This window comes from Phaenicophaeus curvirostris, chromosome 4 (assembly GCF_032191515.1).
Source record: "Phaenicophaeus curvirostris isolate KB17595 chromosome 4, BPBGC_Pcur_1.0, whole genome shotgun sequence".
Taxonomy (NCBI): domain Eukaryota; kingdom Metazoa; phylum Chordata; class Aves; order Cuculiformes; family Cuculidae; genus Phaenicophaeus; species Phaenicophaeus curvirostris.
The window spans coordinates 37,440,991-37,729,348 of record NC_091395.1 but is presented as its reverse complement, the minus strand read 5'-3'; the positions used below and the strand labels follow the sequence as shown (position 1 = coordinate 37,729,348).

Sequence of the window (288,358 nt, the reverse complement as noted above, 5' to 3'; positions counted from 1 at the left end):
AACATCCTTCCCGTATATTCCCATCAGAATACTTTAGACATTGCAGATGTTCCCTTTTCATTTCCTCTTTTTTTTTTTTCTGATTAGCAAAAGCCTGTGTAATAGCTCAGTAATGTTTCTGGGACACAAATAAGTTCTGCTGCATGTATATTCCAGGTCCATCTCTTTCTCAGGCTTTGCTGTGGGTTTCTGGATTTACCTCAGGCATAGATAAGCCCATGATAATATTTGATTTAACACACACTGTACTGTACTTTGCTTTTTCATATTTTTAGTGGGATCCCTCATTGGGATCCCATTATGGCCAGTACAAAAATATGAATGTTTAGTAAGTTGTGTAATATACTGAGATGCTTGTTCTTCTACTGGTTTTGGTGCTGGTTTTTTTTTTTTTTTTTTATAAATAAACTTACTATTTATTTATTTTGCATACAATTTAAATAAAATGTAAGGGACTACTGCTGTCCTGAGCTCCCAACAGAAGTTCAAATGAATCATTTTATAGTGTTGCTGTGATCAAGAATCAAGCAAGGAAATCACTGTGGTGCAGCTTTTGAATTATAAGCTGAAAATTTAATGTAACAATTATACTATGTTGAATTTTTAATATAAGTTTTGCATCTTTCTCTATTGTGTAATTGGGTTGAAATGCTCCTTAGTTAGTGAAATTCTCATTTTGTTTTTTAGTCAATGTAGGATTAGTGGGACACTCCAGATGGTCTTCTTCAGTATTTATGGTGTTTAGGTATGGTGAGCTGTTGTAACCCAAGGCAACAACCCGTAATACCACATGTCCCTCAAGAATCCACCCTGTAAAATATCTTTGTACATCCCATATAGCTGCTGAACTTTATTTCTCAGGTCTTCATTTTCTGTCTCCCAATTACTGCTTCTAGTATTTCTCCCACTAGAGCAATCTCTCTCACTGTTTATTATTTCCATCCTGTTCACCAATCTGCTTTTTTTTTTTTTAGCTAGCTATTCCTTCCTCCCACCTCACTCCTGTATACAACATGCGTGGAGGGAACAGGAGCTTACACATTGGCTTGCAGAGAATTAGTTTGGTATTACTATTTCTTTATACTTATGCTTTGTCCCTGTCCTAAGATCAATTAAATATGTATTTTCTCAACAGAGTATCTGACTGTAAGCACATTCAAATTATAAGAATGTTTAACTGCATTTCAATACCTAATTGTGGTCATGTATTTATCCTAACTGTACCTCTTCTTTCTTGTCTTCTAATGTGATGAAAGCTCCTGTACTAAGCCTCCTTCCTTAGCCTCTTTTCTAGTGAGGATCTGCCTTTGAAGTTAAGGTCAGCAGTAGAGCTATCCTTGAACACAGCCCTTGGTTACAAACCAGGATGGGTTTGCAATGTAGTGCAGTATTGCTAGCCTCAGGGTTTTCTTTTAAAGTGAAACAGAAAGCAAAAGTGAAAACTGAATTAAGTCATTAATTTATGGAAAATGCCTTCCCTAGCCAGGTAATATGGTCTTAGATAAAAGTCAGCTAAGAATTTTCCATTAAATCCTTTCAGTGTTTTCAGTTGCTGAGGGGGTCGCAGAATAAATTCTTCCATTCCCAATGCCACACATACTGTGGAGCATCTTGCATTTGAGACATTTTATTGTATCATATTTTAAAAAATATTTATTTTTAAAACCTATTAAATATGTATTAGGAATATCTGTAGTTTAACCACAGCTAGTTAGAAAAAGTATTTTAACATCTGTTGTTTCATTTATGTTTTGATTTGACGCTTTGACACAAAGATGCTTGTCCTTTTGATTTCTGAGTGAGATTCTTTTGAGATGTAAGTTTAACAGCCTTGGGTGAAAGATGTCTTCACACCTGCATATATAGCAAGAGATTAATTTCATGCATATAACTTTCTTAACACAAGTGAGGAATGGTGTTCACTTAAGTGTAGAAAAACAAGGTAACCTGTGCAGTCCTATTGCTTCACTCTATAATTCTGGGGCTACTGTCTTATGTAATCAGTATATTATATATCAAATTATTTCCATGCTTTATAATTTACTGTACAGTTCTAGGTATTGGAAAAAAGTAGTAGCCATTCTGTATGTTTTCTTTTAACATATAAAGAATCTATACTGATTGAGGAGCAAAAGGTCAGTGTAATTAGTTTAGCCCCAAGAGATTACTCTTCCATGCTAGTAATTTTTGGTTTTTACTAGAAAATTCTGCAGAATGGCTTGCTTAAGCAAGAGGAAAGTAAATAAAAATTAAAATTTGGAATTATAGAATCATTAGGTTGGAAAAAACCATTGAGATCATTACTCCAACCATACCTGTCTGCTACTAAATCACATCCTTGAGCAATTTGTTTCACTGAAAAACTGATTTGATTCCAGAATGACTGACTTACTGAAACAAAAAATGAGAACTCGCACATCTCCCTCTTTGATCAGATTCCCCAACGTAAATCAAAATTAAAAAGGATCTAATCACTATTGATGACTGAAATGATAAAATAACTGTTTCACAGCAGAGTGTCAGTTCAGTCTCTGTGGCAGTTACACAGTCACAGCCCATTACTTCTTTGCAATTTCCAGCCTAAATTTTGTTGCTGTTTGCAGTTTGTTATGCAAAATATAACAAATCCAATGTGAACTCTTTCTTTGACTTATTTTAAGTTAGGCGTCTAGTTAGACTGTGGTCATGTTTACAGTAGCATGTTTATTTTCTGTTTAGCTTGGATTTACACTGACTCATCAAGTCTTTGAGTTGATTGCTGATGTGGTTCCCTTCCTCCAAGTTCAAAGCTAAAAGATTTTTTTTTTTGTTTAAATATAGGATTCTGTTTCTATAAAAGGAAGCTTGTTGTGCAAATAACTCCCACTGCAGATCTTTTGCATCTTGTAAGTTAAATGTTCAGACTGCAGGGCTTTGTTATCTGACTTTCTGATTTCCAGAGTAAAACTGGTTTAGCCATGGAGTTAAGAGCGAATATAGACCAATTTAGTAAAAAAATGTCTTTAGTGCATAGGCTGATCTGCAAAGGTTTCAAGTTTAGAAGACACAGCATATGACTGATATTCCCAGCGAGAAGCAACATGGCTACTACCTCCAAAAAAAGAAAAATAAAGAAAATATTATTAATAACTTTCACCTTCACGTTTCCAGTAATTTGACCTGCATATTTTGGAGAAAATCCTGCAACCATTTGTTGAGCAATTATTTCTCCAATCCTTTGCTTTTGCTCTGATGTCTCGGCTTACTCAGGGAGCCTGCCTTGTGAATGAGCTCGTTAAGAGCTATGGTATCTGGACATAAGACTGTTGCTAAATGTGCCTGAGGATACCATGCATGCAGTGAAGAAGTATGGGGATCTTTTGAAACCATTTCCAGTTGTTTTTTTTTTTAAAAAAAAAAAAACCCACGACTTGCTGAGTTGACAGTAATGGTTATATTCTCAAAGTGAACCAAGCATTCAAGTTTTTATTAAAACTCACTTTTAGAATCTCAAATCTACATGCCCTAAGCATTTGAGGGGAAAGAAACAGAACAAAACAAAAGAAAAGCCTGAACATTCACCACCTCTAAAATTCACAAAGAAAACAAATATATCTCTCTTTCTTCAGTATACAAGTATGTGATTTTCTTTCTTCAGTATACAGTTTCTTTAATATCTTGGTATATTTAATACACTGATTCTTTTTAAAAAAAAGAAATTATTAAAAAATGCATCATGTCCATGTGTATGCTGAATTCCTTCTCTCAACCCAATCCCCCCAGCAAAGGTTGTCTTTATGCTGCACATAAAGCTCAGATTGCCTTTTCCTGCATAGGTGCCTTCAGCATGGTTGTTAATCCTTTCAGTGGAAGGAAATAAAAATGCAGAGATAAAGGATTAGAAATGGTAAACATAAAAATATTAAATGTTAATAAAATTGCGCTGTAGTTTGTATGAATTAGGTGAAAGGAACATTTCTTTTTCCCCCTTTTCTTTCTTTCCACCCCCCACTGCCAAGCTGCTGCATTTTTGTGACTTTCAGGAGCTGAAATGTCTTTAGGATTATGGAAAGTTTTAGAACCACAGCAGATAATTTGAGTATTTGCAAAAGTCCAGGCAATTAAACTGTCCTCCTTCCTATCTGATGGAGGAAGAGTGGTGAGTACTTAAAACATATTTCTCACTGTATTTCACTACTCTTTGGGCATCTTTCACAGATTCATTGCAATAATTGTTAAGAAAGAGGCAGTTGCTGTAGCAGCCAACTGCTGTTGAGGAATGAAACATTTGGGGAGGATGAAATAGTGGAGGGGACCTGGAAAGGGAGCTTATGTTTAGGAAGAAGCTTCTGGTAGGTGTTAAGGCAGTGATACTCAAACTTGAAGAGAAAATGTGGTTAAGTTTGCAGTGGAGAATTAAAGTAGGAAGGGTAAAGGTTGGGAGAAATTTGAGAAGGGAATAACAGAGATAGTAGGTTTGGGGGTAGAAAAGACAGTAGCTGAAGCTCTCAAAAGAAGAATGAGCAGCTTTTCAAGTTAGGAGGAGAAATTGGAAACTTAAACCAACAACAAACTGAAGATTAGTGGCAGGCACCTTAAGCACAGTAATGATAAGATTGTGAGGGAGATAGGCAGTACCTTGTACTCCTTCACATGCTGAGCTCTTCTGGCAAAATTGCCTTGGTCGTTTGTGAAACACAGTATAGCACAACACTGAAGGGTTGGGGAGGTGTCTGCTTATGTTGCCCTGATCCACTAAAAGCACAGTCACAAGTTTAGCTGATAACTCTTCCTGTGAAAGACAAGACTGTAAGCAGCAGACAAGATCAGGGGGAAGCCAGAGTGGCAAAGCCCCCATGTAGCAGCCTGCAGAGCTGCCTACCTCAAGCAGACACCTCTTAACAGCAATCTTGTTCGCACTTCACCTGGTTTCTGACACTGCTAAAGGCTGTACCCTACTGAACTTGAAAGGTGCAAAGCAGAAAGATATGGAAAATCTCCACTCCAGAGTGCTGAGACAGCATTTACAGGAAGTGGTTAAAGGCAGCACAAGGTCTGGTGATTAAAAATCTAGCTGCAGCCTCATGTCTTTGATCTTACTATGGTGCTTGTCCCATCGATCATTCCAATTTATTGCCCTATCTATGCACATTTGCTCTCTGTGAAGCTATTTACACAATCCATCCTCATTAGATTATCAGATGATTTACTCCCTGTCTACACGAACCCAATCCACATGGTTGATTCCATTGATATGCAAGTGGGTTTTGTACAGTTTAGTTGATGCTGAAGTAAATAGCACTGCTGTAAGCTTGCAGGTTTATAATGTGTGTGTGGGTGTGCGTGTGTTGTTTTAAGGGGTTGGCAAAATATCAGTTACACTGATGTTGATCACTGCACAGAACAAATCCTCAGAACAGAAAGGTATTTATATGAGAAACAGGTCAAGCAGTAGAATAAAACTTACCCTGAGCAGATCTTCCTCTGTGGTTTAATAACTCCTAAAAACTGAATCTTGCAATAAAAAGACCCCCACAAACAACAAAAAACCGGAAGCTGAGAAAGGTGATGTGGCTTCTTTTCTCCCAGCATACTAGCCTATAAATGAGGGGGAATCCCTAAAACATCATCTTTAACTGTAAAAGATTTAATTGGATAAAATATCAGAATAAAAACGTGTTTCTCAATCTCTGTGCCTGTAAAGTAACTTGAATGCTACCCAAGATACTTTTAAATTTCTTAAGAGCTTAAACTGCTCTTTAATTTTAAGTATATTGATTACTGAAAAGGTTTGGGTGCTTAACAGAGGGCTGAAAAGAAGAATTGCTAATAGAAGTTAAGATAAGGAAATAAAACAAACATGAAATACACATCTAGCCACATCAGGATATTTGTAGTGAATGCTGTACTGATTTGAATGATAGGGAAGAAATAGAGACTCTGGAAGTGGTCATGGGGGTGAGTGCAAAAGTGTGAATATCCCTTTTGTGTCTCCAGTCTGCTTGTGCTGCTGAGGATAAAATTATCTTTTCTGTGTTTGAGGGTGGTGCTTCAGTACTTCAATGTCTGCCTGGTGGAAACCGGGAAGAATCTATGTACCTGGTTTTCTCTCTGTGTAGATTTTGCTGCTTAAACTCTTAGCTGATTCAAGTGCTTCAGAACTACTTTGCTTAACTTAGTCTTGAGTCTGATCTTCAGAAGAAGGAAAAATGATGATAAGATGACGTTTATCAGCTGATTAACAATGAATTATGGTATAGTGGAGGCAACAAGACTGCCATGTGATTTCTATCAAGCATCAGTTCAGGTTACTTTACCAGAACAGCGATTTGATGCTGATGGATTAAGCTGTTTGATTTTGTACTTGAGAATTAGCGATAAAAAGAAAAAAAAAATCAGCTTCAGTGTTGCTATTATGAAATATTTGATGTCATTGCCTCTCTTAGGCAATGTCCTAACTTAGGTAGTGAGTGAGCACTGTGTGTTTAGCTAGATTTTGAATGGATATTCAATAATTCATTCTGTTTAGTACTATAGCTGGTCAGGGTTTATTTTTTCAAAGAAAAGTGTTGGGGGGAATACTACATCTTATAAACTACCAGAAGTAGAAACTTGGATTTCACAGAACAGTCTCCAGTAGGGGAAGATAAATTTTCTGATAATGGCAGTATACTTTTGTTTGTATAGACTGCAAATGCAAAGAACACTTTAGAGTAAATATTGAGCCGTACAATGCATCTCTTGTGATATACATTAATTTGAATCCTGAATGATGTACCACTCTAATAAAGTCAAAGTCAGAAGGATATGAATAAAGGATGTCTTTCACCTGCTGCTTAGCCTGTCATGCATTTTGGAGGTGAAATAGTGGATTACATTTACACAACTAATGAAAGATGTTAACAAATGAGAGGATATGCAAAAGCGGCAGAGCAGTAGGTCTTGCTTCAGTTCTGTTCTCCAAGTTCCCATCTTTCTGGGAGCAACTATTCCCGAAGTGTTGTATTCTTTCCCCCTCTCCTACGTCCCCCCCCCCCCCCCCTTCATCTGTATTTGAGACTGTTGACCTGAGTGATCATTTCCAAATGATCGTCTTGGCTTTTGCTCTACTTAGTCCCTATTAATCTAAAGCTGAACCTCTATGCTTTTCTAAGGTAGTTTCACTTTTTTTGCTTGTCTCAATAGGTGTTTTTAGAAGACATGTCTTTAATTAAACTTAGGAGCACTTAAAAATTCCCTTGGGATTTTTAGTTTAGCACAAGAAATGAAGAACAACTAAAGTTTAAATACTGAAATATCTTGGCAGAAAAAAATATATTCATTACATTTGCTAGGAAGGAGGAAACTGGAAGTCCACAAACTGAACAATGCAAAGATTTAACATTGGTATAGAACAATTTAGAAATATATGTATAAGGTGGTGATTTTTCCAAGTGAGACTGAAAGTAAAATTATATCAGATCAAGATGCATGAAAAGATACTGTGTATCATTTTGGAATTGTGTTCTGTGAGGTACTGACATTATTTTGGCAGTACAAAAAGTAGCACCTTTCTGAGTGAGATCACACTCTCCTACTAATTCCAGCCGCAGAACTACAGCAATATAAATGGTGAAGAAAGATGAATATGATGGATTGGATAGTGTATGGATTAATAAGTGTCAGAGCAGAGGAAAATATGTGCAATGAAGAGAAATGGGGAATGGGAAGAGAAGGAAAACGGGTGTTGTGGGTTACTGGAAGGTTTATGGAAATTGACACAGAGCATGATCCCATGTTCAGTGAAGCTGATGGCAAAGCTCCCATTAACTTTAATCATACATAATGTGGACATTTCCCAGGGTATCCAGAAGAAAGAAAGATTTCAGGGTAGAAAAATTATCAGGAAAAGATGGAAACTTCGAGAACAACAACAGTGAAAAATACAAGATTGTCAGAAGCCAGCCAACAGAATATGGTGTTTTATCAGTAGTAATCTTATTCTGTCTTATTGACAAAGTGAATACAACGCAAACAAAGGTAGAATCGGTTTTAAGAATCCTATTCTGTCATCTGCATCTACCTAAGTACATTTCCAAATTTCAGCTCCTGTAAGCTAACGTGACTCAGAGCAGTATGTCTATTCTTCATTGATTGACTGTGATGGTCCAGAAAGACTCTATATTGTTCTGTGTAGATGCTTCTAGCAGAGATGAACCCTGAGATGGTATTTACTTACTCATTCTTAAGGAAGAAAACCTTGTCAGGCAGATGTACGCTCTTAATTTTGTGTGTTCAGCTTGTTTGTGTGCCCTTGAATTTTGTCACTTCTCTTCCCTATCAAACTGGTCTTTTAAAGGCGACTGAAGGACATCTGGACAGGACTGGTGGGGCTCACTGCAAGAAATCTGTTTCGAATACTACTTCAGGAGAATAATGACTTCAGTTTTTCTGCTGAAACCAGAGTTCTCTTGGTCTGTCCAAAGCCACCTTTAACTGTTTGGTGTACTGTGTATTGGTGAATGTGCCTTCAAGATATTTTTAGCCACTGAGCTGTCTCAGAGTACTCGAAAGTTATAGACTATTAATAATCTATACACATTTTATGCAACAGGGAGCAAATCTCAAAAAATGGATTAATACACAATCGACCTCGTCTGTACTTAAACTATCACTCAATTGTTTTCAGTAGAAAGATTTGAATCACACAAAAAGGTGGAAATGAAAAGTATTCTGATTAGGGGGTTATGAAACAAGATGTGTGATGGTATCTTGAGATCTAGCACTTCTTAAAGGAAAACTTTACGAATAGTGGAGAAAGTGGTATTGTCTCTAATGTTATTACTTATGTGTTATAGCCACTTTCAGTGACATATATCCTTTTCTTTATTAGATTGTATGACTGTGGAAGCAGTGATCTATGACCAGAAAATGCTTCAGACTAGTGTACTGCTAAAATTCAATTGCTATTAGTCACGGCACTATGAAATGTTTATAATTATTTTTGAGAAGTACTTGGGAATAGGACATAAGAATTTTTTACTGGCTGGATTTTTAATTCTGAGTGCCAGTTTCCAGAGTTATTTTCATGGACTGTACCTAATAGTTTGGACCTAGGCTAAGGGCCTTATAACAGAAATAATCTGTGCCATGGTACTTTTTTGTTCAGTATCTGTTACAGGATGAACTTGGTGCATGCAACTCTACAACTGGGGAGAATTCAGGACTGCTACCGAATGAATTGTAGAGAGGGACTATATTTTGTGAAAGGAACCAAATATTAAATATAGATTTTACAGGCTGTTTTCTTAGAGGGAGATCATGGTATTCAGGTAACTTAAGAGTAATTAAAAAAACTGAGAGAGGCATTGCAGATATAAGGCTGAATGTGGAGCTTACAGAAGCTGTGTTTGCTAAGGAGATGAAGAGCCCTGAGAGTAGGAGGTAGCCAAGCACAGCACTGAGTTTGTAAGAAAATGAGCAGTGGACCAGAGTAATGCTTTCCAGGATAAGTCTGTTAACCCAGACAATTATTTTTTATGCTAACCAAAAAACTTATTTGCTGTTTACTTGTCCTGTTCCTTTCTCCAAATTTTTCTTTATTCACAGCTAAACATGAACTACACAGGCCCATAATTTAGGTAGATACATCCATACTTAAATCTTCTTAAATATTACTTTTGTCTGTTATATTTGTTAAGCCCTTGGCCTCGTTAATGCTAACAGAGGCTTCAGCTAGCAGAGTGCATGCCAGTACTGACAAAACACTGTTCATGACCTTTACTGGGATTTGAACGAGCCTTAAATCACAGATCATCAAAGGCACATATGTATTTTCAATATCTGGGATTGTGTGTCTGGATGTTTGATTACAATGTCAACTGTCCCCAGCATATTCTATGGTCTAGTACTGGAAAGCTTAGCATAATGAATAAGATAGTTGCAAAATTCTGCAATCAAATATGGATTAAAGGGTAATTCCATATTTCATTATGACTGTCTTAAATTTAATTCCGTAAGGCTGAATAACTTACTTTGTGGAAGTTTCTGTGATGAAATACCAATAATGTGCAACATCCAGAACAGGTATTTGAATATAGGCTTTAATTTAGTGATAGGAGAAGTCTCTTAATTGTAGCAGAGCAGTAAGTTTCATGTGAGTTTAAGTGACACTTCTTATATGTATAAAGAATTCCATTGCTTTCTGAATAACTTCTTGACAAAACTGACAAGAAACCTACGGAAAGTTTGCCTTATTTGAAACTTATTTGACACTTGGACATAGGTGTCTCCATGTATGTAACAGAAGTAGTTTTCTCTCTCTGTAGTAAATAAAAATGTTAAACACTGGCAAGATACTCATTTAAACAGACTCCATTAAGGTGCTTCTGACACTGTGTGTAAATGACGTGGGGCTATGCGCTATCTTCCCCCATTCAGGAACACATTTGAAAATGTGCTGATGACAGGTGTAACAGGCCACTACTTAAAAAGTGCTGCTCAAACACTTTATGTTGTCTCTACTTCTCCATTTCGAATTAAATGCTCTGTTTCTCCTCTGCCTGCCTCAGACCTTATTTCGCTGATCATAGTTGAAAACCAGAGTCCAATAACCTAAAATGACATTAAAGGGCAATACCTGTTGCTCTGAAGTGTCAGTAATTGTCCCTTGTATTCAGGATTTATGGCAAGGCATATTTGCTTATCAACATTGATTTCAAGGGACCATTTAAATCTTCAGGATAAATGTAACCCAGAAACATTTTGTTTTATGTTACCTTTAGTGCCTCTTGCTAGCTGAGCAATCCCATCCTGCTGTGAGGATAAGCATGTTGCATTTGCATTCAGTACAGTATTTAAAGATATTACATATAGATCTTTATTGAAATAAGTATTCATAAAAAAGTGTTAAAAATGAGTCCCCGTGTGTTATTCTTATGCTCACCTCAGAGCTATTTTTCTTCTGCTGCCCAATTCATTACTAGCAAATTATAGGCTTACAAACATGCCTCTTTTTAGAATTATGATTCCTAAAGTCTCTAGATTTATAAGCTATTATTCTAGGAGAAGCCAGTATTGCTGAAAATGCCAGCTTCAAGAGAGTGAAATACTGAAGTCACACAAAAAGGAGAAGGGAGGAAATATTATTGTTCTAATCTCAGTATTAAGCAGATAAAGAACCAATCCACTGAAACTGAATGACTTGCCCTAATGTCATCCAATTTTTTTGTAGTAAAACCACTGAAATAGTTTTGCTTTCCCTAGTGCTTAACTCCACCCTTCCTTCACAATATCCTTTATTTTGAAACAACCCTTTAAATCGTGTTCATATCAAGTGAGAGAAAAAGAAATTTTTGCATCTTTGCACAGGCATATTTTTAATTTGGAAAGAATGACCAAAGTGTCTAGCAGTGTAAAACCAGCAGCAATAAATAATTTATTGATGTGTTTCTTGTCACCAGGGTCTCTTGATACATAGATTTTAAATCGTTTCTTTCTTTCATTCTTTCTCTTTGTCTCTTTCTCTCTTTCTTTCTCTCTTCTTTTAGCTACATGTAGAATGATATCTATATGTCAAAATGTTCAATCTGCTTGCTCATTATTAGCAAGAAAAACCAATTTTGAACCTTCTTCTGGCACATCTCCATCCCTAAATCTGCTGCATGTAGCTGCTCTAATGTTTCCTTTTTTCTCTGGAGTAGGCACAATCATTCTTTGTCCTCTACAGAGCAGATCAGCACACAGGGAAATCTCATCTCAGCCCCAGTACAACCTGACTCCTGTGGCGCCTCAGTACTGAATTCTGGCCATCTGTGTCTTACTGCTTCAGCAAGTTTCCTTAGTATTGTGATCAAGCATTTTCTGCACGCAGTCTTTGCGCTTGGAAATGAGCAATGTTGTGCTAATTTAACTCTAGTGCATCAGCTAGACTGTGTAAATTTGTAGGGACATGTTATTTGGATCAGAATATATATTTCCTTTACATTAAATATGCATCTCCCCCCTTGCTCTAATAGTCTTCCAATCACTTTTTATTCAGGTATGTGTCCTATTGCAGACTACTAGTTACTTTACTCAGAAAAGAAACTCTGTCTTCTTCAGGAATATATTGTATCTTTAGTATTGAAAATTAATTGTCAGAGCCTTTCTATTGTAAGGCATGGTACAAAGACACTTATGCAAGAGGAAGGGTTCACAAAACAGTTTAATTTTTGGTGTTCTTCAGCTTGAATAGCTGTTACCTGCTGGATATTACATACATTATGTCCAGTGGTGTGAGAATATAAATGTGCTTTCGAAGAAGATACTCAAGCTTCTTTTACAGTGACTTTTCTGTTGTCATTCTGCAAAGATCTGTTATTTGTCTCATTAGAGATCTTTAAAAAACCCACAAAAGCAATTGATACAAAACAAAATAAAAACCAAGAACACATTTTCTGTCAAAAAATGAAAAGCAAGATTAATAGTGAAGTAACAACCGGATGTCTTGGTTAATGATGAGATACCTATTTCAGTAGCTATTCTTCACAGCAAGCAGATGGTTCCTGCCACAAAAGACCTAAGCATCTAAATACACAATGAAAAAATGAGCAGAAATGATAGTAAGGAAATGCAAAGAAACTACTCAAGAGGCACTGAGTGCACAACTTAGGTAGCTGGTATGCACAAACAATTGCTTGCCTTGATTACCCCTTCAGCTGTAGTGGGGAAAGATGAAAGTGGACAGTTCAGTAAAGCAAACTGACAGCTTCTGTATAGACCAAAGCATAACCTATCTCAGCTTGACAGTGCAGCCGAGAGCAGAAGGCTTTTGGACACAGACCTTCTACATTTCCAATGCTGCAGGGTCCTGGAAACTACTGTAAGTGCAAAATACTTCCTGCTTCTGGAAAGCCAGTGGTCTGTCTTCTCTATCTTAAACAGTATCTTTTTCTCTGTTTATTGAATTTGATTTCAACAAAGGGGCCTTAACTATTCCTACCTCAACCTGCTATTTAATCTGACAAAGATTGTCCCTGTTTTAAAAGAACAGTCTCAGATGAGTGGAAGGATTACTCCTGTTCCCACCAGGTGTTGGAGGAGGATGTTCACTGATGGATCTCTAACACTTGTTTAGAAAGTCGTAACCTGAGTAATTTGTGAATCTCCCAGGACATGAATTGAATCTCATTCTTCTTGATTATATGTCATGTCATATGAATTTGTGTAATTTTTTTTTCCTCTGAGGATGAATGTAAGTGTCAGAACTAAATTGGGCATAATGGGTGCTCTACAGCAGCTGAAAGTCCTTGGGTGAAGGACTCCAACTGCTGGCTTGTGCTGTGGTCTGGCACCTGTGAGACAAGTGCTGTGAGAGCCTTGGATAATGAGAGAGGTTGACGGATGTAGGATAGTTTGAGAAAGATTTTCTGAACAGCGCAGCAATTCTGAAAGTACACAAATGCATTTTAAATATTTAGCTCAGGTTGCCAGGTTTATTATTCTCTTGGATTATTGCAGATGGCAAATTCTTTTTAATCTTTCTTTTAATGTTCTGTACCTTTGTTTATAAATTCTTAACTTTAGGAACATCTGCATTTTGTTTCCCCAAATATTATTAAAGTTCTGTCACATGCATCAGATTAGCTTTCAGAATATCATTATGTGCAGCAGTGCCAACAGATTAAAGAGATGATTTTGAATTACCCGTACATTTACTTCTTAGTTTTATGCCAGTCTCTAAGCCGGCTGAGCGGATCTGTTTTGCAGCATAGCTGTTTTATGCAATATGCAGATGATTAAGATGTAGAATTAACTATGATCTCTACAGTAGTTCTGCAAATTATTTTGCTCTATTTGCCTGCTCCTCACAGCAGTTTTTCTATAGTTTAACAGAAACTTCCACTCCTAGCTTCTCCAAACCTCAGCTATGAAACCTCTTTTAATCTACAAAGAAACTTGACATTCTTTTATAGTGACGGAGGTGGCTGTGCAAACATCACAGCTTAGTGTGGAGTGATCAGAGAAAATAAAGAACATAACAGCTGCTAGGTAAAAGAAGAGCTTTTTACAGCTATCCTTTAACTGCCACCAGCAGTGGTGTTTGCCAGCTATCCTCTGCACAGGGCTGCAGTGAATTTATAAACTTGGCTTTTGATGCCAGAGCAACCTGGTTTTTCTGTGGTAACCATGAATGTAACATCTCTTTTAAGTGACAACCTGAAACAATAATAGCGTTTAGGGGAACAATGGCCTGTTAAGAGCAAGTGGTGCTGGAACATTGGAGCATTGGCTGTCCTTGACTTTCTGACAGCCTGGGAGTCAGTGAGGAAGTGCAGATGGAGCCAGTCTGCACAAGCCTCTTCACACTCACTTTTTTTTTTTCCCAAATAGCAGGAAAATATTGAACAGTGCCAAAGTCTGAATGAGTCACTTCACGTACAATAGGAAAAACCATAGAGTACTGAAGACCACCTTAGACGTGCGTTCAAAAGAAAAATGTGTATACATAACTTGCATGTATCGCTGATGTTCTTCCTTTAAATCCCCACTATGAATTTTCCAGGAAAGCATGTGGCAAAAAACATAGAGGAAGTTCTCTAGTTTATATTCTGTATTGGTAGAAGAAAATGTTAGAAAAATGTTTAAAAAAAAAGTGCATATCTCAGAAAAGTTGATTTAGATCTCTTATCGATCTCTTATGTAAATTAGTGGCAAACCTCCAAGTTGCTTCAGAGAGGGAAGGATTCAGCACAGAGAAAATAGACTATGATTTTTGTTTAGGTGTTGTGTCCCATTCTGTTCCCCCACACTACTTAAATGACTGAAAATATAAGCCACATTTAATGCAACTGGTTTTTACAGGTAATATGGAAAGCATGCAATGGTGCTGCAACTAAGTATTTCTGCTTTGATGATACCAGAAGCTACAATAACCCCCAAAAGAAAAGTATAACTACCATGAAGAATAGGTTTCAGCCACTGGAAGTACATGAGAAAGCTCATATCCTTAATTATAGGAAAAGTTTGGAAGAAAGAACGGCTATGACAGAACTGCGTGAAAAGCAAATAAGAAAACTGAGGTTAGGGCCAAAGACCTGGAGACCAGATTTCATAGGGCCAATAAATCCTTTTGCATCAAATAAGATGTGTTGGTTGATTTCAGTGGTTTTGAATCAGGGCTTTTAGCTGGATTGAAATTATTATGCCAGAACATATGTAGCAGCAAAGGCCTAAAACTAGATTTTTAGTGTGTGTGAGGAAGTCACAGTGGAATCAACAAATTAGGAGATGGTTGTATTTATTCTGCACATTGAATCATATTGTATATTTTGGTCTCCAGACTGTTTTATTACATCTTTGTACTCCCTCAGCATTGACTGAAAATATATTCATGGTTCATAACAGTTGGGCAAAAGTTGAATTCCATCTGTTTCTTCCATAATAAGTAACTGGAATGAAGGTCTTAACAGAGAACTCCCCCTTGCTAAACACCACACCAATGCTATTTGTGGTTTTATGTCTGAAACTCTTGCTTAATGTATTTGTACAAAGAAAAGCTGCTTTCCTATGCAGAAGTCCATATGATCAGACAGTAGTGACAGATGATCATACAATCTGGTAAAAAAACTCCTAGTCACTTCTGATGTGTAACAGCTCATGTATTTTTGACTGGTACATCAAGATAATTTTAGCAGGATTAGAATTATCTATGGAAAAGTGAATGATGTGAAACCCAGGTTTCTCTAACAATCCCTTTAATGATGAAAATCCAACCAGAAATATGTGTAGGTTTATTAAAATGTAATGTAAACAAATGTAAATGTAAACAAAATTCTTTTGTTAGTCTTTAAAGTTTTTCTATCCAAATTAAAAAAAAAAAAATGTTGCTTACTGCTGATCTGAAAGCCAGGTAAAAATCAGGTTTCTTCTGCAAGGACATAAATGCATTTGGATTTTGAAACCTATCTGTCATTAGAAAGGCAATCTAGTAAAATAGTCAGTTATATTATTTGAGTGTAGATAGAAGTGTAATACAGAAAAAAATTAATCCAGGGAAAATGTAGTTATAAGTGTTGAATATCTGCTGTTCCAGTGACCCTTAGGGACTACTAGGAAGTAGATATGGGGAGTATCAGAGCAAGGACAAAGGAAATTGGTAGTGAATATTACGTTAAATTTGTTTTGTATGTCTTATATATCTGAGGAGAATGTGAGTTGAATCCTAAATGTTATTGCATTTCAGTCACCTCACCTCAGCTTACTCTCTTAAGTTACGAAATTTACTCCCTAGAGTTATGGAGAAATTGGCACAAATTCACTAGTAGTTTATTCTGAGTGATATTAGAAATGGATAAACAGTCTATAGTTATCTGAAAGTAAGCACTGGCAGCCCCCTTTGCCACAGAACCCAGCAGTGCAGTTCTTATATTCTGGTCGTTCCCTAATCATTGCCAGAGATACATTGCTATCTCTAGAGCAAATATTAACTCTGCTGCTAGATGAGATGTTTGTCATTACAACAGATAAAACAGAAATTTGAGTTGAATGTAGTTTTTCCTCACTAAAGGAACTAAAAGGTGGAGTCCAAGAACACAATATGGTGTTTTATTCTTTTCCTGAAGAAAATAATGGATTGGAAACTATCATGTATTAATCATTTTCATTATATTTCCTTTTTTATTTTCCTCTTACATGTCCCTTCTGTCTAGTTTATGACTTCACATACAATTATAAGCTAAAGGTGCAGGTCACTGTGTTCAAAATGTTACACCCGTTTCTGGCAACATCCTCAGAAACAGTCTGGAGCATATGCTTCCTGTATCGTCCCCCTCTCTTAGGAAGAAAGGCTGTTATTGCTGATAACAAATCAGCTCCTCTGTGATTCATGGGAATAAAGAGCCAATACAATCTTAAGCGTTTCTGCCTCACCCACAGTCTTACCGCTTGATACTGCGTCCTTACTCAGGACTTCCTAGAATGATGTAGTCATCACCTCCTGATGCTCTTTGGCACGAGTGAAGTCTATAATGCCCTTGGGTAAAATGACTTTACTTTTTGGAACAGAATTATTTTCTACGTCAGTAGTTTTCACTGATTCCATGGAAACTACTTTCAGGATCTCATCTATTTTCTACTTGAATTTAGGGTGATTTGATTTTCAGCATTGGAATTATTTTTCCAATCAAATATTAGTTCTCAGTGAGAGTGTATTTAAAAAAAAATTATTAATTGAGCTCCTAATTGTCAGAGACATGGTAAAAAATAGACTATTTTCAAGAGCTAGCTCCTCTGCCACAGCTGCTCCTCAGATAAAATGCTCTGGAGATCAAAAATAGTGAAGGAAACTGCTGTATTAAAATAATTTGAAGCTCATGGAACATGACAGGCTCATTGGCTGAACTAGTAAATGTTTCTTCAGAGAGAATTCATCCTTGTCGGTTCTGCGGGGTGTTTTCTGCATCCTTCACAGCAGGAACAGGGTATCAGAATGAGGACTTCTTTTGGGTTTTTTTTTTTCAGTAGGGTCTCACAGATTCAGGGGAACTCTTTAAAGTTGCCTTTCTTACAGCTATAACTTTAAGATTCAAAGCAAATCACATTTTAGCATAAAACATATTGCAGGCCTGTTTTTCACCTAGAAAGCAGTATTGTTTAAACTTCCACTTCCTCATGCAAAAAACCAAGAAAGACAAAAAACCCAACCAACTTTGAGTCTGGTTTGAAAAGGTATGAAAGAGAACCCCCCCCAACAAACTAACAAGTATAGCATCAGATAATTATTTTAATACTGCACTTGGAAGCATCCTATGAACTCCTTCCCCTCTAGATTCAACATAAATATCCAATCTGAGAACATACAGTATCATTAATTGTTATGTTCAAATAGAACTTGTATAATGCCTTTCTATTTCTCAGTTCATTTAGCAGAAGGATCAGCCTTACCTTCTGAAATATATCCAAGGATAACGTCATAGCATTTTGCCACAATGCTTTCAATTTACAGCATAATAAATGAATGAATAAATAAATGCATTTTAATGCAAAGCAGGCTGAAAAACATAACTTCAGTGAAGATAGTCTAAGATGTCTGTGTCTAACTGCGCTGTAACTGCTTATTGCCCACATCATTTCCTGTGTTTTGGTAATCGATTTGTCTGGGTCCTTCTTCCACTCTCACAAGCCTGTCTGTGTAGTTGTCTGCCTACAATAGATTTGTTAATAGATGTCTTATAAATTCCAACAGAAAATGGTGGAATCTGAAATTACGTAGCTTTTACACCAGAAATGTTAGGTTGTCAGTAAATATGTAGTTCCTGAGAGACAAAGTCACTGCTCTTTGCTTTAGACTTCTGTTTCCATATCTTTTGGACTTGATTTCATTTAAAAATGTCAGCTTCATTTGGAATGTGAAACAAACAAAAACCAAAACTACCCAGGAACTTCAATAGTGGAGACGAGAGAGTTTTTAATAATTACAGATTTTTTACTCTCCTATGGATAGAAGCATTTGCCCATATAAAATGAAAACTGGCAAATTATCAGCCCTACTTATGTTCAATTTATCACATTGTTAGTGTTATACTGTTTAACTAATAGAACTCACTGAGTTCAAGGGCACAATAAACTCAGCACATCTAGGAATGACTTTCTGAGTAGTATATACTAACATCAGGGTTATTTTCTACTTTTCTCTGATAATGCTCCTACTTGCTTCATTATTTTTAGACAGTTGTCTGTTGATAAAAAGCTCAGTAAGGATGACCTTTGAAGAAACCAGGATGATGCTTTTCACCTCACATAACAGAATTTCTCTTCCCCACTCAACCACACCTCAAGGCAGGCACTGCTGCTCCTTGATATTCAAGGGTGCTTCTTCACAAATAGAAGTCACTATCTGACTTGCTACTATCATTTTCAGTTTCCTAGGGATTATAGGAACCCACATATGTTTGTGTGGTAAGTTTATCTGTTTTCTGCTTTATCCCATGGATTTTTGCTTCTTTCACCAAAAGGATTGTCAAGAATTGGAAGAGGCTGCCCAGGGAAGTGGTTGAGTCATCGTCCATAGAGGTATTTAAATGATGTGTGGATGTGGTGCTGAGGGACAGGAGTTAGTGGTGAACTTGGGCAGTGTTAGGTTTATCGTTGGACTTCATGATCTTAAACGGCTTTTCCAACCTAAACGGTTCTAGGATTCTATGATTCTTTTCTGACAGGAAAGTTGATTTTCACACTCCTGTGCTTCTAAGGCAGGGAATAATAAAGCCTGGAACTCCTTCCCTCCACTGGGTTTAAAAGTAAGCAGCAAACTTTCTGCAGTGCATTAGCAAGTCAATTTATTTATTTATTAACATCCATTTAAATATCTGCTCTTTTTACCTCCAGTGGGAGGGATTTGAAGCCCTAGCTCAGCAGTTATTTCCAGTGGAGCAACGCAACTTTTTCTTCCCACTGTATGGAGAGGAAGAAGAGGAGGTTAGGCTAAGCATAAGGAAGAATTTCTTCACTATGAGAGTGGTGAGGCACTGGAACAGGTTGCCCAGGGAAGCTGTGGCTGCCTCATCACTGGAGTTGCTCAAGACCAGGTTGGATGGGGTCTTGGACAGCCTGGTCTGGTGGGATGTATCCCTGCCCATGGCAAGGGGGTGGAACTAGATGATTTTAAGGTTCCTTCCAGCCCAAACTATTCTAAATTCTATGAATTTAGATGTCTGGTTGTTGAGATGAGTTCCTTGTTCCCCTGACTCTTAGATCAGCAAGCTGAAGTGGACGGGAAAGTGTGAGGCATTGGTAAAGAGACAGTTTAAGTCATGGTGGGAGGAATTTGATGTGCTGCTGCTGAGATGAAATAGGCTCTGTGGAGCAACGTTGCAGCTTCAGAGTAGCTTAGGAGGATGGATAGGAGGTTTACTTGGCACTTAGCACTGAATCTGATCCTGGAAGGATCTAATTTTGAAAGTTTGACCAAGCTTTCCACAGGATTCCTGAGCATTCAGTGCCTCAAAGTATCAGGGTCAGAAATAGGAAGAAAAGGAAAACAATTGCTCAAGATGATTGCCAAATCTCTGCATTTGTACAAATTTGGCACTTTGGCATACCATGTCCTTCCAACAATTTGATAAGCTAAACATTCATTACAATGTTTTCTAATCTAAATGTGATGATTAATTGTTTGGTTTTTTGTTTGTTTAAATGGGATAGAAATTAAATTGTTAAAAGCTTGATGGAAGTAGAGAAATATTTCCCTGCTTATCTCCCTTGGGAAAGTGACCCGTCAATTTTTAGCCCTTATAAAAGGGGACAGAACACAATTCCCAAGGACTTGACTTGGACAGCAGATTGTGGAAGTGTCTCATCCTGCTTAATGCAGTTCAGATGCAGGAGGCTACACATACTCCAAATGATGGTTAGCGTCTAGTAATTTTCCATAACTAGAATAATTAGGTCATTTTTAATGCTATACACTGTCTGCAGTGAAATAATTCCTGTGAAAGGACCGACGCAGATTGTATATCACAGTGTATGTGTGCAGGAGAAATCAGTTTCTATCTTCCTCTTTTGACTTTCCTCCTCTGGAACTAAATTTTCAGACACACTCAAGTTTACACTGACCCTTAAAAATCAAGCAGTTTTGTTTAAAGGATCATAGAAAAGTAATTTGTTTTCATCCAACTCTGACACAGACTGTGTGGTTAATAAGCTCTGAGAAACTCTTGTGTGAGAAATTCCAGTAAAAGGATCAGTAATTATAGGCTGTGTATCCTGTTAGTTAAGTTGGAGTACAGGAGCAAAGTTTCATCAAAAGTTTGTAGCACAGAAATGATTTGTCTCCCATAGGCACCCAACTGAATGCTTAAGAGAATATGAGATTGGAGAATTAGAGTAGAGAGTATATCTGGCAGCCCTCAAGCGTTTGTTTGCCTCAGTATACTTCCTACACTCAATCACTGTGGTTTTTATTACCTTAAATTAATTGTGAAATATTGCCATTGTGGAGTTTTAAGATTTGTTCACAATGTTTCCAATACGGTTTTAAAGGAGATTTCAAATGATTTGAATGCAATTTCATCTCCATCTCAACTAGATCTAATTGTGTCTCTATGTTATTTTTTTTGTTTGGATCAAACATATCCTTTCAAAGTGAATCTTCTTCTGATCCTCGTCTTTCGCTGTGTTTTGGTTTGTATTCAGAGAATGTGAGTTAGACTGCATTGCTTACTCAGTCTAAGCAACACAAGTCCCATATAGTACATATAGCTCTTCTGTGCTACTTGTCAATGTGTAGATATCCCGTAAGTACACTGAGTCACATGTTTGCCTAACTGAGCATGTACCCTGTAGCAGTTTTCTATTTTCCATAATAACTTGGGGTTTAGTCTGGCAGGCTGGTGAACATCTCCTGATACACTTAAAGCATATTCCTTTTTGCAAGTGCAGAACAAAGAGGCATCAAACTTTGAGCAAGCCAGTACTGTGCAGCACAATATGCTCTTCCCAAACCGCACTGGCACTCTGTGCTCAAGTGGCATGGCAACTGCTGCTATGGAAACTGCTTCTGTGATGACCAGTGCCATAAATCCTGCATTTTATTAGCAAGCTATCACACTTTCAGATCATGCACTTGTCTTAGTAAGAAGATGCAGGAAAGTCACTAATTCAACTTCTATTAGTAAATGTGACTGGTTCTTTTCCAGAGTGTATGTTAAAATAATTCCACTATTTCTTTCTTAGCTTATCTCCATTATGGTCAGTTTTGTAAGTAGTTTCCCAAGTACTAAGCATGTTAAGGTCTACCTGGAAAGTTTCTGGTGGCAGCCTTGAAGATTTCAGCCCCCCTCCCCTTGAGTCCTCAGTATTGAGTCTGAACAGTGAAGCTGGTACAAATGGAAAACAGAGGAGGGGAGATGTGTATGTGTAAGAACGTGGAAAATGAGCATTACCAAAGTCTCCTGCACAATACCAAGTGGGGGAGCTTGGCAGTAATTAGCAGCCATCCCATTTCATGGAACTGAGGACTGAAAGTTTCCTTTTAATATTTTCTCCTCTGTGACACTCTTATTTGTATGGCCTTGAAGTATCTTGGGAAAATCCTGTGTACAGGAGCAGGAGAACTGACTGAGTGACCAGTCATTTCACTGATTTACTGTGTGACCTTGTATTGTTTTACTTCTGTGTGATATTATTCTTCCAACTCCAAATTTTGTTTAAAAATAATGTACTCATAAAGGTTTTCTGAAGTGTGATTAACATTTCCAAAGGATTTCGTTTGCCACAAAAAAAGCAATATAATGGCATAATGACACTAATTACTTTGCTTTATATTTTTATTATTTGTCTGCAAATAGCCTTTTGGCTCAGGCAAAAGATGTGCTGGAAACAAAAATTCAGTGTCAGCAATTTCTTATTCTCCCTGCTGCCTTATTTAATTCTTTCTTGAAAAATCTCACTTGTGTTCTTAATTTTATTGGATGCTTGCTGGTCTGTTTTCTCATCACAGCAGATAAATTGTGTTCTGCAGATAATAACATTTGTTAATGGCAGGAATGGAATAGTGTTTTATCAAATTGGCAGACGTGATCTAGGAGAACTTCAGTTTGTTGTCACAATCTCTGTTTTTCAACTATTGTTTTCTGCTTCTTTAACTGGGTTTTAAAGAACTCTCTTTCCACGTAATTTGCATTCTATTATTTTATTTATCAGAATAAGTAAAATTAACATAAAAAGAATCTATTCTGCTTAGGCTGTTTTATCAAGGAGTGAGGATGGCATAGTGCCACACTCAGAGAGGTTGCTCTATCCCATTGTCACTGAGATACAGAGGCACTCTGCAAAAGTCACTGCGCTGCATGATCTTCAAAATACAAACAATGTCATTAAAGATCTGGCAAGTACAGTGATTGGGGGACTGTACAAAATGCTGTTTCAGGAGTACTGGAAATTTCCACAAAACACCAGGAGATGTGAAAAAAAAAATGCCTGAAAAACATTGCAGATTGTAAGCTAAATGTTTTAGTAATGATTTGTGGATATATATATATATTACTGAAATTGGAGGGAAGCATACTACAGAAAAAGTATAAGATGGTGCTGCCTGGAATTTATAAAAGAATCAAGGTTTTCTGTGCATAACTATTTATACATGAAAATGTCAACTTTCTATTGCACATTGTGTGTTAAGTGTAAATTGGACATCCTCCTTCACTCCAGATAAAAATTCCCAATATTTTGAATATGGGAAAGTGAAAAAAATATTAAGAAAAAAATACAGGGTTTGATTCTCCAGTAGAAAAGGGCTTCTAAACCTATACTACTCCTTTGTTTAATAAGAAGCTAAGCAGAATATTTCTGTCATTTCTGATGATGTAAGGGATTCAGAAGCAGTGTGTGTCCAAGAAACATACAGAAGAGTGACCTTGGTATTCTTGAATCTTTTTCTTTCTTTTTCTTCTCCATTTTGGTGATGCAGTGCTGATTTAAGGGATTAGACTTATTGTGATGCTAATAGAAATAATATACTAGCCAAAGCTGCGAAACAAATATTAAGTACTTTGAATTTTTCAAATGATTTTAAATAAATTTTTGAACATTAGTTTTAGTAGTTTTACCCTAAAGAATAAATCTTGATTATGGGTGCATTTAAAAAACCAATTTTAATCCAGATTCGGTAATACTTAGGTTGTTACTCTCATTTCCCTTCTTCCTTTCTTTTCCCTCCCCTTCTTCCTTTCTTTTCCCTTCCCTTCTTCCTTTCTTTTCACATCTTTGTTTTGTGGGTGGTTTTTTTCTGCTATAATGATGTGACTGAGGCTATTTCTGTTATCTCTTGCCTAAATGTTTTTTTTATAGAATTTACGATTTGGTCATGCATTCTGTTTTCTTTCTGATTCTTTCTCCTGACAGTTTTAGTTCTTTTTCCCCCCTATTCTTCTTTTTCTTCTTCCATCTTACATATTTGTCCCTCTCTTCCAATACTCATTTTTTGCCCTCTTACCTTGGAACTCCTAAAATATGGCTAGTATTGTTTTACCTTTTAACTTCTATTTTAAAATAATTTATTAATCTTAAGTGTAGTTACATAGAACATACAGAATTATTCCCATATATCTAGTTCTGATTCAAGTAAAAAATTAAATAATTTCTTTTTTTGACATGGTCTAACAAGATCTAGTAGGGAGTTTGTTAGTATCTACAGTTTGCCTAGCAGAAAAACTGAATAGATTTTTTTGACAGGAGGGACATTGGATATAACTCCAGAAGGGCACAAAATAATAAAGTTAGTGTCTATCTTAAAAGGGACTGAAAAGGAATTATTGTTGATGAGTCAGCTTTGAATTGGTGCGTGGAAAAATACTGGAACTAATAAGCAAGCCAAGTATTTGTAAGTACATTGGAAAAGGGTAGTTACAAAAAGGAATAAATTGTAGTCAATACAGGCTTGTCAAAAAGTTCTTAAATCTATTTAACATCCACTCAGGAGTGGATATTCCACCCTCTTGTGAATAAAGTTACTAAATATTGTTACATTACTAGAGCTGTGGATATTTTCATAAGCAAAGGAAATACAGTCTAGTTACAAGATGGATTATTATAAGATTAATTCAGCTTCAAATACTGTATTTTCTGTGGTCTACTCTTAATTAGCTAGCTGGATAGTAGCTTAGACAGCGTTCTTCTTAACTTGGTATATTGCATCATCAGTGAGTACTTTCAAGCAGGTGATGGACTTAGAGATAAGCATTAATGTTGGTGGCATTGTGATATTGTGTCTCTCTCACAGGGCACAGGACAAGACCACCATCTTTCATAAGTCTGGCTGATACTGATCACAAATAAACCTGGTTTACAGCTCATGTCACACTGAAATCTGTCAGTGGCAAGTGCTGTAAGTGTGACAGGGTGTGCAATAACTTTTGCTCAGAGATATGAGGGCCCTGGAGCTGGTTTGTGCTGCCAGCTTTGGGGCACCACTGTTTCAGGAGGGATAGGCTCTTGGAGATGATCACAGCATGAACAATCAAAATGATCTGAACCTATGAAAGGACGGGGTTGTCTAAGCCTTTGTTGAATCTAGAGGAGACAAGAAGGAAGTATGTTAAGTCTTCAGTTACGTAAAATATTTGTCCTAAGGCTGTCTACTATGGATAAAGCAAGAAGCAATGAATTGACTGCTGCATGAAAGGTTTCTGCTAGATTTTAGGAAAATGTGTTAGCTAATCGTGAGGTTGAATGACTATTGGGATAAACTCTTGCAAAAGGGTTAATTACTGAGTGATTTAACAGGGAGGTTAGAGAAATATCTGTCAGGAATGGCTGACCTGCAGTATGATCCTGCTTGGTAGAGGGAGAGACCCTAATAAATGATCTTTTTATTTCCCTTCCAGCTTTATGTTTTAAGGTGTTATGATTAGAAGAAAAAGTTAGCTTTATATTTCAGTCCTGCTGCTCACTGAGGTTTTGGACACAGTAAGTGTTCTGAAGAACTGAAAATCACATTTTGAAAATAGGCACATGGGAAGTTTGTCTCACAAGATCCTAGAAAATTTAAAGATGGGCCCATGCAACCTTTAGAGGACCTCCATTTCCTTTTCTGTAATATGACAGCAATTAGTGTGACTCTTTCTCTCTGTAATACCACAATCTAATTTGATTTATGAACTGGCTGATTTTTTTTCTCTTTCAAATACCTTCTTTCTTCTCCCCTTCATCTATAAAAATGGCTCTTTTGGAGGCTTTTGATTAATATGGAACAAAGAAACATGATTTCAATTGTGAGAGTATTTTTGTGGTGCTAGAAATAGTCTCAAGAGTGTGAACTTCATGGGAAATGTTTAGCAGCACAGATTCCACCTACTTTCCACTTTGTAATTTGAAGTCTGAGTTTGAAATTCAAGCATTATCAATCAAAGTTTTCCCTAGTAAAACCCTATTAACACCATAATTCTGGAACAGAAATTGCACTATGACTATGCAGTTGGAATGTTTTCAATAAGGCATATATGCAGTACTTGATAGTTATTGACATTCAGCATCTCACTGCTATAGCTATGTATATACATATAGCTATATAACTATAGATGAGAGACATCCACAAACCAGAACTTTTCATTTATCGTTAATAACAACTGAAAGCAGGCACTTGAAAACAAATTGCATAATGTGATAAGCTAATGAAATTAATATTTCTACTGCAGTGATTTTCTTGTGAAAATGTTATTGTACGTTTGCATAATGAATTAATCTGTTCATAAGTGCTCAGAAAAACAACCCTAAAAGTACCAAATTATTTTTTTGTTTTGATTTGATTTTTTTAAAAGTTTGCAAGATAAATAAACATGATGAGCATATACCAGGAATTAGTTTAGTTCATTGCCAATAATCTACCGTCAGGAAGCTGTCAAATACCCATGTCATCTTCAACTATAAAAAATAGATTTTTTTTTTTTTTTTCAGATATATGTATCCAATTTTTGTTCAATTGTTTACAAAAATATGGATAACTATTGCAATTCATTGAGTTGTTCAAGATCGCTTGTCAGCTTGTGCACAGATACTGATGTCAATCCAGTTTGCCATGCGTAGCAAGTTTCCTTTCTATTTCTCATTGATGCTTAGTTCTGCGAAATACCTACCTGACTGCTTATCAGCATATATCTAAAAATTTAGAAATACTATTGTACTAACTAATTGTTTCACTTTTCTTTTTAATATTGCTTTGGCTAGGATGAAAATTTGGAGCACTTTATTACATACTTGAAATAGCCTATTTGTGTGCATGAGAATACATTATTGGCAGTGTGATGAAGCAAATAGTTCATTATTATATGTAAGTCCACTTGCTTTAGGGAAGAACTATTTGGAAGACCAAAGTAGTTGCAAGCTTCTGGTTTTTGCAGTGCCACTGGCTGGTGTTGACCTAGCTTCTATAATCAGATTTATCTAAGTGTTCTTTTTTACTGAGGGAGACAATATATCTGATCCAGTGCAATTTTGACAAAGTATTAGGGGTCTAATTTGCACTATTTTCTGCAGCAAGTTTTATTTGTTGTCTTCCTGGCAAATTTTCCACCCTTCATCCCAAAGCATATTCCTTCTGTTTCTTTACCACTTGTGTCTGATGGCATATTCTCTCATTCTTTTGTTATGTTTCTGGTCTATCTTTAGATTAAATGTAGGAATGATGGTGAAATTGTTTACCTAAATGACACAGCTCCCTTTGTTGTCAATTAATCCATACTCCATTATCCTTATATTTGTGTTTCAGGTCCCGTGTGCAAGTATGACTTAATATATGTAGTAATCTCACATAGAACTGTGCTTGATAGCTATGGAAATGGGAGCTTAGAATGTAAAATAAATGCTTAACAAATACATGTTTGAAAAAAAAAAATCATTACTATAATCCTTCAGGACTCTCCTTTCAAAGTTGGCTATCTAATTTGGTTTTCGAGGTTTACATCTGCAAGATCAGTAAAAGAGTAAGTGCCCAGGCTGAGTCTTGTCCAAAACCGTTTCAGTGAATGAAATGCACCTATTGAGATCAGTAAGAACAATCATAAATATCTAGTTTTAATTAGCTTTCCAATCTGATATCCCTGGTATTTGGGAAAAATGTTTCAGAAATATTTTTGTGAAATTCATGTTTCTATTTCAGGCTTAATTTTTAGTGGTTTTTGGTTTGGATGCTAGGTCTTTTATGTCAACTGCTGAGCATGCTGTCTTTCATTTACCAAAACTCAGAACTTTGTGTTTAACTTTAAAGAAAAACAAATAAAGTTGTGATTTATGATAGGGCTGAGAATTTCCTGACAGCTCATCTTCCTAACGTGGGCCAGATTCTGCACTGATGATCAAATAAATGCCTGTGATGACTCCGGTATCGGTTTTCAAAGATAAAATTGTGATAGAACTACTGATGAATTTTTATCATAATAATTTGTCTTTCCTAACACAGTATCAATAGCCACATGAATCAGAGTTATTCCTCTAGATTAGAATCTAGCCTACTGCAAACTCCCTTGAGATTTTAGGAAATTAAGCATGTCCTTCTCCTGTTACATTTCTCTATTTTCTGTCTTCAGAAAACCTGGTCTTGAACACATCTCTACTGCTTCTGTCCTAGCAGAAAAGAGTATTCTGGGGAGCAGGGAACAGGTATTTGAAAAACTGTCTTTGTAAACTCAATCCATCTTGATGTTAACTACTTCCTGGGAAATAACTGTAATACACTACAAGATAAAATACAGATAAATATCCATTAGCACTTCATACATACTAAGCAATATTGTTTACACATTTTATTCAGATGGGTAACAAAATGAAAGGAACCCCCTCCATTCTAATCTACTTAGTGACTGGTCAAAACAAAATGATGTCTCAGGTGGTCTAGCTCTCTGCTAGATGTTTTTGTGGCTGTTTTGGGCTTACTTTGTGACCGACTTCCAACAGAAGCACCTTACTCCCTGTGAAATGCACTTGTTCCTATAGCCAGATTCTTTCTTGGAGCCCTCCAGGGATTCCATTCAGATTCAGATGTCCCTTCCTATTTATCTCTAAATTTTTGGTGGAAAAATTTGATATACCTCCCGTTAAATTAAAAACAACCATAACTTCCTTGGATATAAAAATCATGTCTGCAGTCCAGCCTTCATTCTATGTATTCATCTAACTTGTTGATGGCTCCAAGACTGGAAGAAAGTCCTCATCTTCCTGTCAGTGGCTGAGGGTATCTTTTTTTTCAAGGAAAAACTGATATGAGAGGCTTTGGTTGTTTACCAGAACCGTACAGAAACTTCTCTGTCATTTCAACTATGGTTACAGCTGTTGGTGTGGATGTGTTATAAAACCGATCCACAAAATAATTCAGTTTAAGAGCAGACTCCTCAAAGTATTATTATTCAACAGTATTATTTCTTTAAAAACTATGTATGTTTCAGTGCAAGGGGTCTTCATACTCTTAGACTTGTAATCAGTCACCTATAGACTGTTCAAAATACTTAATATATACATCTAGACGAGATTAATGAATGAGCACCATAACAGCCTGTTGTTGACTGAGTCTAGTCATATTAGTAATTCAACACTTCAGACTAATAATGTGTGACAGCTAAAACCTATATCAGAGAGAGCTTTCAAGAATATTTTTTGCAAGTAAATTGTGAGACTGTTTACCTCTGTGATATAAACCTAAGACCTCTAAATATACAAAAGACCATGTGTTAAATAAATATGAATGAAATATAAATTATACTAGGTTCTCATTCATTTGGCTTTTTCTTTTTTGAGCATCAAGAGGCTTTTCACCCACATATATAAGTAATACAAAGAATGATCTGATATGATATCTCAGCTCAAATTGCTTTCAGAGCCTGGATAAGTGTTTTGGGTTTGTATTTTTTTTCTTGTACACCCACATATCTAATTATCTCCAGCTTCTATATCTTGTACAGTCTCAGAATAACATCTAATCAATGCACATCCAACACTCTTGCTTGTCCCTCAACAGAAAAGATCTAATGGTGCTGACAGTCTTTGAAAAGCTTTCCAGTTGGCCCAATATGGAATAAATAATCCTGAAAAAGAAGTAACTCTTTTCCAGCTGTGCTATTACTGCAGTACCGTCCATCAGCAATACCTCTAAGTGTTTAATAATACATTAGAGCACAGAGAAAAGGCTAATGGGGGGAATCTACCTTTATTACAGAAAAACTGTGCCTGCTTTTTCTAAGAAAGTACTCCTCAAAACAAGAACTGTGATTTTTATATTGTAGTTTCAGGTGTTGATTCTTTAAGAAGTAAATACATTTAATGCAAAATGCCTGTGTAATTTACTTAGGAAGTAATTTATGAAGAAAAGGGAATGTAGCATTATGTTGTGTTTTCTAAACATAAGTGCTATGACTTAATTTGAAGAGGGTTCTTAAGCATGTGCCTCCCTTTCTGTAAATCTGTTGATGCTATTACGACTTCTTACATATCAGAATGACACACACATATACTAAGGGATGCTCTCTTGCCACAAAACAACAATGGATTTAATCTTGTGTCTTTCATTTCTTTCTCCCATTCTCTTCTGTCTTTTCTTTGTGAATGCCTTTATATCCTCCTCCTCACAAATTTGACTTCATCTTCTCCTCTGTCAGTACTTATCTATCCATTCACTTTTCCAGAGAGGCCGTCATACACATTTTTGTTGATCAGAAGTACTAGATGCAATACTAGCTTGGGCAATACTTGTTACCTCATCGCTATTCCCAGCCCTTGCTGTATTTCTACCTCTTCAGCAGTGTCAACGCAATTGTTTGTAGAGTTGTGCAATGAAGCACCTCAGGGTGAAAAAATGTAAAGGGGATTTAATAAGTATTATTTAATGGATTCAGTGTTCAGGTTACTCCTCTGATTCATAGTCCAGACCCCAACCTGGATCATTGGCATAACTGAGTTGCAGTCAAGCACTGTACGGCAGTGGAAATAAGTAGGCGGTCACGTAAGGGGCCAGGACTGCCATGGAGTAGTGTTTAAGATGGTATTTCTGACAGTAAGCTATACCTCAGAATAAAGCCTGAGAGTAACACTGCTTTAAGGTCTCTCAGTAATGAAGGCAGCCTGATTTCCAGATGAGAAACTGAGAACCCTGTGAGGTAACTGTAGCCATTGTAGCTGAAGAGAAGCTGACCTCTCCCACTTAAGAGGCAACTACCTGTACAGCAGTCAAAAAGCAAGAGTTTGTATCTATTGATGTTCATAAATTATTTAAAAAAATTATTATATGCATAAGACAGCAGAGTATTAAGAATTGGAGTTTGCTTGTTTATAACATCTTTAAACTTTTGCCTTTAAAAAGTTGAGATATGTCATGTAATTGGAAAACACTTTTTGAGACTCCATATGAAGTTAAGCCTTGATATTGAGACCACAGGTTACAGAATTGCATTGAAAAGTCTGGTGGGCTGGCAGAGGTACTACAAATCTCATAAGAAGGTGACACTATCATCCTATTCCCAAAATGAATATTTCCCCCAAACTCAGCATCTTGAAGTTAGTAAATAGCTGAAAGACAACAGTATCAATGGATTTTGTGTGCATATGTGGATCTTCAATCACATAGGGTTTTCTCCTACTTTTTTTGTATTTTTTCTGATTGTATAGTGAGTCCATCTGAACGTGCATGGTGATATTCACTTGCAACTTTTGCTAATAATACTGTCTGCATCAGAGGTTTCTGGAAATTCCTTAAATCTAACTTTTCAGAGCATATTTGGGGTTGAAACTCACCAGATAGTTACATAAAAATATAAAAATTATTTGTTCCTTGTTAAAAACCAGAAACTTTCCCCACTAAAATGTATGGCATTTTATTAATAGGAACCAAGTTGTATTATTTGTAAGTTATCAACCAAAGGATTATTTTCAACTTCTATTTAGTTTGAATGTTATGAATAGAAAACACGAACAGTTATAGGATCAAGTTCTTATTCTGGACAATTTTCAGCTAACATCATTCTATATTTTTTTAAATAAGAAAAAGGTTTTTGTAGATTTTCTGATATCTGTTTTTAAATGCTCTTCATAGGGAGGATGGGCATAGTAAAGACATTCTACAAGAAGCTCTTTGCTTTCATATATTACCATTTGTTCTTAAGAGCTAAGTATGCGGATTGGAAGAGCAAAAGAATAGCAGGAATAAAAAAGAACCCAATCAACACCCCCCAAAAGGTTGTTAATGGAGATTGTAAATCAGATGATTGACTAGTACCAGCAAAGAGCTATTGTTCTTCATCAGTCAGTGGGTGGCAAAAGTTTAATTTCCACTTATCTAGCATTGCTTTTTGCAAGCAGACCGTGGCTATGTTTTACAAGACTGGAATTCACCAGGGTAATTCCACCCTATTAGCAAGGTTAAAAGGGCACTGAGAAAGACATAGAATGGGAGAAATAAAAAGCATTGGTAGTAGTCTAGTATGAAGAACGATGGGAAACTGCATGAACTTTAGAGGGAGATGAAGACATTGTTCCTTTCCTTTTCCCTTGTTTGGTATGAATATCTTTTTTTTTTTTTTAATTCTGTAAAAGAAGTCTTAACTGTAATGGCAAATTCATCCACTTCACCTTGTTGGCATGCTATTGGTGGCTGCGATATGACATATTTCCTAATGTACTGATGGTGATGTTCTCCACCAATTCTTGGATTTATTGCCACATTAAAGAAATTTCTCATATATTCATAACAAAAGAAGCCCCATTAGGTTATCCAGCTGTAGCAAATCCCACATGCATTTGTCTTAATTTTAGGAAATTCCAATTTGTTGCACAAATCTCCTCAGAAATGCTGAAAGTCTTATATAAGATGATTTTATTTCAAAGATATCACCCTATATGATATTATACACTGCTATATGCCATCCTACTCTACTGCAAGTAACTGGAACACTTAACACCTCAGATGAAGAGAAAGTTTGATAACTTTCCTAATGTCAAATATGAAAACCTGGATTCTGGTATTTTGGTAAAAGGATCTCTCTACAGTCTTGAGAGTTTTTGATTGATTTGGCACGTATCTAGCTAAAATGAAAAAAAAAGCCCCTTTTGCATATAAAACCCAGATCTGGAAGTAATATTGAATGAGGAACGAATGACTGGGCTGGCTGATATTGAGGGTAGAAGAAAGCGAGACACATGGAAAATGGAGAGGTATTTTTCTATGATTCCTGTTGTTAGGGTTATATATTATTATCACAAAACCAGAATCAACACATTGGTCTAGAGCTCTGGTTCTTGTGTTGCAGTTGGAATTTATTGTTTGTATAGCGGTGACCCTAAAACCTGTAAATACAGAGCAAATTTCCCAAGGTGCCTGGCCCACATGTAGAAGAGTGGGTCCCCTAATGAGCAAGCTGTAATTATCCAGGTGTTAGCAGCAGAAGGTTGCTACCTGAAATGCATAGAGGTACAAAGAACAGAAGATTCTAACTCTGTAATTAATCAAGTTCAAAATAATCATATTTGATATTTTCCAGTCTTTGGATTCATGAAGAATTCTGTTTCCATCAAGTGTATCTGCATACTTTCTCCTTAAGCATACAAATTTACTTCAGTAAGCTAGCTGCTTCTCAGTAATAAAATGCGTATTTCCTACCATACTTTTCATTCCTTCCATATTTTTAAGTTTCCAAATCTTAGCACCTTATTATACATGATAAAGTTAAGGACACAAAATATTTACATAATGTTTTACTTATCCATTCTGCAGTTTCTATAGCTCAAGATAATTCAATTTATTCTTCCTAATGGCAAGTGCATTCATTTATTACTCACTTGGATTGGTATTTTATTAGCAAGGATGCACTTAAACGAAAGAATGGACACCTGAGGGAAGATGTAGCTATATGTGCTTGACCAACAACCTGTAAATGACTAAAGATATGTGTAATTTATTCAAATACCTTTGAAAATTTCTGCTCAACCTTTTTTTCATTATTTTGTTAAAAAAGAGACTACTTTTGACTAGCAACCTAAAAAACTGGCAGTGAATGAAAAGTAAGGAAAAGGAAATATAACTAGAAAGCTGGCAGAGAAGAGGTGAAAAACCTGGAACAGAAGCAGAGTGAATTTTCTGACTCGTGAAATTCTCTCAGTTTCAGCTCTCCATGCAGATACTTTGTAGGACTGTGATATTATTACATTTACTAGGACATTGTCTTGCCATTTTTTCTCCTTTTCTTCTGCTTAACTGTTGATAGGAAGTACAACCCATCTCCTTAGTACTTGGTGCTAAAGTGAAGCTACAAATCTAGCTGATAGTTTATTGCTTAGCTTAGTGCTGATGGCTACCTTCCATTTCATCCAAGGGGAGTTCTTCTCACTGTTTTGATTGATTATATTTCTTGCCAATGGACCCTTTCCTTCCCTTTCTTCAGTGTTGAAATCCAGCTATCTATTCAGTACAGGGAAAGTAGCTGACTACTCAGGGTTAAAGCAAGAAGGACAGTTTGCTCCTCCTGGAAATCTATCAGTGAGCAGAATAACTCTGCCTGAAGAAAGAACTTCTCCAGAATACTCTTAAAAGAGTTTCCATTCCATTTGACTTCCATGCTTCTACTGGTGGTAGTTACGTTGTTAGTGTATGACTAAATCTAAGGCAACTATGATAGCAATTTTTTAAAAAAGCAAATTAACTCAAGTGGAAAATCAAAGATTTCCTGACATTTTAGACAGTGCTTTAAAGTATGTGCTTGCCTTCAACAGTAAATATTAGACATCATTTTGTTTCAGGAAAGAGATTTTTTTTTTAAGATGGGTATGATCAAGTCTGTTCTCTGCAACAAACTAGTTTGTCACCTTATGACGAAAGACAAATCTGAGAGTAAAGCTCTTGAAATAAATCTGAAGTTTGATTCTTATCTATACTGTACTTAACTTCATGATCTTGTTATTAGAGCTCAGACTTTGATAAACCACAACTTCAGCTTAAGCACTTTATAGCAATACTGTTAGTTACAGAACTCTCATTCAGACTCAGTACCTCAAGATATTAATATGTGTGTTATGAGTTGTAAGAAAGTCTGTAGAAATAATTATTTACATAGGAAAGAAAATTAAAGGGTCAGCAAATACTTGCTTGATATTATTTCAGGTGGTGAATTTCTTGATGCTAACCACTTGCCAAAGGTTTAATGTATAGTTAGTCTTGAAGAGTTTAGTAAAGAAAGTGATAACTTGTCTTTAACTGCCAGAGCAATCAAGAGTCAAAGGAAAGATTCCAGTTGACTTCTTATAGAACTGCAAATAAGGGTAGTCTCTATTTATGCCACTAGTTCAATACCTTGTTATTGATCAGCTTAATGTAAATTTGATCTACGTTGACCTGTAGTCAGAACTTTCTGCTGAAAATGAAGAGAGCTGAGAAAGGTTAACTTTCTAACATTGTCATAAAGTTTTCCTATATCAAACCTATGGAAGCACATTGCTTTAAAGTTGTTAGTTCCTTTAATAACCTTGCTACAAGTTCTTTGGTCTAAGATCTTAAAACATCTACCAGAACCTAACCACAAATGTTCACAATACTATACGGTATCTTTTCCATTCTCCTAATAAAAACACTAACATGAAAAATAATTTTGCTTAACTCTACTAGTGTCACATACAGAAAGCAGGTGAAAAATTAATGCAGAAAAGGAAAAGCATAAAGGTAAAGAAAAGCTTTTTAGAGCACACCAGTGAGTGAAATAAGACCAGAATAATACTGATTTCTTGCAGTGAACTAATAAACCTTTTCCTGTTCTCCCAGTGGCTTTTCATGAGGTTGATTGATAAAGATTAGCATCCACATCAAACTGAAATTTTACCCTAAACTTACGCTTGAACTGACGCCCGCGGTATTTCCCTGCTAGTGCTACACCCGAATAGTTGTAAAGCCACTCCTGAAATAGTCTTTGGAATATAATTCACAACTTCAGGAAGTAAATCACAACGCAGGCCAGTATAATTTTCTGTGTGGTTGTGTCTTTCTCAGAATACGCTTTACTGAAAGGACGTTGTAGAGAGGAGGGTGCTGGCCTCTTCTCCCAAGTGACAGGGGACAGGACAAGAGGGAATGGCCTCAAGCTCCGCCAGGGGAGGTTTAGGCTAGACGTTAGGAAAAAATTCTTTACAGAAAGGGTCATTGGGCACTGGAACAGGCTGCCCAGGGAGGTGGTTGAGTCACCTTCCCTGGAGGTGTTTAAGGCACGGGTGGATGAGGTGCTGAGGGATATGGTTTAGTGTTTGATGGGAACGGTTGGACTCGATGATCCGGTGGGTCTCTTCCAACCTGGTTATTCTGTGATTCTGTAAAGTTGAAGGATGACAAAGGTGATGATGGAAGACTGGCTGTTAGCTTTACACATAACTACAGATATTCCTCTAGATATTTAATTCTTTAGATATTCAATTCCTTATAGATATTCAATTTCCTACTGAATTCTAGTCTTTCAAGAATTTAAATTCTTGCCAGAGGGTAAACACTTACCTGTGTCTCTCACACATCATTGACATTTAGGCATGTGTTTTAAATCAAAGCCAATTGTTCAAAAATCTCTTTTTTCATATGCTCTTGATATTATTTAGGACTAATGCTGCTTGGGGATATGTTTCCCTGAATTTCAGCTCAGTTTTCATTAAGAATTAAACAAATTACTAAGTGTCTTTTTCCTCCAATTTCAGTGAACAATAGGCTAAACACCAAAATCATGACTCTTGCCTCAATATTGTTGGATCATACTCAGGTTTCCTTCTTATTTTGAATAGTAAACAAACATAAAAAAGGAAGGCTGTACAACTCTTACAATTTAAAAGGGGTTCCTCTGTGTCTCATTATCATATTTCTTGTCTGAGTTTTTTAAAAATAAGCCAGATTTAGCAAGAGAAGATTAAAGGCTGAACTCTTATGCCAGAAGGGCTGCTTGCAACAATTTGCAGTAGGATGCTCCGCTTTGCCCCATAGTTATCTGTCTTCACTTAAATTATCTACCAGCGAATACATTCAATTCTCATTTGTTACTATGAAAATGTGAATAATTCTTAGGCATTGCTTCATTTCCATCACTTGCTTGAAGCTCACCTAGTATATCACATTGCCACATGCTGTTCTTCCTGATCCTGTATCCTGGAGAACTTTGAAAAATCTTAATGTTTAAGCAGGAATGGTGCACAGTGAGAACAACTTGGTCAATCAAGAATCAAACACTTCTGAAATAAAACTCTTGTGGGCAGTGAATCATCTTAATTTAGTGGTGTTGGTATTGACTTTCTGTAAAACACCTTTTGCCAGTTTTACATGATCAAAGATTTTTGAGCAATGAGCATGCTAATGTAGCTAGGTATATGTATTTTAGAAACACAGCCTTCTTAAAACTTTAAGAGCTTAATATGAAATATTATTCCTCTAAACAGGATTAATTATTGGTGGAAAGTGTGAAACTTTTACATAAAAATCTTGAGGCTAGTAACAATAATCCTATTAGGTATATGTAGTTACAGAATTTCACTACAGAAACAGCAAGTATACTTGTACGTTCATGAAACATTTTTTTTCTTTGTGCGCTGACTGCAAATTTATACACACCAAAATGTTACTCTAAGCCAGCTTGGTATGCTTTTCCAATTAAATTTAGTATCTTATTAGAAAATGGTACTTTTGGTACCTCTACATATCTTTGTATTTTCATGTGAATTTAAAAATAGTTCCTTAAGCAATTTCTGTTCACAGAAGTCATACATACTGACTTCATGCTTCTGCTTCAAATACCTCTTCATAAAGCATTTTGTGGAGTTCATGCAGCTTTACTCTGGATGTTAAGACTGCTGCTCATGCCTTAGCTTTATTTAGCTTCTTGAAAAGAGGTAGGGGAGAAAGACCAGAATTTTCCTGCTGAGTGTATAGGCTCAATTCACCTCTTTTCATCCTGCTAGCTTTTGTAGAACAGGCAGAAAGAATCCAAGCTAGTTAGGGAAAACAGGTTTTGTTGTTCTTTCATTGGAAACAGTTTTCTTTTCAAATTAAATAACTACAAATAATCTTCATGTGTTTCAGAGACCGTTATTTGGTCCTCAATGATCTTGATTCAAATATCAAAAACTTTTCACAGAGACGGGAAAGCCTTTTCATTCCCAAACCATGGAAGCAATTTTGGTGGTATAGCAATCAAGCCAGCTTGGCTTACAGAAAGGAATGCAGTTCTCCAGTCACTACGATGGCAAAAAATTATGAGTAATTTCTGCTGCCGTTTTTGAGGCTGTGGTTTCTGTTTCAATCTGTATGACCTTGCAGCTGCTACAGTCATGTTGCTTGATCTCAGAAATGTAGTTTTAGTATTTCTTTCCTTTTTTTTCCTGTGCTGCAAAGACCGTGACTCATTGGCTTGTTATGATTTTTAAAAAGCTGTCTACGGAATTTAATCCAGTTGTTCATGTCTGAAAAGTAGAAACACAGTCTGAGTTTTGTTGTTTTTTTTCTTTTGGTTTTTTTTTTTGGTCTTTTTTTTTTTTTTTTGCAGTGGGGAAAATGAGAAGGAGAAGAGGTAAAGAAAAAGATCAAGATTTGGATTTTACTTACTTCTACTGCTTGCTGATTTAGTATTAGTGGTTTGTAGAAATGTAACCTACACAGAAAGAGAAGCCCTGTTATATTCTTCAGGCAATCAAAGTGTAACCCTGGGAAAATAGTTTTAAGATCATTTTACCTGCTCAGATATGGAAGCATCAATGCAGAAAACAGAATAGAGCAGAAGATTTAGGGGCCAGACGGACTTTTTATGAACAATTATCTTTTCATGACCCTAGACCACAGGGCTGTACAGCAGTGTCCCCTCAGTGGAGAATATCCCTGTCGCTGAAAGATGGGTCACAGCCTTTCCAAGCCACTTCTCTGCCAGGCTCGTTACTGTTACCTGAGGAGGTAAGGTAATAGTTGCTATAATGTTTATCTCATTTGGCTTAGTGCAGCACTTAATCAGTGTGCCTCAGTACAGAAGCGCTGCTGCTGAAGCAGGAGAAGATGCCCTGGTATCAGTACCTGCCATCTAATCCAGAAGGCAAGCTGCATTTCAATCAAAAAATATGACAGGGAAGTTGACAACTAATTATCCTACTGAAGCAACTTCATCACAGTTTAGCCAGCCCCCCCTCACCCCCAGCTAAATTTCACCAGCTAAAACTGTGCAGTTAAGCCTCCAAAATCTCTTCTCCCACTGCCACTAAGGTGAAAAGAGGAAAAAGACTTGTGTGTTGGAAACTAAAAGTACAGCTTTAATGAAATGATGATGATAGTAAAAATAATTAGGAAGTAATAAAATATATACAAATATATGAGATCATGCCCCCATTCCTCGATGACCATCCATCACCGTGATACTATAGAGCAGATGAGAGGCAATGGGTTCACAGATAGAAGGGAGCTGAACTCAGGAACTCGATTCATGAAATCTGGGATCAGGAGCAACTAGACAGATGAGGTCCTCACTGGACATTAGCCATCACAGAAAAGAGAGAGAGAGAGACCCTTGTGATCTCTTAATTTTATACCGAATATGATGTGTATGGGATGGAATGCTCCGTTGGTCAGTTTAGGGTCACCTGCTCTATTCACCCCTCCTTGCAGGTGCAGCCCCTCCCGCCAGCTTGAGAATGGCCTTAGTTAAATATGTGTTGGCTTTTTTGCATATCAATGCCCTGTGTTATAGCTTTCAGATAAAAACATTGTCTCAAAACCATGCAGTTATCTTTCAGAAAAATGAAGTTACTTAAGCAACTGAGTCAGTCACAAAACTGACTCTACCTTAACTCAAACAACAACAAACTTGAAATTCAATGAAGATGAAAGATAGATGCCATTTAATAAATAAACCATGAGAATTCTTAAGTGATTGAGATAAGTTCTCCGTACAAAAATTCCCATAGCAAGACAAAATTATGTGGCTGCTAGCTAAGAAGAAAATACCCTCAGATTAAAACATGCTTTCATCCAGATTAAATACAACTTCTTGAGGTCACTAGGGGTTTCAGCTGAAATAAAACAACTCTGTCAAGAAGTGGAACAAACACCTCTTCAGATATCTTTATTGATTGGAATAGGCTTTACAGGGGCTCGGGCCCTCAGTAGCTGCGTTCCAGACAGTTAGCTCTTTCCAGTTTACTCAAAATGGATTCAGATGGGTAGTAGAAAAAAAGCTTTGTTTTTTTTTTTTGTGTTGTTACTTTTATTTTTTTTTTTAAATTATTATTATTATTTAAAGTGATTTGTTCATTTAGCACTGACTTTTCCAACCTCTTCTCCCAGCCTCACAGACTTCCCCCCTTTTCTGGGAAGGAAAATTAGTTGCAGTGGGAGCCAGTGAGCTAGACAGGAAGACCATGTATTTTACAATCTAGATGTTTTCATTTTGCTAATTTGCCTATAAGTCTTGTAATTGCACTGCTGATTGTCAGCTAACAGTACAGGACACCATCACATACATATTGGAGTATAAAAAAAGGAGGAATGAGAGATAGAAACAACCTTTCAAACTAGAAATCTCATGTGACTGATGTTTATTGGCTTTATCTATAAGCTGACACAACCTATAAATCTACAATGTTGATGAAAGTTTATTTATTGCTGTGCAGTCAGTGAAATTAGTAACATTCTAGCCAGTAGTTTTCTTATTGTAGCAGTAAGAAATTTAGAAGCTTTTATTGGCAAACAACCTGGAGCACAGGGGACTTACACAATGAGATCTAGGAAATTTAACGATGTATTGTTGTATACAAGTGATGGAAGTGATCTAGGAAAATGCAAGTGAACAAAAATGTTTCTAAGTGAAAGAAAAGTTTATGATACAACATAGGCCTTAAAGTCCGTATAAGACTTGACCTTTGACTATAGTAAGAAAAGACAGTATTTATTTGACTTCAGCAATGAGCTGATATCAATTCCTGTATAATCAGACGTAGTAATATCCATGTGAATACATTTGGTTCTGCACACCAGAAAAGCAGAATACTCAAGAAATACCTTAAGTAGTAAAGAAAATGGTCAAACATAAGGGTATTTCTAGGTATGACTAGGTGACAGATCAGGAAAAATTGGTACAACTGCATAAAGAATGACACCACAGAAGAGATAATATGTTTTATAATAGTATTGAACTGTTAGTTATCAAGTTGTCCTAATCCTCTGAAAATGAGTGAATTGTGTAAGATTGCTCAACATGTTTTCCACTTGATAATCTATATAACAAGGTCTGCCTCAAAAATCTTCTACCAAATTTGTGTTGTAGGTATACTAAAGTGAGGCATTATGAAATGTAATAGTTAGAAGTTGTCAGATGTGTCATAATGGCTGTTTCTAACCCTTACTATGAAACTAGCTTTGCATGTATTTGATTAATTCCTAATATTTTATTATCTCTCTCTTTCCAAGACTTCTCTCATGTTCATTTATTCATTCTGAAGATAAGAAAACTTACGAATAACTTGGATTTATTCTTATTAAAAAAATGTTTAGAAACAATTTTACAGGGCTAGACACCTGGGTCATATGCTGATTGTGCATGAGTTATAAATAAGGAATACTGCAGGTTCACTGTTAATTCCAGAACAGTAAATAGGAGATCCAAATCTTATTGTTATAAAGGATGAATAGAAGTAACTTTAGAAAGAAGAAGTTAAAGTAAATAGAAGGAAATTGAAACCCAAAGATATAAATATTTTTTTCTACTAATGTATTTTTTTCCTCTGCACGGTGAAAAAACTGTCCCTAAATTTCACATCAAACAGTGTATTCTACAGATTAATGGTTTTAGATATTAATCATCAATGTGTTTCGACAAGAAAACTCAGAAGTGGTATTTTTACCCTGGCATTTCAGAATCATATGATGTTTTTGTTGATATTTGTTTCTGGCATTGTTGACTTTTTCCAGTAAGATAGACATCAAAACTACTGAAGCTGCATAAAAATGAGACGTATAAAGAAAATTTTCTTTTACTTTAAAGTGTATCAATAAAAAGTGGATTAAAGGATATGTTTGAATATGTCTTAGTGGGTATTACTGAGAGTATGGATTAATTTGAAAGCACAAAAGTTCTCAAGTGTACCATCTGTTATTTTTAGATTGTACCTTTATTAACAAGAAATTTATTGAATGAAAATTTTGAACAGAGCTCTTATATCACAGTCACATGGGACCCCTGCTCATTTACTAGTTTGTGGGTTTCCGAGTTTGTCTTTGTCTTTGTCTTCACTGACTGGATCAGCTCTTGTTTGAATTGTGCACAGTAAATCTGTAAAAATACAGGTGTTCTCAGAGGTGTCTCTGCCACAACAGATGATCCTCTTATTCAGATATGAATAAATTTCTAACAGCGTAGGTGGAAATATTTCCTCTGAAGCCAACTTTGGGAATGGCCATTGTATCCTTAGAGGTCTGAATATTTTAAACTTTGAAGGAAATTAAAAATGTTATCAGAATTTGAAGTTTTGGTTTATCACTACTTCTTCAGAACATCAAATTCAGATTTAGTAAAATCACTGAGCTTAATAATAGCATGGAAAATGTAGTTGTCACTTCTAAGACAGTAGGATAGGAGTGACCTGGACATTTACTTAGTGTACATTTGCAACAGAAACAACAGAACATTAACGTTGTGTCCATGATGTGATAAGAATAATAAGCAATTCACCTTATTTCAGGTGATTCTAGATTGTTACTAGCTACCAAATAGAAAAGATCATTGTAATTTCGTTGGTATGGAGCCAGTCAGTGTAATTCAGTTGTTTGGGAAAGCATTTTGCTCTACATTTGGTTTTGCTCAAAAATAATTGGGAAATGCCATTTCTAAAGGGAGAAGGCCTGTGTTCTTTTATCCAGGGTTCTCAATATTTTTATTGTAGTAAAGGAATAAGTTAATGAGTATTTTTATGCAATCCACAGGTGTGAGGTTAAAAATGAAATTCCAAAATCTATAAAAGCACACACACCCTAGAGATTTGGTACCTCAGATGAAAAACCGTTATCACTGAAATGAACAAAGCTATTATTTTTAGCTAGTGTTATGACAGCGTTTTTAACTTTGAAAGATTTCTAAAATACTACAGTAAAACAAAGATGTGTACAACATGTTTTGTTTAAAGTCTAACAAATTCTTTAAAACATTCATGTCTCACACTGACCTTTTTTTCATCTCACACACACATTATAACGAGGACTTAGGTGAACAAACGCAGACACAGAGACATGTTTTGAGAATAGAGGTGGAAGTGGCCAGAAAGACAAGGTTTTGAACCTTTTGTCTTTCTTGTCACTTTACAAAGAAGATGGATTTTGATTTTGCCGATTTTCCTGCAGAAGGGTTGGTGACAGTGTTCTGCTTAACACTGAAGAAGACTGCATTGTTAACACAAGCAGGTAAACTCAGTGTTTCCCAGACCTTCTAGAATAATCTGACTTGCTTAAAAAATTGGAGCAGTTTAGTTACAGAAACATCACAGTCCCTTTATTTTCTCCTGCTTTTTTTTTTTTATTAGGTTTCATGGCTTCTAGATTTATCAATTTAACTGTGAAGTCTAGGATTGGCAAGAGTTTTGCATATGGTTGGTTTTGCTTTGTTTTGATTCAAATAAAATCTCAGATTCTGCCATGATTACACCCTTCCTGAAGCTGTCTGCTTTCAAAATACTAATCGGTATTGTGACATGGCAACTCTGGCAGAAGGAGGAAATCCTCCACTATGAGGACCCTGTTGCCCGAGGAGGTGCTGAGCACTACCTAGAGTAGTAGTTTTGAGCATTACCATCTCTAGGTGAGAATGAAAGGGCTTCTCGAGCACAGAAACAGGGGGGTTATTCCTCCTAATATACAGAAGGATTTGCAGGAAACAAAATGGATTCTGGATCTTTTCAGTAGCACTATTGCACACAAAACAGCTGACAGACCTCCAAAAAGTGAAGCAAATATGTCAGAAGTCTCACTATATGTGTTATCTGCTCCTGTATGGATGGAAGATGCATCAACTGAAATTAACTCTTCTCTGCAATTCTCCCAGAACAAGATAAATGACAATAATAAAATTAAAAGCAGTGCAGCCCTGGGGACAGTAAGTCTCTGTATTTTGTATTTTTACTGCGTCAGCAAGGATGTAGATTTGTAAATATCCCAGACTACCCAGAAGGGCAATAAGTTATTCATCTTTTGTTGTTTTCTTACGTAATATACTTCCTTATTTTCAGTAGAGAAGGAAATATAATGCTGAGAACCAGCGCTAGAAGTTGCCTGCTCGGAGTCTTTCTCATAAATATGAGTGAGTCATAAGTTGCCAATTTGTTCAGGAAAAGCTATGTAATACCACCACACAGAGATGAAAGAAATGTATTTTCTTAAGGACATCTTGTACTACCAGAGTTTTAATTATTAATTATAAGGGTCAGAAGTTAATGTTTGTTTTCTGGATAAAAGCTCATCTTTGGGAAAAACTTGAGTAATTTACTGTAGGTAGTAGAAGGCTTGGATTAAGTTAATTTATAGCTTGTATTCGGCCATACATTGTTGTGAAAAATGCCTCTGAAGTGCTATTGTATTGAAATGATAGTGTCATAAAAAAGTATGTGTAATTAAGTCTGTGCTAAAGAATGTAGGCATCGTTCTGGCCTCATTAATGTCAAAGGAGTTTTAGTATTGACCTCAATAAAGTCATGATTTCCACCCGCACCATCTCTACTAGACAGCTGCAAGTATTAAAATGACAGATTGGGCTAGGGCTCCAGTAAAATCTTTCTCAATTTCTAGGTAAATTTCTCCTTCATGTGTCTTATTTCTACCATTGCGTTAGCTGTAGTATCCAGGAAGCTTTTGAGCTGACTGGCTGCTGAAATGCTTATTTTGTGCCTTCAGGATTCTGTGGGCTCGGTTTAGGTGCCTGAACTTCCCTGGTTAGTGTCATTTGGACTGCTCTGATGTATCTAAAGTACTTGTACTGAAGAAAAAAGATGAAAGAAGAGGCAAGAAGATATGTGATCCCAGTTCAGTGAACCCTCAGTTAAAGAGCATGGCTGATGTATAAGGATATTTAAACACTATCCTGCAAAAAAAATGCAATTTCAGTAAAGCCTTTGTGTTTTATTCTGCCTTTTTCTGGTTTAAAATCTTTGAAGTATTTGTTTTGAAAGTTCAGTTTTCTTTTAAAATAAACACAAACTATAGCAAATAAAAATGAGATTTAAATCCTGTATATAATATTGAATTCATGGAAGGCAAATTCTGGTTTTCAGCTTTTTAAAAATGAACTTAAAAAACATTGACTTGATTTCAGCCTAACCAAATTTCCTACACTGTATTCTTTAGCTCAGGGTCTGAATTAATCCACCATTTACTCAGCCCTTGACTCATGGCAATTACTAGTTTCACACACAAATACTATAACAAAAAGATTTCTTTTATAGTAATTTTCTTCCACCTTCTTCCAATCTGAAGGAGTGATGGCATTTAAAACAGTCTGTTTTCCTTTGTGTCTTGTCAAGTTTGAAGAAAGTAGTTTGAGCCAGAGCATTGCCCTGTGGCACTGCAAGACCAATGACTGTTCCCCAACGTTGCTTTAGTAACCTGGGCTGCTGGCAAAGAGTTGTGGATTTCAGGGACTGCTGGATAGCTGAAAATTAAAAACAGATCCTCAAGTGATATTGAAGCTCTTATCTCCACTATCTTTAGCTCCGACTCAGCTCTGTGCACTTGGGCTTTAACTAGGTGGAATAAGTCCTGTTGTCAGATTTTGAATGGCATGCCAGAATAGGTCTGCTCTGGATAATGACATTCCGCCTCATTTTATGGCCTTGGTGTGAAGTTCTGATGCTATTTAGTAATATTTTTGCCTTCAACTGAATGGATTCAAGATTTGCTCTCTTTTTTTCTCTTAAAACTGGAGCTATGTTGGCTTATCTACCCTGCTGTTATAGAAACTTTTGTCATCCTTTTGCCAAAATAAATAATTCTCTTAGTAACATAAATTGAAAAGATTTCATCTCATTCTGAGTCTGAATGATCTACTGATCTGTTTATCTAATCACCCCACTTTATTTCTAATCTGTTACAGTGACATTCAAATTTGAGTTATATGTTAGATTAGATTAGAGTTATATGATTAAACATAAACAAACTGTCCTCTTAACACTTTGGTATTCTTCTCAAATTTCCCTCTCTGTTTCTTACCTACAGAAGTGGTTTCTACAGCACAGTTTTAACTGATCCCAGACTGGCTTATTTTATTTTTTGATTCAAGCTACAGGTTTTCAAGCTGTGGCCCATCTTAAGCAAATTATCTCGCTAGTAAATATCTCTGAAAATTCAAGATACATTTTGATCAGTGCTTTCAAATAGTGATGTTATTTTGTAGAAGTTCGAGCATTATTAATATTAGACCCAGATGTCTGCGTTTAAAATCATGCTTATCTCACTGATTTTATTTGCAATAACTGGAAATATAGCACTGAATTAAACCTTTCAGGGAGAGGCAAAGTTATAAAAGCATAAAACCCCTGAAAGTAACAGCTTATGGTAAAATGTTAATGTATTCACACAGTATTCACATTTTCTCAAACTTTTAGCTAACGTATGCTAACTGAAGTGACCTAGAGTTATTGTGCAATAGATACAATCATTCTTATTTTCTTTTTCTAATTGTGTGGGTGGTTTTTACTTGCTAGTTCAGAAATGTCAAGTTGATCGTTTATACGTACTCTGCTGTTAACCATGTTAGAGAGATTGTCCCCCTACAAGTTACTCACATAAGTAATCGCAGTTATTCCATCTAAACTGCTAGAATCCCATTATACTCAAAAGTTTTCTGAGTCTATGAGTTTTATTACGCTTTCATTTTTCCAAGGAAGTAAAATATCTTAATGAAGAAAGGATAGTTCTCTGATTAAGTTATGGTGCAAATATCACTGTAATTCATCTAGCCTCTGTAATACACTTTTGTATCACCCTCATCAAAATATGGGAGGGGGGAGATTTTGGAAAACCTAGAAGATCTTTTTTCTGCTTTTCAAGATCTTTTTTTTTCAAGTAAAGATAAGGGATTTACCTCTCTTTTTCCGAGTTTTCTGTAACACCTCTATAGGAATCCATATATCCTGACATCTAATCCCTCAGAAAATGAGAAAATGATCCACGGAGGTAGTGGTAATAGCTTCAAAGAATGAGTCCCAAGCACATTTTAACTGAGAGAAAATTACTTTCTCTATTCCTTCTTGAAAGAGTTCAATTACAGCCTAGATACTTGTGGCTGTATTTACTGTTCTTGTGCACCTTTATTTATTTTTTTCCATATAAAATGGAATGGTAATAGTCACATGTAGGATTAATGTTAGTAAGAAGTTATGACATGGACTATAACATGTAGCTGGAAAATGTTCTGAGTATATTTCCAAAGTCCTGATTTTTGTGTTTTTCCCCTTGGATAGGAGTGAATTTCTCAACTAGATTGTAACTGGGTTAATGAATAGATGATTATTCACATGGCTACAACTATTTTTTAGAGTTGTTGGTTTCACTGCTTTTGTTCTTGTTTATCATTATATATGTTTATACATATTCTGATGTGTTTAGCTAATTTCGTACTAGATATGGTACAGTTAACTACCATCTGTGTAGAAAACAGGGAGCAGGTCTCGCAAGGTGTATGGTATAAATTTTCCTTGACACTATTGAAGTTCAGCATTTTCATTTCCTCACAGGACCGTAATGAACAATATGAAAGTATTTTATTGCTACATTTTAATATTTATAATTTTTTGTTTCATGCAATGGGATTTGAATCCATACTAAGTGACAATGAAATGTAAAGCTTCCAAGAGTTTGATTTTCATATTGAAAGCATCATAGCGTTCTTGTTGAGAAAAGCAGTAATGTGCTGCAATTAGTATCTTGGCTGCAGAGAAGCAGCAGAATTATTCTTCTGAATACTGAATGTTCATAAAAATATACAGACCAAGGAGTTTTTATTGGTTGGCAGCCACAGAACTTTGTTTTGCCTGGATTGGAACTATGTGTCTGTTATTTTTCTTAATACTCTTTAACAGTTCAGTTTAATCGAATTTTGATGTTTAACATTCCTTTGCTTAAATAGTATCTAGTTTTAAGAAAAATATTTTAAGGGGTATAATTGCACCCACAGGTTTACATTAACGTCTTGTGAAATAAGATACATGTTAATTTAGTACTGATCAGTAATTAACTACTACTATGAGGCCCTTGTGTTTCATCTTGCATAGTTAACCTGCAAAAAAGGGTGAAACTTGGGAAAATAATTTCCACTTCTTACCAACCTGGAATTTGTAATAGTTGCAGCAAATCTGATGCCATATCAATGCAAAAATTGAAAAAGAATATTATATTTACTGTGCTTAATAGCACAGTGAAATAATCTCCTGTGGAAAAGCCATATGTGAAAGCAAAATGCCTGCAAGTTCAAAAGCTCTGAATCTAATACCCTTCTGTCCACCTTGTAGGACTCCTTACTGTAGTCTCACTGCCCTCTATGATAAGAATCTGAAGTCTGAGGATCATATGAGGAATCAGACTCTTTTTTTTTTGCCTGATCACTGTATTCTAAGGCCATATAAGTTGTCAATTAGCATATTTGTTGCTGGCTATGTATTTATATTCGCAGCATATATCTTATGCAGCAAATGACCAATCGTCACTTGCCAAACCTTATCACCTTCCCCCTTTCTCGATCCTTTAAAATAAATGATACTCTTCCAAGATATTAGGAAATATTTTTTAGCTTTTGCAGGAGAATTTTGGAGTGCAATCAAAGCCAAATAGAAAATATTGGAATACTTTGGTTTTGTCAAACATATGTTTCATTATTTTACCTGAAATCAGAAAGGAACTTAGGTGCCATTCAAAAGGTAAGACATAAGATATGTTCATCTCCAGTAACTTGTTAGGCAGTATATAGGCCAGAATAGATCTGTGAATACAAGTGTGCGAGGAAGGTTCTCCAATGTCCAGATTTTACACTAATACAACACTGTTGTTTCTTCTCTTAGTGTTCCTCCACTATTCAGTAATTTAGAATTCAATTTTTATTTTCTAATAATGTATCTTACCTTTCAAATTTCTATTCTAACTGTTTTAAATCAAACTTGAATTAATGATGAACACTCTACCCTTTCCATAGGTAATGTTTCTAGATATAGAAGTTTTATCCTGCCCTTCATGCTCTGCCAAAAATTTCTGGACGGTGAATAATGGTTACATGTTTTCCTGTATTTTCATAAGAAAACAGAAAGATTATCATTCAAGCCTGGATCTGTTTAGTAAATACATTCAGTATATTCTTTTCTGTGCCCTCAAAAATGAACTCTATACATATATAAAAAAAGGCTGAAAAGCTGATTTTACATTCTTAGAAGTGTTCAATTTCAATTGGAATCCATAATAATTTTTCATGTAATGGAGTTTAAGAACAAAATTAAAACCATTCAAAAGTATTTTCTCTATAGCAAGCTGTAAGTCCTCTACTTTTCCCACAATGTATAAGAAAAATCCTTGTAGTTTTGCATGAAATAAGTACTTTCAAACAAGTCTGTATTCTTTTTGATCTCATGTAAAGTACATTGTAATATGTTTTTAATTGGAGAAAGGAAGGTAATGGCAGACTTATTGCATTATGCAAACCAGACTTTTTAAACATGCAGAATAATTTATAGTAACTTGAACTTTTAAAACTGTAAAAGGATCCTTTGCCTTTTATTTGAGCTTATTGAAGAGGGTAATATTTGTAAAGCCTATTGTAGTGGACTGAATGCTCCTCTGGAAAGAAAAACTTTTTTCCCTTCTTTTTTACCTCTCTTGTTTGATTAGCTGGCCTCAGTCCATGAAGCTGCATCTTTAACTCAGAATAACACTTCTACATAGAAACTCAATACACTTTACAAAGTATGGTTGATTTAGCCCTGCAACGTTTCAATGAGGAATGCAATTGATGGGTGGGAATTTTGTTCAAGGATATCCAGCATAATCACTGAAGAACTCTGTGTGATCCTCTGGCATATGATGTAGGACTCCCAGCCCCCAGCCCTGCTCTTTAGCCACAGATAAGGAGATAGTAGGTATTACAACATATTAATAATGTCTGAATCCAGTAGGATGTAGAAGGCTGTTAAAGTAGTGTAATTTCCATAATTTTTTAGGGATGTCTTCAGCCCTTTGGACTTCTGACACTATTGTAATAGAAACATTCAATGTGGCTAATATTTGTATTTTGTTCTGTGTTCTAATTTTCAACTTCATATCTCTCCCTTGACAAAGGCACGTTTCTGCTTGATTTCTTCCTCTGAGAAACACAAGCAGGCACTTAATTCTTGTACTGATACGTATGGAAGGATATTAATATTCAACATGAGAAGACAAAAATCATTGCAAGTGCATTGTTCTATCCCTACCTGATTTGCTCAATGGAATATTCCACAGAGACTAAAATACTAATTTTCTACCTTACATTTATAAAGTAATTTCTAGCTGGTTTAAAATAACACTGCTCTTGGTTTAAGTATTAATGACTCAAATAAACTGATGAAAATGGATTTGTCGTGGGTACTCTGTTGCTAAACAGGCTAAGCTCTTTGTGAGTTCAAAGGCTAAACTATTGCCAGAATGAAATTTAAACTTGTCTCTGCTAAACATCTGTGCTCTCAGAATTACAAGTGATGTGTCCCTTTGACCTGTTTTATTTTAACTTTACTGGAAGTGAATTTTCAAACTATTAAATCTAACTTCAGGGTGTGAATCACTGCTGTGTGATGATAGGTAATTGGATGGTGAAATCACAAGGGGCATGAGAGTGCTGGAGCTTGTATGTTCTCAAAGGAAAGAAATAAAAATATTGTAAATGCATGCTGGGCATGAGTGAGGGTGGAGTTTCTCTGTTATAAAGAAAGCAGATTTTGCAGTGTGTTTGTTTTATGGCCATTAGTTTTTATATCAAAAGATCAAGCACTTCAGATATCATGTAGTAATATAAGTGTCGATAACACAGAAACATACTGGGGTGAAGTAAACATTTTTGTAGCATGGAAATAAACCTATTTGAGCAGAAATTTAAAGCAGAATTTTAAGCAATAACTTGTTCTGCTGTTGCAGGACTTGTAACATTCAATAAGCGTTAGGACTTCTGGATCCCTAGATCTGGGATGGGGCAATCCTCGCCCACAGGCTATTTGGCAGCTCATCGGTTTTTGTGTATCCAGTGGCTAAAATAGATCCTTGTCTTGACTAATTGAGCATGAGACAGATGATATAATACACACAGCCTCATCTTGCAAAGATGGGCTCTACTAGGTGAAAAATGCAGAATTTTCACTGTGTACTTATGAAATCTACTTGTAAAATCATTCTGTCCAGCTCTACTAATGAAATGGATTTCACGTATGTTTTCTGAAACTTGGGAAACAACAACAGCCTTGGGTTTCCTATCATGGTTTCAAAATCTCCTCTTGGAAACAGTCCTACTAACCCAGTGATGCTTTGAAATGTATACGCTATCTGCTATGCATGTTTGAATTTTGTTTCCATCTGAAATGTCTTATGTTAATTATTTCATCTTTGATATAACACAACACCCTTCTGCTGGGAATGTATTGTCAGTGTGTTTCTGTGTAGATGTAAGTTCTTAAGTAAAGTCTGTATTGTTCCACGGGGAGAAAGATGGGTGAGAAGCCGGTGAAGTTTATTGTTACAGTGAACTATACTAATGGGGATTTAAAACATAGCGGAAAAGGACACTTTGGGATTCATTCAACAACATTCATAACCTTGGCACTGATCCCGGTGTATCGGTGTTGAAATGAAGGAAACAAATATTGGATTGCTGAACAGAGCTTTCTGAAGTGTCTTGCATGTGTTTCTGCTTTACATGGTAAATATTTGTGGATCTGTTTTTAGTTAATATTATTGACACAGATTAGGTGAGGAAAAGAGACTCAAACTCTAAAAACATTCAGAAGCTTGCTTTAACAATTAGTTTATCCCTTCTAATGCCCTGTGGTACTACTTCAGTATATATTTATTTCTGTAGAAATACAGTGTCTAATGTGTGTTGCCTAACCCTAGAACATTTAATAGCACTTCTGAGAGAAAAGCTTACTGTATGATTGATATATTTTGATGAAGACACAATGAAAAACAAAAGGAACAGAAAGTAATAAAATCCTTAGTGCATCTTTGAATCTTATTTCTTTAATAATACATTGCATGATTAGAATAATAGGTGGAAGTGCAACTATTTCTGTCTACTCTTAAAAAAAATCTAAATAACGTTGCATTGAACTGCCTTTTAGATTTCCCCCTCCCCCTGAAGGAGTCCATTGTGCTCCGGTCTCCGAATATGATGTCGGTGCAGGTTTTCCCATTATGGAAGTCCATCTGTACAGCTTTTCAGCCAGTAACTATGTGTTCTTTTCTAACTGAAACAAAATGGCTTCAGCAGTGCCTTACTTTGTTACCTTCACCCACACACAAGCATGCTGTGCTGTCATAGCATTTGGCAGTTTTTTTCAGATGTTTCTCCATAATTACTTGTGCCTGTTTTCTTTTCCATGTTTGCCTCTATGAGACTGACTTATAACTATGTTTACAGAAAAAGAAAGAAAAAGACCTCAAAATAATGTAAATGTAATGTTACTAATTTATTAGCTGCTATTGTGAATCTGGAGAGTTTTATTAGGAGCGCTTGTGCAAATAGTCATGGTTCATACAATGAAGCCTGAAACATGGTGTCTTTAAAGTTCCTAAACATAAGCAGCACTGGTGAGCCTGTCACTGCAGACTATCCTTGGTAGGTTTGACTGTAAGTGGCTTTTAAAATTTTCTTACCATAGACAATACGTAGGTTAATAAAAACATTCACCTCAGCCCATGCTGAAGTTGTACACTACGTTAGCAGTACAGAAAAGCAAAGGCAGCAAAAACTTACCTCAAACACTAAGCATACACCAACATTTAGTGTGTCCTGCCCTACTTTTCTCAGCAGTCTCTGTGCAGCTGTGAAATCACCACTGTTGGAGTGGTTGTCCCACCTGAACACCAGTGCTGGTAAGCAGTTCACAGGGCAATTTGGAAAAAGTAGAAGTAGACATTCCTTCTCTGTCTTTGCGCTTCCTCTGCAGCAGCTGTTGTTGATAAGACCCCGCTGCGTTCATGGAGTCTGAGCAAGCACTACAGGTGATGTCTGGACATCTCTCTGGAGGGATGTATAGAAGAGTGGTGTTGAAATATGACCCCTCAATTACTACGTCTTTTCTGAGAATCAAAAAAATAATCCCTTTTCAGTCTTCTGTGTTGTGAAACTTATAGTCATTACATGAGCTGGTCAGTGAGATGCCAGCCTATGTTTCACTTCAATTGTTTCCTTGTATCTAAAAAAAGAAAATAACAAACCATCTAATTTTATGTTTTAAGTGGAAAGTTTTGTTTTGTATTGCTTTCTCAGTTGAAAGTACACAGCAAAATGTGTAATAATACATAGAAATCAAACCAACTTAAATGCATTTCTTTCTTCACCAAGAAGGTCAGGGTAAATATTTGGTAGAGGGAAATCATATCAGAAAGTGCTCATATAAGAATAAATGTTGAATAAACCATATTTTCCTTCCCACCTTGCTAAAACTGCCAATAGGAAATGCCTGGTAAGCTTCTATGTTGTTACATTCAGAATTCTTTGCTTTGTATCTATATATGATAAAATATGATATTCCAAGGTTTACAAGCTAGAAACCAAGTGTCCTGGGAGACACACATTTTTCTGGAACAGAACTCAAGCAATATATCACAGGAAATGATCTTGCTGAGGTAGAAAAAGATAAAGCTCAAGAGGAGAAACAATCAAATGTTATAGGCATATGTGGCTGTCTATAAACATTCACAAAACTTAACCTCATCAAACTCTGGTCTCCTTACTTGAAAACTTCCTGAAATGAAAACTAAATTTGAGTTCAGTTGGATTTATGTGATATTGCACCTCTAAAAGACGAATATTTACTGTTTCCAAAGTTGATTAATTTTTTAATGGCATTTGTGCATTATATATTGACAGGGCATACTAATGGTTTCTAGACTTACTCAAGCAGTTACTATTGGCGTATTCTTCCACTACTGCATAATCCTTTTGGCAATTAGAATGTGGCCAGTAGCAAATCTGGCCAATGGGTGTAGCTGCAAGAGGATGTAGAAAAAAATCATCAGCTAGCTAAAGTCCTGTCAGAATTTCCATTACACATTATTTTGCTGGTAGGGTTTTAAATATTGGGCTTTAGAATCCCTTTTAGGCTGAAACCTGTAATGAATCAGTCTTGTGTTGTTTGCAATTGAAACCTAGTGTTTTGGGATCTTAAATACTGTATTGCATGATTCAAACTGGTTTTGTGCCTTCACAGTCCGAATTCTGTTTTTGTAGATGCAGGTTTTGATTTGAAATTTTATTGTCTAAAACCCTCTCCAGGTGGCAAAGGGAGTAATAATGATTTTCCTATTCTGTTTTTTAACGTCTTCATTAAAGCCCACTCCAAAACATGCTAAGTAATTGCAAGATCAAATTTGAAACCTCAGTAAATACAGTGATTAGTGTGTGTGAAGGCCATTCATAGAAAGATATTAGTCAAATGGAAGAATTATGTGAGGAACAGTGTTCTTGTTCAAGTATCTTGCCTGAAAAGAGACAACAGTAATCTGTGAAAATTAGAGTACTTTTGTATGCCAAGCAAGGAATGTATCCTTTCCTTCCCTTCATCCTACAGCCCCACAGGACAGTGGAGAAACTTGTGTGCACCTCAGCTGGACCCGAACTGAGCAGTGCTTGCCTTTGGTAGGCCGACCAGAACAGAAGAGCTCAGAGATGTGTTTGGGGTGCATACCTCTAGGGCCTGCTGAGCTCTGCAGAGATTGGCAAAGCAGTGGAAGAGCCTAAGGAGCTCCTGAAAGCCCCATGCTAGAAGCACTGGATCCAAACTCATGAGCTGTGGTGCTTTTGCCCATCAACGCTCTTGTGACTCATCTCTGAAGAGAGGGGTGGCAGGAAGGTTACCTTCTACCCAAGGGAAAATGTATCTTCTGGTTCACTGGTGAAATACACAGAGAGCTTTCAGGGCAAGTGAACCTTTAGCCCCAACACAAAGGCTCATGAGTGATGAGAAGTTGCATCTCTACTGCAGGACTTCTTGGAAATTTTGGGCTCTATCCCACTGCTGGCTTATATCCCTTGTTCAAGTAGCTTGCATGTGCCAGCTCTGGTGGTGTCTCCTCATTTTGCCTCTTGGAAATTCTTATAGAAGGAAGCCTAGAGATGCAGGTGTGACTCTAGCACTAACAGCCTGTTGGAGAGAGTTCTTGTCTCTGCCAGTCATGGCATCATGCAGAGGGAGGGAGCCTGATAGACGTGTATTATGGTTGCGTGCTTCTGCATGGGGACATCAAGTCAGGTCATGAAAGGACATAGCACGTTATGACACACTGGCATATTGAGTTTGAGCAGGCTGGAAAAAAAGAAATTGCAGAAGGTTGTGTTGACAGTTTCTGGATATTTAGGATACCAGCACACATTGTCTTCTGATTAGTATCTTCATTTCCTTAACATGATACCTCTGTATTTCCCCCTCAGGGTGGAGTTCAGGTGAAAAGTAATAGGTATTGAGTGAAGGAAGGGCAAGTGATCCTTCAGTGTGGCAGCATAAATGCAGCTCAAAGCTACTACAGCATTTCATTAACTGCAGGGACAGGTGGCAGCTGAACAGTGGTTTCCAGGTCAGCAGCTGCAGGATCCTGACTGGTTCTTTTTTTGCATCAGATGCTTAGGAAAATTTGATAGTTATTAAATTAATGAACTTAATTTCACCAACCTTTTGGTCTTAAATTGGAACAAGTACTACAGCAGTCAGTTTGACAGTAAACATTTGGCCCCAGCGTAACACAACAATCTAGCCATGTCAGTGGGGCAGTCAGCCAGAAGTAACTAGCTTGCATGAAAAACATATGTGCCAGGCAGGAACATCAAGTTACGCTTCTGGAAGCAAAATGGCTCAGACAGTCTCCCATAATAGTGTATTGTGAAGTGTAGATGATATACTCAAAATATCTAGGTCAGGGCAGGCATTCTCACTCCCAGAGTTTAGTATATCAGTCCCTCTATGTTTTTACTAAGTGCAGGAGTGCTTGAAATGCTTTTAAAGTGGTTTTTTTTGGGGGGTGGGGGGGTTATTGAAATAGTTAATCTTCTAAAGTGTGCTCATTGAAGGCAGGTATTGTGGTCATCACTTCAGATGCAGTTCTCATCACTACATCACTGAACGTTTTTCTCAGGACTAGTATCTGATTACTTTGTCTACACAGAGAGGCAATGGGATTCATTCTCGTCTTGATCTTTGGACTCTGTGCTACCACATCATATGTAAAATGAATAGTCTTTCTGGCAATTTTCTACATTTGCATATTCCCAAGCTTAGATTACACTTGGAGCTAACCCTGTACTTCAGCATGCATTCCATTTTAAATGTATTTCACAGTCTTACTTTTCTTGATCAGAAGCACCTAGGTGCTGCTCGAGGCATTTATACATTATTCATAAAAACACATACAAAAATTATATTGGATCAATATTCACAAACCAGCAAGGTTTCAAATAACATGTAGGCATTTATCTCTAAGCTATTACAGCCTGTTCCAGTTTTGAAAGAACTATTACTTTTAAATCCTCATAAATCTGTGGGAAATGATAATATTGATCCTTTTATTTCTGTCTTACTGCACATTCAATTTGTATCCCACAGAGTGCACTATGTAACTTTTCCTAAAGCAAAAGGGACAGCATCATCTATACAGAAAACAGCCATGATATAAAATATATGTAATCTCCATCATGCATATAAAAATAACTTTACAGTTGGACAGTGATTAAAAATAAAATGTGCATTAAATTAATCTCATAGTTCTGTGTTCCTACACATTGTCAACAATCCCTGAGTAATGTGCTTATCAAGAATTGACAGACTATTATGCAAACGCTGTCTTTTTATTGTAGCTTTAATATGGATTTATGCCAAAATCCCTCTGTTATATTGTTATTTTGAGTAATGAGAGGCATTTATAACACACTGAAGCATGAACAAATTTTGGAGACAACTTTTATATCTCTCTGAGGTCTTTAGTATGCTGAGACCCTGCAGCTGAAATTTTGCAGGCCCAATGATTTCCACTGATTTTTTAATTTATAAATTAGAGATTTTTTCACTGCATGGAGATATATTTTAGGCACTCCCAGTCATTTTGAGAATTGTCTAGGACTCTGTTGGTTCAAAACCAGAATCCTAGTTATGTACACACATGCACATAAGACCCTTCTAAACAAGAAATGTAGAACAAAGTGGAGTAAAAGATCTAAAATTTTCTTTTGAAGACATCATAGCATTTTCTCAGCTCTTTCACAAGCTCCCCACAATGTTGGGAAAACAGCAGCAACATAGGAGTGGTTTAAACACTGGTCGTTCTGAGCATCAAGTCCAGAGAAGAGTGACAAAGCTGGTGAAGGGGCTGGAGAACAGGCCTTATGAGGAACAGCTGAGAGAGATGGGGTTGTTTAGTCTGGAGAAGAGGAGGCTGAGGGGAGACCTTATTGCTCTCTACAACTACCTGAAAGGAGGTTGTAGAGAGGAGGGAGATGGCCTCTTCTCCCAAGTGGCAGGGGACAGGACAAGAGGCAATGGCCTCAAGCTCTGCCAGGGGAGATTTAGGCTGGACATTAGGAAAAAGTTTTTTCACAGAAAGGGGGTCATTGGGCACTGGAACAGGCTGCCCAGGGAGGTGATCGAGTCACCTTCCCTGGAGGTGTTTAAGGGATGGGTGGATGAGGTGCTGAGGGGCATGGTTTAGTGTTTGATAGGAATGGTTGGACTGGATGATCCAGTGGGTGTCTTCCAACCTGGTGATTCTATGATTCTATATGATTCTATGATTCTGTTAGGAAGTCTATTTGTTGAGCATTTCTGGAGGCCCAAAGCTGGGGGCTGGTTTTCAGGTATTTGAGTCTCAGCAATTTGACAGAGGAATTCACCTGGCAAGCTAGAAAAAAACAGGTACATTTATGATCAAATCTGTCTGGTTTTCATAGGAATATTTTGGGATTGCCATATGCCTGGGAAGCAGTTAATTTTCAAGGCACTGGCATTCTTGTTTAGAAAAACATTCTGTAAGAAAATATAGAGCTATCCTTACCACTGGATTTGCCTGCCATCCTTAAAGATGGTCAGGGAAGATTTCAACATTTCTGTGTAGAGAACATTATTGTTTTCTTTTGTAGAGTTAAGCACTGCTGCAGACAAGAGCTCCAGTCTCCTCTACGGCTGTTTGGCTGTTTGGACAGCCAGGTCTCCTCTATAGTTCACAGTCACGTATTGGGAAAATACAATTTTCTCCATATCTGTTATAGGAAAGATATGGATTTTGTTGGGCATTTATCTCATCATTTCAAGCAACAGCAGCAGCGGGGGGTGTTTTTTGAAGTGAAGAGGTAGATAACAGCTTAATATTCCTCCCTCCATTGGTATAAATAAAATGAGGGCAAGTGCTATCCTCTTTTAAAACAGTTCTCATTCTTAACAACAGAATTCTGAACAGAAAGAAAATGAGTTTAGTATTGCTTCAATATGGACCTCGGCTGCAAAGATAGGATGGCCTCTTTCTTTTCTTGGTAATTCTTTTAGCAGCTCATTTGATGACTTCCAAACATTTTTTTTCCCCCTCAACACAGCTTTAACAATATCTCCACAAATTTTAAATTGTTCACACAAAAAATTATCTAACTTACAAGGTTTTTACAGTAGGACTGGTATAAATTTTGTTGCAGTGTACATGCTTGGTGTACTTGTGATGTTCAAACTGAAAATAATGCATCCATAATGGTTTGTAAGCGATACATGTCTATGCAGAGTCACAGCATTAAGAGTCAAAATTCTGCACTCTATGTTCTGAATAAAACCCAGCAAAAATACTTAATTGCAGAACGGTCTGGTCACAAACTGAAGTTCTATACTGAATTCCTGTTAAAAAGGCACCATATTTTTTGGCATTGGAAAATCAAATGCCTAGCAGATGGATTGTGTTCAGTTTACAAGCAAAAGATGAGTATTTTCTTAATTGCCAGTAGTGAAACTGAAAACGGTGTCTGAAATTCAGGAAGTGTATATTTGGTCACATACCCACAGTCATAAAGATGCTGATGTTGGAATTAAAATTGGGAATATTTTATATACAACTAGATGTACAGATAAAGGAAATCCATGCTTTCTGTTGCAATTTAAAGAATCATTAATTGGTTTTATTTGGGTTTACCATTGGTTTAAGTAACCAAGATCTGAAATTCAAATGGCGAGATCAGCCACTCAGTTTGATCAACTATGTGACTGACTAGCACCTTCTTCACATAGTCTTTTTTTTTTTTTTTGATATTAACACATTTTGACACTGACATAGTCATTTCCAGTTCTGCTGATGGATGAAGTTGGTTTTCACAGAATCTCAGGAGTATTTTCCTGATAGAAATACATAAGGCACACTTCATACTAAATCTGATCTAGTTAAACAAGTAATCATGTTTTTCTCTTGGAAAAGTACAAGCTTTATTTAGAAATATCTTGTCACTTGATAAATAATGCTTTCAATTCTTGGCTTTAGTGGGAAACTACACTGAAATGCGCAGAACGAGGTTTGGGGTTTTTTGTATTTGTTTATTTTTCTAAAGCCCTATGTCTCCAGTTTTGAATTTTGTTTTCCCTTTTCTCATTCATTTGGCTATGGAATAAAAAAAAAATTGTGTCATCTGGAAATTTTGTGTATATATTGCCTTTACTTTAACTTTTCAAGACTTTGTCAAGCTTAAAAAAATTTTAAAAAAGGCTTCTGAAACTCTGCCATTATGTACTAAAAGAATGCAGACATTTTGAAAAGACAAAGGGAAGAAGGGAAATATGAACATTATATTATCATAGAATCATAGAATAACCAGGTTGGAAGAGACCCACCGGATCATCGAGTCCAACCGTTCCTATCAAACACTAAACCATGCCCCTTAGCACCTCGTCCACCTGTGCCTTAAACACCTCCAGGGAAGGTGACTCAACCACCTCCCTGGGCAGCCTGTTCCAGTCCCCAGTGACCCTTTCTGTGAAAAATTTTTTCCTGATATCCAGTCTGAACCTCCGTTGGCGGAGCTTGAAGCCATTTCCTCTTGCCCTGTCCCCTGTCACTTGGAAGAAGAGGCCATCATCCTCCTCTCCACAGCCTCCTTTCAGGCAGGTATAGAGAGCAATGAGGTCTCCCCTCAGACTCCTCTTCTCCAGGCTAAACAACCCCAGCTCCCTCACCTGCTCCTCATAAGGCCTGTTCTCCAGCCCCCTCACCAGCTTTGTTGCTCTTCTCTGGACTCGCTCCAGAGCCTCAACATCCTTCTTGTGGTGAGGGGCCCAGAACTGAACACAGTACTCGAGGAGCGGTCTCACCAGTGCCGAGTACAGAGGGAGAATCACCTCCCTGGACCTGCTGGTCACGCCGTTTCTGATACAAGCCAAGATGCCATTGGCCTTCTTGGCCACCTGGGCACACTGCTGGCTCATGTTCAGTTGCTGTCAACCAACACCCACAGGTCCCTCTCCTCCAGGCAGCTTTCTAGACAGACTTCTCCTAGTCTGTAGCACTGCATAGGGTTGTTGTGTCCCAAGTGCAGGACCCGGCATTTGGCCTTGTTAAACCTCATGCCATTGGACTCAGCCCAGTGGTCCAGCCTGTTCAGATCCCTTTGCAGAGCCTCCCTACCCTCCAGCAGATCAACACTTCCACCCAGCTTAGTGTCGTCCGCAAACTTGCTAAGGGTGCACTCGATGCCTTCATCCAGGTCATTGATAAAGACATTGAACAGGGCTGGACCCAGCACTGAGCCCTGGGGAACCCCACTTGTCACTGGCCTCCAGCTGGATTTCACACCATTTACCACCACCCTCTGGGCCCGGCCATCCAACCAGTTTTCCACCCAGGAGAGTGTGCGCCTGTCCAGGCCAGAGGCTGACAGTTTCTCAAGCAGAATGCTGTGAGAAACTGTGTCAAAGGCTTTACTGAAGTCCCGGAAGACCACATCCACGGCCTTTCCCTCATCCAGCAGCCGAGTCACTTTGTCATAGAAGGTGATCAAGTTAGTTTGGCAAGACCTGCCTTTTGTGAACCTGTGTTGACTGGGCCTGATCACCCGGTTCTCTTGCATGTGCTTCATGATAGCACTCAAGATCACCTGCACCATGACTTTCCCTGGCACTGAGGTCAGACTGACAGGCCTGTAGTTCCCTGCATCCTCCCTGCGACCCTTCTTGTAGATGGGCACAACATCAGCCAGCCTCCAGTCCAGTGGGACTTCCCCAGTCTTCCAGGACTGTTGGAAGATGATGGAAAGGGGTTTGGCCAGCACATCCGCCAGCTCCTTCAATTCCCTTGGATGAATCCCATCCGGCCCCATAGACTTGTAGGTGTCTAGTCGGGCTAGCAAGGCTCTGACCACCTCCTCTTGGATCATGGGAGCCTCATTTTGCTCCTCTAGCTCCTGGGTTTGTACACAGACGGAACGACCCTCCTTACAACTAAAGACTGAGGCAAAGAAGGCATTAAGTACCTCAGCCTTTTCCTCATCCCCTGTCACTGTTGTTCCTTCTGCGTCCAATAGGGACTGAATGGTCTCCCTAGTCCTCCTTTTATTATTTATATATTTATAGAAAGTTTTTTTGTTATCTTTCACAGACTTGGCCAATCTGATTTCTAGTTGAGCCTTAGCCCTTCTGATATTTTCTCTACACAATCTCACTTCCCTCCTGTAGTCCACCCAAGGAGCCTGTCCCCTCTTCCAGAGCCCATAAACATTTCTCTTCTTCTTGATATCACTCAAGATCTCTCTATTCAACCAAGCTGGCTTTCTCCCCTGCCGGCTTATTTTCCGGAACACAGGGATGGCTTTCTCCTGAGCTGCTATATTATTATATTATTATTAATATATTATTATATTATATGAATTAATATATTATTATATTATTATATATTGTAGCTTGTATCAAAGCAAAGGGGGGAACAACACAAGTTCAAAGGTTTGATATTTAATTATTTGTGTTTTCAGTGTTTTGTAAGGTTTTTCAAATGCTCGTTTGAAAAACAATGCATAGTTTTAAAATTTGCAAGTATTAACTAGATGATTTTGCAACAACTTAATAATTTGTACTAGAACACGAATAATTTTGAGATCGTTAGGTATGAGCTCAACTTGGTCACCTTCTCAGTGCTGTCAAGTCCAATTCTTCAAGGACCAGAAAGTACTCAGCAGTAACCTCTCAGTAACGTAGCTCCATTTATATCAATTAAGCTATAGGAATCCACCCCAGCTGCTGGTCTGACCTACATTTAGTGTCTGTCACTAACTACTATGCACAGGTTTTAATCTTGTTGTCACTGAATAGCCTCACAGTTAAATTAAATTAGTTATTACGTAGAACACTCAAGAAATAAAATGATTTCCATGATTGAAAACTTAGAAAGCTAATGGCCTATAAGCCATGAGGACAGAACAAAGAGATAAATAATTCAGATACGTTTCTGCCAGACAGTCTCAACAATTTTGAAGACATATTTTCTTTTTATTTTTTTACAAGAGAAGACCACAAGGAACAGTGTAACTTGCCCATGTCTCTTTTTAATCAGCCTAGTAATGTGTTGTACTGGTACTTGATATACCTTTTCAAGTGGTTTTAGCTGCATACTTGGGAGGAAAAAAAAGTTTTTCAGTATCTTCTTCTGCTTTACAAAATGTAATTATTTTCACTGAGGTGTCAGGGACTTTTGGTTTTCACAGAAATATGTTTTCTCATTTAGCCTGACAATAATTTATCAGTAATTTTCTTAGGTTCAGTTTCTAAAGTTACCTCATAACTAGTCTTAAAAAAATTCTACCCACAGATAGGTACTGCAATGTAGAGAACTAGATTTGTGGCACATTATTATGAACTTAAACAGAAAATTAATGTGTAGTGGTCAATTTTGACCAGTTATGTAGTGCTTAGTTTTGAATATAAATGGTTTCCCTTAAGATACTCAGAAATGAAAATGTTACTGAAATTGCTGGCATATTTCCATTGTATTTTTGAGAAATACAGATCAAAAGGTGAAAGCAGTCATAAAACCTATGCAAAATGGTAACACCTTTCACAGAATTTCAATACCAGTAAACCTTATCTCTTCCTGCAGAATCCACTGGGGCCATCTTCCCATGCAGAGGCAGCTCCTCTACAGCACAAAATCAGTATTCTGTGTGTTTTAACTCCAACCCATGCTGAAGTCCCTTACTACAGTATTCGTTGGCTATCATTCATGAACCAGAAGCCAAGTCATCTGTGTTTGTGTAACTTGGTAAAAGCGAACTATGAAGTTTAAAGGAACTTCTGCTTCTAGGTCAGACAGACAATAATTCTTCTTTTTATTATAAAGCCTCACATGCTAGATCAGTAATTTGAGGCCATCTGAACAATAATATCTGAACATTATGGTATCATTTATGTCTTCCAAAGGAACTAAAATGATTGCCTAAAGTATGTTTTTCAATCAGTCTTCAGTGAGGTCAGGCTTTTTTTCCCTGAATAATTCTCCCTTGAAAATTTGAGGCAACACAAATGAATTGCATATGTAAAGACTTGGAATCACATGTCAGCTTATCTCAGCAAGCACTTAAATCTCTGTTCACTATCCAAATACGGATATACAAATGTAAGAATTCATTTGTCAATATAGATGACTCTGGAAAAATGTGCCTATACCATCTCGAGATTATAGATAACTATGTTATGTGAACTTTCTGTAAGAAATAGGGATGTATATGATTCTTTCAGCAATCACTTGCTAGTATTTCTTCATTAAATTAACGTTTAATACAACTCAGATGTTATTTACATCTTGCATTAAATAGATGGTCATCTTTCCCAATCAGAAATGTCTAGTTTATACCTACTCTATACAGGAATGGAGCTTTAAACTCCTAAAGAATTCTATTCTTTTTATCACTAATGCCAGTGAAGTAAGTCTGGTATGTGATCAGGTTATGAAGCAGAAAACTGAGACCCAGAAGGTGATTACAAGGTATCTATCCATGTTGTCAAAAGAAATCTTCCATGGATTGCATTCTACCTAGACTTAAAATCTGCCTCTGACAGAAAAACAAATAGCACAGCTTCTATACTTTGAGGCTGCAAAGACTGAGATTCATTAGCCATTGGGGTTTAAAGCACACGTCCCAGGTTTTGCTACTTAAGAACAGACACTTCTAATGTGTCATTAGAAAACAGAAATGAAACGATTCTGAAATATCTGCCATCAATGCCTAGGGGATAAAACCCCAACAAACAAGCACCTCAGCTCTTGCAGTCATGTCTAGAGATGTAAAGCAGGTTTTCTAGTCCTTAAAATTTTGCTCAGATGTTTTTAGTCTGGACTGGGTGGATGCCAGAAATTTTCTGATTTCTGGTAGAAATAAGGCAGAAGTTCCAAGAAAACTTCATTTTGGAAATATCAGAGCATGCATGGTTGTCCGTAAAGAAAAGTTGTTACACACACTGGCTCTCCAGCTAGGTGCTGCAATTGCTCTATTTAACTGTCAGGCTTCTCTGGTTTATCTCTGTGAATGTAATTTTCAATGAATTGTTGTAGTAGGTCCTAAAATCCTCAAGTCTTGAGTGACTTAATCAAGGAGAATTTGTAGGACATCCTCTGAAACAAGAATTCTCACTCACCAGAGCTACAAAGCTTCAAGCTGCAGATTTTGCAGACCCCAAATTTTATCTTTGCAACAGTTAGCCGCAAGTGTAATAACCTGCAAAAAATAAAAGGACAGTAGTAAAGAAGGAGTGGGCTGCTCAAGAGCCAAAGCCCAGGAGCAGGCTGAGCAAAGTTTTACTTGAGCCCTGTCCTGAATCCCTTAAGTCTTCAGAGTAAAACACTTTAGTCCTTCAGTCCGAAGTCTTTTATTTTCCTCTTGCAAAATTTCCCGCTGGCCCTTCTGTGGTGCAAATTAAATTTAGGTCATGCATGCTGGTCCTGTTATTATATAGAAGACATTTTTCCTTAGATGTTCTGTTAATGTTTCAAAATAATTTCTCTGAACAGAAAGTTTACGTCCACCAGCACTTTACCAGATGCTTGACCTCACTCAGGGAGATGGAGGACACTTACTTGCTGACTTAAAGGTAGCGATTTACCAGGTACTAGTCACTGCACTTCATAAAAATCAGTCTATATTTGGAACTTTAAAAGTACCAGGTTCTCAAAATTTAATGCCTTGCTGCTGTAAGGGACAGGGACCATAAATTCAAAACAGAATATGATCATGGAAACTGGCAAATGATTAGACAACCTCCTGGATGCTCATAAAGACACAATTTCATAGACATAAAGAAGTTATGCTGGGCAGAAAATAGCCTGGTTTTCAGAAAGTGTGAGAAGAGTGCTGCAAAACAGAATATAAAATAAAACAAGTTTTCTGATTATTTTTTTCTATTTAATAGCAATGAATATAACTTAAACATTTAAAAATGTGTCTGGCAAACAAGAAACTTAAAGGCGGATTAATACCAAGACAATTGCAAGATGTTTAAAACACAGGAACTCTGTTTCTAGACACAGATGGTAAAGTCAAGGAGCACCAATGTGAAACAGCTAGAAATAGTCAATAGACATCTCTATTCTGTATTTGAAACCAAGCTGCAACCATCAAAAACTTACAGAATGGAATTACATTATAAAATAATTAGAAAATTTGCCTCATGCAGTATAGCGGGGAATGAAACATCATCTGTTTCCGCCACTGCCTTCCAGATCAATAGACTAGATGACTAACTCTCAAAATCATTAAGAGAACTAACAGAGTCATATGAGAAGTCAGTAGCGTTTGTTTTTTTACAAAACTTATAAGTAATTATACTATACGGTTTATCTTTTATTCTAGAGCCTGATTCTAGGTACTTATTCCTTTTTTTAGGAGAAGTTACTCTAAACAAATTTTATTGAAGGCTATAAATTGTACTTATTTTATGGACATACATATCCCACCCTTTGAAGGATATTGCTCCACAAGTTGATGGGCTGATGGATTGGGTAGGTCAGTTTCATGAGCTTTTCTTTACTTGATTATCTTTCATTAATTTTCATATTAAGTTATTATTCTGTTCTAGGAGGGGGTTTTTTTTGGGTGGTGGTGTATGAGTTTATATTAATTTTTTTTTTTTAAACTGGAGCATTTCCTGCATAATTTCAGAGCTGAGACATTGAGTTCCATTGGCCAATTTAACTACTTAGCAGATGCCAAATAACAACTCTCTCTTATAAAAGTTGTCAAAGTACTAAATTGGTAGAGACTGAGATGAAGTCACTGCATTTAATTGATGTTTTATCATAACATCCTTAAAGTCCATGATCAAACGTGTCCCAATGCATTATACAGCTGCTCAGATATATCACTGTTTAGACAGCAGTATCTTTTTATTGGATTCAGCCCATGCAAATACCCTTCCTAGGGGTAACATTTTATACAAACTATATTAATTTCTTCCATGAGTTTTTAGGCTGGAAGTGAAGCATCCTTTAGGAGAAATAAACATGATCTAAGATGACAGTTTTTATCTATTAAATTTCAATCATGAAAAGAATTTAAAATACGTTTATTTCATTACTGAATAAAATAAACAACTCTAGGAATACTAGTGACTCATTTTTAAGCCATTTTAACTTGAACTATCCCTGCTATGTTGTGCTTAGGTCCTGACCTACTTATATTTTATAATAAAAAGATATCTTTGCCATTGAACTCTCTATTCAGCATGAAGAACTACTGTTAAACCTTATTTCCACTGTGAAAGGTTTTTCATTCCTGCCTGCCTGCCATGTCCTTTTGAGCCACTGTGATATACTCTAGCTTCTTGTGACTCACGCTTCATCACCAGAAATAAAACTGAAATAGCTCTTCACCTAATTTTGTCTTATGAATTTGACTATATTTCTCTGAGTTTAAGAGATGGCAAGTTTTAGGTGAAGACTCTATAAGGAGAAACCTAAGCTGGTAAAGCTATTTATGTGCAGTTATTAAAAGGTTATGAGGAGTTCTTTTCATGATGAATAATAAAAATGAGATTGGATGGTGGCCATGTCATGAGCTGGTAGGTAGGAGAACTCAAAATGACAGGGATGGAAAAGAAGAAACATAAGAGAATATACTTCTTCCGTTGTAAATGCTCACCAGGAATAGTAACCTAGTGCAAGCTGCTGCACACCATCTGTATCTTTGGCCATTCCTGTGCAGACCATGAGTGTGATGCATGGTCATGAACTTTCTGTGCATAGTTGTAATTTGTGGACATCTCAAAAACTGTTCCTTGCCTAAAGAGGATTTGCGATAGGTTAAGATTTCTGAAGACTGTCAAGGCATCTTGCAGCTGCACTCTCACATAGTTGTCATTTTTGCATCATTTCAGTCATATCTTTTACAGTATGGAGTTATGTAACATTGTTTTGTTACAGATGAGGAGCAGAAAGTTGTAGGGCAGAATAAGGAAATGAGCATATGTAGATGGATAATTAATGGGTGTAACTTGGCAGTTGTTTATAGGAACCCTGTTGCTGGAGAAGTCACATTGTAGAATTATACTCTGAACATAGAATTAAACGTAGCTTTAGGAGACTTCCCTGAACACTGCCAAACCCTTGTGACAGGAATTCACCCATAACCAGAAGCACTACCAGCACAGATGTAATTATGATCTGCATGTAGGGTTGGGCTATGGGAAAACTGAAGTCAAAAATGACTTTTCCAATTGTAGAATATATGTGCTCTTATGAAAAAGCTACTGTAGAGAGCCATTTTGCCTCAAATAAAAATCTTATCAAATGCTTAGATGTGATATAACATATAATTTGCTTCCATAAAAGTAAATTGTGCTCAAACAAGCAAACCGAATTTTATTAAAAAAAACCCCAACCAAACAGAAAACCTAAAAGGACATCAGCACAAGAATTTTGTATGATTATTTAAAAAAGCAGTTATCATTAACTTATCTACCATTGGAGAATGAGGTGAGCATTATGATTTATCTGGTTTAATGTTTCACTTCAAGAACTTCTCAACACAGTTTCTTCCTGCCCAACACATTCATCTGAGGCTCCCCTTGGTTTTTTGATTCATAGGTACAACTGCTTCTCTGATGTGCATAATGTCCCTGGCCATAGGGGGTTTTGGCATTAGCAGGTATAGTTCTCTCTGAAGGCCATGAGATATCCACTGAAGCTGAGAGCTGGGGTTTGCTCCTGAACTATAATTGGACCAAAAAAATCCTCATATGGTGCAGCTGAGAACACATTGTATCCTGAGTCTTTGTTTGCCTTAAAACTAGAAATCATAGTTGCAGCTTACTGTGAATATTGTAGCATGGTACAGTGATATAATTGCAAAGGAAAACATGATGTATGACCTCTTCACTACTATTAAGCTTTGATGGTTTTACATGTGCTATTACTTTCTCCCTGACAATTTAATCTTGTATATTCAACCTTGAATTTCATACTAATGTATGAAACATTTGTTGGGGCTTTTTTTTCCCAGATGGGGAAACTTTGTTACAGAGCACCAAGAAAAAAATTAATTTCTTAAAAAAATATAACTTGGCTTTGATCCAGATGAAAAAAAAGAAAGAAAAAGAAAGCGCTGCTGTCATTATTAGCAAACCCAAGGGGACCATAAAATTTTCACTGGTGCCCAGATGAAAATGTTTGCTTTCTGCTCAAGTTGGTATTTTAAATCTGTCTAAAATTTAAATTTAAATAAGATGTGTCTGAAAAAACTTGTTGAACTGATGTTTTATTTAGATATTCTTTATCTCCTACTGAATAGAGATTCTTCCTATGAATTATACTTATGGGAAACAGTTTGCTTTTGTCTCCAAGCTCTTTTGTATTTAGGACATAGAATAACTAACTTTGGCTTGAATATTCTCCATATTACTTGCCTTTTACCTTTTATTGTTCTTTTCTCCCTTCACTCTCTACAGAATCTCAGTTTTTACCTCTATGTCCAGAAATTTCTCAAGCTGCTGCTTTCAGAAATGTGTTTTTAGAGCATCTTTTCTTCCCTGGGCAGTGTCTCGCAATTGTGCTCTCCTGCCATTCTTCTGCTAATCTCGAAGACTCAGCACACACATACGCATGCAGTTAAATTTTTTCGCTCAGTCTTGAAAAATTCCTTCAGGCTGTTAGCATGCTAAACTTCACTAGAAGGACAGACAGATAAGGTGAGGTATTATTTTGTTGCTAGGAAAACATCAATCAAATGTCCAGTCTAGACCATGGAAGATGGTACTATTTTTGTTCTTTATTTTTCTGTTACAATTTGCAAGGCTCTGCAGTAGAATTCCTTGTTGAATAAATGTGTTCAATGGGTGCCATGGTAAGGCTGGTGAGTTATGTTTGATTAGATGCCTGTTGTGAAACTATGAGTAGGGAATTTAGCTTTTTGATGTTTCAGCACAGAAATTGAGTTTACCTGCTGTGACCACAGAGCAGCTAGATAGAAGAAAGAAAGATTTTAATACTGGCTGCAGAAAGATTGTATTGATAGGGCCTGGAAATTTTAGATGTTTAGCTCTTTTTTAATCATATATACTAGCAATTCCTGTAAGAGGCAACGGGTTTTAATTAAGTTAGAGCATACTGCTATGTTCCCTCCTATCAACAGCCTCTCTAGGGCACCAAGGAAACTCATCTTCTTCCTATGCTCTAATGACTATTTTTCATAACGTTTTAAAAACAGTCCCTCCTAAGACCCTTTAATCACAAGTGAAAAGATTCAGTGGACAATTTACAGGTAAAGTAAATCCATGTTATTAAGTGATTGTCCACGTAAAAATGTTTCCATGAATAAGGGCCTTAGAATGAAAGTCAGTAAATACCATGTGTTTCCCTGCTGATGCCTCACTGTGAAAGGATTACTGAAAACAGAGGAGTCTTTTTCCAGCCTCAGGAAGCACTCAGTTATTCTTGCTTCCTTGGAGATGGATGTAGTTGGGAATCACAGTGATGTCCTACTTTAAGAGCTGGGACCTTCTCCTGGTTTCAAGAGACAGTTTATTATTATGAAAACCGATAAATAAAGCACGTTATTTTTCAACATGCTTAGTACTTGGAAAGAATGTGGATCATACAGCTCCTCTGGAAAATAGTTCAGTCATTATAGATGATTATTTTAGGTGATGACACATTGCCAGGATGCATGGATATTTTCCATAGGCCACCTTTGTTGGTGCTTGGTGTATTAACTGGTGAAGGTATTTTACAGACTATACATTGCATATGATGTCTATAGGGTAGAGAAATTAAGCCTTTCTTGTTTTTGTTGAATTGCCTGTTACTTACTATGTTTTAATAGAAGTTTGTAAGGAAAAGTCTTGTTTGAAATTATCACTTAATTAATTAATGAGGCATGAGTCAACATAACTAAATTCTGCCTTTTATTTAAAAACTTTTATATCTCATGTGATTTTCCAGAGGAAACTGAATACAGATATACAACATCCATGTTGCACTTAATATTTTTCATTATGGTCTTTGATAACTATTAGGGTTTTCTTTTGGTGATTACTAAAGCCAAAAACTTTAAATGAACAAGTATCTATTGTTACGTTCAAGTGCCTGTGTAGTCAAACCCTTCTCCTGAATAAACTTTACTTCATTCTCTGTCACTTATTTATGTGGAATTTTATTCTGCTTGAATATTTGAATCTGTTTTTTCCTTCTGCTCTGTCAAGTTTCAACAAGTACAAAAATTAATAGTACCAAGCACTTATAATTGCAACTTATAAATCAGCCTGATGTGTGCAAAGACCAGATAAATCAGGTTTTGTATCAGCATTTCTGATTCCAGACACTAAGGCAGAACAACAAAACTATCACTGTCTCTCAGCAAGGGTAGCTGTAAAGAAAAACTACAGACAACTCTTGGTCTTACTTTTCAACACGGGACCTCTTCATATGTAAGATACATCCCTTTTTCCAAATATTTACTAAGAATACATGTTACAACAGTACCTCTTGTGAATATAAATGCATTTTGAGAAGTTAAGCTTTGGTAGAATTAAACCACATTCTGTAGGTGAAACTTCCCGGTGAATTTAGTCAGCATAAATGAACCTGAATAAAAGTTTTTAAAAGGCACCTGCTAAATTAAGACCCAGTGTTTCCCCATTCCTGAGCAACCCAGGTTTGCTGGCAAAAATTGGTAGCATAAACATTACCTAATATTAGTTCACACTGCATCTTTTTGCTTTTGTCAGAAGTTACGTGTTTTGCAATATCTAACATTTGCTTCAGCTATTTTGACCATTTTTACTAGCCAGGAGACAGAGATCCAGCAGTTTTCCAGGTATATGTATTATTTTCCTTATAGCAACACTGATGATGAGCACTAAGCTTAGCAAACTCTCTGTGTAAGAAATTGCTTTAATTTTCTGTTCTAAAGTTATCCAATTATTTGGTTAAAACGTAAAGAGATAGCTAATATTTTTCTAAGTATTTCTAGTATTTCTTACACTTCTGTAATTTTTAGGTTTTTATAGTTATTTTAAAAGCCTATGGGTATAAATTAATATTGATATGACAATTAGTATGTTCAAGCAAAGTTGCTAATACTGTGAATTTTTTCAGAAATTATCCAACTTACAAGTAAAGGTTTACAGGGCAGTTAGCAGGGTTGTTTGGTGTTGTGTCACAGTATCTGGGTTTAGTACCAACATATCACTGTCATATGGAAATAGAAGCTTTCCTTAAACCGGCATTTCACAGAATCACAGAATCACAGAATCACAGAATCACAGAATCACAGAATCACAGAATCACAGAATAACCAGGTTGGTAGAGACCCACCGGATCATCGAGTCCAACCGTTCCCATCAAACACTAAACCATGTCCCTCAGCACCTCATCCACCCGTGCTTTAAACACCTCCAGGGAAGGTGACTCAACCACCTCCCTGGGCAGCCTGTTCCAGTGCCCAATGAACCTTTCTGTAAAGAATTTTTTCCTAACGTCTAGCCTAAACCTCCCCTGGCGGAGCTTGAGGCCATTGCCTCTTGTCCTGTCCCCTGTCACTTGGAAGAAGAGGCCAGCACCCTCCTCTCTACAACCTCCTTTCAGGTAGTTGTTTGGCTTTGTTTTACAGAATTCTTATTATAGGATGTATAGAAGATATTAAACATATAATGTCTTTACAGCTTAGTATAAAAACTTCTGTATGGTTTATTTTATTTTCTTGCTTGTCCTCAAGTGCTTTTCAAAAATAAATATATGAACCTTGGTATTCAAACATTAATCAGATTTTTTAAAAAAAAATATTGACTTGTCTATCAAACCTGCACGTTGCCCACTGAATTCTTTCACTTGTGATTAAAGGGTCTTGGGAGTGACTGTTTACAGGAGTTATGTGAAATAGTCATCAGAGCATAGGCAGTAGATGAGTTTCCTCAGTGCCCTAGAGATGCAGTTGGTAGGAGGGCACAAATACTGCAACCTAAGGCGCATTGCCTGGATTCAAACCTAAAGCCAGATTACAAAGGACAAGTGAACAAAGAAAAAGTACTTTACTGATTTTTTCTAAATGAACAAGTCCTAATACAAGTTTGCTGGCAGATTTGTTTTTCTGAGTTGGAAGAACTGAACAGCACTTTTTACCTTTCTCTCTGTGTAGCCTCTCTCTGCTGTCCAACTACATACAGTGTAATAGTACACAGAGTGTACATACAAAAAAAGGTGTATTAGTGAAGATCCGTTACCCCTTAGACAGTATCACGGTGGTTAGGGCAGTCTCTGGAGGTAGGAAAGGTTTCTCAAACACTCTTGAAGTTTCTCTAGCTCAGAGAAAGGAATGAATTAAGAATTTTTGCTGTTCTCAGTGAGCAACATAGTATTTGGACAACCCATATTTCAGAGGCAATGTGTAGGAGGCCTGCAGTATTGCCTGTGGACACAGGAAATTGGACACTTAAAAGCTATCTGAAGCTGAAAATGAGAACAGAGTGTAACTGATCAGTGAATGTGGCAAAACTTGACTTTCATTTACAGTAGGAAAAGGTGGGCCACCGTCTTGATTTGGTTTATGGGCATCTGGTTTTCATCTCCAGATTTCTTTTCTTTTATTTTTAAAAATGAGTTTTAAATGCCTCCTTTGGTATGTGTAGGGGGAAGGTTATGGATAGCTTTAGGCTCTTGCATCACTATTTTTCTTGTCTGGGAAGGAAAAAAAGGGTGTACTTGTTTATTTGTTTGTTTCTGGCTGACTTAGAATGTTTTCAGCTTGCAGTCCAAACACTGGAACAAAAATCCTCTCCAAACCTGTGCCACGCCCCCAGCCCTCTTTGTGTAACTTTACACCAGAACAGAACTGTGAGCTAATTTGTCTGGGCCATACTTCCAAGGACAGTCTAATATTTTTTTAGTGTCTCCACATCAAACAAAACCAGTAACAAAAGAAAGGCAAATTTCCATTTTAATTCCAAATAAAGATGAAGAAAAGAAAATGAAACCTGTGCGTGCCGAAGAGCAGAAAATGACAGCTGTAAATGATCTTCAAAGTTTGCACAGAATAGAAAAAAAGGCATTAAATAAAATGATGTATTAAAAAATACAGTTCCTTTAATCTTCTTGCAGACTTAAATTTCTGCTTCAGTGAGGCTCAGGATCTTGCTAAAGAAATTTCTTGTTTGTGACAGAAGAAAACAGCACTATTAATGACAAAAAAATATTAGGGTTATATCTTGGCATTTTTGATGTAAGAAAGGAAGCAAATCATGGTTACATGTATCTTTTGTCTGGCTCAGAATTATCACTATCATGTTGGAAGTTTTTATTCGGAAGTCTGTGTTGACGCTTATGATTAGGGCCAGAAATCCTACAGCTGACAGGAAAGTGACCTATAAACAATGATCTGTGATGGACTTGTCATATAGTCACTAAATGAAATATTCTAGTACCTGTTTCCTTTGTCATGTTTCTAAGTTTCCGTCTTCTTTATGGTTATTGCTTCTGGCATATCCTACTGACTGTCTGGTAAGAGTGGGCTTTCTTTGTCTTGTATATGCATTCCACTTTTCATCAGTACTACTGAACATATTATTGAAATTACTTTGGGGAACAAAAACTCCATTTGGGTATGATTGGATGCAGACAGTATTTGATTTCCAAGTGAAAGTTAATTACTTTTCTAAAAGACTGACAAATACATGTATGCAGATATGGTAAAAATCAGATATAAAAGGAGTTGCTTACAATGCAGTAAGAATTCCAGAGTTTTGAGCAAATAAAGTAAGAATTTAGTAAGAACATAAATTTACAACATATCAAATACATTATGGTAATTACCTGCATGAATTCACTAACTACCACTTTGTATAAAAAAATTTGGCCTTCTCATGGTAACAGCCCATCTTCACTTTCTTAGCCAAAACCAAAACACTTTTCTGGCAAGGAGTATTTTGCCACTAAACCATGTCCCTGAGCACCTCATCTACCTGTATTTTAAATACCTCCCAGAATGGTCACTCAACCACCTCCCTGGGCAGCCTGTTCCAGTGCCTGATGACCCTTTCTGTGAAAAATTTTTTCCTGATATCCAGTCTGAACCTCCGTTGGCAGAGCTTGAGGCCACTGCCCCTTGTCCTGTCCCCTGTCACTTGGGAGAAGAGGCCAGCTCCCTCCTTTCTACAACCTCCTTTCAGGTAGTTGTAGAGAGCAATGAGGTCTCCCCTCAGCCTCCTCTTCTCCAGGCTAAACAACCCCAGCTCCCTCACCTGCTCCTCATAAGGCCTGTTCTCCAGCCCTTTCACCAGCTTCATTGCTCTTCTCTGGACACGCTCCAGAGCCTCAACATCATTCTTGTGGTGAGGGGCCCAGAACTGAACACAGGATTCAAGGAGCGGTCTCACCAGTGCCGGGTACAGAGGGAGAATCACCTCCCTGGACCTGCTGGTCACGCCATTTCTGATACAAGCCAAGATGCCATTGGCCTTCTTGGCCACCTGGGCACACTGCTGGCTCATGTTCAGCCGGCTGTCAACCAACACCCCCAGGTCCCTCTCCTCCAGGCAGCTTTCTAGACAGACTTCTCCTAGTCTGTAGCACTGCATAGGGTTGTTGTGCCCCAAGTGCAGGACCTGGCATTTGGCCTTGTTAAACCTCATGCCATTGGTCTCAGCCCAGTGGTCCAGCCTGCTCAGATCCCTTTGCAGAGCCTCCCTACCCTCCAGCAGATCAACACTTCCTCCTAGCTTAGTGTCATCTGCGAACTTGCTAAGGGTGCGCTCAATGCTTTCAACCAGGTCATTGATAAAGACATTGAACAGGGCTGGACCCAGCACTGAGCCCTGGGGAACCCCACTTGTCACTGGCCTCCAGCTGGATTTCACACCATTTACCACCACTCTCTGGGCCCGGCCATCCAACCAGTTTTCCACCCAGGAGAGTGTGCGCCTGTCCAGCCCAGAGGCTGACAGTTTCTCAAGCCGAATGCTGTGAGAAACTGTGTCAAAGGCTTTACTGAAGTCCCGGAAGACCACATCCACAGCCTTTCCCTCATCCAGTAGGTGGGTCACTTTGTCATAGGAGGGGATCAGGTTAGTTTGGCAAGACCTGCCTTTCATGAACCCATGTTGACTGGGCCTGATCATCCAGTTGTTTTGCATGTGCTGTATGGTAGCACTCAAGATCACCTGCTCCATGACTTTCCCTGGCACTGAGATCAGACTGACAGGTCTGTAGTTTCCTGGATTCTCCCTCCAACCCTTCTTGTAGATGGGCACAACATCAGCCAGCCTCCAGTCCAGTGGAATTCCCCCAGTCTTCCAGGACTGTTGGAAGAAGGTGATGGAAAAGGGTTTGGCAAGCATGCCAGCCAGCTCCCTCAATACCCTCAGGTGGATCCCATGCAAACCCGTAGACTTGTGTGTCTGTTACAAGAGAGAAAAAACTAGCACCACTATAGTCAAAGTGAATTTAACTGTTGAATTCACTGAATTCAGGATTTCATCCCAAACTTGCAGTTCATGTCTCCCTTGCAAACAGAAGCACCCATGCCAAATGTGCTTGGTTAACATGCTTTCAGCAAGCCTGCCAAAAAAGTGAACTCTTGCTACACAGTTCAGTAAGTATTATACATGTAGCATTAGCAGCTAATGCTGCTTAAAAGGCTGTAATAGAAAATGTGAAAGAAGATCTATAAAACCTGGGGTTTGGGACATCTATGTTTCTGTAAAAGTTGCAGAAAATTTACATTGGCAAATAAATTAGGGTAGGCTTAATGACAAGTAATAACAGTTATTTTGAGCTTTGTTTTGAGTTATAGGCTTATATCATCTAGAAGAAAAGATATCATGACTGCAAGACCCCCATTGTTGTATTTGCCTATCTCACTTTCCCTCCTTTTGAAGCAAAGGTGATTTACTACAGGAAAAGGAATTATATATTTGTCTATGAGGCTTAGTAGACCAGATACTTCCTCTTGAGATTATGCTTGGTTGATGGAATAAATCACAATATTTTTTGTTTCTAGTTGAATCTCAGGGATCGCTTACATGTAATGTATAATTCAACCCACTGTGTTTCAATAACTCAATACATATACTGTTCACTCATCACTTGAATACAGTTTTTTTAGCCTGTACCATTTTCTGGTTTGATCTACAGCAGGAAATATACTGTGATCTGTGCCACGGTCGTTACTTGTAATGTCTATAAAACAACTGGAGTGACTAACACAGGACTTTGAAGACAAGTCACATGTGAAAACTATGCTTATGATTTCATTTGCTTTAGCAAATTTGCATATCTGCTTAGAAAAATGTCACTTCTTGGCCAAGCTGGAAATGACATTTCTCAACTGCAGTACTGCATTTCTTCTGCTTATATGGCTGGTCATACAGAAGCCACCAAAAAGAGGAATCATAGTTCATAACTGGAGATGGAGCTATTTGACACTTTCCCTTTTGTTTAGCCAGGTTCAACGAATAAGGAGATATAGCAATAGACTATGAAAGACACACTTCTAACAGTGTTGATATTAAAAGCCCTACAAATACTAATGGTGAATCAACTTTCTGTTTCTTTACTAATCTAATCAGCCGCACAAAATGGTCCTGGAGAGCTATAGTACAGCAGCAGAAAAAAAGGAGACAGAAACACAAAATAGCTGACATAAATAGAACAGCCATAAATGTGTACAATGAGGGTACCAGTGGTTTCGTACTTGTACTACAAGCACTTGCTTTAAAGGCAACAACTGTGTCAGCTACATTTCAGTCAAACTATTCATATGGCCTTTGTCTCTTATTTATGTATTTATTCTCGTTAGAAAGTGTGTAGATTCCACACTATTACCTTGATAGTCTGAATGGCATGTATAGTATTTAAAATAATAATGTTATTAAAATAAGCTATGATTGCTCTGTGAGGGCAGAAGAATGAAAGTACATGAGCATTCCCAATACACTAAAAGTGTTTCTTCGGACTCTTAAGGTATCACCTAGACAATTAAAGGAGTCCATTGCATTCAGTATCTAATAAATTAATTTTAATTTTAGGATACTTAGATAATCACAGGACCCAAAATTTATAGGCATGCTTGGTATATTATCCATCTGGCAGTAAACAACATATTATCTTTTCTTTTTCCAAGTGATGCCTGGCCATTTCCTCAGTTGCACATCTGCTTTTGGAACCTTTTATAAAAGGATTGGAAAAAATTCCTGTTTTGTGTGCTTAGCTAAGAATTTTGAGATTCTGAACCATTTCTCAGTTTCCTTTTGATGCATCATTTAAAACCACATCTAGTAGGCTGTTGGTGGCTAGTAGCACACCAGAAATACATAGATCTTCAGTGATGCAGGAAATAGTGTTTGAATTCAATTCAGAGATTGTTACTCAGCAGAAAATATTTGTTTGCAAAACTGTTTTCTTCCCCAGCTGTGAGTTTCAAAGCAGCAGCAGTATAAAAGATTTGAAATGCTTTGCCTTTTTAGCAAAACAATTTTAATGGATGATTTTCTGATTACCTTACAGCACTTGCCCAAAGCTTTTGCATAAGTCTTCAACTCTAATATATTTTACTGAATAGTAGTCTGCGAGGTAATGTCAAATAAATGCATATTTCAAACAAGAGCAGGGGGAAACACAATTTTCCATCCACTAATAAGCTGACTGCATATTCAGAAGTGGTATTTGGCAGGAGTTTGACTCAATAAGTTATGAATAACTGCTGCCCACTGTTTTACTACATTCCCTATACAAGGCTGCAGCAAGGACCTGCAAAGTCTACAATTGCAAAGGGGACACAAATTCCAGGACTGTAGGAGTCCAATATTTGAGACCAGCAGGAGAACTACAAAGTTGGCAATAAGCAAAGAAGAAGAAGAACTCTAATTAGGAGTGGATTAATGCTGATGTGTTGATTTGAAATCCAACTTTGAAAATAAAACAATAACAGATCTGTTTCTACCCAGTCTGATATTGCCACCTGGCCTGACTTACTATTGACAGCCCATAACTTTATTGCACCAGCACATCTGATTGCTGTTATTGTACCACAGATTTGAGACTTCTGAAATTCAAACTGGGAAGGAGAGTAGATCATATTGGAAATAAACAATTAAACGAAAATTTCCATGGTAAAGGCATGCTTACTACATCTTCAGATGGGCAGCTGAGAGAGCCTGGAGGTTGTTGAGTATGAATTCCATAAGAAAAGAATTATATGGGGCTATTCATACTTAGCAATTTCCGTCTGTAAATCTCTATGATGAGGCTGAATATTTTCCTGTACCTTATGGGTTTAGAAACTAACATGTACAGCATTTCACTAAAGGGCATGAAAAAGGAGTTTGAATCCCAGTTCCTTACTGTGGCAGAAGCCCAAGCCCACACAGGACTTGATTTAGGAAAAAAAACCTTAACCACTGGAAAGTCTTCCACTGATTCCAATTAGATTTGAAACAGATCTACAACAAGTGAGCTACAGATCTCAGAGACAGTGAGGCATAGCAGTTCCCTTCCTCCATCCTCTACCTAATGGCCAAAGTAAATTAGTGCAACAGTCACTGCTTCAGACAGGTGTAACTTAAATCAAAGGAGTAATCTTCCATGTTTTCTGCCTTGAGACACTACAAATTGTTCTGTAATGCAGTAAGAAATATGAGTTGATTTTATGATATTAAAAAAGTGCTTATATACATACATGACCTTCTAAACTTAATTGAAGTGGACACACTCTGGATGCTGCTGGAGAGAGGCACCTGCGACAGATATGAGCACCATGACTGTGGGTTCCTCTCTGTGATGGGGAATTGCAGCCCCTTCATAACTTTGCTCAGTTGTGTTTGAAATGGCTTAATCTCGAGAACTGTTGGTCCATTTGCGCAGCATCTGTCATGGTGTTGATCTGGTATGTTCTAATGTAATTTCCTTTTAATGTTTTATGCTCTTTGTGGTGTTTCAGTATTTCTCTTCTGAAGGTACTGAGGGGACAATACTTATGGGTTTGGTGAAGGACCCTAAACTGCGCTCCTTTGTTTAGCAACACTTCATGAGTAAGGATGAGATGTTACTTCCTCTATTCCATTCTAATGCTTAGTATTACACAGCAGATTCACACTCAGGCCACCAAAATCCACTGGAGGAGTATTTTTCCTCTCTACTTCATGCAGAACTGGAAAACTATCTACTAGAAAGTGTATTAATGCTTTCTGGACAGGACTTCTGAGTGCAAAGTGCAGTCCAAGAGACACTAGGAGAAAAGAGATATAAAGAGCATTGTAGAGAATAAGGTAAAGTATGAAAGCATGCATCTATAGCATGATTATATTGAAAAAAACACCTCATGAAAATGAGACAGATTTGTATAACCCATTATATTCCTTGTAGGTCTCAGTTTTAATAGCTTAGCCAATGAAACTGTCATTTTGTCTGTCTAGACTAGCACAAGCCCATCACCAATCCTCAGGCACTGTCAGAAATACTTCCCTTTAAAACAAACTTCCATGAAATTACTTCTGTGTCTACAGGTTTAGGAACATCAGCACTGCACTGCTGATCTTCTGGACTTTGGCAATACAATCAAACAGTAAAAGATTAGGTGGAGTTTCCCTTTTGCTTTAGAGATCTTGAGCACACCTACTTCCATCCTGATAGCAGCTACTTAACATTCAAACCACATTAAGGGCAGATAATGTCATAAGAACAACAGCAAATCCACCCTCAAAATATTTTGGAAAAGCAACGGACAGCCTCTAACCATTTCAGTTGTCAAATACACCCCCAAAATCTACAAAATCTAGATTTAATCATGGCTTGGCCAGTTGTTTCAAGGTGCTAGGGCTCAGCGCATTGGTATTGGATAATTATTCGTATTTCTATGGTAGTACGTGATTCAACTCACATGCTTGTGTCTTTGTGGTGGAAATACGTAATAGAATTCCAACTCATATGTCATACAGTCGCTTTAAAATTGAGTAAGCTGCATTGAAATCAGGGAGACATTTGTGGTAAAGCATGCTATTAAAGTAGGATAAGAGAGAAAACCCAAATGGAAATTGCAAAAAATACTTTAAAATATAGTTTTCTTTCATTTATCTTCAAATTCTTCATACTGATTTGATTTACTTTATCTTCTTCCATGCCTCATAAGAATGACATCTGCTTTTACCAATAGCTGCAAACTGCACATCCGCTATCAGAATTTCATATTGGGTATCTTCTGTCTTCATCCTGACTTGCTTGTTTTTATGCTTAAAGTGTTATATTTGGTTTTTTTAATATATAAGCTTTTTGAAGCAGAAGTTTGTATAAAATCACACAGTTTTCAGGCCCTTCTACAGTTTCTCTCTGTTGTTATAGCTATATTTGCGCTAGTGTGTGTTTTCATATATATGTGTGTGTGTGTGTGTGTGTGTGGTAAGTTTATGAGCAACTTACAGAAATGGAGTTGTAAGGAAATATAAGTGAAATGAACTGAAGTTCAGTTTGAGTACTTAAAGGGGCCTACATGGAGATTAAAGCCAGTCCCATTCAAATCTGACTGTTCATCTACAGCAAGTGGTTCAAAGAGAAATGCTTCTCTAGTACATTTTAGCTTTGGGCTGTCTATTTCCAGAGAGATCATAAACGTTGTAAAACAGATGGCTACACTGACAGCTTGCCAGAAAACTAGGGACCACGCGTAGTCTACATAGTAACAAAATCACTGTTTAGTTCTACTCTCAACACTTCTAATAACTGAATAGAACTGAATTGCTGCTATTTAAACTCAACAGTGATGAGTTTTGTTGTAAAAAACTGTGGTGGTAGTGATGATGCCAGTCCTAGTTCAAGATCTTTCCAGGTAGCACCTTAGATAACCCTTTCTTTGTTTAAAAAAAATGAAGACCCTTAGTAGAAACCATTTAATCGAGTATGCTGGCAATCTGCGCTTCATCCTCTGAAGTAAGGAAACAGGATTTCCTGACATGGTGTGCAAAATGCATTATGTGCTACTAAGGGAGGCCATGGCCCACCTAGTGCTAGGGGGCTCATTTAACACTTTTGCTAACATGGTTTTCAGAGCAAGATACACCGCTTCTCTATCTCCTTAACCTCTTCTGTGTTCCGAATATACTAGATACAATGGAAAAATATGCATAGGCACTGGTGCATATACCAAGTATGACTAAACTCAATAGTTTTCACTTTAGTCTGTGTGGTTCAAGCAAAAAGTAGAAGATATAACAACCTTTGCTTACTATAGCTTTCTGCCGACATTCAAATGTAGAAAAGTTTTTTATTTTGTCTTCAGTCTTTGAACTGTTCATCTAACCTTGATTATTATCCAAAAGAAATGCCTCCTAAATCTCATAGGCATACACATCAGAACACAGAATATTGTAGCTGCTATTCTTAACAGGTTTTTGAGCAGCTGATGAAACTGAAGGAATGATATATCCATTAGACAAATACAGAAATATGAACCAAAAATTTTTGTGCTAGCGGGAGTTTGGGTACACTTTGTATCATACAGTGTTTCCTTCTTTGCCTTTCTCTTCATGTTCAAAGAGCAGGACTTCAAGGCAGACAGCCAAGATGGATTCAGCCCTTCACTGAGGCTGATTCTACAAGCCTGCCATCCTTTCATGGGCACTTGGCTATACATTTGCAGGAAGGCTTTATTGACACTTCAGTGTGATGAAGCATAAACTCAATATTTGGATGCTACGTTTTCTGGTAGCATGAAAAGAGGAAAATTCCTTACTAGTGCCTTCCAAGCTGCATGAAGCCTCATACGCAGCCTGACCTACAGCTGACCTTGTACAGGTACAGTAGATGTTTCTTGTTAAGCAGTGAAGCTTGGGTCTCCATTGAAAAGCATTGTCAGAGGAGGGGCTTTATTGAGCTCTTCCTTTAACTTTGAAATCCATTTGTGAGTGCTGTCTTTTAATGACTGATGGGATTTGCAAGCAATCCCATTGCTACCATTCTGGACATGTATGCAGTCCTGGCCTGCTAACGTACTCTTGGCTGCAAGGATGAAATGGATAATAATCGGCTGTTTTTGCAGTGTACCACACAGCTTAGTGCTTTTTTCCCTCAGTCTTAACATTGTGATCAGTACTCTACAAGTCCAGGTGAAATATCTCTAGGCAGTCTTCATAGGTGTCTGAGCCTGCACCAGAGAAACACTGTTACTGTGCTGAGGAGAACTAATTGGGCTAGGAATTACCTACAAGATATTACAGTAACTTCAGCTCAGTGCTGTGACCCTTCAGCTCCCCTTGCCCTTTAAGCTCTGTAAACTTTATTGTTAAGGGATTTCCAGCCCATCTCTATTCATTAACTTGGAAACATAAACAGAAGCATTACTGAAATGTCTAATAATGAATTTAGCCTAAGCACCCTACTGGGAGGTAAAGGAGCATTATTATCCCCAATTTACAGTTGAAGAATAAGTTCCAGAGTTCAAGGCTGTCCACCAGATCTCCTTCTGCCAAGTCTATCCTACCTATACAACTAGGCTATTAACTTGACTTCCTCTGCTGACCACTAATGGAACAGAATCAACTGTCAAGATAGGTGGTATCGCATGTTTTGAACTTCTGAGGCTCACTATTAAAAACAACGGTTTAAGTCCTGCCAATAAACATGCCAACAGTTGCTACAGCATTCTGCAGTGACAGTTTAACTGTCTTTCTGTGTGATACACCACTTAATTAGGATGCAGAATGCAGCTGCTGGACCTGGAGCTTCTGTATCATGTCTACTTGCAGCCCCTTTGCAAACCCAAAAGCAATAGTTTATCTGGACTGTGACAACTGTGCTGAGAGCTGTGTCCTTCTCATTCCTTCATAGGAGAGATGAAAAAAAGTCATGGATATCTAGGTTTTCCATGTATCTGTGGATAGGTGGACAGCCAATGATATGCAGCTTTGTCTAAGCACTGAGTGACCAAGACACTGGTTAAAAAAAAAAAAGATATTTTGAACAGATACTACAGTTTCAGTTCTCTGAATCTGTCTTCATGTCTTGTGTGAAGAAGGTTCATGTTTTTAATTATTTCTTCAAAAATGAAAGAACTAAAGGTTTCTTCAACAATGAGAAAGTATTTTTATAGTCTCTTGAATCCTACTGCATACTTAAAAAAAAAAAATCACAATTCTGGTCAAGTTGCAAAGTATGGAAGAACCTCTCTTGCAAGCACCTTAAGCTCTGAGGAGGTGGTCACAGAAAACCAGATATTGCCAACAGTGCATAAATTAAGAAAATGTAGAACAGGGAAATAAGAAGTCTCATTGTAGCTGAAACTCTTTGGCAAAGTATAACATAAGTGATATGAGTTCAAAAAATGTTTGAGTTCGTATGCTTAAGCAAGGAGTGCTAGGGAGAAGGAGGATATTTAGCATAAAGCTATTTTTTACAGTTTTAGTCTAGTTAATGCTTTTCTGTTAACTCGGGCAGATGAAATGAATTGTGAAGATACAGTACTCCGAATAAGGAAGCAAGGTGTAATGTGATGAGTAACAGCAGGCAAAGGGATTCACAATGTAAAGCTGAACTAAGCTTCCTCTGACAATAAAAGATCAGACTGTGTTCAGTATGGCAACCAACATAAGTTATGCAAGTCAGACATCTGGAAAAAGAAATGCATTTTGTAAACTGAATAATATTCCTCACAAACAAGAAGGAAAATAGTACTACTAACTTAGATGAACACTTTGTAGCTGCAAGTGGGTGCGGTTTCAGGGAAAGATGAGTTGTCTACCAACCAAAAGAATGTAAGATAGCCTCTGCTTTGAAACAGAGCTTTCAACATGACAGCAAAATGCTGGGAAAACCTCAAAAAGACACATGTAAATAAAAATTCAGGACACAAGGAGGAAAACTCCCACTAGATGAGTATGTGAAGCACTTAGGTATTATCTCTAAGTATTAGCAACTAAGTATTAGCTCAGAAGACACATGTAAAGCTACCAAGGAAAAGAGCAGCCATGGTTGGGTTAGAAGTCCATAAAACCTTTCATCTCACAGAAAGAATATATGAATTACAGCAGCAGACAAATTCAGTGTGTGAAAGCCTTTGATAGTGTCTTCTTGGGAAGAGAGTATTAAGAACAGAAGAGAAGAGTTCAAGCTTCCCACACATTAAATTACTGGGGGAAAAATTAATTACAAAAACATTAATAAAAGAAGAAACACTTATGTGAAAAAAAGAATCATGTATGTATAAGAGAAGGGAGAGAATTCAGAATAAGGCAGATGCCACATATTTCTATACACTTGGTAAATAGTTTCTCAACCTATCACTTAAGCAAAAACATATTTCAAAGGATTTCACGGGAAAAATAATTCAAAGCACCTGGAAACCAGTTTCTCAGAGACAAGGAGGACCAAATAAAGTGACATAAAAAGGGCTACTTTGAAAAGGGGTTGAGCTGCCATATAAACAGTAACAAATCCAGGGTGCACTTACAAGAAAAATTAAAACTGAAATTTATACAGGTAAAGCTGGCAACAGAGATGGATTCTGTGGCTGAAAGTGGTAAATTATGTAAAAAATCCCCCTAAACCAGCACTTACTATACTTGCTCAAAAGAGTAACCTGAGTGCACTATTTGGAATAGATATCCAGAGTACAGGAGAAACAATTCTTAATGAAGAGTTTGAGAAATGAGAGTTAATTAAGCTGAAGCCAGGAAGGATATGAAATATGGCATAATTAACCTTACTCTATCACTCTTGTGCTGGCAGCTAGGTCAGGAAGAAGGCTTAAAATGAGAGGCACTGGACAGCTTTAGGAAACAAAAAGCTTGTCTCAAACTACTGCTTGCCTGAATCGACAGGTCTGGGAGTTTGTATACAAGTGTCAGGGTAGTCTGTTTTGGCTATGGGCTTGCCTGTGAAGAAAACCATTTGTTAGGCCAAATATTTATTTCAACCGTGCTCTTCTCAAACTGTATCTTGAAGGCCTGTCTTGGGGTCCTTGAACTGCTTTTTAGGAGACAGAGAATAGCTGGAGTGGATGGGGGGGTGAAGATCAAAACTTTGGAATAGTGATACGACTATTTTGCTTTTCTATACAGTATTTAACCAAGTTCCTATGCGCTACAACAGGGGCGTATTTTTTCTCCGGTTTTCTGATTATGTAGCAAACATGCAGAATTCTCTTGCATGGGTCTAGAAGCAGCAGGGCCAGATTAGTATTCCTGATCCATGCACAAACTGCCCTCTGGGGAAAAGGGCTCCTGCTAGAAAGGCACATCCTACCTGAAGGTAGTATCTGTTTCTGCTATTTCAGCATTTTGGGGGGCATAGTTGTTCCTTGTGTTCCAGTCCTAAGAGAAACCCAATAGAAATAAAATGCTGAGGTAGAGATGGGTTGCTAGTTAGAAAAGTCAAGGAACTGTTGGCATTTTCTATGTTTACAGAGCCATATACCTTATACATGAATACTACTTTAATAGTGTGAAATGTAAGATGACGAAGCTGATAGCACTGACTGGGAGGCAAAGTGCTGTTCTTACTCCTCCATGGTGCCATTTACACCAGTTCAGTGAATAAATGTTTGTTAAAATATCACTAACACTCCTGACAACTCAGCACCTTCGTGACTTTATGCTGAGTTCAGGGTAGTAGTTTGTATTGTTACTTTCACCTAACTGCCATGCTGCCAGGGACTCTGATGTGAGCATTTCTCAGTCCTTCCTACATAAAATTTTGAAATCTGCTTTAAACCTATAAATATTTGGATATAAATGTGTCCATGGTGGCTGGGGCACCTGTTTAAGTGCTTCACTAGATGGCTAGATATTGGACAAATGAGAGTGATATTTTCTGTAGAAACTGAGAACACCTGTAAACACTGCAGCCAATAGCAAAGGTCAAAGAAACATTCTCCCCTGCTCCAGAGGTGAACACTGAATCCTGATATTCACCTGCATTCAGAGCATTTACTTTAGGTTCTCTTGCCCAGTAGTTTGAGGGTTGGCCTCTCTTTTCTTTTTTTCCCCCAGAAATCTTGTATGTATAAAAAAAAAGCTTTTCTAGATGAAAATTTTCAGTAGATTAAATTCAAACTGATTAGCTATTTGGGATGAACAAAACTACATATTCTTGGTAAATGAATGATTTATCAAAGTTACCTGCCCAGATCTATGTGTGAACATCTTACTCATGTTTTCATCCACAAAGGCAACAATCAAAACCTCCACAATAACTCTGCTCATAAGCAGAACGATTACTCATGTTGGGTGATAATCAAAACATGGCTTTCAAAGCTCTGTTTCCTTGAGAGTTGAGTTTAGCAAATAAGAAGTTCCTTCAAGCATTTGCAATCTAAAAGGACAAACAAAAAACAAAAGCTAAGAATGCCAGTCTTTACTCCATTTGAACTTCACTGTTTTGTAGAAGTGTTCCACTGTAAGTCCTCTGATAACAGGGAGCTTGGTGAACTGTAAAAGTTGTACTAGGAGAAGTGACAATGCATACTAGCAGATGATATGAAGTGAAAGGAATAATGGAAAGTTCATGGGAGGAAATGATGACAGATGGATTCAAGAGCAGAGCTGAGAATTTGGCACTTGAGGCGAAGTCTAAATGAATTGTGAAAGTTTCCTACAGTAAAGGACGCAGCTGTCTCATCTTATCCACCTAATCTTCCATCTCCAGGAGCAAAAGATCTTTAATGAATGTTGCCAAACTTGTTCTCCTTGTCCTGCATGTGTTAAACAGTGCTCATAATATGGAATCTGTCCAGTATTTCTTGATCTAAATATCATAGGTCAGTCTTCCTCAGGCTTCCTGCGGTATTCCTCTAGTGGGAAGCTGTACATTCACCAACCTTATCTTCACTGAGGAAGCTACACACAGGTTAGGCTCACCAGCATCCCTTACTGTTCTTACACTCTAATTAAAAAAAACCAAACCACTGATAATTCATAGTCTGCTCTTCCTAGTTGCTTCAAGATCTTATTTTTCTATAATATATGCATCAGCTAGAGTTGAACTTCGGATAAATCACTAACAGAACAACAGTTGAGACATGTAAAAGGTTCACCTCTATTTTTTTATAGGGTGATTAAGGGGATATAATTCAAGATAAGGGTCTTCATGGATCTGAAGTTTCTCTTCATGATATTGGACCAACTATCTCATATGCTGGTGGCTCTGGGTATTCCTACTGTTGTCAAGACAGAATATTTGCATTAATACATATTATATTCTGATAACTATTATCTTATTAATCAGAGATAAAGGAATGTCTTAATCCATACAAGAGAAATACACCATGTGTTTTCTTGTTCTCGTTAGCAACTACCAGTCTGGATTCTGCCTAAACTCTTGGTCAGTGCTCGGCTCAATGCTTGGCTCAAAATAGAGGGAGGATGATGTCAAATGCAAATACACCTGCCTGCAGCAAGTGCTTCTTCACGAGCTTTGAAAACTTATCCCCTTCTTTTTAAAAAATTTAAATACAATAGAAAAAAGGCTCTTGACTGGGTTTGGGTTTATAATTTTTTTTAATTCAGTGATAACATAGCATATATTATTAATATAGCTTTTAATTTTATGCATCAAATTTATTGGTGACCAGTTTCCTCTCTCTTGACCATGCACACACACAGTCTAGATATATTGAGGGGACAAAAATAAAAAAGTCTTATATCAAAGATGGTAATCTCTGTCTAGCTGTCATATTAAAGCCTCTTGCCTGGATAGGTAGGTAGCAAATTTGTGTTAAGTATATGGCACATTTATTTATCATCTTTGGTACCTAGAAAAGTCTGCATAACACATATACCTTTAGTATAACTTTTAATGAAGGCCCCAAGGTGAGGAAAGCTTATGGCAACACTGAACACTCATGACAGAACCTTTAAATGACTAGCAGAAAGTAAAACTCAATGTGCTTTCTATTCTTTTTACAAGTCTGTTTGTTTTAAGAGAAGAGTTGGCCAGAAAACAAGAATTCTATTTGCAAAACTATTTGAGGTTTAAAGTATACAACGATTTTGAAATGGAACATTCACATGACCTTTTAGAATTTCTTATAAGTATTGATTAATTCTGGCACGTCTAACTATTTGTTGGTTAGAAGACTTTTCTTGGAGTATGAGGCATTCCATTCTCAAAGTCTCTTTCCTCTGGTATATAATGATTTTCTGTTCTATCTTTCTTAATATTGTTTTAATATATGTTTTATATTTGTATAAAATGGCACACCTCTTACAAAATAGAAAAAATCAAGCCAGGTGGTAGATGGAATATGAAGCCTGAGTCACCCACAACCCCTTCAAGCAGTCAGGCTATTCAACTATTTTGGACACAGCTCTCTGACTTGGACTAGCAAGTCCATTCTGGACTGAAAAAATCTAGCCAATAGATAGTGTTGACACTGAAATTTGCATGTTGATTTGATAAACTGTCAAAACCTACAGAATTTTTAAAGCTCTTGATCAATATGGCAATGATTGCCTTCTGAAATCATATTTAAGCTAGATTTTAGAAATTGTTAGGTTTTTGAGGTTTTTTTTTTAAAGTTAGTTTGTTTTCTTTCCAGTTTAACATGCATTGAAAGAATTGGGGATATATTTCTTGTCCAAGAAGACTTATAATTACCTCAATTCAAGCCAATAAATTGATTAAACAATACTTATAAAATCAGTATGAAAGTACATGACCCAATACATATCTTTTCCTTCCTTGCTACCCTGAAGAAAGATTTCTTTCTGATTGTTCACTGGTATAAGTTTATTGCTGAGAGCATGAGGAAAGAAAATACTTAGAAATTATAAACTGCATTAGCTTTATCTGTTAGTTTACAAATTCTTTTCAACACAGTGTAAGTGTTTAGTATCCAAAGTGCTGATGTCTTCTGAAAAATTGTCTCCTAAAAAAAATAAAAATTTGTCCTTAACTGTGTGTGTGGAATACTTTGCAGTTTTGGCTCTGACCTGACCTCCATTTATACCTAGTGATATTCAAGTACTGACACATGAATACACCCTCACATCAGAATCCCATTTTCTATTTGGCCCAGTTAACTCTAAAAAACCCCACTATTTCTAAACCAGCATGATTTTCCTTGATTCTGGCATGAAATAACTGAGCCACAGCACCTGATGGTGTGAAAGCACTCTGCTTTCCCTGCTTTGCTCATGTCAAGTGTCAGTCTTCCACGTGTTTTCGTGACACAGTCTTGTAGGAGTCAGCAGAGTGCTATATAGACTTTGGCCCAAACAGCTGGATGACTGACTGAATCTGCTCACTGACTTCAAATCACATGTTATCAGTGAAACCTTTGCTGCTGTGTTTCCTTTCATTGTGTCCTTAAGCTGACCATTTCCTGCTCATGTCCTTTAAGCCGAGAACATACAGAAGATCAGGGTCAGCCCCAATGCTGCAAATGCTTCACTTATGGTTTGGGAAGATAAAGGTGTTGTTTTAATAAAGTGTGAATAAACATAGAAGTTGCCTACAAGTCTTTTTTTCTAATACCGTCATAAAGAACAGATCCTAAAAATGTCCTTCATCATCACTTTTTAGCTAATATTGAACTGACTTTTTAAAATGTGGTGTGTGGTTCCAGCTGTGATAAATGCAAGCTATTGCAATCTGGTGGAGGAACCAGAATGTTTTTTAATGACCCTACACTGTAATCTAAGCCAAGCAAATATAATGATTCACCCAGGGAAGATAAATTATTGCCTGGAAAAATGCCAAAGTGATTTAATTTGTAACTTGAACATGTCTCTCTTGGAACCAATGTAAAGTGTCTGGAATATGAAGTATTTTCTGAATTGTTATATAACTTCATAATTCACAGTGGGATTTTTTCCCTTCCTCATACAGCACACATACATATGCTTAATTTAGACAAAAAAAAATTGCTTTAAATAGCCACTTGAAAAGCCCTTTGCTATCGCCCTATGTGAAAAACAAAAACCATCCTTAGTTGTGATTGTCAATAACATTCAAGATTTGAAGTTGGAGCTGCAGCAGGTGTCAGGGGGGCACTTGTCACCACAGCTTGGAAATGTGACAAATTGTCAGAACTGGTTGGGTGTCCTAGGCTGTTATTAGCCATCTGTTCACAGCTCTGGGTGGGTCAGCTGCCTGGACTTGACCAGAGCCACCCCTTAATTAGAGAATTTACAATTCCAGCCAATTTAGAGCTGATTTTGTTTATTGTTTATAAAAGGAAGATGCGTCACACAGCACGGGACAGACTTGTTTCTGGGATTTTACAGAAATTGTGGTAAACAGGTTAGGATTTGACTGCCGGAGTCACCCCTAGGCACCAAATAGGCATGAGTCTGTGCACTGCTCCTACTACCTTCACTTTCTGTACCTCCTTTACTGATAGGTCAGGACTTTCAGCTGTCTAGGGGAAGATCCTGTTTGCCTGTTTGTTTCATGTATGTTGTTCTTACTGTAGCCAGACACAGGATTACTCTTGCAAAGCTCTTCCTCAGCTCCCTGTGCTTTCAAGTGCTCACCTTAGTTACTTTTAAGACTTCCCAGAGAAGTCACCCAGTCCTAAGAAATTTGCAAGGTCAGTAACTAAGAAAGAATAGCATACTGCTGCGTCCCATTCCTCTAGGAGAAAAGTAAAGCTTCATCATGTTCCTAAAATTTCCAAGGCCAAACAAATACTTTAAAATAGGACAGAAAGAACTGTATTTTGATACCCTATCAGCCCTTACCTTTTAATTCTGAAGCACACTTGAAAACTCTCTCTGGCTTATTGGAGCTATTCTGCGTGCTGAAGAAGGTTGTAATGAAATGAGGATAAGGTTGTACAAAAACAGATTATTTGATCATATTGTAAAACTATTTTCAGATATTCATTACTATAGATGAATATTATTAATTTACTTATATTTTTCAAAATTTCTTAGTGTACCAATATGTCTTTTAGAAAAATTAACAGCACACTTGAAAATCCTAAACAATCATGTAAATAATATTTTATTGTACTAGAATAGAACAAAGAAAAAAATCAGTCCATTCAAGTCTCACGTTTTGTGTTATCGATTTTCTTCTTGGGAAGAAGTGTAGGCAATGAAGGTAATCTAACAAATTTTACGTTCTTCTATTGCTTATAATATAGTTTCCATATTAAATAATAAAAAGGGCAGGAACATACACTGCACCTTGGAATGTGATTCAAGTGCACTATCTCACCTCTTTCCCATAACCAGCCAGCACTACAGTTGAAATGAGCTATGGTGAACTGAAATTACTCTCCTATCACCTCCTCCTTCTGTGATTATAGTCTTCAGAGCTCTGTCATGGTACACTAATGCAGTATCATAGAATCATAGAAACGTTTGGCTGGAAAAGACCTTTGAGATCATCGAATCAAATTGTACCTGTCCACTAGTAAACCATATCCCTGAGCACTTAGTCTACCAATCTTACAAATACCTCCAGGGCTGGTGACTCAACCACCTGTCTGGGCAGCCTGTTCCAGTGCCTGATAACCCTTTCAGGGAAGAAATTTTTCCTGATATCTAATCTGAACAACTTGAGGCCATTCCCTCTCATCCTTTCGTTTGTTACTTGGGAGAAGAGACCAATACCCTTCTTGCGACAAGCTCCTTTTGGGTAGTTTTAAACAATGATAAGGTCTGCCCTCAGCCTCCTTTTCTCTAGGCTAAACAGCCCCAGTTCCCTCAGCTGCCTGTCACAAGGCTTGCTCCAGCCCCTTCATCAGCTTCATTGCCCTTCTCTGGACACGCTCCAGCACCTCTATATCCTTCTTGTAGTGAGGGGCCCAAAACTGAACACAATATTTGAGATGTAGCCTCACCAATGTTGAGTACAGGGGAAGTATGACTTCCCTGGTCCTGCTGGCCACACTGTTTCTGATACAGACCAGGATGCCATTAACCTTCTTGGCCACCTAGGCACACTGCTGGCTCATATTCAGCTGGGTCATATTCAACATCCTTAGGTCCTTCTCTGCCAGGGAGCTTTCCAGTCAATATTCCCCAAGCCTGTAGCACTGCATGGGGTAGTCACATCCCAAATGCAGGACCTAGCACTTGGGCTTGCTGAATCTCATACTGTTGGTATGAGATCTAGGCCCATGGATCTAGCCTGTCCAGATCCTTCTGTAGGGTCTCCCCACCTTCAAGTAGGTTGACACTTCTACCCTGCTTAGGGTCATGCATAAACTTACTGAGGGTAAACTAAATACATTCATCTAGATCATTGATAAAGACATTAAGCAGAACTGGACCCAATATTGAGCTCTGTGGAACACCCCTTGTGACTGGCCTCCAACTAATTTAACTCCATTTACCACCCCTCTCTGAGCCCGTCCATCCAGCCATTTGTTTACCCAGCAGAGAATATGCCTGTCCAAACCATTGGCAGACAGTTTCTCTAGCAGAATACTGTAAGAAATGGTGTCAAAGGCTTTAGTGAAGTCCAGGTACACTACATCTAGAGCCTTTCTGTTGTCCACTAAGTAAGTAACCTTGTCAAAGAAGGAGATCAGCTTAGTTTGGCAGGACCTGACTTTAATAAACCCATGCTGACTAGGCCTGATCACCTGGTTATCCTGCGTGCACTGTGTGATAACAGCTAAAATGACCTGCTCCATGACCTTCCCTGTCACTGAGGCTAGGCTGACAGGCCTGTAGTTCCCTGGATCCTCCCTCAGGCCCTTCTTGTAAAAGAGTGTAACATTATCCAACCTTCAGTCCAATGGAAATTCTAAAGTCAGCCAGGACCGCTGGTAGACTATGGAAAGAGGTTTGGTGAGCATCTCCACCAGCATCCTCACTACCCATGGGTGGATCCCATCTGGCCCCATTGACTTATGAATGTCTAATTGGCCAAGTAGGTCTCTAACCAGTTCCTCTTGGATCATGGGAGCTTTGTTGTGCTCCTGTCCTTTTCTTCTGGCTCAGGGGGGCTGGGTACCTGGATAACATCTGACCTTCCTATTAATGACTGAGGCAAAGGAGACATTAAGTACTTCAGCCTTATCCTCATCCTTTGTCACTACTCTTCCACCTACATATAGTAAAGGATGGTGAATTGACATGAATTGATACGAATTGACATGTTCACTATAATTTTGATTGAGAGATCAAGCAAGAGAAAACTTGCATATTTAGGAATGTCATATAGGACATGTTTCTAGGATGAGCCTTGGATCACTCATTCTACTTCTGCTTGCACTATAATGCACCTGTGGAGATCAATGTCATAAGAGTTTCAAAAGTAAATAAAATAACAGTTTATACAGTTTATATATTTTATATAAGGTGTGTATCAAAATAAAACACAGGCAATTCTGACTTCAGAGAGTGTAGTTCGACTCAAAGTTCCTGCTAAGATCACAATACAAATCTTGAGTGGTCTGCATGGTTTAAAGCATGTTTAGCTAGAATTCCAGATCCTTAGCTACAGGTACACAGGTTTCACTTTTACAGTGAATAGAATAGACCTACATTCAGTATATGTCTATTGCCCTGAACACATCCTATCTACCTCTCAGTGCAGTTCTTGGTTTTTTGAAACTACGTGACAGTTTAGGTGATCTTTTCTTTAAGGGCTAAAATACACAGATTTCTTTGAAGTGTCATTTCTTTCCTCACTGAAGTTACTTGTTTCCCACATCTTGTTGTGCAACTCATTTTCAGCTTCTTTAGCATTCACAGAAATAGCTGTTGGGAAATTTCCATTTGCTTGCACTATTAATGCTGTGGTAGCAGAATGTGACCCTTATGCTATCACATATCAAGTCAGTCAGGGTTTCTGTGGGAGGTAAGGCAAATGATGATTTCAGGAACAAATGCTGCCCCAAAAGCTTACTGCCTAATCTCAGCCCATCACTCAAAACCTCTTGCTTTCCTCTAGAATGGAGAGCAGAGACAGAAGCTGTTGCACAGAGGGAGGAGAGATGGGTCTGCACTGTGGTCAGTGGTGGGTGAGGGTAAATTTTGCAGCCAGTGGAAGAAGAAAGGAAAGGGCTAAGGTGGGCTGCCCTTGTTACTGCACCGTGTTGTATACATACCATGTAGGTCTGAGCTAAGCTGTCTGCTATATAGCAGTGGCTGTTGTGATGGTAGTTCCCATTACAATGATAGTATCATACTGAACTGTGTGCAATGGAGAATGAATGACATGTTAAGGTGGTGTCCTGAAATACAGGTGTAACGACGACACCTTCACCTATGGGTTGAGTGTGTAGGTGTTTTTAATTTATACTTTCACTGTGGCTTTTCCTGTATTCCATTCCTATAAGGAAATTCATTTCAGAAAACTTTATGTTAACATTAGTAAATCCTTTTTCACGGAAAAGGAAAAGATGAAAGGTAGTTTAAAAAAATGCAGATTGAACTATATTTTGCTACTTTCACTACTGAAGTTTTTCATTATTTTAATATTTATCCTTTGTGTTCTATTGCTTATATTTATTGAGGGTTGCACCACATGGTAGTAGAAAAGTGTACGTTCAATGAAATCTTCTTTAGGAAAAGATATAAGTAAAAATTTAGTGATAGAATGAGGGATAATGGTTTTAAACCAAAAGAGGGTAGATTTAGATTAGATATTAGGAAGAAATTCTTTACTGTGAGAGTGGTGAGACACTGAAACAGGTTGCTCAGAGAATTTGTGGATGACTTCTCCCTGGAAGTGTTTAACGTCAGGTTGCATGGGGCTTTGAGCAACCTACTCTAGTGGAAGGGGTCCCTGCCCATTGCAGGAGGGCCGTAAGAAGACGATTTTTAAGCTCCCTTTCAACCCAACCCATTCTGTTATTCTATGATTCTGTGATGCTATGATTCTATGATAAGTTTCTCAACAAAATCTATAGTCTTCTACTAAAATATTCTACAACTTTTTACTAACATATGAGGTGAATTACAGTTTCCAACTCTGATCTTTTGTTCTGTCTAGATACTCTCTAAATAGTAATGGAGAAAATTTTAGACATATATAAAGCACATATTCAGATGCCTATGCAACAATATTTTAATATCTTGGATCTTCCTGGAGGAAGGAGGGAAGAAATTTATACTAAGTATGTGTCAGATAGCAATTGAATTCTCACTTGTATGACACTTGCTGAGAAATTTTCGAAAGCTTATTTCAATGGAAACCAGGCAAAAAGGAGTAGGTCACATAAAACCAGTAAACATCTGTGAGTATATAGGTACATGTATGTGTTAATTCACACAAATCCATGGAAGTGCACTACCTAAAATCAGTATGACTGATCAGAACTCTAACTGGATGGGGTTTGTTCTTCATTTCTAAATTGATAATATAAAATATTTTTTTCTGCTCTTCTACTAGTGCCATTTACATACTATACTGTGAAGTATTCCAAGGGTTGGAAAACATCCCACAGGAAAGAGAAAATACATATGTGTATTTATGTATGATAAACTCAATATTTTTTATTTAAAATGAAAAGTAAAATAATCTCTCTTGTTACTTAGTAAATAGAAGTTTATCTGATTTTAAAATTCTATTTAGTAAAAGATTTTGACTTAACTGGTGCAAGGAGTGTCTCAAGTCTTCTTTTGTCTGTTGAAGGATAACTAATTTGTAATACGCTTTTCCCTCAAAGGGAGGAGATTTGTATTTCCTTGTAATAAAGGAATGTCTGAACCACAGAATGAGTCTTATAAGCCCTGTTTTGAAGAAACTTCTGCCAGTACTGGATTGTTACAGTACTGTTTCCTTTTTTTTTGGTTTTTCGTGCGTGAGTTGGAAGGGAGGATCACACAGCATAGGGAACAGTGGTGTACCATAACCTCCAGTAAAATAACTACAGTCTTAGAAACTGTGAGCACAAGGAAACGGAAGGTATTCAGGCTAGAATTACTGAGGATTTACCCTCTGAAGACCCCATAAATGTTCACGCTGGTTTTCATTTTAGTCACAGTAGGTTTCCAGTTTCTGTTGTGATCCACTATCGTAATTAGATAGATAATCATTGGGTGCTACTGGTCACTGATTATGCTTGGATATTATCCAAACATAGCCGATTAAGTACCTGTTACTACTTGGGTTTTTTATGTTCCAAAACCATAGCTTGATCCACTAGGAGTCCATAAGCATAAATATCAAATTTTAAGGCTTTTGCTCTGAAGTTCAGAGATTTTAGAGAGTTAAACAAATTTTTGAATCTTGATCATTCTGTTTCAAATCAAAGTGTGAGGCACTTTCTGGGGAAAAGCTACATTTCATTATAAAAAGCAATAAAGAATTCCTCTGTCAATCAAATTCAGTGTGTTAGAAATCAATGAAAGCAAAAATAAATAAATAAATAGCAGTGTCAAACTATGTCATCAGTGGCCTAATGCCTAAGTTTTATTGTAACTTCACTATGTCTGTCAGGTTGGGCTGAATGAATACTAAGCATGGCATGAATAGGAAATCTCTGCTGGGAATTTATTTGGGCTTTTATTATTTTTAACTGTTACATTTACAGCAGCAAAGAAGTGAAAAGTAGAAGTTCACATTTTATAATTGTGTAGTGTCTTTCAAATAAGATCCATATTGCAAGTTTCAAAGTTTATTAACATCTGCAAATAATTTGGACTCTAAATGCGAGTTGACTATAGCATAATAAAATAAACCAATGAACAAAGAAAGTAAAGTATTATAAAAGTCTCCATGTGGTGACTAGGCTTAGAAGTGTATTTACATACAAACAGGTCTATCTGTATGCAAAAACATACCTTGATCTGCACAAGTAATTTACAACTGTATTTTATTAATTGAACCTTATTTTATTGAATTTTATTAATTGAGCCCAAATGATACTGATCTGAAAGCATCATATACTGTATTTGCTCTTACATCCTTGTACTTCAAATTCTTATATTTAACCACCATTGCATACGGCAATTAAGTGTATAAGCTTTGGTAGCGCCTCAGATTGGTGTACGTATTTTTCAGAGCTATGTGTGTTGTGCTACTCTTACATGATGGGGAAGGAGTTTCAGTCTTGGATGTCTTTCTTTTCATGAATTTGAGTTGGAGCATTCTCCATATTCAAACATGGGGTCTTTTATTCTCCTTTTTGTAGTTTAATTACATGCTTCAGTCTTCTCCCTAAATATCTAATTTCACTGAAATTGTTAGTAATTCTATCTTGACATATGCAGATATACTGAAAACGCACTGAATATCTAGACTTATTAGTGAATTAGAAAACTGATGTCAGATTTATCTTTTGAAAAGTGTGAATTGTGAGTTTAAAGTGTAAAAATGATGATTTAAATTGTCTGGCTAATTCAAGTCCCTTGAACCAGTTCCAGTCATCTTGTAATTTTAAAAATTTTTGCTAAGATTAAAAGGTTTTCATTAAGAAATGCACTGGGTAAATTTTGTTCAAACTATCAATAATGGCAGCTGCTTTTCCTTTATGCGTTAGGTATGAAGTAGAACATATTTGGGAGCTTTCAACAGAGAAGAAAACATATTACTTGATATAGTGGCAAGTTTTGCATTTTAGTGTGTAGCACCACTTAAGGGTCATCCTGTTCCCTCCCAGAAACACATATGCACAACAGTTGTTTCAATGCAATAGGACAGGGACTTCTGTATTTCTACTTTGTCTGAGTGCAAAGAAGCAGATGAAATAAAAGTGTACTGGGTGACTAGTTAACCCTCTGTGGAGAGAGAAATTACTCTCTGGACCAGTTATGGATTATAGGCTGTGACCCACTGAACAAAGGATATGTTTGAGCTCTTTAAAATTTCTATCAAACTGTTTTAGCTAACTGTTTGCTGCCTAATATTTGTGGTCGGTGACCAGATGATTGAAGAAGGGAAATCAGAGGTCTGAGAAAGCCCTAATGAATACTCCTAGGCGTAAGCCTTTTTACAAATACTCACGAGATTTCTTGTTTTCCACAAGCATTTTGGCTAAAAAAAATACTCACATGTTTTCTGAAAAGAAATACAAAAGGTCATAAATACCACTGAGGTGAATTCATGTTTTTTAGTGTAATACATATCTCTGAGTACTTACTTTGCAGTATTCACCCATGTCTGAAGAGTAACAAGGGAGCTCTTGGAATGCAAATGTTCTTTACTAGCAGGAAAACTAGCTGTTTGTAGAAGGGTTCATGCCTCTAGATCTGATTCAGCTAGGTATGCAAAACCACAGAAAATAGCAAAACTGCTAAAGTAAAACTTCACCATGTCTGGGAAAGGCTGAAGCAGAACAACATTAAAAGTAAATCATATTAAAACTGTGCAAAATCACCATATAAACTGCTAAAACCTACTGAGGGACTGGATGTGTTACAGCTGCAGCTCTTGATTTTTGATACCAGGCCATGCAAGTGTCTTTCTAGGGATAAATATGCTACAGAACTAAAACATAACTAAATCTTAAAAAGTATGATATGGCACAGATATCATTTGTATAAGGTAGAAGCCTTGATCCTGCAAGAAAAATCATTAGACGGGGAATCTTCACCTAACATTGCTGACAGATGCAATTTCAGAGCATTAACTTCAGAAATGTTAATTTTAATCGAAGAGTTGCTGTTGACAAGTTCCTAAATATATTTTAAATGATTCATCACAGTACTACAAGCAGAGCAGGCAAATAGGAGCTCTGGGGACTTGCTGAATCTCATTGACGGAACACTGAACACCCGGTTTTTCTTCAGTGTGCCAGATGCTTTGTACTGACTATTGAGCTGCTTCTAGAACTTAAATTAAAATTAAATGGGAATTAAAGAAACCCTTTAGATTTCATAATCAACTTACATTTCATAAGAGGCTGTTAATAGATTTATTATCATCATTTAAACAGTTCTGTATATAAATAACAAAATGAAAATGTAGCCGTTATTCAAAAGAATGGGCCTGGTTTAGAGAGGTGCAGAATTCCTGAGCTCTTCTATCCCTAATACATGAGAAATGCGTAAGATTCTTTATAAATCCTTTTTATGAGAGCAGAACAAATAAAAATTTGTAGAAAATCTTTAACATGATGTACAAATATGAGAATTCTATAGCATTATGGGAGACCAAGGATGTTATACACAGAAATTATTCTTAGAAAAAGTTGGTTGTATTTTTCAGAAGCTGACATAAAATAGCATTTTATAGTATGTGACTACAGTCACATACTGACCATGAATGAATTTTCAGAACCTCTCTTTAAAATTTACATTAAATTGGAAAAAGTGAAAACTAAAAGCATCAGGGTGATACGAAGAAAATTATTTACATCTTGCATTCAGAAAAGAGCAAAATAACCATTACCTTTTGATATTCTTACCATTTTTTATTAATGTCCTTCAGCCAGGGACTTTTGAGCACTCTTTTAACACTACTAAAAATGTTTTTCAACATATGTACTATTGATATCAAAAGTATTGTTTTAGAAACATTTTACTAAGATTCATAGCCTTTGAACTTTGTATTGTTATCTCCCTAAACAAAATGACAATCAAATAATTCTTGTCCCCCCCTTTTTTTTCTGTCCTTCTACTTTTTTTCAACTTCCTTGATTGTTCCTTCCTCATTGTTACTGTTATTCTGAAATTACTGTAACACAGTGGAACATAAACAAGAGATTAGGTATCTCAACTGGATTAGCTTCACAGCTTCTCTCCTTTTCGCCCCCAAAAGCTCAATGACCTGCTAAAACACCGTATCAACTGAGTTTTCTTTGGCCAGCATGGTTCACTTGACTTGACACTAGTAATATCAAACTGTCAGCATAAGGGATATCCTTTGAAAAACAGAAGTTTTTCTTCTTTAGAGTCAGACTTTTCCTAACTCTTTTCTCCTTTGTGTTTTGGATTCCCCTTCCCATCTTCACAGAGGGAAAATAAAGCCTTTGTATATCTACAGTTACCCTCACAGTCTTGCTCTATGCAGCAATTATATATTGAATACTTCAGCAGAAACTACATATTTATTTCAAAGATAAAAAGCAAGTCGCTGTTTTTTTCTATATTTTAAAATTCTGCCCTAAAAATTGAGAAAATCAAGTTTTTCGGATTGCAGCATGTTTAAGTAACTGAAAGATAACTACAGAATATTATACTAGTTTCAGATTCTGGTATCAACATCACCTTTTTCTTATCTTCATTATAGAAACAGATTAATTATTTTTGAAATATTACCTTGCTAATAAAATTGAATTAAAACTGTGTGCCTGGAAAAGCTTCTCTCAGTGGAAGACAAGGCTCCTATTTATGAGGAGAAAGCCTATAGTTACACAGCATGTCTGTCTTTACATGTACATTCAGACAAAGATATACACGTTGTCAACGATTACATTTACTGTGATAATGACTAGCGTACGAAGTTCTGTCCCTCCATCAAGGATACTATCTTTCCCCCTTATAAATATGTGTCTAAATATTCTGTTTGGTCCTGAGGGCATCATGAATTCTGAACAGGCTATGGCTTTTCAGTTGATTTATTAGTTCTGCTGGTGCAACTGCACTGATATCAGGATTTTCGGGAAGAGCATAGCTTATGGAAGCTGACTGTGATGAGGTTTTGCAAACCTGCTACACAGCTTGAGAGTAATTCTATTATGATCTAATAATTATTATTTTTTTTAATTAATCTGGAAATGGAACTGCATTGTTACAGGTCACACACCTTGGGACTGTGTGGTGGTAAGGTAGGAGATTTGTTGAAATGTAGACAATGCTACAGTTTAGAAATTCAGTGTTAGAAGAATCAAAATTAGAAATGGAAGTTGAATGACTATTGCTGTTTTAGGCAACTCGCACAGATTTCATGTATCTGCATGGACTCAGTGGAAATCCAATGGAATTAGTACAAATAGAATATTTTGATTTGAGGTTTCCTGGATGAACACAGAAACCCATTTCTATTTAGTGCTATTTTCATTGTTGTTCTGCAAAATATAGTAGCTTTTTCTGTGTGCTTCGCAACTCTACAGGAGAATGAGTTGCATACAAAAGGAAGACCTATAAATAAACATGTAGCCTGACAAGCTCAGCAGGGTGTCAAAGAATATGTTGACCCACTAATAAGTGAGGGGTATGAATTTTATAGCTGTGATGTCTATGAAATCTCTTCAGTGAACCGTGTATGACACTATCATGTAATGGTTATAAAATATTCAAGTTGTAGCCTTCAGAAATATTATAGTTTAGTGAAAATTAGCTTAAAAATAGTTATTTTAGAAAGCAAGATAGGTGGAAACAATATTGCTATAAAAGAAATTTAAATCATAGAAACATAATACAAAGAGCTGTAATACATAAATATAGGAAAATGTGTCTAGACTAGCTGAATTTACATGTCATCTGTCTATGCCTTTCCAAAGGCAATGTTATATGATCCCAGTTTTTTCATATAGGAGACTCTTTTTGTTTATAATGACATTTCCAGCAGATATTATCAGCCCCTAAGTATGAGGTCTGTTGATTATGGGTATAAACATATATTATGGCATATAAAATTTCAGTGAGTTGCAATCAGTGAACAAGTTTCAGACTGATTTCTGCGACATTGTTGTAAGTGTCACTTTGTGACAAGTCTATATGCAGGTGAGGAAGAAAAAAACCTGGACAAAAGCTAATAGTCTGCCAACATACAAAACAACTAAGGCTCCTTCCTCAAGCCACAGCATCAAAAGACAAGCATCAGTGGTTGTCTTGCAGTTGCCTCAGGCTCAGCCCTTTGTTCTAACTCCTGATCCTTCATTCATAGCCCCACTCTTACGGAGCATTATTTCTGTCCAGCTCCTGCTGTGGATCACCTTGGTCAACTTTGCTTTAGGCCGGAGTACACTTTCTTAGCCACTCCCAGGGCTGTGCCTATTTTCCCCCTTGCCTGCCTTGGCATTGATCTTGACTTGCTCTCCGGGGGTACATGGAATTCCTCCTTTAAACTTTGACAGTGCCTTTGTTTTGCCCTCTCACTGCAGTTTTTCACCTTAGTTTTCTTTGAATGTGGTACCTAACTCTTGAATTATCAGTCCATGCTTAGCCACTAGGTTTACCTGCCTATGTGCTGCTGTAAAAAGCCCTGTCCTCTCAGTAAATGTCAAAACCAGTCTTGAACTCATTCCTCAGTGGCTCACTCTCACAATAGAAAAATCAGGAAATTAATGCATGGTGGGAGCTACACAGTCCAACTTAGCATTTATTTTTCTTAAACAAAACAAAACAAAACAAATTACTTTTTTTTTAATATCGGAGTTGGTGCACAGCCTGACCACAGAAAGGAGCTGGAACCAGACATTCCACTTTACTCAGCATAAAGTGTCCAAACGTTGCCCAGGCAAATGGAATATGTGCTTCTCTGCACAATATGTGTCTTTGTCAGCAGGAATTTCAATCATTTTAAAAGCAATTTAAAATGCATTTTCATATTAAATTCATTGCCAAAACTTGTATTAAGACATGTTTGTTCTCCTTCATACAGAATTCAGACACATCTTTCTCTTTTTGAGGTAACTAATATTTAGTTTGAACTGCTAATGTATAAAATTGCATTTTGTTAGTTGTGTCATAGACAATCCGATAAACACTGAAGTGGCTTGATTTGATAACAGTATGCTGCATACGCAGAAAACAACACTTTAAGAGAATAATATATTTCGAAAGGATTCTGTTTATTCAGTGTATCCTCTGAAGAGGCAGCTTACTGACTCAATGGCTATTACCATAACATACCTCTCAGTTTTAATTTTTTTTGTTTAAAAAATTGTTTTTAACCTCTGTAAACTTACTGCAAAGTGCAGAGAGGCACACTTACCTGCATACAACTTCCATAGGTTTGCAGAATTTGTGACCGGAAATAGGGATAGAAAATCTCCTTCTCATAGGCTACTGATTCTTAATCTTAAAGCTATTGCTTTAATGCTGTTAAACTACCTTTCTTCAAGAAGTGAGGAAAAGCCCTACTATGAGTCATCAGCTATGGTGTGATAGTCACATACACCTTTCAGCTGTACAAGAGCTGAAGAGGATAATACATTAATATTTTTACTTGTTCAGCTTGGAATCTTCATAACAAGTCAAAGACAGTCACACATTCATTCCTGTTGCCTATATTACAGAATGAAGCCCTGGCATAGGATGGACAGCAGTGGCATCATAGACCAACCCAATTAAAGTAATATTCTGGAGTCATTAGGAAAAGAAATATAGAGAAGCTCATGTCTGGAGAGATTTTTTTCATAAATCTGTCTTGGCTAAAAAAATAAAGCTTATATTACATCATAGATAATCACAAAAATATCTGTAAACTTCAGTTTTTTATAAACTCTTGGATTTGGGCTAAGATCTGAGTATTTTGAGAAATTTTTGATTATAGATAATACAGACAGATACTCAACATGTTTTCCAAAGTGACAATGCAGACCATAAGCTGCATATGTTTTGCAATGGCAGCATCTACAGAAGAGCAATCCTCTTTCACAGAAATAGAAAGAATAAAATCTTCAGTTCTGGGGAGAAATGTGAAGAGTGAGAAAAATTGTCAGAGGTACACATTTGGTTAGGAGAGTTGATCCCTAATACCTGGCACTACTCATAAGAACAACTTCGTAACATAAGATTTTTGTTGTGATATTCTGTTCTCTATTAAAACTTGAATGCAGGTGATATTTTCCCCTCACTTGACAGGAAAAGATATTAAGGTAAGAAGAAAAAATACTACACCTTAAATCCCCCTTACATTCTCAGATAATCAGGGAATAAACACAGTGTTACACATGTAAAAAAAATATGGCAGAGAAAGGGAATCAAGTATTTGCTTTGTGTTTGGTTTCTGTGGAACTGAGTCTTAAAAAGATCTTCCTCACTGTCATTCTTAGAAGGTAGGGGGGAGGAGGAGGAAAGGCAGACCATAGAATCATAGAATCACCATGTTGGAAAAGACCTCTTGGATCATCGAGTTCAACCATTCCTATCAAACACTAAACCATGCCCCTGAGCACCTCATCTACCTATATTTTAAATACCTCCAGGAATGGTGACTCAATCACCTCCCTGGCTAGCCTGTTCTAGTGCCCAATGACCCTTTCCGTGCAAAATATTTCTCATATCTAGTCTGAACCTCCCCTAGCACAGCTTGAGGCCATTCCCTCTTGTCCTGTCCCCTGTCGCTTGGGAGAAGAGGCCAGCACCCTCCTCTCTACAACCTCCTTTCAGGTAGTTGTAGAGAGCAATAAGGTCTCCCCTCAGCCTCCTCTTCTCCAAGCTAAACAATCCCAGGTCCCTCAGCCATTCCTCATAAGATTTGTTCTCCAGTCCTTTCACCAGCTTTGTTGCTCTTTGGGCATTCTCCAGAGCCTCAACATCCTTCTTGTGGTGAGGGGCCCAGGACTGAACACAGTATTCGGGGAGCGGTCTCACCAGCGCCAAGTACAGGGGGAGAATAACCTCCCTGGACCTGCTGGTCATGCCATTTCTGATACAAGCCAGGACGCCATGGACCTTCTTGGCCACCTGGGCACACTGCTGGCTCATGTTCAGTCACTGTCAACCAACATCCCCAGGTCCTTCTCCTCTGGGCAGCTTTTTAGCCACTCTTCCCTGTAGGATTGTTGTGCCCCAAGTGCAGGACCCGGCATTTGGCCTTGTTAAATCTCATAGAATCATAGAATCACCAGGTTGGAAAAGACCCATCGGATCATAGAGTCCTATAGAACACTAAACCATGCCCCTCAGTGCCTCGTCCACTCGTCCCTTAAACACCTCCAGGAAAGGTGACTCAACCACCTCCCTGGGGAGCCTGTGTCAGTGCCCAATGACCCTTTCTGTGAATTTTTTTCCCTAAAGTTCAGCCTAAACCTCCCCTGGTGGAACTTGAAGCCATTCCCTCTTGTCCTGTCATGCCACTGGTCTCAGAACATGTCTCAGATCATGTCACATAGTTACTAATGACCTTTACTTAAAAAATGCAGCCCGAGTCCTGCATGGTTTGTTGGCACCAGGCTATCTACTAGTCGTCCCTACAGGTGATCAGTTTATATCCTCCTCCTTTTTTCAGCCAAGTCTGTTATGGTTACAGAAAACAATGCTGAAGACACAATTTCTAAAAATATAATTTGATTACAAAGGCAGATGGTTTCATTTGTACCATTCAGCCACTGCTATCTTGGTACATTTTTATTTATTCCCTATTAAATGAACGGAACTAAACAAGACAGAAAGAAGTAGCAGCTTCCTGGGTGACAGTTATCCCATGATCTGATGAGGCTTCTTATTTTCCAAAAATACCTCACACATCAGCAGATTCTGCAGCTATTAGATTAATAGCACATACTTTATAAAGTCTGATTTTATTGAATTCAGGACACTTTGGTAGTATAAGTTAATAAAGGGAAGGAACAGAATCCTATTTCAAGCAAAATTACTTTTAATAAACACTGGAAAGTCTGGATATATTGCATTTACTGAACTTGAAACAGTCAAAATGACATAGGGTGTTTTATATGTTGTTGATTTAATGCAATTTTCTCTTATTTTCAAGTTCTTAAATTGAATATGCAAATGGTGATATACCTGGAAAATGTGTGGGCAAGACAAGGGAATGTTTCTGATACAGAGTGCCTTTTAAAGTGACCATAAGCCTTTTGCTCTTACAGTCATAAGGATGGGATCACAATTTGTACAGAAATTTAACACTAGTTTTAATTCTAGACACATTTGCACACAGGAGATGAGTATGTCCAAGTTCTGTGTACTTGTACAGTGAATTTTAAGACTATAAAATAAAAATAAGCCTTATTTTCATTTGTTGCTGTTCTCTACTATACACTTATATAAAAGCGAAGATGTATTCCTTGTTACAGTATTTAGCTGAATGCACTTCCTTTTGCTTCCTCATAATTCTTCAACATGTTCCTGAGAGAAACTCTTCAGTTACCAGTGAAATAATTTTGCATACACAATACTACCAGATCTAATCCTGAAGTACTTCATTTGCTTGTTCTGCCTTTAAGAAGCCGGTGGGGACAACAATGGGTTGTGAAAGGCCAATTTCCTGCCCATGGTGCAGTCTACTGTCTGCCCCTGGTCTCTAATGTTTGGCTGCACCATCACAGGACCCAATGCACCAACCCCTCAGCAATGCAGTGAAAATCTTTATGTCACAGAGCTGTAAGAATGTCTATAGTTGTATTTACTGAACAGGTTTTCTGGTAAAATCTTTGCTGCGTTTAGAAAATAAGGAAGGCGTAGGCAAGTTTCATTTATAAGCCCACATTACCCATGCATGTCTTCCTGTGCTGGAAACATTTCTGATCATAAGGAAAAAGCCAATGAGGATCGATACTGTAGTGAGAAAGCTGAAGAGTCATTCTTGCCTTCAGTTCTGCACCACATTCTAATGTGACCTTTTCCTCTTTATTATGTAATCTTTATAATTAGAGACAATTTCTTAATGTTTAAGACAAGTGGGAAAATAATATTCAGAGGAAGAAGCAAGTATGTCTTAAGGCTCTTCTCTGCAGGAAATAGAAAAGACAGAATTGGGATTTGGAAATGTCAAACAAGATCTGTGCTTACAGGGCTAAAAAAGAAGAAATATTATAAAATATTGGTTTAGGATTTTAAAGAGCTGCCTGCCTGTTCTCAGACTGAATATACCCTTTGAAAGTAGGCATTTGTTACTCATGAAATATTTTCTTTTATGCTCAATATCACTCCATCTAACAGGTCTACAAATCATACCTCTGAGCACTGACATTTTGAAATTACATAAACGGAAATAATCTTGCCAATATGTTTTTAATCCCTAAGGTTCACAGGCTGTCTGAAAGCATGGGCAGTCTCATTGTGGTCAGCCTTGTGGTCAGCCTTCTTTCTCTTTCTTCCCCTATTTCCTTTCTATTGTGGAAGAACACAATAGAATCTTCACAAAGAGGAAAATACTTGTAGTATTCAGGGTGGACTAAACACTAATTCAACACCAAAGAGAGCATTCATACAAATAGCAAGATATAAAAAATATACTCTTAACTAAAAATATCTTTGCTTGCCCTAAATGTATCATGTAGCAACAGTCTATGCAAATTCTTTTTCCCAAGTTAAATTATTCATTATAAATGATCACATATATTCTAAAATATATTTGAGAAAGTAATGATGTGGCAGGCTGCTGTTTATACCATCTCACCTTCTACCTTTCTCTCCCTTTTTTTTCACCTAATCACAGGTTGCAACTTGGCACCAAACAGTGGAAAGTATTTGCCCAGAACCAACAATGGAAGACATAGGCTGAAAGCCTCCTTTTCTCAGTAGCTTTGCTATCTTTCAAATGCTCATTCTAATCATGGTGTTTATGTTTTGTGGAAACACTACAGTTGTATAGAGGCAGATGATTGCAACAGCTGACTAAGATATTTTGCTAAACTAATCACTATTTTCAAGGTATTTAATTTACAAATATGCGGGGCATCTCTTTGCTGCACTGCAGAAAACATCAGGGACAAAACCGTATTAATCAACTCTAGAATTATTTTGCTGATTCCAAGGCATGCATAAGCATTGAACACTTTTATAAAGGAGTCCTCCACAAACCTCTTCTGATACAGGCTTTGGATTTTGGTGCCAATATGACTTGCTCAGAGTTTTTTTCCTTATGTAAGTGTGTGTGCTAGCCTCTAACGAAGTGTGAAATCTCACTGACTAAACAAGGAAGTCATGAGGAATCCATCATATTTAATAAAGATAGGGCTCTTATCTGCAAGAATATGTCAGTACAACAGCAATGTAAGATGAAGACACAGATGTGATTTGGTGTGAAGTCAGGGTAGCTGCAGGGGACTCTGAAGATATTTAGGTCATGAGAATAACAAGAATTTTGCTGTAGGTAAAAAGGACCTTAAACTCTTCACATCTAACGACAGACATACTTCGATGCACAGGCAATGCTTGTATGGGGAAATTATACATTACAGCCTTCTTACCTACTTGGGTACATTCTATAAATTTTGTTCGTTCATTTGTAAACAGCTGAATGGTCCCATTGTAGTTGCCACTATAGGAAAGAACATGTGTGCGTTAATTAGAACAAGCTTTACAAGCCTCAGCTCCTATTGCTGTTCCTGCTGTGATCCAAACAGCAAAAATGCTGGTTTTAGAAGTATTAGTGAGTCAATCCTCTCTTTTTTTTTCCTTTTTTTTCTTTTTTTTTAAAATTATTTATTCCGTCTTTCTTTTTCCTGTGAAGAAAGTATATGTCCTTGTGGTTCCCTGGGAGTTCTAATAAGGATCGTAGGATAAACTAAGATTGGATTTAATGAGTATCAGTTTAGAAGAAGTCATAAGAAGCCCAGCGACACACGTCATTCAGCACCCCAACAGCCAGCAAATCACTGCTACCATCAATGACTCTTACTCCCTAGTACTTCAAAACATTTTCATCAGTTTTTTCCTGTTTGATATTAAAAATCACCCTAAACTTTTTTTTTTGCCTTTAGAAAATTTAAAAATTAAGACGTGACTTTGATAGGATCCTGAAATGCACAATATTTTCTGAAACAATGTTAATTTTTAGACTGTTCCATTCAAATAAAAGCTAAAATAGTCAGGAACTGAAATTATTAACGAGTTGAGATCACTTAGTTGAAATGGAAAAGGACTCTATTTCAGCGTACTAACTACTCTTGGTCTAATAACTACATATTTTTCGTAGTTTGAAGGAAAGATTTTATTGCTTTTTTTCTGTAAGAATTTTGTAGGTAAGCAGCTGACAATTTAATACAGTAAAAGGAGCTGTTGCACTAGTGCAATGTCAGAACTGAGTTGTACTTGTCTGCTAACCCAGTATGAACTCATTTTATAGCATGAACCAAAGCAATGCCAAAGCTATGGAGTAATTGAAGAACAATTATGGAAAGAAAATGTGAAATAGATAAAAAATGAACACTGAAATAATATAAAATAAGTACTGGACATAAACTGTTTCTTAATTATAAGAATTAATTTAAGAATAAAATATGCCTGAGATTTACAAAACGTACCTCTGGAAGAGCAGTAAAATGAAAACAGTTTCTTTAGCATCTGAGGTTTAATATACAACATAGGTTACTCTGTAAATTAATTTGTAAAAGTCCAAGTTAAACTTGTAAATTAAACTTAAAAAGCATTTGGTTGATCTATATATATTGCAAAGGGTCAAGAAACCTTTTTCTCAGTGTAAGTGCATTATTAGACAAACCTATATTGCCTCATGCTGTGATAGGAAAGCAGATAAGGTCTTTGCCATCTGTTCTGAAGGTCCCGTGTTTAATTCTCCATAGGAGTTAGTACATGGTGGTGGTAGGAGGGAAGGAATTCATTTGGGAAACTGTTTACCTTTTCTTAGGAGAAAAAGCATTTTTTACATAATAGTTTAGTCAGAAGAGATTTCATCTCATTTCTCTGCTTTCCTGAGGTTTCCCAGTGAATTGTAAACTGATGGTTCTTGTAGGAAATAAATGACTATAGGATACTATGATATTTATTGAAAGTACTTTTTTTTTTTTTTGCGTAAGAGTAATGTATAAGTATATCATTTATGTTATATTCACGTTCATGAATTTTACATATGTACTACTTGTCCTGGTGATTAAATTCCATTCAGATAATAATAATAATATACTGATATCTGAAAGAGAAAGAGCAAATAGATGATTGACTGCAACTGGATATTATTTAAATGGTTTTTTTTTCTTGTTTTACTTTTTCCCCCAAGTAGCAAAAAAAATTTCAGCCTGTTGGTCAGAAGAGCTCTTTATTACAAGCCCTCTTCTTACAAAATACACATGTAGGACACTGTATTCATCAAGACTTTTCTTTCTTATATTTCCCTACCAAAAATATTTTAAACAGATGATCATTGATGTCAGCCATTTAGGGCTACCGCCTGCTGAGTTCTTCAAGTGAGTCATGTGAGGGTTCAGTTAAAGCTCTGCAAAAGCCCCTTCTTCCTTTATCATTGTCTGCATAGAGATATCTTTATGAAATGCATGTTTATGACAAAGGTTTTACATACAGGTACAAGGGCTTGGCCCTAGCTGGATGTTTAGAGGCTTTTTTATAACTATATTTTTCTTTTTCAGCCAAAGTTAACATAAACAGAATGCCTCATTATGTAAAGTGAAGCTGAATTTGTAACAACTGGTTTTCCCTAATCTTCTGTCTCAGTTTCATAACTTTTGCCCATGGAACTGATTTTGCGAGGACGTGGTGATGGTACACAGGGTACTAAGTTATGCTACTGTATCTTGCCCGTTGACAAGACACCTTCAGAAGAAAGCCAGGAAAGCAAGGGGGATGAGCTCTTGGCAGAACAGGAGATGGAGCTACGAAGTCCTCCAAGTCCAGAGTTACATGGCTGTTTCATTCAAGCTGGGAATACGGAGATCAAAAGAGCTCTGCAACGATAAATGGGATCTCTGAAGAAAGGGAAGGAAACGTTGAAAATAGAGGGATGCAAATACAAATTATGAGTCTGCTGTTCTTGTTGACATGGACAGATGTGGCACAGATCCCAGGGGGTGCTATATGAAGCAACATGAGGGTCTCCCCAGATTCCAGGGAGCGTTGAGCTGGTTTTAAATTCTGTTTTCTTGTAAACAACAACTAATTGGTCAATGCTGTGATCCAAGGAGGCTGCTAGATGTCAGTGGCATAGCTCCTACAAGGACCAGGAGCTAATCTTTAGCTGGGATAGTCATCACTGGTGCCAGTGGTCTACAGCTATATCTTCACTTTCAGGTGGACTGTAATTGCACCCCAAGACAAATGACAGCTTCAGTTAAGAGGTAGGTTATAAAAAAGGAAAAAATCTAATGACATAAATTAGATTGCCAAGCACCTCTACTTAAGTTGTTTTAACCTGTACAGCTAAGGAAAGCAAAGGATAACGTAGCAGAAGGAAGCTCTGATGGTGTGGGTAGCATACCTGCATGTACAACGTGTTTGCAGTCACATTTGCAGATGGATTTATTTATACTTTCTTTCATGGCTGACAAGTGTAGAACCAGGATGTGCTGTAACTAAATAATATTAGAGGTACCTGAAGATGAGATGAGCAGACTGACTGTTCGGATGTGGAAGGACTTGAAAATTTTCATACTAAAATTTTCTCATAAATGACTTTAAATAAGAAAGCAGGTAGCAATGGCAAGAATCTTTGGTGATCAGACAACTACTATCCATAAATCCAAACAAACTCATAAATTGGATTCAATATGGCAATTTTTTCGGTTATACTGAACATTTCTGAAATATCCAAATTGTTTTGTCTGCACACATAAGCAAGCTACCTGGAGATCCTCAAGAGAGAGGTGCTCTTCCAGTAAATCAGAGTACTAGCATGCTTAACTGGGGTGTGTGAAGAGCGTCCACGTCATCCCCTCAGCCTGGTAAGAAGGAAGTTTTCCAATCTTTCATGTCAATGCTTTAAGCCTGGGGCTATCAGACATTTAGTAAGAGAGATCTCTTGAGAAGATGCTCATCAGGCCAAAGGAAGGATTGATTCTAGGTCTACTTTACAATGCGAATAACAACTTATAAAAATAAAACATCTTATCTATTTCAGTACTGTGTCTCTGGACTGATGTCAGACAATTTCTCCTGTTCCCCAACTCATCTTACATGACCTTTTAAATAACAGCAAAAGAATATTGGTATTGCTCCAGTTTTCTGACATTGACTCAACTTATTAAAAATTCTCAGTCAGAAAATAAAAACAATCAGTTGAAATCCTCTCAGAAACTCTTCTGGGAGTTCTATGTGAAATTTAAAAATATTTAACTGTAATTAGCATATGTTTTTTTATATACTCTGGTAGTTACTGGTGTACTCTGAAGAAGTTCATTCTCCCTATAAGATATAGAGTCCTTCTTCCCAGACAGAAAACAGCAGTGCACTGAATAAGCCTTTTCATCCATCTGTACTAGTAAACATTTTGGTTTTGCTTTAGACACTGCCAAATACACATACTTTCTTGATCTACTCAGTTTTTTTTATCAGTTTTGCCTAGGTTATTAATTTTAATTTATACAGACCTTTTTTTCTCTCATTTTCCTATTGTAAACGTACTACTTTTCAGAATCACAGTGGAGCAGCTTTGTGCAGAGGTATGTGAACTGTGTGATAACATGATGGTTGCAATATCCCCCTGGGAGAGTGACATCCTTTTCCAAATCAGACTAACTGAGCACGTGAGCCACAGTGACATGTGGCTATAAGATATAGCCACAACACTAAGAGAATGCAGTGGCTAGTTGTCTCCCTCTGCCCAGGTCCCAGCATGTACAGCAGAAGGCCAAACAGAAGGGCTTTGGCTGGTAAATCACTGTGATATTTGGACTGGAAATGTACCTAGAAGTTGAACCTTTCTTCCTGCTGATAGTCACTAGCAAGATGTTGCCTAAAACCCACACTCACCCATTTAGCCCTGTTCAATGTCTTTATCAATGACCTGGATGAAGGCATTGAGTGCACCCTTAGCAAATTTGCAGATGACACTAAGCTGGGTGGAAGTGTCGGTCTGCTGGAGGGTAGGGAGGCTCTGCAAAGGGATCTGAACAGGCTGGACCGCTGGGCTGAGACCAATGGCATGAGGTTTAACAAGGCCAAATGCCAGGTCCTGCACTTGGGGCACAACAACCCTGTGCAGTGCTACAGACTAGGAGAAGCCTGGCTGGAAAGCTGCCTGGAGGAGAGGGACCTGGGGATGTTGGTTGACGGTCAACTGAACATGAGCCAGCAGTGTGCCCAGGTGGCCAAGAAGGCCAATGGCATCTTGGCTTGTATCAGAAACGGCGTGACCAGCAGGTCCAGGGAGGTTATTCTCCCTCTGGACTCAGCACTGGTGAGACCACTCCTTGGATACTGTGTTCAGTTCTGGGCCCCTCGCCACAAGAAGGATGTTGAGGCTCTGGAGCGAGTCCAGAGAAGTGTAATGAAGCTGGTGAAGGGGCTGGAGAACAGGCCTTATGAGGAGCGGCAGAGGGAGCTGGGGTTGTTTAGCCTGGAGAAGAGGAGGCTGAGGGGAGACCTCATTGCTCTCTACAACTACCAGAAAGGAGGTTGTAGAGAGGAGGGTCCTGGCCTCTTCTCCCAAGTGACAGGGGACAGGACAAGAGGGAATGGCCTCAAGCTCCACCAGGGGAGGTTCTGGCTGGACATTAGGAAAAAAATTCCACAGAAAGCGTCATTGGGCACTGGAACAGGCTGCCCAGGGAGGTGGTTGAGTCACCATCCCTGGAGATGTTTAAAGGATGGGTGGACGAGGTGCTGAGGGGCGTGGTTTAGTGTTTGATAGGAATGGTTGGACTTGATGATCCAATGGGTCTTTTCCAACCTTGTGATTCTATGATTACATTTTGCAGAATTGGGCTATTGCTTTCCCAAATTCTCTCCCTCAGCCTGCTCTCCCCCTCAGTCTGTTTGCCCTTTCATGCAGCAGTACCAATATATTTATAGTTAACTTCCTTTGTGCTATCTGTTTTATCCAATGGGTCAATAAGGAGTTTTGAATTTACTGGAAACAGTGCACACATTTCAGCATGTTGTTTGCAGGAAAGAATGGTCAGCACATTTAGGTCTTCACCCATGTTCAAACCAAAGAGAGGAAACTCTCTGTGATCCACACTTTACTTGTGAGCTCTGACTACTATTGATTACTGTGCAGATGAAATATGTCCTGATGTCAGCTGCTTTATCCAAATCACTGTATTGTTCTCTGCTTTATGGCAATAAAATAAAAACAAGGCAGGAAGTACCCAAAATAATAGTGGTATGAGTGCATATCATGCTAGACTTTAAAAAATGCCCTTGTTGCACATGCAGAACTAACAGTAATTTTGATGGTTTTCTAGAAACAGATATTGATTGTATATGATAAAGCTAGAGATAGTGTTTCACGTGGTGGGATCAGGAAGTGCTTTGAAAGTGGAAATATTTACCATGGAAGAGATGAGACAATAAATTAATGTATTTTTATTGAGCAGCTGGCTTTATAAAATGGCTTTGTACTTTACTAGTTTGTGCCATGTGGTCCATTTCTGGCACTTTCTTTCCAGGGAGCTGTGTTCTCAAGTATCTTCACATATTAATGACAGTTTGTTTTGTTTTGTTTTAGGGGGGAGCAGATTGAGGAGAGGACCACAACGAGGGTTTGTGACAGCCTGCATTATATAGAAGGAAAGAATCCAGAAAAAGATATTTGTTGGATATGAAATAAAAGCCATCAGAAGAAATCTGATACATTAAGGTTTTACATATTCACAGTTAGAGAGCTAAATGGACAAGGGTATAAAACACACCACCTTGCTCCTTCAATCACAGAGCTGTATTATGGCAGTTGTCTGAAGATATACTTTTGCCAGGAAAAAAAATAGCTCAAATCTGCTATGTATTGTTGAGCTGTTGTATTTTCAGGTTTTATGCTAGGATTTGTTTGCAAATTAGCAATATTATTATTCTGTTTTTATTATTTGAGACAGTGAAGGGGGTGAGGTGTTTGCACTGAAAACTTCTGAAGTCTAGTTGCTAGGATACTGCTTTTTTCTCTCAAGTCTTTTATCAAGGAAAATAGAATATAATACTGTTTATTTTTCATTCTATCATGGATTTTGCATCAAAACACAGTCATGAAAACTTATGGAGACTTCTTTAAATCCTGGTTTTTTATTGACTTGTTGAAGCTCTATAAGCACTTCAAACTCAGTACCTGAACATAAAACGATGGCTGTGTCTTAGCCAAAAGTTAATTGTCTGTTGCTATTTAGTTTTGGCAGACTACATTTTGTTATATGAAAGATAACTTGATCTCTTCTGTCTGTACATTCTAGGACCCTCTATAACTCAAATGTGCACTATATAAATCCCAGACATGTATTTCAAAATTTGTACAACTGTTTTCTAAGTATTAGATGACTTCAGGCGGGAGGAGAGGAGCTTACAATTTGAGTACATTTAAAAGATATTTATAATACAAAAATAATCACATTTTAAGGAAAATTGCTTCATGAATTTGTTGCCCAAGAAGGCTAAGAGCATCCTGGGTTGTATCAAAAATGGTGTGGCCAGCAGGAGTAGGTAAGTAATTGTCCCTCTGTAGTCAGCACGGGTGAAGCCTAAAATATCGTGTTCAGTTTTGGGCCCCTCAGTATAAGAAGGACATTGAGTTGCTGGAGTGTGTCCAGAGTAGAGCAATGAAGCTGGTGAAATGCCTGGGGAACAAGTCTTATGAGGAGCAGCTGAGGGAACTGGAATGGTCTATCCTGGAGAAGAGGAGGCTGAGGGGAGACCTTACCATTCTCTACAGCTACTTGAAAGGAGGTTGTAGTGTGGTCACTACTGGTGTCTTCTCTCAGGAAACAAGCAATAAGATGAGATGGAATGGACTCAAGTTGCACCAGAGGACGTTTAGATTGGATATTAGAAAAAAATTATTTACCATAAGAGTGGTAAAGCATTGGAACAAGCTTCCTAGGGAAGTGGTGGAATCTCCGTTCCTGGAGGCATTGATAAAGCATGTAGATGCGGCATTTTGGGACATGGTTTAATGGGCATAGTGGTGTTGGGCTGATGAGCGGACTCAATGACCTTAGAGGTCTTTTCCAACCTTAATGGTTCTATGATTCTGTGAATTTAAATGCATAAGTGACTATCCACATCTGACTGTACACACCTAGGAGAGTACAGCAAGTACCACTGGAGGTACAGCCAGCAGAATATTCCAATGTTGTACTACCATTATTCCAAGATGATGTGTATCAACTGTGTTGCTGGATGCAATTTCTTGTTATAACAGGGAAATATAGAAGATTTTTTGGCGTAACTGTATTTGTTTGACCCACACAATATCTGTACTGCTCTGAATGCTCAGTGCATCTAAGTCTAGTGTCTCATGACATCCATAAGCCCAGTGCTGGGTCCAGCCCTGTTCAATGTCTTTATCAATGACCTGGATGAAGGCATTGAGTGCACCCTTAGCAAGTTTGCAGACGACACTAAGCTGGGTGGAAGTGTTGATCTGCTGGAGGGTAGGGAGGCTCTGCAAAGGGATCTGAACAGGCTGGACCGCTGGGCTGAGTCAAATGGCATGAGGTTTAACAAGGCCAAATGCCAGGTCCTGCACTTGGGGCACAACAACCCTGTGCAGTGCTACAGACTAGGAGAAGTCTGTCTAGAAAGCTGCCTGGAGGAGAGGGACCTGGGGGTGTTGGTTGACAGTGACTGAACATGAGCCAGCAGTGTGCCCAGGTGGCCAAGAAGGCCAATGGCATCTTGGCTTGTATCAGAAGCGGCGTGACCAGCAGGTCCAGGGAGGTTATTCTCCCTCTGTACTCGGCACTGGTGAGACCGCTCCTCAAATCCTGTGTTCAGTTCTGGGCCCCTCACCACAAGAAGGATGTTGAGGCTCTGGAACGAGTCCAGAGAAGAGCAACAAAGCTGGTGAGGGGGCTGGAGAGCAGGTCTTATGAGGAGCAGCTGAGAGAGCTGGGGTTGTTTAGCCTGGAGAAGAGGAGGCTGAGGGGAGACCTCATTGCTCTCTGCAACTACCAGAAAGGAGGTTGTAGAGAGGAGGGAGCTGGCCTCTTCTCCCAAGTGACAGGGGACAGGACAAGAGGGAATGGCCTCAAGCTCTGCCAGGGGAGATTTAGGCTGGACACTAGGAAAAAATTCTTCACAGAAAGGGTCATTGGGCACTGGAACAGGCTGCCCAGGGAGGTGGTTGAGTCACCTTCCCTGGAGGTGTTTAAGGCACGGGTGGACGAGGTGCTGAGGGGCATGGTTTAGTGTTTGATAGGAATGGTTGGACTCGATGATCTGGTGGGTCTCTTCCAACCTGGTTATTCTATGATTCTTTCATGCTGAGAATTTTCTGTCTGCTTTACAGTAATTTTAAGTTATTAAGCAGGGAAAGGGAAGCAAAACACAATCGAGAATATGATCTGCTACCTTTTATATCAGACGTGATATAAGACATGATTGCGCTTTCTGATGTGAAAGCTTGTATGGCACTCTCTAAGAAAAGGTGTCCTGGCAAAACTCATGAAACAGCACCCTAGTATGCCCCAAGGTTCAACTGATTATAGTACCTTCCTTCATCACCTGTGCCACACTGCTTTGTTGTGTTGCTGTGCTAGTCACAGCCTGTGCTTCACCCTAGATACAATGGTGCAGAAGCCAGTGAAAGCCTTCCTACTTTGCTTCACAAGAACGTGATAAAATTTAAATAGATAAGGTATTCTGTGGCTCTGGAAAAAAAGATCCATTAGAAACTCAAAACAGTAATATGTATTTCTTCATTGAAACCCTTGGTTGCTAGTGCTTTCAGTTACAGTAGCTGCTTACATTTATATGATTTATACGTGGATATTTAAACAAGGCGTTATTTTCAATATTGCTGGACATTGTTCTTAATTTAATAAAACACCACACCTGCACATGTTCTTCACACTGACAGGCTCAGAGACAGTCAAAGAAAGACTAACCGTTGAACCCCTGTAATGTGTCTGCAAGATGCAATGCAGAGCTCATGGACTAAGGAGGAGAGAGGTCTTGAGTTCTCTCTGGGTCCTCCCAGTTCAGAGGCTCTCAAGGGACTAAAGGATATGACTTAGAAATAGTTCTTGGAAGCTGGCTTCCAAGTACATATGATGGAAAAATCTCCAGGAGTGAGGAACAAAAGGTTTTACATCCTTTATGCTCTGTTGACTCTTGTTCCAACATTAATGAGTTCAACTAGAGTTGAGGAACTTGTTCGATATTGCAGCCCCCAGAAGTTTACATTTCAACAAACATAAAATATGAACAAAGGAGAAAGGAACAAAAAGAACAGAGAAAGGAAGGATATGGCTTCAAACAAATGAAGCCAATATAAGTCAAAATAGAGCTAAAGAAAGAGAGGAAGAGTAAATCCTTTAAATAAGCAATATTAGCCACAAAGACCCAAATGAATATGGGGGGGAGGGGGGAGAAAGAACAAATGGGAATTATTCATAGAAGCTTGCACCCTCCTCTGGAGATTGCAGACTGCGGAATGTGCTGAGGTTCTGCAACGCCTGCTTTTCCTAACTGTAATTCCAACACTAACCGCACTCCTTGCAATGCACTGAGTGCACTAATAGGCATTAACAGCTTTCAGTAGCTTCACCTGGGACCCTTGCCCACACACCCTCTGCCCACGGGTCCTGAGCTTCTATTTAAGCTCAGATATGCAGTCTGAATGATTAACTTTCAGTCCTTTCCTGTGCTATGTTGGTTCTGCCTCCCTTTCTTCTTTGCTGAGTCTTGGGCTTGTATTGCGGGTAGTCTGTTGTTAGCCCTGTCTCTTGAGTGGACCCTTCTGATTCATGCTGTATAGTCTTGACTCTGGCTTCTCTCTACTTGAGTGCTAGGGTGGACTCTGTTTCCAGCACTTTGTGGCATTCGTGCACTGTGGGTTTGTACCTCTGCCTGTGCTGCTCTCTGACAGTACTAAGGATAAGAGACCTGGTATGCAGAGACAGAAGATATCAGGTATGATGGTCCCAAATCTGTTTGGATCTTAAAAAAAAAAAAAAAAAAGTTCTTCCAGGGCATAGAATTTCAAGAAGGAGGAGTGTTTTTTCAAAATGGTCTCTCTTGCTGTGGGATGGCTGTCAGGACTTGCAGAACATCTAACCCTAGGGGAGAGTAGAATAATGAACATCCATTGTGTGCTTCAGGCTTTCAGTTTGAAAACAAGTTATATGTGTACCAGAGACTTGTGCTGCGGGAGGTGGAATGGCATCCATTTTATGAGATATTTACAAGCTTAAGGCATTTAAACTAGAACTCTTACAAAAACTTAGATTTCCTTCAGAATGAAATTGCCTGTGTCTGCCTTGATAGAGATCTCATCAGAGAACTGGTAAGGCTGGGAGCTGGGTCTGTAAGATTTTGTGTTTGTCAGGTGGGTTGTTGGCCTGGGGAATATGGGTAGACTTACCAGCATCTTTCTGGAGTGAGTACACATGTGAGCGGGTGGGAATCAGAAGGCAGGATTTAAAAACAGTTTAATCTGGCAGAGTTTCATTAAAATTGAAACATCTCTTGGAGACATTTAAACATTAATGGATAGGCAATTTGAGAATAGAAAAATGTTCAATAAAAATAGCAGTGTTGTTGTTTTCCCCTTCACTTAGCTCTACTGGTAACTATCCTTGCATACTATATAGTAGTAGTTGCTATGTTTCCATGTGGCTGTTTTTCTGGCTTGGGGTTTTTGTTATTTTTAAATGTTTTCATTCAGAACTGTTGATGATTATATTCAGAAAACAACATTAAAATGACTTGCAGTCTTAATCACTCAAGAGTTAAGAGACAAAATTAAGAGTAGCGAGGCCATTATAGTTCAATCCCGGTGTGCATTATGAGATAGTCTTTAATTACATGATCTCATTCTTTGTTTTCCCACAGGACCTTCCCTCGTTCAGTGTGCAGGATGAACAGTGCCTGGAATGAATCAGCACAAAACGGTGAAAGAGTCTCTTGTTTGCAAGACTCATCTCTGTTGTTGAGGAAGTTAGAATATGTGTTTTGAATGAGTTGGGGAGTCAAGAAAAGAAAAGATGGCTTGTAGCTGAGGAAACTGTATGCTGTCCTAGAGAATGAGTTCCTGTCACTGTCTTTGCCAATAAGATCCTGTGAGGTACTGTTTGGGGAAAGAAATAAAACCGAACTTTTCTCATGTATCCACTAACGCTGAACACCTAATCTTCCTGGAAACCTGAGGGCACAAGTCCACGTACTGTACTACCAGTATGAAACAAAATCTTGAATTAAGTGAGCACTGTTCATTCTCATACTTTGGGGGAAATGTAGTGTGCAATCACAATTAAGAGCTGTTTTGCAAGGGATTTGTTTAGATATGTCTTGTGTTTTAAAGACTTCATATTCTGCATTCTTATTATAGCTATTCAATGTATTAATAACAAAGCTACCTGTATACATGTAATTAATAATCAGCTAAATCTTAAAAAGAAACTAGGAAAAGTGTCTAAGAGTAGGTTAGTCTTTAGTATATACAAGTATGAAATACTACTATAAACTACTTAGCACTTTAATTACAGGTTTCCTAATCTAGCTTTTTTAACTATCTTTGACACTCGTCTATCTATTCTACTACAGTAACTGCAAGCTGTCTGCAAAGGACCTGTTTCTTTTGCAATCTTTTGAAATAATCTAGCTCATTTTCAGTTTTAAGGGATTTATTTTTAAATCAAGGCCCAAATGAAATGGGTGTATTGGCTTTCGTATATTCAACTTGCATTTAGTCTGTTAGTCTGTTCTCCATGTAACTCACTGTGGTTGTCCTTTCCATTACTATTTTAACACCTATATTTAGGTGTTGCTTTGGCCAATGCCGCAATGATGTGGCAAGATCTTGTTTTTCTGTATTCTAGAACAAAGTAGAAGTAATCCAGCTGGCCACTGTTCCTGAGTAACTAGGCCTTACATTATAAGGGCTTAATCAATGAAGAGTAAGGTCTACACCATACTTGGAAGATGGACTGCAAGTGCCAGTATGCTCAGATGAATTATTCCTAAAATGTGAACCTTTTTTTTCTCTAAATCATAGTATCAAAAGACAAAAAAAAATATTCTTTTTCTTATCTCTGACATCTTCAAATTCTATTACCCACAGTAATAAAAACAGGGCCTTCCAGGGGATTCTCAGCTTTCCAAGGTATTACTGGTTTCTAGTCCTCATGCTTTGAAGTAGCTGATCTTAAAATCACTGTGCTGTTTTGCCTCTACCCATTACATGGCAAAATATAGTGGCAAGATACCAATAGTCTAAAACTATTTCTTTGATTGTGAGTACCTATCTAATCTGCTGCTATTCTGCATTTTAACAATTTTTGTTTCCTGATTCAAGCATTAAAATCTTTTTTTCCATTGAGTTTGGATTTGGTGTTTCTTACAGCAAACAGTAAAAGCAGAGGTAACAAAAAGGAGATCACTCAGTTCTGCTGGATTCTAATATATTTTTTTAGAGTCACAAAAAATTATCCTGCTTTTTAAGTAGCTATTCATAATAGAAGCTAAGTAAAATGGTAAACTCCTATCAGATGTTTTTACTTGAGTTTTTATTCACAGCAATCAACCCCAGTCCAGGATAATAAAAAATGGGCTTTATGAGAATATTACAGGGTGGATGAGAGTCCGGATGTGGCTGTGATTGTGAGCATGGAAGTCTGTGTACTCAGCACAGATGGGAAGAGGAATATCACTGCCACTGCAGCACAAGTACCCTGAACCACAGAGGAGCAAATCCAGCTGAGTAAGTGAGGCTTCTAGCCAGGGGTGCTCTCACGCAGCTGTACTGTGTTCCATATTGAAAGATGTAGTTTAACTTCTCCAAAGCAAGGATATTTGGTCTAGAAAGCAGAGATTTTGAGAAGGCCAGTTAAGACATGGATCTTATTCTGTTGGGCTTATGCGTTATAGTACAAGCAACTTCTAACCTTCCAATAATCTACTGAATCTTATGTCGGAATCAAATTAGTCAGGGAAAAAAAGTACAATTTAGGAATTGTCTACTTCATCTCCAGCTTCACTTTAGTAAAAATCATTACTATAGGTCATTCCAAATGGTCAGAGAAGTCTGTTTCTTTATATCTTTCTTTGTATAGATTGAGAAGTGCTACTTAGATTTTTTTTTTCTTCCTATTTCCTATATCATCAATAGCAATCTGATATAAGTCAGGTAGAGGACAGTATTTCTAAATCTGTCATGACAAAAAAAACTGCATTCAAATAAATGAATGCAAAAATAATACTTAATCTTTTTTTTGCATAGTGTTACCCAGAGATGTACAAAAGCAGAGACTGACAGACAGGTGACATCAGCTTTTCCTTAACACTAATATTAGTAGCAAGCCTGGGGATACAGAAAGGACTGTGGAATTCATTGTCTTCTTTTTGAATGATCAAATCTTTGTATGAGAAGGGCTATAAATACTATCTTTGTTTATTCTGCAGCACAAGGACAAATCTATGATAGAGACAAGATTCTGCGGCAGAGTTAGGGAGAACTCTGTGTTCTACTGCGCCATTAATAGGAGCCTCTAAGTACTTTTGATATAATCTAAATATAAATCAGTGCAGCTCTTCTGTTTTATGGACAAATTTATTAGAGACATGGTGGGAGGGGGTGAGAGAAAAGAAAAATGTATATGTAAACAAGTCTTCAGAAACAACATTTTCTGAAGAATGTTATGCAAATACACAAGAAATGCTCTATGTGAAATCCACCTCTAAATTAAAATGAAATAACATTAGAATGTTGGTTGTGAGCCAGCCAACACTGAGAATTCTCTATGGTAGAGATGCTTGTCATGTGTAGTGAAGAAGGATAGCTCCAGTCTAAACATTAACTTGATGAAAAAATAGTCATTTTTAACCATGAACTTTTAATATTTTTTATTCTAAATGGAGACATACTGCTTTTATCAAAATAAGAACCATTAGAATCTGGGCATTTTTACCAACAAGCAGCAACCCTATTTATTCCAGTAGCCTAGAATTCTGGAACTGATAAATTCCTCAAAGGTGATTTTTTTTGCTGCTAGCAAGTGGTGGAAAGGAAGGAAGTTGTCAATGTGCTTGAAAACACTAATTACTGGAAGAGAGGTGTGGTAAGCAAGCTGTGTGAGGTGGTTTCATAGCCTGGTTAGTGCAGCTTCTGCAGAAGAAAAAGACATGGTAGGATTTTGTCACGGAGAAGAACTGGTCTTTTCTAATTGACCAATGTGGGATCTAAATGTTTCAGCTCCTGGTACATATTGTCAATTTCCTGGCAATACTTCTCTGCTGTGATGGTTTTGCCAGGATTCAGGAAGTTGTAGTGGATGATTCCACTTACCAGCCACCAAAGAGTGACCATAACCTTCTTTCTGATGCAACTTTGGTTTAGGGAAGTGTTTTGATGCTTCATCCTGGTCCAGCCACTGCACAGAAGGCTATGATCAAGAAATGGATCATTTTTCTTGTACAGAAGAATTGCAGAGCAGACTTTGTAATGGTGCAAATGTTGAACAACTGTTGAATGGACAATATTTAATTCTTTTGCAACCTCTCATGTTGTTTTGCATATTTTCACTTTGGTTCCCTATTGCAGATGGACACCTGAGACTCTCCCCACCTTCAGGGCTCTTGTTTTAGTTATGAAATTTTTTTAACCAATAGAGAGCTGTACATTCCTTGATGGTCCCCAGGCTGAATGCTTGGCTGACGTGGCTGGCAATTTCTGCTACTTTATGTCCCCTTTTGAACCTATGCGACAAAATTGCTTCAATATGCTTTTCCCTCTATCTTTATAATTTTGATAGAAAAATATTAAAAAAACCACAAACAGTGAAAACAAAACCATTAGCATAAATAAGCAGAACAACTTTTGTGCTTTAAAACAGTATGCTGCATGAACAGAGTTAAATAAAAGTTTAATCCAAAATAAGCCTCATGGTTTACAGTGTCAAAGCCAGCAATTATTTTTATGCCAACCTAATAGATTCTGAGGCTACTACTGCAAAAAACACACAGCCACAAACCATCATCTGTTCCATTTTACTTACAAATAGACCAAGTAAAACTGCCCACAAGCAATAGGTGTAAGTAGAACTGGACTTTATCAATAAGTAATCGTATAGCATCAATGACAAACCTTGGTTCAAACCTGTAATGCAAATGAAGGATTGAGCTATTGGGACCTTTCTGAGAAATGGACTCCATCATGCTCGTAGACCAAGAAAACTGGTCATATATTCTCCTTTTAACTCCCTCTGAAAACTAGATGAGTTTTCTTCCTTCTTCGTTCCTCCTGTGTGACTGTGTCAGAAACTCTCTCCCAATTTTAATGTCATTCTTCAAGTTTGTGGGCACTTTTTCCTTGTGCTGATGGTATTTCTGTTAATTAGCTAATTTATTTCACGCAGCTCTTATAGGAAGCTAACATGTCCCTTAAGAGAGCACTTAAAAAGCATGTTAGACTCCTGAAAGAGCAGCTCTCCATTCTTTTGGTTAGAAGAATTGCCAGGATTATATGCCCCATTTCAAATAACATTCATATGTACCTTAGCTTGTAATAATGTCATCAGTATTGTTCGTGGTTTGTTTGTTTGTGGGTTTTTTGGTTTGGGTTTGGATTTGTTTTTTTTTTTACTGGAAATATCTTGCCTTATAGATACTTGGATTGCATTACTCTTTCATGGCCATAAGAGGTTGGTTATCACTTGGTTTGACTATTTAATCCATATCTCTCTTCCATTACTCTTTAAGAATGAGATACCAGAAAGAATTCTTGTTGTTAGCCTATATTTACGACCTTCACTGTGTACAATCGATTTTCATCCAATTACTATTACTTTGGCTCCCAAGGTCATCCACTTCCAGTATGATAGTACAGTTCCATTCTGCATGGCTAATTCATCTCAGTAACATATTTTTAACAAATCTCAGTAGCATAATTTTCTTCTGTAAGTTAGGTTTATGAGCTTGAGTATTAAATAATATTTGCCCTAAGGTGGCTCTTGGAGGACTCCACCTAGAAACTTTTAAGACCTTTTTCTGGTGCAGTCCTCCTCCACTGTCTGTGTAAAGAACATAGATTTGCAGTTTACTGAGCATCACTGAATTTTTGCTTCTTGCAACCTTTAAGAGATACTTGCAAATGTTACATGAACCTTGTTTGCATCCATATGGATGATATTTATGCAGAAAATAACTGGAATGGAATAAAAAGGTTTTAAAACTGAAACCAGGTGCATAGGAAAACAATGTAGGTTTTTCTGTAAAATTAATTTAGTTGCAGCTACTCAGTATAGTATTAAATCTTTTAGTGTGAAATGGGTAGTAAAAAAATGACAGCAGAAAAAAAAAATCTTTCATTTGAAAATGACAAGTGTGTTTCTTTGAGAAGAAAAAAATACTGTTTGCTAGGTCACTATAAAGCAATGCTGACACCTACAGAGAATGTATGTAAATATCAACTTAGAATTTGCATTTTCTGTGAGAATTTCTAGAATTATTTGATAAAGGAACAAATGATTCAAAACCAGCTCCTATAACTATCAAGAAACAAAAAGATTTATCTTCAGCTTAGGTCAATTCTCGGTAAATCAGATAAAACTTTGAACATAAACCATATGCTTTAAAAAAAGTATACAACTTCCCTTCAGCAATGTACGCTTATAATTGCAGAAAATTATTCTTTTACATATTGATTCATACAGCTATGGAGGATTCAAAAGCCATGAACCAAGCAATCGACATGATGTACATTGCTGCACAGAAGCAAATTTACTGTCTCTGATGGGCTGTTTCTTTTTCTCTCCCTCACTGTCATGTAGCAAGATTATATTAGTATTACCGTGCTCAGCCAAACAGGCCTATAAACTTGTATGTAATAGATCGCTCATTTGTAGAGCAAAGTGAAAGAAAATTTAGCCTAATCTATTGAGGAGACATTACACAGAAGAAACTTAGCTTTTCTTTTGAGCATTTGTTCACCAATGAACTATTATGGGTTGTGCAAGCTGTGCTATTCACCACATTGGTGCGGAAAGGTGGGTTCTTTCCTTCAAAGCATATGATAGGTGTTTTTCTATGTAGTTAAAAGTATAAATAGCAATGAATTCTCTGCGTGAGTGATTTTCTTAGAGGAAAGTTATAAGCTTGACAGTTCTTGAGCTTGAAATGGTGATTTAGCAGATTGTCCAAGAGATAGGAGGCACTAAGCCATTTTAAAGAAGCTTTGGAAAAATGGCAGGTGGCAATTTATGGGCTTGTCCAACATTCAGGTTATTCATGCTCCCATTATGCAAACATTTGGGAGAATTTAAATTCACAAACAAAATTATTAGAGGAAGTTCACAGTAGATTTCCAGATCTAAACTGCTGAAGATCTTTGAATTTTTCAGTTTTGGTTCTCATTTTGGTTCTTGGTATCACTTTGACCCAATTCAACTTGTCAGCAAATAGAAACTAGGAAGACTGAATGACTAGAAATCTTGCCTTTGAGTGTAGGGATGTTTTTAGCCATGGAGAGGTACAAATGAGAAGGCAATGCTATTCATTAAAGGCAAGTCATGATTATTTTGATGTAACAGGCTGAATAAAAAGACCTTGTTCTAGGCCCCTACTGCTTCTTTGGAAATGAATATATCACAAGATATGAATAATTGTCTTTCAAAACTAGGTATGTTTCATATCCTGGAATTTTTTCATCTGTTAGAGAATAGTACTTTACCAGTCAGATTGTAAAGACATTTCCATTGAAAAAAAAGTGAGCTATTTGGACTAGATAATGCATGTTTTCATTTCTCTTGAACAATCACAATATTAAAGGTCTGGCATGAATAATATTCATGTTTATTAATAAACTATAGGAATGAAACCAGCAGACCCTTTCATACTGTAACTGTGACCCTAGAGGTTTGTGTATATCGTGTTGAAACTAATAAACGAGTTTGATATAGAATCCGCATATATACATACAGAGATTCTGATGCATCTGTATGAATACCAACTTGATCTTAGTTGAGGGAATGGAACAGAGTGAAGAAATACCTTTTGTCTTCAATAACTACATGTTTACATTTTCAGCTTTTAATCCATGTATGTCTTTAGAACAGGACCATTGTTTTAACTCCATTGTTCTGGTGGATCTGAGCATGACAAACAGCAAAAAGCTTAGGTTGCAGGTTTGAATGCTGTGAGATACACTTCTCGACAGTGTTTTCCTAAACAAATATTTTCCCCGTACCGATCCTGGTCATTTGCAGAGGCTTAGCCCTACATTTACATAGCGAAGTAAAAAAGCTCACTGAAGTGTAGCCAGCAATTTTATTTCTTTCTTCTTGGTAGCATGTAGAAGATGGATGTTGTCCCTCACCTCTCCCTCCCTTGCTGTGAGAGTTTACACAAACAACGTGCTTTTTGTGAAGCCGCAATACAATCGGTGCATTGTTTCGAAGCAACCAAAGGCGAGGCAATTATTATGTTTTTATTAGCCGCGTTTCAGTCAGTTAATGGGGGAAATGGAAATCCCTAGAGGTGTGTTTCGCCCGTGACCTGGAAACAGTCGGTGCCTTGGAGCCTGCGGGCGCTGGTGGCCCTGGGGCGGCTCTCACTAGGGGTCGCAGGATGCTGAAGTATCGCCACCTGCAGCGGCACCGCCAGGGCAGGGATGCCGGAGCTTCTCTGCGAGTGGTACCTGCAACCCCATCGCCTGCAGGCGGAGGGTGAGACCCGGGAGAACCACAGGGGGAGGCTGCGTGCTGCCTCTTCTCCTGGTGGCTCTGAATGCTTGTTAAAAATGGGGTTTGTTCAGGACAGGTGGCTTAACTCAGGGAAGATCATCATATCTCATTGTTATTAAATACACGTGTCAGGTAATCCATAAGAAAGGCCTAATGCTGGTATAGGTGAGATTATTTTTGTTGCAGAGCTTAATCTGGTTATTAACTGGAGACTTGGCCAGGCAGCGTTTTCTACATTATGCTCATTAAATGCTCACTGTTGAGAATGAATAATGAACATTATTTGTAAGCACCAGTCTCTTCTTCCACAGTGAAGTCCTTGAGCTACTACTGGTGTTTTAGCACTTCTCTAGCAACTTAACTGATTAACTTAATTACGTCCACGCTATCTGATGTACTACATAAAAGATGTAGTCTACACTAACAATATTCTTGGTGGAAGTTGTGATACTAAAACATGATTGCAGGTTGAGCTTTGGAAGAGAGCTTTCTTATCTAGTTTGCCATTGCTTTTTAAACTAAACCATGGCAGGCATATTCCTTTGTCTTTATTTTCCAAACAAATATTCTGTTACCGTGGTGGCAGTGAGGATGGAAGTTAGAGAAAGAGATGTTACAAGAAATAATAGAAGATCCAAATTTACTGAGGGAGGCAATTGACACACTTGTCTGTTCATTGAAGTAAATGGAATTTGAACAGAAGTAAGGAACTCATTACAAATATATCAAGCAGTCTTATTCTAAGATAATTGAAACATACAAATATAAAAATATTTATTCAAGAAATAGTTTGACATTTGACACCAATTGAAATTATTTCTTATAAAACTAAAAACAAACAGACAGTATTGATTTCTAAAGAATTGAGTGGAAAGATAACAGCTTCAGTATATTTACGTACACAAACAGAAGAAAATGGGCTTAGGAGGGAGAAGTAGTAGTAGAAGAGCTTTTTCACAAACTGAAGACTATTTGAATAATTTGGAAGTCATAAGCTATCACTTCAGTGCAGTTAACTTTTAAAGTAGGAAGATTTCTGACTGATTTCACTATTAGCATTATGTGCAAAATTTGAGGGTAAATGTTATAGATTTTTGTTAGTAGAAGGATTTTGATAATATGAATTGTTGCATTTATCTGCAATACTAGTCTTGCAAACTGCTACTAGTGATTCGTGCCGCTTGCCGAAAAAGAGGATCCATGCAGATACAAGTTAGTTTATGGTAAGCTAAGCTAGGATTTTTTTAATTGTTGGGAATTAAGTGCAGTTTTTATATGTTAAGTACAATTGTTTAACAAATAAAATACATGTGCACGCACATACTTAAAAGACCTCTTAGCTGTCCTGATCTTTTCTACGCAATAATGAGGTGTATGTTTGCACTTGTATTTAACTTTTATGCACCATACTCGGAGATTCGGAGTTGTTAATATGTGCAATGTTTTAAGCATGTACCCATAAAGTAGAGGCTTCAGTGCCTAATTTTGAGAGGGCGCTCCTTCCAGCATATGGGAAACCCAAACCCAGATGCCTAGAGCGTATTTAGTAAATCTGCCTCTTCAGATCTGCAGCACATGTAGAAAGCAAATTTATACCGCTTTAGCAGTGAGATTGGACTCTGTATTAAATACAACACAGAACTGTGCATATATAAGTGATGCCTGGGACCTCTTTCATGCTCTTCTTGGAAGGGTGAAAATTTTATTTAAAAAGTGATTTTGTGTTCTGGTTTAATTTTGGAAGTCTTTTGATCTTGTGCTTAGTTTGGGTCCTTTATATTGTGGGAGTGTGTGTGTACACATATATGTGCAGACAATTGCTGATAACTATCTCTAGTCAGTCACCCGTGACATCTCTAGTAATGCAAATTGTATAGCTTTGAGATGATGGGGCAAAAAATGAATTGCAAGGGCTTAGTGCTCTAACTGTGCCGAAGGAAAATGGTTGAAATGGCTGTAACTAGAGCTCAGATTTTAATGTGTATGTGTATTCTGTATATATGTGTAATTACTTTAAAATATGTATAATTTACAGAAAATACTTATTGGTGTTTGCATAAAACTATCACCTTCAAACAGAGATTATTAATTATTGCTGCACGATGCATCAGTGTCTTCTTTTAAAAAGAAGTTTATGCTGGGAAAACGTTCTGTTATAGAAAAGAATAATTGATAATAAGCACAGTACAAAAAATTTTGGAGAACTGGATAGTGTGCATGCAATTCAATTAGATTTGCCATAGACATTCATAATCTTATGCCACTGAAGATTAGAAAAAGGTACTAGCTAAGATACCTTCGGTATGCGAAGGTTTTTTGGATAGCTGCACTGTAAAATTCAGTGGGTATCATGATACCTGTATTAATGAAGTACAGACCAGGCAGTGATGAAAAGGGTAAAATTTCTGTGCTGTGTAAAGAATTTAGGCAAACATTAGAGCAAATAAAACAAGGCTAATAACTACAGGACAACATTGCTGTCATCGATAGTGCTTGTACTGTAGTTTCTGGCTGCATTCTGTAAAACAATTGCTGTTCTTCCTCTTGGGAGTTGGTGATAGGGCCTTATCTATTTTCAGTGATCCAGGACTGGAAGAATACTTTGTGTCTATGTAGAAAGCCCAACTAAGGCAAGGTTCCTCCAGGCCCAGTGTTACATATTTTCTGTGGTAAGTCCCAGAGAGGTTATCACAAGTGACAATTACAATGGAAATTAAAAAGGGGTTTTCATCTGAGCAGTATATGGCTTGAAATAGCACATCCTGTTCTGCAAGGTGTTGAGCTGCTTCATCTTCTAGGAGTGAATGGAAGATCAAAACACTCAGCCGTCACTCAAGATCAGGCTCATTAGAGGCTTTCTTCTGTCAAAAATCAGCTGCTGACTCCCAGCTATGTGACAGTATGCTGAATACTGGAGGGTAAGATTAACCCTGTACACCTACGGTCTAATAACAAATGTCACTTCTCAGTCTAACACCAACATTTGTTCATAGGTGAAGGGTGAACAGGTCTAGTAGTAGTATCAGAGTTATAATGTATTATACTCTACATTATCGTATAATTCCCAAAGAAACTATGTTTACTAGCTACCAACGTCTAAAACGATGACTGATAAGTGATCCTGTTCAGCTCCTATGCAAGTCAAACACAAGTTCGCTGTTGACTTTAACAAGGAACAGCCTCTTGCAAAGTTGAGAATTGAATTCTGAATGCTTTACCGACTTGTAAAAGTAAACTGCAAACTTCAAAACAAACAGCTTTTAGCTGGTTTTTTGCATACTAGACAATAAAGTAAACCAAATAAAAATCAAGTCGGCAAACGCTTAGATGTCAGTTTTTCATCTGGCTGTCTCTGTCTTCTGAAGAACTGCAAGCTAAGCTCTGCTAAGCTCAGAGCTTGTAGACTTTGTTTTTTAATTAAGTGGAGGGCAGGATACTTGGAATGCAGCTGGTTTCAGACAAGTGAATATTTAATATGACCTCCTATACTAACCTCCTATACCTTCTAGCTTTGAACGTTGCTTTAAAAATTAAGCTTTTCTGGCCCTGTGTTTGTATAGCTGTCCACGGCTGCTGCAAATTGATTTATTGCTTGATGAGGATCAAGGATGCTGAGCAAACACAGAACAGTTTCTAATTTAAGTAGCGCACTGTTGTTTTTGTTGTTGCTTGATTACTTGTTTTAACATCAGGATGTGTTCTCAAGGTAGTTTTATGCTTTTCTGCACTTTTCAGAGCATTAAAAATGGAGACAGTGTAACACATGTTATAAACAGACTGTGGTTGAGTGTCTAATACTAAAATACTGATGTTAGATACTAAGTTACTTATATGCCTTTGCTTAATTGTAAGGATTTGGTATAACATTTTCCATGCTAGGTATCTGCTGCAAGCTGATTTTTAGTTTTAATTTATTGGTTTTAACCATTCATTTAGAATATTAGGTTAAATTATCCAGATATTTGAAAATAAAACTGGCAAATGTACTGGTTTGCTCCTAATTAAAAATCATAGCAGTATTTTTGGAAGGGCTTCAGTATGCTCAGCCCATGGGAAATAAACTTAAATCTTGAGCAGAACAGAAGGGAAGAGAGTGTCAGCCCTTATGTCAAGGGATGTATCCTTTTTTTCCACTTTAATGCTACTATGGATTTAAACATCACCACAGTCAGCCTTGATTACACGCAGTTTTAGCAGCAGTCTTACTGGAGTGTCTCACCTGCCCTGACATTTTACATTTTATCTGTGCCTTGCTTATATCTGGAACTTAATTGAGATGAAGTGATTGTTTCACATGCTTGTGAACTGCAGTCGTACCTACAGGATGAGGAAGGTAAGGCCATCTGACTTGAATAGATGGAAAAAAAGAACTGATTTGCAGCACGGTAAAGCTAGTAGAAAGCTCCTGAGAAGACTTGTGTATGGGATGTTATTAGGAGAAATCAGCAGTGACATTGGTGGATGTATTTTGGGACAATGAAATCGTTTGCATAAGGAAACTGGGCCTGAGAAGTAACAGTGAAAGAAAAGACATAAATAGAGGGTTGCGAACAAACAAAAACTGTCTGAAGGTAAGGGCTGGAGCTAGGATAACTCTGTAACTGGGAAATAAGGTCAAGGAGCAAGCACAGGAGTGTGGTGCATAGCTGGAGTAGAGAACAGACAAGAAAGGTGAATGTGGAAGTTTAATAGGGTGAGAAGGCATAAGAAAATTAGCCACATAATGGAAGTAAAACCTAAACAACAGCAAAACCCCCTGCACAGCTGAAGGTGAATCCGAGAGTGAGGATTATCTACTCGTGCTAACAGGTACTGTGTGGGGCAACAGAATATTCAAAGCAGTGGATTAATTATGTGGATGTCATTAATAATGGGGCTGTAGCTGGCATGAACCTGGTCATGTTTATTCTAGAAACTGAAGGAAGTATTGAAGAGAAGGAATTATGGGAAGAAAAATGTTCTCTAATGTCTTCAGAGAGCTGAACGGCTTGAAATTTGAGTCTTAACCCTTGCCTCTGCCACAGAGCTTGTTGATAAAGCTGGTTCAAGGCTCTTAAATTACATTTCATGCTAATTATTTCATTTCAGATGCATCAAAACTCCAAGGTTTGAGTATAAGTAGTTCTGGCTACCTGGTGAGTAAAATCACTGCAACCGAAAACAGTGGGAACCAGGCCTTGAAGAAGTAAGGTTTTCTATAGTGCCAAGTCCTGACAGGTCTGCAAGATATCAAACCAGGCAATCTATAACAGTTTCCCATGTGTAATCTTTATATCCCATCACACTTTCCCCTCATCTGAGGGATGTATTATGAAACTAGACTAATTAAGATTTTTGAAGCATATGAATACTGTAGCAAAAAACTCCATAAAAAACCCATGAGGAAATTAATAAAGCTGTATGCAGAGTAGGATCTGAGTATGTAATGAATAAATCATGGGGCATGCTTTCAAAAATATATAAAAACCCCAACATAATATCGAAGGACTTCTTGTTAATTAAAGCCAGAGATATGTAGGAAAAAAACTGGTATGCATACATGGCAATGAACAACTTTCATAATACATAAGTAAATGCAGAGGAGAATGGAGAAACGGTTTCACAGGTGAGCTCGCTACTGCTAAGATCAAGAGTACTTGATTTTTAACTTCAAAAGTTTAATTTTAGTTTATATATTTTACTTGTATAGTTATGATTTTGTATATGACTGTCTGTTATTGTAGACAGTCTGTCTGTTTGCCACAATGCACTTTCAGCTTTCATATTTCCCCACAGAATTAACAATTTGGGGGATCAGGAACTATTTAAACATAGTTTCAGAAGTGCACTAGGTACCTCAGAGACAAGGAATGGTGTTATCAGGAGATAAATTCTGGAAGGTAACCAGCCTCTGCTGAACTTCACTCTGCCTCCTGAAAAATTCCATGAGCCCTGTCCCAAGGAGCTGACCAGCCATGATCATCAGCCTTCAAAGCCTTAGGCATGTGCTGAGCTTGATGTTTGTGAATAAGCCCATTGTGTCCACCCACCTAAAACTCCACATGAGATGGAGGCCTAAGAAGGAGACAGATAGCCAAAGAATGAGGAGGAGGTGTGAGCAAAGATGTTTCAGATGTGTTTTTTTAGTTCTGTGATTGTGTCTTTCTTTTTTACATACTTCATTTTTTTTAAAGTTCTTTTTTTTTAGTGTGAGGAGAGCAGAAAAGCCTCCAGCTTCCTGGATTAAAAAAAAAAAAAAGATACCACCACTTTTAATGTAACTGTATTTACCATTATCTGTGTCCCTGTAATATACCTCCAAATGAGGTAACTTAAAGGAAAAATTGAAAATGCTTGGAGTTTTTGTTGTTGCTGTTGTTGTGTTCTTTTAGTTGGTTTCCTTCCAGCTGAAGCATTCTGTCATCCTGGCTATGCATTCGTTTCTTTGGAAACGGCTGTAGGATGGATTTTTGATTGACTGTGTTGTCAGATGGATTATCAGAGTTGTGAGTTTTTTGGAATGGTAGACATGAATGTGTGATAACAAAAATTATTTTGTACTTAAAATGTTTCAAAATTTTGCATCATGAAAGAAACTAGATTGAATATTTAACAGGTTTCTTAGGGAAAAAAGTTTATTTAAAAAAAAAAAAGTCAGCTGGTTTGGTTACTAGCAAAAAAAATTCTCTTAATATGAGGAAACGTTTTAACTAATGTGACTGTTGGGAATACTAGTACCTAAGCAATGTAGAATAGTTTCTGCAGATCTGCAATGCTTACTTTAAACAGTAATTCTAATATGTAGCTGCTCTGGGTTACAAGCAGAAAAGAGTTTTTACCCTGACCTGTACACACATTTATTTGTTGCAGCACTTACGCACACAGATTTCTGCATGATCCCCATCTAAAATTTCTGAGTTTGTTTCCTGTCTTAGTCAGGGCTCCGCATGCAAGGCCAGCTGTCCTCAAGGCTGTGACTGGTTGGAGCTCCTCTGCTAGTGCCGGTGATGCTGAGGTCAGGGGCAGATTGCTGGCTGGAGGCTGAGGGTGACGTCAGTGTCTACCTTGCTGGGAGAGCTAATCTACAGGAGGAGAGACTCTAATAATCTCCTCAACGAGTAGACTGGCGTGTTAAGGATTGCACGTTGTTCATTCCTTTTTCTGAGGCTGCAAAGCAATCAGCAAAGTCAGTGTTTCTAAAGCTTTATTGACAAACTTGTGCAAGGTTGTTTCTTTTTCGGGTTGAGGTGCACAGGTGCAAGAAAAAAATAACTCTTTAAACATGTGCACTTATGAAACAAGACCAACCAGAATAATAAAACCAGGTTAGGGGATTGCAATATGTGAAACAAGCATGTAATTAATGACACTGTAAGATAAAGTATCTCATTTGTGGACATATATAACAAACTAGATTTCTGATTGGACCAAATTTTGCTTCTTTAGCAAAATACAGCCCACCCCACCAAACCACGACACTGTGCAAGTGAAGGTGGCCAGCCCCAACAGCGCTCTGATGGGTTGACAGGAAAGTGTCTCTGGTAACTTTGTTGAAGTCAGTTCCAAATGTCTGGGGTGCTCGGTCACAGAAATTACCTTGAAGGAGGGGAAAGCTGAGATCTGGTGTGTGGTGCTTTCTGCAGGCCTTGGTGACACTGCAAACTGAGACGCTGGGACGGAGAACTGTTATTTCTTACTGAAGGCTGCAACCTTTCAGTGGCAGCTACTCATTCCTTGCCTTTCAGCTTTGGAGCAACTAGACTGAGTTGGGAATAATGTGGACATACCCTGGATGCCAAAAACCCCAGAAAGTAAGGAAGCACAACACACGGATGCTTCAAAAGCATTGCAGTTTCTCGACGCTAGACTCTTTAATATGCTGCTATTAAGGTGTTACTAGTCCTGTCTTAACTGACCTTTCCAGTTTTAATGGCACGTACTGCTGAGAGTACCCACCTAGAGCAACACTGACCCTTCATTTGCAGGAGGGCACGGGCAGACGGAGCCACCTCGGGCAGGCAGCACAGTTGTCTCGCTTTTCCTCCCCGTTTTGGGGAGCGGCTGAGCATAACTCTCTCCGGGCAGGGGCGGGAGGGAGGTGCGGGGCCGGGGGCGAGCGGGAGGCGCCGCGCCCCGAGGCAGCGGTGAGGGGCGCGCTGCGCGCCGGCCCTGCCCGCGCTCCTGGCACGGCCAGAGGAAGGGACTATCTCCGGATTTCCACCCCTGCGACAGGGGCAAGGCGACCGGGAAGTCGACTGGGATGTGAGAAAAAGATGCAGCCGCTTCTTCGTGGCAGCCCTTTCAAAAGCCCTTGTTAAATGTAACACCCCGGCGAAACGGGAGCGGGAGAAAACCCCTCGTGCCCCCCCCTCCCCATCCGCTTTTCCATGGAAACTCGTAAAAAGAGGAGGAGTAGAGTTTGCTACGGAAAAGTCTCACCTTGATCTGAAACAGTTTCAAGCGCTCCTGCAGGATCGGAGCTTCCCTGCTCGGGGGAGGGGAGGGGAGGGGAGGCAGGCAGAGAGATCTTTAGCTACAGTTATTTATTTATTTATTCATTTATTTATTTCCGCTTGATCTTATTTTATTCCAGCAGCGACGTATCTCCACCCCTCCTCCTCCTCCTCCCCCCCGCCCCCCCAGGTTGATCGGCTGAGATGAGGCTTTGCGCGCTGATCCCCTCTCGGGCTGTAACGCGGCGCCGGGCCCCGCGGCGGCTCGGGGCTGCTCGGCGCTGAAGCGGAGCGGGACACGGCGGAGCGGGGCGGCGGCTCCCGCGGAAACGGCACTTGGAAAATAAACCTCCACCGCTTTCCTGGAGATCCACGTGAGAACAGGAAAGCCCGACTGCGAGATCTCAGCGCTCCTGCTGCAATTTTACTTTTTGTTTGCCTTGATTTTTTTTTTTTTTCACCCCCGTCCTGTTTGTTTATTTGTTCTTACTTTCATTTTGGAACCGGTTCCCAGCTGCTTGGCTGAACTTCTGGAGACCAATGGACCTTTTATATTGCCTTCCTCTGTTTTAAACAAACTATGGACGCTTAAACTTTTCCCTTTCCCCCTCCCCCTCGCTCCTTAACCCCCACCCGTCAGCTCATGGGGCTAACGCTGCAAAGCAGCCGCGGCAGAGGGAGAAATACACAGCCCCTGATTCCTGATTTATTTTCCCATCTCTTAAATTGCAGTTAATTCTTCTCGTCGTCGTCCTTCTCCTCATCACCTATTCTTTCGAGCTTTTTTTTTTTTTTTTTTTGCTGCCGGGTGTCGATCTGTGCGTTGTTTTATCTGATCTCTGTTGTTGTTGTTGTTTAAATGCCATGCAGTGCTTATCTAGAGAGAAAACTATATGGAGATAGAGGCACATAGCGAATTGGCGTGTGTTTCCATCAGACTATCAAGGGAGCAGATCAGAAGCAGCCCGGATCCTGACCCTGACTGTATGAATAAGTAAGCAGGATGCTGACGACCGTGTTAGTTGCTTGTAAGGTTTTCGTAGGTTGAAGGGGGACGGAGGAGCCGGGGGGCCAGACTAAAGACAGAGCTTGGAGTAAGTGTTTATGCAGAGGCGGGGAGGGGGGGAAGCTCTGACACTTTTCGCTGCTCCCTCCAGCATAGCTGCTGCCTCCCATCACTAGGGCTCCGCGGTTCACTCTAGCGCACCCCACCCCCTTTTCTTTCCTCCCTTCTTTCTTTCTTTCTCTTTCCCCCTCTCCCCGTGGCGGTTCGCTGATGTGCAGCCCGGATCCACCTTCTGGCAGCAGCAGCAGCGGGACCGGGCGCCGCGGGCGCGGAGCGGAGCGCGGGCAGCGGCCGCCGCCGCCTCCTTCCCCGCGGGAAGTTTGTCTGGGGTTTGACAGAGGCGAGGGGACGCCCTGACAGGCAGGAGCCGGTGGCCCGAGTCCTCCCCCTGCGCCCACCTACACACCCCCGGAGACTTCTCCCCGGCGGGCTGGGGGCAGGAGGGGCAGCGGCGCTCATGCTCCTGACTCCGCGTCGCACCCGTCGGACTGGGGCTACCTAGGGAGCTCCGTCTCCCGGAGAAGCCTCCGGGTGGAAGAAGGAGAAAGAATCCCCGGCCCTCCCCCCACACCTGTGGTTCCTCCATCCCTCGCCCTCCTTTCCCAAGCCGGCGTGGACAGCTGGAACCGGCCGCCTAATCCATCCGCACCCTGCCCACCGCCTCCGTGCCCCGGGGAGGATGAAAATGCTGTGCTGGAGGATGGCACTGTGGCTGGCCGGGTGGACGGTCTGCGGGCAGCCTTCCTCCTGCTCCGGCCTCGATTATGACTACACTTACGATTTCACCGAAGAGGATAAAGCCGAGGCGATAGATTATAAGGATCCTTGCAAAGCCGGTAAGTGACTTCCACGTCCGGTACGGCTCCCCGCCCCCTCCCCAGATGGTGACTTTGTCTCGGGTTTATTTGCTGCACCGCGCGTGACGGGGCAGTCCCGGGCTCCCCCGCTCCCTCCCTGGGCGGCAGCGACGAGCGGAGCCGGAGCCCCGCGCCCCGCTCCCTCACCTGGGGAAGGTACTGGGGACCCGCTTTAGCCTCCGGCCGGGCTGGGAGAGGGGGCGCGGCCGCCGGGGACGCGGAGCTTGCGGAGGGCGCTTCGGCGGGGGCTGGAGGCTGCGGGGTCCCGCCTGGAAGCACGAGCGGGGAACGCGGAGCGGCCGGGCCGGGAGCCGCGGGCGGCGCCGGGAGGTGGTGGCTCCTCCCGGGCCGCGCCCGCCCCGCGGAACGAGCCGGTGCCGCCTCCCGGCAGCTCCCCCCTCGCCTTCCCCCGGCGCAACCTGTCGCTCCCGGCCGGGCGGGAGCGGGACTCGCTCCCTGCTGGCTCCCAGCCCCGCGGCTCCACGTGGGCGGCTCGTCGCCCCGAGCGGCGCGGTTCGCGCTTTCGCTGCGTGTTCTGCTCGCTCGGAGCCACCCCCCCCCGCCGCGGTGGGGGTAGCCACTTCGCAGCTCGCAGGGCGAATGAGTGCTTTCCGAGAACGTTTATCTTAACTTGTTTAGAATCATAGAATCACCAGATTGGAAGAGACCCACCGGATCATCGAGTCCAACCATTCCTATCAAACACTAAACCATGCCCCTCAGCACCTTGTCCACCCGTGCCTTAAACACCTCCAGGGAAGGTGACTTAACCACCTCCCTGGGCAGCCTCTGCCAGTGCCCAATGACCCTTTCCGTGAAATTTTTTTTTCCTAATGTTCAGCCTGAACCTCCCCTGGCGGAGCTTGAGGCCGTTCCCTCTTGTCCTGTCCCCTGTCACTTGGGAGAAGAGGCCAGCACCCTCCTCTCCACAACCTCCTTTCAGGTAGTTGTAGAGAGCAGTGAAGTCTCCCTTCAGCCTCCTCTTCTCCAGGCTGAACAACCTTCAGCCTCCTGAATACCAGGTACAGCTCTTCATCCATTAGAGTCACTAGGAACCTTCTCGCTGACCTCAGGAGCCGGGTTCACTAGTATTTCAGTAGATAAGTATACCTGGATGATGCTTTTTTTTCTCCATCATTGTGGACAACAGTGCTGGTCCGTTCCCAACAGCTCTATTGTTAAATAAGTACTCAATTTTTCCTAGCTGCCTCCTTTGCATTAATTAGTTGTATTCTGAAAACTAGTTCAGCCAAAGGTTGTGTTCGCCATGTCTGTGTGGTTTTGTTTAATTTATTGAGGAGAATGTGGTGAATATATATGCCAAATATGCAGGCACTGTGTTTTTCTAATCTCAAAAATATTTTGTTCCTAAGTGTGAATTGTTAGGTCTTACTTGCTTACAACTGAGGAATGCTCAAGTTCCAAAAAAAACCCCAAAAAACAAAAAGGCAGAATCAACTGCAAACAAAATGTTTTTTAATATCTTTTTTCCACAAATAAATACATGTAATTGAGTGGTCATAGTTAACTTGAGCTCTTATCTTCTGTTTAGGATGACTCATATGTATAATTTCATGTAAGAAATACATGTATTTACTCTGTTTTACCGTGGATTTTTTTTACTACTAATTGTTTCATAGTGGAAGTAATTAAAAATTATAGTTCATGACGAAGTATTTTTAAGTTATGCATGAGAGACAGCAGGACGAGACTGTGCGATGTCATCAGTGTTGACAATTCTCTGCCATAATTTTGTTTTGTTTTGTTTGGAGAAAGAAACATTTGCTTGAAAAGTTTGGCCCATTTAAATATTTTGTGGAAACTCCTGCTGTTGCAAGGTGCTTAGATGCTACTGTGAGGAGGGAGAAAGAGGTAGATGCACAAAGAATTAGTTGTAAGTAGCTCCTGTTAATCTTAAAAGCAAATATTTTGAGGTTTTCTGTTTAGTAAATAAATAGCCCAGTCTTTTTAACCAGAAACGAAAGGAGGTGTGTCACTGCTACATGCTGAGTTTGAATTGTACCAGCAGTTTTTAACAAAAATTTAAAAGATCTGTATGTATCAATGAAGCAGATTCTGCCAAGTACTTTTCCTGCTAAACCTTCCTTAAAGGCTACATTATTCTTAGCCTGTGAAGTAGTGGTATCTGATCAAAGGTGATGGGGATAGTGGATGCTCAGCCTCTTTTAGAAGCGCAACCAGACTCTGTGTTCTTGCTAGGTCAGTCTCACTGTCTCAGGTGGGTTTTGGACTCCCATGAGTAATGTTACTGCTATCTGCCATTATGATGGCTCTTCCCACAGTGAGTGCCTAAAGGACAAAGCCAGCCAGCCTTCACACTCAGGGGTGTGAGTTGTTCACACTTGGATTTGTGTAGTCGCTCTGTGCAAGATAACAGGATAAAGTAAAATAATCTTTGCCAAGATTGTGTTCGGTGTATGCAAACTTTATATCCGCGATATAATTAGCACCTTCATCACAAAGGCCTACAACTGAGACTGTAAAATTGCTTTTTTTAACTGTTCAGGCTGGTAATAGTTAGGTCCCAGATATAATGAATTTCTGCAACTTGACCAAATAGGGGAATACCTAAAATCAGTGTAGGGTTTTACCTAATAACATAACTCAAAAACTCCAGCGAGTTCCATAGAGGTTTTGCAGACCTGCTGGAATGATCTGACCTACTATAATTTCTGAGCAAATAAAATGCTAGCAACAGTGAAGATCCCCCAAAGATGCTGATGCAGGACAGCTTCACCTGTATTTTAAGTTATTTGCATTCTGCTTTTCTCCAGTGACTAGTGCATGCTGCTTAGTTTTGTTTCTGTAGACCATGTGAGAAAACATTTGTGATCATGGGACAGAAAGCACAGCACGCAAGGCTTCAAGTCTGTACACAGAGATATAATTCTATATAGATAAGTCTTCATAGATATGGTCCTAATTCTGTTGAATCAGTCTTCTTTTGGTAGGTCCCTTTTTTCCTTATTTTTCCCTTTTGTGGGAAAACTGGAGAAATTTACCAGAAACAGAACAAAATAGCCTCTAGAGACATTATTTATAGGTATTCTATGGGATTATTTATGGGTATTCTGTGTGTATTTTAACATTTTCGTAAGGAAGGGATTGTTTTAGTAAGTATGCTTAGAATCACACTGTTCCTTGAACTTAAAATTCCCAGAAGTATTGTGGTGCAGGATGCTATAGAGACTGAAAAGTACAATTTTTTAACAAAGTTTCCAGGCTTAGGAAAAATCTGCGGATAACAGAAGTATGACAGATGCACAGTAGGGTTAGGAGTTGTTTCTGGAACTGATGTTTTCAATTGCACTGAAATCAGCAGCTGTTATGTGCAGCAAGCCCAAAGTTCATTTTCTACAGTGAAGCCAGCACCTTGGGAGTCTGGGAGCAAGGGCTCCAGGGAAGAGAAGAGCATGGGGAAATGGAATGGTGTTGAGAGGAGTGGTGATAAGGAAGCTGTTGACCTTGCACAGATGAACTTGGTGAGCTGTGTGGTTTCCTGTGTGTTTGTCTGCAGACCTCTAACCTGTGTATGAATTTTGGGTCATGCCACTTCTCCTTAGAACAAGTATCCTGTCATGCTGTAGCAGCGGGATGTGATGTAACACGGTTTCTGTACTTCTTATGTCTCAGATATTTCCTTGTGTCTCTCTGCAGGATGTTGCTCTCAGTGCTTACCATTGTGAAGTTCAAGTGTATAGCATTTTTAGTTCATCTTCGTGATCTAATTTGCCAGAGATGCGAAACTGGGAATACCATATGCATCACCATGTCAGGCTTTAAAGAACCTAAAAACATAGATCAGAGTTTCTATAAATCAGGAATTATTTATAAACAAAACAACAACAAAAAAACCCTGGCTAGATTTAAACAGACCCTGTCAAACTTTTCAGATTGTAGCATACATCTACATTTATCTGTGGAATCCTGAAGATTTTTCTTACCCCAGCTTATAATTTATTAAGGATATCTGAGAAACATACAGATGGGTAGGAGAAGAACTTCCTATTCTGTAATGCTTGTTCACAGCCTGCATTTAGTTGATACTAAAGGTTTTTTGAAGGCTTTTGTTTCATTTTCTTAAAACAGAGAGACAGAGAGAGATACTCTGGTGTGATCTCCCAATTCAGATACTGTAAACTATGGAAGATTAGGCAACAAGTCCCAGTTTTGTTGCATATTAACATCACTGAAGACTGTTCCAGCTTCTGGACAGCTGGCTACCTCAGATAAATCTCTTCTAGCATTTGTTCTGTGAAGTATTTCTCTTTCTAAAAAAAAAAAAATGTTAAAGGTTTGGGGAAACATTTGAAGTTGAATTGCTTGATCTGTTATTGTTCTCTGTTGTGGGCCTTGTTCTTCTTTGCATCAGAAATTGTCTTGTACTGGGGAAAATTTTCCCAAGGAAAACTTCCCTAACAGAAAACTTCATTGAAACTTTTACATTCTCACAGTAGTTAGTTTGGATGATTTTTTTTTTTTTAAGACAACACACTTAATTGGGATTTTCTTTCTTTCAAATTATGCATGAGTAACTTGGCTTGGAGCAGAAGCTTTTAATTTTTTTTTCCCCAGTAAAGCTAGATACAGAAGTCAAAACAATATTAATAAAAAAGACGAACAATTAGATTTACAGCTTCATGACTTGGAAGCTGGTTAGCTTGCTGTTGTTTGACTAAGAACAAATTCTGTATGTATGTGCGCATGCTTGCGAGTAAGAGAGAAGTAAGAAAGACTCTCTTCGTGTCTGTTTCTCACTCCTGCAGGTCTAAGGAACTAATCTGATTTCTTTGTACCTTTATAAATAATAATTCCATAAAGTTTGGGTTGTCCATAACAGGGTTATTAGTATTTCTCACCTCACTGAAGTGTGACACCTAGTTATGTATTTTATTTGTAAAGTATCAGGAGATGAAAAGTTGGTGGCAAATGTTAAGTATAATTGTTTCATAGTGTCATCTGTTATTGATGTTGTAGAAGCAGCCTTCCATACTACTAGGCTGGTCTATTTTTTTAGTTTGTCCTGTATACCAGCACATGTATTTTCAGCTGTAAGCCTGTTAATTGTGCAGTCTGATAACATGAAAATTCTTAAAACCTCTGATTATGCACTTTGAATCTGTTGCATGATTTAAATAATTGAAGTATTTCATTTTTACATATCAGTCATGCAGTAAATTTTGGAAGGCATTTTGCAGTTTGTACTAATATAGAGGTTGCACTGCTTGTATCACTTGCCAGATTGACAGAACTGTGACTACTCCTGTAGTAAACGTGTAGTGTAGGCAGCTGAAACAGAAACAAGCTTTTCTGAATAGCTGGTCCTAAAGGCCTCCATCCTACTGTGGATAAACTTACAGGGTAAACCAGACTACTGAATAATTTCGTTTTTAAGTGATACATCTTTTTCAGAACTCTCCGCCATTACTTTGTCTGTGATGCCCTTTAGTGTGGTATCTCAACAACTTTGAATGAGATTTGTGTGAAAATAAAATTATTTTTCTCCTTGACTTCTTTGACAAGATTAATTCAATAATTAAACTCTTGGAAAACTATATTAAATGAATATGTGACATTCTAACTGTGTGATTATCCTTCCACACCAAAGACTTAGTTTCATGTTCAGACCACCTTCCATAGGGATCCAGTAGGGATCTGTTTCTGAATATATTTCCGGTGTGTCGAATGAATGACCTGCAAGGAGCAGCATTATATCACTGCAAAACAAGCCTAACTGGCAAATCTAATTGCACTTGGAATTGGGTCCCTCAGGCAAGCTCAGAAACATTCACCACACCTGGATATCTGCCTTATGTCATTCTTATTGCCCCTCTGGAAAACACGGTTAATAGGCTTATAACATAATTCCATTCACTTCTTTTTTTTGGAAAGGAACAACAGTCACGTCAGTGGTGCATGGTATTGACAGGGCTGTAAAATGGAAGAGCCAACTTCAGGTTTTCACAGGAGCAGGGGACCTTCTGGAGGAAAACAGATTTTTTTTTTTTTTTTTTCTTCCTGGATACATTACAGTACTCTAAATTTTATAACAGTGAGTAAACTAAACATGGGGAGAAGTCTCTAGTCTTTGTTTAGACAATGTGTGTTTATCCTTAAACTGAAATAGGTTTTTATGGTCCCGCTTTAAAACTCATGAAAAATGTTATAGTTATGCAACGTTCTATTATTTTAGGAAAGGAGAGATAACTTTTAAGAGTACTCTAGAGCAAAACTAAGCTTTGAAAGCTTTTCAAAGCTTTCAGTAGGATGGACAGTGTTTCAAAGTGTTTTTCAGACTTTTCTCAGCCTCTTTAGGGTCTATCTAATCTACATTTTTGCAGTCGTTCTCAAGTGCAGTCTATTCCTCCCATTCTTGACAACAGACAACATCTGTCCATCTCCCTGCTACATCCCTTTAGAGCTATAGGAACTGAAAGTGGGACTAGAGAAGTCTTCTCTCTTCTTAGGATATTTTTCTTGGTGAAGAAAGAGATAATAGCTAATCTGTTAGTGTGTGTTAATGCATATTCATTCTTTGTGTCTGCTGCTCATCCTCTAATTCTTTCCATGTCACCTCTCACTGTTCCTATGACAAGTTTCCTTGTGCCTGGATTCCCCTTCCCCATTGAATGTGTTTTCTGCTCACTTTTTGGCTTTCCCTGTGCTGCCTGGCTGGTCATATAGTCCTCTCCTCTCTGTTTTGTCTTGTGATATAGTCTCTTGCTCACAATTAGCTGTTTTTCCTTTCAAATTTAACTTCTAGGTTGTCGTAAGGCTTTTTGTGAGATTAGCCTCTACTGCTTTACTTCTGTGGCAAAGAAATTTGGCACCTATGTCCACAGCTGCAAATGAGGAGGAGGAGAAGGACGAGTGGGCTGTGCATGACTAGCATGTTCTTGGAGGCCTTGCGCTGGAGTGCTTAGTGGTCTGCCAGTGATCTGTTAAACACTGCATGTCAAACCCTGAAATATCCAGGTATAAATATTTGTACAGTACAGATACGTGAACCTTCTGCCTTTGTTGGACTTGCTTACCTAAATATCACGATCTGATGTGAAGGCTGTCCTTGCTGAACAATAGAAATAAGGGTGCTAGAAGTACTTGAAGTGTAAAAATTGAATAAATAGAAATGCACTGGAACAGGTTGAGCTGGGGAGTCTGAAGGTGGAGGCTGTGCCATGGACATAAGTGGAGTGTCGCTGTGCAATCCCATGTGAGTAGTTACACTTGCAGGCTGCTTCAGAGGCAGTTCCTACTCATATGGATACTCTCAGATGACTTTTATTGGTAGTTTTGATTAATGGCTTGCAAGAACAAATTTTGAGTGACTATAAATATGTGAGCATCAAGAGTTTGAGAATATTTGAGCATCATCAGATAGCTCTTACAAAGCAATAATGCTCCAAAATGTAGATTTGTGGGTTTTCCCTTCAGTATTTAAACCCAGAGATTGTCAAGACCAAAATGCCAAAAAAATCAATTTTGTTCCAAAATAACTACTACTTTTTTTTTTGGATGTATGAAACATAATGCCTAATAGGATATGCAGTGTGTATTTAACCAGCTTCTTTGCTATATATACTTTATTGAGGTAAAGTCTATTAATAATTTACTAGGAATTGATTTTGAATTTTTTTATTTATTTGATGGCTGTAACTCATGTTGCAGAACAATATGCCTGATCTGAGGTCCTCTTAGCAACAGTTTCTGTCACATGAAACACTTAACATTTTAATTTTGCTAAAATGATGTGGGAGTTTTTAATTCTAAAATATCCGTAAATCATTACTAAAGTCAGCACTATTTAGCAAAGTATGTTCAGCAGTGCCAGGATGGTCACTGTCAGTATAATGGCGCATCTTTTCAGAATTTAAACTTTCCAAGGTTTCAAAGTTGGTATTCTAATATGTCATTGACAAAATACCAGATTTTTAATATTAGACTACGGATAGTAAGCATTGGAACACTCATATGATCAGGGAATAGACAACAAAATCAGGACAAAAAAATCAAAAGGGAAGGTATTTATTTTAAAACTCTTTTCAAGTGCACTTGAATTTGAATTTAGAAATTATCTATCTTGCTGTCCTGATGAATTTTCACCCTTTTTCCTACAAAAATTGAATGATAGAGATACAGTGCTGGATTTGAAAAGCGCCAGTACCTTACCAGCCACATTGTGCTCTTTGGTTATTGTGAACTGTATAGTGGAGTTTAAATATTGTATCTTGGAAGAAGAGAGGGAGTATTGACATCAGCTGTAAGGGATGAATCTAAGGAGCTGAGCAGATGGATTGCATTATTCTCATGCCAGTAGCAGCATTTAACATATTCCTAGTAATAATCCTAACTGTTACTAAACAAAAATGAATACATTTTCTTGGTGTCTGACACTTCGATAGGTACATTCTTGCTGTCCTGGGTGTTGTAACATTAATGACATTTTTCCACTTCCCCAATAAAGTAAAAAGAATTTTGAATAGACCACAGTGATTCTAGAAAGAGTGGTCAAGAGGCAGAGCTTCTGTATGTTTCCAGATGATGTACTCGGATAAGTAAAGAAAATTATTTCAGATGGTTCTTACATAATATGAAGATTTATTTGAACAGTGTATTTGCACAGCCAGTTATATTTGCTTTTATGAAGAGTAGTTTTAGAACAACTCTGCGGGTGTGAGAACATGATGATGAACTGCCCAATTTCTCCATCTGCTAAAATATCCTTATATTTATAACAAATTTGCATACGTCTTCATTTTTATTTGAACTTGCCTGTTCCCCCTTATTCAACACTACTCTTACACTTACAACTGTGGTTTTATGTCAGTTTTATTTGCAGGTGGGTTAAGCTCCACTACTTTAAAGCTGTTTCCATACTTGTGTCTATTTCCTCCTTGTAAAGGGGGGTGTGTGTGTGTGTATATATATATACATACATACATATATATATAGGCAAACTGATAAATTAGGTATTTGATGTTCAGGCAAACTGCTTAACCCTTTTCTAAGAACAGCATGTCTCCATGCAAAACTGTCATTGTCATGTTGAAGGCATGTTACCCAATTTTTTGTGATCTTCTTCATTTTAGTACCAGGGTCTTTGATCTCTCCATCAGCCCATCCTTTTATCATCACATAAACTGCTTGGTATTTCTGTAGTTATGCAGCTATTCAAGACGATTGATTCAGGACTAAATTCTAGAATCCTTATTCTGTTGTTACTGATGTTCTGTAATGGCATTATGTTCTTAAAACTAATATAGATTAATCCTTCATGCCTGGAAAAGAAGTTATTACCCTTCACTCCCCACCCCCACAAACTGACAACAACCCTTGACACAAAAAAATAAAAATCAAGTCTATAAAGAGCTAAGGAACCAGATTTCTGCAGCTAAACATTTTATTCCACAAAGGTTAGATTATTGGAAAAAATGCTTAATGAAAACAGAGTAAAAAGATGTTCAAGTTAATAAACAGAAGAAGAAAGAGAAGGGATGTGATAAACTTGTACAATTTAACAAGTTATATGAGAACATAAAAAGAGAAGATTTTTTGTTACTACTTCTATTAGTCTTTTAAATTCTGAAGTTGCAAATTCAGCACTGAGACAAGTGGGGTTTTTCATGCAACTTTTTTTAGATTGAGGTCTGCTAAAGGATTCCATTGAGACAGTAATTGGATGTACAATATGACATTTACATAGACAGGAGTATCTGGCGCTTTGAAAGTTAATAATGATAACATTTTCAAGTGGACTCAGATTTCGGAGTTTAAGCCAGTCTTTAGGATCTGGAAACCAGGACAAACCCTGACATGTGGCAAGATTATCTTCATCTTCCTACTGCAGATTCTTGTTTCTTTCTGTGAAGCAGCTGGTAGTGACTGCTGTTAGAGACAGGACCTTGGATATGATCCAGTGTTGCAGTTCCTTTGTTCCTCAGCCCTCCCTAAATGCTATTTCAAAAACTTGTGACTTATAATATGCCTGAAAGATAACTACAATTTGGCTGTTTTGGGAAGTGAATGAATTTCAAAGCTCAGTATGACTGTAAATGTATTGACCAACTGTATTTGATGAAAATGAATGAATGCAAGCACACAAGAAAACCACATCTACCTAATGGGTAGAGATTCTCATTATGAGTCCACTGGAGCAGTTGTAGATGTGCTTATCTCTAAACACATGTATGCACATGTCACCTGGTTACATAAGGAATTACCATTGAAGCATAAATACCTGTAGAAGTGTATTTATATGAGATTTTTAAAGTTGCATATACAGGTGTCTTTTCTCTTTTTTGTTCTCCTATGCTGGGAAATGCCACATTAACCTGTGTGTTAAATCTGTTAGCAAGGCTACTGAACTTGGTGGGAATGATTCCATTTACTTTAGAAATAATATTTACAGGTGAATAAGTTATAAATTTCAGAGCTGACTAACTTACTCCTGTGTATTTGGGCTATGGCTTGCTTGTACTCATGTGCTCACATGCTTTGCAGGCATGTTAATGAAGGCAGTTGGATTTTTGCCCCAGTTTCTGTAGTTGTCATCACTAACGCAAGACTATCATGAAATCTTATATTCAGTGACATTGTGATTGCACGTTCTTTGTTGCTGGACTAAGTTGTGAAAAAAATCCAGCAGCTTGCAAGAGCATCTGATATGTATTTTTTTTTTTTTCCCTCATAAGAAGCCTCAGGACAAGACTGGATTTTGATTACAGCAATAATTTCTCAGCCTTTAGAGATAGGTTTCTTCTTGTCGCAGATGAATACTTCTATTATTTGTTCAAACTGATGAATAACTAAAGAACATGATGGTTGCCATTGTGTATAGTTACTTATCTGTAATTTCAAGAAATGTAAAATCAAAAATAATAAGCCGTTTGTTACAAAATACAGCAGATGTGAAACTGGTGTCAATGTAGCTTGTAATAAAGTCAGCAAAATTGTGTACCTTTAGTTGAAGTTTGATAAGCATTGAATGTCTCTTCAGTAATTTAAAATGTCCCAATACTAAAGTGTTTCCTCTCCCAGAGGCCACTGGAAGCTAAGATGATCTTGGAAAACTAGGAGGAACAGGTGTCCTATCCCCATTTATTTAATAAGTTAAATGTAACTTATTTATTTAATCAGTTAAATGGTAAAATTGAAGGAGTGGTGGAGGGTAGAGGATATAGGAGAGGTGTTTTGGTTTTTAGGGGTTTTTTTTTTTTCAGTCCTTTATCTACATTCTTGAGGATGAAACCCGCTCAAGTTTTTTGGATGTTTTCATTCATAATACCTTTACATTGGAAGAAGCTGTATTTAGTATGAATTGTAGCACTGGTGGATCACAGTTTGTATATCTACAGAAGTGAAATTTGGGTAAAGAGAATTTATAACATAGGCTTACTTTTGCTTTATGGAAGAGGGCCAGATGCAGAGATGCCTCCAAGATCAGTAACTGTGTTTATGGAAATATGCATATCTTGAGGGGGCTAAAACTAAAATGTTGGAGAGAAATGCAAACTACTCTATTTTTTTTTTTTTAAGTCAACAATGTGTAAAAGCAGCTGAAGTCATTACATTTTTTTCAACTTGAACAAAATTAATTTTTCTTGACTACTTCTGAGACTTTTTGAAAAGTGTCTGTTAGATTTATTTGGAGTATGGTATAGCATTACATCACGTATAATGTATTTTTGCTGATTCATTGATTCAGTCATTCTGGGACCAGGTTTTATAGGAGTCATAGAATCCCTAAGTTGGAAAAGACCTTTGAGATCATCAAGTCCAACCATACCATCAAAGGTTTCCTGAATTATTTGGAAAGACTTGATTATAAATGTAAACTTTTTGTTTGCCTTTCCTAATTAGGAACAAGTTCAGACCAGAGAGCAGCACTAAGGAAAAAAAAAATCAGTAAAAAATAACCTAAATAGTAATACTCGGCTCTAACTACATAATTTTAGGGAAGAAAAATTATTTGACCCCTAGTTTCTGCTCACAAACTCTAACTTGCTTCATGACCTAAAATGTCCTAGGTCTTATCAGTGGAGAAATTCTCCTTTCCTTCCAACAAGCTCATGATGGATGTATCAAGGAGATCAGCAAAGGTCTTGATAAGACTTTGAATTCAATTGCACATGCTAGCAAAATGAGTTAACATCTCTATTCTTATGTGCTAATCAATTCTGATACCTTTTAGTTCTTTATGGCTGTTCTGGTGTCAAGATAAATCCTTTCTACAGCTGCCTGTCCACTGGGAAAATAGCACTCATACAAGACTTGCTCCTGCCCTGATGGAGCTGCAAGGACTCTTTGCCTCCCAGGGCGCTAACACATGCTGCATCTTTCCTTTATGCCCTCGTCATAATCAGTTTTGGATTTGGTTTTCCTTCCTGTTGGTTGTATGAAGAGTCACAGGTATCTGTCACAGGTCAGATAGGTGCTTCGCTATGCTAGAAGTCATAGGAAATAAACTGACATCACAAAGGGCTGCATAGGTTATCTGCTGGGTGAAGCAAGGTAACCAGGTAAAAAGTAAATGCAAATGAGAGGTGAATTACCCTGTGCTGAGCCCTGTGCAGCTGTAGATAGGCAATTTCCAGCAGAAACTTCTGCGTTTTGACTGAGATGAATTAGTCCTCTGTACTTACCTGCTGCTAGGGTAGTAATTTTTAATTAAAACAATGATAAACATATCAAAATTTCCAGTGGTATTTTGTTCCAGCATATCATTTGGTTAAAGAGGGATGAATTTTCTTGCACAGATCTGTTGGTATTGCTTTTGCATGTTGCTTTGAATTGTTAGTGGCTCTTCCTCCTGGTAAAATGCCATGGTTTATGAAGATTGCTTGAAAGTTCTTAGACCACCCTTACAGAAAGAAGCGTATCAAAAAGATAGTTACTTTCCATGCAGACTTTGAGTTTTTCAGCTCTTTGGATGGACTATTGTAGCTACAGTAGCACTGCCTTGTATCCTGCATTGGGATACAGCGGATCCGACAGTTGGGATGTGGAAGAGCCTGCGTTAATGATGTAGGGGCCCTGGATTGTGTTAGGTGGACCATAATGTGGAATGTACAATAGGGAACTATGTGCAGCAAACACAACAGCACATGAAGGTTCTTTTGGGTTTATTTTGGTTTTTTTTTTTTCTTTATCATGAACTAGTGTGGTTTTTTTATCTGATTGGTGTTTCCTGGTACATTTATGCAGGAATACTTAATGCATTGTGTTTGTGTTGCAGCTTATAAGGCTTAATTATTCACCCAGACTGTGGTCCCTTTAAGGATCTTTTGTTACTTCTAATGAGATCAATGTCATGGTGGCATCCACCTTAATGAGGCCAGAATTTGAACTTGATGAAAAGTTATATTTAGGGCTCTAAATATATATATATATTATATTTAGTCTACTGAGACTACTGAAGGTATCACTTTTTCAACAGTCCATTACAGTGGAGGCAAGAGGTAACCATGGTTAATAGGGTGTAATAAGCTTTTTGGTGTTTTTTTAAGTTTTAAAAAATACATATAGAGAAACATTGCAATGGAGGATGAGGATTCTTTCTGAAGAAAGCATTATTTCCAAGTGTAAATAGCCGTTTTTAAGAAACGATTAGTTTTGTTCATGCACCATACAGAAACATGTATTCCATACAGTTTAACTGAATTGGATGCAAAGGAAAACTCATATGAGTTGTTTCCCTTCCACAGCGGGAAGTTATATAGAGAGAAGATGTTGTAGCAAGGGGGAGCATAGAGGAACTATTCTGCACTGCGAGCCAAAGGACATCATTAGGAGCACTCCTATTATCTGGAAGCTTGACTTCCTGTCTTAGTTTCCTCATGGGTGTCGATGAATGGGAGAAGAAATGGAACACTTTCCTGCTTGGCCAAAACCTCCACTAAATGACTCCTTTGGCTGCATGCCATGCTGTGCTTGGGAATAAATACTGCAGCTCCCCACTGAGTCTGGAGGGTACTTGCTGCAGTTCCTAGGGGCCAGCAGAGAGAAGTTTAGAAAGCCTGCAGTAGGAAGGCAGGCCAAACCTTTCTGTCAATGCTGCAATGCTTTAGATGTCCTTTTGAACATTTTGAGATATTTTTTGTGTAATAGAGAGTGGTAGACATGTTGACATTTATTAATAAGAACTTCCATATTAAAGAACTGAAGTACGTTAGGGTTTTCATATTGGCTAAATGATTCTACTACGATGAATATAGTGTAGCGTTCTATGCAAAAAGTAACAAAGACACAAAAATCATTATGCATTCAGTTCAATAACCAATTTTCTGTTTATTTTTTCCCAAAAGTTTTACCACATGAATTAGTATTCATACTGAAATTCTTAATATAATTTTATTGTGAAATATAAAAGATAGTGTAATAAAACTTATTGTATGACTCTTAAGAAAGAATGAAATGTAAGTTGCAGACATCTTTTAAGTATTGTTTCCATGCATGATGCATCTGTTGTCTTCTATGCACAAAAGAGAACTTTTAACTAATGTTTGCTTCTTTTTTAGTTTATTGTCTTTGGTATGTTTTCTCTAACATACATATTAAACATCAAAACATTCAAAATCCTAGCTTAGCTCTGATTTAAATTAAAGCTGCAGCACCCTACTTTTTGATTCAGTTGTTGCTGTGAAGTTTTTATACTTTTTGTTTTAACTACATTTGGCATGTAAGAAAGTCACAGCTGACTCAGGAAACTTGGCGAAATGTGCACCATTTCCCAACAGCCTTTCTCTATAATAGAAAAGATACCGGGATAGCATTTAGTTACTTGTGGCTTGTTTTCCCATATGCATCCAGGAGGAAAAAAGTTCTTGATTCACTGGAGGTGGGAAACACTCACCACAGTTAGCACCCTGTATGTGTCATCTTTCAAAGGACTCATTCTCAAGCAGCTGTCCAGCTGCAAATTTTGGGGATACATGGAAAAGAGTACAAAAAATACTTAATAGCTTGTGGTTTTTTTGTCTTGTTCTGCCCCCTCCCCTCCCTCTGCTAGTTTCTTGCATAGTTTTTACTGTGTATCCTTGTTCAGACTTTCTGGAATTTTAATGTAAATTTAATTGGTGCGACTTTCATGGAGTACCATCAGAAAAGATAATGTGAAACAGCATTTATCCCGTTGAAATAGCTGTCCTATTTTTAGCTTGTGTATGTGCAATTGTGCTGTGTAGGCCTGATGTCGGGGTCACTGTTGCTTTCAGGGAAGGAGGACTTCTAGGTTACGCCAATCTTGGCAGCTGGCCCTTTGGTCTGTCTTCAGTCTTGTTGTAAAGTCAACTAAGCACCTTCCGATAGGAGCTCCACTTGGGTGATGAGCACAGCTCCCTGTGTGATACTTGTGTATTCTGAGACTTGGCACCAGGGGAGGCAGAGTGGATGGCATTTTCTGGGAGTTGGCTGCAGGAAGAATGTGGATACTGTAATTTTTATGATAGTTTTTTTGAGATTAAGGTCCTGATGTGCTGAAAGCTGAAAGTTGGGAGATCTTTAGTCCCACTGCTTTCTGTTCCTGGCAATGCCACTTTGCCCTTTCTGTTGCCCCTAAGGGTTGGTTCTCTCCCAGCCATCCTTTTCGTATTTCCTTCTCATTCAGAGGAAGGAGATGTCTGTGCCTACCTACTGTTCACAGGGGACACTTGTGAGATGCCAATGACTGCTTCTCATCTTTTGTGCAGATGATATCAAATGTAAGATTTCTGACTAACATACTGGACAAATGTTGATGTGCTATGTTGAGGTTTAAGCTAAATTAGAGTCAGTTTAGAGTCAGTTTTGTGACTCTAAATCAGTTGCTCTAAGTAACTTCATTTTCTGAAAGCTAACTGCATGTTTTTGAGACAGTGTTCTGACCTAGAAGTGGTAACGCAGGGCATTGGTATGTAAAAGGGCCAATGCTTATACAATGCCTGTAGTGTAACCAAGGCCATCCTTGAGCTGGTGGAGAAAGGCTGCACCTGCAAGGAGGGGCAGACAGGACAGGTGACACTAAACTGACCAACAGTGTGTTCCATACTATATCATAGAGTGGCTTGGGTTGGAGTGGCTTAGTTCCAACCCCCGTGCCATGGGCAGGGACACCTCCCACTAGACCAGGCTGCTCAAGGCCCCATCCCACTTGGCTTTGAATGTTTCCAGGGAGAGGGCATCCACAAATTCCTTGGGCAACCTGTTCCAGTGTCTCACCACCCTCATCATGAAAATTTTTTCTAAATCTTCTCCCTTCCAATTTAAAGCTATTCCCCCTCTTCCTAGCACTAAAAAGTCCCTGCCCAGCTTTCTTGTAGGCCTCCTTCAGGTTCTGGAAGGCCACGTTAAAGCCAGGCTAAACCAAACTCAACTCTCTCAGCCTGTCCTCATAGCCAAGCTACTCCAGCCCTTTGATCCCCTTTGTGGCCTTCCTCTGGACTTCCAACAGTTCCATATCCTTCCTTCCTTCCTTCCTTCAGTTCCTTCCTTCCAACAGTTCCATATCCTTCTTATGTTGGGGATTCCAGAACTGGACACAGAATTCCAAGTGGGGTGTCACGAGAGTGGAGTAGAGGGGGAGAATCACCTCCCTAGACCTGCTAGCCATGCTTCTTTTGATGCAGCCCAGGATACAGTTGGCCTTCTGAGCTGTGAGCGCACATTGCCAGCTCATGTTGATCTTGTTATCCATCAGTGCCCCCAGGTCCTTCTCTGCAGGGCTGCTCTCAATCATGTAATTCCCCAGGCAATACTGAAACTGTGGCTTGCCCCAGCCCAGGTGTAGGACCTTGTACTTGGCCTTGTTGAACTTCATGAGGTTCACACAGGCCCACTTCTCCAGCTTGTCCAGGCCCTTCTGGATGATATCCTGTCCTTATGATGTGGCAACTGCACCACTCAGCTTGGTATCATCTGCAGACTTGCTGAGGGTGCATTCAATCTCGTTGTCTATATCATTGATGAAAATATTAAACATCACTGATCCCAAGCCACCTGTCACAGATCTCCATCTGGACATCGAGCTGTTGACCAGTACTCTCTGAATACGACCAATTCCTTGTCCAATGAACAGTCCACCCATCAAATCCATATCTCTCCAATTTAGAAAGAAGAATGTTGTGGGGGACTGTATCAAAGGCTTTACAGAAGTCCAGATAGATTACATCCATTGCTATTCCTGTGACCACTGATGTCATAGAAAGCTACTAGGCTTATTAGGCAGGACTTGCCCTTGGTGAAGCCATACTGCCTGCCTTGAATCACCTCTCTGTCCTCTATGTGCTTTAGCATAGCTTCTAGGAGGTTCTGTTCCACGATCCTCCCAGGCTCAGAGGTGAGGCTTATAGATCAGTGGTTCCCAGGGTCATCTTTTCTACCTTTTTTAAAGATGGGCACAATATTGCCCTTCTTCCGGTCACCAGGGCCTTCTCCTGACTTCCATGACTTTTTAGATATCGGGGAGAGTGGCTTGGTGACCACATCAGCCAATTCCCTCAGAACTCTGGGATGCATCTCATCAGGTCCCATAGACTTACGTATATTCAGGTTCCTCAGGTGGTCATGAACCTGATCTTCCCCTAGATTGGAAGGGGCTTTAGCCCCTGGTCCCCATCTTGTCCATTGACCTAGGAGAGGTGAGGAGAACGGTTGCCAGTGAAGACTGAGGCAAAAGAGTTGATTAGTACCTCAGCTTTTTCCTCATCTGTTGATATGAGCTCACCATTTTTGTTCATCCATTAGGGTACATCATATATCATATAAAATTGAGAGACCATCAGGGTCTACTCTCTTCTGTGATGGCTGACGTCCAGTGAGGACTTTATCTGTCTGATTGCTTCTTGTCCTGGATCTGTGCATTCCTGAGTCCAGTTCCTGAGTTCAGCGCCCTCCAAGCTGTGGACCCAATCCCCTGTGTCTGCCCTACAGTATTTGTGGTGATGTATGGTCATCGAGGGGTGGGGGCATGGTATATTTGTGTATATTTTATTTCCTTCTAATTATTTTCATTATTATTATTATAATAATCGTAATTTTGTTAAAGCTTTAGTTTTATTTTCCAATCTGCAAGTCTTTTTTTCCTCTCATTTTCCCTTCCTTGGAGGGTGGGGGAGAAAGTTATTGATAGCCCAGCTGCATAGATTTTAGCTACCGAAATTAGGCAGCTTAGGGCTAAACTGTGGCACTGCCTGCTGTATTGTCAGTGTTCCACAGTTAAGAATTTCTGTTTATTTAAAAAATATGTCATATTGATCCACACAGAATCATAGAATGGTTTGGGTTGGAAGGGACCTTAAAGATCATGTAATTCCAAATCCCCTGCCATGGGCAATCACACCTTCCAATAGATTAGGATGCTTATATCCTCAGCCAACCTGGCCTTGAACATCTCCAGGGATGGGGCATCTATGATTTCTCTGGGCAACCTGTTCCAGGGCCTCACCACCCTCACAGTAAAAAATTTATTCCTAATATCTATTCTAAATCTATTCTCTTTCAGCTTAAAAGCTCATCCTATCAGTACATAATAAATGAAAAAAAGATGCACTTTCTTTCTAAGAATTTTTTTTGGAGCTCCAAGGAGAGAGAACACTAAATGGTGCAAAGGGCAGTGTGAATATATAAGTTTGCATATATCACAACTGTATGTATATGATTTTAAGTGTGTGTGGGCAAATGAGGTATGTGTTAACTGAATTTTAAGGATACTTGTATCATTGTGCAGTAAATTTGATCAGTAATTAAACCAGTTCAGTTTCCATATATATTATAGTCAATCACAACAAAATAATATTAAAAGCTAGTGTATTATTTAGTTAAAACTGCTCCTCAGCCGAATAATGAAATTATGCTTTTGCTAATCGGCATGGAAAAATATTTAGACCTTATCTAAAACAACTGACTGGATAGCAAACAAAATGCTGCCTGAAAGTATATACAATACAAGTATACAAAGTCTATATACTTTATATACAAGTATATAGACTTTATATACTTTATATACAAGTATATAAAGTACCTGTTATTCACGCTTTACTTCTTGTAGAAGCAAAGCAAGCCATTACAGGAATAGTCAAAATCAGCTTCATTTTAAGGCCAAGCAACTGCTGTTGTCTTCAGCTGAAATCTGCCCCTGGTTTTACTGAAGGGCTCTTTTGTCAGTGGTTCTAATAATATATTGTGTAGTCAATTTTTCTCTTTAGTGGTAACTGATAGAGAATTCCAAGTGTGATAATGTTTTCTTGTATCAAAGACTGTTTTGCTCCTGTGTTGTAGGGTTCCCTGCCCCCCCTGTATTTTTATTTTTATGTAAGAGAGGCTATTCTCATCATTTGTGATCTGAATGAATTCCTGCAGTTAAATATATCTGGGTTTTTTGGGAGAAAAATACAAGCTAATAAATTCTGCTGTTGCATGAACAAGGAGGGCAAAATTATCTCAACTATTTACGTATTTTCATCCTGGCTTTTGAAACAAGGATTTGAGTCCATTATTGGATGTTTAGCTTTCAGCAGGGTAAGCAATCTCTGGCCTATTATATTTTATCGATATAGCACATCATCATATTATTTAGCTATTTAAAAATCTGTATTTGTTGTGTCGTATTCATCTTGCAATATTATCACGTCTGCAGTTTACCTTAGAGTATTTTACTTTCCTGAGTTTGTGGATTTTTTTCAGAGAAGCTGTTAATTCTCTGTGAGATTAAGCCTGCACAATGTGTCTTCACAACATTTTTATTCGTGTAGGAGGAAGTAGGTCTTCAGTAGACACAGACATACTGCTAGATTATGAGACAGAGTAGTACATCTCTACGTAGACTGCCCTATGGATTGATTTGTTTTGATTTTTTTTGGAATATAGCTAGTAATAAAATGTGATATTTGTTGATGCACCTAGAGAAATGTCTGTTAGGAAAGCTTGTCAGTGCATCACAGGCTGGCAGAAGTGTAACTGAAATAAAACTATTCCTAAGGATGACTGTGTGAGGTGGGGGGATTATTGAAGTTTGCCTGACTGGAGCTGTCAAGTTTCTGTTCAACAGCAAAGTTAACAGAGTAGTAAGAAATTGGGTAATCCTAAAATTATTATTCCATTTGTTGGTAATATAAATGACAATGCATTTTAGTTTGTATATATATGGGTAGCTGTGGCAGTGTGATTTTTTTATTTCACTAAAACGTTTGCAAGTTTTGGTTGTAAAGCGTCTGCTTCGTTTATGCTATTGAAATGAGCGTATGTGGCTACAAAGCAAGACTTCACTCTCTTTCAGTGAGTTCTGTAAGGTCACTTAAAACTGAGGGCACTGGGATGTATTGCTGTAGTATATGTTGAGACAGAAACAGTTTGATAGATAAACTGTTAACCTGAGGAAGTGCATGAACTTGACTTCTAATTGGGAAGATTTTATGGAATTTGGCAATGTAAATGAAAAATGGGAAATTGCTGTCATTATTTGGTCTAGATAAAATCTTGCAGAAACCTGTGCCAGCTGCTTTGGTTTATAGAACAGGCTAATATTAAAATAAGAGTAGTAAAATCTGCCTGGGGGACACTTCTGTGTTTGAGGATGACTTGCTTTAAAAGCTTAGAGTTCTATACAGTATGCATATTTTTCCTGAAAACAAAATAGGTCTTGATTTTGATCCAGTTACTGTACTTGCAGAAAGTACACTATAGGAATGGTATAGGAGATCATTTTATAACAAAACAAGCAATACTGAAGTGAACTGGAAATAGATAGTGAAAATCTTTATAAAGGTCAAATGGAAATTACATGAATTGTTTGGTCTACTGAATATATTGCTTCATGCCTATTTCTCATAGAGAGAAAATAAACTCTCTGTACTCAGAAGCCATACCAGTTAACATTTCCTCTGTTGCTTAAGGGCTGAATTTTGTCCTCAGTTAAATCAGCGGGAATTGACTTTGCATCTATGGCAAATCTGTCTTGGAACTCTGTTACATTAATAGTTTGGATGCGATCAAATTGACTGCAAGGGAAAAATGAGCTGTCAGCCATATCTCATCCAAATGTAAAACATTTTCATCTAGTAATAAAAAAAAAATGGTTAATATTCACCTAATGCATTGATAGACTATTTTGTGGGAGAATGAAAGCAAACTGTCCCTTCAAGTGCAATATGCAGCTGCCTTCAAAACCACAGTTTTTCAGGTACATGGTGTATATTAATTTTTATATTGATTTTTCCAAAGCACACTACTTACATTATGCACATATAGTAAAGAAGAGCCTTTTAAAATATATATGCAATATTGCTGTCACCATATAAATTTTCTTTTGCTTCTGATTTAAAGTGGGAGACAACCACCTTATCGAGGTCACTTTCATCAAACCCTTGTGTGTATTCAAAATATTGAATATTCACTTTGAGCTGCCCTAAAATCCTCCTCACCAGCTGGGCCTTCTGTTTCTGGCAAAACCAGATTTCCAGTTGCTTTATGTGCAATGTAAAGCAGTGAAACAGCTGGATGTTTCTGTATCATATCTGTCATTTAGGGTCGGTCTTACTCTGATCTGGCTGCACGGTTCTTAGCTTTCAGCAACAGCAAGCAAAATTCCTGCACTGCCTGTTGCAAGTGCCCAGTTTAGATACTCTCTGGGGACTCTGATTCCCTGATAAACGGTCGTTAAGATGGAAGCACTGTAAAGCTGGGGCTTGTGGGGGATTCTGAACATTTGGCACTGTGGGAAGACAATTCCTCTTGTTCAGGCTGTCAATGCTGGGGTGCAGGAAGAGTGGTGAGGACTGAGCAACATGTTTGGACCAGCTTAACAGGACAAGTAGCTGGATGGAAGGGGACTAAAAAGAAGTGATGCTTTTGCTGTGTGGTTGTTGGGTAATTTCTAGAGAATGTAAAATTCATTATCGCTCAATTAAATGGTCCCACACACAGCTGGCCATTGTTTTTGCATTTCAGGGGCAGGTTTTGGTACAAATGCTATATTCTAAATCCTGCACATCCTTCTTGATGGTTTGATTGCTTTTCCAGATAATTTTAGCTTCAAAAGGGAGTGTTATGCTTCCTTACTTTCAATGATGCATATCTCGTCTTTGACTTTGGTCTTCCTTGTTCCCACTCAGGACAATATGTAGGTTCGTTGGGGTTTTTTTGGTTTTTTTTTTTTTTCCCCAGTTAAATTAGCACCCCTCTTCCTTACCTCCCTTTTGTCTGTGTACAGACCCTTTTTAAATGTGCCTGTTAAAATACTCAGCAGAGGTCTTTAATGAATCCCAGGATTTCTGTCCCCGCCTCTCTCAGGGGGAGAACTCAGTCCTTTATTTTTGCATTTGGTGAATGGAATTTTGGAGAGATCAGTTGTTTTGATCATGCATGCTCATTCCTGAACAGTCCCTGAAAGCTTTATTGCCTTTTCGGCCCATCGCAGGCACCTTTCCCAGGAGTGCACCTTACAGAGCCAGACTGTTGTGCCCCAGTAGTCTGGAACAGGACATCACCTTTCAGTTCACCTAAGATGCAGGCTTGTTAATAGAAACCCCAGCAATAAAAACTTGAACCCTGACTTCTGAATAATCAGCTGAAGTTGCCTTATTGTAGGTCTGACCTTTGCCTTCCATCAGCATGACAAACACTCCATAAAACAATAACAGATAAGTACCTTTCATCTTACAAGCCAACTTATCTCTGTGAAAAAAAATTGCTGTGTAGCATCTGCCTTTATATCCAGTATTTTTTTTTTCAAATAGACTTCCTTTCCAGAGCTTGTAAGTTATAAGGTTGTCTCTGGTTTTGTTGGCTATATTTATAAAGTTCCTATTATGTTTTTCTTTTATTTTCTTGTTTATACTGGATGGAAGAACAAAATTAAAATTTTCATCTCAGGTTGAAGCATAATTTTCTGTGATTGCTCAGCTTCTGATCTCACTACCAAGAATGTCTTGTTTTAGGAGTTGATAAAAATATTTGGCTCTGTTTCACCTCAGTCACTTTTGGCAGTTCTTCATCTGCTCTTCTGGGGTTTCCATCTGCTCTTTTATTTTGCAGTTTCTTCTTAAGGCCCCAATTCATCACCAACAACTGCAAGTGAGTGAAAAACTCACTGATTTTCTGAGGGTACAGGGTTGGATGCAAATGGTATTCTGCATCTCAGTCACAATCTTCCAGTAGTTTATCTCACTCTTGAAATGGAGTATGTGGCAATTTTCTGTGGCCTTGAGTGTTCCTTTGTTCTTCATCCCTTGCAAGTGCCCAATGATTTAACATAGAACTGTATACATTACTTAAAAAAAAAAAAAAACCAAACCAACAGAACTATAAAATTAAATGTCACAAGGGCTGAGGAAAATTTTTTTTATCTGATGAATTTTTCAAATTGAAGTCCTTTTAGTCGCAGAACAAACCTTATGAAGCATTCATGAACACATGTGATATTATATCTATTAAAAAACTAAGTTATAAAAAAAATTCTTCAGTAATTTCATACTTGTCTTGTTTTTTAAGCACTTAACAAAAAAAATCACAAGTTATAATAGAGGTTATTGATGCTGAATAATCATTTGGTCTCAGCTGATTAAGCTGCTAACGAGCATGCTGCATGATACAGAGGAAAAATCACACATATACATAACTATCTGCTTACTTATGTGCTTTCAAATGTGCTTTACATTTCATATGATTTTCTTCTTACCCTTTATCCATGGATTTTTTGTAGAAAGCACAATCAAAGTTTCCCTTATTGTCTAGCTAGTGAAAAGATAATTGTTGTGTAGTGCTTGTGTACTGAAATGAAAAATGAAACCCACGCATTTGTTACTGGTACAAGGCAACTTGTCTGGCTAAATATAAAGTTTAACTGCAAGATTTAGAAGGGAAAGTAACAGAAGGAAGAACTTGGTAGTGAATAGCTGCATAATGAGTCCATTGATGTGCTGGTTTTCTCATGGTTTTCTTCACCTGCTCTTGTAATGTACATTTTGACATACTGAGAATTTACTTACTTGTAACAACAACAAAGTCCAGTGTCTGCTGAGCACTGACATTTATGACAACCTCCTATTGAGTTAGTGGGGCTTTTTTTGCCATATAGAATACTGACAACTTATTATGTAAAAGCTTTTTAATAACTTTAGCAGTGAAAAAGATGGTTGAACAAAGAAAGTGATTTAGTATGCTGAAGAATAAAAATCTTTAGGTTGTCTGCTTAATGAAGCATGCCATCTGCAGAAGCTCTGTTTGAAAGGAAAATAACCATTTCTTGTGTTCTGCTAGTACTTTTTGCTGCCTTCTATATATTGTGTAAACTGGAGAGACTTACAACAGCATCATATGTGGAAGACTTGAGTTTTAAGTGTACTTCCTTTTTATTTACAAAAATATCTGTGAACATGTAAGCATTTTCCTTTGATCACTGAAATCATTAGAATGCAATATCTCACTACCTCTACAGGAGATAAAGTCTAGGGAACCTAGAAAGAACCCTTTTTTTTTAAAAAAAACCAACTTACTGACATGTATTAGGAAATCAGCTATTTGGGGTGTTTCCAGGTGTAGTGGTGTGATCACACCAGACACAATCCAGTGTTGCACTTACTCATCTTTCATTTACCCCTCAAATCTGCCTAAGTCAGCCATTAATGTTTCCCACTGACTCCGAGTGGAAGGCAGCTGGTTATTGCTCTAACAGGTAACTGTGCCCAGTGTGCCTGAGGCAGTTCCTGAAAGAAAATTCCCATCCTGTAACTCCTGGCAGACTGAGCAGGAGTGCAGGTGGAGGCACTGCATCAGCATCCAACAGAGTTTGCAGACCTGCTGACTACTGCTGTGAGCCTCTTAGCCAGTGCAGTCTCTTTTTTCTTCTCTCTCTCTTTGCCTTGCTGCCTTTATATACCTTCTTCCTTCTATCCGTTTTGGAGCATAAGAAGGAACCTGGTATATGGAAGCTGTCTGGGATGCTGCCTTCATCATATTTGCCAAAAGCTGAAGGGGAAAATTGATTCTTCCTTTATCTGAGAGGAAACTTGTTCGCATATTCAAGCCCTAAGGGTCTGAAATAAAACTGGCAACACTTGATTAAATCTTTGTCACGAGAATCAACCGCATACCCATAGTGTGTCATCTGCTGTATTCAGGAGTGACCCAGTTTCCACTCAGTTGGTCATGCCATAAACAGAATACTGCAGAGAGTTGCTTATCATTGTTGCAACCAGTAAGGGCTGAAGGACCACTGCCTGCCAACGTCACAATCAATAAAGGTTGGTGGATGATCTGTTGCCTTCGTTGCCGTGAAGAATTACTAGCAGGTAGGGAAGCCAACGGGATGTGAGCTGTCCCACGCTGCTGATAGGGAAGAATAAGTGAAACGAAAATATGTATTTCCTCTCTTGTTTTTGGAGGGTGTGTAGAGATGACTGTTTTGAGTAAGAAAGATGATTTGGAGGAAGGCACTCATGTTAAAACAGGCTGGATTGTGTTACAGTTTAACATGGTAAAACTATCCAAATAGCCTGGTGAAGCAGAAGCACTGAGCAGAGGTCCATTTATTATTTCATTCTTACTCTTTGTTTAAACACTTAGAGAAATTTTGCTATTGGCTTCTGTACAGCCAGAATTTGTCCTTTGACTCTTCTGTTAAAACTAATAAATTGTTGTACTAAATACTTTCGTTCTGACTCTCTATTTATGATGGTCAGCATCAATGTTTGTGATATACTGGCTGTCACTGGATTGCAGTGTGTATCATCATAGACGTACAAATTTAATACTGCCTAAAAGAAATCATTAGGTAGGTGGCAAAGTGTATCAGTGGAGTTGGGTTTTTTTGTGACTTTTAACTAACTTCGTGATTATGTCTGCTTTGAGTCCAATAAATTCAGTACAGTGTGTAGAAGAATAATATTGAGAAGAAGGTGCTTGCTTGGATAAAATTTGAAGGCTCAAAGGGAGAAAACCAGCCTTCCCATGGTCGTTTTTGCTGTGAAGTACTTTGTGTATAATCTTATCCTAGTTATGTATTCTACATTAATGATTTATTCTACATCTGCATTCATGTAGACAAAGTACTCAGGGATATGGTTTAGTAGTGGACAGGTACAGTTGGACTCGATGATCTCAAAGGTCTTTTCCAACCAAATGATTCTATGATTCCATGATTATTCATGCTGATAAAGGCACAAAAATAGTATCTTTAAGACGCTTTTTTCCTAAAGTACCTGAGGGCTTTAAATGAAATGTATCTTGCATTCCACTAGGAAAAAAAAAAATGTCTTGCACATTTTTCCTAGGCAAATTCTGTACTTTTATGGATGGCTGCCTGGCCTGGAAGATCATTTGTGGTGACTCAGTAAATATTCCGATATATTGCTACTGACAAAAATGGAAATTCTGGTGCACACGAAATGTTTCTTTCAAGGGCTTTGTTAGGAGCTGCTTTGTGAGATCTGGCCCTGCAAGCACAAGGGATTTTTACAGTACTCATGGCAGTATTCCAGCACTGGTTCTAGGTGGGAAACCAAGCTTCTATGAAAGATGGCACTGTTGCTGTATACTTTATTCAAAAAATCTTCACTTCCGCTGCTGTCTGAAAATACAGCATATACCCAGATGCCCATTCAGATATTCAGGTCTCTGATACAGAGCAGAGTAATGCTGTAAGTTATGTTTATATTATGGGCAGGTGTATTTGCTGAAAAAAATAAAGGAAAACACCAACAAATTTTTCAGTAAAAGGATTAAATATTTCTGTAAAATTGATATAAATAATAGCTTTTCAGTTGGTTTCATGGACTTAAAAGAGCTTCCATACAAATGGTATTGTTTTCTGGTTTTATATGTTTATCTCTTTAGAAAGATGTGTTATGCAAGTTACAAACCAGGATTTGGATTTCTTTTTTTATTTTTTTTCTCCTCCTTTTAGCCCTTCCATAAGTGCGATTTATCCAATATTTTTGAAATTACTTCCTAAGCTGCTCAAAGCTCCCTTGTTCTCCTCCTAGTTTCTGAGAATCCCCTCCTCCCTGTCTTCCTCAGCTCTGAACTCTGCTTGAGAACAAGCTTTATGCAGCAAAAAACCCTTGTAACTACACACAGACACAAAATATTGTCAGAAAAAAACCCAACGTACCACATGTGTGAAATGAAGTGTGAATGCAAGAAAATCTGTTACTGCCTAGCCCCTTGGCCTGGTTGGGGAACGATGTGCTTATCTGTAGAGTGCCTTGCCTATGTATGGCAAGAGATCAGGTCAGATAAATAATAGTCCAAACTCTTGAGTTCTTTATTTTGGCAGTAAATTAAAGTAAATCAGAGTTTGCTTACGTAAAAAGTTAAATGAGTATGTCAGAGCAATAATAAGATGATGGAAAATACTTCATCCAAATACACTAGTATTGAAAAGCTGTAGAAGGTTAATGCCAAACCCTAGATCAAACTGAATGCCCATGACCATGGCTGACACCAGAAGTGGGTGTAGAGTTCAGAGAGAGACAAAAGTGAACTGGGATTCTTTCCTCTAGCAAAGGGACTTTTGTTTTCTGTATATGCTTTATAAATTAAGTCATATGGGAGGCAATAAAACTTGTACTAGCTTTTCTTTTTGCAGAAGTTTGTTGACTATCTTAGCTGTAAAGAACAATCTGCACATAGTGAGGAGAAGATTTCTCAGTGACAGCAGGAAGGTATTGGTAGGAGGAGAGGGGAAACCACAGCTGCATGCCCTCTGCACAAGGATTGTCAAGCACCTGTCAATGAAGGGAGTGAGGTGGGCCCCAGCCTCACTGAATTACGATTTTCTCCCAAGGCATTATAACAGAGCATGTGCAGTGTCATCAACATAGGCTTTTATTACTGGAAAATGGCGAGTGCTACTGGAGAAAATGTTGTTATGCAGATGGATTGTACATGAAATTTGCTTTCACAAAGATATTATTTTGTTTGTTTTGTTTAGGCATAGACTGTGGCAAATGAAATCTCTTTTGCTAAGTGTACATTTTTGGCTGAGTAATGCCTTTATTTTTTTTCAATGTCTGTGTGTGTTTATGTGATGCACGCATAGATTTTGGAAAAAGTATTAGTCTATCCAGCCATGGTTTGGCAAAGTTAAAATATTTTAGTTAAACATGGTGGCAAACTGGGTACCCGATTCTTTGCATCCTACACACGTCATGGTTGTGATGTGTGTTAGTGGGGGTGTGCGTGATCAAACAAAGCCTTGTGTAGCTAAACTGCAGTTCATTTGGATGCGTGGTCCGTGAAACATTCTTCTCTCAGTATCATGGAAGCCTACACCTTTTCAAGAGGCTGCAGTAACAATACAAAGGCCTTGTGTACACAAGATAAGTGTAGTGGTTAAATTAAGTAGGTTTAGAGATAAGTTTAATTCAACAAGGCATCATGTTGGGTAGACATTCTTGCTTCAGTTTAAGAGCACTTTGTGCTAATGTTTTGAAGTTAAATCAACACAAACCATTCTTAAAGCAAAAATACTCAGCAAACTTCGTGTGTAAACACTGTTAATTAGTCAAATTAGTTGCTAAAACAACCCTCTCAGATACAGTTGAAGGTTCTTCTATGAAGTTTCTTCTCCTTAATGGTTTATTGTAGACACAGTAGAAATTTGTAGATTAAGATAGGGTGATTAGTTTTACCTTGATAGTACAACTAAGAATAGATTTGGCTTGAGCAAAAAGGTTGTTAACCCATTTCCCCCTCACCTGTCAGTGGTGCCAAATGCTGAATCTGTATTTGTGCATTTATGCTCTGAGGGGCAATATGTAGGATGATAGGAAAGCCAAACATCTTAAAAGTTATTAGGAATGTTTCTAGTAAACTGGTTACCTCTTAATAGCTTCAGCTGAGAAATAAATAAGTAATCAACTTTTATTTTATCCTATCTGGTTTGAAAATTTATTACTTTGCACTCATATGAAACACTAAGTCAATGCAGTGAATCACAGTGACATCGTGTATAGAATATTTTTCTGATAGGGAGTGTATTGTGGAAGTAGTATTTATGGAGGAATACCCTCATTTTTGCACAGCTGAATTAAAAAGTAGCTCTTACCAAGTATATGTAGATGCATTTATATTTAATTTACTACAAGCATTTACTTTTATGATTTTTTTCAATTTTGGAACAATCAAATGTATATTGTACATCTATTAGTATGATTTATGAGATACAGTTCTTGGGTGTGCTTAAAAATAATTGAGAGTATACCTACCTATCATTTAGCACAAATAGAGTTTTTTTGAGGATAAGCCAAGAGAAAGACTACTGAATACTACCATTGATGTGACCTGATTTGGCAGAGTAGGGAACAGGCTAACACAGATAGTAGTTCTACTGAAATTTAAATTAGTTTGGTTTTAGATGGAATTAAACTCTGCTTTATAAAGAGAGCTTCTCAAGATGGGTATATTTTGAAAGAATGCTTACTAAACAGTGATCTGAGCTTCTGTGTAGGTGTCTGATTTCTATCCGTGCTGTTTCCTTATCTGGAATAAAAGGAAACTTGAATAAGGTAGAGTTGCGAAATGTTAATGAAGCAGAATTGTTTATACAAATTCAGAGAAAGATTGCAAAAAGCAGCTGAAGTATTTTTTTTTTATTATGAAAGTAACTCACATTATAAAAACTGTAAGCATGTGCTTTCAATTAAATCTGTTATTCTGTAGGTACTAGAAACAAGCCTAACTCTTTAAATTACATGGGTGCTCTCACTAAGCCACTTAATTTTTACAATGAAGACTCTTGTTTGTTAAACATTATTTGGTTCAGTTTAGCTGACAATACAGAAGTCTTTTTGCTGTGAATAACTACCTGGTAAGATAAGATGTTTCAAAAATCCCTGTTGCTAACCACCTTAAATGAAGTTAATTTTTGAATGTTTGTTAAAATGGGAAGACAATTGCTTGCACTTGTGACTTGAGCTATTCTCTCTCCTTTTGCTCTACGGCTGTAGTCGAATCATCTGGGTAGCTAAGGTGGGTCTGGCGAGTGCTGTTGAATAGATGTGACATGGTCCAGTTCCTTTGACTTTCTAAGCACGTTATCGAAAAAGATAAACAGATTTTTTTTCTCGTGGGCACTTAGCATAAGTCAATAAATAGGGCTTCTGTTGACATCCTTGGCCAGATCCATTAGACATTCTTGTAACTAAATATTTGCAGGATCATAATTTATCTCAGTACATTAGTTAGATGTGCAGTGTTTAGTTCAAATAGATATTATGTGCCCCTCCAAATTATGCTTCTGAAATCAGGCTTGAAGTTATCTTTGTTTCAGAACCTCTGATTAACAGCTTGTGGAACAAACTTCTGTGGTTAGTGGAAGCATAAAATAAATACTTATGTGACCAGATTAAAATTTGCACTTTGTAGGTGTATAGTTTGTGCTTTGTAGTTGTATATAGAGCTCCATCTTTCTGCTTATTCAGAGGGCAAGAACACAGAGGAATTTGCCACTTTGTGTCTCTTCCTGTATGCTACAGTGATCAGGTATTCACTGAGGGATAAACTTGAAAGGATTACTGGTGAAAAGGCTAGTGGATGAATTTTCTCTCTTGGATCCACATGATGGATTTTGGTACTGATAATCTGCATACTTGGTTTCTAAAAATATTTTTTAGATTTAGAAATTGCGATTGCCTGTGATACTGGTGCCTTTGCATGTTTAAGCAGAGAAATTGTGAATAATTTACAGTCAAGAAAATAAATGTGTTTTACCTTTTGGTGATTTTGGGTGAATGTATTCTGTAAATTATGTTTTGTTTTTCTTCACGTAAAATAGTCTCTTAAATACCAGCTGGCAGAGAAGTTGCCAGTTGCCTTTTGCAGAACAGATGATTTTTCACAGCAGTTACTTAATTCATTCCATAGCTGTCATTTTTCAAGGAACAGATTACAGCAAATGTTCCAAAAACCAAGGATTTGCCTCTTCACCCTTATCAACACTGAGTCTGAAATGATGGAAACCCGAGGAGCTTGTTGCCCGCTATGGAAGAGTTTCTGATTTCCACTCACTTTTTTATCGCTCATGATACTGTTTGGGTTATAGCCCATCTTTTCCCCTTTACTCCTTTCTGTCCCTTTCTAAAACGCATGATTAAATCCCAAAGACATGGTGAGCTTTCATTGTGGTTGAAAAACTGCCATTTCTCTCTGGTGTATGTATTATTTTTTTCCCTTAGCCCTTTCCTCTCCCGCAGCTGCTGCCTTCAGCACCGCATTATGCATTAAATTGCCGGGCAGCACCAGTGCCACTGGGGGTTGCAGTTTGGGAGTGCTGCTGCCTCTCACCATGCCTTCCTCCCAGTGACGCTAATGGGGCTTAAACACTGCTAGCAGGGTAAACCAAGGAGATTCTGGGCCATTACTTCGCTAGTGTAACTGATGGGCATGGGATTTTGTAGCTTGCCCCTCAGTGCCTGCCTTTCTGTGCAGAACTTGGTATCAGTGTTAATGGTGCAGGGGGAGTTTGATCCTTTTTGTGATGAGCTTCGTGATCATGTCTTGTGCTTTCTCAATTTCAACTAGCTATAATCTAGATGCATCTCATTTTGTAAATTCCTTGGGGTGCTGGTTTCCTGGTTTGTTTACTTTTGTTTGCTTTTGTTGTTTGTTTTTTTTTTTTGTTTGGTTGCTTTTTCTTGTGTTTTTTTTTCCCCCCAGATTTTTTTTTCTGTTGCTTTTTTATTTATTTTAATTCTCTCATTGGTGGAGCAGTAAGGATACTTTGTTGCTTTAAGGTGCTAGGGATGATACCTAGCTTTCCTGATTTTGGAATTACCGGTTCTTCAAACGTTAGCCTTTTTGTCAATTATGCATTAGTTTATTTGCCTTTCATCTTGAGTGTTTCTTTTCAGGGACTTAGAATATTGTTGAGTTAAGGATTCTCAAAGTAGATGGTAATGGAGAAATACTGTTAAGTAAGTTTGTTTAAGAGTGTTGATTAAGTAAATGTTTCTAAGTCTATTGCCTTAAGGCAATGCTTAAAGGGGCTTTATTTTCCTTCTTGTAGTAGAAAATGTAGTTTTAAAGAACTTGGTTTTTTATTTGTCAAGCACTAGGCTTTTCCTGCTCAATATGGCTAGGAAAAAAATGTGGTGTAACCCTCATTGTTCTTAATAAAATGGATTATTAAACTGTCAGAGGATTAAGCATTTTAGCTTCTGGCCTTTACACTTAATTTCAGAATACTCTTCTGAGCCAAAAAACCTGATATGCCAGTGTTTCAAGCTCTGCTTTGAAGTACTGCAATTTTTGAGATAATTTCCAAGTAAACTAAATGGTTCTCACTTACAAGAGTGTGTCATTTGAAAAATCTGTCTTTCATTAATGGGAGAGTGAATGGTTCTTCCTTGTATTTAGGCAAATCACTAATCTAGTGGGTAGGTCAAGTTATTCTCTAAATTGAAGTAACTGAAGCTTTGCCCATCAAGACTTTGTGTGATATCATGATATACATGCGATCTTGCTTTTCATCCAAGGGCCTTGAAATATTTTCTAAATATTAGTTAGACTGTGCAGTGTTCCTCTGAAAGGTATAGCCCATTTTCAGAAATATCAACTAGTACTTAGATGTCAAATGATGCTTTCAAGACTAATAAGAAATACTCTTGAATTATAAGACCTGCTTAAACTTTGAGATAATGCTGCTGTCCAGCCTCCTTTTCATAAACTTTAGCAACTGAAGAATATGTAATTTTTGTCATCTTCCTGCTTCATAGCGAGTCCTGGCATTGTGTTTTTAGTACAAATTGATGATTGTGTTTGTGCATGTTCTTGTTGGTTCAGAGTATCTAAATAGTGCAAGGTCTGTGCTGTGGCTCACTGGATTTGTAGCATGAGATGAAGGGTATGAGTATACGTTCCCTGCCCTGTGGCGTGTCAGGGGAGCACAGCCCAGCCTCTCGGGAGCTGAGCTGGTGGCATCTGAACACTTGCACTTTTGTTGGGAAATGGTCCCTAGAATGAACTGCATTTCAAGACTCTGCTTAAATTCTGTCTTTGAAACTGCAGGCTGGAGCAGTTCAAAAGAGAGTGAGGGAATGAACTAACAGCAAGGGAGTACAGATGATTACATGCTCCATGCTCAAACTTGTTTGCTCTGGTCCTCTTTGTATTTAGCAGTATAAGACCAGAAGTCTGTAAGAGAACTATTTTTTAGGTATCTCTGAATCTGCTAGGGTGACTGGTAAAACTTTGGATGACAGAGCATTAGGACAGGCTTGTGTCATGTACAGAGCTTTAGGTATGGTTTAATTAATTCAATGACTTTTATTCTGCTTTCTGTAATTGCTTTTAAACAAAGTTCAGTATAGTTTTTTATTTTAAGCCCATATCTTGATTCCAAACTTGAGTTAATTCTGAAATTAACTGTGCTTTTTTAGATCAACTTTTTTTTTCAAGTTTGTAATTGTTTCATCTTTTACTCTGTAGGTAATTAGTCTTAAGAATCTACAGGGAAGATTCTGTCTCATGTCCAATGTAGAACTTTGTTGCCAAAATTACTAATTGCCTACAATAATTATTTCAGAGGATTGTAATTTTTTACGCAGATTAAGACATAATTTTGGCAAGTACCTTTACATATTCAGGTTGCTGAGTAGTAACAGTAATTATTAAAGCACATACTTATTTTGCTAAAAAAAAAAAGAAAAAAGAAAGAAGCATGTGAAGCTATTGATTTGTCTCAATCTGAGTTCACTGTTATGTTAGCATGTCAAATCTTAGAAGTATTGTTTAAACAGAAGAAATGGAGGTAATAGCTCTATCTTAAAATTTGCTGAATTCTTTAGTAGAATCAGTGCTGTTTTTTATCTCACATATTTTTGATATATTTACTTTTTAAAAATCACCTGCTTATGTATGTATAATCTTGTATTTTCTGAATTGCACACACTTCACCTGGCCCTACTGGTGCATGCAAGGTCAGTTATATGGCCACTACCTCTTGTGCCTTCACTGAAGAATGCAATTATGCTGAAATAAATAAGGCACAAAGTTGTATGTCCATTTTCTCTATTGCATCTGAAAAATACTGGGAAGGAAACCTGCTGAAGCGTTAGAAACCCTTAAGATAGTTTTAATCTCACTTAGCCTTCTAAAAGACAGGTGTTCAGTTTGAGCTGTGTGTTGAAAGAGACAGGTGTCATTATCAATCACTAGATTTGCCTATTTTAGATGCCAATATTAGACAAGGGTGCATAGCCTTGGCCTAAGATTCCTGTTTTTTCGGTAATTCTTGAAGGTCTAGGATCAAATGAGATGCACTTTGGATACCATTGAGTTCACAGGAAATACCTGGATTTCTCAAATAAGCAACTAGGTATTCTGTTTCATGAAAACTGCAAATGCCTATCTGTTGATTAATTCACCATTTAGTTGGAAAACAATAATCACTTTGGGCAAAAAAGATAAATCTGTAACCTCTGTGTGAATTTACACTCTGTAGATCACCAACTGTACTTTATAGTTAGCCTTAAGAAGAAAGCAAGCCAAGGACAGGAATGATGTTTATACTGTGATTTGTAGTTTTAGTAAATGGCAAATATTTGTGAGTTGGTATACAAAGTTCTTCCTACTATCAAGTATATACAATCAAATAGGTATGAATCAACTCACCTAATTTCTTCAAAATTTTTGTAAAAATTTCTCATTGATCAAATATAAACTACACTATTTTTCCAGCCTGCGTACACAAAGTATACGGACACACAAAAAAAATCTGACTATGCTTTTGCTATTCTTTTATTTATTTATTTATTTTAATTTTTTTTATTATATTTGTCAGGAAGTGATAAACAGCATGAAGTATCTTATGTGGTGATCTGAGGCTGTTGCAGTAATTTTGTCATAAAAGCTCCAATGAACTTGCTAGTAAACCTGCCATTTATTTATACTGTTTGCACATTTGCTAGATAGTGGACTGAGCTTCACAAATACACTTTGCATAGGCTTCATCACAGTTAAATAGCAATGTTTGTTGATCATGACAGGTTCTAGACTGTGTTTCAGCTGCTGATTTCAGAACAAAATTGGGTTTTGCTGCTGAAGAAGTGTCCCATGTACTATCTATTGTCCTGCTCTTCGTTATGGAATTCGTCCATTTTGCCCTCCGTGCTTTATTGTAGAGTTAAAGAATGAAGATCACAGTCCTGAGATGCAAATTCATGCAAATACATTGTCTATAATTTTATAATTGAGGTGGATTACTAAAACTGTATGTAGACTGTCTATTGTGTTGGGTATTTCAAAGTTCTTTTGACTTTCAGAGGAGGGTGGGATAGAGAAAAGCTAATACATTGCATTTCTCTGAAATTTGAAAGAGAAAAGGCTCTAGAGCTAGAAAAACGCCTTTTCTTAATCCCATTCAATTTTATTCAAATTTAGTTGAGTGAAAACAGGACACAACATTTTGCTGCACTTGCTTATTTTTCTCAGGAAAATGGTGTTAACCAGCCAAATTATTGCCTGAATGTGGCTGTTCCAGGGAGGAGGTTCCAAGCTGCCACTGGAGCATTAGATCACATTGTGCTGGGAGCTGACAGAGCAGATTGAGTAACGTGTGTTGGAGGGAAGCAAGTTAGTAAAGTTCTACACTCTGTCCTTAACTACATCCCCACAGCCTCTCAGAATACCTCTTGGGAGAAAAAGTTCTCACAATTCCTGGGAAACTTGGAGAGGCAGACAGCCTGGCCAAGCTTACTCCATAAAACCATAGTCTCAGCAACCCTTCTCCCTCCTTTGGGGGCACAAATATGTGGCATGGATCCCACCTCCAGGGTGGGAGAAGAGAGAGGCATAAATTGGGTCAGGGCTTCCCTGGCTGCTGCTGGCGTTTTCACTTAGCTCCAGAGGCTATTTCTCTCTCTGGGATAAAGACTTTCCTCTATTGCCAGTTAATGTCCTGTATCTCATCTGAAAGAAGACTGTGGCATGACTTCAGGCTCCAAACTCTGATGATGGATGCATGGTCCTGCATGATGGATGCATGGAACATTGCTTGTTCCATGTTAGAAAATGACTTTTCAAGCAAAAGCTACAAAATTACTTTAAAATAGCTTTTAAATGTTTTGTAACACAAAGTAGTGGAAGCATGTTATGTACCACAATGCTCAAGGTAGCAAATTATTTTGTCTTTAAAAACAGTCCTATAGCAGACAAGACTTGAAGTGGCTGTATATCTTATTTCTCTTATTTAGATTCTTTTTATGCTTGTTCATGTGTAATTAGTGTAGATATTTTTTTGTAATCGTAGCACACCGTAATAGAAGGCCCCAACTAAGAAGTACAGTGCAGTATTTTATTTTGTGGGAAAACTTACTTTTATTTTGAGTTATCAACTTAAATGAAATATCATGGGAGAAACTCAAGAGGGGAGCCTTCACCAGTGTGCAGGCTTCAGCTCCTCCATAGGGTTTGTTTCAAATGTCCACTGCAGAATTAAAACATGGTTTATGTAAAAAGTAAAAGGAAAACTAAACATTATCATGAACATTGCTGTATTTGTTAAACAACCTGTTACTGTTATATCTGTTTCTTGAATTCATTAGTTAAGATCTGTTGGCAGACCTTATTCAGAAAATCATGAGTCTTACTTTTTAAAGTAATGAAACATTTAACAATGGCTAGATACTTATCACTTCACAGGAAATTTTATCTATGAATTTTTCTTTTTTTCATAAGAAGTAGATTTTAAATTCAATTTTATCTAAATTTAAGTTCATCTCTATGTTAACGTACAGTTCAGATTAATTTTTCTTCCAAACAAAATACCATTAGATTTTAGTACTGACAGGTATTCCTGTCCATGTTATTGTGAGGAAAGATGTAATGGGACTATTTGGCTCTTAGATTATCTGATATAATCTTTTCTATTAAAGAGCAGAATGCACATTGCCAACCTTTTGTTATCTAGTTTCCCGACTGCAGTACAGTATCAGGTTCTGCCAACTGGCTTAGGTTTTGCAGGCACTCACCACTGACTTTAGTTATCTTTTCCTGGTAGTCTGCATCCTGCTACTTTGCTGTAAATGTCATGCACTCTTCTTCATTCATACTTATTAGAAGTTATTTTTATTGACATTGTATACAGAAATATGCAAATGTACAGGGGAAAAAGAATTAGATTTCTTCTGGATGCAGCTACTGTTGAAGACTTTCACAGGGAAAACAAAAAATACAATTTTTGATGCTTGTCTGGTGAGTGGAAAAATGGGAAAAAAGATGCATAATAAATGTCAGGATATAGAAGATTTAAAAAATTATTCTGATACCTAAAATATGTTTCAGTGTGGGCTAGTTTGTTTGCAGTTGTGTTTGTGTAACATGTACATAAATTCAGCTTTCCTATTTTTACCTGCAGGCATTGATTTTTCAAATGTAATTTACTACTTTCTGCTTTAATTAAATGAGAAGATAGAAATAATAGAAATGGAACAGAAGTCAGTATATGAAAAGCCAAAAACTCTTAACATTTAACTGGGTGCAGTATATGTTTCTTTGAAGTATCTGATAGGGTGATCTACTGACAGATTAAAACTATATAGTAGTGTGAAACGCACCATGAAACAATCTCCCTGCTGTTTCTGAATAAAATTTTACTATACATCTCCAATGAAGTTTTGCCTTTTATGACATTTCACTGCAAGTAAAATCTTGTTATATATCCTTATAGAATATATTGTGTAGATTAGAAAAAACATGTTATTTTTTCCAAAACTAACTAAAAGACAGTTTTTAAACTGCTTGTGAAGCAGGGAAGAAATTCTATGTGCTCAGAAGAAAAAAAAAATTTTTCTCAGGAAAGCAGACTGCCTTTACATCTTTCTAAAGAATGTCAATGCCATAATATCCAATGGCATATTGTGCATTCATTCAATAACAGTGTACTGTTGACTGTTATAGAAACAAGCAGTGTTAGATGCAAGCGTTGGAAAAGATACATATATACATTGTACGTGTACACTAGCATTCTCTAATACTTAGTGACAGGACAGTAATAATTTATCTTGGGTAGCTACTAACCACTAGATATTTGTTCTGTTTTTAAACTTGGTCGACATTTTCTCTTGTGTCTCTTATAGTGACACATTTTCTCTGAAGGGTTTTGTTTTCTTTAATTTTCCTTTTTTTTCCTCCTCCCAAACCCAAGCTACCTTGTCTTCCAAACAAATCAGACAGAAGACCCGGTCATGTGCTTTCTCTTCTTTCTGCTGTGTGCTGACATGGATTTTTGCTCTGTTGTAGTATTTCTCTGCTGAAGATGTTTCTGGGGGTTGCATTTTTAGTAAATAACTTCTCCAGTGGTGCGTTATTAATACCATTTGTACAGTGCTCCATATTGAATTTCACTTCATTGATAATCATAATAAAGAATTACTTCAGAAGTTTAGTTCTGCCCCAGTGGAAAATACCAAACATGCCATTCCTGAAAGCTGCTTTTGCTTCACTGACAGATGACTTTGCCAGATCAAATAGGTTGACAGGAAAAACACAAGTGAGCAGATCAAAACTTTTAATTTATCTGTCCATCATGTATATCCAAGAGATTTTTGCTTTTCAGATAATTTTACCACAAGTCAAATCTTGTTATGTGTGTCTTTTTTGTGATTATCCTAAACTCAAGGGTCATGAGATTACTGTGAATCTTTACTGTCATTTCCTGTGTCATTCAGTAAAGTAACGCATATTTCTGTCAAGGCATCTCAACCAACTTGAAACCAGATGCTAAGAATTTGCCCTGTCTTTTCAATTCAGGATCTATACAGTTTTTTTGGGGCTACTTTGAAGGCCCAGAGTAGAAGGCTGTGGGAATCGTGTTGATCTTAACATGCAAAAGTTATTCCAGGTGGTACCAAACCTGGTCAGAAGTGGAATAGCCATATCTTGTGACAGCAGCTTTTGCTGTCAGCTGTAGCTTGTTCCCTGACTAGCTAATTACCACAAATACCTTAGCAAGTTTTTGGGTGCAGCTACATTCTTCTGCAAAGTGTCAGACATCGAGAACAGCCAACAGAAGCCAGATCCCTGAAACATAGGCTGTCCCCTTGATGTATTTATCCTGACCTCTCACTAAGTGGTGAGAATGAAAATGTTCTGTCAGTGTGAGTGTGCCAGTTAAATCATCTTTGAAACTGTCCTATATGACAGCTTAGATTTATTGTCTATGTTTGTTAAACATCATAGCATGTTTACAACAAGAGTTTTGCTATGGACAGTAAAGAACAGATTTTCTGAAAGCACTGGAATGTGTGTATTTGAGCTTAACATTGAAAAAAATCTCTTTATTTGTTCAGATTTATCATCTGAAAGACATGAGAGAGGTTCCACGTTGTCTTCAGAGATGGAGAAGATTAGAGCATTCTGTCATTCTAATTGCCTATGCTAGGTACATGTTTTATCTCCAGCTTTCTTGAAATTGAGATGATTTGCTCTTCCAGAACATAATAATGTTACTATCTTTGATCAAGAAACCACTTAACTTTTACTGGCTTCTACTTCTGATAAACTCATAAAAGTAATTTTCTTCTCTAATGTTCTCTTTTCCAGATACTGACCTCTTTGTACTGGCTCCAAGGAGAGGCTTTCCTCTTCTGTGGGGTCTGTAGAGCAGTGACAGTTGTTTCTCTTCCTTTCATATCTAGGGACTGGCATTTTTTCAAACACACTGTTTTGAACTGCAGTTAAGTAGGCCATAAAGGAAGTATTTTCATTTGGCAGTTCTCAGTTGTGATCATCACATCGAGCACTTACCTTTCCTTTTCATTGCCCACTTCTGTTCATTTCCTTATTTTCTGTTGTCTCAAGATGGCATGGGGTCCACTTATAACTTTTTTCCAGAGTGCAGAATACATTCTGTTTCTTCGTGAATGTTAACTTCGGTGAATATGTAAATTAATTAAACCAGGAATAATCCAGGATAGCTCAGTAGCTATATTTTTTTTTAATTGAAAATAGATAGTGGCTTGGCAGACAGCTTCCTTTCAAAAAAGATTTTAAAGACAAAAGGTACTAAGTATTTAACTTATTATCAATGGCCTTTTGTAAGTGTCTTCCTAGCTCTGTTATGCATTATTTCATAAAGGTGTGTTTTGTCCAGTTTGAATTTTCCTGTCATCAATTTCTTTCTGTTTGCCTGGTCTTTTGTCAGCTGGACTAAGGAGTGCCACACAGTGAATAATCTTTTTCTTCTGACAATGTTTTATTGATGATCAAATCAAAACATTGTTTCTGTTAAGTTATATATCCAGAGTTCCTCAGGTCTCTTATTGTACTCATGAAAAATTATTTGCATGAATCCTTTACTGTTCCAGACTGTCAACATTCTGTTGAGAGAGTATTATGTCAGTGTTCTGCTAATGGCCTGTTAAGTTTGTTTACGTGGTAAAGTAATTACTGCTCTTACTTATGCACTATCCCTCTGTTAAAATATCTTACACCTTTTGGGCTGTAATATTGCACTGAAAATCATGTTTACCTAGTTATTTACTATCCTGCTAATACCGTGTCTGTAAGTGGGTCATTATTAGTTTCTATTGTTTCTATTCACCTGCATCCCAGGGTACACTGGGCTATTCCCCAGTTTACCATGGCTTGCCAGCATTACAAGAAACCAAGCAGGCTCTGTTTGATCCATATGCCTAATGCTTCTCTGATGAGTTGGCTAGAGGTTCGCACAATCAGACAAGGTGGCCAAGAACTGCCTCTCAGTTGTCAGTCAAGTCAAAAGTCGTGCACTGCTCAATATGCAACCTCAAAACTGATAGCTTGGTCCAACAGCAGCCAAGATGCAGTGCATGACTATATGTTATTCTAGTTAAAAGATAAATAGATAAGACATAATTCTTGCAAGAAAAAAGATGCAGTTGGATGATAATTCTTTGTACTTAACTATGCCTTCTTTTGTCAAAAAGCCATTTAAAGTAAATTAATTTCACTTATTTTGTCTAAAGCTAGTAATATGGAGATAATTGCTGTGTGGAAGAAAGATTTAGTTTCTGACATGAAAGTGTGACAAACTACTAAATTAAAGACAAAGTCAGTTAATCGATCTTATATTAACCTAGACATTTAGAAGTCTTAAAGTAATCATTTTTATTGCTGAGTGTAAAGTTTGTCTGATAAGGTAATTCCTGCTGTTATTATTCCTTGCTTTAAGAATCCACTTATCTTCATTACTTTGCTAGTAATTTTAAGCTATAGCTATCTGTATCTTGCTGTGCAGTAGGACTTCAATTATTTTGATTTAACATTATTGTTACTTGGTAACTTGAAGTATGTTATCAGTTAAATATTCTTACAGAATTTTATTGCATGGTAGGCATTCCAGAAATACTGTCAGAAAATTGTACTCACTGACTTGATATATTTTAAGCTCATATAGTAGGAATGGCCTCTACATTTTTATTTGTGGTATAGATTTATGAAAACATAGTGTTAATTGTGTTTTCAAAAAATAGAAGTCTAAAGCCAAGTAAGTAAGGTCAGCTTCAAATTGGAAGCATTACAGAAAAAGTTTTCAGTAGGAATAGTGGAGGGAATGCCCAGTTTTAGAAAAGGTTCTTGGTAAATTGCAGGAAGTTGTATATGATAAATTTGATGGTACCAACAAGGTTCTGAATTCAGTAACTTGTCTAGTTATATTTTTTCATGTTAATAAACCTACGGAGCAAGACCTTTTTATTGTATTACCGAGTGCTCTGTTGTTAAAACAACAAGCTTGTGGGCATTCCATGAAAATTTTGGTTGAATATATGATTGGACTTTTAATTTGGATACCATTGGACAGACAAACCAGAAACTAACATGGAAAAATAACAGATATATCTGTTTATAAGTTATGTTATCACATTTTATAATTCCTGCTTTCACCCACTCAGTATTTATGTTTTGGGAGTTAAATGAAAGGTAAACCCAATAAGATGAATTAACTAAAACCAGTGACTAATTTTAGTTCTATTTTTGAAACATGGGAAACTGTATAATCATTAGGAAGAATGGTTATTTTCATACCCCCATGCTGGAACTAATAATGTTTGATTCTACGCTTGAAGAAAGCATATTTGCCAATCTAGCAACAGTAGGCTAGCATGTTAGTATTTTTGTGTTTTGTGGCAAAGGCACCTGAGAAATCCCGCAGGGTAGCTCTCTGACAGGTGGTGTGTGAGGTGCTGTTCAGCAGAGTGTAGCTGAGACAGAGTATAGGCTGGTTATCACCAGTAGTTAACCAATAGTTAGCACTACTCTTTGTTCAGTACAGCCCGTGGAATGAGAGCAGTGGCACCTGCATTTGCTTTTCAGGATTTTTGTTAGTAGCGGAAGTATTCCTGTAGTACCTTATTTCCCTGAGCTGTTTGTCTCATGTTTACCAAGATAATTTGTTTTGGTGCAAATCCAATAAATAACCTTCAGGGCATCACAAATTGCCACAAATTGATTGGATCAGTCCAGTCTCTCCGGCATAGGACTTGGAATAGAAGTATTGGTTTTAGTGACTTGGAAGCTTTTTGGTGTTTTTTTTTTTTTTTGAATGGATAGAGTTGTTGCAGGTAGTATAATACTGCTGCTGCTTGGTTTGCAGGTTTTTGTTTTAGTCGCTTAGAATCCACACTCCACAGGTCTTTAATCTACTATACTTTATCAAGGTCTGTAGAATCTTGCAGTCCCTTCCATCCAGTGCTGGGCCTATGGTTTTAGTGTATTTTCTCTTAAGTCCAGAAATGTGATGTACCTCTTTACCAAAGCCAAAAAAGCAATAAAAAAACCCTCACTCTCCAAATCTCTCCTGCTAAGTTCAGTTCTGATGCCTTAAAAAGCTTCAGCATCCTTTCCTGTTCTGCCAGATGTTCCTCCCATGCTCTGTGAAAACAACTGAAGTCATTTTAGCACATGAAGATGTATTCTGTTCTTAAACTTTGGGTTAGGTCACTTACTGCTCTCTGAAGAGTTCCCTTGTGCATTCATGAATTTCTAAGACGTTCATCAAAACTAAAAAAGTTGTTAGGATGCCACAAAAACAACTTTCTGGTATATTCACGATCTAGAGCTAGCTTTCTTCCTTTCGTCTGCCATGAAAAAAAAAATCCTAAGTCCTATAATACAAGATTTTCCTTTTGTTTTTCTTTCACACTATATTTTCTAGATTAGATGAGAGTTTTCTATCTCTGTTCTACCTTCTACCTCTTTAGATCTTTGTTAGTTCTAAGATTAATATGTCAATTATGCAGTTGAAAATAAGTATGTAATTTTTAAAACATTCTCCTGATCTGTTTCTACTGAATATCTTAAAAATATTGGGCTTTTCCCCTCTTTATAGATAACAGAAATAGGATAGAAATATACCTTCAGAACTAGACAAGTGCAAGATTAATTTATAAAGCATAAATGTTAGTGACTTTCACATCCGTGAAGGTCTTTCTAACTGACGCTTTTACAAATTAGTTTTTATGTAGCATTTGAATGAATTCTATACTCAAATAATACCGGTAATGGTAATGTTATGATACTTTTTTTTTCTTTTTGGGAGTTGTCTTCTTGCAGAATAGTTTATAACTTAAGGGCACTCACTTTCATGACAGGACTGTAGTATTACAGCTCTCTGATACCTGATGTGGTATTGATGCTACCAAAATACAATCTGAAATAGTGTTTTATAATCCTTCCCAGAAGAGATTCAAGCAGATACATTTTATAAAATGACAGTCTGTGGATACTTTAGTTTTCAGCAGAAAATTTAAAGTTTAGGAGACTGATATTCCTTTCCATATGGATGTTTAAGATTTACAGATTAGTACTACAGACAGGAGAGGGTGGGTAGAAGGAAGTATATGATTTGTGTTTGGTATTTTTTTTCCTCCTGCAGGTAGGGCAGAAATCTCTCGAATATTTACAGGAGTATGCCTTTTGATAATGTAGGATTTTTCATTTAATGTTTGGATATCATGCTGGAGACAATGTTTTATAAACCCAGTAATAATACATGTGATCTACTCAAGGGGTAAGTGATACAGCAACATGTTTTCTCAGCGCTCAAGTTTTACTTGGTCAAGTGCTTTTCCTGTGGTTTTCTACATATTCATTCCTACTTATGAACAGTTTGCTTTGAAAGCATTGAGGAATAAAGCAAGAATAAAGATAATCTAGGATATAAGTAGCCTATTAAAATTTTCTGTTTCCTAAAGTCTTAATAGTTCAAGGAATTTTGAAATCTTAAACCCTAAATGCCGTAGGTTAAATAGCAATCCTCTGAATAGTGTGATATTTAATTTGGCATATTTGTTCTGAATGTTAGATGTATTAAATATTTGTATTTCCTCTGAGCTTGAAGGAAGCTTAGTCTTTGCAGTATCTTGTGTAATTCCTATTTCCAAAGCTATATTAAGGGGTTATTTGAGGCCACCACTGTGTTGCTGTCAAAAGACACACCCCTAATGGCCAGCAGACCATGCTAGCCGAGGGTGAGTTGGCTAGAAACAGTATGCTTGGCTCACGTCCTTTGTTCCAGCTGCTGAATTGTATTAAAAGACATCTAAAAATACTCTGAGACTAATTTAGGCAGTAATGTCTTTATTAATAAAAAATCAAAACATTAGAAACCATTAACTCGTTAGTATATATCTTCTCGGTATTGTGCAAAAAAACAGCTGTAATTAAAACTGTTGCAATTGCAATGGGAGAAGTGGTGTTGGTGAGTTGGATAGCAAATAGAACATGGTATGCTGTTCCTGCTAACATATGTGCCAGTATTATAAAGCAGTACTTAAGGAACTGTGAAGTAGCTTAATGAAGGCAGGAAAGGAAGAATAATATAGGTGGAGAAGAAGTCAGGATCTGTTATTTGGATTGGTCCTTTAGTGTTTCTATTTGACGGAGAAACTAAAATGCCTTATGAAATGAGCATCAGAATGAGACTGACTTTCTGGAAACCAAGGTGTAACTATTTGCTTTCTTTTAAAATTTGTGAAATTCTTGAACTTCTACATAGCTACTATTTTATACCACAAGATTTTCTGTAATAAAATCCATGAGGCTCTTGGATGGTTTCTGTTATTGGATTGCTTTTTTCTGAATTTGCTTTTGTTACATTATAATCTGTTGGTACATGGTAATAATTTGTGAACAAGTAACAAACTCTAAGTCCTTATGTTAAACACCACTGTAAGCACAATTTAACCTAATCAGTTTTGTGGCAGCTTGGGTGGGCTGGCAATAGTGGTTACAGCCTCACAAGCCTAGGGATAAAAAACAGTCTTGCAAAAAAACAATCTTGCAAAGAAACAGTGAGAACAGGAGAATGTTGAAGCCATGTATTTTTTTTTATTGTTCTTTCCCCTACCTCCCCTGCTTAAATTCCATTGATGATACTTGAATTACCAACAGCGCCAAAATCTAGGAAGGGAGTAAGCTTGGACTGTGTGCAACACGTATAATTCTTTTCAGAATCGGACTGAGATTCCGCTGGTTTGCAGCAGAGTATGTTTATTTTCTTTACTGATTAAAAACAAGGAGTTCCAAAAGCTTTCAGCACCTACACAGCACAGGTTCTCTATAGCAGAAGAGTGTTTTTAAGTAGTGAACAAATGCAAAACTGGGATGAGGATTCATTGCATCTGTCAAGTATCAAAATATTAGAAAAATTGTATACATTCTGTCTCAAGTGCTATCATGGCTAAAATTGCTGAAAATATTAAACTATGTAATATTTAGATGTATGGAGCATAAAATTCTAAATAATAACTCAGCATTAGGCATTAGAGAGGCTTCACTGAGGATTTTTTTTCAGTTTCTGTTTAACTTGCTGTGTCCAGAAAATAATCAGCAATGATGCAAGCAAAATAGTTTGCTGAATGGGACTCTATTCTATTTTAAACCATGACACAAATTGGATTATACAGAGTAAAATGATCATACTTCAACTTTTTAGTTGTAGGGATTAGAACTCTAGTAATAAAAAAAGTGTGGTAGAAGGCATCTGTTGAATACATGGACAGAAATATAGAATTACATTGGTCCAACACCTAGAACTTGCTGTGTTAAGCACAGGATCACTGTCAAAAAAAGCAGCATTAAGAGCTATTTAGGCCCTTTTCTTGTCTCTTCTGCAGGGCTGGGTCACAGAGTGATGTGATAAAAACTGAGGTGGAGTGACTTAAATGAGGTTCATAACAAAAATGACTGAAACTGGAAGCTGGAATTGATAATGGAAATCACTTCTGAAGTCTAAATAAGGATTTATTTATGTACAATTTCATAATTCTACATGTTTAAAGTTAAGACAGTGGAAATGGAGAAACATTTATTTCATGCAGTATGATGAGAAACTTGATGCTGAAGTGCCAGATAATCCCTCAGATATGCACTTTCCTTTCTGTGCTATTTGATTTTCTGCATAAATCTTTGGTTGCATTTAATTATTATTCAGGGATTTTCTGTTTTAGAGTTACTATTTTAGCCTACTTGGGATTTTATGTCCCTAAGAAAACGAAATACATTATTTTTCATTTCCCAAAGATGAGGAGAAGGTGCAGAAGGATAAGATTTCCAACTAGATCAGTGCTGCTACAAAATAACATTAATGTGATGTATTTATCATGTTTTAGTGCCAAATTGTAAAGGAAGTGCTACTATTTAAATATGTGGCCTCTTTTTGTCATAGCACAAAAAAAAATTACTAAGGGAGTTACCTTGTTTATTACTGAGTTTCGTATCAACTTCTACTCCATAGTAACAACCCATAGCACTGTAGGAAGGACATTATGGTTGTGAAATTTCTTGAAGTTTGTTATTTCCAAAGTGAGATATCTTAACTAAACAATTTCCAATCCTTCTTCTGCATTGCCCACTGCATCCCCAGACAGCAGATACTGCTGCTTCCCCCTCAGAGTTGCTGTGCAATGGTTATGCTCTGTTGGCTCTGCCGATTCTTGTGCTGAGCTCTGTATCTGTCCCTGCACCAGGACTCTTCCAGGGTCACCACTCATACCTGACTTGCCTGAGTGTATTCAGAGGCAGCAACCTCCAGGAAAATATGCTTGGAAAGGCTCAAGATCTGAGAACCACTCAGCTAAAATGCTCCTTCTCCTGTAATCAATATAAACCTATTCCTTCAGCTTATCAGATACAGTAATTTTTGATCCTGTAACTTACTCTGTAACTGAAAGGCTAGGATGTTACATTGAAGTTGTGACCAAAACTGGTTTACCCCACGTCCTCAGTAGTCTATTTAGGTGAATTTTGAATGGTTTATTATTTTTGTTCTTCAGTCCTTAATAAGGACTTTATTTTCTGAAATCCTTATTGATGAATATCTCCGTTCCACCAAATGGGTTGGAACTTAATTTTTTTTTTTTTTTTTAAGGTCTGGAAAGGGGAAGAGCGTATGAAGGATTTTACCTGTACTCTCTGAAATATAAACTTTTAGACAGATCTGAAATTTTCTTGGTCTTTCCAGCTCTTCCACCTCACTACGAAATTTGTGTCTCTCTCAAAAAAAGAGAAAATCAATCACCATAGCTGGCTAAAATTAAATACTCCTTAGCTACTTGCCTAATACATATTAATGTTCTTCCTAGTAACCACATTCTTTCACCTCCTTTTCTCCACTTTGTAGCTCTCTTCCATTGAGCTTAATTTGATTTGCTTTCCTTGCTTCATTCAATATCGTGTTTGAACCTGCGTACCTTCTCTTAACAGTGGAAGAAGAAGCATGGGCTGGAATGTAGCCCTGATGGTCTTTGCTGAAGAATATATATCTCACAACTTCCACTTGATGTTGGTTTATTCCTCTGATACCCTTTCTGTATGACAGTCAAGTTGTAAAAAACTTCATGATTGTTGAGTAGTCAGGGTACTGAGAAGTCTAACTCCAAGTTTTCAGTTTGCAGCTACTTAGCTTTAAAAGTGCTTCTGTTTCACTTGGTCACATGTTTTTGTTGTATTTTTTTTTTTTTTTGCTTAAGTGAGCTTTATTAGTCACAATGAAACTTCACGTGCTCTTCCCACGTTACACTAATATGCGCTGGGCTGAAGACCACAAGAGCTCCAAACCCAAAATTAACTTTCTTTCCAGTGTCTGATGGTTCATTTGATAATTGTGCTACAGTTTCCTGTCTTCAGATGGTGCTGTAACCTTCTTCCCCTATTGAAGTTTCAAGATTGAATTCAGCTTCTGGGACAAAGAAACTAGTACTGTACTCAATTGATGCACTGTTTTTTTATGGTGATGAAAGTATTATTTTAACTTTAAAGTACTGAAGTCTGCTCTGAGCAAAAAAAATCATTAATTATGTGGAAAAAGTTATGAAAGAAGGTTCTTTACTTATAAAATGTAATCTATTTTGTGAACACAGAGAAGCTATTTTGACCTGAATGTCAGGCAGTATAAGGAAAACAGAAAGCTGTAAAACATCACTTGTGTTATACAAAATTCTGTACAAAGCAGATACAGTTGATTAATACAGGTGTAATGGTAAAGAATAAAATAGTTTGTTTAATCTCTTGGCTTGTGCCATGCATTTTCGGTTAGCTTGGTATTTCACTTATTTTGGCATTCAAATGAAAATGTCTAAGGCTTGAATGTTTGGGGAGGCCTTGTAGCAGCTGCTGCATCTGTCTCAGTCTTAGCAACTGTTTCATGTAGGTGGCATGCTTAGATTGAAAACTGTCTTTCCAACAAGGGTGTTTCTTCATTATCCTATATGCAGCTTAGTTATCCATTTTGCCATTCTTTAAGGAATAGAATTAATTAAATTTTGTTCTGAATTTCTATTCTTAATTTTAAAATAGTTTTATTCATTCCAGTTTTATGGATTCTCTGTATTTTTAAAAGGATTTCACTTCAAGTCTGATAATTTTGTGTGATGGGGCCTGTCCTTTCTACTGTAAGAAAGCTTAGCCATATAATTAACTTTGTAGATCTTGACCCTAAGGCTATTCACAGGATAACGGAGATTCACAGTAAAAGGAAGATGACTATATACTGTTATAGTGGTTATACAGATCTAACTGGGGTGATTATTACCGTTGTTATATTATAGACCTGAATTTCCCCACCCCCTCCTATCCCCCCATGTATTTTTCTAGCCTCCTTAATAAAGCCAGCCATAGCAGAAGAAGCCAGAATTTGCAGGTAACTAGGGACAGCAAAAAAAGCCATGACCCATCAGCCCTCTTTGGTTATGCAAGAAACTGCAGTCTGTTAGCACTAAATGAAAGGTCAGTAAATACTGAGGCAGTGGCTTCTGCTAGGGGTGATATGCACTCTTCCCAGGAACTGGAAGATATATTTCCCTCACTGCCTCTGTTATCCTGGTGGCAGAAGGAGTGACAAGCCCAGGAAATGATGGTACTCTTGCATGTGTTTTCAAATAAAGCAGTTCAGCATTTGTTGTAGTAAGAAAAATTAGCTGGAATTGCCCTGTATTTTTGGCAATAATCAATCTTTCTGAGGGCACTGATTTCTTGGTGTGATTTTTCTTTCAAAGGGGTTGATAACTGCTCTTAAGAAAAGCTCATGTTCCAAATTTTTTAATTTTTTTTTTTTTTTAGTTTTGACATTTTCTGCAGTCTAAAAACTGGAAATAGTAGGAAATAATAATTAAAAAAAAATAGCTGGATGGGGAAATGGATGTCTTCCAGAGTATTTATCTGTAGGGTTACTTCGATAATATCTGCCATGAGGCAGTGATCAGTGATGAAGAAAGTTCTTGGAGTTGCTGCTTGTTTTGCCAACATAGACACCTTTATTGTTTGCTCAGGAGTGTCCTCTGCATTCAGTTCAGGGGTTAACTCATTCCGTGTTACAGGATTTTTACCAATTACAAAGCATGTGTGTTGTTGATGATGATCTTGCAAAAAAACAAAAAAGAAAATAATAACTGAAAGTCAGGAAGCTTGCGAAGCTGAACAGTTTAACCAAGAACAAAATGTTTCACAGAGGAGCCGTTAAAGACCCTGTCCTCAAAATAGTTTTCAGTGAGTTTAGGAGAGAAACTTGTCCTTTCACCTAAGGTTGCAACTTCTATCAAAGTAGTCTTTACTTTCTTGAAGATCTCTCTTGTTTTTTTGTGCTCATTTGAAAGGATTATGTAAACTATTCCTCAAAAAGGGAATCAGAAAAAAATCAGATTGAAATAATTACTACTTTCAAATTAAGAAAGAAATAAAAGCTGTAGTTAGCTCAGAGGAAATTGGCATCTCTAAACCAAGATTAGTGCTGTGTCATGCAGAAACATCTCTAGCAAGTTAGTATCCTTTTCCACAAAGATCAGGCTCTATAAATGCCTCCTTTGTTAAATGAAAATTTTATGCTGATAAAGGGTGTCACAAATACTTCATTTTTCTTGAGAGTATTGCTTCGTGTTGGATATGTTTTCTGCTTTGAAAAACTTACCATGCCCTAGTGCTACACACCAATTAACCTTTAGCCGTATGTGCCACCATCTGATTGCTGTGCACTTGGGAGGGATGTCTGGAACCAGCTGGCTCTATGCGGTGGGGTATGCCTCTCCAGCAATTATTTTTTCTTCTGACCTTGGCTCCAAAGCTGGTTTTTGTGTCCACAGTCACGTCATACTTGTTTGTTTTTCTGTCCTAGTTGGGTCAGTTTGTTAATAACTTCCTGCAGAGTTTGGAGAACAGTGTGAAGAAGCTGCGGTAAAATGCTGTGTACCACAGATGGGGCTCCACGAGTGTAACTTGGCCCCCACAGGGATGTTACCATGCAGCACCCTACCTATAAATGTGAACGCATGATGAAAGGAAGGAAGCTAAAAGCATTATGCGTGGGGAACATAAGGGAAGTTTCTAAGAGTGCGTGACATGAGGCAGTGGTGAGTTCCAGGTAGTGATGTCAACAGAGAAATGGTGTCACTGGAAATTTAAGTAAATGGCATTAAAAATTGTGTTTCTAAGTCTACATCACTGCCCCACACAAGCCTGATGATTTGAGGATAATTTTATTTAAGACTGTGTGAGGTGCTGTCAGGAGATGCCACATTCAAAAGAATGAAGGAATATGTTTCTAACTGGTATACAGTATAGAGATCTTTAAAGTATTCTGCCATCATTATTTTCCTTTCTGACAGAAGAGGAAATGATACATCCCGTAGGGAAACTGATGGCTTCCTGGTTAGGAGTTTGAAAAAGCTTTCTAGAAAAATGAAATTGGTGTAACTGTTGATGAACTTGCTATTTTCAACCTAATTTACAGTAAGTAAGAACATGGGAGGAGGCAGTCAGAGGTGTTTATATCCCTTTTCAGGTGTGTTTGCATGAGCTTTTTCAAGTAAATCAGGATATTCACTAACACTTATAGTCCTGCATAGATTTGAAAATGCTGCATGGTGAAATTAATCGAGAAGCTAATTTCTTGTTTTGGCGTGTCTCTGAAAGTAGGCTGTCTTGGTCTTCTGTTTAATGTTATTTAAAGTTTTATTTAACTTTTTTATCAGTCATTGTTTTCAAGAAAAAGTCAAGTTGATTTAGATAATTATCAAACACTTGATTAAATCAACTTATTTCAATTTCAATTCTTATATTTATTCTGAAGGTTCTGAGTTCTGTGCAGTAACATGGAAATTTATTGTGTGGCTATGGCTGAAGGTAGCACTCATGATGAACAAAGAGAGAAAGAGCTCGGGATATGCTGTGCTGTCTTTTGCTTATGCCCATAAGATCTTATGCTGTTTGTTTAGTGTGACTTATTCTTTTGTTAATTATGTCTAAGAAAAGTGTATTGCACTTGGAAAGACTGAACTGGTTAGAAGACAGTGGGAATAAAAAATCAGGTTCGTTATAGTAGCATATGTTGCCTTCATTATAAGGAGGCGAGATTGTTTTTACTTATTAAGCTCTAAATTTTCCTTTTTCTATTCAGAGTTAGAGGCAGTTATGTAAGCTGTGAATAGATTGTATGGAACAAAATGACTCACTAAGATAGACTATAATGCACATAACTGTGTTGTTACAGGGAAGTACTCAGTGACTCAATTATAGAAGAGGCTGCTGACTGTAACCACTGCACGTGTGGATTTAGATGAATATCTACCCTGAACATGGGCCAACGTACTTTTTGGCATCTCATGCTGCATGAATTACTGGTCAGACTTTGAAAAGCACTGAATTTCCCATTTCCCATTGAAGGATGTTAAAGGAGTTCTTCAGATTTCCATTTTGCCTTGCAGTTAACTGAGATTCTTGTTGTCTGTTTTTGTCAACTTCTATGAAGAGGATGAAGGATAAACTTCTTGTGCTTTCCATTCCCAGTAGCATACCAAAATCTGAGGGTTTGCTTTTAAAATGCTTATAATATTGCATTAATTCTTTCATTGGTATCTTCTCAGTACTGCAGTGATCTCCCTGTCACAATTCTGCATCTGCTCACAGCACAGGAAAATACCTCTGTGGCTGATCACAGTTTGCGCGTCAATTTGATAAATTCTGAGAACAAATTTCTCTAATCTTATTTTCACAAGCTTCCCAACTGTGGGGAAGTTATACCCGAGTTGAACATTTTCCAGCCTTCACAGTCATCAGAACAAATGAAAGTCGTTTCTGGATTATAGTGGTCTCTGACCTGAACTGTCGAAGTCAGAGCTGTCCTTGGTAGCTGGGTGCTCTTGACTTAGCCCAAGGTGGGGCTGACTTTCTTCTGCTACAATGCTGTGCTATGGGGACAAATGCTGGCACTTTTTACTTATTTACATTTTAGACTTTGTTACTTACATAAGTATGAATACTATCACGAATTTATTTTGTTAAAAATGGGTGTTTATGATTGGAGTTTTAAAAATTAATAATAGTAGGACAAATTGTGAAGGAAGTTTGATTTAGGTAATTTTGTTACTGCAATGATAAGGAGTATACTCCTGTATATGTTTTATACAAGCTAATCAAAATCTCAGAATGACCAACCCTTATGTGTATCACAGCCTCATGATTTTTTCTTGCTCCATGGACTTCTGACCATCACCTTGAAAATCATGAGAGCCTTTTTTGTCTTAACTGTGTATGCTGATTGTGTCATATCATGTGTATACATAGAATCATAGAATAGTTTGGGTTGGAAGGCACCTTAAAGATCATCTTGTTCCAACCCCCCTGCCATGGGCAGGAACACATCCCACTAGATCAGGCTGCCCAAGGCCCCATCAAGCCTGGCCTTAAACGCCTCCAGGAATGGGGCATCCACAACTTCCCTGGGCAACCTATGCCAGTGTCTCACCACTCTCATGGTGAAGAAATTCTTCCTAATGTCTAGTCTAAATCTGCCCCTCTCCAGTTTATTCACATTGCCCCAGTGCTATCACTACAAGCCTTTGTAAACAGTCCTTCCCCAGCTTTCTTATATGCCCCCTTCAGGTACTGGAAGGTTGCTATAAGATCTCCTCAGAGCCTTCTCTTCTCCAGGCTGAACAAGCCTAACTCTCTCAGCCGGTCCTCATATGGAAGGTGCTTCAGCCCTCTGATCATCTTTGTAGCCCTCCTCTGGACCTGTTCCAGCAGTTCCATATCCTTCTTACGTTGAGGATTCCAGAACTGGACACAATACTCCAGATGTGGTCTCACAACAGAGGAACAGAGGGGCAGAATCACCTCCCTCGGTCTGTTGGCCATGCTTCTTTTCATGCAGCCCAGAATACTGTTGGCCTTCTGGGCTGCGAGCACACATTGCCGGCTCGTGTTGAGCTTCTCATCAACCAGCAGTCCCAAGTCCTTTGCAGGGCCTCTTTCAATCCCATCATCCCCCATCCCATATTGAAATTGGGGATTGCCCCGACCCAGGTGTAGGACTTTGCACTTGATCTTGTTGGACCTCATGAGTTTGCACAGACTCAGCCAGCCTGTCCAGGTCCCTCTGGATTCCATCCCGTCCTTCTAGTGTGGCAACTGCACCACTCAGCTTGGTACCCTCTGCTTGCACACTGTGCAAACTTGCTGAGGGTACACTCAATCTCACTGTCTATGTCATTGATGAAGATATTAAGCAGCAGTGGTCCCAGAACAGAACCCTGAGGGAAACCGCTTGTCATGGATCTCCATCTGGACTTCCAGCCAATGACCACTACTCTGTGTATATGACCATCCAACCAGTTTCTTATTCACTATACCATGCACCCATCAAATCCATATCTCTCCAGTTTTGAGAGAAGGATGCTGTTGGGGACTGTGTGAAAGGCTTTACAGAAGTCATGATAGATCACGTCCATTGGTTTTCCCGTGTCTACTGCTGTGGTCACCCCATCATAGAAAGCCACTAAGTTGGCCATACAGGACTTGCCCCTGGTGAAGCCATGCTGGCTGCCACTATTCACCCTCCTGTCCTCCGTGTGCTTTCGCATGTCTTCTAGCAGGATCTATTCCATGATCTTCCCAGGCAATACTTAGAATAGATTTCATATATTTTAAAATTTATTTTTTACTATTATTTTTTATTTCCTGTCTTTGGGAGCATATTTTATTTCTTTAGGGTACTGGATATTTGATGCAGTGGTGGACTTGTTGGAAGGTGGTAGACTAGCAAAGAGAGCTTTGCAGATGAATCTTAATTATTTATGATAGAATAATAGTTTCTGTTACAAGTTGTAGAATGTAGCTGTAGTTCCAGTGCTTGATTTATATTTTATAGATTATATTATTTTTCCTTTCCAATCACGTTACTTGTATGGTAATATTAAGGTGTGTTTCTCTGGAGGGCAGATATAATTTACAACCTACTTATTTTCCTGTTTGATTTCATGCTTATGAGCTGTTTGTTTACATGCGGCAAACATAGCTGCTTTACATGATAGTGTTTTGTCATTTAGTGTAATGAGAACTTTTTGAAGGCAATGATTGGCCTGAAGACTTTGAGTTGCATGAAAGCAAAACTGTGTCTGCTGGTGAAGGGTATTTTCTGTTTTAACAGCTCTGCATAGATCCTTCTCCACTGTTGAAGAAAACATGCTTTTACTGGGTAATCAGTTGCTGTCCATCTTTCTGAAATTAGTGCATGTTTGTCTCTGAATTTGTATAAGTGCATAATGTATTTGCCATGTAAAACATAACCCACCTCCCAATAAAAACAAAGTTGTGTGAAATTTGGTATAAAAGGGTATATATCTCTTTATAAAAAAGATCCAGTTTCTTTTTTATTAAGAACGTATTTATGATAGAAGATATTTGAAATACTTTCTGCTTGTAACTAATGCTGTCTTAAGATTTTCAACAGATTTTTCCTACATTTATTGGTTTATTGTCAATCTTGCATTTTCAAATTAAATGAAAAAGAGGCCTCTAAATACCAAGTTTTTCTGATCAAAGAATGGATAAATAGGTTAAGAGATAATGTGAAGCAACCTGTAATAAGTAGATGTATGTTAAAGATCTGTTTGGATCAAGTTCTTCCATAGTTCTTCTTAATTTTTCTGGATGAAACTCATAAATTAAATATCTGTGAAAAACTGAGGGATGTGCAGAGCTGAACATGTCTGTTCTGTCAGAAGTTGCTTAAAAGGAGCTAATAAAGCTCTTAATCCTAACCTGTTTTTAACAAAGTCTTTTAACATCATGCCTTGCATACCCAAGCATTCCTCTGCTTGCTTTTTGTAGGGTTAGATTGGTGTGTGAAGTATACAGAGTGACTTCTTCAGATAGTTTCAGGGCATAAAAATTTTAAGGCAGGAGATAAAATATGGTCTTCTCTAGTTACAAAGTAGTTTGACGCTTACACAGGCATTAAAAAAAATTAAAGGATACTTTTAACAGTTATGGGAGAGATCTGGGTTTTTTATGATTCAGAAGGGGGTGTGCTTCAGGCTTTGAAGGGCAGAATTTATATTCAGTACAGATATTTCATTGGAAAAAAAGGTGTAATTTTTTAAAAAGCAATTATCAGCTCCCATTTTATTTCAGTTGCTGTATTTGGCTGTATTGAAATTAAGTAGCGTCCAGTTCATTGTTGTTTCTTTTACTAGGTACACATCTTCTAAGTTGCACTGAAATTAATTCAGAAAAAACACAGGTTTTTTTCAGTAAAAGTAAAGTGGCAATTATTAAATCGTTACTAAAGTCGAAAGAGTTAATTCTATCAAGGTTTCTGCATTTAATCAAGTGTGTCTTTTACATGCTTATCTTTTTCTGCAAAACAGAATTGCCTGGTGTCAAAAAAAGTGTCCCAAAGAAAGCTCCAAACTTTCAGTTATACTTTTAAGCAATAATATTTCTTGCTGCAGTGGTAGCTCATACTTAGTTAATACTTTAGAGAACCATGCTCTTGGTGGTCACACAGATTACTTGTTTACATTTATGTCAAACTTCTATCAGCACTTCCTGTTATATTACCACTGTTGTATTATTGTTAAACTTAACCTTGTGCTTGGTTGCTAATCAAAAGCTAGTTAGCATTTCAGATTTTTAATGAAAATAGCATAGCTTCATTTTCTCTTCTAACCCAACAGACATTACTATATTTTGTCTGAACACTGAGATATATATGCACACAATATATGATATATATATATGCACACAAATTCAATGCATTTATGTCAGACAAATACAAATGTCTTTGCTACTTATATTCTCATGGCAAAGTGAATGTTGCCACAGTGCCGTGATAAAAATGCATCATCAGAACTAGAGATGTTATTTCCCACTATTTTTTTTCATGAAGTTTGAGTTACCTTAGGTTTTCATATTCATACATCAGTATTACACACTGATAACAAAGTGATTTTCTACTAATTCATTTCTGCCAGTGAGTTATTTTTTGCATCATCCATTCTTAATTCAGAGCCTTCCTTGTGTTAATTCTCAGTATTACCAGGAAAGAAAAATGGGCTTGCAATTAAGCTTTAGTTCTTCTTCAAGTCTGATGTGGACAACCTGTGTGACCTCTACTGGAACACATCATATCTTTGTAGACTGAAACGTTAATAGTTTCTTCCTCTTACCATTTTCTGATCTGTTTAACAAAGTTGGCGGTTGTTCATTGTGCGTATGCTATGGCCCCTATTATGAATGATATGCAAGAGGAATCTCTAGAAGGTGTTTATAATGGGAATAATAACCAATATTTAATTCAAATCAGATGGAGACTGCTGCTCCAAACCCTGACAATTTGAAATCTTTTTCCTATAAAATGTAAAGGAAAAGGAACTTGTAGAGCTGCTGCTGTCTTTGTCTCTTGGCCTGGTGGTAAGAACCATCACTGGTGAGAGGAGGCTAGTCTCAGTAAAGCTGTCCCCGGTGCGCCCAATGTGAACATAAAGAAATAGTGACCCTTGGAAGGAAGGTGTTCAGAAGTGTGTTAGAAGTGACTGAACAGTTTCAGAAATGGTCTTCAATACTTGCGGTTTCTAAGAGACATCCTTTGTTGAAAAAACTGTATACATAGAAATATCCATATTTAATGAAGATATAAGATTTTGGTTATTTTAATTGAAAAGTTTCACTTCCATTTTGGAACTCTGTCTAGGTGTTCTATTTTTTTTTAAGGTCTTTTACAAGGCAGACCAAAGGCAATTTCAAAGTAATTTCTTCTAGTTGCCTTCTGTTCAAGAAAAATAATGGAGATGGGAGAAAGTTACATAATATCTGTGAGTTGTTCAGAAATACATATATTTGTTGCTTAAGTAAAGAGTTTTTTGATATTTATTTGGTTAAATACTAATGAATGTGAATGTCAAATATGAAAATGGTAACTCTTGCGGCAGCATGAAACTCCTGAGAGTATTATCTGATGAATGGTCTCTACAACATAATATAAAGAACAGATAGAGAAAAAGAATATTAATTAGCAACAATGTTTAGGATCAGTTTGAATCAAAATAGATGGTAGAGGGTGATTGGACAACAGCTGGGCTTTGGACAAGGTTTTAGTTGTATGGAAAAAGCAGTTTGCTGTGGCATTGTGTAACAAACAACCGAGAAGAGTTAATGACGTCTTCCTGGATGGCGGAAAGACAGGAAAGAGTTGAAGGTGACACCAAGATTGAGCCCAGGGGGTTTGTGACTCTGAGGGAACAAATAATAGAGCTATTGACAGAGGCAGAGAAGAGAGGAAAGAGGAAGAATTTGGATAAAGATAATAAACAGCCACTTTGGCTCATGTTAATTGGTATATGCTCTGTTGGTTTCATTCACAGCAGCTGAGGGTAAGGCCTGTTGAATTCGGCTTTAATGATAAGTTTGAGCTGGCAGAGAGATCCTCCGGATAAAATCTCTGCAATAAGAGGCAGAGATGAAAAGCTAAGGTTATAGATCCTGAATTCTTGTAAGTGGACCTATATCCCAGTTCACTGAGTTGTGATGGCAGCTTAGAGAAGGTGAGTTAGCTATGCAAAAGTCTAACAGAAAAAAAACCCCATGAAAGCCTGAAAGAGAATAGGAAATGAGAGAAGAAACAACCTACTAAAGAGGCCAAAGAAAGGTTAAAAAGAAGAAAGAGTCTGGAGCTTTGAAAAACAAAGTACTTGAAAGAATCCTAATAGTGAGATTAAATATAAAAGGAAGGAATGAAAAATAACCAAGAGGAAAATGAAAAATAGAGGGTTTTTTTTCACTCAGTTTAACAGAAAACAGATAAAAATATTAATTTTCTGACACAAACATAATGTAATATAGAAAGCGATTGGAATATCATAAAGGTTACCTCAAATAATTCTTATTTTCAGGAAGGTGTTAGGAAATGTAAAGGTTGTATTTTTTCAAGACTGCATGTTTTTGACTCGTTAACCTATTTTGGTGTCTCTTAATGCTTTCTTGTGTTTACTTACAAAAAAAGCATATGCTGAAAATTTGTTCATAGATTGGAATTACATTTAAATTATTATGATTAGGCAATATGTGAAGAAACAAAAAAGACTATAAGAGTTCAGAAGAATACTGAAACAAATTATTTGTCTTTTGCTAGGTAGTTTTCTTTGTTTGTGTAAAAATATAGGTCAGTAAGCAGATATATTTGTCATATATTTTCCCAAGGGCTGTAACATGGCATTACAGTATTCAGATTGGTTATGATGTCTAAATAAATTCTTTAATTAAATTAAGCTTTTTTTTTTTAATTTTATTTTTTTAAAGCTGTCTTTTGGGGAGATATTGCCTTAGATGATGAAGACTTAAAAATCTTTCAAATCGACAGGACAATTGACCTTACGCAGCACTCCAGCGAAAGACTTGGCCATAACACAGGTATGATGTTTCAAGTATAATGTTTTAGGTTATATTAGTTTACACTTCAAAAGTTATTAAACAAGGGGTGTAAATTTGTTTTAGGGAAAGACAGAGAAAAGCTATTATTTTAGTCTTATTCTGGCATTTCAGATTAAAAGTATCTTATTGAACTGAAGAGCAGAAACTGGTAGGAACCTTAAGTCTACTCTACAGGCGGTCATGTGAGAAAGGAAGTTGTACAAAGCTTTGCTTTCATTCCTATAAGTTCCTGATAGCAGAGTCCAAAAGCCCTATGGAGAATGTACATAGAATCCTGGAGGTGAGACTGAGAGTCTTGAATTACAGCCCCTCCTTTTGCTCTTTTTTCAGATCCATCGAGATCTATACTAAGATCTAGAAGCAACACAAGAACATGCCATCCTTGCTAGAATTTGTCTTGTCTAAAAATCACCTATTTTTCTGATACTTTAATACACGTTTATTTGCTTTTGTTAACATACAGTGCATTAGTGCCAGAAGCTGCACACTGGTTAACACAAATGGCTGGATATTCGGTCAGATAGATAAAGAGAGATTATTTATGTGGAAATGTATATATATGTGTGTGTGTGAGAAAGAAAAAACATAATCTCTGTCTAAATGATTTCTATATAAAGTCTAAAAATATCTATGCTTTCAGTCTCTGATTTGTAGACTCATAACTGAGAATTTGTAAACTTTCAGGTTATGGTACCAAAAAATCCAAGTTACTGAGGAAAGGTGTGGAAAAAAATGCTGTTAGACAATGTATAAATGCATGATTGAAATTTGTTTTGTATTAAGCATGTTCTTCTATGTGTTCCTGAAGCGAGCTAGTACTAACTTTATGATTCCTAATATATGGAAATAAGGATCGCTTTGAGGAATTATGAGAGATAAATTTTTCAGACCTAAGAAGCAATTTTCAATTTAATTGTTCAATATTGATATATTTTAAATATTTTTACTCTTCCAATTGTCATGATTACACTATTTTTATCACAACTTGGAAATTTATTTTATATCTTTTTAAAGCTGCTTGTTTTTTCAAGGCAGGAACATCTTTTATCTTTTGTAGATGAAGCCTGGATTTTAAAATGTTGATAGAGTTAGTGATTTCCCTTTCCTCCTTTCCCCCAAATATGTAGTTTTAATTGGCTTCTAAGGTATTCCAGGCACTAGCTTTGCATTTTGTCAAAATGTTGAGAAATAATTTGGCCATTTTCCCCTCCAAGTGGATGCAGTTGAGTAATTTTTTTGGTCTGCTGACTTTCCTTTTACTTCTGGCTTTTTTGGTTTTTCCCTTTTAACTGTAGAGTTATTATTTCTTTTTTGTCAATTGCCACAGCAAGAATATACAATTGTAAGCTGTTTTTTGTAATGTTTAATATGTTATTATTTAATTTTCTTTCCTTATCTATCTTGATATTTGTGCATTGTCTTTTCCTCTGGAAAGTATCCTATACAGGATATTGAGACATGCTATTGAGGATTAGTAATGCATTTGGTCACATTTTTCTGACTTTATTGCATGAGAGGAATCAATGCAACTGCAGTGGTCGATGGGACTGGTCTTTGGAGAATGTGCTCTGCTGAAATTAATGATTTTGTAATGGCTCTCGGCAAACCCTCAAAATTCTTGATTTTTCTAAAAACAGAGTTGAAGAACTCAATTTTACACATTACATATGAAGTTATTTTTCTAACTTTACAGGATTTTTTTTGCATAAACTACATGTTTAGCTGGTTTTTGTAAACTACACTACCTAGTGTGCATCTTTTCCATTAATTTCTGAAAGGGTAAATTGCCAAACTAAGTAGTTTATATTAGGTAGCAACTGAAAAAGGAATGTAAAATGTCTGTAAAAATAGAGAACAAATTAATATTTTATCTTAGTTACAGCCACAATGACAACAAATCACAAGCTTGATTTCTGAGTGCTTTCTGTTGTTGACTTTCACCAGCTAAAGGTGACACCAGATAGAAAGGTTAGATACTTGGGTGTAAACCATCAAGATGGTGTTGCAGAGTCACATTCTTCATTGTAACAACTAATTAAGAATCCTGAAGCTCACAGACTGTGATTCACATTATGTGACTACTCCTTTTGGTGAGGATTATCTGCCTGGATTTTGAGGGTCAGATACTTAATCTGTAAGCTTCTCAGAGTCTGTGTCTGTCATTTTATTTGTCATTTGTTTTGTCATTTTGTCCAAGAAATATGCACAATCATTGTAAACAGAAACAACAGTAAAGCTGACAATTTTGTTATGTATATTTTATTATGAGTCTAAACTGCCAAAAATATCTCCTCTTCCTGCCTGAAGTATGAATTCTAGACTGTGGTTTAGCAGGGCTGTATATTATTCATATAAGACAGATTAGTTATGTGAGATACTTTTTCTTCAATTTTTCACACAGGCTGTGTTAACACAGAAATGATAGTTAAACATTTTTTTCTAGAAAAGATTATAGTATAATTGTTTCTTTAAGTAAATAAGGAGTTCCTTGTCTTTTTTTTTCTTTTCTGTCTGTGACAGTTCATGCTTTTAAGGATTGTTTAGTATTTGTTTGGAATCTTTAGTTGTATGCCCTTTTTGATAAGATGAATGTTAACATGAGAGACATTACACTAATGATGACCAATACAAGGAATGGAATTGTTATATTCTCTGTAGTCTATGTTATAGTTACCATGTAACTTGTTGGAAAGGAATGTGTTGGACTATTACTTCATCTATCTAAAATGTTTTAAAAAATTTGGAAAATTTTTCTCAAGGGATCCAGCAACTATGCGACAGTGTAATACAAATAATTAAGCACATTGTTATTCACTGAGCAGCCACACAAACTCACTTGCCTTATATGGAGTTTTCTCATCTGTAATATGATTTTAAGTTTAATAATATATTTTCCACATATACGTTGAAAGTTTTTATGGGAAATTGAGACAGATCTTTTCTGTGGTGGTTGGAGGTTTCAATGGTCCTCTTACTTCTATCGTTTTACTTTTGTTTTCATAAAAGTAGTTAGAAAACTCTCTTGTCCTACAGCAGATACTGAATTTTAAAATACAGGCTGCTGCAAACTTCTAGAAATCACGAAACTTTCTGAACAATTCTGAATAGTTTATTGATTAGTGCGGTATTATCAGTGTTCTTTCTTCTGGTTTACTGGTATTTGCAAGGGCACTTGCTGCCATGAAAGGATTATATGCAAAGTGAGTATGTGGCAGATGCATCACATGTACACAGTAAACCTAGAAATGCATTGCATATCTGTAAATGGCACAGTAAGTGTTTAAATAAGCTTTGTTTTTCTTGCTCGTTGATTGCTGAAATGACAGACTTTTGTATGCTTGCGAGGTCTAACTGCAATATAGACCAGAATGTGATGCCTTTAGAGTGCATTGATGTCTATATGCATGCTGACAAAAGCCCCAAAAACTTACATGGTAAAATCAACCATATTAAGTTTGTATCAATTTCGTTGTTTTTTTCTCATGAAACTTTGGGAATTTGCTTTCCCTCTTTCCCCTGTCTTGAAATGAGAAGATCATGGCATGTATTCAGGAGATTTCAGTGAGAGAAGGGCTTTTAGCTGTCAATCAATATGGCTCTGAGGATTTCACCGGCTCACCAGGAAGAAAAACAGCTCCAAATAATAATTAGATGATATAATTGTCATGACTTGTCTGATTAGCAAAGACATGTTAGCTTACATTCTGGAATGCATATTAGATTTTTTTCAGCTAAAAATGTGGTTTTATTTCTTTGTCAAGAATACTTGAAGAATTTGTATAGGAATCATTGAAGAATGTTAAATTTCCTTTAAGATGCGTCAAATTTTATGGGATATTTTTATTTCTCTAGGCCATATAGTTACTGCAGTTGTAAAATTCCATGTATTTAACTTTTGTAAAATTCCTTTTTTTATTGTTTTTTTTTTTCTTTTTAAAGGTGGCTTTGGAGAGCATGGAATGTCAAAAAAACGAGGTGCCCTCTATCAGCTTATAGACAGGATACGAAGATTTGGCTCCGGTATTGTCGCTGTTTAAATTAGCAGGTTGCCTGATGTGATAATGTATCATGAACATCAATGATAGTACTTAAGCACTTTAAGGCCTTTCCATATTACTCTTGGCATAAACAAACTCTAAAATAAATAGTACAAGAATGGTAATGAAGAGATTAGCCCTTTGTTGCGTTTTCTTGGAAGTTTATTTCCAGCATCAAATCAGAAAGATAAAATATGTAGTTCTAAGTCTGTTATTAAAAATTCCTTAGTTTTTTCATATGATTTTTCACAGTTATCGGTTCAACTGTTAATGTCTTTTCAGCACAGGTAGGCTGTGCTGCATAGCTGCTAATATTATGGTTATTTTTTTATTTCATCCTGTTGGAGCTTTTTGATGATTCATGCTATTTTTGAAGCATATATGGTGTGTAATACTGAACAAACAAACACGCTTTTATACTAGTCATACTTTTGTCAGTATGAATACAGTTGAATTCAGCAGGCTGTATAAGTAGAATCTCCATTAATCCTAATGGAGTTTGCTCACCATATTTTATGAAAGGAGATGTCGCTTTAATGTCATGAAACCTCAACTTCAAAAAAGAAAATATGTGAAACTCCATGGTAATCTCACCACACTATGTCTAAATGCATCATTGCATATCCTCTAAGATTAACAAGAGCACAGTAACTGCCTTTGCAGTTTTTTTATAAGAGAATTACAGTGTTAGTACTGCATAAACTCTAGTATTGCATAAATTCTTGTCATCTTTTGCATGCAATTCAGCATAGATTTCTACTTAAGAAATTTAAAAGAAAGTTGATAAAAAGAATTTTGTATTGTATAACAGCTATATTAACATGTCATGTGGTTCTGTATTGACTGCAGATTAAGTGTAAGAATAGCTTTTCTCTGAAGTTTCTACCTGTTGTAGGCTGTTGTATAATTCTCATTTACACATTTATTTAAATACAAGAATAAGTTAGTTGCTTTACCTGTGTGGTGTTTTCCAACCCTGAAATATTCTGTATAATTCCTAATCTAATTTAAGTTTCGTGTTGGTTGGTATAAAGGCTGGTTTTTCTTCCTGTGTATCAAGAACTTTCTCCTTGCCTTGTACTTTAGCTTTTTCCCCTTTCTTTTTCTGCTGCTCTCCCAGCCCTGAGGCTGTGCCAAGATACGCTACCGTGGTCTTGCCCCGAAATCCACCCAGATTCTGACATAGCCTTTAATACTTAGGTGGAAACACTGGGGATACTCACAGAGGGAAAGTGTGTTCTTCAATGAAGAATAAGACTTTAACCCCACTGAGTAGGATTTGTTGACCACCTTTGAAGTGATCATTTTAATCAGCTGCACTGACGTGCATACTACCAAATAAATTGCACCTGTTATGCTGTGCAAGTCCTTGTCTAACTATCCTTATCCTCTTCTATGGTCGCAGTAAGTTTCAGCTGACTTGGGAAAGATTTGCCTGTAATGGGATGAATGGTGGTAATATCCCTGAAAATAGTAGATGTTTTTTGGTCTTGTAAAGAGACTCCAGCAATGGCTTATACTTATTGATTGGATTCCAAAAGCTTATTTATGAAAAATATGTATTTGCCTTCTGAAGTATTGTAGGGTTACTATCAAAGTTACAATTTCATCTGAAAATGTTTCTACTTGTAGTAGCTACAGGTAATTGAGATTGGGGGGAGGACTTACCCTTTCTGAGTTTTTCCTTGTATACGTAGCTTTGAAAATAATTTATCTATTTTTATCTTTATAATTCCTGATAATAAAAGCCAGTCTATTACCATAAGGGCTTCTTTCTTGTCCATTGTTTAAAGGGTGATCACACACTTGCTTTTTCCAGAATAAATGAAATGGACATTGAATGCCTTGATTAATTTGGGTCTATCCAAAGTCTTTCCTCCTTTGCTGGAAAAATCCTAGTTTATTCTTAAAAAAGTGCACAACTATTTTGTTATTTTTTTCTTATCATTCCTATTATTTATTTTTTAATTGTTATTATTAAATGAGAAAATCTAGAAGACATGCAGTGTGACTTCAAGTTGATAGACGTATGCACAAACTGTTACTGTAAATATGTTTGAAAAATGAAGTTTTAGATTCTTCATTTCAAGCATTGCTCAGAAAAGTACGTTATGGTAGACTGTTGCGTAACAGCAATGTCCTACTTTTAAAGGGCATAAAGAAATAATCTGTTGCTCACCTTCTGGAAAATAATTTTTCTCTTTTTTATGTGTCTGTGTAATCTCATTTAGTGTTTTAATTATCATTACAGGCTTTGAGCAAAATACTACATCTAAAGGAAGAACTACTGTAAAATTCTCAGGGAAAAATGAGAAAAACCGATTTCCCAGAGCTGCTACATCACGAACAGAAAGAATATGGCCGGGGGGCGTCATTCCATACGTAATAGGTGGAAATTTCACTGGTAAGCTTTGTGCTTTGGATGGGGAGAAGGAATATGAGTCTTTTAATTGCCTTTTTTTCTTTTTTAAAGGTCAAGTCATATTATGGAAATCAATAGCAGGGTTTCTGTTGGATCAGATCTGAAGTACATGGGTTCTGAAAATACTAGCATACGTCACAAAATTGTTCCCAAAGACAAGCTACATAAAAATGTAGAACTGTTTTAGAATGAGAAAGCCTTTCTCTTTGCCTAATATTTTTTTGTTACATGTTTGTTTCCAAGAACCTAAGTAATGGAATGTCATGAAATCTGTTTTTTAAGAAAATGCAGGATGTTTAGCATAAGAATATAACTAATTTAACTGTGTGTGACATGTATTCTGCTAAACTGATTTCACTCAACAAACTAACTGACATATGTTTTGTAATTCCTTAGTATGATTTTCAGATAGATACACAGAGATATTATGTATGACAAGAAGAAATACTGACTTCAAAATATATGTAAAAAAATTGTAGAAAAAAGTTTAAAATGCTTTTTATATACTTGAAAATTACAAATCAATGTTAATGTGAATGTAAGAGGTAATTTAAAACAGGAGAGGATGGAGAAAAGCAAACATGGGTAGGAAAAGATATGTAATAACATGTATTGTGCACAATAATACAGGGCACCAAAAGACGTTTATGCAAATGCTCACACAGTAAGTGTATATAGAGAAACCAGAGTCATTCCTTTCAAACTGACAGCTATGGTCAAACCTTTAGTTTGGATATTTACTATACCAAATGTGACCTTTGCTTTAGGATTACCATCTTCTGAAATAATAGTAGTAAGCTAAATGAAAGCACATAATGTTAAACATTTTATCTTTTTCATAATGAAAGACAAATTCTAAAGCTTGGAAAATGGTGTTTAAAGATAAAAAAAAGGGCAAGATGGAATGAAATAAAATAACCTTTAATTTTTAGGATCTGACATTATTTGAACTTGCTATTTTTATGAACTTAGACATTCTGTTTTCTTTGACTTTAAAAAAAGTGGAGTTTTTGTTTATTTGTTTTGGGTTTTTTTTTAAAATACACTGTGCTGTAATCTTCCCAAAAGTCTGCAAGTTGGATGCATTTCTGCTTGTAAATTCATGCTAAATAATACCATTCTTTGTGGATTTCCAGTTCAGAAGCAATACAGCTATATTCTCAGATGCTTACTCTAAGTTAAGAAACCCTGTATTTTGTCAGGCAATGAAATGATGTTGTTACTATCTCAAGTGTATACTAGCTGGCTTTGTGTTCAGTGGTGAGAGCTGGCCTGGTTGCTTCTACATCTAGAGCATAGTTTTGTTTTTTTCCTGAATTTTGTCTTTTTTAGATATTCATAATATTGTATCAAATTAAGAGTTTCCCCGTTTTGGTGGATCATTTGATTTCTGACATATTTTGTTGCAAAGAAGTGGAAACTGGTCCCTGTTCAAGACAGCATTAGTCAAATCAAGTGCCTTGACTGGTATGCCTGTTTACATGGATTAGGTTAAACTGATCTTTCTTTTCCCTTCTGGCTTGATAGCTAGGTTCCAGGATTCCTTATTTTTTTTTTTTTTTCCCCTGAATGTGGTCCACTTGATAATTTCATCTGGGAAATTGCTTAGCAAATATTATGCTAATGCAGGCATATAAACAACACTGTATTTCTTCTTCTGTCTTCCTCTGGTGTAACATAGGTCTGCTTGCTATTGCAGGTTTTATCTTTACTAGAGTGTGTCAGGCAGTATTGATTTGATTCCCTTGCAGGCGTATATGTTATGACGAGCTGATGGTCTGAGTATCCGTTTAATTGGTGTCTATCAGTATATGGGACTGGTGGGACACAGGACTTCATGATCCAGTGACTCCTTCCAGGCCTATATTCCTAATATTGAAATTTGGTTTTAAGGAACAAGGCACAGTTATAAAAGTCTTATACAATTATTCTTCCAGGCACCCAGCGCGCCATGTTCAAACAGGCTATGCGGCATTGGGAAAAGTACACGTGTGTTACATTTATTGAACGAAGTGATGAAGAAAGTTATATTGTATTTACATACAGACCATGTGGGTAAGTATGTATTTATGGCAACAGATAATTCTGCTTTCAATGTTTGGCTATGTTTGTCAGCTTTGCAGTTACAAGTGAATATACTTCATAGGAAAATGAATAAATAGTTACTGTATTTAAATGAGATGTGTTGCTTTGATTTAGGATCATTGAAAGCAGAATGTATAGTAACTTTTTGAAGTTATGCCTCTCTTCTTTATTTATAGACAAAATGATCTTGGTATACATGCATAGATATGATAGCTTTATATTTGGCTTTCTGTGATGCCTATAATAAATATATTTGTTCTAAACTATTTCAGGGTTATTGTTTGTTTATTCTTACCTTTTCTGTGTCACATGTTTATTGCTGAATTAGGTATGGACATCTATTCTATATTCCTTTTGCACCAAATTCACGACCAGTTTACAAATTCTTTCTTTGAGGTCATTGATGTGTAAAAGTGAACAAAACAGGTTTTATTACTCATTAGTGCAGTTTTCCATTAATCACCGTGTTCCATATTCAGATATTTCTACTCACAAATTCTTCAGTCAGCTATCTTTGTTGTTTATTCCACTCAGAACACTTGACTTTAGATAGCGGTCAGTGAACTTCCAGAGTGTACCATGTTAATTTTCCAAGAAAAGCACTCACTACCTGTGGAAATACTATAGTTCTGATAGTATCGCTTCCCTACTCCTACTGGTCACACCATTTCTAATGCAAACCAGGATGCTGTCAGCTGCCTTGGCCACCTGGGCACACTGCTGGCTCATGTTCACAGCTGTCAACCTGCGCTCCCGGGTGCTTTTCTGCCGTGCAACTTTCCAGACACTCTTCCCCAAGCCTGTAGCATTGCATGGGCTTGTTGTGACAAAAGTGCAGGACTTGGCACGTGGCTTGATAAAACTCATAAAATCTACCTTGACCCATTGATCCAGTTTTTCAAAGGCTGCAATAAATTTAAAATAAAAACGAGGAAGTGTGTCACTATGAACAGTCCAGCAGTGATGAAAATAAGCCAGGCTAAATAGAAGGGGCAGTTGAAAGACTTTTGTTGAGGTTCTGAATCCATAAGCCGTTTCAGGAAGAGCCAGATAAGTAAGAATATATCTTCTCTGGGTGAATAGGAATTGCTGTGCGCTCAGCACCAGCATACAGTGCTGATGCAGGATTTTCCATGGAAAGAACCCAGATAAAAGTGACACCAAACCATCTGCAAACACTTTCTGCTACGTGGCCAGTCACATTAAAATGAATCTTAGTTCTTTCCCATAGTACCCTGCTGTGTTGTTTTGTTAGCACATTGTGTCACTATTGTTTACGGTACCATAGCAGCTAACATTCACAAATGAGGGAGACTTTCTCGCACTCTTCAAATTAAAAACTTAAATGATAAACCCTGCCCCAAACAGTCATTAATTGAAACAGAAAGCGGATACAGTCATGTATGTGGAAATTCAGCTAGCAATATCTGTGGATGTCTCAGATGACAGCATTAGCACACTAGCAAGTGAAGTGTAAGTGAAGCCTTTGTAAACTCTAGGGATAATTTGAAGGAGCATAATGCATTACTTCTTGCAGGAGTTCATGGGAAGCTCATCCCAGAAGGGCAGTTATGAAAAAAGCGTATTTGAAATATAGTAGCTGGTTATCAGAGATACGTGACCTTCCTGAAGTAGAGAGATGCAAGTTTTTATTATCATAGGCCCACAGGACTCCAAGTGATCTCAGAAAGACGTCTGATGTGTTCTTAAGAAAGAAACAGTTATACCTAAGTTGTTGTTAGTACATGCTTGTCTAATTTGTTTCTAGAAACCTGCAAAAATGAATACTTCACAGCCTGCTAGGATTGTATTGTGTCAGTATACTTAATATAGGAATACAGGAAGCGGGGGTAGAGTTTTTGGTCATTGCTATGACCAAAATATAATTACAGATATTTCTCACTGTAATTAAAGTACATTAACTTTTTTTCCTACTCACCATGGCTGTGGAAAATAAATTATTCCTCTTTCTTTGTTATTATGTCCACCCTCAGTTCTATTTTCTTCTAGGCTAGCGAATGCCTAATTGCCTAATCTTTTTAATCTTTCCTGGTAAGTCATGTTTTCTAGGCCTTTGATCACATTATTCTCTTTGATAGACTTTTCAACTAGTCCATACCTTCCTTGACATTGAAGAGCCAATATCAGGGCATGTTTGTCTGGATGAATCATTTCTTCTGCTGAGCTAGTGCCAGAGCCAGTTCATGGCTTAAGTACCTAAGCATGATGTCTCCCTGTTTCTCAACAGCTGCCACATTTGACTTGTGGCCTGTTGGGATGTGACTTTGAAAAAGAGCCAGAGTTCTTTCCACAGCACTGGTTCTAGCACATGCTATGTTTTGCACATTCCAGGATGTCAAATAATTCCATATTTCCTTTTTCAGATCTCTTTTCTAATCTGTTAGAGTTAGTGTCAATTTCACGCTTATCTTCATACTATTTAGCAGTCTTTTCTCAGACTGCAAGTTTAAAGAGCACCTCCTCTGTCTTCACTTCATACGATATTCCAGCCGGCTTTATAACCCCCCTTCAGATAGGGATCTGAACAGTCTGGACCGCTGGGCAGAGTCCAATGGCATGAGGTGTAACAAGGCCAAGTGCCAGGTCCTGCACTTGGGGCACAACAACCCTATGCAGTGCTACAGACTAGGAGAAGTCTGTCTAGAAAGCTGCCTGGAGGAGAGGGACCTGGGGGTGTTGGTTGACAGCGACTGAACATGAGCCAGCAGTGTGCCCAGGTGGCCAAGAAGGCCAATGGCATCTTGGCTTGTATCAGACACGGCGTGACCAGCAGGTCCAGGGAGGTTATTCTCCCTCTGGACTCAGCACTGGTGAGACCGCTCCTTGAATTTTGTGTTCAGTTCTGGGCCCCTCACCCCAAGAAGGATGTTGAGGCTCTGGAGCGAGTCCAGAGAAGAGCAACAAAGCTGGTGAAGGGGCTGGAGAACAGGCCTTACGAGGAGTAGCTGAGGGAGCTGGGGTTGTTTAGCCTGGAGAGGAGGAGGCTGAGGGGAGACCTCATTGCTCTCTACAACTACCTGAAAGGAGGTTGTAGAGAGGAGGGTGCTGGCCTCTTCTCCCAAGTGATGGGGGACAGGACCTCAAAAGGGACATGGCCTCAAGCTCTGCCAGGGGAGATTTAGGCTGGACATTAGGAAAAAATTCTTTACAGAAAGGGTCACTGGGCACTGGCACAGGCTGCCCAGGGAGGTGGTTGAGTCACCTTCCCTGGAGGTGTTTAAGGCACGGGTGGATGAGGTGCTAAGGGGCATGGTTTAGTGTTTGATAGGAATGGTTGGACTTGATGATCTGGTGGGTCTCTTCCAACCTGGTTATTCTATGATTCTATATCCGGATTTTCTAGTTTGCTTATGGGCAGCTTGTGTGGCTAAACAGCAAAAGTGTTATAAGTTGGATTTCTCCTTCCCATCAGAATAACTTCATCTGTTGCAGTCTTAAACTATAGTTATTTGTCATCATGTCTTGTTTATTCAACCTGACTGAGAACAGTTAATTATTGAACTATTGTTTCTTAGTACAGCTGAAGCACTTGCTTAGTAGCTTGATATTTTGTAATTACTGATAATCATTTGTACCCATTAGCTGCAGATGTGAGAATAAGAATATGATATTAAGATACTAGCGTTCATGATTCTTCTACCAAAGTAGTGTACATTGGCATTTATATCTATTATAGCAAATATTTTTGCAGCTAGTTAATTGAAGCAAGTATAACTCTAATCTGTAAACAGGTTAAAACACTCTGTTCACTGCTGCTTCTCCATCTGTGTGCTTCCTTCTATCAGATAGGAAGTGCCTGATGACACCGTCAGTATACTTCTCTCCATGCAAAGCCAAAAAAAGGGGTCAGCAAACTGGGATGGCCTCTAGCCACATGCTTTTAGTTAATATTACTGAGTACAAGATCCAACTTCTTTTTATATAATGAGACAAAAAAAGAACAATTAGTCACATTGTTCTGGCATCCCAGCGTGCATTTGATCAGATTTTGTGGCAATTTTTGTTCTCCACTAGAAGACTTAAATATTTTTTGTGACAAACTTTAGATGATTTATTAAAATCGCTGCTGTATCCTCCTATATGGATATTTGACAAAACTGTTTGAGATACAGGAAAGTCAAATCTCTTTCATGTGCTTCCCCAAACATTGTAGCCTGAGCAGCTTCTGAATGTTTTAATGTTTTTTGAGCTAGCAGTGTGTTAAGTTCTTAAAGTGGTGAAACAGGTAAATTAATTGCCTAAGGTACCCTTTTGCAGCATTCTTTAGCTTTAATGAGGATTACATGTTATAAAAAATGCTCCATCACTTTGATGGAATGAGAAGAAATTCAAGGTTATGCTAAATAATCCATGGCATTAGGGCTGACTCATGCTCTCAGGTGGTAATTTGCTTTAGCAGCTGGCACTCTTCCTGCCCACAGGAGCCGACACAACTGCTCTGATGGTTGTGGCACAGCCTTTGGGATGGGTGTGACCAAGGTGCAGGTCACCAGTTACCACAGTCTAAAAGACAGTGCATTAATGTGAACTGAATGAGGAGTGTTTTATGTCAATTCACGGGGATAGACAGCTGTTAACTGAATAATGGACTCAGTTGGCTGTCTTTCTATAATAACGTAGGGATAGTTGTCGCAGTTGAGCAGGCGAAGAAACAGTTCTGCCATCACAATGGATCCTTTTAGGGCAGTGAATCAGAAGATTTAGTAACTTTGACTGTATTGATCCCTGACATAAAGCAAATTCACCAAGCCAGATTACAGCCAATATCTCCTTTGTACAGAACGAGTTATATCTGTGATTGAAAGAGGTGTTTTTTTGCCAAGGAAAAACCTCTGCTTCTTCAGTGAGGTTTTGTTAATGAATTTTGTGAATTTCTTTCTCTTCCTTTGTGTAACACGTAAGTGATATGCCGTCCTAGTATGTTTATGAAGTTCTGCAGTTTTTCATCCTCAGCTTCAGTCAGTCAGTGCCATGGCAAGCTGATGTGGTCTATGAGGATTTTTATATTATCAAATTCTGAAGAGTGCAGCTTTTTAAAAAGTACGACAATTCACCCTACCTGATGCTCTCCTCCTTCATACTAATTTAAGAAGATTTTTGACTGTAGCTGTGAAATATAACTTAAATGAATGTGTATTGTTTCAGTCATTTCACTTTCTCTTAGTAGTTTGTTTCTCTTTGCTTGCCATCATTGATCAGCTCGACTGATTAAATGGAATTAGAGATTCATAAATAGTTACTGTCTCCAACTCCTGTCTGGTGCAATAAAGATTAAAGAGATGAGGAGCTTTAAAAGCTGCCAGTTTTCTCAGTTTAAGGGACATGACAAGTGCTTATACAGCACAGAGAAGTCTTGGTCTACTGCCAAACACACCTGAGGTTAAACCTATAATTTTCCAACATAAATTATTTCATAGATTTTTTTTTTTATTTATTGTAGTTTTCTTTACCCTTTGACTCAGTGCAATTCCTGAAGTGATCAGAACCTTGTAGCTTAATTGGATGAATCTGGTGTGCTTGACATGACACTCAACTTAGCAAATCCTAATGACACTCTGTAAGTGTGCACTGCTGCTGTTATTTTAAGGCTCCATGTTAATTCTGTTTTTCTTTGGTATGTAAAGAAATACTGAATAAATTTGTTTATACTTCCTAGGAGGTACTTGAAATCTGCTAAGTAACTAGTGAAACAGAATTATCATACTCATCTGCTTGGTTTTAGGAGCAGGCCAGCATTGAAAAAAAATTCCCAATATGTTTCGTTTTAATTGTTCAGACTTAGACAATCTAGAGAAAAGCTGTGTAAAAGATTGCAGTTAACTTTTTTCTTCTGAAAACAGCATTCAGATGTGTCAGGTGAGGTACCCAAAGTCACTACACATTTGATAATGCCCTTATCCTCTTGTTTCTTATGGTTATAATAGTAAAACGACAATTTTTTTTTTGCAGTTTCCTAAAAATCTGTCTGAATTATGAAACATCACTGAAAGTTTTCAGAGGTGATCTTAAGCACCTCTGGTTTTAAGAAATTATCAACTTTTTGATATTGTTAAATGTATTGGGTAAATTGGTTGATTAGATGTTTATTTATGATGATTTCTGATAAAAATAATTTGGTTTAATATCTCAGTGTGTTATTATTGCCATTTTGTTGTTCAGCTATTATTGCACAGCTATTGCCTGACCTTTTCCAAGATACCATGCACAACCTTAAAAGCTTAAACCATCTTTTGAAAATAATGAAGTAAAAATCCCAGGAAGTGGTAGGCTGTAGTTACATTGGGAACCTGGGTCTTCGTGGTGGTGCTTGGTGGGAGAATGTAAGGCAACAAGCATAAGCTGAAGAAAGAGAGAATCAGACTGGATACAAGGAAGAAGTTTTTCACAGTGTAGACAGCGAAGCCTTGGAGCAGGTTCTTCAGAGTTCTTTGTTCTTACTTTTAGATGTTTAAAGATAAGGAACAATGTTTTCTAAAGAAAAGATTTGAAGTCTGGGACCTAGGTATTGTGTTTGACAAATTTATTCAGTCAACATAATGTAAATCCCTTTGACAGTGAATTGGGAGTTCTATACCAAGGACAGAAGGTCTGTAATAGCGTTCTAAATGAACGAACTTTTCTGAGAATGAAGAGTTACTGCAACTTCTACTACCATTGGCTCAAGGTACAAAGTCTACTCCAGCATTCCCTCTCTAACTGGATGGGACAGTAAACAATACTGTGTAGGAGGTTTAAAAAAAACAACAACAAAACCAACAAAAACCCCCAAACCTTAAAGATCAAAACACTTTTCTCCTCAGGGGGGCATGAGTGAATAAGAGGGTGTATGAATTATAGTAATTTCCTTATTGCGCAACAGAAACATTAAAATAGTTGAGTGACTAGTAGAAAGATAAAAAGCTGGTTAACAATGTTACTGAAAATATTTTTAGTGCTTTAATTATGTTTATATAATCACCTGTAATCACAACATTTACTCTGTGAACATGAGGTCTGAAAAATATGTCAAGCAAAACTGTGTCAGCGTGTCAGGTGCAAAGGTGAAATCCACTGTGGAATCATGAGATAAAATGGTGTAACTGCTCTAAATTTTTATTTTAATCCTATTTCTGCTATCTGTTACTCCTTTTTATCATCTGTGCTGTATTTTTAGGGCACATCTTAATTTAGTTTTTACTTTGCCATTATTTATATCAGTGTTTATAAAATTTCTATATCATAAATATTTTAAATAGTAATTTTGTATTAATGCAGTTTTTATAGAGTGAGGAAAATACACAGAGCAATACACAGGTGCTCATTATTTTCTTTATTTGTGGTGTGGAGCAGCACGTAAAGCTGCAACATTGACAATGTCACAGAATGATAGTAGGGAGTCTAAATAACCATTGTTTTTATTGGCCTGCCTTGAAGAGAGCTATCAAGGGAAGGCACGTTTGGAAATTAATTAAACGTGATATTGCACAACTCTAGCTGAAGCACTGAGCCTAATTCAGTGCTTTGACCTAAAAAGGCAATACATACCTAGCCTTGGAACTTTCTAAAGCAGAAAGAAGAGACCTAGTTATTCCTCAAAAGAAGTTAAAAAGCAGTTCACATAGCAAAGCATGGTTGGATCATGAACAGTAATTCTTCCCAACAGTATATCCAAGATAGTTTCAAGATTCTTGATACAACCTTTCTAGGCTGTTGTAGTAATATTTTACTCTATTAAGAAATTTGTGCGGCCTTTATAATTTTAGGATATTGCTATCATTTTTTTGGTATATCTATCCTTGATTTTTAACCATACATGCAAACCCAGTATATGCTTACTAAAAAAACAGGTCTTGTGAGCTAAATTGCCATGGTTCTAATTCTCTAATATTCATATTTTAAAATTGTGGTTGTATTGGATGGTAACAAAAATCAGAAGACCACCAGTGAAGACTGACTGACCAGCCAACTAACTAAAGTAAAAAGTCTCATTGCCACCATGAAACCTGAAAAGGAGAAACAAGTAAATGTTGTCTGTAGAATTTAATTTGCTATGGGTATTGCTCCCATAGCTGTTCTTCCTTCATTGTCCACGGAGGCATATGAAGGATAGGCTCATTCTCCACATCAGTGTCGACCTTCTCAAGGACCAAATACATTCTGCTATATAAATGTTGCATTAGAAAATATATTTTAAAAAAGGGGTGTGGAAGGGGTTACAGCAGAAGTGATCTGCTTAGTACAATTCCATTCCACCTGACAGACTTCAGAAATTACAGGGAAATCAGGCGTTTAGTAGGGAATATATTACTAGCTTGAAATATTTTAAGATCTTCAAATGTGAGAGAGAATCATCATATGAAACCTGAAATTGTCTTCCGTTTTGGTAGGATTTGCTTACTCTTCTTTCTCTCCTTTTGCTAGCGTAGTCAGCAGACTTTTTTCTGACGAAAAAACCAGACATCTCTGATAAATGCTGACAGTATGAATGCTGAAAAGGGCCTCTCTGTCCTGTAAGTTTACGCTGAAATCATGGAATAGCAGGATGACTTTTTGAATCAAAAACCCCCAAACTTATCAGAACTGAGTGACCAAGAGTCTGTTGACCAACAGCAGAAGTATGGCACAGAAGAAACCTTGCCTTTACTTATTTTTTCTGCTTCCCTCTGCATGCCTTTTCAGTGTGCATGGTCAAGAAAGCAGTGGTATGTATGGGTGAGATGGTATTTCCATTCAACTTTATTTTTATTTATTCTTTGGATGAAAAGAAGTTCCTATTCTGAGATACAAGGCCACAAATGACTTTTCTGCTTATCATAGCTACCATCTCTTAATAAGACCTTGAATAAAAAAAAAAAGCCAATGTTCATGTGTCCTTCTGAATAATAAATTTTTCTTCACTAGATCTAGAGATTGTGAGACTGCAGGATTTGCCTAGTGCATTGCTGTGCTGATTTTTTATACAATGTTTTCTTATATTTCAACTGAATTTCATGTATGTTTTCTAGAGATACACATGAAAACTTTCATCTGTATTTCTGTTTTAATTACAGGTGCTGTTCTTATGTGGGTCGGAGGGGAAATGGTCCTCAGGCTATATCTATTGGCAAGAACTGTGATAAATTTGGGATAGTTGTCCATGAGTTGGGTCATGTGATAGGTTTTTGGCATGAACATACACGACCAGACCGTGATGACCATGTCACCATCATTAGAGAAAACATCCAACCTGGTGAGATATTCTGATAAGTATTTTGGAAAAAAAAAAAAAAAAAAGTCTGCTTATTTTTGGTGTTTTCTTATATGCTAAGCTCTCTTGAAACTAAACTATGGATAGCAGAAATGAACTGAATAGCAGAAATGAGAATTTATGCCTGCTATTCCTCTTAACTTCACTGATCTCAAGCTGATTCACAAATGAAGTACTGAAATGTAATGTTTTGTAAAGATCTGGCTAAGTAGCAAGACGTTAAATGCTATCAGCTAGAAGGAGAGAAATAGTAATCCTGCCCCAAAACTTTGAAGGATGCCATTGCTTTTAAAGCCTTTTAAAAGTCACGTTTCTGTTCTTGAGAAAGGGCCCTTATTTGATAGCCTTTACTGAATGATAAGCAGAAACATGTCAGTGGCTTTTTAGCAGCCTAAGAGGTTTAGACCTGGAAGGTAAGCTGAGGACTTTAAATCTGACAATGATGGTCACTGTTCCCATTGTTTCCAAATTAATCATTCCCTACGGACTTTGCAGATTTAGCCAGTGGCCTTGACTTTGTTGGGACAAAACATCTGAGGAACCTGAGAACTTTTAACTGTGACTGTCATCTCTGTTTTGGTCTAGTTGTTGTGCCCAAACTTGTGTTGTGTGGGCAAGATGGGAGGGAACTAGGCAGGTTTCATTTGCAATGTTCATAAACATCCATGGCCTTTGTGAAACACTGATTTTGACTTATGGGAATTCTCTGCCCAAGAAAGGGGGAAATCAGAAATTGTGCAATGATAGCCTGAAGTATTTATCTGTTCCTATAGAAAATAGATTTGCGATGCAATAAATCTTTGCCAGCTCAACTAGGACTTGGAAGATGACTTGCAACTGATGCACACTCCCACTAAGGTGCACCCATGACCACCAAGACACTTGGGTTTTGTTATATTGTGCAAAATATCTTGGTTAATAACGTTAATGTCATTGCAGTTTTTTTGCAAGATACCAATGGGAATATGAATTGGAGTAAGAGGTGCTTTGCGTCTCTTGATACACTGACTAGGACAAAGAACTTCTGATCTGGCATTATGAACTAAGTATAGTTCTTTTGTTCCTCTTCTTTTGTTAAGTTGTGACAAACGGCTCTTGAAAATGTGACTTTGCAGTGTTTGTATTACATGGAGACCGAGAAAGTAGCCTTTGCTGAAGCAAGGTATTGTTAGTATCTGGTGTAATGAGTCTGTAATGAGGAGGATTCTTTCAGGGTCTTTGCTGTCTAAATGATTTCTTGCTGGAATTAAGAACCAAGCCTTCAAATTTTACGGAGTTTACATAAAGCGCAACATAATGTGAGGAGGCCTTTATGTAGATTAGGTGAATGAGAACAGTCTTTCAAAATGCCAAATATAAGAATTTGATGTGCTTCAGAAGACTTGTATGCCTTCTTGGTGAATAAAATCACAGTTACTCCCAAACAATTAAGGTCTATAGATGTCAGTGAGTGATTAGGTAGGATCTTTGTTTTTTTTCTCACTGTTTGGTTTTCATCTTCACAAAAAAGATGTTAAAGAAACTCAAATTATCAATCATTTGTAGGTCAGGAATACAACTTCTTGAAGATGGAGCCCGGAGAGGTGAACTCCCTTGGGGAACCATATGACTTTGACAGCATAATGCACTATGCCAGGAACACCTTCTCAAGGTTGGAGTCTCAGGTTATACCTTTTGACTTTTAATTCTTTTCCTCTCTGTGAATGCTAAGAACTATGCTTTTTTAAGTGTTTTGAGATTATTTAAAATATCCTTCGTGATATAGTATTCTTAACAGCAGTCAAAGCACAGCTTGTTTGTTTTAATTCAGAATGATTTGATTATATTTTTAAACACATTTTGTTTCTGTTCAGTTTCAAAGCAGCTTTTTGATCTTACTTCAGTTCCTTAGCTTTTAAGACATGATAATCTAGAAACATAATTTAATATAATACTCTTTTTGTCTCCACAGAAATCTGAATTAAATAAAACTCAAATGAGTGAAATGGTTAGGAATTTTGTGTACCATGATCTATTTTCTTAAACAGAAATCTCCTTCAAGGCATAACGTCTGAATAACTATCGATTATGTCGGTAGAATACATGGTATTAGGACATCTACCAAGCAAACCGCAGCCTTTGCTAAGGTCTGCAGTCAATCATTTATAACAGAGGCTGCAGTCTCTTCTCTAATATTTTTACAGATTGTTACTGTCATCAAAACCATATAGTAAAGAGTTCTACTGGTTTTGCTCTGGCCTGTTGCAGGCTGATCCTTCCCCAACTCCTCAGTAACTCAAGCGGGGCTTGCTCTGAAACTCTGCATAGTTCTGGAGAGCTGTAAAATGAGCTGTTCCCATGACTAGCCCTACTCTGGAGAATAAGTGAAGGAGTTGTTTTCCACCTGGTTTCCTGTTATATTTCATACCAAGTCACAGTTTAGCTAACCGCTCTCTAAAAACATCATCTACCTAAATTAAAAGAAACCTCAAAAAAAAAAAACCCGCCACCAAAAAAAGGTAGTTTAAAAAGTTGTGTCCTTATTTTGGTTTTGTCCAATTCATATATTTTGACAAAAATACTAGACAATCTGAAACTCTGAAATAAACTGAAGACCACCAGGAACGTCGTCAGCCTTTACAAATACCTTAAACTCGTTCTTCTTAACTTGAATGATGTTATTTTAAAAAAAAAAAAAAAAAGTCCTACCAAAGTATACGTTCAGCATACACAAAATTCACCCCTGGACGAGTAAGGGAATGAACCACATGAGGTAGATTTTAGTCACATTGTTTAATCCAGTTACAGATACCATTACGTTTAGGAAGAGTTTATAAGGACCTATATAAAATAGAGTAATTTAACAAGCTAGAACCCCCCAGAGTCCTCTGGCAGTGGCAACATCAAGATAATTTGATTTGTGGGCCTGACCTCACCACTTTTTAAGCTGGAAAAAAATTGATAGCACCATGAGTAGGCATGACCTGCCCTAAGGTATAAGAAGTTATTACTTCATACTTTTTAAAAATAATCAGCAAACCCTCGAGGTCATGTATTGATTTGCACTGATTTATCTTGAAAGCATGACTCGTGCTTGGTGTAGCATATTGCCAGCTGTTTGTTATTAGACTTTCCTCTCCCAGATAAGTAGCAGAAATCACAGAAAACATCATAAAACTCTAGTCGTATATGATGATGTTGTTCATGCTGTATTAAAACTGTTACAGGTTGTTCCCTTTAAAATGCTAAGGCATTAATGAGAGGATTATTTTCACATTTTTCAAAGTATGAAAAACATCAATTTCAAGTAGGACTAAAAAGCAGTGGAAAATAAAACTATAATTTATAGATAGAAATATTTGAAATAGTAATGTGCCTTCTATAAACTGAATAATGCTGTAAGTAGCTTATTTCACTGTTTAGATTAGGGTAACTTCTTGAGATGATTCCTTTTTTTCAAAATTTCTAGTGATGCCATAAGAAATCTGACTGGTTGATGACCAATATTTACCTGCAATACTCATAATGGTTCATTTATGATACTTTAAAAGAAATACCTTTATTTATAAGAAGTATTCCTAACTACAAAGATCCTTATTGGTCATTCCTTTTTGGAACTACGTTGTGGCTGAAAATACCAATTTTTATTGAAATAAAAGCCTTACAAGTATACAAGAGAGTATAAAAACATAAAAACAAGAGAATAGAGAAGGATATTTATCTGTTCACTTCTATTTTATGGGATTTGAGGTATTTTCACATTCTGTAATATGATAAGAGAACTTAGCTTTGCACTTCAGTCTTCTAAAATGTATTTGAGATTACCAATATATTTTGGATAATATTGAGAAGTTGGGAAATTTGGAATAAAACTCCACATTTGGAATAAGTACACCTTACTTTACCTGCTCTAACACGTGTAAGTCAGTCTTTTAGACTTCTCTTAAAAAATTTGTTAGAAATAGGAACTTTGTGATTAAGAATTTTATGATAGGGCCTTATTTATGTATTTTCATACATAAATTTATTTTATTATTAATTTTTTTTTCAAATAGAAGAGCTTAACAGCAGTGCATTTCTCCTATGTGGTGTTAATAGCAGTAAGAGATTTCCCTCCTGTTGTCTAACAGAAATATAATACCTGATATGTTAAATGATTTACTGAAAGAAGAATCTTTTTTGATAACATTGCATAAAGTTTGCCAACTTAAGGAATTATAATTACATGCTTTCTGTATTTAAAATTCTGCATTTTACCCTCTTATTCATGCCAAATGTAAATTCTATATTTACAAAATAGCAGTATACACTCATAAAACTCACACAGTTTTATGATGGAAACCTGATAGGGGTTTTGGGGGTCTATTTTTATTTTTATTTTTTTTAGGGGCATGTTTCTGGATACCATTCTCCCTTCCCGTGATGATAATGGTATACGACCCGCCATTGGCCAGCGTACTCGTCTAAGTAAAGGAGATATTGCACAGGCAAGAAAGCTGTATAGATGTCCAGGTATTGCACCACAAACAAACAAAACCCACATACTAGCAACTGTTTGACTTGTTGTTCAAGGGGAATGATGATTTTTTTGAGTCAGCTACTCAGTAGTCACTTTCCATGGCTGCAACTGACATAGGTAATTCAAGAATTGAATCATAAAGGGGTCTTATAGGTAAGGTCTCTGGAAAGCAAATTACTTAAGGGCAGATAAACTTAGTTCCGTGACATTTCAGTCTTTGTTTTCCTTAGGTGTTCAATGACTAGGAAAAAAAAAAAAAAGATGTTCAAAACCACTTCTGTTTGCAGACTGGAGTACTTTTTAAATTTGAATTCAAGTAGAGTGCAGAAGGAGCAAGTTAAGTCATTGCAATCGGCTCTGAACACATTATGTCTTTTGAAAATTTGACAAATTACAAGTCAGGACAACTAAGTTGTAAAGCCTATTATGTATGAATTGGTTATATCTTATTACAGAAGTTCTACAGTTTTAACATGTACACTTAGTATTAGAATATCTTCTGCCTAATTCTAGCATCCCATAGATTTAATGCGTATCCATGTTTTGTCTTAGTGTTGGGGTGGAGTTGTTGTCTGCCTCAGAGACATCAGTAGCAGGTCTGGAGTAACCCGGAGCCAACCCTGCAGTTCTCGTTCTCTAGTGCTAGTTCTTAGCTGAGTGCTGGCAGAGTGGTGGAAATGTCAAAGCACAAGTTTTTACTTTCCTTGCTCTAGTTATGGCTGACACTCGTTTTATCCTTTGGTGTCAACTGAAGCAGCTCAGAAGTGCAATCTCTCAGCCAGAATTTGCCAGCAAAATCAGGGATCAGGACTGAAGTGATGAAGCTGCTTCAAATTTGTATTAGCAGCAGTGGGGTCCACTGAAGAACTGGGGCATATGATATGTGTTCAATGTACACTGTGCAGCTGAAATATTCTTTTCCTTTGTGCTCCAAGTGTATGGAATCACAATCTCCTCTTTACCAAGAACATGTGGAATGCTTCTGGGCCTACCAGATGAGAAACCACTTTAACATATTTTCTTTAACAACTGTTCCTTTTTAGAATAATTTTTGCTTTTTCCTTTTGGTACAGAAAGGACTTGAATAATGTCTTTCTTGGCAGCATTATTTCTGATAAGAGTATACATAGAACAACACTTTCATAAACACAGAATTGTTGATTTTGATTGAAGACAAATTTTGGAGGCAAAAACAGTCTGTATAATCAAAACCACAGTGCAAGTAGCTAGTATTTTATGATCATATTGACTTAAGAAAAATAAATAAATTACAGCCTAGGGTGTTTGTTTTGTTTATAATCCTCTAACATGCACTTTCAGTCAACTGAAAAAGATGCAATGTGCTTTTTGAGCTGAAGTTCAAAGAAAATCTCCTTTTCATATAATTCATGAAAATGTGTAATGATGAGTTATCATTTTTTCAGTGTCTGGAAAGTCTTGTTAAAAGTTAGTTTCACATTATTGTAAAACCATAGTTGTTCAACAGTAGTGTGCATTTTAAAAGCATCTGTTCTTTGCAGTACTGGTGAACACAGGTCAGAGGGATAATAAACATGAATGGCGGTTGTAGGATCATGCTCCTTTTCTGGCATTTTGCTTTGGCAGACTTTGTGATAAAAAACATTGTTTTTTTAAAACTTTCTTAGATGTGTGAGTCTATAAAGTAAAGTGAGCTTTAAGAGACAGATAACGGCAGAAGGCTTTGCTGCGTATTTTAAATAGCATACCATTTAATGTGCTATTTTTTCAGTTAATACTTTTTATAGAAGCTGCATAGCTCAATAACACAACAAGAACTTAAATATCCAACAGAGAAAGCAATTCTGTAAGTTGCCCTGTACCTGTGATCTAGTAAATTTTCCAGCAAATACTGAGACTGAAAATTCAGACATTAAGCTTTTGGTTTTATGAAAAGAATCCCGTGATCATTGTAGTGTGTAGCAATGAATCCTTCACACTGTTATTTTTGGAGGTGGCTATATTTCCTATTTCAGACAAAAGATGTTAGTCATGATGTCTGCTTATGGTAAAACAGCAGTGAATATTTGAAGCACTGACATCTGCATTGTTTCATGTGTTCATTTGTGTTGCCTTAAATGTAATACAATGAAAATACAGAAACCAGTAATTTACATCAGTATTTTCCAGAAATACACATTTCACTGATAAAGAATTTTTGCAGTGTTGTGCATGTTTTATTTGGAGTTCTATTTATTCCTGCAAGCAGTTTCTGGTCCCAGAAGATGGCTACATTTTCTAGGGCCAGAGAATGTGAAGTTGATCGCAGGGCTGCTGGAGAATACAACTGATCCTCACAGCAGTGAGGCAGCTGAGCCTTCGGGGTTATTTTAGCTAGTCAGGGTATTCCGAGTCATTATTCAGAAAAGCGCTAGTGACCGAGATGCAGTTTTGAGCTTGGTCAAGCCAAGGCATGAGTTTTAATAACCTGTCTTTCACTAACTGAGTAAATGCCAGGGCTCAACAAAGTAGCAACAGCAATTTTTTGATTTTTAAAATTTTTTTTCTTAGGATATTTGTCAAAAGAAAACATGATTTCTGATAGATGTCTGTTACATTTAAAGACTGAGTTACACTGTTACATGATGGAATAATAATGAGAAAACAAGCAACTAAACTGAGAGTCCTTCCTCTGCCAAAATTTTGAACTTTGAGTGTCTTGCATTTGAGAATGGATCTTGAATGTCAAGGGTGAATATATTACAGTGGTTTTCAGACTTTGTAATGGAATAATAGAACATACTTTAGTCTAGTGCAGCTACAAAAAAATCAACACAGGTCCACTTTCATAGTTTTATATAGAAATTATAGTTGATTTAAATTCATATGTAGTTTAATAGGAGTAAGAAAATAAGGAAAGGAAATCAGAGCAGAAAGAGAGGACAAGAAATAAGTGGGTAGAGTGGGACAGAGTAACGGATGGGAAAGGAGACTCAGGCTGGCAGGAGAGATGGTTGTGCAGAGGAAGAGAAGGTGAATGGAAGTTCAGTAAACTTACAAGTTGCTAGAGTATGTCACAGTGTGTGTGGAAGACAGCAGATGACAGGCTGCCTCTTTTTTTGTACTGTTCTCGCTTTAACATGCTCCCGTCTCTGTTAGATTATGAGTGTTCAACTTCGAAAGTCAGCCTTTATTAATTACATAAGGAGGAGTAAGGTTTTTAGATTAAGACCATTTCCCTACAACTATAAAGGGGAATAAAGGGAACAGTAAGACACTGAGTTTTAGTAAATGGTTCTAAGATTTTGGTTTAACAAGTACATTATCGGCATCAGATGTTTTTAGGGCTTTATAGACCATATATGTATAGTTGTACACGCTTGGATCTAAGGAAAAGTTTTAAAGATCTTAATTCTCTTTGGAAAAGAGCAAGCTTAAATCATCTGTATAAGGCACTAGGTATTTGTTAGTGCAATGGACAAAAGAATGAGTATCCTGGAGGATCTGGGCTTTGTCGTCTGCAGATTTCACTATAAACCTTAATAGAACTTGACCACGTATGTAGGCCAGCCCAGAGGGATGTTATACACAAACCATGTAATTAAACACTACCCAAAAGTCCACTGGTAGAAATTGCTTTGTGTAAGCATATAATTTACCTGCTGTCTGCACTAATTACTAATCTTTACAAGGAGAAACAAAAATAGTTTCCCTGTCCTTATCACAGAGAGGCTTGTCAGAAGTCTAACCTTCTCAAGCTGTAAAACAGTCAGGAGATTGTTTTAATGGTTGGAGAGTGTGTGTGTGTGTGTGTAGAGATAAAGTGGCATTTCTGCAAGTGGTCTAGCCCAGCATGATGTTTGAAAGGAGGAAGGGGAAAGCATCAGAGAAAACATTCACAATATTAATGATTAGCAATGGAATAAAAATGTACAAATGCTTTACATAGCAAATGTGTATAAGATTGAATTTCTTCTGGTATGAAATATATTAAGACTAATTCTTAGGACATTTAAATAAATGGCCTTTACCATTCATTTTTCTTCTATACTTGTTCCCCAAAGTGAACTCCATTACTACTGAATTGTCACATGGTAAAATGTTTATAATATACCGTTTTATAAACCTAATCACAAATACTATAGTTGTAACAGCCCAGTTACAGAGAAAAACCTTACATTCTCTAGTTTTTTAAGTGTTTCAGTTACCATTGATGCATTGCAAAGGAATTTGCTTTTAAATAAGAAATGCCCAAATATAACCCTGTCTTCAGCAGCTCTGGAAGCCAGCCTGCAACTCGGAGCCCGTAGATAATTAACTCGACTATTGATTGATATAAACAGTTCTTGTTATAGTTCTATTGGGCAACCAGGAATTTTAAATTAAATGGTAAATATGGTGAAAATAGTAAAGCCCAAACATACTTCATAAATTCTAATTGTGTTAGTTCGTAGTAGAAGTAATCCTATTGCAATTTTTACTATGCTTGCCTTTAATTCAGAAACGTTTTTGAAAATTATTTGATAGTGAACTTCCCGGCATTAAATATGGTTAAGTTAAATTGCTGGATTAACCAGCTTTATTCTATAATTCCTTGAAAGCAAAAATGTTCCATGGCACATTTTTCAACTTAAAATCCATAATTTTAAGGCTATTCTGTATAAGAAACATGGAGTGTTATTAAGATTCTGGAGAAAATAATCCTGTACTCTGTATAAATAAGAAAAATGCTGAAATATTTTAAAAAATGTGAAGCTATTACGCTTAATTTGTTTATGTGCTTACTTTTATAATGTGGTAATTTAGGGGTTTTGACAGAGTAAGAGGTAGTTAGACCAAGATTTTCTTCTAATTCTTACTAATTGCAGGGCTGCATATGAACTGACATCTTTTATGTCCCACATACTTCACAGCATTTTGTTTGCATACATCCCTCACTTTACGTGGGAATGTGCATTGCATGGCTTTATAATCAATACTTGTGCGTTGAAATTTAGTGTGAGTGGAAAGGATTGGTCAAACAGTATTCTCTGTCATGTGTGTATATCATCTGTTCAGGGCTTGATAGTAACTCTGGTTTTAGTGAAATATAATATTTATAGCAAGAACAAACAGAAGATGTACTAAAGTATGAAGTATACTAGTGTGCCTGGTGAGAGTACATTGATGTAAGTAGTCTCCATGAAGCCATGTATGAGTGAAAGGACAAGAGAGGGCTATGAAAGTGGTGAGAAGAATATTTGCATCTTCACAGATCTGAGTGGTGTGTTCATCTCCTGCAAAGGGTATCTTCTGTTTGGGCTCTGCTTTCCTCTATGCCTGTTCAAGACTACAATTTTACTTGTCTGTCTCTTAGGTGCTTTGCATATGTGCTGTAAGCTACAAACACAGATCACTAGTTCTGAGGGAGCCCAGGACAGTACTTTGCAATTTATTTAAGTTTGCATTCATTGCTGTGTTAAAAATAAATGGTGGTTAATTATGGATATAGCCTTTTAACTGAAAATGCTTAGCACAGAAATAATTATTAGCTCTGAAAACCTTTTGTGTATGTGTCATTTGCTGTGGCTGCCTGCAATTTTTTGAAGATAAAACCACTTTTTTTAAGTGAAGAGAGGAAAAGAATTATTTTCTTCCCCTCCCTCCCCCTCCCTCCCTTCCTCTCTTTCTCCCTTCCTTTCTCCCTCTCCTCCTTTCTTTCCTTCCTTCCTAAAGGACATGGTGACAATGACTTTAGTTGTTAAATTTTTGGCAGCTGCACCAGTCTTTCTTTGTTCCTCTCATCTCAAAAACCATTTTGGTGTCACAGAGCATATTTAATGCCTTGAATGTAGTCTATGCCTGATATTACAGTGTAGTTGTCAGATTATATCTTAGATGCATTTTAACAAGACAGCCTTTACAGCTGTGTTGTCTGTCTTTGACATAAGCAACCTCTTCCTTTGTCCCTTTTTATTTAGAGATTTTCCAGATCATTTATAATTCATTGAGATTTTGATGACACAGTAGTTCACCTGCTGGCAGTGCTGGTGCTGTAATTTGAAAGCACTGCAGACTTCATTATACTGTCAGTCATAGGATAATATTCTCAAATTCACATCTCTCATATAAACCTGCAAAGTCAGTGAGTGAAACAACTTGATTAAGGTCAAAAAAGATGACTGACTGAGGTGTGACACCCTACCAAAATCAGTTTTAGTGGTGGAGAATGACTGGAACTTCCAATGCTGTATTTTAGTGTGAAGAGTAATTCTTAACCATACCACCAGCAACTAGTAGAATGGCTGACAGGTGAGATATGGGAGCTAAAATCTTCAATAATAAGGAATATAAAAGCCTTTGGTATTTTAGGACTTTACATTTACTTTGCTTTATTACTCAGATCTCTACAAATCACTGTTGTAAAGAGCTTTTGTTGAATATAGGATTAAGTTTTCTATACCAATATAAATTGAGAGTGACTTTAGGTCAGATCAGGGTCATACAGTACTAAATTAAATGAAACCACTGATGAAATTGTTGTGTGGTACCAATCATGCTGTGCCAGCTTTTGTTTTACTTTTGTTTTAGTTCTTAAAGGATGTGTCTAGGGGTGTCCCTAATACATTTTTTTCTGCCAAAATGAAGTTACATATATAATTTTGCAGTTGGTAGGCAGCAATGACATTTTTAAGACTGCTGAATTTTTGGTTATATCAGCAGACAGCACATCAGTGAAATAGTTTGTGGAATAAAAACATCCTGTTTAAAATGGAATGAATGTCGGACTGGCTCAAAATCATTGCTTTGTATGAATTGTAAAATAACTAGTCTGTTTTCCATTCTGCATCTGCAGTGAGCTAAATGTATTCTGAGTAGATATTGGAAAGATAAATTTTTCTGTTAGGCGTATTCAATTTTATATTTTTACTGTGTTTTGTTTCTTTCAGCCTGTGGAGAAACGCTGCAGGAATCTACAGGCAACTTTTCTTCTCCAGGATTTCCAAATGGTTATCCATCCTACACACACTGCATATGGAGGATCTCTGTGACCCCAGGAGAAAAGGTATTTTAACAATCCCTTAGCCAAACTCAGATATTATTTTCAAAATAAAATGTTGCGTTTCTTTAGCTGTTCATTGACGTTTAAGGCTTGCATAATAATAGAAAACAATAGTATGCTACAAAAAATTGGACCATGAGCTGCGTGCTATGGACTTAACTTTGGTCTGTGAGCATTAGAACCGCATCTGTTCAGTGGCTGTTCATGTGAAATGTAGCCATGATTTCAATCTGATACATGTTTGTGTCATGAAATCTCTTCAGAACGTTCAGTCTAAAGTTGGAAGGGAGGGTGCAGGCTCCAGGATGGTACCTTCTCCAGTATGGCCTTGGGTGAGCTGACTGAGCTGTGTGGGGCTGATAGCTTGGGCTCTGACTAAGGAAGTTCTTAGTATACTGAATATGATGTTTTTTCTTCAGTGAAACAGAAATAAAATGGGGTAAGGAAACTGTTGCTTTAGGTATTGCCTGGTATTGTTTTAGCTTTCTGGGCACCAATTTTAGGGGAAAAAAGCAGAAAAAGATACTGGTTTGGTGAGAATGGTTCAGGGGGAGAAGTGTGCCATCCTAGTGAAAGCAAAACCTATTCTTGTGTATGCTTTCATAACGTGCTAGCAGAATCTTGTTTTAAATTATTGGCTCAAATATTTGCCTACCTCAAAATAAATAAGGGTAGAGGGAGCAATGGGAAGTTTTGCCTGGGACAAAATATGCAGAAAAAAAACCCAAAGAAATGTAAGTTTCTTCGCAAGAAGCAGTGGCTGCTGTTAAGCAAATACTAACTAAAGACAGAAATTCAAAACCTAGTACTGGTCTCAGTACTGGAGAGTTCAAAGAGGTACACTCAGCATCTGCCCCCAGATATTTCAGTCGGTTTTGTCAGTGGTTTCCATATCCATATTGAACATAGTTTTCTTCTGGTAAGATTACTTTTTTCCATGTTTCTTTCAGGTCAGGGTCCTGGTACACACCAGGAATATATGTTCTTAATGTGCTAATAGATCCTGAGGAGCTGTAAGAGCATTTGCCACTGTGGGGGATGAAAGTGAAGTCATTTGGAAAGTGTTCGTCCTCCTCTGGGCAAGAGCCAGACACAGGAGGAAAAATAAACATTCTGTGCCGGGAGGGTGTGGGTGGCTCTGCAAGTTGGCAGGGAAAAACAAATGAAAACAGATGAATAAGAGAAGGTTTGTGCAAAAGATGCAAATTAATCTAGATAGGTAATTTTATGTCCCCCGCTTCTTAGACATTGCTGTGTTAACAAAAATAGCTTAGTTTTTTTCCCTATTCTTCAGTAAATTAAGAAGATGGAGTGTTTATCTACCATTATTATTGGCTTTTGAAAAAAAATATAGTTGGGAAATGGTCATGCTTAAGTATTCACAGCTTACTCCAACTTTGTGCAAACCTATCTATGGATGTTAGTGTAATAGTAATATATTTGTAATAATATACTGTCTTGAGATTGTTACCACACTGGAGCTGCATTATACTATATAAAAGCTTAATGGGAAAAAGCCCCTGTCTTGGTGAGCAATGTAAGAAGACCAGCTCCCTTCCTATCCTACCCACCACAAATGGGATAAAAGACTAAACACAATTTCATAATTGAAATTTGACATGACAAGTTGTGTCTATAGGGCCGTTGTTCTGTCCTCCAACTCTCATAGTCTCAGCAAGAATGAAGTAAATTATATTTATGCTAATGTAAAAAAATCTGTTTTGTCAGCGCTATTCCCACAGGTTATTGTCTGTCTTGAGATAAAGGACCCTATTTGCAGCAAGTACTTGATGTGATTAGCAGATAGAAGAAATGAGATCTAAATCTTAAATAATGCATATATCATGGTGTCTTGGACACATGTTTTTGTTCCTTTGTTTGCTGCTTTCACTCTGTTAGATCTCAGGAATATTGCGTGGAGGTTGTAGTATGTATAAGTACATCACATCATGTTCTGAAATGTCTGTGAGCACTATAGTTACCTAAAAATAAACTGAAAAAGCATCAGTCCAGATTGTCTCTTATTTATTGAGAGATGACATTGTACTGTTTGGGCATCATTTAGAGTGCTTCTGTTATACATGTGCTACTTTCTGCAAGTACAGACACTTCTGGTCTTTGGCAAAAAATTCAGTGAAGGATGAGTCTGCAGTGGTATGCTCTGGCTGCAGCGTTCTTTTTATTGATAGGCGTCATAAAATGCTAGCCCAACATAAAATGTATGCGTCCCTGTTACTAAAACAAGGCAGTTCATTCACCTTTACTTTCTCTCAAGACTTAAAACTATGTGGTAAATGGACATACACAGTGCATTTATAAACAGAAAGATCTCTGAGGGAGGATGGTGTTAGTAACACAGTATGCCCTCTGCCAGGGCAAATCCTGCCTTCTAGTGTGTAGAAATTTTTTTGGCATAGGGAGCTGCAACTGTGCCAGTGGTTATTTTTGAATCTGTCTTTTTGAATAGGTCACATTACTTTCCAGTTTTGCTGGATGTTTTACAGGAATGATAAAAAAGGACAGATAACTAGTTGGTTGATATGGGGGGAAAAAAATGCCACCTGCAGAAAATCTAATTGGTTCCACTTGGTGTTTGCTATATATTTTTTTGTTCTCTTATCCCAGACAGTAGGTGCTGTATATTCTCACTGAAGCTGCACTAGCACAATTGAATCTGCTGTGTAATCAATAATTCCTTAATTGTGCTGACAAATATCCATTGATTATTTTGCCTATGAAAACTTTCAGCCATTATGTCCCCTTGAGCAAGCTCTGCTGTGTGTGTAGCTCTATTTAATACTTTGCAAAATTGCAAATTTGAATCTTAAATATATTTAGACGTGTTAGGTTCCTGAACAAAAAGCATGCTGTGACAGATTGGGGGTTCTGCCTATGTACAGCTGATGAATTCTGGTCAATGTTAAGGAATACCTTGGCATGTCAGGACTAAGAAAAAGCTTTGAAGGTTATTTCATGTAGTTTCAAAGGAAGGGGTGTTTGAGGAGGGTCATTACGTTTTAATGGTTTCCATTTTGATAGCAACAGTTTGAGACAATTACATGATCACACCTAAGTAAAACCATCATTTTGCTGACTGTATTCCTGGCAACCAAGGTTTGGAAAAAGGCAAATTTCCAAACAGAAAACAGAAATCTGATGTTTCAGCTGTCATGGAAAATGGAAAACTTGTGGCTAAACTTGTGAGAAACCTCCACACTCTACACAGCTGAACCAATGGAGGAGGTGTGGGTTGTGTCTTTCATAACTTGCTTCCAACAAAGCCAGCTGGTTTACCTTAAGCTGCTGTGGAAGGTAGCCTAACCTTAACCCACGTGTCTGCATCTTGTCTGGGTAGAGAAAAAAACCAACTTCCACATTGTGAACCCCTCTGCCTGCACAGCTGGGGTGGAAAAAGGACAAGGACACTGCTGATGGCAGTGGGGTTTCAAAGTATTATGGCTAGATACAGAGATACCTACGTATTGTCTGAGAAACTCAGGAAAAAGAAGGTAGGAGTTTAAAAGGAATCCAAATTGCAAAATGGATGAGCTGAGAAGAACAAAAATTTTGTACTTGGTGAAACCACTTTATCTGAGGGATAAGCTGAAGAAGAAACAGTCTGCAAAAGACATACAGAATTGCTGTGTGAATGAGAGAATATACAGGACCTCTCTGCCATCCTCAGAGGTAGATATGACTATCACTTGGAAATTTAATAAAAAACTGCAGCAGTTCTAAGTAGGTGGGTTTAAAATTGGGATAATATTTGAGCATTTATTTGTTTAGTATATGTCCCTCATGTAGTGCCTGAATAGTAAAGGCAAAATGCCCTATGGCTTAGACATTTGGGAAGGGGTGCATGTAAGCTAGAAGAAATTTGAGAGGTGTAGCAGTAGGTGAAATCAAAGAGGTGAGTTGTGAGGTTCCCTTTGTGGAAAGGAATGGCATGGCAAGTCTGCGTCCAGGAAATAAGACAGGAAAATAGAAAGAGGAGATGCTTCAGTAAGACTAAAAGAAGCATGAGAGCATGGATGGACTTACTGGCTTTCACAAAAAACCTCAGCCAACAGGGAGAAGCAACACTCCCTCTGCCCCTTTCCTCCCCCATTCCCTATCTACTATAGCTATAAGAGCAGACTTGATATATTTCCTATATGAAAACTCATAATTGTTCTCATTCACTTAATAATTAAATGGCTAAGCATTTAATTATCTTTTTAAACTCTAAAGTTATGAACACATCCACTATTTGCATAATACAAGATATTATTTGAAACTGTTTATTCACTAGGACTTAATTTGCTGTAATTTCCAAGTTCAGGAAAAGGGTGTCTGTACTGAAAAATGCTTTGAGATATTAGCATATTTAGTACTGCAAACCTTTCACTGTGAGGAACATGTTTTCCTTAAATATAGCAATTCGTACTGTAATTTCTGTTGCAACAAAGAGAAGGGATTTAACAGCAATTGTGTCTGATTTCAGATTTTTCCATTGTCATCTCTGAGCTCAGGAAGGAAGCTTACAATATAATTTGATGACTATTCATTGTTATAGGTCTTTATTATTTAGAATGCCAATGGCAGACTGACATGAGTTAATATTATCTAAATATATTTCCAAAGTATCACACTATCACTGAAGCAGAAATTCTTTGCATATAGATCTGAGACTAAATTATTGCTTCCCGCTTCCCTTTGTGGACCTAAAGTGACAGAAGGAAGGGAATAAAGGAGAGAACAGACTTTTTGTTGTATCTGCTGTGCTAGAAACATTTTAAAGCTGCTTTCAGGATGTTCCCATGGAGAACACTGTGCAAGGTTCAGACTGCTGTTTAAGCAACCCTTTTACATGTTTTGTGGATGTGGAAGCAGCTTGTGGATATAAATGTTTGGCTGTACTCAAGCATCAGAACAGATATGCATTTATTCAGTCCTGATGGTCCTTGGCATGCTTCATGTCCTGTACCTTCATCCCACAAGGCTGTGGCTGCCAGCACAATGTGCTTCACTGTACAGGACTTCTGGGTGTAAGGTTTTATGTGGAGCCTTAGAGATATTTACTGTTTCGCATGGTGTCATGGTGGTAAAGGTGAAATCTGAATTGAATCACCTGTGAGCTTGGTCTTCCACCCACACAGTCTGTAGTTTGTCAGACCTAGGTGAGAGGGCTACGATTATTTAATAAAGTTTCCCATTGTCCACTGAAAACAAAAGAGATTTTTGAGGATATAATTACTGATATGGGTGTATTTAGTTAATTTTTGTGAAAAGTAAGAGAAAGCAAACCCCCTGCCAGCCTAATGTTAAGATATGTAGTGTTTTGCTATGAAAGATTGTCTGTTTTGAATTGTTTGGAGAAGAGCATTACCGTAATGCTCTATCATGTAACATACACACCCAAACCATTGAGCTTTATGTTATCTTTAAATTAGCTTCCTCTGATAGATAAGAGTTTTTATCCTCTTAAAATAAACAGTCTGCAAAAGTTCTGCCTTTCTGGTTTAGTCTTGTACCATGTTGTCTTTGAAGAGACACATAGTGTCTTCAGAAGAGATGGAACTAAGCCATCCTGTCTGTCTGGGCCCATTATTTCAGTTATGATGTTACATTTCCTCCTTGCAGCTGGACTAAGGGTAAATTCCTCTCCTTTCAACTGACAATTGCAGCTGCTTCATAGGCTGCCATGGAGATATATTTTTACAGTGTGAGGTATTTGCTACTGTGCAGCAATTCATGTTTGCTTTATAATAGCAGGGTTTGATTGTGAGTTCCTAGGATCAAAGCTAAAAATAAAACCGTGCTCATATGTGAATAAATGAGATTTTTAGCTAGGTTGAAATATTTATTAATCTAAACTGAAGAACTGATTTGGAAGAAGATGAATTCCTTTTCCAAATACATCTAAATCCAATGAAAGGGTATGAATTGGAAATTGTTTTATAATATAAAATATGAATGACTTCTAATCTTCTTGTTTGAACTTATCCCTGACATTGCATGACATGGTGCTAAGAACCTCCCAGTCAGTCAGGGTCCAAACTGTAGCTGTTGTTACATCCTGTGATCCTATTACCCTGTTAAAGGGTCACATTTATAACAGTTTAGGATTAGTATTTCTAAACCAAAATGAGATAATGCAATGGTCTAGGGTAGTTGTGATACTGTGTATTGAAAATATGCCTATTTACAGATGTGCTTAGTAAAAGTGGGAGCACAAGTTCAAAAGTTCCAGAAATGTTCAAAAGTTCCAGAACTCTGATTTCTGTGTAAAAAGCTTTATTACAGTTTCACTAAGAATTGTCAAGGAGCTATGTACCATTTGTTTTAATGATATGGCTTTCAGCATTGATGTCTACCATTGTCAATATTTAACTTGTTTGAAAGTAAATTATCTTGTCAAAAGAGGTATAGAAGGAAATTCAAACCAAAATTAAAACCAGCTGATTTTAGTTGGAATGGAAAAGAATTGGCAGAATTATTAAATGACAAAATTATATCAGCACTTTATTTTACTGTATTGGCCTTCTCAATTTTCTGTTTCTGAGTGAAAATCTCCCTGTAACGAATTACTTTTGAGTTGTCTGTCTTGAGTCTGCTCAAATATGTATGATTAAATAAAAAAAATTAAATTTAATGTTCTCAAACAATTTCTGCTTCATAATTTAGGAGAGTTTCATTAAGTGGATAGTTGGATAGATAAATAGTTGGAATCCTCTCACAGGTGACCACTCTGGCTCCAGTTCTACAGAATGCTGCTGTGATAATTTTCTAATATTAACCACATGTGATTTATTTAGATGTTCTCCTCTCGTTGCAGATTGTTTTAAACTTCACCACCATGGACCTTTACAAGAGCAGTCTCTGTTGGTATGACTATATTGAAGTAAGAGATGGCTACTGGAGAAAATCACCACTGCTTGGTATGTAGCTGTTGGAATGCTGCACTGTCCATAGTTACCACACTCGTTCACTTCAGTTGACTTGCTCACAGTTGAACTCAAAACAAACCTCTTGGGTTTAAAATGTCTACAATATCTAAACTTGGGAATGGAAAGAAACTGTAAATGACCTCAAATAAGTCATTTATTTGACTTCAAGTCTTCTTTTTATTGCAGCTAGCTGTTATTCAGTGTGTGGAAAGATGAAATCTACAAAATGTACAACTTTTTACTTTGCTTATGGGTATTAAAATATGAAAGTGTCATAGTTTTATTCACAGAAATGGGGAAATAGTATACAGATGAACCTGTAGAACATGTGATGGGAAAGCCATAGAGCACACAGTAAGCTTAGGCACTGTGATTGAGAACACCCACTGCAGAGCTGTACTTATTCGCTCTGTTCCTGTACTTTTTGAATTATGAATAGAAGATTATTTCTATTTCTTCTTTGGGTGTCCTTCCCTGCTGTTGCAGAGAAAAGATTTGCAAAGCAATAGTGAATTATGTCTTAGGGTTGCAACTAATACACAGGAAGCTGCAGCCATCTTTTTCTTGATTCAGAGGGTTGTTGGGGAGATTTCAGAGCTCATAATGCCACTGCCCAATCCAGAGGATTGGTTTGACATCCTGTGGTCATTTTCGATTGAAACTCATGACTTCAGACAGTAGGAAACATGAACTCCTCTAACTTCTTGGGTCGGTTTTATTATTCTTAGAATGGAGACTAAAACTATTTGACAGCATCCTAATAGCCAGAATTTAAAATTGGAAAAAATAGAAAAGAGACACAGAGGAAAGCTGTTTAATAAAGGCACCTATTTTCTTGGTCTTAAAAACAAAAGGAGGAAGAAACAATTAAGACCAGGCAATAATTACCCTTTACTCCTTTTCTCTTCTCTATAACCTAGAAAAACAGAAATTTCACCTACCTAGGCTGAATTTAAGAGCGTGTTATAGTCTAGGGTCATTTGGATGTTAGTTTTTAAATCTCCTTTGTCCTTAGACACAATGAGCAGTATTACTATGATCTTGATTATGTTCCTCTCTTAAGGTTAGTACTCGCTTTCACCTTTTAAAATAGCTGGGATGGTATGTCTAGAAACAATCTATAACAGTTTTTCTACTAATTTTTATCTTCCTATAAGATTTTATACTTAGACTTGTGAGCCTGACTGCAACGCAAAGAAGTACCAAGAGCTTTATAATAAAATCTTTGTGTATTAGGTCCTGATCTGCAAAAACACATGTGCTTAGCCATAAGCATGTGAATAGTTCCACTGAGTTGGCTATGCTGCTCCTGTTTATAATGTTAAACGCTTGTCTAAATGTTTGCAGCGTTTGGCTTCAGAGGTGGCAGAAAATGCAGTTACTGGTTGCATGTTTTTAGGCAGGTTTTGTGGTGACAAACTGCCAGAAGTCCTTGCGTCCTCTGACAGCAGGATGTGGATTGAGTTCCGCAGCAGCAGCAACTGGGTTGGGAAAGGTTTTGCGGCGGTTTATGAAGGTAAGCCTCTTACAGCATTTAAAATGACTTGATCACAGAGGAAAAATACTAACTGGGTACCTTTGGATATTAGGAAAAAAAAAAAAAGATCAGAAATAACCTAATATGGAATTGGTATTACCAAAAGAGACAGTAAGTGTTAATTTACTAGATAGGATATTTAGAAACTGTTCCTGTGATCAAGTTTCAGATGACCTCTTTTCCAGGGACACCACTGATAATAGTCATCAGCATTTTTTTTACCATTTGTTCAATTAAATAGATGTGCATGTTTTGCTTAATGTGGGGGAAGATTTCTTCGAGTACTTTCTGTTTATTCAGAAAAATCTGACTTAAGTTTTCCATATGCTCTGGGATTACTTAATAGAGACACTCCCACACACTGAGTACGTTAGCAAGTCAACATTCACCTGTTTAAAATGCAGCCTGTTTTCATAAACATTTAATCTATGGTAGTAAACTGTATGATTGAGTTGATATTCGCACGTCTTTCAAGATTATCATTATGGACCCTGAAAAGTGCATTTACTTTTCATAAAAATACTTAAAATTTACATTAGCTCTTTCTTAAAAATTAGTGTAAGCTTGAAGTTGTACACTCAAGGTTGAAATACATAGAATATTATAAAATATGAGATATCTGTCTTATTTCTCTCCTTATAAAGGCTAGTAAAAATTAATGAAGGATGCTTATTAAATATATTTCAAAAAAGTAATTGAATTATTTTGACTTTTTAAGTATATTCTGTGAAATGTATAGATTCAGATTATCCGTGGTTCCAAAGTCTTTCTGAACATTGTAAACATGTTTAGAGCTATTAGAGGTGCTGAATTATATTCACAAACTGAAACAGGTATAGTGGTTTAAATGGATTGCAGTTTCAATAATCTGTCCTCTGTATACTTTTTAAGTCTTCACCAGGATAATCTTATCAATTTAAGAAAAGGGAGCATAAAATTTGTTTGGGCATGGGGAATAGAAAATGTCGTTATTGACAATAAGGATTGTATGCTTTTATCAGCTATCTGTGGAGGTGAAATCCACAAAAATGAAGGCCAGATCCAGTCTCCCAATTATCCTGATGACTACAGACCAATGAAGGAATGTGTGTGGAAAATAACAGTATCAGAAAACTACAATGTAGGATTAACCTTTCAAGCATTTGAGGTAAAGTCTTTTAACTGATCTCAGGAAAGCGTCTAGTGAATAAATGACAGTGTCATCTAAGGGAATCCTTATTAGACCTCTGAATGAATTTAAGAATTTGCTATGAAAAAAAACCTTTATAACCCAATTCTGCACTCCATGAATCTTCCCTTTCTGCAGAAGTTTTCACAATTAAAGTTTTTTCATGTTTTCTGTGCTATTGGAATTTGTTTAAAGTACTGACAAGAGTAGCAAACACATAATGCAGTTCAGCAAGGCTGCTTTAATATTCTGTTAAATAATCAGGATTTTTTATCTTTGCTAAATCTTATTGTTAAAAAGGAATGTCTATCTGGAAAGAAACCACTGTGTTTTTTGGCTTCTGTTTGGAGAAGAAAGGAAAAAAAATCTACTTAAATTCAATTTACAAACCTATATTTAGAGAGGGAAGAAAAAAGCCATGGTGAGTCATACTTGCGTGTCTTTAGTGTACATCTTTGTGTATAACATTGCTAAACAGTGGTGAACTATTGTATAACAATGAAAAATAATATTTCATACATCCTTTTTATGTATACGCAATACCCTAGCTTGACATTTGTGGCTAAATTCAGTAACATGCTTTTAGTTCCTTTATTTTATTTGAATATGCTTCAGCCATCATGGCATAAAAACCACTTTGTAAAACCTAAACATTTTGGCTTTATGATGCACATAGATGTAAACACGGGTATTGTAAATATATATATAATTCCCAACCTGTAACTTTAGTCTTACAGACAGGCTTCAGGAGTGTGGCTCATTTTTGCTATGACTGATGAAAGGTCTGAGCATGAGATAGCAAGGGTGTGGGACTTCATCAGAAGTTATGAATATAAATAATGGAATCTTTAATAATTTCACAGATTCTGCTTAATTTTGCCTTTTTAATATCCTGAATTAATGTCAAGTCTAGTGCAGACAAGATCAGCCCTCACTGCCTACAGGGTTTTCCAAATGCCATTCAGACTCTACGTGGCCTGGCTCAAGGTTACTTTACTTAGTGTGTCATTCTCTCTTTTTAAGCACTGTTGAAAATGAATGATGCTTTCAGTAACTTTATAGAATTTACTGATTAGATATGGAGCTTTTCTAATCTGCCACTGCTGCTCAGTATTTTTTAGTGTGATTCAAGAGAAACAACACTATGCCTCTGCATAAGAGACTTACCATAATATTAGATCTCTATGCAGATGCTCAGTGTTGGTCTACACACATGTTATGCTATAACTTGAACTGACCCCAGTTCAGTGTCAGCTCTGGGAGAATCAAACTTCCATCTCTTTCTATCTTTCTGGAGCTCCAGACCACCAAATTGTGGACTATTTGCGAATGGAAAGATGATGTGTTCATAGCTCACTATATATAAAATAATTATCAGCAAAAGAATAGCAAATGAGAGTACAATATAGTAGGCTAATAGTTAAGACTGTAAGAAGATATGTCCAGTTTTCCCCACAGACTATTTAGTATAAAACCATTTTCTAGAAGTGAAACATGTGGACTGACACCTCATAAGAAGAAAGAGGAAATTGAGCAGAAGTATAGTTGAGTGGTAGTCTCAAGCCAGTACCTCTGATAGATGTGTTTTGAAAGAAAAAAAGAAAAAAGTTAATTTCCAATAGTAGGCAGTTGAAAGCCACATACGTTTCAAAGGAGAGTTTGAGCTTGATTCTAGAGTCAAGATGTCCTTGAGCCCCAAGTGAGGTGCCCTGGAAAGACACCAGGCTGCTATTGTATCTGTTTTCATGTCACTTCTTACTGGGTCGTCCATAAGGCTCGCTGCTGAAAGTGAGAGTTAATTTGGAAACTGCTCTGAAATGCCCTGCCTACATGTTCAACATTGAGTCTGATTTCCATTTCAGGTCCAAGAGCCTGAATGTAGGTGCTTTCCTTTTTGGTACTAAGTCCCTCTCTGGACTGAATCTTGGGTGCACTGCCCAGTAAAACAAAAGTTGTTTAAAAATCATAGTTCTTTGTGCCAGCAGAGATCAAAAAAAGTAAGTGTCAGGCCAAAGAGTTATTGCAGCATGTTTGTGAGAAAATTACTTCTCTGTCCTTTGAAAGGTACAGTTAAGTAAGAGGGATAGTTATTATCCATATGTAATGCTAGAAAAAATAACTGTATAAATAATTCCCTCTGAAGTGAAAGCACTAGGGAAGCTAAAGATTTTAAACTCTGTCAATGAGTCATTGTGTTTTGCCAACTGTGGGCAATGCATTTTCCAGTGGCTGTGGGATTACACTTTCTTGTTTGACTGCCTGATGGGCAGCATCTTGATGACAGCAGAGCTGTTGGGACTGATAACTCCATTGTTATGGTTGCCATCGTTATATTGTTATTTGAAAATTAGTGGTCCTTGTATTATTTTTTTCAGAGAACTCTTGTTGGCACACAGTTTCACCAGCTAAGGCAATCCAGAGAGTTTGTAGAGCTGAGCCATATTAATCTTGCTCATTTAAGTGGCTCTGTTAATCTTTGTGCAGATATTGCTCATTTAAACTATTTTTACATAAGTTGGGGAATAGAATTTATCTCATCTTCTGATTCCACTGGGCATATATCCAACTTCTATGACTAAAGTCTGTAACCCAAGTAAGATATGTTTACCTGTACTGGAATTGAACTCTATAAACAAATAAATTTAAAATGACAAAAAGTAATTGGAAGACTTCTAAAATATGATTGCTCCAAATTTGCTTTTCAAATCTCTTATCTTCTCTATTTTTTTAATCAAATATATTTTAGTATGAAGTCTTTTTTTTTTTCTTTTTTTTTTTCCCAGAACTGAAACTATGTACAAGGAATTTTCTTTTCTTTTAAGAATGGGTGTTGAGTTTTCTGGCACTTCATTTCACCAGGAGATTTTTTATCTTTCCCTTACCTATGTGCCTCTCTTAGGAATTCTTTCTGGCATTTTCTTAACTTAGTTCTCTAATGCCATTCAAACTCTGGGTTTCCATGAAGGCCTTCAAGAGCTGATGGTATCTTTCATTGTCCTATAAGCAATGCATTTTTCTGTAAAACCTGCTTGTTTAAATTGTTTTGCATTTGCTAACATTTTGTGTATTTCTTCTCATGCACATTGTAGTATCAGTCTTGTGAGGTCCTAATGCTCCTGTAAATAAGGTTTTCAGGATCAATCCAGTTAAAACTAAATTCGCTGGGAGTCCTCCCATTAACTTGAGGAAATTTTCTGCCCTTGCACTAGGAAGAATAAGAGACTATTGCAAGTGTAATAGATCTTTATAGCAGTATTCCCAGATGACAGTACCATGACATCTTAAAACCTGAAGTACAGATAAGAAAAGCCCATTTTATACTAGTTCTTTTTCATTGGTTACCGAGTGCCTTAACACCAGTCATCATTTCTCAAAAACACAGTACTTAGCCATTGGTTTATATATAGGTGTAACAATTTAATCCCTTAGTATAACAATATTGATAGTATTAATGGCATCACTTGCAGTAGTAGTACACTAAAAATTAATGAATGCGATAGAATGAATTTTGAATTATTTTATTGAAAATCAATAGCACTTTAAGTTGCTTGATTTTTATAGTCTTAGGAAGTTTAGCAACTTTTACTGTTGTACAAATGTATTTTTAGCTGTTGTCTTCTGCTGAAGTTAGAGTGATTCTCAGAATAGAAACTAACAATTCATCTCAAAGAGAGTGTGTAGCTCAGAGCTGCACTTGAGCTGTGAAAAATCAGATTTTCCATATTGCCCCATAGAACATGGAAAACATGGAAACTTGGAAAAAGAGAGGTGCTAATTAAGTTTGGAGTAGGGAAATGACCACAGGCACATGTAGGGAAAATACACGATTTCTTTATTGTTAAAAGTGGGCTTTAGACTAGGTCACTTCTTTCTGCTTTGGAGTGCACTGTGATTTTTACTGAGATAATGAAGCAGACACGGTTTCAAATTGGAATATGATGCCATATGTTATAATTTATAATTTACATTAATGAAAATTTGAAATTGATGTTACAGTGTCAAAAACATATCAGTGCTCAGGTAGAAACATCTGACCTCATTAGCGCAAACATACAATTGCCACTGAAGTCAGCAAGGGGTGGTTGCATCCCAAGTCTTCTTGACTTTTCTCACTCATTTCTCAAACTCTGGCCCAAAGCAATTCCTGAGTAAACAATTAAGAAATCAAGAGTAAATGGCAATATGGATTGTGCCAGAGAAGTGAGTGGGAGAAAATTACATATATAAATGCTTGAAGAATTGGAAAACTGGAAAGAAGACAAGCTAATTTTGTATGCAAGTGCTGTGTGTTGAAGAAACAAAATCAAACAGCTCCTTTTCCCAATTTTCCCTCTTACGTAAGAGAAGCAGAAATCCTAATGTGTTAAATGAAATCTCCTAAGTCTGTGGTGGTTACTGAGCTTAGGATTGATTTAGGTGCACAATTAGCACAAAGTACCAGCAGCCACTTTGAAAACTGTATGGCTTACATGCACGAAAACTTTGTCTGGAGAGAGGATGTGGATTTTTTAGGGTCTGTTTTTATTAATTTGTCATTTTAATAGAATGTGAATGTGCTGAATAAAATTCGCAGCTTCTCCAAAACCTTTCTCCCTGAGCGTGGCGGTTGTCTCTGTCCCTCTCCCCGCCTTCTTCCCCCTCCACCTCACGATTCAGCCACTTAGCTGAACAATAGTTTTCTTAAAGGATTTATTTTTTGAATGCTTGGATTTAGTTAATTCTTTTATAGCTAAGATGCTATATTACTTGAGTAATGTGAAGTAATCCCGCAGTAAAATGTCCCAGATCAAGAGGGTTTTTAATTCTGTTGGGAAAGATACTCTCTCTCAAGGAAGACAGGTATCACAACTTATCTGGTCTCCAGATAAGTTCATAATATGGCTGCTACTGCTTTCTTCTTTGGTGCAATTCCCACGCTGACTGACTCTGCAAATTCTATCATGTTAAGAGCACCAGACTTGCTTCCCAAGTAGAGATGCACGTCTGCTCCATGCTAGTCTGTGTTTGGATGTCATCTGTCAGAATGTTTAAATGAGAGGTACATTTTCAGTTGTTCTGGTTTGAGTAGGTTTCTCCATCAATATGGCAAAGATTCGCTCATTGACCCAGAAAGTAAAAAGAAGACACCTGAAATAAGGGATCATGCAACAGGAAACAGGCACATCAGCTGCCCAAAATTAATGCTGATTTTTGTCATCTGTTTTGAAGAGCTGATAACCTTTAAAGTGTGTTTGGATCGAATTCTACAGATACCCTAAACTCTTAATATGCTCTAATTATTTACAGTTACCCTGCAACATCATTGGGTAATGACAAATATAAAATTTTGCACTGTGTTGTAGATAAATGGAGAAAATAAAATATTGTTCATCACCTTACATATAACAAACTGATAATGTTTAAAAATCTTATGCATATTAATCAAAATTGAGCTTTTAATATTTCAAAACCAATTATTATTTCTGATCTCATTAGTTGTTGAACCAATAATCTTGTATACTTGAGCATATATGAGAAAAGAGAACTTTACTTGAACTCAGAGTAGGAATTTGACAGAACATTGGGACGCTTAAAAGTGAGCACGTTGCTTTTAATTACTGTTTTCCAGTTAGACTGTTGTGTCCTGCATAACAATCTCAAAATTATTTCTTGTAGAAGTACAGTTAAAAAAGTCCGGTGATACTTGTTCTTTTCCTCGTCTTCCTGTTGTTTCAACCCTAAACAAAGAACCCCAACCTCAACTTTGAAAAATTTCTATTCTGTTCGTTAGCTGATATTTGATGTTTTTGGTCAAGTTCAAGCAGGTCACTTAAAAAATAATTTTTTACAGATTGAAAGACATGATAACTGTGCATATGACTACTTGGAAATTCGAGATGGAACAAATGAAAACAGTCCTTTAATTGGTCACTTTTGTGGCTATGACAAGCCAGAAGACATTAGATCTACCTCTAACACCCTGTGGATGAAGTTTGTTTCTGATGGAACCGTTAACAAAGCAGGGTTTGCAGCTAACTTTTTTAAAGGTAAATGCTAAAGCATATGTTGAGAGCCGTGACTAGCTTACCACTTGTTTTTGTACTAGAAAAAATATGATAAAGTATGAAAAATATTTTTGAGTTTATTTTTTCTGAAACCAGTTCTTTTACTGTCTTCAGCATATTTTTTTACCTGGGCATGAAATTTTATGAGATCAAAACAGTTGCTTCTATCTCCTTGTAAAATATATTTAAAGAATGAAAGAACATAGTCAGTGCAACTTTCTGCTCTCTTTGGACTCAAAAAACAAGTTTAGTTTTGAAACATCTTTATAACGTATCTTGCAAAAAATGGGGATTTTGGACATTATTTTATCAAATATAAAGTTAAATATAATCACGATAGAGATAACAATCTTTTCTGTTAAGGTTTTTTTTGTTTTGTCTAAATCTTGTGTTTATTCTGATCCCATTGCTGCATTCTCACATTATTACTTTCTGTGAGCAAGAAAAAAACCCAAAAAACTGAGAAATCCTGCAGTGATCAGTGGCCTCGTGATCTTCCTCCAGTTTTGGGGTTGGTGTTATACACTTGCAATTATACCTGCAGCAGCTGGCATGTGGGGAGTGCATAATTCTTATCCTGTGCTGCCCGTGGCACAGTGAAAGCACCTGAAATCCAGGTTATGCCTCCAGGAGAACCTTTTTGCTCTTTTGAAATGCCACCAGCTGGGGCCTTTCTCACCCTAACTTTCAGTTTTCACTATAGAAAATTATACCCTTGAAGTCTATAGACATGAGAGTGGGAGCTTGGTTTTATTCTGAAGAAATTACTTGTAAGGAAACAATATTTCAACATCTGAGAAATATTTTAACAATGAATCTCATGGGTATACTTCAGAGCTAGTAGAGATAACACATTATTCCTTTCCCTCCCCCATCCGTGATGCATCTTGTTGGCTTTAATATCAATAGAATGAAAACCTGGGATTTGAGGATTCTGTTAATCTGTTTTTGAGTATGAATTTGAGGATAATGCACAAATTGATTTTGTGGGAGATAAAGTGCCCTTCAAGTGACCCTCCTGTGGATTTTCAATCTCTCTTTCAATACTTTATACAACCTTTAGATTACAGCTGCCTGAATTATTGCATGCTGCCCACAAAGTGCTTATAAATTAGATCTGCAGCTGTCAGTAAGTATTATTGTTAAAAAAACCCACCCAATGCCCACAAAGGACAATTTTTTATTTTCTCCATTGCAGGTCCCCTTAGCATTTGAAAATGCTCTAGTCAGCAACCACAGTGTGTTATATATTTCACCTTATAATGGCATGCATATAGCTTTTTTAGGTTAATATTGATCCAGCTGAGGAAGGCAATTATTTAACATGTTTTTGCATTCTTCCTTGTCTTGGCAGAGGAAGATGAATGTGCCAAACCTGACAATGGTGGCTGTGAGCAGCGCTGTGTAAATACACTGGGCAGTTACCAGTGCGCCTGTGATCCTGGCTATGAACTTGGTCCTGACAAAAAGAGTTGTGAAGGTACAGTCCATTGCTGTGTGTGTTATGGGCTCTTAAAACTCAGAGAGTGCCATCACTTGAATGAAATGCTACACCTTTCATATGTTCTGTCCTAGCATTGGGAGATCTCTGGAACCCAGCCTGGAAAACTAGTGCTCCCTTTTAACTAGTGGTGCCAGAGTAATGTCTGGCCACAGCAGTCATCTTCATCTGATGTCTGTCACTAATTTAGCTTTACAGGCTTTACTGTTAGTTGATCAGAACAATGCAAAGCAGGACCTTTCCCATAAGGAGGCAATTATGAATGGAACAATATGCCAGTGTCTCAGAAATGGAGTATTTAGTGATCCCTCTGACCACTTCTGTCTGGGAAGGTGGCTGGTTTGAAGAGCAGGATCCTTTATTCTAGCTCAAAGCTCAGAGAAATCCTCCCTACTCCTAGTTTAATTATGGAATTTTCTTGCTGGAAACTAATTCTACATTTCAGGGTGAGCAAAGCACGTTCAAATAATCATTTGGAGAAACAAAAAGCTGATAAGTAGAGCTATGTGTAAATGTAGGATTGGACTGAGATAATTGCTTGCTTTATATATGTATTTTATTTCAAAAGAAAGAAGTAAAAGCTCTTGATTACACACCAGTTATTGTTTGATTTTTATTCATAAACACCAATTAATGCAGGGATAGCAAAAATTATTCTTATTTCGATTAACCTGTTTGTTTCAGTAGTGAATAGAATTTGAAAACTGGAGTGCTCAGTGCTAAGGTTTTCTTCAGATGTAATTCAGTGGTGCCTCACTTTTTAGCCAATTCCCTGGCTTTAATTCATAGTTTTTCACAGTTTGGGGTGTTTTTTGTTAGTTTCTTTTGGTTCTATAGGGCTGGGTTTTTTTGCTTGTTTGTTTTGTGGGTGTGAGGTGGTGATAGTCCTAGACTACAGGCATGTTAGCCTGCAACTCTGGTCAAACCAGCTGCTTTTTTGGTTGTGTCCCCTCCCTCAAAACTTAGTAGTGAGTACATGTGAAAAACAATTGATTTGAAAAAGCCTGTTGTATTAATAAGTCTGTATATTAGGCGATATGCAGTAAGTAAGGTTAATCTAATGGGGGCCACAAAGAGATGTTTGATCTCTAGGCCTTTGATCATCAGCCCAAATTTATGTAAGGAATTTGGTTTAGTCTGCCTGCTGAATATCAGGGAACGTTACCAGTCTTTCAGAAAACTCTGAAAAGTAGAGAGAAAATACTTCCCTGGAAATCAAGTAGAAAAGCGGCTCTGGCAAAAAAAAAGAGGAGTTGTTCAAAGCAGTGCAGTGCAGTGTGGAATAAAATCCCTGAGCTATCACTAAAAGTGTAAATGCATGTATTTGTTCCCCACAAGGTCACACTCACTGTATGTGGGTACTGCTTGGGACTGCTGAATTAAAATCACTCTGTAGTCACAGCCAGCATTACACCCTAGTAATAGTTTGGGAATTTGAGTGATGTCCTAGTACTTGTGATGCCAGAGTAGAAGCCTCGAACGCAGAAACTCTGTCCAATGCTTCACTGCTGTGTTGACATGCACAGAAAATTGCTTTGTGCTGGTCTAATCCACATCTCTTATGCTGGCTGTATATTAGAAGGCTTTAAGAGGAGGAGGGGGTTCAATATTTCCATGTTTCCTGTCATTCCCTCAAGGAACAATGGAGAGATGTTGAAAAGCAGAAACTGAAAACTAGCAGTAATTTGTCACTCTGACCTAGACTGGATCATCTGAGGATCTGAGGGTACCACTTGTGTCATCAGAGTGTGGTCTCTAAACCTGTGCCCATTTTTTTTTTTTTGACACACTAAGGTGTCAAAGTACCTTTATGTGTATATCAAGTAATCCTCTGCATGGAAAGCCAGGTGCCAGGAGGAAGACTGGGATATATCTAGGTTGGCCAAGAGTGCCCTGACATAGAACTGGAGAGTTCTCCCAGGTGTGTTAGATAAGTGGATGCAGTATGTGAGACCATCCATGAGCTAGACAGTTTTTAAAGCATTCAGCATTAGCGCAGAGCAGGTGGAAGAAAGTGAAGGTTCCCCACACCAGCTCATTAGAAAGATTTGTAGATGATTTCCAGTGCTGTCATAGTTCTGGAGTGGTATCAGTGGAGCAGAGTGTGGTTAAGACCCTTTGCAAACCTATTACTTTGCTTTTTTTCTTTTTCTTAAAGATTTTTTTTTCCACAGACAGAAAATATCAGTGTGTTTGTACTTTGTTATCTGAACTGCATTCACATAGTGCTATATTGTTCCGTTGTGTGGCTATGACCATTATTTCTAAATATATGCTGAATAGGTGTTTTCTCTATGTCTTGAACATCCATACTTCAGCAAAAGTAATTGTGGCTGAAGAATAGGTTATGGCTATCCCAAAGAAGTGACTCTATCTAATAGGTTATGGGAGCTATATGAACTGAGGCAGGTAGGACTGATTCTGGATCAATAATCAAGAAGAGAAGCTGGGGAAATGTGAAGCGCATCTTAAGTAGTCTGTCTGTCAAGGTCCTGAGGAGGGCAGTAAGGTCAGAGAACGTGTATGGGAAAGGCTGTGAGAGAATAACCAGAGTCTCTGGAGGGAAAGGAAAAGAATGAATATGATAGCGCTTTGTGTAGTCCTGAAACTTATCTCTGTCCGCAAACCTGCAAGCTGTTCAAGATAGAGGCTGTCTCTTTCTCTTTGTTTGCACCAAGCATGATAAAACAAGATTCTGATTAGTCTGTCTGGGCATTGCAAGTAGTGTAAGTAATGAGGGGACTGAATCTTCTCAGTGTACTTCTGTTTATAGTAAAACACTGTTACAGTCAAGAAACGATGCTCTCCCTTTTAATTTTACAGCTGCTTGCGGAGGACTCCTGACAAAGCTAAATGGGACTATAACCACACCAGGGTGGCCCAAAGAGTATCCTCCAAACAAAAACTGTGTGTGGCAGGTGGTTGCCCCAACGCAATACCGAATTTCAATGAAGTTTGAGTTTTTTGAGTTAGAAGGGAATGAAGTAAGTAACTGAACAAAGAGCTGCACAATCTGTCACACATGAAACAGTTTCGGAAGCATTAAAAAATAGACATTGTCTTGTAAAACCCTTGTTAACTGTTCATATGCTGACAATAACCATAGACGTTCCTGTTTTCATTTTGGGACTGTTTCTGGGTTATTTCAAAATAAACGTGGAATGAATAGCTCTCTTTTACGTATCATCTAATTGTATATGTATTACAAGAAATTTAAAAAACTGTTCTCTGCTGAGTCTCAGCTGACTTTCTTTTATCAACAAAGTAAAACAGAGCAAATGACTGAGGTATATTGGAAAGAATTCAAGAGAAGAAATTATGGAGAAACCAAATCATCTTTATAGACTATGACTGCTGAGAATACACATAAGCTCAGTTTGTGATGGAGCAAAAGAGCATTTAAATCACCAGTATCTCATGGTGGGAAAATCTTAAAAGGAGCAGTACGAGAAATAATACACAATAGAACAACTGCAGTATTTGAGCTGGGCAGCCCCAGCACATGGTAAGAGGCACTCCCTATAGCTTTAAACAAAGTGGTAGAAGTTGCTGTGAGTTTTGGGTGCGAATCAGTAAAATATGGGTTTCCGCATCAACTTTTCAGCATCCGTTTGGCTTCCTAAACGCTGCTCTCTCATACCATTGAATAGTCCTGCCATGATCTAGCCATAATGTGCTGTAGCCATGGAGTTTATCTGGATATTCTAAAGAATATCCAGAAGTGTTAAGAATCCAGATCCCAAGATACTGTTTCTCACTAAGCAAATTTGTAGCAACATATTTGATAAGTGGATGGGGCCATGTTTTGGGCATGAAATCTGAAGTAACAAAAGCTGGAGTTTAACTTATAACTAAGATACAGCCTAGCTGTGGTTTCTCTGAAATATCTCAGTTATTTGCAGAGGCAGCAATGTGAGATTTTTATTACTTTTTTGTTTTTAATATTTGAGTGGGTTCTGAAGTCCGTGAAATTCCAAGTTTTAATGATTTATATGTTACACTCATGTCCTGTTATCATTGTTAGAAGAACTGCAAAAGGTGTAATAAAAACTTGCAAATCCCAAAGATTTAAAACTTAATTACAATTTGAACAAATCATAAAGTATCATTCCTACACTTTCTTGGTACTTAAGTCAGGTTTGCAGGGAAGATATCTAATTATAGTGAAGTTAAATCAGTTTTCTAAGGTCATAACAGGACATATCAATTAAGCAGATATGTAAAATACATACATAATGTTTCCAACATTTAGAACTTTGTTTTGATCTCCTGTGCTACTAAATATTAGCCTTAGACTGTTAAATAGTAGTACTAAGAACAATACCTTTGAAAACCAGAGGAAACATAATATCTGGAACATTCTCATATGTTGTCTGAGTGCAGACATACAATGTATGTTCTAAATTTTCCTTATTTATAGAAGCTCCATTTAAGGCCAATTTTAGTATGTCTTTTCCAATATTACAATTTTAATATTTTACGTTTACATGTTACAATTTTAGTTTCAAGTTTAGCTTATAAGTTTTTTCAAAAATCTTCTGTAGTCTGAAGAAGTTAGACCTATCTGAAGTTACATTTCATTTGTAATCTAAAGCCATGAAACCATCAAAACTTGCCATTGTTGTATTGCTAAAATTGCTGGGATTTATTGACATTGTAAGGTATCTTTGAAAATCACATGCATTAACATGAATTTATCTAACAATTAATATGAATCAGCATGTGGAAGTAATTCAAGTTTTATAAGACTGTTATTTATATTGTAGTTTCAACATAATTAGTCACTTCCCAACTTTGCTAGATATGAAAATTGTTCTGGTAACAATGAAAATTTAATCTATTTAATATATGGAATATATTAAAAAAAAATCAACAATGTTGACAATGATGTAATATTTCATATGGAGAGAGAGCAAAAAAGGCCAAAACCTTCTTTACTGTAGTTCTTCTTCAGCTGCCCTTACATGTCTTTTTGACTACAAATGTGATTTATAAAAACAACTTGGATTTAATGTAAAATCTAAGCTGTGTATGAATCCTCCTGGCCACTGTTTTCTCTTAAGCTATTAATTGCAGACAACTGGGACACTTTTGATTAAATGATTGATAGTTGAGCCTAAGAAGCTTAAAAGTTTTTGGGTGGAGGGCTTTAAGTTGACCAGGGATTATGGATTGAAAGTATTACCACCCGTAGCAGGCCTTGTATAAGGCTTTTTTATTACTTTATTTTACTTAATTTTTTTTTAACCTTCTAATGAAAATGACATGCATCAGCCCTCCAAATTATAGTTGTACTACTGTTAAAGAAAGATATATAGTTTTAATAGTGCAGATTTATATTAAAAAAACCCATGCCTTAAAAACAGCATGGTAAAAAACTTTCTTGTAAGTCGAAGTTAGTATTTTTTTAAGTCTATGAGATGCAATCAATAGAAAGTTTGTAGATTCTGGATATGTGTTTTATGGTGCAAAGATAGGTATAATTTCTAGGGTGAATATTTCTAGATTTTAGTCTAATGTAGCTGGAATTTTTATTTTTTAGATCAAATGGAAAAGTTACTTAGCATCTAGATAATGAACACAGATTTGTATCTATCAAAATACATGTTTGAATATGTATTGATAGGTAATTTGAATGTGATAATGTAGCTATGCCTTACTGACCTTAAAGTATTCTTACACAAACTCAGTGAATATAAGCATTTACAAATGATTTCAGAGTCAGGGAAAAGTGAAAAAAAAGATAGAATTTTCTTATTATTTATCAGTATATACTCATCAGAGTTCTTGCCTTTGTAAACAACTTCATCCTTTTCTTTCGGTTAACCAAAGTATTTTCTTCCTTTTCTCAGGTTTGCAAATATGATTATGTGGAGATTCGTAGTGGCCTTTCTTCTGATTCTAAACTGCACGGTAAATTCTGTGGTACAGAAGTGCCTGAAGTTATCACCTCTCAGTACAACAACATGCGAATTGAGTTCAGATCTGACAACACTGTATCAAAAAAAGGCTTCAAGGCACATTTCTTCTCAGGTATAGAAAATCACTCTTGTGTAACAGTGAGTGCCTCTGGGCATCCACTGACTGGGTGGAGTGAATACTGTATTTTGGTATAAAAGTGAATGGCCTTTCCCCTTATAGTTTTCTTGATAGTTTTGACTTTGTTTACATGAGCTTAAAGCACTCTTCTGTCTTAAAATGCTGTTCTGAATCATAATGTCTGTATATAGCAGAAAATATATGGACTGCATATATGTATCTGTATTGAAATACAAGCAGAAGCAAGTGAACTTTGAGATATAGAGGAAAAAGGCAAATTTACTGCTTTTAAATTTTGATTTGATTTCTTTTATCTCAGGTTTTGTTGCTGTTATATTTTTTTCGAATACCAGTTCTGATGTGATATGAGTTACATCCAGTGTTCACTTTAGTTTTTTTCACTCAGGTCTGTTAATATAATGCGTTAATTATGAAATCACCACATTGTGCCTCAACATTTGTTTAACATTACAGATACTTTCTTGCCAGACTTTGCACGTCTTAGTGTTTTGCAGAAGAACAGGGTGTAAAACCTTGTAATAACAAAAATGTGTCTTCTTAGTTTTGAGTGTAATTTCACTGAGGCAGATCAGAGAAACGGAACTTCATATGATCTGTAGACATGTTGTTGAATAAAGTTTGACATGAGTGAAGCTGAAGATGAGAAGAAATATTTTCACAGCAGTAGATTTTGCAATTACCTATTGAGACTCAACTATTAAAATGTGGCCGTGACAGGATACCACCTGGTGTTAGTAGTGGAATTTTGCTTAGTATTTTTTCTTGTGTGTTTACACAAACACATATGCATAGGATGTTATCTTGTGTAAAACAACACAACAAAAGACTCATGTCTGCACACCTCCCAAACTGCAAGTCATCCAGAAGCACTTGGGATTTATATTCTGCCCTAAGTTTTTTGGTAGCAGTTGAAAATCTGCATCTGGAGCATCCTCACTATTTTTTCTAGTAAAAATATTTCCCTGGTTGTAGTCTTTCAGATCCATCTTTACATATAGTAGCACTTTTTACCTTTAAATTTATATTTTACATTAGCAAGAAGCTTTTAAAATCCAGTCGTTATTTGTAGTAATACATATATGTTCACAATAGAGCTTCCTCCTAGAAACAATAACATAACTAGTCATTTCATGTTTTTACAAGAATGAGTATTTACATGTTCCAGTTCTAAAAATGGTCCACAGATTAAGTCTGTTAAATATTTTCAGAATGCATACAGCTATGCCAGATAAGATTGGCAATGACAGGTTTGTAATTTGTGTAAGCTCTGTAGTTTAGAAGTTGTGTTTTGTGGACATGCTGAACATTTATAGTCTGTTAAATCTTGGCTTTCTTAAAAGTGCTAGTTCATTTAATCAAATCTATTTATTTATTTATTTATTTTAGTGATTGTTATTTAAATTGTCTATTAATATGATTTGAACCTAGTAAGAAATCAGGCCAATGTTATATGTTAGGGAAAGACTAGACTATAAATCACGGAGCTCAAAGCATCAGGGTGAAATCCTTCAGAACCATTGTTTCCCTTGTCTTTTTCAGTTCTGCATGAAATGTTTTTCCTTTCCCCCCAAGGTGAAAACAGTTTTTTCCTGGTACTTTAAAAAATATAAGTTTTAAATGACACCGTTGATCACTAGAATAAATTCATTAGCCAGGAATAAGTCTAAACTAACTGTTTTTTTTAATTAATAGAAATGTGTTATGTGTCCTGAACATAGTATTTATCTAATTCCCTTTGAAGAAAGAGAGGTTGATAAAAGTAGTCCTTGAGTCTATAAGTAAGTAAATTTACTGAACGCTTTGTAAGGCTTTTCTGCCATAATCTGTTGCTTCATTTCATATGACTTCAGTTACTTTGTATTCTATTTTTATACTTTCTCAGTTCTCTTCCAGTTTCTATTATTTCTAGCAGATTCTATTCTATGTTATCTGGTTTTCCCCTTTTGACAATGTTTTCTGATCAAACCAGAAACTTTGTAATGCTTGAATCAAACTTCTGAACCTAAAGTACCTAAAAAGAGGTTGTCCTCTCTGAATATTCATCAGATACAACTTTCATGGCTGTCATAAAACACTGTAAATTTCTTAACTGTGAATTTCCAGAACATGGACATAATATGCTATTGATCTGTCAATGAAGAACAAACTTAACGCTTCAAGTATTTTACCTTTGGGAGTTGATAACTGATCACTGTTCAGCCTATGAAATGGGTTTTTTTGAAATTTGAATGCTTGTCTTCAGAATACACTACTTTTAGAGTGACGTCTGAGGAGAAATACTTAGTGCTGGTGTCTAAGATACTTGCTGGAAAGCATTTAACAGTTTTATTAGTTAAATCACAATAGAAATGTTTTCAAGTATTTAGATATAAAGACGTCTATAATGAAAAAGTCAGTAATGAATAAAGCACTGCATCTTGCTGTCTATTCACCAGTAAAGGGCATATGCAGTGCTCAGCAAGAGGGACAAGTGGATAAATCAGATTAGTTTGAAGATTGCGAACTGTAATATGTTCTACAAAGCATGGCTACATAGCTTTTTTTTTTTTTTTTTTTGCAACTCTTATGGTGGTGAATTCTGCAGCCACACCTACATTTGACAAAGCATGGCCCAGCTCCAGCTCAGACGACACAAAGCAGTTTAGGGGTGGTTGGAACCCCCTGTGATAAACTGTGAAAGCAAACAGTGACATAGGGCAACAGATGACCTGCATTAGGAAGGTATTTATGTTGATATAAGACAACATGTAATTACAGTTTTGGCTGTAAAATGGTGTTAACAGCCAGACAGGTGCTGCTGGAAAGTGAGAAAAACTTTTTTTCAACATTTTGCAAAATTTACACTTGATTGGACAGTTCTGAAGAAAGCTCATTTGGGAGCCATTGCAGGGACATAGCTAATCTACAGACATAATCTTGTGTATTTATAATTGAGTTTCTTGGATAAAGAGAAGAAACTAGGAAGTCATATTATGTTAACTTTTTAATTAAAAGTCTTTGGAATTGGATATTAGGCTTCTAAACCAAAGGTTCTAGTAATTAGGTTTTTGTTCTTTCTCTCTGCTCTTTCCTCTGCCCTTCTCTCTGTCTTCTGCTCTTGTCAGAAGACCTATTGCAGTCTGCTGGGCTGATTAGCCTTGAGGAGTATAAGTTAACTCCAGGAATTTACTCTAGGGAGAGAAAAAGATAACAATAATTTATATGTTCTTTTCTGTGATGTTTCCAAGAAGACAGCCTAATAATTTCTTTAAATCTGTCTTTGGGTAGTGATACTCAGTGGTAATATGTCTCAAAGCTACTCCCATTTATCGTAAGTTTTAGAGTTACTTCAGTATTTTAAATAAATATGATTCTTTGCATGGTTATTCAAAACATACGTGATGTTTGATGTAGTATAGAAATGAGGGTTGTTGGGACATCTTTTCTGGGGTGATGATTTATTGAGCAGTTAAAAAGAGAAAGCTAGAATGCTTCTAGCCTTGAGCAGATTTGTTTTGGAGCACAAACTCATCTCTGGTGCCATCCTGGTACATTTTTTTCCACAGACAAGAAAACTGCCTGCAAAGAGAAAATTTTTGTTTTTGAATCTTGCAAGGACTTGGTACAGGTCCCTTCAGGCCGAGTACGTATTATTGACAGACTGGTGGCCTCTGAGGGTCTCAGAGGTACGACCGTTTGTCCTCGGAATGATTCAGTCTAACATTTTGTTGAGAATGGATCTTTCCTGTTCTGAGTACTGCTATGAGAAAAGAAAGAAAGCATCCATTCAAAATGGGAAGACTCATTTCCATCTGTCAGCATAACAAATGGCTTTGTTTTTATGTGGCAAAGCATTTGTTCCTATAACTAATAAAGACTAATTGTTTTTTCATGAATTTTGAAACTGGGCAATCAGCTTGACAGAAAGTCTGTTCCAAATTATGAAGTGTGAGGAAGGCTCGTTCAACAGTTGCATCGTTGATTAACCACATACAAGTAATTATTGTCCTAAAACATGCTCCAAAGTATCTTCTTCCTACCTTCTGTCCATTGTTTTATCTCTGAGGAGGTCCAACATGGGACTGTTTTGTACTCGTTTCTGAAGATATTATTTTACAGATTACAGGCTTGTTTAATATTAAAGTACCCCAGCATTTTCACACTGTTTGGAAGATGAAAATGGACAGGGCTTTTATTTAGCATTTGTTTACCTACTCTGTCCTTGAACATGTAACTTGAATGCATTTTGAGCTTGCCTTCCATTTATTTTGTTGTTATGGTAGAAAACTACGAACTAATGCTCAGGGGTTTTGTTCATCTTATATCTAATTTCTCCTATGCTTATTACTGTTCTTCACTTGCAACATGGAATTAATTTATGATAGTGCTTGCTTTTGCAAAGATGAAAGATTAAAACTTCTGTTTGAAATTAAATAGATTTACTACCTTAGTTTGAGATTTACACTTCAAGGTGCATAAACAGTGAATTGTGGAGCCTCTATGCTTCCTTCGTCATCAAAATGACAACTAGTATAAGCATTTGGACGTATAATTCTGGAAACTTGCAACTTCCAAACTTTCAGTGCAAACAGATGTGAGATTTGAGATTTACAGGGCAAAATGCAGTGGATGTTTGGGTTTGACTTGCAGAATTTTTTCATAAATGTACTTTATTGTTATGTATTGTAAGTAGAAGCTGATTTTTATGGAAAGTAATGCAAGTCAACAGGTCAAGTGTTGCATGTGTTTTGGCTGATAAAGCTGATGTGTGTATGCAATTGTAATGCAAACTTCCTTTGTTGTGTTACTGAATATGAGCATCAGTAAAGGCAGGGAAAAAATACATAAGACAACAAAAAGACTTAAATTATAAGTGGCTTGTAATCTATAGAAATGTTTATGGTGCCTGATGAAGTCTGAAACATGGCATGTTTGGAGATAGTGCTCACTGCTGCTTTCCAAGGTAAATGAGGCTGAAGGGATGCATGGTCTGCACTCCAGCCCTGCAACAACTGGACCTCTATGATGACTGGAGTTTCTCTCCTCTTTTTCCTCCTCTCTTTTGCAAGTTGAAATCACATAGTTTGTAAGATACAGTTTTTTAATATATGTATAGGATGTGTGCGTGTGTGTGTGTATATATATATATAAGGGTATATATTTTCATATCTTGGGATTTACATGTGTGTCTATACACACGTGCAGGTATATACGGGCACTGGAATAGGCTGCCCAGGGAAGCGGTTAAGTCCTCCTCCCTCGAGATATTTGAAAGACTGGTAGGTGAGGTGCTCAGAGATAGTAGTAGACAGGTACGGTTGAACTCAGTGATCTCAAAGGGTCTTTTCCAACGAAACGATTCTATGATTCTATGATACATTTGAATAAATATGTACATATATGTGTGTATATATAAATATGTCAGGAGTAGCCTGCCTCTTTCAAATGGACCAGACTCACATAAAATAACAACAGCTGAATGACATAGAAGAGTGGCAGCTGAGTCCTCTTGCTAGAATGACAGCCTGTTAATCTAGTTTGGTTTTTTTCCATGCAATGAATTTGTAACTGTTTAATGCGGGTCATATTTCCTCCCCTATTCTCTGCTTTACTTCTAACACACTAAAAGCTCTTTTAAAAGATTACGTGTTAATAAACAGAACTGCATGCTATATTATAGATCTCCTTGAAATAAATAATGCTGGTTTCTTTTGTATGTTTTTCAATGAAATGTTTATCTTTTTGTGATATTCTGTAATATCCAAATTCATTAAAATTAAAGCACACTGTCACTCTGGTGGGATAAAAAAAAATCAACTTATTAAAGAAACGTGTGTTAAATCCTTCTTTTCTTACAAGTTTAATATGCAGAGCTTGAAACCTTGTTTGGCCTATGTGTTCCTTTCAACATAACACCATTAGATGGTGGAATTAGCATAAAGTTGGAATATTTTGTGTTGCCCATAAATTACTTGCCTGTTGCTTACTGAAATACAGCTTTGGATGAAATATTTATGAAACTTTACCAGCTAGACCACTTGAAAGAGTAAATGCTGGTAACCATCTTATCTCCTTTGATTTAGCTTGTTTGTTTTACTAGTATTCCTCTACCCTAGGAACTACCCCTCATTTCCTAGAAAGATGAGACAGAATATTTGTGCCATGGTGCACAGCAATGAGTATCGTGAAACTGCCATGCAAAGAAGAGTGACTGTACTTTAGCTTATCCTTTTCTGGATTTAAACACTATGCTAAACCTTGTTCTTTTTGTTAATGAGGACTACTGCTAGCTGTGATGTTGTTGTGTATTTCTTAGACAAGGATGAATGTTCAAAGGACAATGGTGGCTGCCAGCATGAGTGCATCAACACAGTAGGAAGCTACGTTTGCCAGTGCCGAAATGGATTTGTGCTACATGAAAACAAACATGACTGCAAAGAGGGTAAGTGTGCTTGAATGGTTGATTTTACAGATGTCTTGCAGAAAGCTTTCTGCAGCTCTTTCCAAAGAAAAGAAAGGAAAGAAAAAGATCTTGGTAATAGGGGCTTAGGCACCATCACCACTCCCTATCCCTATTTCTCATCTTCTCCATCCCCAGCATTTGTGTCTGGCTGAGTTTGAGGTCCACAAGAATGCAGTTTGGATCGTTGGCATGGAGTGCTATTTTTAATAGTGCTGTAAAATGTAGAACATTTAAAGCTGTGATAGAATATTTATCTAATGTTGTATTAAACACAGAGACAGAGTTTCTGGAAGGAAGCCTGATAAAGGTGTCATTTGCTCCCAGTAGCAGTTGGTTTCCTTGCAGTTTGATGGAAACTGCATTTGCCCTTTCTGGGTTTATTTTAAGGGACATTCAGACAATCTAAATTCCAGTCAAGTCCCTGTGCATCTTTCTTCTTCTTTGCTGTCTCGAGGTGTGGCTGACTCCAAGAAAACAGTAGGCTTTAGGGCTTAAGTAGAATTTAGGTTATCTGTAAGTGAACCTTGATTATACAATATCATGTGAGCTACTGTGATTTCTCCAAGTATTCCAGTATGGATTTAATTTGTGAGTAAAGATATGCTTTGTGAGTCACTTGCATGTGTTGGAATGATACTTGCCTGCTCTAAAAGATTCTTGTTGAATGATTCTCTGATATTTATAAAGCGATTTGAGATTGTTAAAAACTGGACAAAAAATGAAACTAGTTTCTTTCTTGCCCTCTTTAAGTATTTGTATTTATTCACAGCGATACACTTCTAGTGATTCAGTTATGATGTGAATGACTAAGCTGTTCTTGGTATATACTTACAGTTTAGTTTTAGCTGTCCTCTAGTTGTATATGTGTCCGTAGAAACTGTGGTTTAGAGATCAAAATGATTGCTATGTAGCTGCAGTATGAAAACTGGTGAGAAGATAAAAATAAGTTGTTCAGGAAATATCATTTGGAGTAGCAACATTTCTCATATGGATTTTCATACTTATTTGCATGCAGAATGGGGGCAATAGCAAAGTATTTGATTAAATTTTAATACTTATGTAGATAACTTTATAGTATTTTTTTCAAAAAAAGGCCCTCCATTTTAACAGCAGTGTATGTTTCACAACAATCAATAAACAAGCATGCTGGGTTAATTGCCATAAAGTGTTTGCCAAAGGGGAAGAGCTTGACTGTGCACACTGAAGAGCATGCTTTGCTGTATTCCTAAAGATCCTTTCCATCCAGCGGGTCCCCTATAAAAAAAAGAGTGCTTTTCTGGCTACCTCAGACTAACTGATGCTGTCCCTGTTGGAACAGCTGAGTGTGAGCAGAAGATCCACAGTCCTAATGGCATCATCACAAGTCCCAACTGGCCCGACAAGTATCCCAGCAGAAAGGAGTGCACGTGGGAAATCAGTGCTACCCCTGGGCAGAGGGTCAAATTGGTGAGTTTCTTCCTACCCTTCCTTTTTCTCTTTCTTCCAACAAACATGCTTCTCAAATGACTGCTCAGTGATGTGAAACTGTTACTAAACTTTAATGTCAGTTTGCAGCCCAGAGGTAAACCGTTTTAAAAACCTGCCGACTCCTGTCTATTCCTGGCAAACTGGGATTACTCAGTATCCTACAGCTGTGAATTTAAGTTTGTGGTGATTGTAAATACTCTGAACAGCAGAGGACAGGAAGAATGCTTACCTCCTGTCAGACTTTATCATTGTTGCAATTCATAAAATTTGCACGGTTTTGACAAATATTACAGAGACTATTTACACAAATTCAAATATATAGAATAAGCAGATTTAGAAGTTATGAATGGCCCTCTCTACACATCTTTGCATTTCTGTTATGCACTTTTTGTGGTGTAAAAGAAGATATAAAACCAAGAATCTGGGCTTCTCATTTAGATGTCTCCAAATTTTAATGTAAGTGAAAAAATGGCCTAAGTAGAGTTACTTGACATTTGTGTTGTGCTGTCTGAAGACAGTCTAGCAGAGCCTAGGGAGCTTTGCAGATCTACTGAAGTTATGTAGGCTCTGTATGAAGTTGAAGGCACAGACCGGCCCAGGGACTTTTCTGGTTTGAGCTCAGACCCAGTGGTCCTTCAGCCAGAATACTCAGGGGACAGCCATAACAAAAGCTGCCCTTACATGTTTTGAAATCTGATAAATTCATTTAACAAGTGTTTTGGAGTGAATAAACTTAAGAATAGCCAAGATTGATGCAGGGATGGAAGGAATATTATCATTGCATAACTGCTGACCTCAGCCAAAACCATATTCCCAGTTACTGGTGCTGATGTGAATCATGTGTTGATCCCTGTTCACCAGAAGTAAAACCATTAAATTATTCTGCGTAATGTGGGTTTTGCAGAAAATGAGTGATGCGCATGTTCAATCTATTCAAAGAGTGAAAAATGGGGTTTTGAAACGGGCAGCTGTCCTGCTGCCGCTTCTGAGTAACTTGGTTTCATTCCAGCTGAATAAATCAAAGCCAGCTGGGTATAGGCAATGGGCATGGGCATGTTACTATAAAAGCTTTTAGGATACTTTTAACCTCAGCAGGCAAAATTTCACCAGATTTCTTCAGGGAAATATCACATAATCTGTTTTCAAAAGAGAAGTTTTTTAATTGGCTTTTGACAAAGAAATTGGAAGAATATAGAATGAATTTTACTAGATAGAATTTAAAAAAATACCTCCATGATTTAGAGTCTGAAATCCATTTTTCTGTGCAAGCCAGAAGGATCAATCTAATACATTCTCTGTGTATATCTTTAAAGTCTGACTAGTACAGCAAGATGCCATATCAATAATGTTAATAATATTATTTCTATACTTCCACTATAGATAAGTATTTTTCACGGACCTTAACACCATACTTAAGTTTTCTCCTCAAAGTTTACTTAGCCAAATTGAACGAATTGTGAAGCTGCGCTTCATTTTTTGAGAGGTGTGTGGCTGTGCCATCCATAAATGACCATCAAAAGATCCTCTGATTAAAAGCAGAGAGTCATTGTCTTGGGGAAGTCCTTCTAAAGGGAACAGAGACCTATCTGCAGACCGGACATCAGTGAAGGGCATCACTAGAAAACTTCCTTCCTCGGTGAAAGCCACAGATCATTACCCTCCGCTAGTATTTCAAATTGGCAACGATGACACACAGTGCAGGAAGCTGAGGGCAATTAAGAGACTTCGGGGCTCTGGGGAAAATGATGGAGGGCTTTGGGGTGCAAGTAGTGTTTAGCTCCATTCCAGCACTAAGGAATGAAGAGCAAGAGATCAAAAAGAATCAGTTGATTAATACCTGGCTCCGAACCTGGTGTGAGGAGCAAAATTTTGGGTTCTTTGATCATGGACTGGCCCATGCACCTCCAGGCTTCCTTACTAGGGATGGGGCATGATTGTCTCCTAAGAGTACTAAAGTCCTCACTAAAAATCTAGCAGGGCTCATAAATAGAGCTTTAAACTAGATATGAAGCGGGATGGGGGACGAAGCCAGGCTAATCAGGAGTGAGCCTGGAAGTGGAACTCCAGTGCCTGAGAGCTGGTATGCTGGCAAGGACCACCAGTGTGTCACCACAGAGCAAGTGGGGGGCGAGTGCATCTGGTGACGGAAAGGATAAAACTGGCACTGAGGCATTAGATATTCCAGGGACCAGTCAATTGGGAATGAACACTATTCCCTTTCTGAGGGCTGAAGGTTCACTAGCCCAGCTGAGTGCATTTACACCAAAGCACGCAGCATGGGCAATAGGCAGGAGGAGTTGGAAGCTGTTGTAGGGGAAGGAGACTGTGATGTAGTTGCCATCATGGAAACGTGGTGGGATGACTCGTATAACTGGAGTGTAACTATGGTGGGGTACAAGCTTTTCAGGCGGGACAGGAAGGGGAGGAGTGGAGGTGGGGTAGCCCTCTATGTTAGAGAGTACTTTGATAACCTTGAGCTTGATTATGGTGATGATGGGATCGAGTGCCTGTGGGTTAAAATCAGAGGAGCCCACAAGAAGGCAGATATTGTGATGGGAGTCTGTTATAGACCACCCAGCCAAGAAGAAGCAGCTGATGAGCTCTTCTATAAATCACCAGGAGAAGTCTCAAGATTGCTACCTCTTGTCCTTGTGGGAGACTTCAATCTTCTGGATATCTGCTGGAAGTGCAATACAGCAGAAAGGGAGCAATCTAGGAGGTTCCTGGAGTGCGTGGAAAACTTCCTAACACAACTTATGAGTGAACCGACAAGGGAAGGACCTGCTGTTTGTGAACAGAGAAGGCCTTGTGGAGGATGTGATGGTTGGAGGACGCCTGGGACAAAGCGATCATGAGATGGTAGAATTTTCAGTTCTAGGTGAGGTGAGGAGGGGGGTTAGCAGAACAGTCACAGTAAACTTCCAGAGGGCAGACTTTGGACTGTTCAGAAGGCTGTTTGACAAAGTCCCGTGGGAGACAGTCCTTAAGGACAAGGGAGCCCATGAGGGCTGGGAGCTCTTCAAAAAGGAAATGCTAGCAGCTCAGGAGCAAGCTGTCCCTGTGTTCCAGAAAAGGAGCCGGTGGGGAAAAAAAACAGCTTAGTTGAGCAGGGAGATCTTGAAGGACATCAAAAAGAAGAGGAATATCCATGAACTTTGGAAGAAGGGACCGATGTCTTGGGTGGACTACAGGGAGGAAGTGAGATTGTGCAGAGAAAAAATCAGGGGGCTGAAGCCCAACTAGGGCTCAGATCAGCCAAATCTGTGAAAGATAACAAAAAATCTTTCTATAAATACATTAACAATAAAAGCAGGACCAGGGAGAATATTCAGTTTCTATTGCATGCAAATGAAACAACAGTGACAAAGGATGAGGACAAGGCTGAGGTACTTAATGCCTTCTTTGCCTCAGTCTTTATTAGTAAGGAAAGTTGATCCCAGTGTGTACATCCCCAGGAGGATGAGGAGCTGAGGGGCATGGTTTAGTGGTTGATAGGAGTGGTTGGACTTGATGATTGCTCTCACTCTGACTGTCATTGAAAAGACTCTTCCTGAAAAGGCTGAAGTTAAGCATTTGGTGTAATTATGAAACCTACGAAAAACTGGATGATGCACATCAATATTTTTAAACAAAATCTTTAGATAAAGATGGCTTTGAAAGTATATGTAGCAGACAGAGAGATTTTCATAAGCTAATCATAATCAGCTGGATGTTTATAAGAGACAGACTTAAGTGTCCCATTCAGACAGCTATTTGTACATGCCACCAACATGTCTACTCAGTTGAGTGCTATAGATATAAAGGACTGGATGTTCAGAAGCTGTATGTAATGTTTCTGAATATCATTCCACTAATGAGGCAATCAAAATGGGGACTGTAGTCACAGTGAGGCAGGTAAGCAAAAATATTTGTCTTGGGAAGACAGAATGTGTTAATTATACTGCCAGCTTCATTAAAACATCTGTGGATTGTGTTGACCTCAACTATTGAGTCACATTCAACTTTAAGGAAAGTTTTTGTCAGTTCTCCTTTCAAGCCTGCTCTTACTGCACTGTCGGGAAGTGACCACTTTTGGACAAAAAAGATATAATCTCTGGCTCTTTTGAAGTACTAGGCATTTTTGAGCTTTTAGAGGACTTAAGATTTGCTTTTCCTTTAAAAACAAAATCGTTTGGTTCTCTTTGTAATTGCTAGAATCAATTGCTAGACTGATAACAGACTTTGGACTACTTCTCTTCTTCTTCTTTAAGGGACCCAATAAAACACACACTGTCCTGCAGGCTTAGAAGTCCCAGTGCTAAGTCAAATATTAAAAATAAGTGTGTCATACAGTTCGTGGCGAGGAGTGTTTCCTAGCAAGTGGTCTTTTTATACTGATCAGAAATGAACGAAACTTATATATTTTTCCTCTAAAAGAAAATGAAGTTCTGCAGGCTGCTCTTGGATTACCTCTATTGCTTAGGTTGATTACTAGCTGGCTTGACTTAATTCTATATTTAAATAAGTTACAGTTAGTCTCTCTGCTCTTTGTTTTTTTGTTTCTTTGGGTTTTGTTTAATCCATCAGATTTTATTTAAGTATAAATGACAACATGTACTTGGCATCATAAAAGCAGGATAGCTGACCACAATTTAAGAGCAGCAGGAGAGAGTGCTGTACAGCTGTTTTAACTGCCTCTGCACCTTAAGTCCCTTAACAAAACGCCCAGACTTCCCTGTGAAATGAACCTAAATCCACTGCATCACACAACTCTTCACTTTTCAAAACAGTATTGTTATTCTGAATATTCCAATTCTTTGGGCAAAAGACTTTGTGTTAGCTCTTTATATTTCTTTTAGGTCAGCTGTTCATATAAATTACAATCACATTTCATGATGGCTGGATTCTATAAGGGATTCAGTAGGTCAGTTTTGCCTTCATGTATCAGGTAGAACTCATAATTGTGATATTTGCTCAGTATTTGACAGTTCAGTTTTGTTCCTTTTAATTATTGCTGCTTAATCCTCTAGTATTTTATTTTTTTTTTTGTAAATAGTCAGCTATGTGACCATGGGAAAATTTATACTTAGTTCTTTTATGCTATTTTACTGAACATAACAGATTTTGAATTTTGCCTTAAACTGCAGGTTATTTCTGAAAATTCACAATGATATATTTTCATGTATATTGCCTTCTCAGGGTTTCCATGAGAGGATTTTTAAGAGACTGGAATTTGTCCATATGAGCTGCAATGAGCAGTAAGAGAGTCTGAGAATCACTAGGAGTTCAGAAACTAAGATAAATGTTTTGAAGTGTAGAAGAAGCATCACAGATCTGAAATGAAGTAAACCTTGTGAGTCTCAGTTTGCGTATGAACTATGGCAGCAATTTTAATTTTCTTGGGAGAACTGAGGACAGCAAGAGTCTGTTGAAGCTTCTTTAATAAGCAGTCAACATAATTTTGCCATTTTTCACAAATATTTCACTAGCAAAAATATGATCTTAACATGAGGGTGCAGCCTAAAGTATTGTTAGTGTTGTAATAATAAAAAAATAGATCTCTAGGTACTAGATTAGAAAACTAGATTGCAACTTTCATGCAAAACCATTCATGTGGAAAAGTCAATCTCAAAGGCTTTAGTTGCAGTGTGAGGTAAGTTGAAAAAAAGGATGGCATGGGGTATGTGCATTGTGTTTGCAGATGTTCCAGTCAGCTTTCAACAGTCTGAGGAATGAATATTTTCCAGCTTTTTGCTGTTTTGAATGTTCTTTGAATTTAGTAATAATCCTGCAAACAGTGCAAAATCAACAGAAAGGCTGTAGTATTTTAGCATTAATATTCTGTTATGGATATTCATTGGCCATAAAGATTCCAGTCTCTTTCTGTATGAAGGGTGATGCCTTCTTAAAATTCACTGTTTTAATTATCATTTCACTTCCTTAAAGCTACAGGCTTGTGGGGCAGTAAATGCTAAGTCTGTTATCTTAACTACATCTAGTTTGTACTCGGAAACTTACTAACAATACATATATACCTTATAAATACAGGAAATGCAGTACACATTGAGTCATTTTGAACCTTTTTTCCCCCTAGATCTTCAATGAATTTGAGATAGAGCAACATCAAGAATGTGCATATGACCACTTGGAAGTGTTTGATGGTGAAAGTGAAAAATCACCAATTCTGGGACGCTTATGTGGTAATAAGATACCAGATCCTCTTATTGCTACTTCAAACAGGATGTTTCTCCGCTTTATTTCTGATGCGTCAGTTCAAAGAAAAGGCTTCCAAGCAACGCACTCTACAGGTAAGAAAATCAGGATATACTTTATAATAACTTCCCCCATGTTGATTTGGTGGAAGATATTCAGGGATTTCTTTTATAGGAATGGAAGGAGTTAACAGATAAGACAGTGTTAAAACTAAACATAATGAAAGCTCAAGAACAGTAGGAAAAGTCTTGAGATTGCAGAAACTTTTCTTTGATATTTTAGATGTTCCCCTATGCCTCTCTCCTCTCTCCTCTCTCCTCTCTCCTCTCTCCTCTCTCCTCTCTCCTCTCTCCTTTCTCCTTTTCATAGGTAAGTGATTAAAAGATTTTGAAATAAAAGCTGATAAAAAGAAGATATTGGCATAGATAATCAGAGATATTTCTTAGGATTCATGCCACTAGTGTGTAACAGATTCAATGGCTTTTCATTGTATTTGCCATTGTATTCACTGGGCCATGTGATGCACTTCTGTTACTTTCCTGTTCTAACTTAAACAAAAGTTTGGGTTTTGTATAAACAGCTTTTACTTTCCTGTACAGCTAAAAAAGAAAGATAAGCCAAAAAAGAACAAGATAAACCCACGTTGAAGACTTTCTTACGACCTTAAGAATATGATGTTCTTCACATTTACTTTTTAAATTTTCTTTTTGGCAGAAATTATTGAAATGCGAAAACAGCCTTTTGCAATTTTATTAATAGATTTCTTGGGACGTTTTCACAGTGTCTTATTTCCCTGAAGTTGCTGGGCTTATAGTGGCCTCTAGTGCTGAAGCTCTAAACTTGCACTGCATGCTGTAACATGAGGGGTTTGGATTTTGTCCATCTCATTCATCTAGCATTTGGCTATAAGTATTACTGCAGATAATATTTATAAATATCTGTGCTACTGGGACATAACGGTTACTGACAGGCAGCGGTTATTCATAGAAGACAGTTATCAAGGTGATTAGTAACTCTTAATACCATTTGCTATTAATCAAATATTGATCAAGTTGATGTGTCATGCTCAGGTAACAAACCCTAATATATCAATGTTAGCATTTTCTCTTTTTTCCTTCTACTTTGTTAAGAATAATTCCAAACCTTTATTAACTTAATTAACCTCTCAGAGGAAGGCAGTAGGTGCAACAGTATACTAACTGTTCAGTCTACATGATCTGGGCCTGGAAAGTGAAAAGTTTAGCTATCTGTCATTCAATTTGTTTTTCTTGTGGGAAATCCTCTTTTAGAAGTATGCCATTGTTTACCTTCCCTTCCACAATAATCCCCTCCATTTGACAGATTATTCGGTAGAAATGGTAATAATTATTAATTTTTAACTTGCCTCAGGCTAAGTTGTTAAAGGTCAGAACTCTTGTTAGAAACAGGTGTTGTAAACTACTGTCTCATTTATTCTTCTCACTTTCAGTTTTCAGAATTGGAACAGTCGTTACGCTGAAAGTAGTTCAGTTTTAATTTCCCAGACTTCTAAAGGTTGCTAGTTATGTTGACTTGGTTGAATTTCCCTCATAAATTTTACCTGTGTGCTTTGAAGACACACATGAATTAATAGATATCTAAAAAGTATATAGAACATGGATTGTATTTCCTTATTTTAATTTTTCTAGCAAATTATAGTTGACAGTGTGGAATGGAGGTAGGCAGGGTTGCACTCAGTTCTGCATAGCTGTGCAGACAGACAAGGAGAGCTGAAGAAACTACTCCCTTCACTTTGGACTTCTGGGAAAAACTCAGTAGATGGACCTGTGTAATATAATAGCAGTGAAAGAGTAACTTGATCCTATGCCCAAAGGTCTCTGTGCTGCTGTATTCCTGGCATCTTCATGATTTTATGGCCTTTTATTCTAGTAGATCCTGATGATGTTGGTGATTTCCCTTCTGTGACACTTTTTGGCTTTAAATACTATTCAAATTCCAAATTTCCATTGAATATTTCTGAAACCAGGATAAAACTGTAGCAGCAGAGGAAGTAAAGTTTCAAAAAATAGATTGGATAGGAGGAATTCCCTTGGTGGAGCAAAACTTAAAAAATGCTATTTTTAAAGTGCGGCACAGTTTCAGAAAGAGATTCTGTTCTATTCTTCTTCTCTGAATGGGTTACGCCTTTCCTGAAGGAATTTACAGAAGTGCTGCTGACAGAACCTTCAGCATCGTTCCTTGGGGAGTGATCTGGTTGCTCTAACATAGGCATCTAGTTCCCTTCTGGATGGCCTCATTTATGGTGCCTGGCCTTGAGCCACTGCTGCAGGAGGTGGCAGGTCTGCTGTAGGTCCTGTGACCTGGGAGGATGTCTTTGACAAATTGGGACATTTCAGATGTCTCCCAGTTTAGGCTCCTGTGTCACTTTCAAAATGACTGTAATAATTCAGTATGACAGTTCTGATTCAAATTTCTAATCTTCTAATCACTGATTCATGTAGTTTGGATTTGTTATCTCATCTGTCCAGCCTGTTAAACAGTCAAGAGACTATTGCTTGATTTGCTGTTATAAGAAACCTAAAAGCCCTAGAAAGGTCAGGAAACAAGAAAGGGAGTTTGTTCTTTAGCTGATTTAGAAAAATATCTTTCACCTAAAGCTGCCAGATCAACAGGACTTTACAAGTCAGACGTTATACTTCGCAGTCAGATGTGTACACTATTTACAGCAGAGCACACACACCTCCACAATGATGGTGAGCACAGCTAGGTTAATTCTGTTGTCAAGGTCATGCAAGTGCTGCTGTGTGGTACTGCTCTACTCTGTCATTACAGCCTGTCTCACACACGTTAATGCAGTGCTACATTGTGCTGGCTGGATGTAGACTTTTGAAACTACAATTCAGTCCTTAAACAATGGAATGTCTGACTTGTAATTTCTAAACTCAATAGCTTATCCTAAAATATAAGGCTATAATCCATGGGAGAAGGGCAAAGGGTAGGGAATTGCTGTTTTCTGTGGTTGCTAGTATGGCTACAATTTTCCCTTAAGCTTCTGTCCATGATAGCAAGTGGAGGGAAACAATACAGACACTTCATTAAACACTTTCTCCACAGCAGGTGTTTCATGTCTGAAGCAAGGAGATGTTTTTACTGTTGGCAACCATCCAGTCAAAAAAAGAAGGAAGTAAATGAAATCAAGAATAGAAAAAAAAGGGGGGACACACACACTATAAATTAGAATACCAATAAGAAATAAGTGTTTGAGCTGTCTTATTTGACAAACTTTATCATATGCTCTTATCTGGTCTTTAAGCACCAAAAAAATTTTGAAATTTCAGTTTGAACAACGTATCATGCATAATCATGCATAATTACTCTACTTATATGTTTTATGTTTATTGCTTTGATTCCTTCATTTTCTTATTAAAAATAATTTTTAAAGAAAACCAAACAAAACACACTTTTTAAAACAAAAAGAACAAGGACTTGCTCATTTCTATCATTAATTCCCAGCTTAAATGTGACTTCTCATAGTGTTACTTTGCAATTGGTCATGTTTAGTTTGGTTGGAGTCCATGACACTGAAGTCAAATTCAAATAGTCTCTTTACCAAAGCTTAGAAACATTTCAATCTTGCAGCTTGTTTCAGGTTATTGTAAAATTATCAATTTAAGTAACTATATTTTATCAACATGCAGATAAATTTATCTGTTCATTTATTTATAAAAATTGAATCTAAACTTGTGAATCCCATGTTTTGGTTTGAGCTCATTTACACTTAGAGTTCTTATGGGTGGTATAAGGCATGGATTGCCCTTGATGAGAAACCAGTCTGAAGTCTGAAATCTTTGTAGCTTAAAGAAAAAAGCCTCCACCCATCTCTTGGAACCATAATAAACAATGTATTTTTTGCTTTTAAGTAGAATTTTCCATCTGTTGTTGGTTGCACTGTAATAGAAGTTTTAAATGGCAAATGCACGGCACCTGAATGTTTAAGTTCCTGTAAAAGCTGAATTGACTGGCTCTATAGGATGGAATAGTAGTTTAAATTATAGTTGCTGAAAATATTTAGAAAGGATAAACTACTAGCTACTATGTTTATTACTGTTTTTTTTCTGTTCATTACATTTACAGTAGATTCTGCTCCCCTTGTGCAAACTGGCTCAAGAACAGCTTGGTGGACTATACAGTAAAGTTCACTCATATCTAAATTATGAATTTTTTGAGCAGTTACAAACAAGTTCTAAAGCAACACATACGTTTTAGTTCTGTATACAAATAGAGATTTATACTGAAAATATTAATTTGGCAGAGAGAGAGTTCTCCAGCTCAGGAATTGCTTCAAGACTTCAGTAAAGCCTTTGCCACAGTTTCTCACAGCATTCTGCTTGAGAAACTGTCAGCCTCTGGCCTGGACAGGCGCACACTCTCCTGGGTGGAAAACTGGTTGGATGGCCGGGCCCAGAGAGTGGTGGTAAATGGTGTGAAATCCAGCTGGAGGCCAGTGACAAGTGGGGTTCCCCAGGGCTCAGTGCTGGGTCCAGCCCTGTTCAATGTCTTCATCAATGACCTGGATGAAGGCATCGAGTGCACCCTTAGCAAGTTTGCAGATGACACTAAGCTGGGTGGAAGTGTGGATCTGCTGGAGGGTAGGGAGGCTCTGCAAAGGGATCTGAACAGGCTGGACCGCTGGGCAGAGTCCAATGGCATGAGGTTTAACAAGGCCAAATGCCAGGTCCTGCACTTGGGGCACAACAACCCTGTGCAGTGCTACAGACTAGGAGAAGTCTGTCTAGAAAGCTGCCTGGAGGAGAAAGGCCTGGGGATGTTGGTTGACAGCCAACTGAACATGAGCCAGCAGTGTGCCCAGGTGGCCAAGAAGGCCAATGGCATCTTGGCTTGTATCAGAAACGGCGTGACCAGCAGGTCCAGGGAGGTTATTCTCCCCCTGTACTCGGCACTGGTGAGACCGCTCCTCGAATACTGTGTTCAGTTCTGGGCCCCTCACCACAAGAAGGATGTTGAGGCTCTGGAACGGGTCCAGAGAAGAGCAACAAAGCTGGTGAGGGGCCTGGAGAACAAATCTTACGAGGAGCAGCTGAGAGAGCTGGGGTTGTTTAGCCTGGAGAAGAGGAGGCTGAGGGGAGACCTCATTGCTCTCTGCAACTACCTGAAAGGAGGTTGTGGAGAGGAGGGTGCTGGCCTCTTCTCCCAAGTGACAGGGGACAGGATGAGAGGGAATGGCCTCAAGCTCCGCCAGGGGAGATTTAGGCTGGACATTAGGAAAAAATTCTTCACAGAAAGGGTAACTGGGCACTGGAACAGGCTGCCCAGGGAGGTGGTTGATTCACCTTCCCTGGAGGTGTTTAAGGCACGGGTGGATGAGGTGCTAAGGAGCATGGTTTAGTGTTTGATAGGAATGGTTGGACTCGATGATCTGGTGGGTCTCTTCCAACCTGGTTGTTCTATGATTCTATGATTCTTAGAGCAAACTTTTTCTGGTATTAGCAACTTCCTCCCAGCCATGATATTTGCAGAGACAGACCCATTCACATCGATGAACTACTCAGCAAACAAGCTCATGAGCTTGGCTTTATGTTTACTCTTGAGCTGGCTCCCCAGGCACTGCAGGATGGTTAAAGCTGACACTCCTATGAAATACAAGACTTTTGCACTAGCTTCTGTTGATTGCTTACTACATGTGTGCTATAGCTGATCCTACCTTGCCACTTGTAAATGGTGTCCTTAACCCATGTGGAAAGCATGTTACCACTCAAATGTGGACACTCCACTTACAGGGCTTGCGTTGCTGGCTGCAGGCACTTCTCAGGTTCCTAACTGAATACTGTCCTACGTCTTGAATGAAATTCCTTATAACTTTGGTGTTCCTGTGTTTTTGTCTTTCTCTTGAAAATTATTCTCAAATATCTGTAGATATAAAATGTAATTTGTACAGGGAAAACTCAGAATGATGAAATTGTATTCATACTGGGTAGGGCTTTACTTTAAACCACGCTTGTTTGACCTGCTTGTGGCATAAAAATGCACTCAGCCCGAATAAGGCTGGGCATCTATGAAAAGAAAATGCTATTTTGCACTGAATAGGCTTCTTCATCCTTTTTTTTTTTTTCTTTTGTTTAGAGTGTGGTGGTCGGCTGAAAGCTGAAACCAAGCCCAAAGATCTGTACTCACATGCCCAGTTTGGCGATAATAACTATCCAGTTCAGGCAGACTGTGACTGGCTCCTAGTGGCAGAGCATGGCTGTCAAGTTGAGTTAATGTTCCAGACTTTTGAGGTTGAAGAAGAGGCAGACTGTGGTTATGATTACGTGGAGCTCTTTGATGGTCATGATAAGACTGCTGTGAGACTTGGTCGATTTTGTGGATCCGGGGTAAGTAACCAGGTACTAAACTTTTTATTTCCACAACAAAAAGACAGGGAAGAGGAAGGAAAGATTCAAGAAAGTACAAAGTTCAGTTACTACACCTTGTAACGAAGAATCTAGATTATTTACTTGAGTTTTTTTTTAAAGTGAGTACAACCATTCCCTTGAAATATTTTCAGCAATTAATATTCTTATCTGTTTTTTGACTCAAATCTTGTAATGTTATGTTAAACTTTAGGTTGATGACAGTGGAGTGTTTATCAGCACTTAAAAAAAAATTAGCAGCATTTTCCCCTATGTGGAGAGAAAATGATGGCGTTGAAAACTATATGTTGTTGAAAATGATAATAATTATAATTCTTTCAATGTGAGTGAAGTCCAAGTTTTGCTATGGGGTATGTGTGTGGGAAACTTGGGGAACATTTATACTATGCTCATCTACTAGTTAAATCTGAGTTTAGGAAAAAAAGTGTTCCTAAATGATGTGATTAATATGGGCCTTAAGAAAACCCCGTCATCTCAAATGCATCTCTGAAAAGTTTCAACTGTGAAACATGGCGGAAATTGGCTGGGGGACACCCTGGAAAGGATGTAGCCTATTTCTCCTTTTAGACTTGCATTGTTCTGTTGTCCGCCTGCCTTGTGAAAGCTGGTGCAATGATCCCACAAGTCCTTATCGATTCTTTAGATGTGTGCAGATACAAGCACACTTTGACACATATGCTCTTTGCCTAGATAAAAGGTTTGAAAAACCCTGTGTAAGATGCTATGAGCTCTTAATTATCCACATGCCACTTCTTTCATTCAACTGCTCTTTGAGATCAAACAACTCAGTTATTCAGACAAGTAACCTGTAAGCTGGTTACACTGGCTTAAACCCTTTTAGGGCATTTTTGAACACTTAAAGAGGCAGGAAAAGTTCTACCATGAACTGAAGGTGATGTATTCTAAGGGAAATGCTACAACTGAGCCCAGCATCTACTTACGTACACAAAACAATACTTCTTTTTCCAAGTTGCCTTATTTTACAAGTAGGAAAGGAGCAAATTGGAGAATAGCCCAGCCTTGGACTGAATATTTTTTTTTGAGGGGACGGTGAGGGGGTGGTTGGATTTTGCTGTTGTCTTGCTTTGATTCTGGTAAGATATGGATGAATGGCTTCTGAGACAAAAGAGGAAAAAATGGAATTAAAGAGCAAAGCTATTGAAAGTAAAATAGCCCAGTCTGAAGTGGGAAAAAGGCACTATTAGTGTATATTACCACTTTCTCAACTTTAGAATAAGAGCTTGGTAATTCAGCTGGTACTTCTGATCAATGTGCTTCAGTAATAAAACAGGCCATTGTGAATGTTACGAAGAGTAAGATGGAAAATAGGTACTGGAGTCTGTTGTTCATCTAAATTTAGAATATTGTGTATGGTCCTGCCCAGTCACTTACATGACTCCAGCAGAACTATAGAAGACATCTGGGAAGGACAAAAGAACAAGGAGCTTTGTTTTCTTGGTACGGAAAAATTGTAAAAGTTAAATTAGATTCTTAAAGTATGATGGCACGTGTACTTCAGTTGTGCAAAAAGATGGTTTTCAGACCCAGAGCTCAAGATTGAATGAGTGCACGTTAATATGAAAGCAAAAAGTTATAATAGATAATTTCAAACCTTCTGCCAGCAGATATAAAATCAAATCTCATAATTTAATCTGATCTCCAGTTTTCAGGAGTTTAGGTTGTCCTTTCCTCAATCTGCCTCAAAGATTCCTAGCTTATAATTGAGAGCTGAATTGAGCTTATAATTGAGAGCTAGAAATACTGTGTTTGATGATGTCGCATGGCACTGTGTGAGATCCAGTAGAATTACACAACAAGGCACAACAGGAAAAGAGAAATATCCATAAGAGAAAAAAAAGTTAATTAAGTGGATAAATACACAGAATGGACAGATAATTTATTTCTTTATTCATTTATTTTAGCCACCAGAAGAAATTTATTCAGCAGGGGAAGCTCTTTTACTTCACTTTCACACTGATGATACAATCAACAAGAAAGGATTTCATATACGATACCGAAGTATAAAATATCCAGATAGTGTGCACACCAAAAAATAACACAAGAACCTCTATGCCAGAAAAGGAGAGTGAGAAAGAACGAACACGCAGTGGAAAGGAAGACGCCTTTTTAAAAAGAAACTGAAGTTATTAGCACAACTGTTTTGGTTGAAATGACACGTTATGAGACGAGAGACTGAAAGAAAATAATTTAAAATAAATCATCTTTCCCAGTGGAATAATCAAGACAATGCTGTGCAGGCTTCATACTTGACTGTCTCTGCAAAGCTTATGAAAGGACTTTGCATGCACAGAGAATATAAAAGCTTTTGTTTATGGTTTGACGTTTGTCATAGATGCGTGCAGATTCAGCTGGTTGCATTCAGGGTAAGTGGCCCTGCATATTGTTCTTCCTTATGACAACTGTATGGTGTCCAGGTGGAAAATAAGCTCTTTCAGGTCACACACTCAAAATACTGTCCTTATACCTGGTTGATTTGACTTTGTGTCCTGCATATGGTGTGCACAAGGACTTGAAAGAAGACATGAAATGGGAAGATCTTCCTGCGTTGTTCTGTATTTTTTATAAATTCATCTCTCATATCAGGTTATCAGTGTTTTGAAACTGGAAAAACCTACTTCTGAAACATAACTGGTCTTTAGAGTATTTTGTTTTACTAATGACTGAGAAGTGTGAACTGTTACATCGGTCATCACTAGTTGACCAGTCACTAGTTGACTGAATTTGAACAGTGTAAGCATCTGAAAATATTTGGTTTACTGGTTAAGTAAGCTATCTCTGATGATGTGCTCTTATTTTGCACTGAATATAGAAAGATACTGAGATGAAATCCTGGCCCAAATTAAAGTCTGTTCTGTGAGAAACAGAAATAGTCAAGGATCATCTGAAGCTCTTCCTACTGAATTTGTTTTAAGCAGTACATTTGGAACTGCTACTAAGCTTTATTTCTTAGGACCTCTTTGTAAATGAGCTGATTGTCTGGTTTAGCTAATCAGAAATGAAGCTTCAGTGGTATCCAAGAACGAAGTTTCTCAAAGAGGTTTTTTCCTGGGAGTAAGAATATATGTGGTGGTGAAAAAAGTGAAACGGAACTACAGAGCTGGGATTTAATTGTTATCAAGAGTGAATTCCTATGGTGCTATTCCATGAACATTAAAAACAAAAACAAACCAAGAAATTTTAGACTTTTGAGCCAACAGCTTGCAGATTATGAATGTCTCAATACGCCTGGCTGCATCTGGAGAAGGAAGGCTTTATTGCTCCAAGGGAGAGCAGGTTGCAATGGCAGCGCTAGTCCTGTGGAACAACTACTACTATTGCCTTAGAACCCCTACACATGGTCACACAGATCTTCCTGTAGATACTCGTCTGATTTGATAAATAATTCCACAACTTGGACATCTTAGCATACGCTAACAAAAGGATCTTCAAACTAAAACTCCATCTGCAGAGTGAGATCATCTGCTGTAAATACAATGACCTACTTTTGACGTAGAGATATGTTACGTTTAGAACTGAGATATTCTATGTGCTTTAGGCCATACATGGCTTTAGTCATAATGTATATGCGTTATGTAAGTATTGTATGAATGAGTGCTCCAGGGGAGTGAGAGGTATTGTATGGGTGAAAATTGAATTGTTTCTTTATGTGCCAAGTTCTATCAGGACCCTGTTTGACTGTAGCAACTTTTCTTTAAAGGCTTCATAGACATAACAAGGACATCTAGTTTGCAGGAACCAAGTTTAAACAAAGTATTATGTTTCACTTACAAGAAGTATTATTTTGATATCCTTTGATGTAAGTTGCTACTCAGATTAGCTTAGTTTCTGTTACCTTACTATGAACGTACATTGGCACTAATAAACCTTTTTTTTTATAAAAATAAACCCCAAATGTCTGTATAGGTGTCTTTGGTTGTCTTAATAGCACAGTTGCTGCTCATATATTACTATTTTTGTTGCTGGTCAGCTTATCTATGTGAAGTTCAAAAACCTAATTATTTCTGTATTTTTATCATGTTGCTCCACTGTCCTTTTATTTGATTTGTTTTCAGGGTGTTGGCACAAGAAGTTGACTGCAAACATTTTCTCCAAGGTCTTTTACTATGAAGGTCAGGCGGGAATATTACCATATTTTAAAAAAATAATTATTCTTAACCTTGATACAAAATTTATCATCCAGGTGGAATACCAGAGCTAGAATTTCTGAGAAGAAAAGTAAGCAGCAGCAGTGTTCCCCTGGCATGGGTAGTCAAAAGGAGAAGGGGAAGTCTGAAGCTGGGAGCAAGAGCAAGTTTCCATGTTATCTTTCTTCCACCTTTCTGTTCCAGTGTCCCCTGTTCCAGTCTTCCTCCCTTCCATTTGCTATACAAAGTATTTCAAGTCTTCCTTTTCTCTAAATTTGGCTTTCTAATTCCTTTCAGAGTTACTTTAACAAACAGAGGGTTGAGCCACCATTTGTTTTTTTAAAGGATTTGGGGGGGTTGATTTTTTTTTTTTAATTATTTTTTTAATTCCGCTGTCGTATGTGTAATAGTGTAACTGGCATCGTTGGGGAAGAAGGTTAGACTGGGGAAGCAGAGGGCAAGAACACCTTATAGTGTATTTCCAAGACCCTGTAGAAGGTGATTCTTTGTGATCATATCAAAGTATTGCTTTTGAGCATGGTCTGGGATTACTTCACATATCATATGTAGAAGTCAGATGAGTGTTGCCGTAACTTTGAACAAAGCATTTCTCTAATTGCTTATTCCTCAGCAGATCCCATGCACTTAAGAGGGGTGAAAGTGAGGAAGGTGGTCTTAATGGTAGTCTTGATGATGAATGAGCCATATGAATCATAACTTCACATTGGCCATGATCGTAGTCAATCATCATGATGTTATCAGATGCTATTAAAAATGTACCTATTTCCAAGTCCTAGGAGGTTTTTGCTGATATAATAAAGGTCACACATTCAGTGAACTCCTTATTTAATGGAAGTATGCATCATAAATAGCCCAATCATAAGAAAGCAATGAAAACAAAAATCATTTATGCTGATGAAATTGTCAAAACCAATGTGGGTTATCCCAAAAAAGCCTTTGAAATGGAGAAATTTGTTCACAACATTGAGATCTTGCCTGTTGTGTAATCAAAAAAAACCAAATATTCAAAATCCAATGCGCTAGAAATTCACCTTTGAGACGTAGTTACAATGCATTTACTGGCAACACTCCCAACAGGGTGAAGATGGTACTTATTCTGCTTCTTATCTGGCACAAACTTTCTTGACTGTGGGTGAGCTGCTGAGTTGAAGTGAATTTTCCTGTAACATGATGTAAAGTTTACTTCACAGCTGCATAAGGAGCTTCTGACATGTGCCAAATATTATTCTTTAATGTTGTTAAATTCAACATAAAGTATTAAGTTGATGGATACTAGATCTGTGTGGCTGACTGGCTCTTGAGGAATTTAAGTTTGCAGTAGACCAAATTCTGTGATTAATAACATGCTGAGGTAAGAGAGAAAATAAGTTTGTGGAAGCCTTTCCTTCCATCCTTAAAAAACAAACAAAAAAAGATAAAAAATAATAAAAGTGAAGAAAGCAAGATAGGTGTACACACAGGTGCACTATGTTCTCTGCTGGCCCTTTATTATAATCTGCAACATATTGGAGTAATCTTGCCTTGCTCTGAGACCTGTTAAACGGTGAGTTGACCTAAACATGGGTGAGAGCCAGATTAGATTCTTGTGTTGCAGCATTACTTTCATTTAAAACAGATTGCTTTTCAACCACTGTAGAAAATTAGATTAATTGGGTTGGAGCTTTATCCACCTGGGAAATCAGTTTTGCAATTTTGCTATGTTGCCAGGGGTGCAAGTGACACGCCTGATTTTTTATAACAGAGGAAATTGTTGTTGACCTCACAGGTTGTGTGCTGCACTTACTTTAGCTGTGCACCGTACCACCATAGAGCGTTGGCCCTGTTCAGGCACACTGGAACTATATTTTACTATTAAAAGGTTATATTCTGCCAAAATTTACAGGTCCCAGAGTTTAGGGACCTCGTATGGATGTGTAATTTCAGGAAAATATTCAGTTCTAAAATACACATGACCAATAACCAGAGGGGAATTTTCCTTTAACTTCAGGTCTTAAAATAGGGTCAAATGAGTAATAGAAATGGATGAGTTTTATCACAGTAACAAATGTGGTCAAACAGATTGGCACAACCTTACCTGAGGACATTCTTTTATTTTGATTTTATCATTGATTATTACCATTCCATTATTAACTGATAAAAAAAAAAAGCAAGAACAAATAAAATATAAATATAAAGAGACTGCAGACACAACTACATTACTTAAAAAAAAAAGAAAAAGAAAAAAAAAAAAAGAAGAGATGCATAATCTCCAAATTCAACACTGTTACTGACAAATTCATTTTTCAGTGCTTCCTTCATATTCATAAAAAAAAGCTTTGTGCCGTATTGCTTTCACTTCCCTGAAGGGAAAGTTAGTTGATTAATTGCATTGTTTAGTGAATTTTTCAAGCAGAGAACTGCAAGAATGACTTGGGTTTTGTTCCTGATGATGCATGTCCTGAGTAACGACCTGTTTGTGAGAGGGAGTAACATCAAGCTATAGCTCTTACAGGTTGGTTTTTTACTCCTCTAGCACTCTCAAGTTTTATTGCTCTACTTGGGGCAATATTTTATGTTATTTCTTATGATCTAATTCAGGTAATGAAAGTAATGGGAAACTGCTTAATACTGTTGTTTCACAGAATCAGAATGAATGAAGTCTGATTAAACCAAAAAATAACAAAGGAAAATGAATTTTGCAAGTAATTCCTTGTTAGTATAATGTTCTCATTTCTCCTGGTTTCTCATTTTAAGTTCACAAAAGCAGCAAACTATAGCAGTTGCAAAAACTATCAATAGTGTATATATATGTCATATCATATATATATGTATGTGTATATACGTATGTAAAAGTAAGATTGATTTGGAGGGGGGTTTCCTCAGTGACCTTCAGATTTAGTAATTTTTCTTGTGTTGTTGAGACTCCTGAAAAGGTGTTTTAGAGCAGGCTCAATGACCTTTCTCTCTCTCCATAGTAATGCTAGAATTGGTGCTTTCTAGTCTCATGTCAGGTGAGTGGCCACAAAATGAACTGAAATGGAGGGAAGTTACAATGGAAAAGGAAAAACAGAAAAGGACATTTTGGCTGTCACACAACATGTGATTGTTACAGAGGAGAACATGTTTAGAACATGTTACAAGAATATATGTAGGAGTAAGAATGAATTTGAACAATATAATATTTATGTTCACGGTCAGGACACCTTTTCAGTGCTAGAGATGTAATAGTTTCTCAGTGATGATAGTCACATCTCTGAAATATCAGGAGCTATATTGTACAGAATGCTGCCTAATGGAGCAGGAGCAATATTCAAAGGTGCCTTTCAGTTACAAAACTCTGTGCTCAAATCTGAGCTGTCTTATCAATTAATTTAATAATTTAATATTAATAGTGATACACTTCTGTAATTAAAAGAACTGAAGCTAGTGAAGACAAAAGCACTTAAGCATTTCTATTACAGTAAATGGAAGACAGTAATGACCTCTACAACCTGGATATTTCTAGTCAAAACTTCTAAGGTAGAATGTTAGTATGTATGCAGTTGTTGAGGTGCCTTTACTAAGCTGACATTCTGAAGAGCATGACTAGAAGCTGATTTCTTTGAGGCATCTTGGGATATTATTATGCTTGCCCTTTTTTTATATTGTTGCTTTCTTTTTGGATGACCTCAGTATGAACAATTTTTGTCAGTAAGGTACTTAGCTTTGATTATGCTACATAGGAAGACCATATAGAGGTGACAATATTACCCATTGATATAATTAATTACTTAAAAGTTCTCATTGATATGATGTTAACAAAGGCAGTGATGTAATGAAGATGGTGAATAAATCGTCTTTGGAATATTTCTAGGTAATCACAGTAGTACATCGATTTTTGACCTTTCAACATGAATCTTCCTTGAGATTGTTGCATCAACACAATATTTTTGTAAATGTACATTTCAGAAAAGATAAATGAATCTTGAATTTTCTTGGTCGGTTTGGCTTGTAGGAGCATAAAAATATTTTAGTGTTAATCTTAATTTACAACTGTTTTAAGGATGGGCTGTTTAGTTATATTGTTGAAAGGTTGGTGGTTTTTTAATACTGTAAAAGAGGATCTTAACAATTGGGAAATTTAGTGAGTGCTAAGTGAGCGTTGTTTGTGGCAACCTACTATAATGCCTGTTAAACACAAAAGAAGGAGGCAGGCAGGGAGGAGCAACTCTCAAGGTTGTTCACAGAAAATCTGACTCATAAATTCTTTATTGCAAAGAGTATGTTTACACATAGGAATGAAAAAAGTTTTGCTGAAAATGTCTCACAATACTTTTATCCTCCTCTGAATTTGCCTAAGAAAAATCTAGTTCAACTCTTTGCAATCTTTGTGTTGAATGATGCAAATTAAATTCCATCAGGTATCAAATACTTCTATCTAGTCACAATTCACGATGTCTATTAAGAATATACTATCCTCCAGTTGAACACAAACTTTTCCACAGCAGTTTATATTAAAAGCTATTTAAAAAATACTGATGCCTTTCTCTTTCAACAATTTTTTGTATTTTTACATTTTGCTAATTTTGCTGTCTATAGAATCTTGCACTTAGATAGATCTTGCAAACTTTTCTAAACAACCAATATTTCACATTTGAGGATAGTTTGAATGCTAACATAGTAAAACAGATGGTAAAGACTTCAAGGCATACATGATATCAGCCATGAAACAAAATGGTTTCAAGCTGCAAGCCTTTATTTTGATCTACTGCTGTTGGGAAGTGAGCAAAACTTTCCATACTTGGTATTATGGTTATCTTTAATTAAAATGAAAAATGTATATTAGAATTGCCAATAGAACTGAAGGAATGCTGGAATCTAGTGGATGAGGAGTAATGTTAAATATGTGGTCTCTAAGGCAGTTCTCAGATAAAGTAGTTTTTGGTATGCAATAATACCTAGAGAAACATTTCAGGAAATTTGGTGAAAATATTTAGTCTAATGACAAGAGCATTATGAATAAAAACCAGACTGACTGACTTCGATTTTGTTTAATTTTAGGAAAAGCATTATTTGTGCTTTAATAACTTTGGAAAGGCAAACTCAATAGCCTCTCATTCCTAGTTTTGCCTAACCAATACCAAGAAAGACTTGGAATCACATCATTATTGACAGAAGTAAACACATTATTAGCACAATGAATGGCACTGTAAGTGCAGAATGCTAAATATATATTTACAAATAATCAGGGAAGATTCAAGGACTTCCTTCTTCTTGCTTGTAGGTTTTGCACAAAATGACAATTTGGGCACTGAGTGGTCAATCAATAACTTGGCCATAGGCTGATTTTACTCTGGCATTCATCCCTATTACTGCTGTTCAAAATTCACAAAAAGTGAGTACATAGTATGTATCAATTTGTGTTATAGGCGTCCATTTCCTAAAGTTAACAGGAAAACAGAAGTGAATGGTCCTTCGAAATACTATATTTATTAAGACTGTTTGTTTATAAGAATCGCAGGCTGTACTTGTCACAGACCATAAGTGTGTGCCCCTGAAGAGATTTTGGGTAAAAATAATAGAGTAAGGGTAGCAGAGTAAGAACACAGGTCTGTACTATGCCTAGTGGGTGCTGTGGTCCACACTGTTCTTCTGTTGGCTAGAGGCTGTAGGCATGGAGACAAAAGGAGATTGAGCCAGATGTACTGTGGCAGGCATCTGCAACACCCTCTAGGAGCCAAAACCGTGTAGAGCCAGACTGGCACACAGAGAGCCTTGGATGTGCATTGTGCATTAAGCCATTCAGGCACCTTCTGCCTTATTTTGGAAGGGCCTTGTTGGCCTTAGAGTCTCCCTTCTTGAATAGACTATTAGGCAGGCAACATGATTAGTTCCCCTTTTGAAAAGACAGTTGGCAGTTTCTGCGAATGCTGTTTTTTACCCAAGGAACTTGGATTTGTTGATATCTTTGATGGGTATCACTGAAAACAATAAAGAAAATATTTAGAAACATAAATTGGATTAAATTTATTCACTTTGTACTGAGGGCTATGGAACCAAAGTCAACTGATAACAAAAAGAGTTATCAGAAGTGATTACATTTGTTAAATTACCACTCTTGTTGAGCACAATGTGTGTTTCATTGGCTATGGGAAACCACATATTCAGTGCTTATGTCTAAAAAAAAATGACCCTGTAGGAGCAAGTTTGAGGAAAACCAAGTTTTGAATGTTTAACTTTCCACTGCTAAAAGTTATTTGGAATTGTCATTATGTGTCTTCATATGGAACTCCTGAATCTGAAAAATGTCTGAGTAGGATTTCAAATTATGGAGTAGAAATGCTAAGGGAGAGCAGAAAAACTGAAAGGTTGTGATTAAATATGGTCATGTTATTGCTTTTGCAGACAAGAGGAAACCCTTATTTTTTTCCGTTATGTTTTGTCATGATCTTCCTGGCTATGAGACTGCAGAAAATATCCCAAACATGTCTTTAAAAATCTTTCTTCTGGGTGAAGCTGTTGAATGAAGAACAGCTGTTTGCTTCTTAAGTGAGATGTGTTGTTTCAAGTGCAAAAAAATAGTCTCTGCAAATAATGTTCAAATGAAAAATGTATGCTGTTGCCAACATCCTCACTGCTTGATGTGGCTCCAAAAAGGAGGCCTAGAGTTGCATGTCGTGGCACTTCATTAAATGTTTTTTTCTGATACTTGTCACCTGAGGAATACTTCAGAATTTATTATTCAGTTCCCTGTTTCATTTATTCGATATGTAAGAAAAACAGTGGAAATGAGACATGAGTTCAGAATAAAATAACATCAGGACAAAACAATTTGTCTAGATCTACATGGAATCAAAGAACCAGAACAGTCAAATTATGATTAGAAAGATGGCAGAGTACATCATCTCCAAATATTGTGTATCTCTATGGCTCTGTAGAAGAGCCTGACTGTTGCCACAGTCTGGAAGAAAGCTCTGGTACCAGAGGATTGGTGAAATTGGGTTATGAGGAATAATCAGGACTGTTCCAGGGAAGCTGTAGAGGAAAATGGTGGTTGTGGCTAGGCACTTTACAGAAGTGACAGTGACATTTATAGAGGGAAAAGCATTTCATTGAGGTTTCTTTAAATGACAGGATTGTTCTTCTTTTCTCTGTTTTTCTAATGAGGTAATCATTGTAGATCACCTTTCTCTAACTGATTCTGGCTCAGATGGATGGATGAATGGCAAAGCCTGCCAGACTTAGAACAAAGTTTATAATGGCATTTTTCTTCTGTATAGAATAGATTTAGTTCTTTCTACTTTATTTTATGATGTGTACTGACCACTGCACTCTTCTTATGGTCTGTGCCAGGACCATAGGTCATTCATTTGGGAGCACATGATCAACATGGACAAACTCTAGTTTGATTTATAGAGTTGATGATTACTAGTAATGAGCATGGGATTTCTACTGTATACAATAGCTGGGCCTAGTGGCCATATCCATGCTCAATCTGTTTTTCCAAAATATGTTTTTCATCCTACAGCCCTACCCAAAATACCTGTAATGTGATTAAAAACTCAAAAAAGAGATAATATTAAGCCATTAGTTAAAACTGGAAAGGAATTGTTCCCACGAGTAAAGTCAATGTTATTTTAAATAACTTGTCACTGTATGCTGCAAATATGTAAATAACAAAGATACAACATTTTGTGCTGAAATATTACTAGCTTTTACTTCTTTGTGTGATGGAATTAACCCAAAGATCAAGTGGAATTCTGAATTTTTTGCCATTCCTTCAGAAGACAAATGTTGCCTAAAAATAGGTATGTGTACAAATGGGACAACGTAGTCATTAGGAAATCTATAGCAGTAAGAAATGCAACGATGCCTTCTATTGGATTTTTATATTTGTCATATCTACCACAAAAGAAATCAACCGTAGCTTTCCTTCATAATTTCCTCTGAGAAATACCAAACAAGAAACTGCTTTATACACTTTCTTACCAATCCACATTATCTTTAAAGTTTCTATCAGAAGGAAAAGTAATTGTATTTGTATGTATGCAGAAAAATCTAAATGAATATACAAGTCTCCATTTGGGGATGTGTGTTTATTTTATTTCCTAGCAAGCAAAATTTCAGGATTATTTCCTTTGATTTTCTGTGTTTAAGCCTATCAGTTCACTTCTACTTTCCTCAAAATACAGCTTATCCATTAGTGTCATCAGAGGCAAAAATGAAATATTTCTTACTGGCAGTAAATCTATCTTTTCGGTAATTTAACTTAAGCTCAATTTTCAAGAAAGACATTTTTATCTGAAGAGTAGTCCTTTCTAATCTGAATTTGGATCACATTATGATTTAGGAATTTACTTGTCTCCTGTCTTAAATCTTCAGATTAAATAAATATTTATTATTATTAATATTATTCTTAAGCTTGCACTTCACTTGGACTCAAAAGGCCCTTCTGTTTTTCTCATTTCCTCTAAACTCGAAGATAGTCCATGTTATTTAGAACTCTAGTTCCATATTTATCTGCCTGTCATTATTTGTGTCTCTTGGGACCACTAGGAAATCTAGTTTTTTTTAGTTCTCTGCACAGCTGAAGTAATGAAGTTTTGCACTGGGGTTTGGCAGGTCAGAATTTGACCCTTGCAGTTTATCACCCAATATCCTTCCGGAATTAAAGGACTTCAGCACCATTTATCTACTTATTTTTAACACCCAGATCAAAGCTGATATAAGACATCATTGAAACTTAGTGTAACCTTTAAATCCTGAACGAAAAAGACGGCAAGTCCCTTGCAGGAAGCACTTATAAGTAGGTTAGTAGACTCAAAGTAAAATATATTCTTAACTGAAGCAATAATCTTCTTCCCTATGTTTAAAGGAACTATTCTCGTTCTCTTATCCCATTCCCTTACGATTCCTTAAATTAATGTTTAAATGGGTGCTGTTGATTACATGCGGGCAGTATGCTTAAGTAGTCTTGAAGCACTGGGGATGTGGGAGAATAAAACTGAGAGGAGTAGGATTGTTTCAGGTCATGCATCATTATGGTGAAGTGAGAAATTGTCGTTACACTGTTGCAATGGGCTAGACTTCTTTCTTGTTCAAATCATAGAATCATAGAATCACCAGGTTGGAAAAGACCCATCAGATCATCGAGTCCAACCATTCCTATCAATCACTAAACCATGTCCCTCAGCACCTCATCCACCCGTCCCTTAAAGCCCTCCAAGTTGTTGTTGTTTGCTGTCTATCCTGTTACAATTATTCTTCTGAGGGAAGTGGAGTGGTATTGGTATTAAGCAGCATTCAAGAAGTGAATGGAGTTGATGCAGCCTTGAGCCCTCTTCTCTTTCTGCTGCAGAGAGGTGTGAGACCTTACAAAGCCAAAAATGAACAGAGATTTCATGTGGTTTGACTGCTGAGTACTGCTTCGGTTTCTTGCTCCTTTCTGCATCTGGCACTTCAATAAATTATATACTCCTATACTATAGACATCCTTGAGTCTCAGCAATGTGTCAGGGAAGGGAGTAGAAGGTACAAACTCCTACCCTTTCTCTAAATCAACACCTACAGCAGTGCATCTGAAAATAAAGAGGAAAAAGTCCCAGTGATGGAAGGGATTTGAATGGTATCACATTTTATGCTAGAGTAAAGGGAAGCAGGAGACTCTCTTAGGATTCTTTACAATTTGACCAGTCTGCCAAGTTTGTGCTGACAGTGGCACCAGAACAAATCCTCTCTATCCCCTTATAAAATTATTAAAGCTTCTAAAAATTAGTATGTACAGAAACAAATTTATTACATAAATTCGTGACAGGATAAGGGTTCAATTGTAGCTGGTAATAAGATACTGACTACAAAACCAAGTTTGGAGCAATATACAGTCAAATCCCAAGCATATTTAAAAACTAGCAGCTTGTGTGATGTTAGTAGATAGGTGAACCTAACATAGATTTCTTATCCAATTGGTGTCCCTATGGAAGATAAGGTCCAACCCATCCGCTTATCCCAGAAGGTTTCAATGAAGTCTTCCCCAAACTTTCCCCTTTATTTTTCAGTTTTATAAGATTTCTATAGTTTAGATGGAGCTTGACTGACTTTAGTCATACATTATTTTATTTCTGATTGGTGTAAAAATGTCTCTTCACATTTGAAGGTATGGTCAATAAAAATTTAGGGTGCATGCCCAACTGGGGAATGTCGTCATTCGAAGGCGGGTGGCCTTTGTGATGGAGGTGTGCTTTCATATTATAATGACACTATAAGGATCAAAGCTCAGCTAACGGACACTTTTGTGTCATGATTACTGACACTGCAGTTACAATCCATATTCCTTGATAAGAGCTGTGAGGTTTTCTTCACAGTTCCATGCCTATAGTGGTAATGGAGCCATTATGTAACAGCACCGCATGGTACATTCCAGTAAGGCAAGAATGTACCATGTGGCCAGAACAGGCCTTTTCCAAGGCAGCTGCCTTCCTTTCCTGGGAGCAGCAACTGCACATTGCTTTAATATCACAGTAACATCACTTCAGTATACCTAACCCTAGTGATGGGCTTTGGAGAAACTTGGGTTTCTAATTTTCCTCTCCGCATTTCATTATTTTCCCACAAATGGCCATACAGTAGGACCTAAAGAGTTGTTTTCTCACAACAGTTTCACTCAAGTGAAAACTATTTGAAGGAGGTTGCATCCATCTTCCATCTGGGTTAGTAGCTTTGCAGCTTAATCAATGCAGGGCGCCAGCAACTTCAGCCAAAAGCTAAAAGAAAGTACAAGCCAATACCATCGCTTTTGTGGTCCAGTCCAGTGACCTGATCGACAGCCGACTGAACATGAGCCAGCAGTGTGCCCGGGTGGCCAAGAAGGCCAATGGCATCTTGGCCTGTATCAGAAATGGCATGACCAGCAGGTCCAGGGAGGTTATTCTCCCCCTGTACTCGGCACTGGTGAGGCTGCTCCTTGAATACTGTGTTCAGTTCTGGGCCCCTCACCACAAGAAGGATGTTGAGGCTCTGGAGCGAGTCCAGAGAAGAGCAACAAAGCTGGTGAAGGGGCTGGAGAACAAATCTTACGAGGAGCGGCTGAGAGAGCTGGGGTTGTTTAGCCTGGAGGAGGCTGAGGGGAGACCTCATTGCTCTCTACAACTACCTGAAGGGAGGTTGTGGACAGGAGGGAGCTGGCCTCTTCTCCCGAGTGACGAGTGACGGGGGACAGGACAAGAGGGAATGGCCTCAAACTCCATCAGGGGAGGTTCAGGCTCGACATAAGGAAAAAATTCTTCACTGAAAGGGTCATTAGGCAATGGAATGGTCTGCCCAGGGAGGTGGTTGATTCGCCTTCCCTGGAGGTGTTTAAGGCACGGGTGGATGAGGTACTGAGGGGCATGGTTCAGAGACTGGTGGGAATGGTTGGACTCAATGATCCGGTGGGTCCCTTCCAACCTGGTGATTCTATGATTCTATGATTATGCTCCAAGGTAAGGAAGTTTCACGTCTGGAAGGATTTATGATTGTATCTTATCTATACTTACTTTAATGTGCTGGGATAATGAATTTGTACTAATGAATTGTGATTCACTATCAGGTAAAGTAGTAGGTGGAGCGAGTTGTCTGCTGCTTGCTAGGTAATGTTAGTCCAGTTTGAAAATGCACTCTTTTCACTTAGGATTACATTGTAGGGTTGTTGTCCACTATTGAAAGAGGAATATTTGTCCCCACATTCCTGTTTGAGAGAAGTTTCTCCCTTTTCCTCTGATGAGGATTGTGATGAGAACTCAAATGTCTGAACTTTCATTTTAGTGTCATTTCCACCTTGTCCTTTAGGCTCTAATGACTACAGGAAGGGGGTCCTCAACTCTGTTGGCCAGTGGCCTGTGAGGCTGCTTCCTCTCCAATATATTTGAATGAATATGAAAGGAATAAGAGAGGCTATCATGAATCACATCCCTACAGGAAGAGGCAAATGAATTATAAGACTCAAGAACACAAGTTACTCAGTTAAACATCTGTTTACACCTACACACAAAGCAGGAACCTCAGCTCATGTTCATACAGGGTCAGAATAGGTAGACAGCTGATGATTTTCTCCTGGAGTATGCGATGAACAAACATGCATAACTAGTGTTCTGGCTAGATATTCTGTTTGGAGGTGTGGATTGAGGGGTTGGGGGGAAAGTGTTGCCAGGAAAAAATATGGATATAAAGCAAGGATTAAGCTGTTCAAGAATGTTCCTCATTCTGAAAGAATCAAGAACTTGAGTGCAGATATCTTTCCTGTGCTGTTTCTGTCTCCTTGGGCAAATTTCCCCTGCCATCCTAGTGAAGTGATTTCAAACTCTTTCTAGTATCTCCTCTCATTTCATGCCTCAAGGTGTCCTATGCTACCACTCAGTAAAGGGAAATCCCTTTTAGGAACTGTGTTTGTTTTTTGGCCTTACTACTAGGCAAGGTCAAAATGAGGAAGAGAAATCTTTTACTGATCAGATTGGTAAACAGGATGATTAATATTTGATTATTTTCCTCTGGATGGGGCTGATGACTGCAATTGTAGACCCGCCATAAAGAACAAATATTAATACACCAACAGCTGTTACTCTTGTTTCAGCTGCAGATTGCTCTAGGAGTCTAACAACTAAGTCACTGTTTACCCATACAAAGCAACCAAGTAATTTCTGTAATGACAGGCTACGCAGATCTTCTCCCTACCAGTGCACTCTACCAACAAGTACTGCTCCTTTGACATGCTGCCCCTGAAAGCAAATACAAATGTTCTTATCATCTTCACATTCTACAGCACAGTGACAGACAATAACATTGCATCCTTCTAGACCAGGTGATCCAAGAAATAGTCAGCAGTATGGGTAGCATCTGGACAATGTCCTCTAATGAGCTTAATTGCTGTATAGTACATGTGTTCACAAGTTCCTGAGTCCTTCCCCAGGTTAATTCAGGGACCTGCAAATAAAGTAGGTCATATGAAATCCCAACATTTCTCATTTTGCTTTTTAATTCTAATCTTTCCTGCTTTGTGAAACCATTCTTTAAGGGTCAATATTTCTGGAAGTAGCTGTGTTTCCTTCTGTTATGTTAGAGTAGTGCTGTTTATCAGCCCTCTCACAAAAAGCCCTCTTCCTGGGACTGCACTGTACCTTCTGTGCCCTGGCAATCAGACAATTTTTTATTGTGTTCTGCACAATGATTCAAGTCAGTGAGAAGATATTTAGCAAAGAAGAGGCTCATATTTTGTAGTTTTCTACAGCAAAGCACAAGAGACATCTTTTGTATGTAAATGTCATATGTGCCTTGGAAACCCTGTTCTTAAAACAGCAATTTACAGTTTGTTGTATGTGGGATATACCAAAGGAATTAGTGAAAGCAGCTGAGTAAAATCAGTTCATATGTGCTGATCAGTAGACTCCATATATAAAACTGCCAGGATCCAATCTCCATGGATATTTTTTTTAGGAAGCATATCTAAGGAAAATGTTCAGGTTACCTACATATGGCAAAGAAATTGAGAACCACTGCTCTGAAGACTTTCAGCTAGGTTACCTTTACAGAATACGGTTATAAGCATAGCATGGCTACAATCTGCATAGGTCTGTAGCCACCAAAAGAGCAAAGCCACTATGAAGCCACAATCTAATATGCTCCTTATTTGTTTCCAGAAGGCTACAAGCCTTGGTGCTTTCTCATAGCTAGATGTATTCATCAGTCATGACTAGGAATCCCATCATAACCACTAATTATTTGTATTTTTCATGTTTATGAGGTAGAAAGCAAACTAAAGGGGAGAGAGAACTCTTGATGATGGCAGTGGGCCTTCTTGGTTTGTTGCTTTGATCTTTGCGTTTAATTTTCTTCTCAAAACCAGGATATTTTTCTCTTAGGCCTACAGTATTGCAGTTACATACCAGGGCAGTGACTGAACCTCATGACTGGCACTCTTGCCGTGACTCCATGTGTATTTTCTGTGCCAGCATTAATGCTATTGTAAAGTCAATGAGGAAAAAAGATACCCTTGAGAAATGAGAACTATAATGATTGTGAGCTGTTGTTAATACTAAGTTGAACTCTACATGTGTGCATTAGTTTATCCAGCAAATAGCATGTCATTGAGCCTTCTGCTCTTACTTGCTTCCTGCTCTTACAATTTCACCTGATCCTATATATATTTATAATTTCAAGAAAGAGGCTATTAATACAGAAATACAGCACTACATACATAGCTACACATTTTTTTAAAAATGTGCGCCTCCAAATTAATTTATTTTCTTTTTCTTTAGCACAATGATTTTTGAGAGATTATCTGTTAGATTTTCATCCATA

The 288,358-nt window shown here is 37.4% G+C and overlaps 1 protein-coding gene across 1 annotated transcript; it reads left to right on the top strand.

Annotated features, from left to right (window-relative positions):
* The first annotated feature begins 137,110 nt into the window (after positions 1 to 137,110).
* On the top strand, positions 137,111 to 274,211 carry TLL1 (tolloid like 1). Its single transcript, XM_069855798.1, has 21 exons — positions 137,111 to 137,677; positions 196,736 to 196,846; positions 200,807 to 200,887; positions 203,156 to 203,308; positions 205,264 to 205,381; positions 214,462 to 214,640; positions 216,204 to 216,309; positions 219,025 to 219,149; positions 226,044 to 226,159; positions 232,974 to 233,076; positions 234,485 to 234,601; positions 235,624 to 235,769; positions 241,621 to 241,816; positions 243,189 to 243,314; positions 246,159 to 246,319; positions 249,188 to 249,368; positions 255,691 to 255,816; positions 257,156 to 257,283; positions 263,378 to 263,591; positions 269,617 to 269,867; positions 271,829 to 274,211. Exons 1-21 carry the CDS (start codon positions 137,521 to 137,523, stop codon positions 271,961 to 271,963), a joined length of 3,030 nt encoding a protein of 1,009 aa, XP_069711899.1. The 5' UTR covers positions 137,111 to 137,520; the 3' UTR covers positions 271,964 to 274,211.
* The last annotated feature ends 14,147 nt before the right edge of the window (positions 274,212 to 288,358 follow it).

Excerpts from the sequence above, each read along its gene's own strand:
- TLL1 (XM_069855798.1), top strand. The coding sequence starts at position 137,521 with ATGAAAATGCTGTGCTGGAGGATGGCACTGTGGCTGGCCGGGTGGACG. Across the intron at positions 214,641-216,203 it reads TAGAGAAAACATCCAACCTG|GTCAGGAATACAACTTCTTG; the intron begins GTGAGATATTCT and ends AATCATTTGTAG. Across the intron at positions 216,310-219,024 it reads GCCAGGAACACCTTCTCAAG|GGGCATGTTTCTGGATACCA; the intron begins GTTGGAGTCTCA and ends TATTTTTTTTAG.